Consider the following 266,620-nt stretch of genomic DNA (forward strand, 5'->3'; position numbering starts at 1 on the left):
CACTCGGCTCAGTTTCCCTAAGCTACAGCTCGTTTATTTAAAAGCCTAAAAACAAACTATCTATACAACTTCACAGATACAGACCAATGTAGAAACGGATGCCCTGAGCGATATGGATGTGGAAAAAGCACTTCGGTGCTCCACGATCGACATCCCGCTCTCGGTGGAAGCGGCCATGAGCCACTTGCAAACCACCGAGCTGCAACGAGCCAAAAAGGTATGCAAACTACAGTCCCGCATTGTGCGATTTGGGGACTCAAACCCCAGCAACACAACCTGACTGTAAACGACACCTCCTGAGAACCAGGGCACTCGTATTTATACCACTGTACCCCGTGACCGGCTCCCCCAATCACGGCGCACCCGGTGTTAACCTATGACCCCGGAAGCCCCCACAGATCTGGGAATCTTACATATTTGTGTGGTGCTTCAGTGTAAACCAAAAACCACAACGAGGTAATGAAAAGAAAATCAATTTAGCACATGTATTAGTCATATTGGTAGTTTTATTTGTTTTCGTCTTATGATTATTATAAATAGCTCTCCAGTTTTCAAAACGCCAATGCGTTAGATTTGTCATATAAAAAAATGTGTGTGTGTGTTGCTTATGTACCTATGATAAACGTGTTCAAGCTGGGTGGTGGCGCAAGTCTATGCCTAAAGGGAAGTTTAGTAAGCAACATAAAACATATATTGAAACGAATGAAGGAAAACAGGGAAACACACAAACCTATTGCTAATTCAGCAAGTACAGTAACTGTTATCAAGTTTCTTAGAAGGACTTGAGAGTAGGAAATTGTATGATATCAGCCAATGTTTTGGAGCAATAGGCCTAGTTACTGTACTGTAGGGCATACCATAATTGTCTAAATTTGGATAAGCAGTCAATTCAGCAGTATTAATCTGTTGTTAATTGAAGCTGCCTGTAATAAAACTGCACGAATGCCAGCCCCCGCTGTAAACGTATGAGTGGCAAGCACCACACGCCTGCAGATACCTCTGGATATTAAACGGTATGATTTTTTTTTTTTTTACAATTTATGTATTTAATTACTATAATAGCATTGTGTGCTTAATTGAGTCTGAAACACCCTGCACCTTAATTGAGTGTGAAAATGTTTGCACTATCTTGGTTCAATATTTTACTTACAATATTGTACTTAATCACTTAAGTTATTTTTCATTGCAAACCTTCCCCACTTGGGATTTTAATATAGATCACTTTTTTTTTAAGTTAAAAAGTATATCTATACAGTGCCACACACTTCTCTCCTCTGCAGGACGTGAGTGAGAGTCTTTGTGCCATCCTGAGGAACGTCAACCTGGCGCTGCACCATATGCAGCTGGGCTTGGACGTGGAGATGCCCGACTCCGGCGGAGGGGACATGATGCGTGCCCAGCAGCTGCATAACATTGACATCTTCCTGCAGTCCAGCTACAGCAAGGAGTCCGACCTCAGTCACATCCTGAATTGGCTGAGCGAGGCCGGTAAGTACCACCCACACATACCCAACAGGACAGAGCCCAGGACAGAACAACATTTTGGAATCAGAATCCTTAGTTTGCAAAGTCTTTGGTGGTAGTCACCACTGCTGGATTCTCCTTCCCATGTCTTTTGATTTTTTCAGTTGGTTCGATCTCCTTTACTCATTGTGCCAGCTCGTGTTCATGTCCCCTTTGTAGCAAACGCAGCGATGTGGTGTATGTAGCACTGCTGCTCGTTTTGTTTGCATATTGTCTGTATATGTTTCCTGCTTATGTAACCCAGTTGAATGAATGAATGAATGAATGGATTTATTTGACAAAACCACAATAAAACCTGTATATCCTCAAAGACAAAATTATATTGTTTGTGTAAATAAAAATGTTTAAAAGGATTAAAACACAATAGTCAAATTTCCATTGTGGTTCTCAAGAAAGCAGCTAACAGAGAAAACATCACATATGGCATGCTAAACTATTCCCATACAGTGTATTACAGCATAAAAATCATCACACAGAAAAATGTATACATCAGCATTATCCCACAGGACTCCCAACCACAAATTGGGGTTTCCCAACCACAGAGTCAAAGAGGCAATTTAAAAAAAACAGCAACACATAATCAACCACCTTTACACCCAAACCTTTTTCACTTATGCTTGCTCTCTTAGCCACCTTCTTACACATCTTTTAAAGTGTTGTTCTGTTGAAATCATTTTGATTTCTTTAGGTAATCTATTCCAGTCTGCAGCACCAATGTTTTGAAAAGTATTTTGCCCTACCATACTTCTAAACCATGTGTTTGTTACTAGGTTTGCCAAACTACCCCTCATATTATGGTCATGTATATCTTGTATACAATTAAAATACTCAAAAAAGTAGACTGGACCTAAATTATACATTATTTTAAAAACAATGATAAGATTTAATAGGGAGAGCTGTTGCTCATTCATCTGATTAAAATGGTTATTGTCCTGGGATGAACCTTCAATATGATTCTAACCAATTTATTTTGAGATGTTTGTAATTGTAGTTGGTAAACATTTCATAAGTTTAACAACTTTAGAGACCCCCGCCCCCCCACCTGTTTTGCTTGTGCATTTCAGTATCGCAAATCTGAGGCCCATTTGCCACAGACATTCAATTTCTTCACCAGGTTAAATGTATTCCCATTTTTATCCCACTAAATGCACATCACATTTCATTTGAGGTGCTACAGCATTTACATTTATTGTCCAGATGCAAATGCCACTGCTTCGTACAGATTTGACAACATTAGGAGTAAGGGTCTGGTGAATTTACTGTGTACAGAGGACAGAATGCTTTGATTGTGTGTTGAGGCATGCCTTTTGGTCTCAGGTCAGGACCTTCAGGAGGTGGAGGAGGACGAGGACTTTAAAGAAGTAGCCAAGATCACGATTGAGTGGGTGAAGGAGATGGAGGACAATGTCAATAGGTCCTTCGACTCCTCTCAGCAGTGTATCCACAAGCTGCAACGGATCTGCACACTGCTACACACTTACTACCTGGAAACTAAGAGAAAGAAGAAGCAACCAGCAGGTGAGTAAGCTATGTGAGCCTACCAGAAGCTATGGGATGATATGCCTTATATTACTCACAACACCCTGAGACAGACATTTTGTTATATGTTGGCAAATGAGGCATCTCACACCTCTGTAGTGAGTCTGTCAGCCTATAATCAACTAAATCATTCACCAACTGCGTCAAAACACGTTTTCAAATGTTATATAACTTATAGGCTACTGTCACTTAACTCAACCACTTTTCCTAAATTGCAACCACACCAATCAATTGAAGCGCGCTTTCATTCTGCCGAAAATGAATGGTTCCCATGGGGATTAAATAATTCTTAAAAAGGGCAGTAATATAACTTCTGTGATATAGAAGTGTTTAGGATATAAGAGGTTTGGTGTCCAACTAACCACAATCCTGTGCAAAATATGATGAAAGACTGCTTCGAAAGGTAGCACCACAAGACTTGGTGTTTGAAATATAATGTCTAGGTCTGTCGCACAGCCCTAGTTTGAGCCCTTCTATTTTGCATCCTTGTTAGCTAACCACAAAAAAATGCATAATGTTTATATAGGGTGTTGTCCGTATCTACAAAAACAAATGCTTGTCTTTGCAGAGGTCCATAAGGATGGTGTCTGGCGGTGGTGGCGGGAGGGAAAAGCGAACAACAAAATGCTGAAGAAGATCCAGGAGCTGCAGCCGCCCAGTGAGGAGCAATTGCGGCAGGACCCCAACCTCAACATCAAAGTGGCGACAGAGCTGTGCTTCATGCTCTCAGACATTGCCACGTTCTTGGCCTGCAACAAGGCCCTGAGCCTGGGATTCATCTTCATACAGAATGGTATTCAGAACCTCAACAGGGCCTTCCAGGAGCGCACCAAGGAGTGCCTGGAGCTCAAAGCCAAGCTGGAGGCCAGACAGTCCATCACCTTGAAGAAGCGTAATCAGGACATTCTGAATGTTGAGGCGGAGGATCTGAGGAAGAAGAACAGCGAGCTTCAAATTCAACTGGCGGACACTAATAAGAAGTACACTGCCCTGCTGGTGGAGATGGAGAGGCTGCAGCAGGTTCGCCACGTGGTGACCAAATTTACCCCATCGGTTCCCTCCTTGAAGGAGATCCCAGTGATCGCTGTGGAGAAGGAGGAGGCCCAGAAGAAAGAGATGCCTGTGGAGGCCGTAGGCATTCACACACAGCTGGAACCGGAGGAGGAACAGGAAGCGATCAGAAATGAGAGAGTTGCCACCCTGGAGGAGGAGTCGCCCTCTACTGAAGATGAAGGGAGCACCTTTGCCTGTGAGGTGCTTCCCACAAAGGTGGTGGGCTCTTGGGAGGGCAGCCCTCAGAACCCTGGTGACTTCCTGGAGGAGAGCAGCAAGATGTTTAATGCCCAGGAGAGGTCCATTGAGGAGTGCTCAGGCAAGATGAGGTCTCTTGCCAGCCTGGACGACAGGAAAACACCCACAATGTACCTGCACCACGTGGACAACCAGCGGGAGATGCACCAGCAAATGGGGCCCCAGCCCAAAAAGCCAGAAGCAGCAGTGGAGGTAATTCCCCGTGAGGTGCTTCCAATAAAGGCAGAGGGCTCTTGGGAGGGCAGCCCTCAGAACCCTGGGAACTTCCTCGAGGACAGCAGCAAGATGTTTCATGCCAAGGAGAGGTCCACTGAGGAGTGCTCAGGCATGATGAGGTCTCTTGCCGGCCTGGACGGCAGGAAAACACCCAAAACGGACCTGCGCCACATGGACAGCCGGCGGGAGATGCACCAGCAAATGGGGCCCCAGCCCAAAAAGCCAGAGGCAGTGGTAGAGGTGGCCAGGGTTCCAGTTGAGAAGCACAAGCCTGAAGAACTAAGAAGCACCACAGTATTGGAGCGGAAAGAATACAACCCTGTGGGATGTACTCGCAAGGAAGCTCCACTCCCCAAGAGGAAGGTCCAGGGTCCAAGGGGGGGGGGGTGCCTGATAGAGGATGTCACGCACTACGAGGTGGAGATGTGCAAGGAGGCTGAGACTCTCCTGAAGACCGAGATGGCTGGTGTGACCTACATAATCGATGTGGAATCTCAGCAGATTAATCACAGGCTCCTGCAGCAGGCATTGTTCAGAGGAGATATCTCCCAACAGCTGTACGATTTGGTCAACAGACTGATCACCCAGACTCTGAGCACCGACGAACTAAGGCTGGCCTGCCTCTTAAGAAAATACATCAGTTACTGTTGTTTAATGCAAAGCCGGTAGGTCCCCTGATTCACTCTTGCTTACTTTTTGCTTACTTTCTTCCTTTCTCTATTTTTTTTTCTCTCTTTCCATCTGTCTTTCTTTTATTCTCTCTTTGACTACATCGCACAATACCACACAAACCCCCCAAAAAATCAGTGGCCAGCTTAACATATGTGCTTGTCTGTCTTTTTTGTGTGTGTGTGTATGGTTCGCATGTGTTAAGCGGCCTTCTAAATTCCTAATTCACAGTTGCCTGGGGGTGCAGCAGAATGCTTATGACTAGTTCGTCAATGTGCTGAATTAGCAGACATGAGTGACTTGAAAGAATGCAGAGCTAAAATGGGAAAATCACAGTGGCTTTTAGTCTGCATTGTATTGAACAGCAAATTTAGTGTTTTGGGGGGTTGTTTCCTTAACACAGGCACATCAGCTGTTCTGTGCAATTCCAGTAATGAAGTGACATGGCAAGAGGCTGCCCCATTTAGAGTTCATACCTTTTCATTTTGTTTCTACCCCCTCCCTGCTTTAAAGGCGTAACCTATTGGCCAAGTTAGATTCAGCCAGGGACATCCATGACGGGAAGTTGGAGAGAGACCTGTACTCCTACCTGAAGAAGCTGGAGGTCTACCATCATGCAGTTATGCAGCGTTGGGAGACCAAACAAGCTGCCGTGAAAGAGATGCTGAGAACCTGCTTCGCCAAGATGCTGTACCTGTTCAGCCAGGTGAGGGGAGAAAAGGTCAACCTGACGGGCTCTATTGTTCCTTCCCACTTTGTCGGTTTTGTTCCAAGCTGGATGTATCCTATTTGGATCCCTTTCCCATAGGTTTTTTGATGTTTCCCCATCAGTCATAGTTTTTTATGTCAAGAGATGTATTTGTTTGACTTCGTCTTTTGTTTCTAGATAAAGAAGGACGCCAATCTGAACTTGGTCAGCCCATACCCCAGCAAAAAGGCCCAACGGGTTCATCCAGAGCACATCCTATTCCATCCGGGGCCCAGGAAGCTGGTGGTGACCCCCAGCTCCATGAGACCATCTGGCTTGACCCAGCCCCCGTCTCGTCCCCGTTATCAGCCTCACCTGGGCCTCCTAGGGCCCGTTGTTGGAACCAGGTATGTCAGTCTCCATGAACTCATTGTTAGTCGGGGCTTCAACCCAGCTGGACACCCCCCCTGTCTCCATATCATACGCTGGAAAATGATTTGACATTGAGTTAAGAAATACAACACAACGCCTCTAACCTATTTCGTACATTTGAAACTCATTAGTACAGTCCGGCAGTCAGAATGCAATATGTGGAGTGGTAGGGGGTGTGGGGGATGGGTCATATGGGATACAGTGCTTGCAGAAGTGGCAAGCCAGTCCAATCAGCAATAGGTCTGTGTCAGGTGTAGGATCAAACATTGGATGAAACGGAAAATTCACCTGATTGTAAACTGGATCACAAAAGGATTATTCTTTGTTTTGTTTGGTTATAAATTAGTTATGGAGGGGATGGATCAGTTCATCTCACTCTGAACTCAAGAATCTGGAGATCAGTTAGTGAGGTCACACAGAACTCGTTCTGGGCTGTGACGTTCTTAATGCCCAAAGCAATCGAGTTTCCTGGCCCCTGCAAGCTTATTGTACATGAGCCTTAGCAAATAGCTGGAGCTGTCCGAGTGGAGTGGTCACGGGTTTCCTGTCCAGCAGGAAGCCGCGGCTGGGGGGTGAGCTGACAGCCTTGTGGACCTGCGATGTCACAGTGAAGAGTGAGGCCTTGGCGCCAAAGAATCCGTTGTCTACGGCGCTGACCCCCCCCTGCATCCCCCGCCTACTGGAGCTGGACATCTCACAGGGCGGTAATATAGCGCAGCGGTTGCTGATGGCAGGTAAGCCTTCCCTGCCGTGGTCCACAACGCAGCAGTGGAAATGATGTGTCCCCTGAGTCTGTTTGTTATTTTATGGCCACACCTATTGGTGCTCCACAGATATAGCAACATCTGATTGGATGTTTCCCTTTGCATAAGCCCCGGTCACATTTTCTAAGAGTATAAAGTGAAGTTGAGGTTATGAAAAGCAGAAATCAGGCAGAGAGGGAACGTCACCCCAAGTCTCTTCAGCTTTTATTTGGCAGAATTAAAGCAGGTACAAATCTAGTCTCTCTTTTCCACCAAAGGTTTGATGGAGGCTTCGTGAGGTCCTGGGCAGAGGGGACCCTATAGCCCTGACCTAGAAGCACCATGGATCAAAACACCGCCATCTTGGCAAGTAATTCCGCAATGTGGCCCCAATCAAAGCTCGGTTTAGGGGCTCCTCTATCTCTACCTTTTTGTCAATATGTCTAAGATGTTCGCTCATTGTGGCATCAAACTGTGCCAACACCTATCTGTCCAAGAAAGTTGCCATTATGGGGCTTTAAAAGTTTTGGTAAATTATTATTATTATTATTTTTGTCATTTAGCTGACGCTCTTATCCAGGGTGACATTTGTACCCATTTATACAGCTGGGCATTGTACTGGAGCAATCTAAGTGAAGTACCTTGCTCAAGGGTACAACAGCACTGCCCCACCCGGGATTAGTATATAGTGTGTCACAGTATATAGTGTATCTCAGTATATAATGTGTCACAGTATATAGTGTGTGTCAGTATACACCGATCAGCCATAACATTATAACTGACAGGTGAAGTGAATAACACTGATAACCTCGTTATCATGGCACCTGTCAGTGGGTGGGATATATTAGGCAGCAAGTGAACATTTTGTCCTCAAAGTTGATGTGTTAGAAGCAGGAAAAATTGGCAAGTGTAAGGATCTGAGCGACTTTGACAAGGGCCAAATTGTGATGGCTTGAAGACTGGGTCAGAGCATCTCCAAAACTGGTAGGGTGTTCCCAGTCTGCAGTGGTCAGTACTTATCAAAAGTGGTCCAAGGAAGGAAAAGCTGTGAACCGGCGACAGGGTCATGGGCAGCCAAGGCTCATTGATACACGTGGGGAGCGAAGACTGGCCCGCGTGGTCCGATCCAACAGACGAGCTACTGTAGCTCAAATTGCTGAAAAAGTTAATGCTGGTTCTGATAGAAAGTTGTCAGAACACACAGTGCATCGCAGTTTGTTGCATATGGGGCTGCGTAGACGCAGACCAGTCAGGGTGCCCATGCTGACCCCTGTCCACTGCCGAAAGCGCCTACAATGGGCACGTGAGCATCAGAACTGGACCACGGAGCAATGAAAGAAGGTGGCCTGGTCTGATGAATCATGAGTTCAAGGTATTGACTTGGCCTCCAAATTCCCCAGATCTCAATCCAATCGAGCATCTGTGGAATGTGCTGGAAAAAAAAAGTCCGATCCATGGAGGTCCCACCTCACAACTTACAGGGCTTAAAGGATCTGCTGCTGCTAACGTCTTGGTGCCAGATACCACAGCACACCTTCAGAGGTCTAGTGGAATCCATGCCTTGACGGGTCGCGGCTGTTTAGCGGATAAAGGGGGACCTGCACGATATTAGGCAGGTGGTCATCTTGTTATGGCTGATCGGTGTATATTGTCATAGTATATAGTGTGTGTCTCAGTATATAGTGTGTGCATCTCTCTATATAGTGTATCTCAGTATACAGTGTGTCACAGTATATAGTATGTCTCAGTAGTGTGTCATAGTATATAGTGTGTCGCAGTATATAGTGTCCGTCTTTGTATGTAGTATTTGTCTCAATATATAGGGTGCGTCTTTGTATAGTGTGTGTTTCTCAGTATATAGTGTGTGTCTCAGTATATAGTGTATGTATCTCAGTATATAGTGCATCTCAGTATATAGTGTATATGTGTCTCAGTATGTAGAATGTAGTGTATGTCAGTATATAGTGTGTGTCTCAGAATATAGTGTGTGTATCTCTTTTTCCCCTCAATGAAGTTTATTTAAAATTTAGAATAAGCATCACAGGCACAGCAGACACCTCTCGCGGGCATGACTTTGTATACCACTGGTATATAGTGTATCTCAGTGTATAGTGTGTGTGTGTGTCAGTATAGAGTGTGTCTCAGTATATAGTTTATCTCATTATATAGTGTGTGTCTCTCAGTATACACCGCTCAAAAAAATTAAGGCAACACTTAAATCACACATTGGATCTCGATGAACGAAATATCCTAAAGATCAAAATTTACTGTACATTGTGTAATTCGTTGAGAACAAAATTACGTAACAACGGTCAATGGAAACCAAAATCACCAACCGAAACTCACACTGAAAATCAAAGTAGACAATTGAAATCACAGGCTGTTCCAACTTGCGTGAATTTCATCACGGCATCTAATAATGTGACTCAGTAGTGTGTATGGCCCCCACGTGCCTGTATGCACTCCCGACAACGTCTGGGCATGCTCCTGATGAGACGGTGGATGGTGTCCTGGGGGATCCCCTCCCAGACCTGGATCAGGGCATCAGTGAGCTCCTGGACAGTCTGTGACGCTACTTGGCGGAGTCAGATGCACCGACACATAACATCCCAAAGGTTCCCAATTGGATTCAGGTCTGGGGAACGTGAGGGCCAGTCAATGGCAACAATGCCTTCGTCATCCAGGAACTGCCTACACACTCTGGCCACATGAGGCCGGGCATTGTCCTGCACCAGGAGGAACCCAGGGCCCACTGCATCAGCTTAAGGTCTGACGATGGGTCTGAGGATTTCATCCCGGTACCTAACAGCAGTCAGGGTACAGTTGGCTATCACGTGGAGGTCTGTGTGACCCTCTAAGGATATGTCTCCCCAGACCATCACTGACCCACCACCAAACCGGTCATGCTGAATGATGTTGCAGGCAGCATAACCTTCACCACGGCGTCTCCAGACTTTCACGTCTGTCACATGTGGTCAGTGGGAACCTGAAGAGATCGGGGCGCCAATGGCAGACCTGCCAATTCTGGTGTTCTCTGGCGAATGCCAATCATGCTGCTTGGTGCTGGGCTGTGAACACAGGTCCCACTAGAGGACGTCGGGCTCCCATGCCACCCTCATGGAGTCTGTTTCTGACAGTTTGGTCAGAAACATGCACACCAGTAGAATGCTGGAGGTCATTTTGTAGGGCTCTGGCAGTGCTCCTCCTGTTCCTCCTCGCACAAAGGAGCAGATACCGGTCCTGCTGCTGGGTTGATGCCCTTCTACGGCCCTGTCCAACTCTCCTCGTGTAATGGTCTGTCTCTTAGTATCTCCTCCATGCTCTTGAGACAGTACTGGGAGACACAGCAAACATTCTTGTGACGGCATGTATGGATGTGCCATCCAGGAGGAGCTGAACTACCTGTGCAACCTGTATGGGCTGCAGGTACCGCCTTATGCTACCAGTAGTGACAAGGACACTAGCAATACACAAAACTAGAGAAGAATCAGTCAGGATGGATAAGGAGAGAGCAATTGTCTGTGGCCACCACCTGCAAAACCATTCCCTTTTTGGGGGTTGTCTTGCTGTTGCCTATACAGTTGTCACTTTACTTTGCACCATGTGCAACATGTGCACTGGAGTGGCAACAGCAAGACAAACCCCAAAAAAGGCCACAGACAATTGCTCTCACTTTATCCTTCCTGACTGATTCTTCTCTAGTTTTGTGTTTTGCTAGTTTCCTTGTCACTACTGGTAGCATGAGGCGGTACCTGCAGCCCATTCAGGTTGCACAGGTAGTCCAGCATCTCCAGGATGGCACATCCATACGTGCCGTCGCAAGGTTTGCTGTGTCTCCCAGTACTGTCTCAAGAGCAGGGAGGAGATACCAAGAGACGGGCCGTTACACAAGGAGAGCTGGACAGGGCCGTAGAAGGGCATCAACCCAGCAGCAGGACCGGTATCTGCTCCTTTGTGCGAGGAGGAACAGGAGGAGCACTGCCAGAGCCCTACAAAATGACCTCCAGCATTCTACTGGTGTGCATGTTTCTGACCAAACTGTCAGAAACAGACTCCATGAGGCTGGCATGAGGGCCCGACGTCCTCTAGTGGGACCTGTGCTCACAGCCCAGCACCCTGCAGCTCGATTGGCATTCGCCAGAGAACACCAGAATTGTCAGGTCTGCCATTGGCGCCCCGATCTCTTCACAGATGAGAGCAGGTTCCCACTGACTACATGTGACAGACGTGAAAGAGTCTGGAGACGCCGTGGTGAAGGTTATGCTGCCTGCAACATCATCCAGCATGACCGGTTTGGCGGTGGGTCAGCGATGGTCTGGGGAGACATATCCTTAGAGGGTCACACAGACCTCCACGTGATAGCCAACGGTACCCTGACTGCTGTTAGGTACCGGGATGAAATCCTCAGACCCATCGTCAGACCTTAAGCTGATGCAGTGGGCCCTGGGTTCCTCCTGGTGCAGGACAATGCCCGGCCTCATGTGGCCAGAGTGTGTAGGCAGTTCCTGGATGACGAAGGCATTGATGCCATTGACTGGCCCTCACGTTACCCAGACCTGAATCCAATTGAGAACCTTTGGGACGTTATGTATCGGTGCATCCGACTCCGCCAAGTAGCGCCACAGACTGTCCAGGAGCTCACTGATGCCCTGATCCAGGTCTGGGAGGGGATCCCCCAGGACACCAGACGTTGTCGGGAGTGCATACAGGCAAGTGGGGGCCATACACGCTACCGAGTCACATTATGAGTTGTCGTGATGAAATTCACGCAAGTTGGAACAGCCTGTGATTTCAATTGTTTACTTTGATTTTCGGTGTGAGTTTGAATCCAGCCCTCAATCGGTTGGTGATTTTGGTTTCCATTGACTGTTGTTGTGTCATTTTGTTCTCAACGAATTACACAATGTACAGTAATATTTTGATCTTTAAGATATTTCATTCATCGAGATCCAATGTGTGATTTAAGTGTTCCCTTAATTCTTTTGAGCGGTGTAACTAACTTCATTGAGGGGAAAAAGTGATACACACACTATATTCTGAGACACACACTATATACTGACATAGACTACATACTGAGACACATACACACTATATACTGAGATACATACACTATATACTGAGACAGTATAGTATGTCTCAGTAGTGTCACAGTATATAGTGTGTGTATCTACATATAGTGTATCTCAATATTGTGTGTGCGTCTCAGTATATAGTGTGTGCGTCTATTTATGTAGTGTATCTCAGTATATAACGAGTCTCAGTATATAGTGTGTGTATCTCAATGTATTGTATCTGTCTCAGTGTATAGTGTGCCTCAGTATATAGTGTCACAGTATATAGTGTCTATCTTTGTATATAGTATGTGTCTCAATATATAGTGTGTGCATCTCTGTATATAGTGTATTTTAGTATATAGTGTGTATGTATGTCAGTACATAGTGTGTCTCAGTATATAGTCTATATATATAGTGTATTGGATCTCATTTTCCCATCAATGAAGTTAGTTTATTTAAAATTTAGAATAAACATCGCGGGCACAGCAGACACCTCTCGTGGGCACGACTTTGCGTACCGTATAGTGTATCTCATTATATAGTGTGTGTATCTCAATATATAGTGTGTGTGTCTCAGTATATAGTGTGTGTCTCAGTATATAGTATGTCTGTCTCAGTATATAGTGTGTGTCTCAGTATATAGTATGTCTGTCTCAGTATATAGTGTGTCACAGTATATAGTGTGTGTATCTCAGTATATAATATATCTCAGTATATAGTGTGTGCTTCTCAATACAGTGTGTGCGTCTCAATGTAGTGTGTGTCTCAGTATATAGTGTATCTCGGTATATTGTCACAGTATATAGTGTGTATGTCTCAGTATATAGTGTGTGTGCCTCAGTATATAGTGTCACAGTATTTAGTGTATCTCAGTATATAGTATGCGCATCTCAGCATACAGTGTGCACATCTCAGTATATAGTGTGTGTATTAGAGGTCGACTGATTTATCGGCAGAAATGAATGCCGATAAATGTCTAACAGTTTTATAGTATTATAAATAGCTACTTAGCACTTATATCCCTGAAAACCTGCATGCGCGCCTGCGGACATTTCAGAGCTTTCAGACAGCAAAATTTCCCCAGTGGATTATTTTTTTTACCGATGAAATAATGTGTTTCGGAGGGGATTATACCATTTATTTCATCGGGAAGTGCAATAAATATTATTCATTTCCTGTAAGTAGTTTAGTAGTGACGAATAACAATTGCTGCGTTTAAAAATATATTTTTTTAAGTTATTGTACATGCAAAGCATTGGGCATTTAAATCAGGGCATTACATTTTTTTACATTTGATCTTATTTGCACAAGTCTTTAATTTGTAGATTCATATTTCTGTTTATGAACCTGTTCGTTTATATTATTTATTTTGAATCGTATTTATTTGTGTAAAACAAGTGAGTGCATTACAAACATTAATCATTTTTGTACATGGTGATGCCCTTATATGATTCCAGAATGTTCTAATGTTTCCTTGCTAATCCACTTGTAAAATAACAGTAGCCCCCTTTATTACTTGCAAATGCAACACGAAAATCTATAAATAAAATGTAATACAATGTGTGGTGCAGTCACGTTAATTTAATGTTCACATCTACATGTGTTTTTTTGAGAAATAAGAAAGGAGTTGTACTAAACAAATCTATAAATGGAAAGCGTGACATACTGTCTTGTCTCCAGCACCGCATCTGCTATTACTGAACCTGTTTGACAGTGAGGGTCACCAGGCAGCTCTGCCCCCAGGCGCACAGCTGACCACACCTATGTGAGCCTCTCAGCGCCTGCAGCTTTATTTACATATCTACACATTCTACAGCTAGCAGTAATATCTGAAAATAAATAATGTGTCCATAGTTTGTTATTACTGGAATTTCATTGTTTGTAGTTTATTTGCATTAATGATCTCAAAACGATTGCTGTAATGCTGTAATTTTATCAAAAACTTTCCAATAAATTCATTCTTCATAACTCCAGAATTTGAATTGATCTATTTTAACTGTTGCAATTTTACATTGAGTGCTATATCTGAGCGACTTTGGCAAGGGCCAAATTGTGATGGCTAGAAGACTGGGTCAGAGCATCTCCAAAACTGCAGCTCTTGTGGGGTGTTCCCGGTCTGCAGTGGTCAGTACCTATCAAAAGTGGTCCAAGGAAGGAAAAGCTGTGAACCGGCGACAGGGTCATGGGCGGCCAAGACTCATTGATGTACGTGGGGAGCGAAGGCTGGCCCGTGTGGTCCGATCCAACAGACGAACTACTGTAGCTCAAATTGCTGAAAAAGTTAATGCTGGTTCTGATAGAAAGGTGTCAGAACTCACAGTGCATCGCAGTTTGTTGCGTATGGGGCTGCGTAGCCGCAGACCAGTCAGGGTGCCCATGCTGACCCCTGTCCACTGCCGAAAGCGCCTACAATGGGCACGTGAGCATCAGAACTGGACCACGGAGCAATGGAAGATGGTGGCCTGGTCTGATGAATCACGAGTTCAAGGGGTTGACTTGGCCTCCAAATTCCCCAGATCTCAATCCAATCGAGCATTTGTGGGATGTGTTGGACAAACAAGTCCAATCCATGGAGGCCCCACCTCACAGCTTACAGGACTTAAAGGATCTGTTGCTAACGTCTTGGTGCCAGATACCACAGCACACCTTTAGGTTAGGGCTGTTTTGGCGGCAAAAGGGGGACCTACACAATATTAGGCAGGTGGTCATAATGTTATGGCTGATCTGTGTATAGTGTTGTAGAGTAAGGTACACTTATAAATTTCAATTAAGGAAGTGAATTTATAGTATCACCTTATCACGAATCCTGGAATCTTGTAGAACTCAATTTCTGTAATAATTGGACACAGACACCAATTCCAAAGATATAAATTGTCAAATTTATTCAAAAACAAAGACTAAATGTAGCACTACACTAATTATACAAAAGGGAAAAACTAATTAAAATTCAACTCTAGATCAACAAATCAAAGACAAATCACTTCCGTGACCAAATCAAAGACCATGGGATCGCATATGATAACACTACAATGCCGGTTAGTAAGACGAAGGTGAGTCTCTCATTAGTATTGTTAGTCAGACATTAAATAACTACGCAGGTTAGTATTTATGTCAGGTAACTTCTCGTTATATATATATCAGTCTCATTTACGTTTAGGTGCCGAGAAAGATCCTATCTATCGCCCTATAGGCGGGGCCACCAATAATCTAATGTCTATTAACGTGTGTCAATTTCAGACTAAACAGTTAAACAGGAATGAGAAGATATTTCTTGGCGTTGACAGATTTTATTTCTAAAATTATCAACAAAACAGTTTAATGCAACACACATTTATATTTAAGAAAACTAAATGATATTACACATTCTAGAGTTATGAATCACAGATTAACATTTCTAATTGATTTCTCAAATGTCATGAATCACAAACTCCAAACTGTTAAACTTATCTGAACTTCGGGTTCCACCGTAGTTACTTGAAGACAAAGTCTTTGAGGAAAGCAGGGCCCTGTTTGTTCCAAGGTCAAGTTTCTTAAGACTCAAATAGCTATTTAAATGACTGACACTTTCGTATTCAGTCGACTTAGTCAATTGTCCAGCTGTGAAACTCCACTGATCAGGTGGGCACAGGCGGGCATGCACAGTCTGTAAAGTTCTTTATTTAATAAAGTCCTTTAAAAGAATTCTTCGTACGGCTCAATCTCTTTCTCTCAGTTTAACTCTTCTGTTGCCGGCAAAGACTTAGTTGGTTTCTGGTTCTGGTTCTGGCAACAGAGCTACAGGTTGAGCTGTGGCAGCGAGTTTCTGGTTCAGGTGAGAGAGAGAGAGAGAGAGAGAGAGAGAGAGCGTGCGCTGTTCTTTATACGCCTGTCAGATCAATAGGTGATTGGTTCTTGAGTTTGTGAGATTGGATTTCGGTTTCAGCCCCCAGTGTCCTATTGGAGGGGGGCTTGATTTATGACTGATGTCAATCCATGCCATCTTTTGGAAATGCCGGTTGGCCCGGGTTCGTAGCTCTGTGTCTGGATTTCGTCTCTCGTCCATTTCAAAGAGCTTTTATTACCTACAGGCCCCCTTCCCCAGACATTTCATAGCAGGATTCCAAACTATTTGGCCTATTCTCGGTGCCATCCTCCCAGGCTGTCACTTTTGATGTAAACCAGTTCCCAGCTGATGAGTTAAGGAAATCTGATAACTTTGGGGGGGGAGCTTTAGATCAGTGCTTCAGCTCAGAGCTAAAATGCTCTTATCAAAATAACCCATCATAACGCTACAGTGTGTGTGTGTCTATCTCAGTATATAGTGTGGGTGTGTGTCTCAGTGTATAGTGTTTCACAGTATATAGTGTGTGTCTCTCAGTATATAGTGTCACAATATATAGTTCCCGTCTTTGTATATAGTATGTGTGTCTCAGTATATAGTGTCGCAATATATGGTGTGTGTGTCTGTCACAGTATATAGTGTATCTCTGTATGTATTGCGTCAGTATATAGTGTGCGTGTCTTTGTATATAGTATGTCTCTCAATATATAGTGTGTGTTTTTCAGTATATAGTGTGTCACAGTATATAGTGCATCTCAGTGTATAGTATGTGTCACAGTGTATAGTGTCCGTCTTTGTACATAGTATGTGTCTCAATATATAGTGTGTGCATCTCTGTATATAGTGTATTTTAGTATATAGTGTGTCATAATATATAGTGTGTATGTATCTCAGTATCTAGTGTATGTCAGTATATATTGCGTCACAGTATATGGTGTGTGCGTCTTTGTATATAGTATGTGTGTCTCAATATGTAGTGTGTGCATCTCTGTATATAGTGTGTGTGTCTCAGTATATATTGTATCTCAGTATATAGTGTATTAAATATATATATATAGTGTGTGTGTCTCTGTATATAGTGTGTACCATGGGGTGAATTATGTCCCTCACGGTGCCTCATAGCATAGTCATAGTCATAGTCATAACCAGTGAGAGGCCCCCACCAGAGGGAAGACCACAGCCAGTAGCACTGTTTAAGAACTTTCTGATATCCTTGCGGCTGTAACAATTATATTGCCTGGAGGGGAGACAACCATTAAGCTGTGGACCCCCAGAGATTTGTTTTCTCCTATAACAATTTGCCATCCATAGCAATTTTAGTTTGTCTCTCTTCTGTGCCTAATGGTTTGTTTTATGTTGGTTTCCTTTATTTTAGTTTATTGAAATTGTTAAAGGTTTATTTATTTGTTTTATTTATTTATTTTGTTGTAGTACATTTAACACTCTGTAACGCACTTTGTTGCTACCCTGCAAAGAGCGCTATTCAACAAAGTACATTATTGAATGATTGATTACCTGAATCTACTTCACTGGTTTGGCCACACTCTTGGCATTTTCTGTTTCTCTGGCACCACCCCCTTTGCTTTTCGTAGCCTCGACCTTTCCATCTCTGATCATAAGGCTGTCCTCTTTAACCTAACCTTGTCTCTGTCTCCCTCTTCAGCTAATTGCTAAATTACTTACAGGAATATAAGAAACATCCACCCTGCTGTCTTTATGGATGTGCTTACTTCCAAACTCACTTCCCAATCGGCATCTGCCTCTATCGAGCTACTAGTTGTTTCTTTGAGCGTCTCGCTAAATGAACTGGCCTATTGGTTCATGCCCTAGCATACAAGGAACATGTCTCACTATACCATTCAGCTCTGATTCCATCACAAAATACCTATTATGCGGACTTAATTACTCACAGCCAAGGAAAGCCAGATCTCTATTCTCTACGATCAACCAGCTCTTACATCCTTGTGAATCTTTTCCACTTACTCCATTTCCCACACTGTGTAATGTTTTCCTCACTTTCTTTCAATATAAAATGTATCTTATTTATGTTTAGATCAGCCAGACTCCTCCCACATCCACTGTCTCTGTTCATCCTCCCCTTTGCTTTGCTCCTCTTGTTTTTTACTCATTCTCCCCTGTTGATGATAACTCTGTTACCGAGCTTGAATCCAGAGCCACAACTTGCCTGCATGATCCCATGCCTACCTCCCTCACAGTGAAATGCCCTCCTGTTCTATCCCTTCTTCTCGTTCAAATGATTAATACCTCACTACTTTCTGGTTCTGTCCCTACCAGTCTAAAATTCCACTGATATGCAGTTGACACCCAGATCTACCTTCACACCAAACCTCACCACTCTCTGCCTCAGTCTGCTGTGGTCACTTGCCTTCATGATATAACTCATGGATGGCCTCCAACTACCTATGGTTAAACAGTGGCTGAAGCCATTCTGATCAGCACCCCATCCGCCCTGAAGAAAGCTCAGAACCAATTTCTGCTGGTACCTGGATTCATTGAGTCACTTTCAACTGAAGTCAGGAACCTTGGTGTGATATTTGACTCCACACTCTCATTTGATTCTCATGACCGTCATACTGCCAAAACTGCTTTCTTCCACCTCAAAAATATTTCCAGACTCTGTGCTTTGCTAACAAATTATGCTGCCAAAACTCTCATCCGTGCATTTGTCTCCTCCAGGTTGGATTACTGTAATGCTCTACTTCTCGGTGTCTCTGCTCAAATACTTAACAAACTTTAGCCTGTGCAGAACTCCGCAGCACATATCCTCACCGGATCCAGACCCTGCACTGTCAAAAGTAATTTCTTAAAACAAGATTTTTTTTTCTTCTGTGAAGAAAAAAATTCTTCCCTGAAGATCCATGGGCCAAGAATTTTTTTCTTGGTTAATTCTTCTTGGCTCAAGAAATGTATTTTCATCCGATGATTATGTCAGTTCCTTTCAGAATTTACTTGCAACAAGAAATTATTTCTTGTGTGCAGAAATTATTCCAATGAAACGAGTAACCGGATTTCTTGAAACAACATTAGAAAATGTACAAACTGTACACACTCTTTTTCAAGCCAGTTGGAGCAAATGTTCCTGCAGTAATGAGATCTGGCAGAATCTGAAGAGCCTTGCTTGTCTTCTCTAGAGCAAAGAACAAACCTGTTACTCCAGCACTAATACTAAGTAATTTTAAATAAGTGGCATGCATAACACTGTGTAACAAATTATTATTTTAAACATAATTCAAATACACAATTTGTACATACAATTAGTTAACTCACAACAACAATAAAACAATACTATATACAAAATACTTTAAATACCTAAATTAATAGGTTAATGATATCTGTGTTATCTAATTATCTGTTATTGTTTTCTGTTTTCAAAAGCTGAAATATTTACTGCAATAAACTAGCTCTTATTGTTTATTGTACTGCTGTTACTGTATGATAATTATTGAAATGTATATGTTTAGTTGAATCTGTAAGTCACCCTTGGTAAGGTCATCTGCTATGAAAAAACAAAAAAATAATAATAATAATAACAACAATAATAATAATAATAAATGAATAATATCACCTGGTACTGAAGGTACTGTTTTATGGCTTTATTTAAGGTTAAGTTAGATTTTACTTGCTGTAAGAAATGACTGCTGTAATAAAATTCAGTTCCTTACACCAAGAAAACAAAGATATTTTAACTTGTGAGCTGGTCGAAATATATATGTGTTTCTTGTTACAAGAAAATTCTTCTTCTGGTAAGAATCTCAATAAATCACTTTTGGTAGTGTGGGAACATATTACCCCTACCTTGAAACAGCTTCACTGGTTCCCAGTCAAATTCACAAATTTAGTCCTTAACACCTGGATGATAAGACATACAATACATTCCATAATCTTTGCATAAGTGATAGTGTTTGTGTTAGTATCAGTATGGGTTTAAGACAGCAGGTCCACTTGGTCGACACCAGTAAAATAGATGCATTAATCCAATATTACTGGCCACATTGTTACGCTGGGGTTGAGAGATGTGCTATAATCAAAGTGGTGATCATATTGTATTCAGACAATAGTATTGTGTAGGAAAGTAATGCCAATAAATCAGATTTCCATCGATTGTTTAAACAGCTAGTGGACACTGGGATACCTCACAATATTGCCGTCACAAAGAGTGTCTGAAGGGTAGCTGGCCATAATGGGAAAGTCTATGGAGCCTAGCTGAACCCTCCATACTAGATTATTCAGAACGAATACAAAGGCGGTATGGGGAATGAAGAACCCAGTCTGGATGCATAGATGGTAAATGTATTTATTTAACATGACAGGCCTGGAAGGGGCCCGACATGGAAGCACTCTACCTCAGCAGGGACTTATTGAACAGCAGAAGTGGATAGCCTTTTATACAATGCATGACATGTTGGTCTGTGGGAAGGGGCACAGACAGGTTTCCCAAAGTGTTGTCTTGAGATCAGGTTTCTGAATGTTTGTGGTGGTCTTCCTGAGCAGTGGGGGTCATCATGGAAGCAGGTGTTTTCCTGTTGTGGCATACAAACTGCCCAATCTCATATTTCTTTAACAATTCACAATGAGGTAATCAATCACTATAATGTAGCATCTTCAGCCTTGAGAGAATAAAAGGAAACCCCAAACCAACTGGTATCTGTGGGCTATTGATCTGTTTGGGTATTCCTCTTATCATAATGAACAGAAGTCAAAGTGGAGAGGAGAATGTCCAGAGCATATCCTCTGGACAACTGTCTGTTGCTAGCTTGACAAATCTACTTTGCTCAGTCTGCATATTATTATTATTTCTAATATAAAACATAATACAGTTTATATAAAATATTAATAACGGCTCTACAGGGAAGATCACACTTTGCTCCCAATCCTTTAATGTATTTCTGCACAGTTTCCACTCCTATCAACTCCAAGAAGTAAATAGCAGTGAATAAAATACTAAATCTAAAATATTTTATTAGAAAATTACAACAACAACAACAACAACAACAAAGGAAAATTGAAGAATGAAACTTTTGGCTGTCTGGTTTCACTGAGCTGTGTTAAAGGCTGGTTTTTGGTCTTGGGATCCCTCTTCCTAATTTCCTGTGAAGCTTTCCCATGGCTAGTGCTGCTGAGGATCTTGGGAAACATGGGTAATGGCTGACTCCAGTAGTTGCCTTCTTCCAAATCTCTTGATCCAGTCCACAAGGTGGCTTTAGCTAAACCTGCATGCGACATGACCAGGATCTTGGAGTGACCAGCTCCCAGAAGCTCCCCTACAGCAGGAACAGGAAGTATACTAATTAATGACAGACTTTTGCAGCCAACATGCTGCAATACCAGGCACTGGAATCCCCCCCAACGGTTTTGTGAGCTGAGCAAATTTATGTGAAGATGAAGAAGTCATTGAGACCTCGGTGGGGACAAGAACCTGGAGGACAGTGTCCCCACCCCCTCCGAGGACCAGGACTGAAAAGCAGTGCTGTAGCTTATAAGACTGTGTGTGACTGTAGCCCCCAGGCTTGTAACAGACACTGAGCCCAACAAGGGGGCCTCTGTTGGGCCCAGCTGTGTGTGGCAGTGAGAGAGAGCGAGAGAGAGAGAGAGGCACCATTAGAATGCTGAGTGAGAAGTACATGTGCGTTTACACATCCACATTTCAGCACCCCATTGCCGGAGAGCACCAGACAGCGCCCTCTGCTGGATACCACATGAAGCTCTGCACTGTAGGCTCTCCTCTCCAACTGCCCTCTTCCTCCCCTTCACTTAACAGATATGTCTTAGACTATTCTGGCTTCTCCTGAATCTCCTTGGGCTGTATTATTTGTGAGCAGCTCTCTGTGTTATCAGTCCTTGGTTGCTATGGGACTTCTGCATAACAGTAACAGTAATGTTTTATCACTCTGCATGTCCTCCCAGGGTTCTTCTCTGTACTTATTTTCAGCTGCAAATAGCGTGTGTTTTTTCGTGGGGAGGGAACTTTTAAATCTACACTGGCAATTCTCATTGCTTCTCAGCATCTGTAGTACTGTCCTTCCTGATTAAAATTGGATGGCTGGACACTGTGTTTGTGGCCATTCCTTCGACGCTGATGAGATGGGAATTTGAACAGCTGCTGGATGTGTTTTCAGGTATTAGTTGCCTTTAATCAAAGGAAAAGGATATCTCGTTTTAACTAAAATAATAATCATCACTGGCTCACATCATTGCTAGCTACTGTTAGGACAAAACAATAGCTGAACCGCACTCTGTCAATACCTTCTAACCCAGTGAACAGAATTAGATCGTAGTTGAGTGCAGCACAATATTGTAAACTATAGTAGAGATGTTTTAGCCCTGACCTCACAGTGCTTGTGTCACTGTAATGTTGGGATACCCTGCAGTGTGTGTCTGTGTGGAGGCGATAGTGTCTGATAGTGGCACGTACCTCTTTGCGTGGGCAGTGTATCTGGGCATACCACTCCTGGCAGTACAGGCACACCTGGATTCCCTGTCCAATAAACAGGCACGTCCACATGATGATGTTCCAGATGGGGTTCTTCCTCTTGTCATTCAGTATGAAATTGAAGAGCACTGGGAAACAACAAAACAAAACACAGGTGATACAACCCAGTCTGTTGGCAAGGGAGATGGTATGCTTCCTGCATACAGAAGCAGAACTCAGATGTTGGTTAACGGTGGAAATCAATTTAACACCCTGCTCTGCAGCACACTGGAGGATAGAAAAAGGATTAGAAACAGAAAAAAAAATCTGGGTAAGATAGAAAATACATACAGTATAAGAGCTAGACCACATTAAAACTTGAACCTACCCACGCATCGCAAAGTACAAATCTGTGCCTATCATGGTTTATCTATAGTTATAGGCCTCTTTCTACTATTTATGAAATAAAAATGCAATAGGGTGCAACTTGGTCAGTTGCGATTCACTGTGTGGGTCAAAGTTTTGAGGTGGGCCTGGTTCACTTTCCAGACATCAGTGCCCAAGCCCAGATGGTTCATTCAAAGGCAGGTGTTGGCTTGGTTCGACACACACATGCCGGAGGAATCAGTGCTAGAGGTCCAGCCTAGTGACGGACACCTGAAGGGAAGACTCTCACCCCCGATGACGGCGAAGAGGCAGAACATGACAGGGTAGAAGAAGCCGAAGCACAGCGTGAAGACGTACTCGTGGACCACCGCTGAGATGATGAAGACGGACAGCGTGGCGGCTGTGCGGAATTTCCTGCCGGAGAGCTGCGATTGAAGGAGGGTGTCAGAGGTCAGGGTGCACAGCAGCTTTGTCTGGGACATTGCATAGGCCCATGTCTGGAATATCAGTCCTTAACCAGCCCAATTTGGTTACTGCACATGCATTTGGTTTAATCTTTTACATTTTTTCTTGAGATTATTCCATGCGTTGTATTATTTGTCAATATATAGAATGCAGGCATTTAGTTTCTTAACGTTACTGTGCAACGTTTTGACAACATTCCCCCGGAAATTTACAAATCTTTGTTGCCGCAAGGTGAACTGGTTATGTGGAGGAGATGCACAGCACAACTGCTTGATAACAGAGGCACCAAACTTACCCAGAGGAAGTCTCGGTAGGTGTAATAGTACAGCCAGTCGTGGACGACCACATTCCAGGTCCTGTAGTAGTTGGCAAAGGAAGTGGAGTTCCACCAGTCCTGAGGAATGGCAATGAAAAGCAGCAACACGAGGGGTTTAACTCTGAGAGTTCAGAATTCAGGGCACCAGTGAATGCAGGTCAGATACTGGTGGGGAGGGTCCCTCAATATTTCGTCACAGTAGTGGTACTGGAGTGCTCTCTAGTTGGCGGGGGGGGGGGGGATTAGAAGTGTGTGTTGATCAATTGGTGTTAATTCTTGTAAGCATTTAGTATTTAGCCTGAACACCATAGTGGGTCCTGTCCGATTAGAAACTGCTGAGGGACTGGGTCTGGTGCATACTTGGAGTGGGAGAAGTGGCTCTCAACCTTGGGGGACAATTCTGAGGGTCTCAAGGGAACATCCCCAGACAGTAGGGAGATAAATCAGTCAAACAAGAAGGATACCTCTATGGACAGATTCAAACAAGTGGTGGTCCCCTTAAACCCCACCCACCCTCTCTCCCTCTCGAAAACAGACCTGCAGGGCACAGAATTTTGGGACGCCTCACCCTCCAGGGCTGTGGAGCCCCCACTAACCTTATAGAACATCCTGTCGGCGAACCTCAGCATCTCCGCAAAGGCATTAAGCCAACAGTGCAGGAAGGCGAAGAAGGTCAGCAGCAGGATGAAGGTCCCTGTGGAGCAAAGGGGCATTTTTCACCAGGTCCTCTCCCACACCCAACACCCCGGCCACCAGTGCACTGATTCGCCCCTTCAGCTGTCATTCATTGCAATTGGAGTGGAAGCCCAGAAGCCACAGCCAAACATTCAGCTCCTGGCCTCTATTCATGGGATTTCACATGTACTTGGCAGAGGGTTCAACCCCTGGGGTGTGGGGGATGCATGCCATCAGAGAACTTCCACAGCCTGCCATTGCTTTTATATTTTAAATAGTCAATGAGGTTTAATTAGGGGATGTCCTGCAATTAATTGATTGCATCTGAAGGCACAGTGAGTAATTAACCTCTTCTGTGCGGCATTAGGAAAATAAAAAATAAGGGATGTTTTCGGACTACATAGGTCCATCTTTCCTAGTCACCTACAATGACACATGCAGTTTGCCTCTCTGGCTAACAGGGGCCACTGCGACACTTGCAGTATAATGAAGGCCTGGAGGTTCCTGTACCTGGCAGAGTGGCGTGGAATAGGGAGAGGACCAATGTTCTGGTGCTGAAGGGCTGATGGCTCATTGTGGTGAAGACTGGGATGCATAAACGCACCAGGATAAAGTACCCATAAAACAGACAGCCGAGGATCTGGACAGGGACACAGAAAGAGAGAGAGATAGGGAGAGAAAGATACAGTGAAAGCTTCATAACTGAGCAACTGAAGTGCCTTGCTTTGATCATTGATGGAGAGTGTGATTTGTTTCTACAAAAAACTGATGTAACAAAGTGGCAAACTCCAAAAGACTGCAAGGCACAAGGAAGCTAAGCACATTTTGGTTGAGCCGAAGGGGAAAAAAGCTTCAGGATTCCACGTAGAGGGCGGTTGGCAGTACTGTGAAATCCAATAGATTTTTTTTTTTTTTGCCTTCTTTGGCAGTGGTGAGTGTATTGTTCTAAAACTGCCATTAGAGGGCATACATTGATAAAAAATAATTGAAGGAAGCATGCACTGATGATTTTGGTCCCTGATTTATTCCCAGTGCTGAATAATGGATGACACGGTTGAATGTAATTGGCACAGTGATAAAACGTCATACTCTGAATTACTTTTTTCTTTGCACCTGCCACTTGAAGTAGCTTAGTAAGAGTGTCTTGATCTTTGTAAAATGTGCACCTATTTATTTGCTGCATGATTGACAAAATAATTGCTAAAATAGTCTCACCTGTGCGAAGTTGACAGCTACGTAGTTCCATCTAATGTATGCATTCCTGCCAAGGTACGAAACATTTTAATTGGTTATATAGATATATACATGTTTTTTGGGAGAGCCAGTGCACAGTGACTTTTTAGTGTCTTTGCATATTTGTATATTCCTCTTCATCTGGTCTAGAGAGCTTCATATCCTTTGGAGCATTGCATCAGAATCTGGGCTTGCCATCTAAAAATTATCTGCACACTGCTTTATTGATCATAAAGCATTAAAGATAAGATTTCACTCCTAACTCTTCACTCTTTTTTCTTTTGCATTTCATTTTCATCTCTTATGGCTGTTAAAACAGAATTTTTTACATGTTGATTACATTCATGGAAAATTCATGCATGCATTATGTAAAAGAATCACATGTGCTGTATCAGCGTTTCATGGGATTCAGGACATATCTCATGGGTACAATACAAAAGAGAGCATTTTTTGAATACCAGAAGTGGCTGACTTATTACAATCTGCCGGCAGTGTTAAGAATGGCTAATCTTTCATCTTCTCAGTCCACACTCTGAAAAACAAACATTATTTTTCTCATATTATAGATTACAATGAGTTGACTAGTTCCCTGTATGTTTTAACTAATGGTTGAGTGCTGAGCCTTAGTACTCTCTTACCTGGGGTAGGCCTCTCTGTAGATCAGCGTTGGACAGAACAGGAAGTACAGATAATTGGAAAACTGGGGTAATTTGACCATTTCTCCTGCAGAAAAGTCAACACAGGATGGTGTGAGGAAAAACCAAGAAGTAAACAGAAGTATTTGTATTGTAAGAAATTCTATGAATATGACTCCCTTTGGTCTGTGAGGAGAATTGTCACCTGTTATCTTAAGAGCAAGGAGGTCTGGTGAGATATTTAGGTCTGGAGTAAAAGTCATTTGAAAAGAAAAAATCCCCATAGATAGCCCCATAGATAGCCCCATAGATATCTAGACGAGTTCATGGTGATTGGTGGAACCCAGAGATCGGGTGCTAAAACTACATAGTATACGTGTATAAAGATGTGGATATTGGAACAGTAATTTGAGTGTGTCTGTGGAGAGCTCCCAGCACATGTGGCTAAACTCTGAGCTGACCGTTAAGCAGAGAATTTACTCTTTCAACTGAGGCCAGAGACTGGTTTGCAAACAAGATGTGTGTGTGTCAATGTATGTGTCCGTTTGCTTTATGTTTAAACGCGTTATATGAAGGGATCTCTTCCAGAGATCTATGGAGAACATGCTTGCAAGTATTATATATTGATTTTGTGTTGTCAATTAATTGGATAATTGTATTCTTTAGCTGGTTTCTTTCCAGAAGATAAACAACACAACAGCATGAAAATACTGATTCAGCTCCAGCAATTGGGGAGTTCAACATACAGTGTAGGTATGTCTGTTAGGGTAGCTGGTTATTTGTTCTGACAGGGGGTGTTATCTGCCCACTAGATAACATCAGCGCTGTTCATTCCAGTGACTGAGCCAATCAATGTAAAAACAGTTGGACTTCGGGCTCAGATTGGGTTAGAATAGATCCGACTTAATGATCTTGATGTGACCGGTGTCCGGATAATTTGCTGCCAGTCAGTTCCTGTACACCGCTTAAAGATCACAATCAATTTAAAAACATATCTGCCTTTTTTTAAGCTTTGAGGTGGTTTCTGTGTAAAAGGGCTTCAGAGATCTATTTTGTATTGTTTCTGCGTAAACTTTCCATAACAGTATGTGTCTCACCCGGCTTCGGCTTGGCTCTCATGATTTCTGGCATGTTCTCCCGCAGGAAGGAGTAGCTTTTCATCAGGAATCGTATCTAAATGTGGAAAAATTTGAATTTGGGTCAGGAATGCATTCATTTTCCAGGGATGGATGTCCACAATCTGATTCCCATGCAGCCTTGTTTTCCCTTCAGAGCTTTTCAAAGAGTGAAAAATGTGCATTAAAATGTGATTCCAGTCCTTACAATGGAGTCTGAGTCCCGCCTCAACCCTCTTCCCTGCCCTTTGGATCTTTCTTCCAGGCAATCTCATATCTCAGAAGTGTTGTTGCCCTTATCTCGATGCTGGATACAACTTTACCCCTGAAATCTATGGGCCCAGAGAGACAGCAGCCTGGTCAGTCTTAGAGTAAAGCAATATCCCACACCAGACCAGCAATTTCAAGCTCTTATCCATGGCGAGGTGCTGGAGGCAGACTTTGGAAAGCACTGTGAGATAATGGTGCTAGATTACATTACTGTCAAGATCAAGGCTGGTGGGGTTGGTGGCCGACGCCTTCATGGTTTTCATTTGCGACATAACATTTTTGCCGCTTTGCTTCTTGGTACAGTGGCCCTGGCTGCACTTTCCCCACCTTAGTGTTGTGCTGATTGGTCTGTCCGATCAGAAGGGGTTCTGGATGTGCAATTCTACAGGCTTGGACAGGCCTTTTTAAATCGTTAAATGACCCACTGAAGACGCCAGGGGGAACCTGACTCTTACCACTTGAGATGATGCATTCTTCAAGGAAATGGAACCCAGAGTTAGGTTGCAAAGACAATAAAGACAGTCCTGGAAACCGATCGCATCTGGATCATCAGGGCTCTACAGTGCGAGCGTTTTACTTGCATTTGCAAGTAAAAATAATGTGAAATACAATTTGGGCTCACAGTGCGAATACAATATTTGATCTCTATAAGAAAATACTACATTGACATGAATATGATAATGATATTTTACACTAATCGTTATTACAGTAGCAAATGTGGGAAATGTAGTTCGGTTGTGGATTGTCACAATTAACTGAAAAGGCAACAAAAACTGCAACAACTTAGCGGTAATGTCGATTATTAAAATCTTAAAATGTAATTAATCGTCGATTAGTTTGGTCTACCTGGGGCACAGTACTGAAAAAATCCTTGAAAGATGGCGGAGGCAGCAGCTACACCCGTGGAAAGTATAGGAGCACTTTACATTGAATTTACACTGAAGACAATTTGCTGCAACATTTGCAAAGCTGACCTCACATGGCGTGTGCATGACAAAGACGTAGAGCACTAGAGAGAGGCGCACTGTAGCCGCGATGGCAGGATGAAGACACTCGGCTGGTGCAGGCCGCTGCCTCTGGATCAGAAAAGTTGTCTGTCAAGGACGGCACATTGGATACATTTAAACCGCACAAAGTATTCGTTACTTGAACTCGTGTGTGTCTCGCAAGTTACACCAGTTTCTTTACCTCCTCAACTACATTATTATTATACATTTTATTTAGAACGCACTCTTATTATACCCTTGCGCTACACTCAAGCAACAGTCAAGACACACAGTACACAGATGCAATACAGCAGTACAGTACAGACAGACACAACAAAATAAGCAAGAAAACAAGCAGGTAGGTTAGCCAATGAAGGAGAGCAACAGTAAAAAGTCTGAAAAGATTTTTAAAACTTGTAACTAACAGAGATCCTTAAAAACTTTTTCCCAAAAAGTGATTGACATCTCTTTAAATGTGTAGTGCACGCCTCAGAGCCTCTGGATGTGCATTGCACAGCCGTGGCGCATTATACTATATGATCAAACTAGTGCCATACACATTGAATTTAAAATATAAATATATATCAAACGAAAAAACAAATGGAAAATGTTTGCGTTTCATTTGAGTTAGCAACGGCGCTTCTGTGTGCATGTATTTACTCAGGGACGTACAGAGGGTGGGGGCACAATGCTCCTAAGGAAAAAAGTAAGCGGAGAGCCCTGATGATCGAACTTCTCCCACGGGCGCACTTCACCAACCTGTTCCAGGATGACGATGAATCTGGATGCTGGGGGCAGCCCGTAGTGCAGGACGACGTAGATGGGGTACACACCCAGGACGCAGCTCTGACATACTGTCATCAGGAGCCCCATGCAGCCCGTCAGGACCCGCGGGAAGCTGGCGGAGTGGTAGCGCGCTCCCCACAGGCACAGTGCCTTGTAGGGCATGGCCAGGGTGTAAATGAACATGAGCAGCCAGGCGAACACGACCACGGAGAATTTCCCGAAAGCGAAGACGAGCAAGTCGAACTCCAGCACAAGCCTGAGAGGAGAGGATGAGCACACTGAGGGCTTCAAACCAACAGTCATCTAAACAGAATTGTTTTTTTGGCAACATCGCAATCAAGTGAACACAGAGCCACATAACGTGGTGGGAACACTCTGGATTAAGTTGTCAAAGAAGTGGAATGAACATTGTGGGTAAACCTGGGCCTTGCAACATACCTGCCTTGGTCTACGAAGTCCACGGCCACGGTACTGATGATGAACACACACAGCACGGCCACGAACATGTGGTAGATGGTCCTGATATGGTCGATTTCAAACAGCTCGCTGCAGAAGACACAGAACACCTGGCTTAGGACACCCATCCCAGGAACCCACAGTTGACAGGGGTGTGAGAACAGTACTGCTATCACTCAGATTGGGCCTGTAGCTAGGCTTGTCTCAGCTGGCCATGGACACTTTTTGAGGATGTTCTGCACCACTTTTCCCAGAGCCTGGCCATCTCCCTAAACTCGCACTTACTCCAGCAGAGACCGTCTCTCCACGTACACCTTCCCATCTTCCAGCCTTTGCGTCCTGAAACAAAACAAACAAATCAGCAGACGTCAAGGGTCAGAGGTGCCTTCAAGCTATTACACCTGTGCATCCATACATAACAATAATTGGTAACATAGGTTGCGCTTACAGTATAGAGTATACTTTACCTGGGTGCTGTTTCCAGCCCGTCTGTGCCTGGCTTCTTGCGCTGGGAGTACGACTGAATGGACTCACTGATAGCTTTGTCGAGAATGTCACTGAGCTGGCCTTGAATCTGCTCCAACAGCTCTGCCTTGACATGCTGGGGGGATATATTTTTTCAGATGTTACATTTTGCAATAGGTAGCAAAGGGGGTGGGGAGGACAATGGACGTCCATGGGTGGATGAAGGTCTTGTGGCCCATCCTGGGAAGTGGCCGTGAGACGCACTGTTCTCGTCTTTTAAAAGCCCTGTTTGAAATCTACACGTCCTATTCAATGTGACTGCAGAGATTAAACCTTCTGCATTCAGGTTTTAACCCTGGCTGCTACCACTGAGGCCTGGAAAGCCCAGCCAGATGTGAGACAGGACTACATCACTAATGGGACTGTTTAAATGCAGCAGAAGCGTAGCATAGTTTCAGATCCTTACCTCCATGTGTCTCTTCCACTGGATCAGCCCACCGGCCTCACCCCCATATCCCTCCTCCTGCCCTGAACACACAAGAACAGCAAGAGCTCCTGTCACAGCTGTTAGGAAGTGGCATATCATCAGTGAGATTCGTCGGACTATAATATAATTGTGCATCCAGACATAGCATAGACTGATGGCTCTGTTTGTGTCTGCAAGCTTTGTTTTTGTTTTTTTGGCCATGCTTCTTAAAATTGTCTACCATCCAGTTATCTCTCTTATTTTATCTTTCTTAAATTGTGTTTATCAGTATAACTCAGATTCTTTTGATATCTTTCCCAATCAGCAGGGTGTGCATTCCTGCCTTCTAGCGCTGACATTTCTTACACTGCTGGATTTCAGCTCTCTCCCTCTGCCCTTGACGTAGAGAATAGTGTTGATGGTGATGTCATGGTGCTGCATTCTGCCGGCTGTCATTCCAGTCATGAGAGGTATACAGTGTAACAATAGATTGTGAGATTTCACCTTCCCACTCTAAGGCCTGGTTTACACTGCACTACTGATCTTGATAACCGTACTTCAATGCAATCTAATAAAGTCCATCTCAAAGCACCCACATAGAAGATTGATTATATGTTTATTCATATATATGTATACGTATAAATGTGTGTGTGTGTATGTGTGTTCAACTAAATAGAAATATTTGATGGTGACAGGGAATTTAACGCCACAAGACGGGGTTCCAGGGGAATGTGGTGGGCCCACTTACTGTTTTCCGGAGGGCCCTGTTTTGCAGGCTTGGAGTTCCTTTGTCGCAGGCTGTTGGCAGCGAGTGGTTCTGCCATGGCATCTCTGAGACCAGGCGTCGCACGGAGGGGTGGGGTGTGGAGGGTAAGAGCCCTGTGTGTGGGAGGCATGACCGTGTAACTGTCTCACCTTTCACCATGTCCCTCTCTGTCAGCTCACTCAACATGATGTGACATGAACATTGGTAACACGCTGGGGTAGTGCAGTGTTCAGCTCTGGCCCAGGGTTTTTGTTCTAGGCTTAGAGAGCAATGCCTGCTCTCTGTCTGTCTGTCTCCCATTGATCATATATGCATAGATAGATATAGACAGATAGGTTCATAAATATATATATATATATATGTGTGTGTTTATCATATAGTATTATTTAGATTGACTATAAACATAAATGTTATCAAAACTTGGCATGATTTATAAGTTAAAAATGTTCTATGTACTGACTCCTTTGTTTCCTTTGAAAACCACACAGTCCCTACAATATGTGCATTTATTTAGGGATCAGAGTGTTGCGAGTGCCTTGGTTTTAACCAAGTGCTTTGTTTACTAGCACTGCTGTGTTTACTCCCCCTGCCGCCGAAGCTGCCAATCAGAGTAGACTGCATAACGTCACCCCACCTCAGGGGCCCTCCCTCTGGACTGTGATTGGCTGGGAGGGGGATAGTGACACGGACTGCTGGGTGAATGGATAATTCAGCAGTTTGCTTTTCAGTCTGGCAACAGGCAGAGGGTTTCAAACCTCCTCTGGTTTTAGTATTTTTTGTTTTGTTTGGCTACTACACTTGTCCTCAGATGAAATGGACACACTGACGCAACATCAATTGGTGGCAAACAAGACAAACAAAATGACCATTTTACAGCTGTACATCAGTTTCATGTCTGTAATTTACAATCATCCTGAAACTCTGATGATTTATTGGACGATTTATCTGTTTAATACATAAAATAGTTTGACTACTAATTGAAATAGTTTTTTGTCTCCTACAATAGTGTGAAACATCTTTTCATTTGTACTGAACTGTGGATACTGATAGAGTAGCTACCTAATTTTTTTGCAAGGACAGTGACTTGTTTAACAGTTTATCTGAATAGTGACCTTCAACAAAATTCATTAATATTAATTGAAAGCGAAAGTCAAGCTCAGGCACAGGAAAAGGAAAAAAGCGGTTTGTGAGTGAATTCTGACTAATTAACTTCTCAGTGGCTGAAAGGAAAACTAATTTAATTGCATTTGAGAATCTCAATAATAACTGACACCAAGGCCAAGTCATCCAGTATCGAACTGCTACGAGGAAACATAGCATCTGTTATAGAAGTACGAGAAGAGAGGAGACCACGGCACTTTATAAGTGCTCTATGATGAAAGATAATTCAGAGATGGGTTTTTAATGGGCCTCATATAAGAGGAACAGCCCTCAATTCTGTGTCACTGGCCCAACTATACCTTCTCCTCTCGACCAGGGATTGGCCAGTTTTAAAACCAACATGAAACAACGCTCTACTTACGATCCAGCAGCAGCGTCCCAGATATCAGCTGGTGTATATTTTGTTGGTTTTCTTTGTTTGCTTGTTTGCTTTTCGAGGCACACTGGCTGAACAAGGCTTCTCAGATGTGGATAATTCGGAAACAGACATGAACTGTGTAAACCTGGGAAGACAAGTCGGGACTGCGCTCTGTACTGTGTCCTCCCCACTCCTCTGATCTTTGCTCTGCTTGGCCTTTTGCTCAGTCATGCCTTTGCAACAGATATGGGGGCTGTTATCATTCTGTGTCACGGTGTTGTACAAGGAGGGCTCTTCACTGAATCCTCTTTCTTAACCCGATCCTGAAGTCCACGTGTCATTTCCTCTTCGATGCCAATCCTTTCTAATGATACTATCACATATTGCACATTAAATATATGCCTTTCTGACTTATGCTACAGACTATTACACAGTGAAATTATGCTTTCACTGCTTCTTCCTGTAGTGCAAAACAGGTTTTCCCTTTTTTATGAAAGTAACCTTAGAAGCTTTTAGCTCTAAGAAAGAGGTATGGGTTTTATTTGACTTGGGGGCTGCATTCACAAAGTGCTTAACACAAGTTTGCCATTTCCTGTAATATTTCTGACTTGAATAAAGACTCAATTAAACTGTAAAATGACTGAAAATGACTCATTCCTGCACAGCCTCTTGACATTAGCCAAATGAGCCATAAATTATGTATGTTAAACATCCTTCTGCTTTTATTTCACCATTAAACAGTGTCTATTGTGATTTGGCAGTGACCCCTTTATTAATACAACCCTTAGTCACGGTTTGTGAAAATTGACTTTTTAGATTTAGGGGAAAGATGGGTAACTCCTCCCACATCATGACGATGTAAAATTGATGCACATCTACCTGCGCATCTACAGCTTGTCCAGTGTGAAGCAAAACTTTGTACAGTGCCTGATGTTTTTTGGATCTGATGATAGGGACAGTATTTATCAATATTAGGCTTACCTCCTGTCAGTTTGGCAGAAGATCAGTATGAATGTAGATGGCGATCAGCCATGGAAAAACATCTCGCACCCTTCCCAAGTGACATCACAGACTTATAGATATTGGCAGGACAAACAAGAAAAACAGATGTAGTAAAGACTGTGTGTGTTTAAGAGTCGCACACCTGTCACAGATATAGGTAATGTCAAGTGCCGTGTGCTAAACAAGAGCAATTACTTTTGTGTGATTTGTGGAAATCATTTATCTTGGCCATAGACGAATATTGAATTCTGGGTGTTTCTGCAAAAAAACGCTTACATGGGGCGGAAGTTGTGCAAATAACAGTAGCATTTATTAAGATTAGATGTACTAAAGCTGGCAGTCTAAGCAACACTTACAATTGTGTCAATTAAATAACTTTGTAAACCATGTTTTAAACTGTCGCCATCAGCAATCCTTTCAAAGGAAATATGTAACCTTATCAAGATCAACAGAGCATATCAGGAACAGGTATGGTCTTGGCAGCCACAGAGTTATTGAGGTACTGGAGTGTTGAAATAATAACCTGGAGTCTGCCAACCAGAGAAGCAATGCTATCCCTGCAGTGGTGAAACTTATCCACTCTTTCTTGCCTCCGGGTCTTTTCAGGGGACGGTGGCAGCATTTGCTGTCATCTCCCAGTCTGCATTCTACTGTGCATTACCAGTTGTGCTTAATGCTTTTTTGAGGAGAATGCATATATTGTCTTCCCTAAAAGCATGCTTGAGCTTTTAAAATTCTTTCAGATTCAGATCTGACTGTACACATGTGCCTTGAAAACAAAATTTATTCAGAGCATATTTATCTGAATAGAAAACACACCCATCCTGTGAAAGTCTGGGTGATTTGCGATTCAAATGTAATCATCACAAATAAAGTAGCAATGTATCCCAGGTCAGTCCACGACTACTTTGTTCTTAAGAACAGTCAAATATTAAACCCTCTGAAAGAAATATGGAAATGGCTAGATATTAGATTAGGTAAGGATATCTGCTTTCAATAGTTACCCAATGTGTGAGTAATGGGACTGAGTGATCGAACACTGATATTCAGAACAGCTCAACACAAGAATACCTTGGTGCCACCCCATCTGCACTAATTGCTTAAGATTTCACACATCTGTTCCATGTCATTCAGAGTTTAATGAATCATGCCTCGTGTAGCACGATCAGTATCACTATTCCTTTTTTTATCTCCTTTTTCTCTTTAATTAATCCAGTCATTCATTATGCAGTACTTTTATTCATTGCTTATGTAACTGTGTCTCAAACGGCATATTGTGAATAATGTGTCCAAGACATTGGCAAAATTGAAACACATATTAGTGGGTTTGTGGATACACATTGTTTGGAATACATTGCCGGGCACTTAAATTTGATTATCCAGATGGATTTGCAGAGAAACCTATTTCTTGTCTTTGTTTCGCAATTCTGGAAGGGGATTGAGATCCTAGGAGGCAGTTTATATTAATCATTAATGCGCTGATGGTCACGCAGTAAAAGGATGAGTGGGCCTCTGCTTTTTTCAATTTTCAAAGCTGGTTTTAATCTTTCCACAAAAAGATGTATGGCAAAAAAAAGCTTATGCACATAATTTGCAGTGGGTTGCAGCGACAAGCTTTAGAATCTGAAACCAACGATCGCTTTCTTCGTTTTGCAATCTCTTAGATATGTAGATTGCTTGAATAACTTCTGGGCTCTGTCAACTGTTTTTGTGGCGTTTCACTCCAGCTGTGCAAGAATCCTTGGCATTGAACGAAGCCTGCCAGTAATCCCAGATTATAGGAGTGTGTACATTTGTTTTGTCATTAATTGACCTTTGTCTACCCAAACGTTATTCATTGACAGGACTCATTTAATCACTTCACATTAAACTCATTAAGTGATATGCTAATACTTTTCTTGGGAGTGGCTGTGGGATCTCTAGGGACTTGACTTTCTGCTCAGCTGTCTTCCCCTTCAAGCCTAACGTTTAGGTACTTCCATGCTTATTTTGACCTGTGACCTCCAGTACATTTTTAAGAAATCAAATCCTGCACGTCTAACGCATACTCAGTGCATCAGTGCTGACCTGTTGCCACTACGTCAGCTGCCTGAGATATCTGTGCAAACTTCGAAAGTGGACCTGCAAAACTTAGACTGAATTTGTGTTTGGTCGGTTTTGTGTTGGTCACATAAAATTAGGCTATGTGAAATTATTAGCTGGAATTAAAGTGGACGTTCCCAGCTTTTACAGCAAAGAACTCACTTAAACTTGCATTTTAAAGCTTTTGAATCTTTAACTTACATAAAGACAACACTGCCAATTTACCATTTATCTTTGGGTCAGTAAAATGATCTCACAATACCAACAGTAAAAAAACATTTTTACATCATGTCACCATGTTTTACAACATTGTGTCTCAAATTGGCTATATGTAAACATGAGTTATCGTCATAAAAATAACATTAATTCAACATCTAACATATAATTTTTAACCCATTAAATCATAATGACAACACTGCTTACTAATTTCTGTTCTTAACTTATAATTGATCTTTTGATCAGAACAGCCTATCACAAGTTATTAAAAAAAAAAACGGCAATCATTTGTGTTAAACTGCTCATATTACAATCTAAAATGCGTTAAAAAGTGTTTATAAATAAATGCAGCAGATAGAAAATACCTTATGCATTACGCAAATGGCTGATCTAATATTTCAGATACTCATTTTATGGAACACCTGCAGCCATTGAGTTTTGGAGTATCTTTGAGTATCTTAGCTGGGGGGGTGGTGCGTGCATGTTACATGTTATGCTTTTGTATGCATGTGTAGACACGTGTGTGTCTGTGAGTCAAATAAAACAAAAAGCCCACACGCCATGTACATAGGTTATCTTTATTGAAAGTGTTTCTTCTTTTTTTTGTGTGTGTTTGTCTGTTTGTTAGCAGTTACAGAGCATGTTGATCGCATGCACCAATTATTTTGACACGCTTTGGAAAAATAAACCAAAAAACAACAACCACAAAAACAAGTGATATTTGAAAGTCATCCACCAGCACTTGCTCTTCAGTAAGCCAATATGTCTGCAGTCATTTTGTGTTTGTTTTTGCTGCTTTGTGATGTTGTTGGTTATTTTTAGTTATTTATTTTTTGCTCAGAGTATAAAGTACATACACATAACTTGGAAATCTTAAAATCTGCCACAAATTAGACAACAGACATCATTGGACAAAAAAACAATGTTGACGTGTTGCTTCTGACTCCACCCCCTGCCCCTTCTTGCTGCCCCAAGCCCTGCCCACACCCATCCAAATTAAAGTGCAAAAGCAAGTGTAAACAGTGCCCTGCCATCGCCCTTGACCACAGTCCCTGTCTTTTGCCTGTGATTGGGTTAAAGAGGAGTAGAAATCCAGCTGGATGGAAGAAAGAGATGGGGGTGGCAGAGTTGGTGGTGATGGACTCCCTCCTCCCACACTGTTACTGGCCGAGAGGAGAAGCTGAATATAAATACGATTGGGCATGAAGGAGGAGAGGGAGGAGCTATTTCAGTCTGTCCCAGTAAAGCTGACCATATGATAAATGTCACAGAACTGCTAAGCAGTGAGGGCGACATGCTCTTATACTAACTGACATCTGATTACTGGGTTAGAAACCGCTGCGGGGCAAAATGGAGTGGCTATCATTTTTGTCAGCAAAGAGCCAGTGTGTATCAATGTGCACATATAAAGATTGAAAAGATTGAACCTAAAAAGTATTCTTCCTCCACAGAAGCTACTGGTTTGCCCTGGTATACTATGTCAATAATTGTTCAGATCACTAATCTCACATGGCCCCCTCTTTGCCTATCCCCTGTATCTGTTCATAGAGGAGGGTGCAAGAGGGAGATATCTGTGTTTAAGCTTTCAAAGCAGTGCAGCACTATTGGGGGGTGTCACTCAATCAACCAAACAGGATCCTTTATTACATTAAGCTGAGGATTTAGGGGGTTTTGCCACTCCTCTGATGAAAAAGCTGGTGAAACAACATTGAGTGAGAGCACCCCACACAACAGGAAATCCTTCCATTAACGGTTAGGATTTTTGAAAGGGTTTTTCCACTGTGCGTCCTCCACGCAGCTTATCCTTGTTATATCAACCTTCAGAATAAAATTGGTTTTGTTTTTCCTCCCTCTCTCTCTCTCCATCCTTCTCTGCAGCCTTTAAATAATTTAATTGCTTTCAAAAGGCTCAAAGCATGTATTGGTGTGTCGATTTTCAGAATAGATTTCAAACATCTCCTGGATTATGTTAAAACGTTGGGGCACAGGGGTAGAGTGTTCCACAGTTAAAGAGCTGGGTGTTATTATTGCAGTGGTTCAGGGGTGACGCTCTTGAATTTCAGCCGCTGTTGACTAGATACAGGGCTAACACACGCCCGGACTGTCTACAAGGAGAGGGACAAAGAAGAGCTGCACACACAAGCCCCTTTTACCAACAGACTGCTTGGTCTGCTGCGAGGAGGGCTTGGTGTTTGGTGGCAAGAAACCAGAGAGAGCAGAGCAAAGCTGTTTTGGGACACAAGCGCTCTCAGGATGCTCTTTGCCTGGCCTGCTAAGCAACCGCGCGCTCTGACTGGCTGATCAGAGGGGTAGCGGTTCAGGTCTATGGCAAACTGGGCACTTTGAGAAAGAGTGTGACCATGCTGTCTTCAGATGAGAGAGTGAGAGAGAGATGGGCAAAAGCTGGACCGGTTCCTGGTTGACGTTGGCGTCCAAGATTAGAATAGTTTCCTTCATAACAAGTAAGTTTCTTCAATTCCCTGCATTTTAAACTGGATGCCTGTATTTAGTGGCCCCCTTTGTGACGTTGAAATGGACACCTAAAAACAGTGCTGAGGGCATGCTTCCTCACCTGTGCACATTGACACTTGTCACTCAACAGACCCCATCTCCTCCGTCTGTCCCATCACCCTCCAAGCATTTTAAGGGGCCCCATCTCGTTAAAAGTTGAATTTTGTGGCCTATTTTTTCTTTTTTGTTTGGAAATGGGCAGAAACTGAACCCGCAACTGAATCAAATCCGTAAAAAAAAATAACACTAAAACAATTTTGCATATCAGATAAAACCCATTCCCCAGACAGTACATTCAATGGTATATACATACAGTAAACTACCCACAGGTTATACAGAACCAAATGAAAAACAGTGTGGTGTGCATAAAAAAATCCAGTTTGCTACACAGGTATTGTTCTTGTTTGATGCGTTTCCATTGTACAGTAGTTTTAGACTCAGGAGAGAGACAGCGTCCAGGGTGTGGTCTGTCCCCCTCGTCAGTGATACATCGTTGTTAAAGGGGACTCGACTGACTGGACATGGATCACACACGGACAAACGAAGCATAGTACAGCAACAGCGATAGGAAATGTACAACCGAAGAAGAAGTATATTACAGTGCAAAGTAGTGTCTATCTATGCATCTATGTATCTATCTATATATATATAAATATATGTATAAAAGCATGTTAGCCTCCTTGTTTCTGCTGAACTCATTCTACTAACACAATCTGCTGCAATACAGGCTGTCGTTTTGAGACGCTCGGGAAATGTGCTCCATACGTTGCTCCTTTACTAAGTAACCCCTGACAACACCATAATGGAATTGCAGTGTCGCTAAACCTCGTTAGAAGCGGCATCAGCTGTCTGATAATGGGGTCTGAAAATACTTAATAGAGCCGGTCGGGAAATCCAGTTTCGCGGCACAGGGTTAAAATGTTAGCTTTGTTGCGATTCCAGATACGATCTCTATTATAAGACCTCATGGAAAGGATGCAAATCGTCCACTCCACCTGTCGCTCATGTGGGTGCTAGTAACTTAAGGGAAACACTGGGCAGTTTGCAAATGGCATCCTTTTTGGATTATTCCCAGCTCTGCACCAGAGTCCAGGATGTATGTGGTGCATTTTAAAGCACTTACAACCTCACGTGTTTTGTCAGACATTAATTTGAGCTACATGGCACACTTTACTTCCCCCTGGAATGTGTTCGTAAGGTGTGAAGAGCTCAGCGTGAGTTCTGCACACAGCAGTGTGAAAGAGATAATTGATGGGCAATTTAAGGCTGTTTCAGATGTAGGAGCTGCCTAGATTGGTCAGAATTCGCAGGGACTGTCGTATTCAGGTCAATGGATATTTGTGTTATCGACAATGTTGCAGGAGCCCTGGGCAGAATTTGTACTGATGTCAAGTGGAGTCAGGTGCACTGAAATACTTTCTGAAGTCATTTGAGGGGATTTGTCTTGATCCAAGCTAATTCCGCATTTCTCTTTCTGTCATTCTTTCTGTCTATCTGTCTGACTTTCCTTCTTTCCTTCTGTCTGTCTTTTCTTTCTTTGTCTGTCTTTCTCTTTTTCTTTTCTTTTCCAATTTGTGATGCCATCCCATCTTGACCCATGGTCCCCCAATCTAAAGTGGTGAGATCAGTAGTGAATTCGTAATAAACAGACCAAAGAAGTAATTAAGGTTGTGAACGAAAGACCCTTTACAGCAGAACAGACTAGGAGGGCAGTGTGGCGCTGAGCCCTAAACTACACTGCAAACAACCGGACGCACCACACACGCCTATTAGTCAAGACACAGCTTTGGATTCTATCGCAAATAGCAAGTGAGGACACGCTTGTGAAGTTGCTTGTATTTCCCCCCCTTCTCATTTTGGGGGCTACTTTGATGCTGGCCACATAGAGATGCTTGAAATGCACAGTGACACTGCACAAGACACAACACCTAAAGGAAACCAAGAGACAGACAGGCAAACAAACCAAAACCGGGTGTGCGTGTACAGCGATACCAGTGCTGGAGCAATGACCTCATCACTGTGAGGGCGCTTGAGTCTACTAACAGCGGTGAGGAGGTGAGATTCATTGAGCAGCAACGCCATTCCCTCCCGGCTGAACTCACCTCCTCTCATAGCTGTCTCATACCAGGAACTGCTAATGATAATGCTTTATCAGATCTTAAAAGTTATAAAAACTTCTAATGATATAGGTTATTCAAGGGAAGTATATATATATATATAGAGAGAGAGAGAGAAAGAGAAAGAGAGGTGTATATAGCTTTGTGATTGTTATGTATAAACTATAATTGATTAAGGCTTAGTTTAAAGTCTATAAGGGGTAAATACTTAATCTCTGGTAGGGAGGAGTTGCCAGTCAGGTTGTGCACCAGAACAAAGCAACATCTGGGCCATTTGTGGCATCTGAACATATGGACAGGCTCAGACTGCACATCTGGAGCAGAGGACAAGGGTGTGGGAACTGGGGCTGTGTTCACAGGGACGAAAAAGGGGAGGTAATTATTGCAAGGAAGCCATATAAATCATCAGGATCCATTTGTAGACCTCTATAAAGGGATACATTGCAACCGTATAATTACAAATCTTTCATTTGTTTTTGCAGAGCATTAAAATCCACTCCCAAACCCACAACTAGGTGATGTTCTAGAATACAGCCCCTAGTCCCCTCCATCCCCCCCCAACTTTCCCCCCACATTGTCTGCAGGCCGGGAATCTAGAACGTCCACAACAGCTTGAGGTGAGTGGAGAGAGGCGTGTGTTCTAGAATCCCAGCAGGCCGAGCATTTGTCAGCCTACCGCCCTTCGTGTCTCGGACTGACAGTAACACCCCTCTGGTGGCTGAACACGGACATAGCGTGCTTGCTTCCTTGCTCCGCCCCCTTCCAACACCACCCCCTACAGAGCTCAGTATTCACATACAGAGACAGCAGAGACTGGTGGCAGAGGGGGGTGTGCGGGGCTTGCGGGGGGGTGGGTTAGCGCACAGTATACAGTGGGTACGACAAATACAGAGGCAACGGCAAGTGCCTGGCACAGCCTATATACAGCACGGGACATCTAGGGAGACCGGGGGGGGGGGGGCGGGGTTAGCTGGCAAAGAGACGCGCTATCTAAGTAACAGACAGGAGAGGAGGAGGAAGAGAGAAGGGGACAGTGAGATTACAGTGGCGCAGATCAGAGGAAGCTGATTTGCAGCATGCTGATTGGAGGAGGCTTCAAGAAGATCCCTTCATCTGGGAGAGGGAGAGGGGGAATAGTGTTAGTCAGACAGAGAGGTAGAGAGCTGCATCCCCCAGATCTAGAATGCATCTGGGCATCTAACCTAACCATGTCTGCTTCCTGTTCTTGGTGTCAGGGCTAATTTATCTTCAATTAGCAGGTCATAGTACAGACTCACCTCTACAGACATTAAGTATGTTTGTGTGTTTGACATAGGCATCTTACGTCTGTTGCTTGGCTAGGGAGAACATAGCTTGTGGTGAAAACACAAGTGGCCAGACAGGAATGAGAGGCAAGACTGTCTGAATGTTTTTTGTCTGATCATAGTAGTTTGTGTGTGTGTGTCAGCAGCTCACTCACCCTGCACAGAGGGATTAGCTGGCGGCGGTCTCCTGCTGGATGACGTACAGTTTGGAGGGGTCCTCTGCCTCGCTGCCGCAGTGCACATCACTTCTAAAGACAGGACGGACACCCTGAGGCAGAAGTCCCCACCAGAAGACACCGCCTACACTTATACAAAGCCTGACCGCACAGACAGGGTCCCAGAACTGATGAGAACCATTTTTTACCAGCAATTTGGATCTGATGCATCATACAAGCCCCCCTAATATAAAACTTGACATATACCTTAATTATGCCCCGGTTCAGCCATATATAGGCATTCCTAATGAGTTGTCAGGCAGAAAGTGAACTTCCACTCATCACAGGACAGACATGTGGGCTCTGTTATCTTTCTCTCCTGTCTGGTCTGCACAAAAGTTCTTGAGATTGTCTCTTGGACCTCCTCTGTGCAGCTGCTTGAAATAACTCCTATTTTTGACTCTTCAGACCAGATATCACATTGCTAGATCTAGAATGGATAGAATGAACAACCAAATTCTGCCATTCACCTTGGGTCTGCATGTAATTTTTCATGTGGTGATAGCATAATATTTAGGAACAAGTGCCCTGCACACTTGTATATATACACATAGTTTGCGGTGTGTCAGCACCTGTAACTCTGTATTTAAGGGATCATGAAATTGTTCTGGCATGTCTGCCAAGCCAAATATGCTGTCAGCACAGCACCGAATAACTTGAAAACCCCAGTCTGTGTAAACGTGTGTCAGTTTGAGACGTATCAATCCCCTTAGCTGAAAATCCAGGCAGTTCAGAACAAACACACACGCAGCGCGCACACACACAGCAGCAACCAGCACAGCACACACATCCTGACTCTCTCGGGTCCTTACCTGTTGTCATTGATGTCTGTAGCATTGCCTGCAGGAAGGAGAGGGGAGAAAGAGTTCAGTTGGATGATACTGGAGAGAGGGAGAATGTAAAGAAGCTGCAGGGGACATGGCAATATTGTGACACAATAACAGAATAGGTGAACTCTTGTTAATCGGGTCCAACTGAATTAGTACTGAAGCCTACTAATGCTGTGTTAGTCCAGTGGTTTTCAAACCGGCAAAGCAGGTTTTTTTGGTCAAACTGAGGTCTTAATTGTTTAATTGAATCCTTAATTGACCTAACAAAGCAATATATAATTCAATTAAGTAATTAAGACCTAGGTTGGAACAAAAACCAGCAGGGCAGGGAGTACTCCAGGACCGATTTGAAAACTCCTGTATCAGACTGTACTTTAAAGACAGCAGCGGACTACCAGAGCACTGAAGCCATTGCAATTAAAAACCTGTCTGCTATCTTCTGCTCAGAGTTATCAAATTTGGGTATATTGTAGTGATAGAGAGGGAAAGCATTTTAATTTCACCACTAGACCAATTTGTATCAACTTCCTTAGCATTTATATTAGCCTCTAAACTGTCTACCTAGACCTCTGCTCTCTGCTCACCATTGTCCACATTCAGCTTGTAGGAGTCCAGGGATTCGGAGGTGCCCTTGGTGACCCCTGTTGTCAATCTGTCAGGGAGAGAATAGCTGTCATCACCAATCAGGAGACTCGCAGTGCCTTATTCTTCATAATGATAAGAGTGATACTTAATACTGCAAGATCTCTACACTCTAGTGACCAGGCTAGCTCAGTTACAGTGACATTTGGGAGATGGTGATACGTACATCGTGGACTGGGGAGCATTGGGGGCTGTGGGGGGGCAGGTTGGGTTAGCGCCGCTCTGGAACAGGGCATTACTGAAGGTCACGCCCTCTCCGGAGCGCACGAACATGGGGTTGGTGGGAGAGCAGGCTGGGTAGTGGCCGGGCCGGATGGGCTTGGCTGAGGAGAGAGAGAACACAAAGGAGAGATTAATAAATACATCAGGGATAAGTGTCTGTGCGGTGGCGTGTGTGAGCATGTGCATTTTGGCTCATTACCGATCTGTGCGGTGTGTGGCCTCCTCAGAGGATTCTTGGATCGCATGACGTCCTTGATGCGTTCCACTTCCTGCTGGTAGCGCCGTCGGTCCTTCATGGCTCCCTCTTTGGCCTCCTTCAGTGCGCCCTCCAGGGCCTTAACTCTCTCAGCTGTAGTCCGAAGACGTTTCTCCAGTTTAGGAAGCTCACAACGCAGATCTGCATTGTCGCGTACCAGCTGGGGAAAGCAGGAGTGGAAGGAAGTGTTATTTAAAGTCACAGTTTTCATCACAGGAGACCTCGGTTGACCGACTGGTCTTCTGTAGCTTTTCGGACTAAGCCCTCTGCTCAGTTTTGGGCTCCCTCCCTGCTTTGTCGCAGCTTTGTCGCCCTCAGTGTGAGAATCTGTAGGAAGCCTTGTCTTGATCTCAGTTGCTAGCAAACCAAACTTGCAGTCAGTGTGATTTATATCCCTGTGTACCTGCCTTTCTCGTCAGGGCTGATTTAATTTTCTGCCTCATCTGCATTATCTTGTTCTTGATTTAATTTGGTATAATCTTGGCAAATATTTTCCATTTCTACACTTCTGTGTTTACATTCCAAAACCCCTTTGTACAGAGTTCCTTAACTTCCTTAACTTAGTGTTTAAATGTACTGATGACTGGGTTGTGCTTTCTATACCTCTGGCAACTTTTTTGACTGTTCTTTCACTGGTCACTGTTGTAACAGGCCACATTGTAGAGAGGTCTGAGGTGGCTTTCAGGATGAAAAAGCACTTGGTACATAATATGGGCATGGATTGACAGGTTGATTGAAACTAACATGTTTTTCTGTGCTGTCTAACATTCTATGACCTTGTAACTACAAGTATTTCTCAATTTGAATTCTTCACTTCACATTTTTGTGTTGCTATGTACCTGCAGTTATATATATATTTACTATTTGTTTATGCACATTCCTTGTGCTGTTCATAATATTATGTTACTGTTACTGCCTACACTTCTACAGTGGGGGTAAGGGAGATGCAGAGGATCAGCACTTTAACACTTACGAAAAAAAACAGATCAGAATTGCTGACAATTTGGAGAAAAGCATTTGATTACATAAATGAATCAATGAAAAACTCAACAAAAATATGAATAAATAAATAATCCCTCCCATGCATAAAAATGGTTCCCCCAACAGACAACTGCTCTGCCTTGTAGCCGAGATCCCGAATTCAGCCCCCGGAAAATGAACCCTCCTCCTCTCTCTCACTCTGCTGGTGCATCGCAAATGATTCAGCCCAGAGCCAATACTGATATCCAGAACCATGCCCAGAGCTCTGCCAGAAGAGTGCCAGACAGGTGCCCGGGCAGTGCCAAGCATGAACTGCAAGGTAGACACAGTGGTGAATTAACGCTATGTGGGCCTGGTTCCCCACCCCTCTGCCCCTCCTGCTCTCTCTTGGTGCCAACTTGAAAAAGGAAAAGGTGAAGCAAGCCAGACCAGTGCCAGAAAAATGCCACGGGAGTGCAAGAACAGTTCTGCCACATTGAAATTACTGTTCCGTATTCCTCAATCATTTGTTTGTAGTTATTGATGTACTTTGATTTTATTAAAAACTGTTGAGTTGACAGACTTAAGAGAAAATGATTAATTTCAGTCCAGTTTTTTTTCCTCAATAATGTTTTTCTTTTTTTTTTTTTTTTTAACTAAGCCTATTTATTATGTAGCCAACGATTTTCCAAAATATCTCATCAGTAAAAACCCGTTCCAAAAAAGGCATGTAGATGGTTCAGTTTGGCAGCAAATCCACCATCCAGATTTTTTTTTTGAAATGACATAGTACACTAGTTACAATGTAGCAGGAAAGTGTGAAAGCAGAGGGAGGGGCTGTACCTTGCTGTAGCACTCCATGACCTGAGGAGGCGCTCTCCAACAACATCATCATCAACAACAACAACGACAACAGTGACAAGAACAGCCAGACACACGGACAGCACAGGGACACAGGCGAGAAGGAAAACAGGGTGAGAGAGAGAGAAGGAGAGAGAGAAGAGAGAGGGAGGGCAGGTTCCCCTTCAGGGTCTGTCCTCTGTCTCTGGACTCTAGTCGTGATTTATTTTGCCCCCCTGTCTTTGGATTTTCCTCTCACTTTGTTGCGTTTTTTCTCCCCCAAAGACCAAGTTCAGTGTTTTGATTGGCGATATTATTGCATAGCTTAGTGTCTTTTTCACAGTAGGGGCCAGAGATGCTGACATTTGGTGTTTTTATCAGGCTTCCTGTAATAGTGGAAACGACTGTGTTTTCAAAAAGACAAAACTGCGCCCAGACCCCTATTCCCTCATTTGCATATGGACAAGGACATCCTTCCAATGGAACCCCATTTAATGCTGTATCCTTTATGCCCTATTTACAGAACCCTGCTGGTGCACAGAGCTTTAGGAGGTTCTGTATCTGAATCAAAGGAGACTTTGAGTGCCACAAGTTGGAAGAGGGATAAAATAGTGAGGAGGTGTGGGGGAGAGAGAGCAGAAAGACATTGTGGCTAGGAAGGAGGGAGGCAGGGTGAAAGACAGGATGCATGCTGGGAAATTGGGATTAGGATCAACAGCTGTTTGGAGAAGAAAGGGTGACATAGCAAAATCCCTCTTGCTATGTCACCCAGGCCATGGACTTTCCAAAGCATATGCAACACAGAGGAGAGACAAGCACAATCAGCATTCAGCCAAGGAAGCAATGTCATTCTGTTCTGGTCCAGCTCTGCTTCACGTCAGTGCGTCCTGCCACAGCGGCGTATACAGTTGGGGGCTTAGTGTGCAGAGGAAGCAGGGTAGCTGTGTAGTCGGCCAGAGCTAAAGCTGTGTTTGCATCTGCTCCAGATTCATAGGGGGAGTTCTCAGTATGTCATGTTGATGTTTGTGTGTGTGTTTGTGCGCACAGTCTTGAGCTCTCCCAGGGCAGTGTGGAGGTGTTAGAGGTTAAGAGAAGGTTCTTTAACTATCCCCAAAACTGGCAAATGTGTTGATCTACAGGAGATCCAGTCCTGACGTGGACTGGAAATCCCTTTGCAACAAAGCTGGCCTGGTTTGCAGAAACCTGCCACATCCTGCCCCATCCCTCTCCTAAACCTGAGTGACATCTGAGCACCTGACAATAGATTGCTAACCAAGGCCATAATTTCAGGTCACTCTGATGCATCTCACCTGCCCCCAGTCCACAGCTACACTCACTATAATAAGCAAAGTCAGCAATCCAAAGTGAGAGGGAGCACCTTATCTGTAGGTCGGGCAGATTGTATCGCTCAGGTTTACCAGAGAGCTTTGCAGTACAGGTCAGGTCCTCTCGTGTGTTTGTTTGCTTGCCGTGCCATATGGAGTAATACAGGCCAAGGGCTTTTTCTTTCATGTTTTTAATTGAAACATTACCTGTTGGTATTGTGTGCTTCCTGTAGATCAAACTAATTGGGATTAAAAAGGTCTTTAAAAACAGGAATAGACCTCTATATATTAAAAGATGTTAAAATAAATGAGCATTTACTTCAGCTTTAACCATTCTGTTCATCATAGTGTCATCCAGAGACAGATAGAGGTATTTTCTGTACAGACATAATATATTTCCCTTATGTAGAATTAGACTGTCCAGTGTACAGGAGTACAACATAAAATACACCATATATATGTCTTGGGTTTAGGCCTACAAGGAATCCTACTAATACATTATGTTCTATACATATGATTATCCTTGTGTATCAATGGAAAATTGAATTAAATACCTATTTTATCAGCATCGCTGTAGATCTACTACTGTCAATGTTTTTGTTGGTTCTTGCTGTCCTTAATTATCAGTGCATGAAGCAGACTATCCAGATCTGTGTCAGTGGTTTTTTTTTTGTTTTTTTTTTCCCCAGTGTTGTAGCCCAGGTAATCAGTATCAGTCCCTGTGCCAAAGCCCCACGGTCAATCAGTGTGCTGGCAGGCAGCCTGTGGTATTTGCAGCTAAGCGGCAGTATGGCGCAGCCAGGGGAAGCCACTTACTGTGAAACTGTACAAGCTATACATCTGCAGGGGGTCAGGGAGGCCAGCCTAGAGCACCCACAGCACACCACACCACGGACAAACAGAGAAGAGACACAGCTCAGACCGACACGAACTCGGCCATGACAACTGGAGGGTGGCTTGGCACCTTCAGTCACGGTATATATTTTATTTTTAACATTCATTCATTCTGTCTTTTCACCTGTTTGCAGCCTGATTTTTTTCAATTTTTCTATCAAGTGATCTCAATCAATTTATTCAGATGGTCTTTCACAAGCTTGTGCTGTCCTGGGCTCCTGTTCCAGTGCAGGCTCATGAACACGTCAGTAATGCACTAGCCTAGATATGGACAACCCTGGCTCTGCCCTTCCTTTCCATTCCATGCTATCCCAATGCAATTCTCCACTCTTTACCAGCCTTGATCACTGATTGTCCCAACAAGGACCCTTTTCGGAGTAGGGTACATTAACTATTTAAAGTACTCTCATCGGCGCCGTAGCGGCAGCTTTTGCTCACCTGTTTGTGAACTTTTGTAAGCTGCTCCAGGTTGTTTTCAAGAAAGGAAATCTTCTGTTTCTGAGTTGTGCACCCCCCACTATCATCAGGCTCCATCTCTGAACTCTGCAGATCAGACACACACACACACACACACAAAGAGAGATGGATGCATCAGTACAGCAGTGCCCATAATCCACCGCTCAAGGGCTGTTTTTTTGGTTCCATACTGAGTATTTAATCACTGTAACCATTGCTGATTTAAATGGTCACCGTTGCTGCTTATCCTAGGCTACAACTTAAAGAGTGTGACACAATGCTGGACCAGGCGAGAGGCTGCTGCCCTGCCTGGTACTACATCTCCCAAAGATGGATCATGCAGAGGAAGCAATGACATGCTGGACTTCCCCCTCCTGGAGCCGGACAATCAAGGGCGTCCTGCAGGTCAGGTGCTTTCCCAGCACTGTGCCACAAGAGGTGTATAAAACCTACTGGATCAGGTCCCTCAAAAGCAGATTTCAAGCACCTCAGCAATAGAAAATATCCTATTCTGGGTCCTCCCTGTCTCTCCCTGGCCTATATCTGACCTTCAGCTTCCAATTGAAAATGCTACAATGTGCTGAATCTGCCATGCCCATCACATCCCTCTCTCTCAACTTGTATCCCCCCCTCTCTCTGGCTCCCACGCCCAGCCCCTCATCCTCTCTCCCTGTCCCCCTTTCAGTCTGGGAGTCTAGCTTGTGAGGCCTGCTTACTTTCTTGACTCGAGTTGTGAGGTCTTGAACAAAAAGCTTCCGCAAGTTGTGAAGGGTCTGGAGTTCCCGGGCCTGGGGAATGAAGACGAAGGAGAGGAATGTCACAGAGTTTAGTGGAAATCACTGAAGAACCATCACAACCAGCAAAGCCTGGACCAAATGAGCTCATCGACAAAGCACTTACGACGGTCTCCTCCAGCCCTTTAAGATCCTGCTTGGACTGCTCGTGGCGCTCATGGAGAAATCTGCACAGAGACAGCGGGAGGGAAAGGACAGCCTTCATTAACGTGTACTTGGGCGGAGTCATGGTGGTCCTGCACTGGATTGCAGGAGAGCTTACTATTGTATGTGTGCTGAGTGACAAGCCGACAAGCATGTTCAGTTATAGTACAATGGTAGGCTGTGTTCAGTGTCAGTGCAGTGGTGTATATTCACTTGCCGTCCATTCATCCAGTGTCTCCGATGAGTGTTCGGTGATACAGTGCGCTCAGTGAATATCAAGCTGTAAAGTGTGCTCAGTGAAAATCATGCTATACAGTGTGTTCAGTGACGGGGCAGCGATAAATTGTGTTTGGTGATATGGTGAGTTCGTTAGCAACGTATTGATCAAACCAACTCAGTAGCAGGGCAGTAGCACAGTGCAACCAGTGATACTACATTGATTCAGTGTGTTCAGTTGCAGTGGTGCAGTGTTTGCAGTGATGGTGCAGTGTGTGCAGTCCTGGGTTCTGTGCAGCGACAGACAGACTCACGTCAGCTCCTCCAGCTGCAGGCTCTTGTCGTGCTCCTGGCTCTTCAGCTTCTCAAACTCAGAGCGCAGCTGATCCAGCTCGAGCTGCAGCTTCTGATTACGACTGAGGGGTGCAGAGAGAGAGAGAGAGAGAGAGAGAGAAAGAGTGAGTGAGTGTGAGAGAGATTCAGGTGCCCAGACAAAGGATAATCAGGGAAGAAGGTGAAGGAGCATGTGCAAGAGAAAGAATTGGATAAGACTGATTATGAGAAACAGAGGGATAAAGACTTAATTTTTTTCAGTTGAGCCAGTTAGGGAGGCAGACGCAGGGAGTGTGAGAAACAGGAGCAGAGAGATGGAGGGGGAATCGGGAGAGATGGGAGAAGTCATGAGAGAATACAGAAATGTGCGTGAGGAGGACAGGATGGAGAGAGACCAGAGGAGGGGGCTGCTTGGTTTGTGTGAGTGGGGGGTGATGAGTGGGCGGTACTGACTCCGTGAGATCGTCGATGACCTTCTGCTTCTCGTTGATCTCGTCCCGGAGCCGGCCGAGCTGCTTGTGGTGGGTCTCGCGGTGCGTCTCCATCTGCAGCTCCAGAGCACTCTGACAGAGAGAAGGAGAGAGAGAGGGAGTGGGATAGGGAGAGGGAGAGGGATAGGTGGAAGGGGGATACAAGACATAGAGGTTTAGAGAAGGAGAGCAAAGGGAGATGGTGGGAGAGAGGAGTGAAAGGTGGAGGTAATAGATGTAGAGGGCAGATGGAGTGAGGAGAGGAAAGAGGGACGTAGTGTGGGGAAAAAAGACAGAGAGGAAGGTACAGTGAGGGAAAAAAGTATTTGATCCCCTGCTGATTTTGTACGTTTGCCCACTGACAAAGAAATGATCAGTCTATAATTTTAATGGTAGGTGTATTTTAACAGTGAGAGACAGAATAACAACAAAAAAATCCAGAAAAACGCATTTCAAAAAAGTTATAAATTGATTTGCATGTTAATGAGGGAAATAAGTATTTGATCCCCTATCAATCAGCAAGATTTCTGGCTCCCAGGTGTCTTTTATACAGGTAACGTGCTGAGATTAGGAGCTCTCTCTTAAAGGGACTGCTCCTAATCTCAGCTCGTTACCTGTATAAAAGACACCTGTCCACAGAAGCAATCAGTCAATCAGATTCCAAACTCTCCACAATGGCCAAGACCAAAGAGCTGTCCAAGGATGTCAGGGACAAGATTGTAGACCTACACAAGGCTGGAATGGGCTACAAGACCATCGCCAAGCAGCTTGGTGAGAAGGTGACAACAGTTGGTGCGATTATTCGCAAATGGAAGAAACACAAAATAACTGTCAGTCTCCCTCGGTCTGGGGCTCCATGAAAGATCTCACCTCTTGGAGTTTCAATGATCATGAGAACGGTGAGGAATCAGCCCAGAACTACACAGGAGGATCTTGTTAATGATCTCAAGGCAGTTGGGACCATAATCACCAAGAAAACAATTGGTAACACACTACGCCGTGAAGGACTGAAATCCTGCAGCGCCTGCAAGGTCCCCCTGCTCAAGAAAGCACATGTACAGGCCCGTCTGAAGTTTGCCAATGAACATCTGAATGATTCAGAGGAGAACTGGGTGAAAGTGTTGTGGTCAGATGAGACCAAAATCGAGCTCTTTGGCATCAACTCAACTCGCCGTGTTTGGAGGAGGAGGAATGACCCCAAGAACACCATCCCCACCGTCAAACATGGAGGTGGAAACATTATGCTTTGGGGGTGTTTTTCTGCTAAGGGGACAGGACAACTGCACCGCATCAAAGGGACGATGGACGGGGTCATGTACCGTCAAATCTTGGGTGAGAACCTCCTTCCCTCAGCCAGGGCATTGAAAATGGGTCGTGGATGGGTATTCCAGCATGACAATGACCCAAAACACACAGCCAAGGCAACAAAGGAGTGGCTCAAGAAGAAGCACATTAAGGTCCTGGAGTGGCCTAGCCAGTCTCCAGACCTTAATCCCATATAAAATCTGTGGAGGGAGCTGAAGGTTCGAGTTGCCAAACGTCAGCCTCGAAACCTTAATGACTTGGAGAGGATCTGCAAAGAGGAGTGGGACAAAATCCCTCCTGAGATGTGTGCAAACCTGGTGGCCAACTGCAAGAAACGTCTGACCTCTGTGATTGCCAACAAGGGTATTGCCACCAAGTAGTAAGTCGAAGGGGTCAAATACTTATTTCCCTCATTAACATGCAAATCAATTTATAACTTTTTTGAAATGCGTTTTTTCTGGATTTGTTTGTTGTTATTCTGTCTCTCACTGTTAAAATACACCTACCATTAAAATTATAGACTGATCATTTCTTTGTCAGTGGGCAAACGTACAAAATCAGCAGGGGATCAAATACTTTTTTCCCTCACTGTATTAGCATTTCTGATAAAAGTTACTCCTGTGTTTCTCCATCCATTTTCCCTCCAAGTACCTCTGTACTTTTGAAAGATGTCCCCTTGGTCCCGCATTTTTATTTTATATCATATAGCCCCATCCTGAATAATAGTACCTCGTTATCTAAAGTGATCCCACCCCTCCCTGCTCCTTCACAACAAAAGATGACCCTGTCTGACATCCACCCATGGCTAATAACCACCCTGTATCCCTGTGCATAATGGTGGTTACCTTGACATCATCAGACTCCTCGATGTCCTTTTGGTTCTCCTTCCTAGTCACATCTTGTACGGTCTCTGAAATACAGACAGACATGGCAGTTAAGACTCAAATTTCCAATCATGGCTGGGGATCAATACAATGACAATCACCCATGGGACTGACTGGTACTTATTAGGTCATTTATGCTACTATGATAAATAGTAAGAAGAATCAGACTGATAATTACCCTTCCACTGGCAGTAAGTTACTTTGCATCTACAGCAGACAAGAGCTGGGAGCTCTTTGTACAGATACTGACTGTAACTCTGCGTGTTTGTGTGGGTGTCCGTACGAGTGTAGTTACCCTGGGCCTGCAGTCTGGCCAGCTCCTCGCTCAGGGAGTCGTAGGAATCCTCCAGCTGCCTCTTCTTCAGCTCCACATTTTGCATGTACTCGGTCAGGGAGCGTATCTTCGCCTCGTGCTGGAAACACAACACGCAACATATGAGATAGCAAAGGTAGAGAGAGAGATAGCTGAGAGACAGCACCGGCACAGGATATGGCCACTGCTGAGGCACAGATGAACACGCACACGGACACACCTGCGAGATGAGCAGCTGACAGGAGGACAATTCGCGGCCGGTCTCCTCCATCTTGCGGTGGCACTCCAGCTGCAGGTTCTCCAGCTGCCGGCAGCGCTTCACCATGGACTTCACCTCCGACTTAATCTTGCTGATGTACAGCCGGGCCACCGTGAACTCCTCCTCAATCGCCCCGCTTATCTCTATCGGCTGGACAGGAAGAGGGGGACAGGTGAGAGTGGACAGGTCAGAAATTACTGGGAGAGGAAACTCTTAATAACTGATGGATCAGACTGGAGCTGGATCAGTGATTATCGGGGTGTCCATTGAGTCCAGGTGTCCTTGGGTCAGCATGTACTGTAAGTGAGTCAGAATGTCCCTTGGTTATGTGTGGGAATGAACGATATTATGTAGCATTGCTTAACAGAGTTTATTATGAATGCAGGAAATTTACGATTACTATGGACATGTGTCTTTTTGGCAGGTTTCCCCACACCAGTAAGCATGTGAGAGGGTCAGGTTTGTGAGGGGTCAGGATGAGTGTGGTTTAGGGTGTGTATTGACGGAGGCTGTGAGCGATTGAGTCAGGCTGTCAGTTGCCTGCGAGTGGGTTGGTGGCTCACCAGCTTGATCTCCCCGTTGCCGACGATGGCGCTGAACTCACTGAGGTCCCTCATCAGGCCGTTCAGCACCTCGGCAATGCGCTTCCTCTGGTGGCTGCTCATCTCCTGCATCCGGCTCAGCTCCGCCTCCAGAGCAATGAGGTGAGCCTGGGTGAGAGAGAGAGAGATGAGTGAAGGAGGGGTAGAGAGACAGTTAGGGAAAGAGGTCATGAAAGAGGTTTAGGTCAGTAGACAGAAATTATTTTGAGAAGTAGGGGACTACTGTGCTGTTAGACATATCCGTTTGGCAGTGTTTGTTTTCCCCAGCTACTTGTTGGCGCAAGAGGGTTTGTGTAGACATTTTTTATCAAATTTTAACAGGAGGTCAAAGAAACGAGACCAGGATGGAGAACGTGGGCATCTCACCATCTTCTGAGCCAGCTCCTCAGCGAGCAGTTTGTTCTGCAGGCTCTTGTCCTCCACCTCCTGGCTCTTCTGGTCATAGTTGACAGCCAGCTCCTCCAGCGCCTGCAGCACCTCCTTCACCTCGGCCTTGGCACAGTCACTCTCGGTCTGCAGGCGGCCCAGCTCCGTCTGCACCTTCTCACTGTCCCCGCGTGTGGAGGCCAGCAGCTGTCAGGGCACAAGCGCAAAGACACTCAGAGACAGAGGGAGAGGGAGAAGAGGGGATAGGGCTGGGGATGAAAGAGACAGACACTGGGAGGGACAGAGAGAGAGAGAGAAGGGGAAGGGGGCTGGAAGAGAAGGACTAAGACTGAGGGAGGGAGAAAGATTGGGATAGAGGGAGGGCCTGGGACTGAGATGGAGAGAGAGACAGACTGAAAGCATGAAAGAGATGCTGGGAGACAGAAAGAGAGAGATTGATAATGAGAGAGAGACTGAGAAGGAGTGAGAGACAGAGGGAGAGAAAGGACAGACTGGGATGGGATAGGCAAAGAGGGTAGCAGACAAACAGATGGTCAGTTGCCTTTACCTCATCCTGGTCCAGCATCTGCTCCTTTAGCTTCTCCACCAGCTGACTCTGCTGGTTAATCTCATCATCCTAGCAGAGAGACACAGGATGCACGACTTTACACAATTTTGCACATACCGTCACCCTTGCACACACACTGTCACAGGTAATCACAAACTGGGACTGTAACCATTCTGCACCCACGTTTGAACTGTGGCACATGCCCTGGGGGCTTACTTAGACCGCAGTGTGTATTTTCTCAGTCCATTTCTTGACTTTTCTTTTTTTAATAACCATATTTGAACAGCACCTGAGGAGAAATCTCACCTCTCGCTGTTGATTGATTTTACACCAGTGTGGCTGTGTGCGGTGAATGCTTATGATTACCAGCTTAACAGCAGAAACAACACACACCATGTCTGATTTTATAGCTTAATCACAGAAGAAATTTCAGGTTTTAAAGTATAATCTTCAGTTGTTATTGATCCGACACCCACACACACGCGAAATCAAATGAAACGCCACAAAGTGGAAGATTTCTTTAATAGCCACACAGAATGGTGGCGGCAGTCCTTTAAAATTTTTTCCATCAATCTACTCTTGTTCGTGAAACACAGTGATTATGTGTTGATCCAGCAATTTATTTATTTATTTATTTCTTTTCACCCTGGAGCAAAAAGATTAGAAAGTGGTCCAGGGAAGGTGTTGCCATGGCAGGCGTTGTCTTGGTTACCTTGTCGTCGAGCTGCTTGTACAGCTTGCGGATCTCCTCCTCGTACTTGTGGCGCTCCTCCTCGGAGATGCGCACCACGATGGAGGAGGTGCTGTTGTCCACCGGGGTCTCGTCGCTGGTCTCCAGCTTCACCCCGCCGTTACTCAGCTGCTCTGTCTCTGGGACATTCTCTCCTGCCCCCCACCAGGAATAAAATAGCAATGGAACAGGAAAACCTTGTGAGTCCAGCATCTCCACATATACACACACACACATAAAAACAAGTTAAATGTCAAGTTGCTATAACTATGTTTACCTTGGTTATTTTATTCATGAATTATTGTTATATTTGTGCAAACAAAGCCAGGTGCGTGTACAAAGTTACCATAAATGCTGTGAGTCCAGTGATTGGCGCTGTGCTGTAGTGTTTGACTGATGTATGCAGTGACTGTAGATGTGCAGATGGATCTTTGTGGACACTGATTTCACAGGCAGTGTATGTTATTATTATTGGTTTTACCATAGTTTTACAGTGGTTTCTTATCAAAATGCCTTCTCTTTGCTTTACCACCATACATTGACATTTCATAATAAATGTTCCTAAGACATGTTCACTGTGGTAGCCCATGGTTTATACATGGCAGACTGTAGTGAAGGCAAATTAAAACGTTAGGGAACCAACATAAAACTACAGTACAACCATAGTAAATCCCAAGTGCATAAATCCTATGATAAATTGACTTGCATGAGGTTTTGTCTGGCGCATCTGGGCATTGCCTCCTCTCACCGTTGCGCCAGCGATTGAGTTCAGCCTCCAGCTTCTGGATGGTCTCCCTCATGGTCTTGTTCTTCTCCTTCTCCTTCTCGTACTTCTTCTTCCACTGCTCGGCTGTCAGCTCCAGGTTGACGGAGGCGGTGTTCCTAATGGTCTTAGCCCTGGAGGAAAGGAGGGAGTGAAAGAGAGAGACTCAGAGGGAGAAAGCACTCTCCAAGAGGACTGTCTTCGAGAAAGCAAGGCAAGGGCTGAGGAATGCTGGGTCTGGTCAGGAATGGATCGGAGGATCTAAGGGGGGTGCCAGGCATGCTGCAGTTGTCTCACAGACAGACACAAAGAAGTATGCATATATATAACTAAGAAAACTTAAAGGCCCCCAAGGAACTGAGGTAGCAGCTGAAGACAAGCAAGCCGTACACGAGTAACCGAATCATTAAGTAAGGGTTACCTTTGACCAAACATCAGGGTGGATTTGGTCTCGGCTTCATTGTAGCTGGAGGGGGAGCAGCAGATGAACATGGTGGTGCGGCAGTTTCCCCCCAGGGAGTCCTGCAGGATACGGGTCATCTTGCTGTCTCGGTACGGCACGTGGGTTTTCTGCCAGAGGTGAGGAAAAAGCACATGAGAGACCAGCCAGTGCAGCCCACTGACCCAGCTCAACGTACCACTGGCTCAAGGCAGCCTAAGCACTTCATTTGTTTTGTGTGAGTCACCCACTTCAGAGCCTGTGATAACCCCCTAGTAAGCATGACACATTCACTGCTCAGAAGATGTACAAAGATAATGATTCAGCTGACGGTTTATTGCCCCCAGTGGGGACAGCAACCAATGAACTCCAGGAACAGGGATGTCACACACAACTGTGACAGAAATTCCTGGGCAGGTGTTGTTGTCAGGGTCTAGGTAAGTGGACCTATTAATGGCACACCTACTTCACTGGGGACACACAGCATACTGGTGACTTATATTGGGAAGACTGGTTGAGTTGGACTCACCGTTCCTTCGGCCAGGGCAGAGATGACATTTCCCAGAGCGGACAGGGACTTGTTGATGTTCTTGGCCTCGTCCAGGACAGCTCCTTCGGCTCCAGTCTTGCTGACCTGTGGGTGGAGAGAGGGGTCACTCCGTAGCCAAAGCTGAGAGACTCAAGACCATGTTTAAGAGGTACTGGGGTAATGGTTAAAGAGATACTTCTTGACACACAAGGTTGTGGGTGCTATAGAAATATACTGATTGACTGTGAGCATTCAAGAAGGGCTCTCGATGGGCTGCTTGCACTACTATAACCCCTTACAAACAGATAAGCAAAAAGAGTCTAGCTCATCGATTTTTGTATATTCTTGTACCTTCTCACTCCCAGCAAGATCCACTAGGTACAGCTTCCCACTCAGCTTCTGCTCCGTCTCAATGTGCTCCTGCTTGATATTGATCAGGAATATGCTGTGACTACGAGAGCTGTGCTCATTCATATCTGCAGAGGACCAGCAAAGAGATAAACAGCATTAATTTCCTCATGAGCAAACACAAGCATTTAGAAATTGCTCAGCAAGTTAAGTTGCCAATCTGCACTTGGATTCAAAGAGAAGGAAGAACTCACTGGTGACAGCAACGTGGCGATTGGCTTTCCCCTCATCAATCACATCCATCACCTCCTCAGGGCTGGATACAAAGCGCTCAGTGCAGCCCTGAGCACAAATAGAGACAGAAAGGAGAGAGAGAATGAAGTCCCAATATTGTCCTCAGAGACTAGACCAGGTTATTCAAGATGATGTGGTGGCTTACCTTAACATAGGGAACCCTGTTCTTATCCTCATGGACAGCCAGGTTGGTCTTGGTCACTTTGACAGAAAGAGCAAGGGAACACGAGAAATTGAGATTGATTGGTAGGCTTCAAAAGAGGCTATTCAATGCCTGGAGGACTTGGGTAGTGATTGGTAGCCATCTGATACAATAATTGGTATAAAACTCATGCTCTAGGGCCCCAATAATGGAGCATGCTTTTAGTTTCACTAATACCTAATCACCATTGTCATCTATAAATCCTGTTAATCTCTTATAGCTCATCACCTTTATTAAAATATTGTCTGATTGTACAATGCTGTTAAAACATGTTTGGGACTGTGAGTATTAGTCATTAACTGCCAACACTCACTCTCTCTTTCTGTCCTGTCTGCTGTCCTGAATTTGCTATCTACTTAATTTCCTGGAATACCCCCTAGTCCTGGCCACTGGGACGGGCCCTAAAGCATTTTTTTTGGAGCTGGGACAGGGAGCTGCCTTTAGCAGTGTGCTCTTGGCACTTTGTGGTCATCAATCCATTCTCTCTGTAGGTATGCCTTTTGTCTTTTTTTACTTTATCGTTTGTGAGATTTGTGAAAGTTTTAAAATTGCCAAAAAGGCCAATATCTTCTTATAAAGACCCATTCCTGTACTTGGCAGGTTGGCACCAGGACTTACCATCCAGAAGGTCCCGGATTTTATCCATGTAGATCTCGAAGTAGGAGACCTGAAATTGGAGAAGGAGAGAGACACAGGGTCAGGCCTGAACAGTAGGGAGGAGCATAGCCTTACACCGATTAGCATGTCAACCGACCTTGATATGGAACTCCAGGTTCTCATCCATGGAGAAGATGTGGTTGAAGATGTCCTCAGCAATCCGGGGGATGATGCCCATTTGGTGCCTATCGTGCAGCTTGCCCTGGGGCACAAGAGAGGAACATGGCATGGGTGCCAACACTGCCAAACATGGGTAGGCATTATAGCCATGGCTTTTCTGTAAAAACTGTAGCACCTCCTGGTGACAAGTTGTTCTCTTTCACCCCTGGAAACACCTCCTTGCTGCTTTTTATTATTTGGCTGAGAAGTAACCTGTCATTGGATTAATAGTGTTTGAATACAGATCTGATGATGTTTTAACAGCAGGAGAGACCTGATCTTACCTCCATAGTGTGGGTCTTTCCAGAGGAGGTCTGTCCATAGGCAAAGATGGTGCCATTGTATCCACCCAGCACATCTGCCGAGAGAGAACAACAAATGATCCCTCTACTGTCTTCTTTCACACCTGTACTTGCCTCCTTTTTCTTTACTCCTCTCCCCTTCTCTTCCCATGTGTCAATCTCTCTCCATCTCTACCCTTGATTCTTCCATATCTTGCCACCTTCCCTACCTCTATCTCTACCTCCATCTGCTTCTTCTCCCATCCCCTGTGCCCCGTCAAATTCTCCAACCCTCACCATGTCACCAAGACCCGACTCTGTTTTGTATCCTTCATATACTCTCTATCTCCTCCCTCTCCCATCCTTGGGGCTGCATTAATATGGTAGAATAGGTGAGTGGCATCTGGAAAGGGAAAGGACAGACCAAAAACATGGAAACGTACCACAGATTGGCCTTCATTTGATTATTTATTTATTTGTTTGTTTATTTATTTATTTATTTATTTATTTATTTATTATTTCTTGGCAGACGCCCTTATCCAGGGCGACAATTAATTTGCCTGGTGACTTGACACATTTCCCAGACAAAAAATGTTATGAAACTCGAACACAGACAGTGGGACATGAAACGGTTAAATTAAAATGCTGAACCACAGCCAGTCTCCTCTGTCTCAAGAGCACACATCACAGTACCCATGTGGGAGTTTCTGTGCAGCATGCTACTCCACTAGTTTAATCTCTAAGAGGCAACTGAGACACATAATGGGGAAAAGAGGGCAGCAGAAATTACTTTTTTTGAGAATGAATGCATCTGTTGAGATAAGAAGAGCACAGTTAATTAAGGAACACCACAGTCTCTGCCTGTGACAGGTTAGAGAGCCTCGGCAGAAACATCACCCTCCCTCTTCTCCCCTCCATCCCTCTCTCCCTCTAGGTTTCTCTGAGCCCGTCTCAAAACCCAGACTCAATTAACTTCCCCATCCTTGCCGCACCCGCCCCACCCCCATCTCTGAATCCAGCCATAGAAAAGGTCAGGTTTGTGAGACAGACACATGCTTTCCATCTACAGCCCTGCTGACTGCCTGCCCTGCTGCCTCTCTCTCTCTAAATTATTCTCTTCCATTTGAAAATGAGATCCATCGCACACCATTCTGAAATGATGGCGACTGCAGGAAGCAGAAACAGACAAAAGAATGGTTAGACGGAAATCAATTTGTTGCCTTTTTGAAATTATTTTGCTTTAGTTCACCAAAGCTGATTACCTATTTTAACATATTAGAAATATTCATATACCTCCAGCTTCCTGCCTTTGTCAGACTGCATTTCGGGATTGATCTCTGAGGGTAACCCTCCAGAGAAGATTGGTATTGCTATGTTGATTGATGTTTTCCTGAGGGACAGGCCTTGGTTCTGGTAGGCATTCATTTTATGGCCCTCACGCCTGCCCAGCACAAAGACTCACTCACCTTTCACGATCTGCTTGGCACAAGTGTTGTAGACCTGCTCCTGGGTGGTGTTGGTGGGGAACACACGGTCAAATGCGTAAGGCTTCCCCTACAAAGGAGAAAGAAAGAGGAAGACGGTGATGCAGATTACAGGGTTTCTAGCCTTAATACAGAGATCAAATCCATAGAGCTTCCCTGTATATGAGATTAGAGGGGATTGAAGTGCATGGGGCTGTTAACAGAAAAGAGCGATGGAGACAAAACATTCTCCTCTGTGAGAGCCAGGAAGGGAGGGAGGCAGACGCTGCTCTTGTTCCACAGGGACATGAAAAAAGAAACAGATCTCCCTGTCCCCATCTGTCTCCAGCACTGCGAGTCTCACACCTCAGCCAAGGCGAATGCGCCAAACCACCCTAGGCTGACAAGAGCAGGAGACGGACATAAAAATTGACAGGGAACTCACGGGCCGAGGATGCGGTTTATGCAGCGAGCAGAGAGAGTGGGAGAAGGAGGGTTTTTCTCCCCTCCCCCTGAGCGCTTTTCAGGAGAAGGATGGGAGTGAAAATCCCAGGGAGACTAGGAAAAATTGATTAGATGGAGTGCAGGAAGGTTGTGTGTTGGGGGGGTCATTCCCGTGATGTACTTTGCTGTACTTATGTTGTAGGCTATATCATAACACCATCCAGTTCTAGGCTTCACTCTCCATAATTTTTCCAGGGTTCACCGTGGATAAATGTCTGCAGGTGAAAGGCAGGGCTGTATAAAAGTCTGTGCATGTTATTTAGCAGCAAGTTAGGAGTAGAATAATGGTGAATAATTATTCTGTGAGCCACACAGTGATCAGGTCTGTAGTAAGAGAGCGCAACAAAGCTATGAATTTGATTCTAACTGGAAACGTACCCTCCATTTTGAATCAGATTGATTTACAGGAGGAACAATTCTGTGGGTCATATACGTGAATTTTTATCATGTGTATAGAAATGGAAGGAATGCCGTTCCGATGGCATCAGGCTTCCCGTGGCACAGCGCAGCGGGACCGGATGCACTAACATCAGCCTATTTCGAAGAGAAGCCCATAACTAGGAGAAAGTCATGCAAGCACTGTCATTGTAACCAAGGCCAGAGCCATTTTGCCAGTGTGATGTGATTTTATACAGACGTGTTCAAATTTGTTGGTACCCCTCCTCAAAAAACGAAGAATGCACAATTTCCTCTGAAATAACTTGAAACTGACAAAAGTAATTGGCATCCACCATTGTTTATTCCATATTTAATAGAAATCAGACTTTGCATTTGATTTTGTTTTTCAACACATTGTAAATAAAACAAATGAAAATGGCATGGACAAAAATGATGGGACCCTCCACCTAATATTTTGTTGCACAACCTTTAGAGGCAATCACTGCAATCAGATGTTTTCTGTAGCTCTCAATGAGACTTCTGCCTGTTAACAGGTAGTTTGGCCCACTCTTCCTGAGCAAACTGCTCCAGCTGTCTCAGGTTTGATGGGTGCCTTCTCCAGACTGCAAGTTTCAGCTCTTTCCATAGATGTTCGAAAGGATTCAGATCAGGACTCATAGAAGGCCACTTCAGAACAGTCCAATGTTTTGTTCTTATCTATTCTTGGGTGCTTTTAGCTGTGTGTTTTGGGTCATTATCCTGTTGGAAGACTGTTCTGACATTGGGCAGTACATTTTGCTCCAGAATGCCTTGACAGTCTTGAGATTTCATTGTGCCCTGCAAAGATTGAAGGCACCATGTGCCAGGCGCAGCAAAGCAGCCCCAAAACATAACCGAGCCTCCTTCATGTTTCACTGTAGGGATGGTGTTCTTTTCTTTGAAAGCTTCATTATTTCATCTGTGAAAATAGAGCTGATGTGACTTGCCAAAAAGCTCCAGTTTTGACTCATCTGTCCAAAGGACATTCTTCCAGAAGGATTGCTGCTTGTCAATATGCATTTTAGCAAATCCAGTCTGGCTTTTTTATGTTTTTCTTTCAAAAGTGGAGTCCTCCTGGGTCTTCTTCCATGGAGGCCACTTTCACTCAAAAAGCGACGGATGGTGCGATCAGGAACTGACGTACCTTCACCTTCGAGTTCAGCTTGTATCTCTTTGGCAGTTATCCTTAGTTCTTTTTAGGGATGCACCGATACCACTTTTTTCAGACTGAGTACAAGTACGAGTACTTACATTTGGGTACTTGCCGATACCCAGTACTTAATAAGGCAGTATTTTTCCCATAAATATGACAATTACCATCAAAGTGCAATGCATTTGAAGAAAGTTTGTATTTGTCAGATGCACTCTTGTTGATACAAACTAAAATATAAATAATATCTTAGTATTAAATAAAATTTATAACATGAGGCTATTTCTGACATCCAAAAATGAACATAAAACTTTCTGTGTAAACAAACACAGCCTCCACACTGGCACTGTCTCCACATTTCAACTAAATGTCTAAATAGCAGTACTACACTACAAAGCCTACTGTAACAGAACGACTGAAATAGTCATCATACATTAGTGCGTCTCTAAGGACTGGGCCTTTTTTGGAAAGGTGAGACGCGGGTTCTTTTGATGAATATAATCATCTCAGTATGATCCGCTGTGAGCTTACATATGAACCAGCATGAATACATAATGTGCAGAACACCAGGTAAATATTTGTAGTCTGTGGTCACTCAATTAAAGGTTTTTTGTTGTTGTACATGCTGCATTTATTTTTACTTCTTAGTGAATGTTATTTTATAACTATTTATTATTAAATAATAATAATAATAATAATAATAATAATAATAATAATAATTAGTCGAGAGAGAGATGGGGAGGAGGTGGTGTTTAAAATAGGGCTATAGGACAATTATTGGCGTTATATTTTACAACATAAAACCGTTTATACATATTTTATTAAATCGAACTATTAAATACATGTTTTACTTTATACTTTATACAACGTGAAGTGCTGTGAAATGGATCCACCTGTCTATTACAGCTGCGTACATCAATGCAGAAAAGGGCTGTGTGTTCATTAGCAGCCTGGCAGTGTCTTTACTGCGTGTGCCCGGGCAGCTGGCTGAAGCGACGGGCTCCTCAGTCCTGTATCGATGCTGAAGACACAGCAGTCTAATCACTACACCAGCAAGACTGTCTGTCCTGCACCGACACACATCTGTCCCATCAGAGGACAGGCAGACGAGCTACATCACCTGCGATTCTTCAATTTATCAAAATGTGCGCATAAAGGCTACATAGACAAGAACAAAATAAATAACTTTTAGCAACAAACTGTGTAATCTGGTGTATAAATCGGTATGCACATATTTTAGCAGACTTGTGCAATATAACCACAATATAAACTTAAATAACCAGTTATAAAAATAGCATAAAACGAAAGCGCTTTGAAATGGCTCCGTCTTACAGCTGCGTATCAACTCAGAAACCGCGCTTTTCAAATCTACAGTGACTACACTAATACAAAAGTTATCACCATGATCAAACAGCTGACTGATCAATGCATTGATCCAGAGACCTGGGTTTGCAACGAGATCCTTTAGACATTAAGGAATATTCCTAAATCAAACAGACCGTGTGTAATTTGTAACTGAATATGCATATTGCTGATGCACAGTATCGGCCCGATACCCGATACTGATATCGGTAGCGGTGCATCCTTAATTCTTTTTCTTCCATTCGCACTATCCTTCTGTTCAATCTGGGGTCGATTTTCCTCTTGCAGCCGCCCAGGCAGGTTGGCTACGGTTCCATGGACCTTGAACTTCTTAATATTTGCAACTGTTGTCACAGGAACATCAAGCTGCTTGGAGATGGTCTTGCAGCCTTTACCTTTACCATGCTTGTCTATTATTTTCTTTCTGATCTCCTCAGACAACTCACTCACTCACTCACTCACTCACTCACTCACTCACTCACTCACTCACTCACTCACTCACTCACTCTCACTCTCACTCTCACTCTCACTCTCACTCTCTTTTTTGCTTTCTCTGGTCCATGTTCAGTGTGGGGCACAATGACTACTTTCCTCCATTTAAATAGGCTGAATGACTGATTACACAATTGGAGACATGTGTGATACTAATTAAATAAACTACTTAGTTTGGAATATAACTATAATCCAATTATATATTATCTTTTCTAAGGGGTACCAACAAATGTGTCCAGGCCATTTTAGAATATCTTTGTAGAATCTCTTTTCACAGCCTCTTTGCTTTATTCTATGACATACCAAAGGCATGCAAGTATACATGATGCAATAGCTATTAATTTAATCACTTTTCAGGAGGAATTAAGCATTATTTCAATGAGCTGTAAGGGTACCAACAAATTTGAGCATGTCTGTATTGTGTCGGTCTGTAGCATCTTGTCAATTTAGACTGTCAAGCTGCCTACTGTTCATACAGGGCAGTGGTTATTTGTATTGTGTTGTCATATCAGTCTGTTCTGTTCTGTGCTTCTTTCTATAATTGGGCTTGTTTGCCCTGTCTCTAAATGAAGGTCATCTCACTACCTCAGATGAAAGTACCTATTGTATCCCTGACAGGACAACTATCACGATTTGTTTATTATAAACAATGTTTTATATCCCTGGAAACTAAAGGCGCTGGGATTTTAAATCATAACCAGATTGTTAAGATCTGGCATTGCTGTGAGGAGATATTGACTGTGCAAAGTAGGGAGAAAATGTAATAATGCTCGAACCCAGTCAATTTTGGGTCAATATTAAATAAATGATCATAATTCCTTCAGTGTTTATAAAATGTTCACCCCGTTTGTCATAAAAGTTGTATTTTGACTAGTACTTTAAGGGAAACTTAAAAATCCCCCAAATTTCATAATTAATCATTCAAAAGAACCAGATAATGACAAAGACTACAGGCTACAAGAGCACAGGATTTGTCTAGAATGACAACAGTACAGTTTAATGAGTGTGTTGGTGTCTGTGTGAGAGAGAGATGAGAGGTTGTGCACAGTGTGGAAATGCAGGTGTGTCCATTAGAGAGAGGACTCTGTCAATCAGGGAGAACGAGAGAGATGCGGGGAGTGTAATGGGCTCTCTGCTGCAGCTGTAATTCAATCTCGTTTCTGAGTGGAGATCGTGGCTGAGACTGCAGCACAATAACCCCCTTCCTCCTGTATGAAAACAGTATGGTACACTGTAATACTCATGTAATGGGTGGAGGTATATACCCCTCACCACCCTGTCACTTCCTCATCTACCTTTACTCTTTCATCTCTAACCTCCCTCTGTGGCCCCATCATGTCTGCTCTTTGTTGTTTTTCAAGGCAATGGATTCTCTCTGATCTTCTCTGTCTGACAGTCAGTCTTGTCTGCAGTGATGAAGGTCTTATGAAAAAGGACCAGTCCCCGCCCCTCAGCCCCCTGTCCACCGTTCCAGGGCCTAATTTTGATGAGCTGGGATTTGATGGATAAATCCAGTTAGTGACAGAAGAACCCAGATAGCATGAGTGCAAATTGCCAATTGCAGGTTCACTGATTAGTTTCCATGTTTCAAAATGTTCTCAGATCATTAATTTCTGCACAATACCGGGACACAAGAACTGCAACTTGAAGCAAAAGCCAAATATCCATAAATAAACAAATAAATTGTCCATTTCCATATTTCTACATATACTATACATAAAAAAAGAATCCTGCCCCTCTGCATGTCACAAAACCCTTTATTTTTCCGGTACAGATGTGGCGTGTATACAGATGTTTCAGGGCTGACCCAGCTGTGCAGAAGACCTACACTCACCTAAAGGATTATTAGGAACACCTGTTCAATTTCTCATTAATGCAATTATCTAACCAACCAATCACATGGCAGTTGCTTCAATGCATTTAGGGGTGTGGTCCTGGTCAAGACAATCTCCTGAACTCCAAACTGAATGTCTGAATGGGAAAGAAAGGTGATTAAAGCAATTTTGAGCGTGGCATGGTTGTTGGTGCCAGACGGGCCGGTCTGAGTATTTCACAATCTGCTCAGTTACTGGGATTTTCACGCACAACCATTTCTAGGGTTTACAAAGAATGGTGTGAAAAGGGAAAAACATCCAGTATGCGGCAGTCCTGTGGGCGAAAATGCCTTGTTGATGCTAGAGGTCAGAGGAGAATGGGCCGACTGATTCAAGCTGATAGAAGAGCAACTTTGACTGAAATAACCACTCGTTACAACCGAGGTATGCAGCAAAGCATTTGTGAAGCCACAACACGTACAACCTTGAGGCGGATGGGCTACAACAGCAGAAGACCCCACCGGGTACCACTCATCTCCACTACAAATAGGAAAAAGAGGCTACAATTTGCACAAGCTCACCAAAATTGGACAGTTGAAGACTGGAAAAATGTTGCCTGGTCTGATGAGTCTCGATTTCTGTTGAGACATTCAGATGGTAGAGTCAGAATTTGGCGTAAACAGAATGAGAACATGGATCCATCATGCCTCGTTACCACTGTGCAGGCTGCTGGTGGTGGTGTAATGGTGTGGGGGATGTTTTCTTGGCACACTTTAGGCCACTTAGTGCCAATTGGGCATCGTTTAAATGCCACGGCCTACCTCAGCATTGTTTCTGACCATGTCCATCCCTTTATGACCACCATGTACCCCTCCTCTGATGGCTACTTCCAGCAGGTTAATGCACCATGTCACAAAGGTCGAATCATTTCAAATTGGTTTCTTGAACATGACAATGAGTTCACTGTACTAAACTGGCCCCCACAGTCACCAGATCTCAACCCAATAGAGCATCTTTGGGATGTGGTGGAACGGGATCTTCGTGCCCTGGATGTGCATCCCACAAATCTCCATCAACTGCAAGATGCTATCCTATCAATATGGGCCAACATTTCTAAAGAATGCTTTCAGCACCTTGTTGAATCAATGCCACTTAGAATTAAGGCAGTTCTGAAGGCGAAAGGGGGTCAAACACAGTATTAGTATGGTGTTCCTAATAATCCTTTAGGTGAGTGTATGTTGCTGTTAGTTTAGATGGATCGCAAATCATACAGAATGGCACGTGGAGCCGAATGCTAAGCAACGCAACGCAAGGCCTCGCCAGCCGTATTGTGAGATCTGGGAGAGAGGAGGTGGGGTGGGGACAGCTGCAGCGAGTGGAGCAGAGAGGCCGGTTATGGAGGAACATGGGTAAAGAGGAGGCTCTACTTTTCCCTGCAGGAAACACTCAGGCTGAGCACAAATTGTCACACGCTCACTCACTCAATTTCACTCACATATTCTGTAACGGGAGGAGGAAAAATACGACTGTAATGTAGCATGTACACAATGTTAGGCATTAATGCTTAAATATCTGTGTAAGCATATGCAGAGCTCCTTAAAGAAATTGAATTATTTGTATTAATATAGTAAACGTGTCCAATACAGAATTTGATTTTCCTGACTGCTCACCCAGTTGCATTCGAACACTGCTTCAGTGCAGTCAGGACCAAGGGGGTATTGCTTTTCTTATTCCAGATTAGGATTAACATTTTTATTAGTAAAATCAATCCTTGATTTTTTTTCTTTTCCCAGTACATATTGGTTGGTTGATACATGCTGTGTCAGGGTGCTGGCAGCCGATTGTGCAGACTGTAGCATCAGACACCATTTAACCAAATAGCCTCAGCAAAAAAGCCTGCCAAGAAATCTGACTGGATTCACGAAAAATAATAATACAGGAAGATGACCCGGCAGCGAAAAAGTTGTCCACGTGGCCAAGTTGGCTCATTTCCACAAGGTAAATAAGCCACAACGAGATGGTTCACAGCTAAAAGGTAAAACTTCATCTCGCGAGGCGCATTCGCTCAACACACCAGCCCTCGCATGGACTGCAAATGTGTCATCAGCCGACGGTAATTAATGCACTTTGCATTAAAGCAAAACCCCTCTCTTCTCTGCAGAGGTGGGCCAGTAAGAGGAGCTCGGTGAGGTCTGTAATGGCTCTTCCCACTCATGCATTGCGAGATCTAGCTTGGGCGCATTCAGAAATTCAGAGTCTATTTTAAGTAGCACATATGGAATCGTCCTTACAAGCTGGCTAAAAATACCTTTACTGTCCCTCTTGCTGTTTTTTCCTACTTCTTTTCTTTATTTTTTCTTTTAAGCATCTGCCCAACCACCACCCTTCTGTGATGCAAAAAATGAGGATTAGAGATTATAGTCATTCTCCTGCCCACTTCCAGATTCCCATGAATTACAGAGCACTCCCGCATAGAGCCGGGAGCGGTAGCACGTTTTTGCCTCACGGCAGGGTTTACGCGGTGAACGGCGGTAATCCACAAGCAATGCACAGCTTAGGAAAGAGATAACTGTTATTACAAATTTGACACAGGTATTTGAGGGGCAAGGAAAACTGTTGTGGAAATAGGGCCAGCCGTGGACATTCTGCCACTCTAGGCAAGAAAAATAAATACCCCCCTCCCGATGGGTGCTGACTGGGTTTTGTCCACGGTTCCAACTGGGGAGGGTGGGTGGGAGGTGCTGGCCGTGTTTCTTTAAAGCTAGAGAGGAGTGGGTGCTGACGGTGTCTCTTCTCGCTACCAGGGGGGGCTGACGGTGTTCTTAAAAAAAATTAAAAAATAATATTCACTCATTTGAGCACCCCTATGGATGGATGGCGCCCCTACCAATTACCTATTCCACCTATGCCACGGGCCGGCCCTGTGTGGAAAGCTACGCTGTGTTTGGGTAAACTGAAACTGACAGCCTTCTTGTGAACGCTGTAACGAGTTGTGATGTGTGTCAGTCGCTTTTGTAAAAGTGTGTAGATCAGTGGACTAATGACTCAGGCCTCCCTCCATCCCTCTTGATTGCATTGTCATGTATTGTTTAATATTGTTTACCTGGGGACATTTTTTCCAGAGTGAGAAGTGGGGTTCTGGTGAATAACAGAGGCTTCAGCCTACTCCCCATGTCTGCTGTTGAAGTAACGTGCCTGCAGGTGTCATCTCAGTGACACCCTGACAAGTTGTTTTAAATGCCTAATTCTTCTGGGCTGCTGCATCTGTTAGTTAGATGTCTGCTCCCATGGAGCTGCGGTTCTGTGCTGCGCTGCTTCCCCTAGGCTGCTGTCAGTCTGATGCTGCAGGCTGCCTGTCAATCTCAGTGCCAACAAAGGGTCTTCAGGTGCTGAGGACTCTGGGCAATGTAGTTGCTTATGAGCCATGTCTTGGGGTGTTTCTTTCACAGCTGTGGCATCATTCAGCCCAATAAGACACTGTAGACTAAAATGTTAGAAACATTTCCAGGCTTTTTTGAGTTGCGGTCTAGACGCCAAATAGGAAACACAGGATGATCAAAAGCAGAAGGAAGGTATAATTCTGTCTGTTCAAAATGGCTTGGTCTGCATGTTCCTTATATGGAGTTGTTCTTGCCACTCTGTATATAAATGCCTGTCAAACGATGGTCTACTTTCAGAGTTAGGAAGGCATGCTAGAGGGCTGCCTGCTAATTCTTGACTCTAGGCTCTGAAAGATAAATACTTCTCCAACTCTTCAACACAAATTGCACACAAAAGCCCTGTATAATGACTTGATTTAGTTTTATTCTTTCAACACATTGTATTGTTTTCTTTCTACATATTCTTTCTTGCTGTGGATCTTGCAGTGAGAAAGAGAGACAAGTGACAGGACTGTGCCTGTGTCCACTTCAAAAAGGGCAGTGACCTTCACTGTTTTTTTGGTTTTGTGCACCATTCCGGCCAGTGGATCCACCAGTTTCACGTACAGTCCAGCTGTATTTGTTCCCTCCTCCTCCTCCCCTGTGTGATATTCAGCACAAGCAGCAGGGCTTAGCTTTTGCAGGGAGGACTAATAAAGCTCTCACTCAAAAAAAATGTCTCACAGGAGTTCAGCATGAGACAGCAAGTCTCTGTTAGACTACAAGCCGAGGGAACCAGGTCTAAGTTAGAAGCCGTTCAAGCCCAGCACCGCACACACACAAATGTGCCCCTTCCCTCGTCGATTCCTGTTCATGCAAGATGTAGCCCAGACTGGAACCAGTGAGGCCTGGGTCTGTGGGGCCGAACGTTGTGTTTTCATCTGATGGTTCGTGACTATGGGATAGGTTACGCATAGGCTGGTCCAGGTGTAGTAGGCATGGTTACTAATTGGAACGTGCCATTGGAGTGCCAGCTGCCTAATTGGGTCCCTCAGCGTCTGTTTGTGAAGCTCTCCCCACTGCCGCTAATTAACTTGAATGCATAGCAACCCCCTTAGCAACCGCCTCTCTTAAGCCAGTGGGATGAAACGGGCAAGGCTCCCATCTAGTTCTAGTTTCAGCCACTTCTGCTGCAGTGCAATTCAGGGCTACATGTACTGAAAACGGAAACTATTCCCCTGCTCCTTAATCTAATAACACAGTCAATCACCAAGCAGTATCAACTCTGGAAATTGGCAGTGACCTCAGCCTAACCCTAGTAATGCGTGGGAGAAAATTGACTAATCAGTTTCCTACACGGGGAAGGAGGAGGGAGCTGATCGGTTTGTGTTTATAGCTTGGCAATGTTATTCTTCCTTCCATCACAGTCTTAACTGGTGTAACAATGTGGTAAACAGCAGTTGCCTATCAAATTCTTGTACTCACTTTCCTTGGTGTGCCACGTGCTTCACATGTAGGCCTCTACCTTAAAAAACTAAAACATGCCTCCCAGATGAAACTTAGCCCCTATATGATCCGCCTTCACATCGCTGAAGTCTGTCTGTATCTCCACTAGAGTTACTGATCCTCACACAGTAATGGGTTGGAGAGGCAGCTCTCTTTTTGTGTGACAGTATGTAAGTACATACCATTGCATCCTTCATCCTTCACCTTCATCAGCCCATCACTGACCCTCAGTGTAACTAGCCCTGTCCCACTCACAGTGCAGTCTAGTAGCACCAGTCATTAGTAGAGAGGAGGGAGACCACTCTTGGATGTGGCTTAATTAAGTTCATCTTGGTGTTGTTTAAACCATTAACACACATAAAAGAGAGCCCCAATTAGCCCCAACAAGGCTGAATAATGAGTGCTTTAGTATAATGAGTTTAATAAATCCCTCCTTCCCTGAAGTTACAGACCTAGACTCCGCTCTGATGATCGATTCTGTCTGGCCACGGACAGGTTCCCAACTAGCATTCATTTTGCTCAGTCCCAATTTTTATAGTCACTTATTTTTTCCCTTTGTGAAATCTTAATCCTCATAGCTCCAGGACCTTGAAGGATGTTCGTGTGGGTATTATACTTTTTTTCTTCTGGTTGTTTCAGGGACATCCCCTCTCGCTTACTCTTCACTGAGACATTCAAATCCAGTACAGCTATACTCAGTTTCTTCATACATTCAATATGACAGACTCAGTGTTTCAATTTGCTCAAGAGCTGGGCTAAGAATCTTTCAAGTATTTGACAGACTATGCGGTTTTAAACTCAATTCTTGGAGGCCCATCCTCACATTGTGTGCCTCCAAATGTACAATCAGGTCCTAATTCCTTCCCCCCATTGGAAAGCTTTCTGAGTTGAAGACAGCACCTATGTTCTCAACACTGTACTCTACAGATCTGATGTTGAAGAGTTTGAAATGGAAGACGAGGAGAAGTCTTGTTTGTTTCAAGGCTGTGCAATAGTGGATTGAGGCCGGGAATGAGCTGTGAAGGGTGTGCATCAGCTGTGTACACTTGTCTTGGCAGAGTGTTTGAATCTGTGGCTAAGCTTGGTGTGAAGTACGTGCGTTATCCTTCTCTGAAACCATTTAAGGCAGTTTGCATGCTGAGATAGGCTTCATTTTGTAGTCCCAACAAGGCAAAGCTTTTGCTATGTCAAACTGGAAACCAGGAAGTCATCACATACCAGACACATTCAGTTCTGCTTTAGTGCCACACCCATACATTCAGCGTCCACATGGGCAGCAGTTAGGACTGGTCTGGAGGTTCGAGAGTATTACCTTCCTAACAGTCTGTCGTGCAGTAGGTCAAAACCAGTCGGAAGTGAGCAGTAGTTAATTTGCTTACACAATAAGAAACACAAGCTGATTGCTCCCCGAGTGCTCCCATTGGGATCCCATACTGTATATGTATGAGAGTTGGTAAAGTATATCTCACAAGTAAATTGATTATATTTATTAAGCTCATCTGTGGCACGGCCTCAATCGAGATACGAATCCTCCACTAGTCCTCTGTACAACATGCCTGGCAATGTCAGCACAGGCCTTAGACACAGTCTGATGGGCCGGTAATTATATGCCACATCAAAGACAATACTAGGTTGTTGACATACAAAACATCCTTTTGAACTCCGGGAAAACGAGGATATGATAATCAGGTCCATAAAAATGCAAGATCGTCTTCTATGCCCATCGCTATTCATTAGCTTTCCAATAATAAAATTAGAAATAAAAAAATAATAAGATTCAAGGGGAATAAGAGGATGTTGCACATAAAATCCATGGCAATGACTTTTCCAACTGCAAGAGCCATTCAAAGTGTTGTTGTTTTTTTATTTATTCAGAAGTCCCAGACTCTCTGTCTGTGATTTGTTCTTCAGCCATTACTCAGATGCTCCCTCATTATCACCCAATAGGGGTCACTTTCACCTGGCCTTCCTCCCCAATCCCAGCATGCACAGGTTCTGGGCATGCCTGGTGTGGACAAAATTATTTTGACATTATATTTCAATGAAAATCCAAGCTCTTTGTTCCTCCAGAGGAGACTGTCCGCAGTAGGAGTGATGCTGTAGATTTTCAACCAGACTGCTCAAGCGGGGAATATTTGTAAGCATCACACATCTTGCATTCTTGAAAACAAATTGCAACTGCTTCGGCAGCTGTCGCAATCTCTAAGAGTGTGTTGCACGCTCTGCAGATCTTCTGAAGGACGATGTTAACTATTTCAGCACTGTGTCCTTGCTTGCTTGATCTCTATGGCTGTCTGACTGTCTGTTTGCTGTAAACAACAAATTTAACATCATTCAAGCCCACCCCACCCCACACCTGAGGGCGAGATAACCAGCACCAGCCTTTATGACAATCAAATATAATTGATTGTCATAAATTATAATTATATCACAGAGAAAACTGATTAAGGAGCCAACCTGCCCTTACGGAATATGGGAAATAAATTCTGATGCGTCGTGTCTGAAATGTTGAAGGAATAAATTAAGTACTTCAAAAGGATAAGAACATGCAGACGGACACAAACACACACACGGACACACATACCAATAACAAGTTATGTACTTCAGATGATGATTGCTGACAGCCCCTCACATCATACAAATCCCTACCGCATTCTCTTGAAAGGATTACCTTATCACTATGTCCAGGCTGCCCAATTAAATATGCCACACGTCTGCCAGTCTAGGAACACACTCATTAATAGACACCCAGTAATTGTGGACCAGTACTGTCTTGTAAGGTAGTGTGTCTCAGCCCTAGTTCTGAGGGCAACACTGTTTGGTTCTGACCGAGCTCTCCAGTTCAAAAATTGGGATTCTTAATTGAACTCATAATTGGCTTAATTTGACTGCGTAGCTGACAAGGCCTTGTGTCATTTTATATTGACCTTGAAATTTCCAACTGTTTAAAATTATTAAAATGCACTGATTATGCAAATTATGAGGTCATTAATGGTTTGATTCAGTTAACAGTTTAATTAAGTCTTTGGCAGCATGGGTTTGATCAGTACGACAGTGGAGCCCTCAGGACCAGGGGTTGAGAAGCCCTGCTATGTAAGGAGCCACCAAGCCCCTGACTGGGGAACTGAGTTCTGTAAACTGAGAAACAGAGAGCGCATTGTGATGCGGCATAAGGCCGGACCTGATTTCCAAAGACGCGCTGTGATCGCCCTGTGTTGGCGGGCCGGCGCTGGATGGATGCTTGTGAGCTAACAGCTGTATTGAGAGACCAGCGCCAAGGGAAGCATATCCTCATTCACTGCCAGAGACAGAAGAGAGGCTCTGACACGCTTGTCTGAGATCATCAAGCAGTGCTGTGCTTCCCTTTCCCCCGACGCTTTTTTTTTTAATCGTAACACTTATAAATATGACAGTATATCTTGGTTTTAAGTTTTTAGACTAGTCTGTGGAATGTACTTAGGTTATGGTTAGGGTTTAATTCGAGATACAAGTGAAGGTAGGAGGAAAAAACTGCTTTTGATTGATACGGAGTCATGGCTGACAGAGCTTCACGACCTTCGGTTAAATGGTGGTTTTTCTTACTGTGGAGAGGGAATTGAGCTGTTGTTCCCTTCTGGGTGATGGTGTTTGTCCGTTTCTGCTTAATCATGTCCGACATTGCTTGGCTGCTGCACTGTCTGTCTACAAGTCACAAGGGAATCACACTGACTAAACACAGCATTGTCTCGCTAGCTTGCTCTCTCTCTGGTTCCTACCGAGCGCCTGCTAAATTATTCAAGAGGAAATGAAAGGCTTTCAGTTGTTTTTTTTTTGCTTTTTTTATATTTGCTTTTTTTCTTTGAGGGTTTTTAGGTGATCTACAATTATGGTCCCTGGTGTAATTCAATGATTCCCACACACAACGAAGTCCCGAAGAATAAGGTAGTCAGAAAGATTCTCTGCTCTCCTTGGCTGCAGGAGACTAAACATCTTAATGCCTTGACAACAAGGATTTCTATAAAACCACGCGGTAGAATAGGTGATTTGATGCACTGTCGGTTTCAGGTCTCCAATCAAACATACAAAATAGGTAATTTTTTTTAATTGCGGTGTTCTCTTTTTAAAAAATTTGGCCTCAACTTTAAATCAGTGCAAATGGATCTTGAATAGTAAGAAAATCTCCCAGTCCTTTGGGACTCAATCGCCTATTGTGTGACTTCCGTTGATTCCTTTTCCAGGCGATTGGGCTGTAATCAAAGCAGTAAATGTGTGATAATCAAGATTAATCAGGCTATTGGGTACATCCACCTGGGATGCAAAATAGTTTATTATCAATCTTTAAATCAATCTTTAAATTGCCAGTGTTACAGACTGATATACACAGCACACCCTGTAAAATACTGATGGACACAGTCAAACTGGATCCTTATTCACACATGAGTAACTCAAAATTCTGTGATCCTTCCCTGACACACACATCTCTCTCTCCATCTCTTGCTGTCTCTCTATCTCTTTATTCTGTTTGACTGAGCCACACTGCGGCCCATATTTTCTAAAGCGGGAATGTACCAGTGTTGGAGATTCTTTTATTTACCAATTGTAAGGTTAATACAAAACAGCCATTATGAGCAGTGGTGTCGGGAACGCGGCACTTAACGCAAATGAATCAAGGCTGCAAAACTGCCCGGCAAGGTGACAAAGGCAAGGACACAAAGCCAAACAACCATCAAAATCATCAGCAGGTTAGGAGCCCGCCATACTCAGCCACACACACACACACACATAAGAGCTGTGTGCCGCTCACAGTGGATTGCACAGAGACTCTCTTTGCGGTTCTATTTTAACACATATGATTGGCTCTAGGGCATCAATGCAGGGCCTGTGACATCACAAGCCTACCGAGAGGGGGCTCCAGATTTAATTGATCGTTATAGGACATTATTAGATAACGGGATACAAAGGGTATCTATACAATTTGCAATCAATCCTCTATAGACCTTGACTGGTCCAGTGCAGCAGTAGGACTTTGGTTAGGAGGCACACTGTCATGCAGGCACCCACCCCCAATGTTATTCCCCCGACTGCCTGCAATCCATTCTGCTGCAGAACAGGAGAGCAGGCCCGTGTGTCAGGCAGCAGGACTGATGGGCTCTCAGCACAGCAGGCAGAGGTGGGGATCCATTACTCGGGACACGGACGAGAGGTAGTCAATCATTCCCTGCCGCTATATTAGATGAGAACAGTGAGGAGTGGGTCGGCGCTGAGTGCTAATCCTGTTCTTTCAGCTTCCAAAACAGACGCCGTGAGGAGCCGGTCCCTAGTGGCACCACAGTACTATGATGGCATACCGCATGATGCGTCAGGCACACATGCAGTGCATTCTGGGAGGCCTTTTTTCAGATTCCAGCTCTGGCCCTCGATTAGAGACTCCAAAGCAGGTTAACTCTTCCCCTATTCCACCCCAGAGCTGATTGCGCGTTGAACGGCCACACTTTGGTCCTTTCCCTAGGGGTGTTACACATCTTGTGGGCCCAATTCACAAAGGTTTCCAGACGCGCTTCGAATGAACACCTGTTTTTGCTAACGAGGGAGGAAAAAACGCAAACAAAGCACAGGGATGCAGACTAAATCTTTACAGTGCGCTTATCCTGGAGTTCTATCGATATCTCAGTGTTTATTCCTTGTAATTTTGTACCACTGGATGTTTTTAATCTTTTAAAAAATTAACTTCATGTGAAAGGAAGATTTTGTGACTACGGGCCTTGGTATTTCCCAGTACAGTGATACAGTGACATTGATTCAGCAGCTCAACACGACACGCGTTTGTAATTTACGATTCGCAGACAGGTCAGTAAATATTAACATTAAAGACTGATGCCGACTATACCAAAATGCTGCTGCACTCAAAAGTACAACAACACTCATCTAGGCTGAAGTGGGGCCTACCACCTTTTACCAACATTATGAACAGCTATTTGTGTGATACTGGTCTAATGTCTCAGTATCTTTGGCAATATAGTCTAGCTATGCTTTGAATTTGTTTTTTAAGGACTATAGTTTGTGTTGGAGAAGTCCGATAAATTATTTTGTTATTTATTTAGTAAATGTGTCTGTTGTTTGATTATTTATTGTTGTTTTTTATTGTATTTCCTTCTGTATACTCACTGGCTTGATCTCATATTATTCAAAGTCCAGACCCTGCTTGTGATTTTGTTTTTGCTTTCATTTTCTGGTCAGAATCTCTGCCTTTTTAAGCAAAATGTACTTGAGCAAGCAGAAAAATGGGGAACTAAAAGCTTCTGTGTATTGTCTGTATGCAAAGCATTCTCCCCTGAGGAACAAAGTAATAAGGCATATGCTATTGATCTCTCCTCTCGTACTCTACCCCCCTCTCTCTACCTTTCCCTCATCTCCATTTCTGTTTCCCGTTCTCTCTCTCTTACGTCACCATCCATTCCTCCCCTCATGTCTCTAAACTAATTTGTACAGGAATCTAGTTACACACACACACAACACTATCATATGTCCATTACATCTGGACATTAATTCCAGAATGGACATATTTGTGATTACTGTATGTATGTATATATTTATGTATTTATTTGTGTGTGTATGTATGTATTTATGTATGTATTTTCATTTTAAATATAATTTGGCATATTCTGTTACACTGCAGTCTACTGTAGGTTGTGTGTCTGCCTGGTTCTGTGTGTGTGTGATGGTCCTTCTGTGTGAGCCAGTAGAATGGACTCATATTGACGTCTGATATTTGAACAGCAGGTGGCTTGCAAACTCAAAGAGTGCTCAATTCTCAGTCTTCTGACTTATTGATTGAAGTTTAAGGCAGCCCAGGTAGGTAAGAATCACAAAACTTTGACATTGACCGATTAGAGTCTGAGATTAATTTGTAGCCTGCCTTGTCCAATCAGGCCCCAACTGTCAGAATAGCAACAGAGAGAGAGACAGGTAGAGAGAGAAGGGGCGAGAGGAGAGGAGAGAGATCCTGAAAACACTTTGATCTTCCTCTGTCATCTTATATGACAGCCCTGCCCGGAACTGCATTGTGTTTCAAATAATTCCCTGAATTAACCTTTAAGAAAATGAATTTACTGTTGTGTTGGATGGGGGGAGGGAGACAACAACAACAACAACAACATAATGCCATTTAGTTCCATAATTAAGCCTTAAAACTAATTGGAAAACACTGGAGGCTGGTGATGCACAAGTCTATTAATTTTATTTATTTATTTTTGTATGTATTTATTTATTAATGTATGTATTTATTTATTTGCAATCTCTTAATTCTACAGATGAAATTTTGATCTGTGCTTGGGTTGTCAGGCTCTGCCTTTCTTTAAAATTCAAAGCAGTACCTGCAGTTTTTCAACATAGACCTCCATTCCTTCCTGTACTCTAAATATAATGAGTTGCACACGAAAAATAAACAGCTACCTAAATCCTTACTGTCAGAGTCCGTTATCATTCACAGCTCATATTGTGTGCATAAAGTGTGTCTGGTAGCTGGTTGTGGTGAGGTGTACCGGGCAGTCTGCGATAACCATTGAAGAAGATTAATTTTTAAAGCAAATGGTCAGGACAAAATGACAATGGAGGCTGTGCTCAGAGGTTAACCTTGAAAGGACAGGCAAGGGCTGCTTTCAAGGTCGTTGTTGTTTTGGTGTTCAGAGCCCAGTGTCTTTCGCGTCCTTTATCGTGCTAAGCTGTGACTATGACCGGGATGTTAATATAGAGTGTTAAACACACTCGCACACCTGTACTTACACCTACACACTTACACACACACACTGAGGCACACATTAAAACATGCAGAGACACTTCACACACACACACACACACACACAAAACACAGAGGCACACAACCAAGTAGGCCTGCATGTGTGAACCCCCCCCCCCCCCCCAAAAGAACCAGACACCTTTGTACACATGACTGCAGCAACATGCACTCACACACGTACAAAGGCACCTGTTGCTGGGACATGTGATCTGCCTGTTGTCCATGCGTGTGTGTGTGTGTGTGTTTGTGAGTGTGTGTCCAGATCTCCACCAACACCCATACACCTGTCTGTCATTCTTGCCTTCCATTCCTTGATAGATTTTTCTGGGCTTTTTTTTTCCTGTTCAATTCCATTCCAATCAATGTAGCCACCCCCTGACCAATTACAGATTTAAGCAGGAATGGCTCCTAGAGGCAATAATGAACTCAGTGCACAGTACGCTACAGTGCATCACAGAGCTGCACGGTGAGAGAGATAGGCCTTCAATCCCCTCCTCCCTTAGCTGCCCTGCTTTTAAACTGGCTTTGACCTTCAGGCAGCAGACTGACTGTGCACAATGGGGGAATATAGCATTGAGCAACAGAGGCCAAGAACTGACAGACAGGTTCTCCAAGTGAAAGGTGGATTTATGTGGAAAGAGTGTGAAACATTATAAGCGAGAGACTATTTTTGGCGATTTATACCTAAGGTTATATTTTGCTTTTGATATACACTCTTTTTTATGTCTGTGTTTATTAGTTTATCTGTGTGTTGGCACATATTTGGAGTGCATGCAGTTTCTTAATTAAAATGTGAATGAGTCATAATGATATCAGGTTGTTTTTTCCGCTTCGTGCTATAGCCTTTTGGCTTTTGAAGCACGGTCAAAAGAAGGAAAAAGCGATTATATTTTGAGAGATGGGGTTTGCCATGTTCTTCAGCTTCACCTGCACTGACAAGCTGACACAACTTTCATGGCTTGACCGGGCCCTCGATTACAGTCCACCCTGCCCATGCCTCTCTGGCTTGAGGGTTAGCCAGAGAGCACTGTGGTCCTGGACAGTTGCACTGGAGCAGCAGAGTACCAGTGACAAACCTTTCCACTTCCCTTCAACTGAGGAATGCTAGAAAGACAACAACAAACTCTTAATATTATCTGGAGCAGTGGGGTGGGCTGGCTGATTCATACAGTCCGATTACTCTGTCACGTTAAGAGTGCAACAGCAAACCTAATCTACACTGCCAGCAGTTACAGCAGCCCCTCAGTCTAATCTTGTCAGATCCCCCAAAGCTCAGAAGGTGGAAATCAAGTTCCTGCAGTGTGAGGGTGTACCAGTAGGGGGCACTCGTCTTTTTGTACCATACATTCCCCACCCACAGTCCCAGTATGGCCAGAGAGGGAGGGGACTCTTACGTTCTAGCAAGTACCATCAGTAACCAAGATCTGGTCCAGACTGTGACCCATAAACATCCTACAGAACTTAAGAAAAGCCTGTGCAAAACCAACTAACAGGTTACATAATCAGAGTCTACCTAAAGATTATCATAACCTAATCTCAGTGTGGGTGTTCCAGGCTTCCATACAGGTTAAATAAATTAATGCATGCTTCATTCATGCTCACATGCTCAACCTCATAGCACCAAGTGAGAGTGACATAGGGGCCACCACTGGTTCGGGATACAATAGGGCAAGCTTGACAGTTGGCCCAAAATGAGCTCCTGATAATTCGCCTTGTGGTTTCTAGAGAGTGGGATGTGGTGGGATGTGATTACTGGCGGTGGTGACGGACACTTAAAAGTGAACAAAGGCAGCAGGGGCCTGTAGTGATTACTGGGGGATGTGAGGGAAGAAATTCAATACATGTGTTCACCTGGGGAGAGAGGACCACTATCTCAACTGGCCCAGACTGATTTTAATTTGGAACAGTAATTTTTTAATATTTGTTTAACCTGATTGCATGATTGGAATGACATGGCAGCTAATCCACAGTAAGCATAAATCACCCCTTTTAGTAAACCAAAGGAGAATGATGCAGCAATGATTTTGTAACCAGCCTCATTGTGTTAAAAAGCCAACAAAGCCCAGTAACCACCATCGTTGGCCCAAAAGTGGCTGGTTATGATGATTAAACTGTGCTCAGGGTACCCACAACTCCTGTGTCCAGGACCACGATCAACAAATGCCCAGACTCCCCAGTATCTGCTGTATGTCTAACGGTCTGCCGCCCACACACAGCACATAGATTGATCTGTCAGTTGGGTCTCCTGGTCTAGTGAGGGCTGGGATCTTTGGAGTGACACCTCTGTTGCCTCACTCCTTCCATATTTCCCATAATCCCTGGGATTGACAGGGATGGACTGGTTTGCTGGGATTATTTTAGGGATGCCCTGCGATGGATTGAAACCTCGCAAAGGAGTAAATCTCTTCCGTTCCCATAGGAATCCCCATGCTGTGGAATTTTGGATCACCAGGACTAATCCACTACACCATTGTGGAGAGGGGCTTAATATATAATATATGAGGGTGGCACTGTATGCTGTTCCTTTTATATGACCAAAATACAGAGTTTGTAAATGGTACGTATACTCTACATTAAGAATGTGGATGGCACTTCCACACGTATTCCTCCTCCACCTGACAAAAGCCTGAGGATGGGCCTAAAACCTATACACACATTGTACTGTTTCTGTCATCCCAGTAATTTTAGTCAGGTTGTGTTTATATATATGGCCTATATATCTGTGTGCAATGCTCCTTTAATTGTGCCTCATGTTTCTGTGCTCACTCAGTGTTACAGCAGGGAGCCCAACTTAATGTTTATGCAGCACATTTCTGTCTTCGCTGAAGGTCCCTGGGAGAATCACGATAAAAGCTCAGTCTAGCCTGCAATTATATTCTGAGTTTTAGTAGTTGGCTCTGGGGTGAGACCTAGCAGCAGCCACTCTGCACCAGGATATTAAGCATTAGGCCAGGAGTGGTCTATCCTGGTCCTGGAGGTCCACAGTGCCTTCTGGTTTTTGTTTAATCCAAATCGTTTACTGCTTAATTGAGCCCACTCTTGGGACTGGACTGGCCTCCCCTGCATTATGCAGTAGCTAGATCTTAGGCACACAATCCACACACACCATACACCACACACCTACACACACAAACCACACACCTACAGCACACCCTGTATCCCAGATGGCACACTATCAAGGCCGATGCAGAATTCCACACTGCAGCCCAGCTCAGCATTTGCACTGTAAAGTTTTCTGTGCTTGTGGCTTGAACATATTTAATCCCAGGTTATCGTATTTATCATTCTTGCGTTGTGATTTTCAGAACGAGAGTGGCAGTGTTTTTATAAATTGACGGGGTTTGTAAATTTAACCATCATGACCTTTCGCCCTCATACATAACAACCACAGTAGCCAGGCATGATGCATACTGCTGACCACCTTTATGCAAGTTAACCCTGATAAATCTACTGTCAGGGTTGTGCACTTGTCACATGGTTTTGTTGTGGTTGTGACAGTGGATTCAACATGCTGTCACTTTGATTTACTACACTGGAATCATGGGAATTCCATGATACACCATGTTAATTAGTTCTAAGGCATCTTTACAATGGTACACCATGGTTTATTCATAGTAAAGCACAGAGAAGGTGACGTAAAACCGTAAAACTAGGGCAAAACAATCCTAAAAGTGCAAATACCCAATTGTAAATATAGAGTGGTAAAATTGCAGAAGGTCTGAGCAAAAACATTATTCATATTAAAGTCTATATGATGTATAACCTTACTCTACAGCCTTATAATGGGAGCATGTATAATATATGTATAATATTTCTTGGAGGATTAATCAGCAGTAGAGCAGGCCCAGCTTTTAATAATGGTGTATTCGATTTTATGACATGTGGGAAGAGAGTGGGGGAGCAATAACAGGGCACCCTTATAAGGATCAGTTGGACAGTCCTGCAAATCCTTCAAAAAATAAAATGGCGTGGGATGCAATAATCACACAGACCCGCATCCATATGGGTGGATGGGTATGACAGATACACGTCACTTCAGATTGCAGGGAAAGGAAAAATTATAAAATGCACATCAAAATGACATCATTATACAATCTTGTGGTCATAAATTTCCCTACAGTAAAGCTACAGATTTCACCACAGCTTTTCCGCACTTATTCTAGGCTTTAAGATTCTGTGTCGTTCTTCTCTGGACTTTTTTCTGTTGTTGTACAATTGGTATACTACAGTACTCTTGTATAAACTCAAATTCCCACTGTATGCAATTATTTAGGGTTGTCATTCCTATTAGATCATCCAGAAGAAATGGTCAATGCACGCCCATTTTCTGGCAACAGGGAGCTGCAAATTCTGTCCTCAGCTGTACACTAAATGCAAAGATCCACAGGGCTGGTAGCAAGGGTATTGATAGTTCCTGAAACAGACTATTTTAGTACACACACGGCCTCCTGTGCCAGCTTTAAAGCACATCAATCAGATCTCCAATCTCCATCATTAGGGAAAAAGCAATTACCTCCTGACTCTTTAGGCTGTTTATGGGGCCCCTGGCTAGCGAGGCCCCTCACCTTTCTCTCTGCTGCACTGCCATCAGGATCTCGCAGGACACGACAATAGCCTCAGCTTTCATTCGACAGAGACACGCCGGCCGAGTGAGCAATTGAATCAGTGAAGGTTACCTTACTGCATTCAGCCTGGGGACAGCAGGAGTCATTAATTACTGCCTGCCAGTGTTTCTCCCTTTCCCTCTCTCTCTCTCTCTCTTTCTTCCTCCCCCCTCCCCCCGTCTGTGTTCCAGTCCGACTGCAAATGTGCACAACTCAGCTCAGCTTCAAATCCAGGCACTGTTGTTTTGTAGTTGATCAGAGCCGTGTCTCTGGCGCTGGGAGCCATAGGGATTCAACAGAATGGGTACTGTTTTTGGAAGGGGGGGCAGGGAGAGTGTGTGTTGAGTGCGGTGTGTTGTGTGATCAGCGTTGTGTGTTGGCAGGTTTGTCTGTGCGCATCTAAAGGTGTGTCTGACAGAGTGAGCGAGTGCCCATGTGTGGCCTCAGGTATTAGCTTGTTTGTGTTGCTTGGAGCCCTCTCATCTATGGTGATTGGGTCCCAGGGGTAGAGGGCTGGGTGAGGAAAGGGGGATGGGGTTGACGTGAGCGAGGATCGGTGGGGGTTTAGTTTTCCTGAATGAGGCGTTTCACAGTGCAGAGTGACAACAGAGCCTGGGCCCCGTGGGACTGCCTGACAATGCTAGCTCCAACCGATCCTACAGATACTGAGCCACCTGGCCACTTACAGTTTTTGCACAAAGACCTTGAGATTTTAGTACCTCCATCTCAAGGGCACCCCAGTGTGACATGGCCTCTATATTAGAGCACTTTAACTCCCTGGAGATAAAATCTTTCATTATTACACTAATTATTCCAAACTATGACAAGGAGGTTGCCCAATAAAAATGAGTGGCCCCACATTCTCGCTCTCTCAAATTCAAATTCAAAACAAGCTTTATTGTCATGAGATGTTTACACACAAGTATTGCCAAAGCAATTGGGTACATTGAAATGAAATACAATAACGTTAAAAAGCTTTACAGATATAAAATATTGGGTTATTTACATTTTACATATAATTTACATGATTCTCCCACCTGCTTTGCCTCCCTCCCTCCTTCTCTCCCCACTCTCCACTCCCCTACTTCCCTCTCTCTCTCCCTCTCTACATGTATTCCCAAACAAATGAGCTCAATAACATTAATGACCTATTGGAAAAGGAATATAGCTTCATGACTCACAGCTATGATCTCAGCACAGACCGTCATTAGACCCATATTACCGGCACTGACCCATGCTGCTGTCCGGCAGTGCCCTTACTTTTCTGTGTTGCCACACAGAGCATCCACAGAGCTCCGAGCCCTGCAGACACAGCTCAGCAGATCACCCCGGAAGACGAAAAACCATTCGTCACAGTTGTCTAACTCAGTCCCAGCAGGCAACCCACCACTGCCATGGATAGCCCAGGTCTGCTTTGCTCATCCATCTGGGCCTATTTTTAAAATCGGCTTCCCCCCACTCAACCAGTGTGCTGCTGTGGCTTCTGGCATTTTGGGTTAGGATTGGGTTTTCAGTAGGGCGGGTGAAGTTAGTGATGGGGCTAGAGTTAAGGTTGGTGTTGGGCTGGGCTTCACATAACATTAGGTCACATGACGAATTTTAAAAAATGGGCCACCAGCTAAATGCTAAATGACCCGTGCCTTCACTATTAAATTATTTGTATGTTTGTTTATTTATGTATTTATTTATTCTTGCAGTATATATCCATGGCTCAGAACATCAGCTCTATAACACATTGTATGAGCATCCCCTAACACCTCCCCCCCCCCAACTAAACAGGAAGAGAGAGTTTTCCAGGCCTGAGGACTGGTTGCAGTCTAGGCACAGTGCCATCTGGTTCAGAGCTGGGCAGTTTTAGAGCACTATCTCCGCTATCCCCGGCCTGTGTACAGACTGCAGAGGAGAGGAGAATAGTCTGTCACAAGACTGCATGGGCACTCTTATCAATGTCTTTACAGTAAAGCAGGAGAGACAGGGAGGGATAAAAAGGGATGAAGACAGAAATAAGACAAGTGAAAAAGTAAACAGAAAGGATAACTGATTTGGATTGATTTCTTTCTAAAGCGATGGGTGTGTTTCTTTCCCTGTGAAGACGCTGTGATGTTGACCTGGCGCTGGCTCAGCATCACTTCCTGTCTTTCTGCCATCACAATGCTACACCAAGCTGGTGTCTGACAATGCTGGCAGTCTGGCCCAATGCTGTAAACAGCCTTTCACTGGTCTAAGCTGCCAGTTACCAAGAGACAATCAGGGGAAGATCAGATCACTCAGGTGGAGCCAATATCTAAATAAGTAGGGACTGTTCAAACCATGGACAGAATAATAATTTACTGAGACTATGTGCCCACAAATATCCATACAACAGCTTGGATATTTCCCGGCCCCGTTTTTAATTTTCCAAAATCAGATTAAAATAAAAAGGGTTGAATTGCAACTTTCATGGACCTTGGTCTCTGCACTGTTAGAACAAATGGTTCAGTATAGATTCTAACCCCAGGTATAGATTTGGAGCCATTAAGTAGCACTGGATGGATTTCTAAGACTCCCCTTGATGAAGGCTTTTGTTTTGCTATTTTCAATAGAAGCTACAAAATACATCAATACCGCAATGCATAAACAACAACTGATGAAGTAAAATTATTGTCAAAGACCCTTCGTTGTTAAATTAAATGAAATAAATTGAAACCGTCCAATGTGAAATGAACTATGTCCATGGTCAAACTCTATTAGCCACCGTTAATTGCAGTTGTGTTGGAAAATCAGTGTTTTTATAGTTTATATGAACACATTGAGGCAAATCGAAAGGCGCAATCCTACTGTAGGCAGTTTGTTGCAGATGGAGAATGGGTCTGTTTAATTGCCTGAAAGGAAGACAATCTATTAAAAAACATGAGAATAAATTATCAAATTAAACCTGTTAAACCTTGTGGCTGCAGCACACCGGTTAATGCCCAGCAGACTAGTAACTGTGATGCTAAGGAGGCTACAGGGCTCCACGCAGCAAACTTGTCATCAAATATTCCGCACGCTAATGCCCCCTGTGCCCGGCGTCTGAACACCTGACCGTGAGCTGGTAGGCACAGAGATTGGGAGATGGGTGCAATGCAAACCAATAGTGCCATTTCATTTCATATTAGAAAACAACCTTATTATGTACAGGTTACATACATGTCTCCACTCTCTATAGAGATTAACTCCATTATTATTATTATTATTATTGTTGTTGTTGTTGTTGTTGTTGTTGTTATTGTTATGGTGGTTGTTGTTATTGATGTTGTAGTAGCAAGAGATCCCGAGGAGGGTGCGTTTAACTTTCATTAGCTTCAGTGATCAAGATAACTAAGCTGAATAAGATGCACCGAATATGAAAGCTTAGATCTGAACAGATGCGTAGGTGTACATATACTATAGGCTAATAATCCCTCCCAAAATGCAACCAGCTCGTTGGTTAATTCTTCTTTCTCCGTGCTACAGTGGAAATGATTCAGTTATGATTAACTCGCCTGTGAAAACAGCACCCCGGAGGAAATAGAAGTATGATAAAGCGCTCTCATCATTGGCGCTTATGATGCCAGGGACCCAGCCCGCTCCTGTGCAACTGCTCTGATACAGATCAGGGTGCGGACTGTCAGTTCCGACCTGACCATCCCATCATTCCCTTCCAGTGGAATGGCAATCGATTGAGCAGCCAAGCAAGAAGTCAAAGACACACACACACACACACACACTCAACAAACATCCCATATGGGGTCCCGAAAAATCGCACTCTATAGGTTTCGCTGATGCATTTAAAAAAGGGGAAACGGCAGCGGTGTGTTAGAATCCACAGACAGCACCGCAATGGAACGCAGATCTGTTCGGAAAATGATCTCATTTAAGAAAACAATAACATGTGAACAGTTTGAACACATTTTTGAACGCACTGATATACATACATATACATTTATAATCATTACAGTGAAAGCTTTGCCAAAGACAGCCTCGGTGCACAATAATTACATTTTTGCCCCGGCCCCATTTTTAACTACATAGGATTTGAAAAATGTCATGCATTTATTTATTTATTTTTATAACAAGCGAAAGGCCAAACCGGCAAGTGCAAAACGACAGACACGGGACCATCCCCGGCTGCGTCATTTCAGGAAAAGAAAAGCAATAACGGCAAAAGCACAGTAGAGTAAAGCGCACCTACCCCAATGACAACCGTGTCATCCCCCTGGAATTTGGGGATGAATTTATCTCCTCGAACAACCTCGGATTGATTCAAAGGGCGAAAGCGACACAGCACTTTGATGTTACATTCTGCAGATGCATCAGCCATTGTCGGGAATTCGGATGCGCTGTTTAAATACTGTAGATTTTTCTAAAATGATCTATTTTCTTTAAGCTACAGAGACAAAGACCCTGTCCGGTGAGGTGACTTCCCTTCCAACCTATAATAAACGGATATAAACGAGAGAATAAGAAAAAAATAAGCTGTTTATTGCATTGTTCATACTATAGTACTGTATCTGCTGTATTCGCCGTAGTGGATTGCACTACAGCGATTTAAAAAAAAAAACGGGATGATGTATCGTTAAGCCTTGCAAAAAATGTTAAAACATAACAAAGTTTAGTAGCCTATAATCCCTGGCTAAATCGAAATACAAATCGGACAGATTCTGGTAGGTTTTGCTTGAAAATCTCGTTGTGCAGAAGGGCTTCGACGGAGCAGGATAGCGCTACAGTCCCAACCGAGAACATCAGCAAAGCACTACGGCAGGACCCGCTGCAGCTGTGGCTGCTCGCCGGGCTTTATCAGGCGCGGGGCGTGGCCTGGCGCTGCCACACTGTTCGCGCAGATCTGCAGAATCCCTCCGATCCCATTGGTGGAGCAGCGCAGGCCCGCGCAGTACTGCGGACCGCTGCTCTTTTAAAGGGCCACCGACCGAGCGCTCTCGCATCAGCACCACGGCGCGCTGAGAGGCCGGCGCCAGCAGGGGGCGCTCTGCTCAGCTGTTTACAGGCCACTGAGATTTGGGGGAAGAAAACGTGTTGGTTTTGGTTTTATTTGTTTTTGTTGTTTTTTTAGTTTTTGGTTTGTTTGTTTGAAAATGTCCGATTTTCATTTCTTAATGTGCACGTTCTAATTTGTAGGGAATACCATTCATATCGTACCATGTCATCACGTACTGTCTCCTGTATCATCTTTCTTTAAATCCTTAATCATGTAATGTAACACAGTTCTAAGCAAGTGTAATGGGAGATGTCTATAGAGGAGATTTGCATTAAAATACTCAGTTGTTCCAGGCGCATAGCTAGTAATTGTTGATCTGTATTAGCATATCTGAACACCGTGTGTGGCTCTCTATCGGCGCACTGTGTTCTGGCTGCAGTGGTGCATGCTCAGGCCTGTGCCAAGTGTCTCTGCTCCTCTCCCTTCCTCAGTTGAACTTATTAGCTGTATCTGCATACCTGCGAAAATGCAACGATCCGATACCACTGCCACCTTTACAATCCCCAATCTTTCCCACAAATATTCGAGAGATGCATTTGCCTTTAATCCAGCACCTTTTCCTACCTCCCCCTCAAAAAACAAAAAATAAACATAAAGTGGTGACTGAGCGCTTTTTGCTCCCGGAATTGGACACAGGATGGTATCGATTTGAGTTGGAGCGGATGAAGAGACGGGGAGAAGGAAGGAGGTCGGAAGAGGGGCCACGGAGGGATGTAGGCCTATGTTTCACAGTATAGTTTTTGTTCAGCATGGATGAGATCATTTGCATTTGGCCTGTGTGTCATTTTGCAGCTCACGTATGTGCCTGTGTTGTCCTTCCTGACCGCTGCTGCCGAGGACTCTGGCATGCTGCCCGACTATTCCAGCAAAAGTATCAATCAATCAAAAGCTTTTACAAGGACCCCAAGAGTTTAATGAAAGGGGGATCAAACAAGAGGTTGCATGCTGTGTTGCTTTTTAGCGTTAATGTGCCTGCCTTCAATATGTATTTGGTATTTGTAATGGGTTGATTAAAGTCCCAACATCAGCGCAAGGAAAATAGGAAATGCACTTAGTTTAATTCGAATAGAGCTCTCGCCTGACATCATTGTAATATATGGTGCCAGGTTAGTTTTTGGTTTGTTTCTCATGTCCTTATTGTATGCATTAGATAATAGAGACGTTTAATTCTATGTGTGGTTGTAAAACATGAAACACCCCAGAAGCGGCTCTGCGTTTTGCATCCCGAGCAAAATATAGCTGTTTGTAGCTGGAGGATTGGAGAGGCTTGGTCTCAAGGAAATGAAAGGTCTTTAGTAATCTCCCGGAGATTAACAGGTATTATTATTTTTTTCCTCCAAAACACGAGAGCGGCACAAGACAGCTGGGTGATGCATGATGACATAACAGAGACTGAGAAGGCATATGGATAAGAGCCTTAAAATGCAGAAAAGAAGACATGCGGTTCATCGTGCATTTCCAGTGCCTTGTTTACAGAGACGTGTTTGACTGGAATACCTAAGCAATCTTTGCAACTATGAATCAGCAAATATGAAGTTAACAAATAAAGACCAAGAGGCTTAGACTGTAACCTCCATTGAATCACTAACTGGATTTTTTTTTTATTGCATTGTATTACATTGTAAGAAAACATGAAGACATTGCTCAATGTGTCAGATATTGATACATAAATGAATACCCTCCAAATATCATTAACATTAAAAACAAAAACATGAACCAACATTAAGATATAGATATAACGTGTAGCCTAGAAGTAAACGTGCGTTTTAATAAACAACGACATTCTATTATTATTATTATTATTATTAGATTCATGTTTTCAATAAACACGACTACAGATGTCATAAATACAACTCCAATTCCCACGATCCTTTGCAGCTGCGCATTACCTCATCCAAACAAATCTCACTCTCGCTCGACGCGACGGAAGTTCACGCGAGATCGCCGGCTTCTCGCCCTTTGGCAAGCGCAGGGACTGTCAAATCCGGGCAATAATTGAAATCTAATCGTGACTAAACGACAATATTTTTAGGTAACACACCTCAGACCCGATATTTATTGATTGATTTTGCACAGAAACAGCGGATCAGAGGCCACGGCAAACCTCTTCCCATCCTCGCTTCCTGAGAGCTGCAGCTTCAACAACAATGGCGGATCCCAAGTATGCCAATTTGCCAGGCATTGTAAGTACCACCGATCTACATCCTTCTTCTTTAATGCAGCCATATGTTATTTTACTAAATGCAAATCCATGCTTAGATACAAAGCTACAAAGCCAATGTGCCTCGTCACATGCCTTAGGGCCAGGTTGCATATCCCATGAAACCGCACCCCGATCTTAGGGACTTCAAGGGGCAGATGCACGGTGACAATAACACAGCATCACTCAGTTCATGTGGAGCGCTAGGGCCGGCCTCTACAGTCACTGTTATATACGTGTCTTGTCCGTTGTAGCTTATGATCTTGTGCACAAATGTCTGTCGCTGTATAATCACTTTCATTTTGCCAAGTTAGTGAGTTTGCGAGCCGGATACTAGGACTGGATTGGATCAAACCGAAACAGTAGCCTAAATACTTCCGCACCTCCAGTTAGTGAGATATATACTGTGTTTATCTCCGTGTGCAACCTGCCCGTTGGTGTATCCTAATGTCAGGTTGACCTTTAACATTTTGCGATGGTGACGTGGGTGCAATATTTGTATCCCTTTAGTCACTCTTGTGATTGAGGCGGATTTACCGGGGCGTTGGCTGTCCTACTTTATTACCAATATTAACGCAGCTTTAAAAGACAGTACTTGTATGCAAATATAAATCGAGAGATCTTACACGCTCATTTAAGCACACCTACACACGGGTTAAAATGCTGGTCAGATGATGTTGAGTACATTGCTGTCATGTATTGTGTGTGTATATGCATACGTATCGAAGTGTAATTTAGGAATGTATGTATTAGGTAATAATATGATCAGGGTAACATAAATTATAACTCATTGTTCAATATATGTGGCCCCACTAGAAAGCAAAAAGTGATCTCTTGCAAACATACATAGTTTAGATTTTCTTGTACTTTATTATTTTTGCAACTGACATTTAAATCAAGTAACTGTCGGTTGTTGTTTTTCTGCCCCAGGGCATCCTTTACATAACGGATCCAGTTATTGGTCTAACTAGTCAGGAAGTGTGTGATCTTTATGTATCAACTTGACGGGTCTGCAGCAGCAGGGCTGGAGACCACTGGTCCACACCCTGCAGCCTGAACACAGTGTCTTTTAAACGGTTCTTCTCTAATATGGATTGCAGTTATTGTTTGGGTGGATTTCCAGTGACCATTTGTTGAGCTGTTTATTTTAGTTTGCTTTTTACGGTGTTTTTAGGCCTCCAATGAGCCTGATGTGTACGAGACCAGCGACCTCCCGGAAGATGACCAGGCTCAGTTTGAGTCGGTGAGTCTGAGACCGTCTGGCTGAATCAATGCTGCCCACTATCCGCCTGCAGGTCAGCTCTGGTCAGGGGCTGCTGGAGGCACCATAACACTCTTCACCTCAGAGCCTGGCAGCCTGGGCACTTTCCTGTCCATTTCCATTCTCCTGAAGTGTATATGGTCTCCTGCAGCAGGGTCCAAGTCACTATGGGTCACCTCAGATAATGCAGTCCTGGTTCAGACTGAAGACCTGCAACACAATGGAAGTGCCCAGGTTGTCTGTTCCTTGCTATGCAGATCTTGTTACCTTTAAACATTTGATGTCTGAGAATGTCCTTTTAAGCCATTAGAATGAATATGGACCTCCCCCCCTCCAAAAACACACACAGACATACACACACACAGTTTATGTGCATATTAAGAAGGGGAGGGATGTGGGACATAAAATAGAAAATAGTTTTTCCATTCATCGCATGCATTGGTCATTTCCTCAGTATTGCTACTGTTCCACTTTGTGTTGCCATATTGAACAGTGGTAGTGTTGATTCATTGTGTTCATATATTACAGAACTGGAGCTTATAAGTGTATCTATATCAATGATGTACTATGCAGCGTTACAAACAGTAATTGTAACGGATCACCTTGGCTTTCTGAAGAGAACCACTTTCTCTGTAGACATGTGTCCTATCATAAGCCCATCTTAATAAACCAAAAAACTGCATCAAAGACTGGGCAAAGTTATAGAAGCTGACCTTCCTGACTGTATTATATATTTGTGATTGAAGCTGATATTTAACCTGGCATATGCCACCTTGGGATTGTTTTGGAGATCTTGATTTTATATAGTTTGTGGTATATAGGGCTGGGGTCAAAATATAGACACCACTTGCCCTTGACCTTCGCTGGTCAGAATCCAGTAGCAGAGGCAGCAAGGAGGAGGGTTGGGGGTCAAGGGTGAACATTGAGCAACTTGCAGATACAATACAGATTTTATTCAGGTTAATTCTGCCTTTCAGTTTTGACATTGTAGATCAACCAGTCAGTCCTCAAACACAGAGGGGCTCTGGCTTTGTCTGTCAGCTGCATATGATCTGAGCAGTGGTTCTCAAGCCGGCTGCTGGGGACTCGCTGACCTGCTGGAATTTGTCCCAATTATGCCTCCAACTACTTAATTGAAAACATAATTTGCCATAATTTTTTGTATTGTAAACAACTGGAGGTTACAAGTTAAATATAAAATAACACTTTCATTTTCCCCAATGTTCTGTAAGATACACACACACACACACACACACACACACACACACACACACACACACACACACACACACACACACACATATATAAGTCATTCAGCAAGATTTTTTAGTTCAATGAAGGTTTACACTGAGTTATTGAGAGCTTGTTTTGGGACCAAAAACAGCAGGACTGGGTGTACTTCAAGGGCCAGTCTTGAGAACCGCAGTGCACCTCAGACCCTGGGGGAGGCTGTTTCAAGACCTGAGACAGATGCAGAGCAGGATTCTTTTTCAATGTTTGTGTTAACATTAGAAGATGATTTTCTTGGACCCCTGTTTAGATCAAATCATTTTAAATTCCTCTCTTCCATTATATGGAAGAATGGCATACCATACCGTACCATTAATTTAATCCACTTTTTTTTGTTTCCTTCACCCCTCACTTTTTATCTTTTGCACATCCATTTTTCATTGTCCATGTATTGGAATGCCATTCAGGGAAGCGTGTTTAGTGTCGCGTATATGTCACCGACGTGTGATCAGAGGGTAAATGCAGTTAGACTTTCAAGAGATTGGGAAACTATGGCCCTACATACAGGGATCTGGTACCATTTCCCCCTGATCCCCCCAGCCCTAGCATGATCCTGGTATGTACAGTGTATGTATGTTTTGTTGTCTGATGCACACTAAATCTAATAGTGTTTTCCCCCCCTCCCCCTATGCTTTCCCCCCCTCTTGTTTTTGGCTCCCGTCCTGGGACGTTAGTTTGTGCAAGTAAGACCCTTTCAACTGCTTTAATACTGCATGCTGGGTTGTAATCAGTTTTTTTCAGATTTTATATATTCATTTTTTTTCTTTTGCATGCCGTGATGTCAGTATGTGATCCTCAGAATTGAATTTAGTGTTACTGATTGATTTTTGTTACTATTCTTATTTTAGATTTGATAAAATATTTTTGAGTGTTTTGAAGAAGCAGTGTTTGTCTCACCTTTCTATTATCCATCAGTTTTCCTTTGTGCTTTATAATCTGTTTAATAATTTTTCATCATCTCCTTTGCAAATGGGTCCAAGAATAGTCTTTTTTTTTTTTTTTTCCTTTTCCTCTTCATTTTATTTTTCTTGCTTTTTCTTTTCTTCCTCTCATCCCAGCCTCCTTGACTATTGTAGATGCCAATCCTTCTGCGGAATCATCTTTCGAGTTCTGATTCTGGGGTGGTGGATCATTTCTGTTTTGTCTTGTGCCCGTTATGTAGGACCCAGAATGTAGAAAAAGCGGCAGGTGAATCCAGTCTAAATCAGGGATAGTCTAAATCAGGGTGGGGGGGTTGTAGACCTTTGCCTTGCAAGGTAGAAGTTGGCAACCCCTTGTCTAGGGCAGGGATGGGCACCTTCAGTCATTGAGGTCCGGATTCCTGCAGCTTCTCAATGTACCTTTCTATCGGCAACAGGCTGAAAGTGACAGATGATTTGACGAGGAGATCAATTAACTAATTCATGTCTCAGGTGGAACAAATATCAGAGGACACTGTGGCCTCCAAGGACTGGATGAGTGGGTAGTAAGATGATGCCCATGTAAGTCAGTTGGGGGGGAGGCTACAGCTGTATTAAATGGAGGTTGTGTCAGTTAGGGGTCTCCAGCTCCTTGATTTTTGTGTTTTCAAAAGTGTCATATCTGTACCTCTCTGGGCTATTAACCTGCACTGCTCCAAGCTTCTCTTCTTTTAAATACTCACTGTATGCAAGGGATGAGCTGCTCCGGGTCCTTGTGGGCTGCGGGATTGATAGGTGTCCTCCCACCTGCCAGTGCTGGAGACCCAGCACAAGGAAACCCATTGTCTCAGTTGCTGAAAGCCTCTAGGTAACCCTCCGGACTGGAGGTTACAGGTTCAGATCCAGGCTGTGCCACACGCCCATGGTGTTTGGGCTGGGTGGAGAGTTGGGTCTTGGTGTCTGTGGCTTACTAGATTGGGCGTCTTGAAAGGGGGATCACACGTTGACCATTCTGATTCGTTTTTTGTTTGTTGTTTTTTATTTTTTTGTTTATTAAACAATGGCAATCTGAGAATAGCACATTAGCCAAACAAAAGAACAAGAGGTCCTTGCAGCCCCAGTAGGGGACCCCAGGGCCACCCACTCTTATTAGGGACTAACCACCCGGTTAGAGCAATGCATAATGGGTATGTTTTGAGAACAAAGCTGGAGGTCGCACACTAACATCATTCCCGGATTGGAAAGGCGAGCCAGTCTGAACTTTTAATCATGCTCATTTCTCCTCCCAATGCCCCGACCAGTCAGACATAACAGCAGGAAAGAAAAATGTGTGTGTGTGTTTTGATGCTGAGGGGCAGTTTAAAACCACGCAGAGTGCCTGGGGAGCTTCAGATGAGACAAGCTGGGGACCATTTTCTCTGCGCACTGGCTGCCAGGCTGGTTTTGAGCACTGCATGTGACAATAACCACATGTTAATGTCTTTCTCTCTCTCTCTCTCTCTCCTGCCTCACTCGCTCTCTTTCTTTTAACTTTCTTTGGAAACACAAAGGAGCTGGTAAGAGTCTGCCTGCCTTTCGCCCCTGCTAGTGCCTGCCTGTCTGTCTGCCTGTGCCCATCAGTGTGCCTTGATGTGATTTGAAACCCCCTGTCTTTTCCAATGCTCACATTCTTACCCCCAAGACCTGCTGTCTACCAGCTCTGTACAACCTTCATATATTACTCTGTTCCTTTATGCCCCACTAGAGTAGACTCGGGAAACGTTATCTCAATGGGAAATAGTGATTGGTCACATGGTTTGGGTAGCCATAACCACATTTTCTTAAAAAAAAAAAAAAAAAAAAAATTATAAAATGAAAGGATAAGCATTAGTCTATTTCCCTACATTGCAGTACTTATTACCTTTTAGTGCTATCCTATCATTGTGAGCAATCCACTGGAAAAGGCAAGGGTCTTTCTCTCTCTTTCTTTCTCTCTCTCTCTCTCTCTGCTCAGATCACTTAAAGACAAATGCTTTACTGTTGCCCAATGAGTCTAATCACGCACTAATCCTAATGGCCTCCTGCAGCACTGTCTGCCATTGTCTCGTTTCTGCACATACTGTAGTGACCCTCACTGTGGTCTGTGCCCATCCTAGACAATAGCCTTCATCCTGTTAGAGAGCAGCAGCAGCGGCTGCAGGAGTGGAGGGAGATCAGGGGCTTTGGCCATTTCAGGGAGGTGCCTGTGAGGTTTCGTTTTCATTTGGCACATCCTGGGAGTTTTTAAACACAGACGTCCACTGGGGTTGCTTTCAAGATGTCTGCTGGCATAAGGCAGTGCTGTCTGTGTGAAGCTACTGGAGAAGCCCTGACTAAACTACAGTATGCTATAGTACACTACAGTACACTACACTATAGTATAGTACAGCGTCCATCATCTCAAGCTTCAGAGCCTTTGCAGACATCTTGAAAGTGTTTGTGTTTGGAAAAAGTGCCCTCAGGATGTGTGGGATGAAATTCCAGGCTAGTGGCTCCAACTGTGACCTCCAACCCTGTGCTTTCCACAGCCAGGCTAACTGACCGCTTCACACACCATGATACGGCCTATTAACGCTGTTAGAGTTAGTCTGGAAGTATTGTAGGAGTGCTACAAGGCCTTCAAAAAGGGACAAGGCAATGCGGAGCCTGCTGTGATGACTTGGCCGTTTAAAAGTGGTCCTATGAGCCACAACAAAAGCAGTGGTCTTTGGTTGGGGGGTTGCTTGTGTATTAAGCTCAGAAATGTTTCCATCTCCTTGTTATAGACAGACCTTGAGGGCATCTGCTGTGAGACATCAGGAGCAGTTGTATTGGTGTGAGATGATGGGTTGGGTGTGGTTACTATACTGGCAGTAATAGGCTATTGCATTCTGCAGGCCCCTCCCCCTTCCACCCTCTCCTTGTGATTGCTGGCTATTATTGGTTTGCGGGTGTCATGTGCGGAGTGTAAATGGACAGCCTGGTGTGTGACATTTTCAGTGCACTGTACAAGGCCCCAATCTATCAGAAACTGCCTACCGCACAGTCCAGGAGGAACACTGTACCTGAATCTCTGCCCACATCTGTCCCCTAACGCCTGGGTGCAGCAAGAAAGAGGTCCCTATGTTGTTGTTGTTGTTTTTTTATATATAATTATCCAATCTTTATGCACAATCTTGATGATTATGAACAATCACAACTGATCAAGCATGCTCCTACTGCCCCCTTGTCCAGCTGATTGCCTCTGATAATCCAGATGTTGCAGATGTTCCATCATAGGGCCAGCCTCACACAGAGGAGAGAGTATGAGAGAGTGAGTGAGAGCCTGGATTCAGAGTTTGAAAGTGTGGTTGTGCATATTCATCCATGTGTCTGTTTGCCTACTGGTGATTGTGCATGCATGTGACATGTCTGTCTGTCCGTCTTTGAGTGAGTGTGTATACGGGCATGTCATACAACTGTATTAATCAATTTGGTGTCTGGTCTAAGTTGATGGAACATCTAGTTCTAAGATTACGGATCTTCCAATTGCCCTGCAGTGGCAGAGTAATGGTCTACTGGGCCCGAGAGGGTGGCCGTAGACAACTTCAGGATTACCCAGGGTGCAACTGGCTCATATCTGCATTCAGTGAATGTAGACTAGAGCCACTGCAGTCAGGGTGGTCTGGGTATGCTGGCAGTGCCAGGCGCGTCACGGTATTGAGCCTGTGTGTGTGTGGGCGGCTGTGTTTCAGGAGGAGCTGTGCAGTGACAGCGTGGAGAGGATCGTGGTGAACCCCAATGCAGCCTACGACAAATTCAAAGACAAGAGAGTCAGCACCAAGGGCCTGGGTGAGTACCTCCCCCACCTGCCAAGAAGATCCCATACATGCTCTATTTATTGCCGGTGACTGGGTGTCAGCCGCAGCATGGGGACCTGAAGAGGGAGGCCGACTTTCAAATAGATTGCTTTTAAACCCAATCTGCCTCTATAGCTCTACAACTAAGGCCCTTGAGTTAAGATCAGGAGAGTCCCACATCTCAATGAACTATCCAGTGCATCCCAGGTTATTTCATTACAGCAGATATATAGTTACAGTGCATAGCAAAGGTATTCAGACCTTTCTTATGGTGACCCATAAGACCCATCATGACTTATTTATATATATTTATATGTATATTTTTCTCAGACATCTTTGACCAAACCTGCTGGGTAACCCAGCTTCTCATCTCCTTACCTGTTAATTTATTTTGTTTTCCCTCTCCCTCCTCCTCCAGATTTCTCGGATCGCATCAGTAAGACCAGGCGGATCGGCTACGAGTCCGGGGAGTATGAGATAGTGAGTACCGTGTTAATACCTAAGTTGTGGCCTTATCTTAGTCCTGTGTGATTCCAGATGATGTAAACTAGGGAGAGGGTGTGTTTTTGTCACTTTGTCCAGCAGGAAGTTTGGCTGTGTCCAAAACCGCATACTACATACTACGCACTAAAGTTACATCGAAGTATGGACTGCAGAATTATGTACTTTAAGCTTGTAGATTAACAGAACGTGCTAATCAAATCGCACCATGTTGAACTTTCCCTTCAAGGTTTAATAACGACTTCCTGTAAACGAAAGACATTTAAAAATGTTGATGACTATATATTTACACTCGTATAAATCATTCTTAACATAGTCTTAACATGTTTGCTACTTACAATTGAAAACGGAGTTGTCCGCCAATTTCTCAGACATGAAATGACCACATCAAGCCCGCCCCTTTTTAAAACTGGCCTTATGGGATTGAAAAGTGTCCAGTGCTCCCTTACTTCATTTTCAAAAAGGAAAGCAGTATCCATCCGGGTACTTTTCACATACTATTATATTCAAAGTGTGTATTTGGATGTAGTACTAATGGTGGCATACTGTTTTTACATACTATTTAGTATGCTAGCATTTGGTTTTGGATGCAGCCTTTGTGTTGTAGGGTCTGTGACTGTGCAGAGCTCTGTCTGACTGTCACTGTCCAGTGTGTGTGTTTGTTGTTGCCCTTGCCTGACTGTGCAACTTGTGTTTCAGCTGGCAGAGGGCTGTGGTGTGAAGGAGACCCCCCAGCAGAAATACCAACGGCTGGTGAATGAGATCCAGGAACTGACGGAAGAGGTGGACCAGATAAAGGTGAGAGAGAGAAAGATGGGAGCACAGCCTGTTTTTTTTTTTTTTTTTTTAATGTTTTATTAGACAGAAATGACATGCCCTCTGGCGTGTGTGCGACACATTGCAAACATAGCAGTGCTGCTGTCACACAAGAACAAAAATTAAAACAAATGTACAATACAGTTTGTTCCACTCATTTTCATACCACCTGTGTAAGGCTGCCGTGTGAATGAGTCATAAATGCCATTAATAGTGTGGGATGATTGAGCAGTCCAGTCGCTTTCACAAGACACACACACACGAGCAAATTGCACATTTCACATAGGCACGCCTGAATTAACAAATCAATATAAGCACACGCTTTATACATGATGCACTGACCGCAGCCTCTCCCTTCTTCATTACCACGCAGTGCAGCTGGAGTGTGGAGGGTTTTTCAAGCTCTCTCCTCCTGAGAACAAAAAATATAATATATAAATACAAATCTCCTGACAGTGTTTAATAAAGGTCACTGGCCCAGCTTGGCTTTCCTGGAACCTGCAGGGCTCAGCATAGCCAGGCACTTCAGAGACACTAAATATATACCCTGAGCAGAATACAAAGCAAGGACGGGCTGCACAGTGCTGGAATTGACAAGCAGTTAAGACAGCAAACCTGTCCTATAGATCGGCCTGTTCCTCTTCATTACGTTCCGTTTGATTGACTGTAAGATGGCAAAGGCTGGGCTGTAGAGGCGGGGGGATACGGTTTCTTTCTGTTGTTGGTTAGATTGTTATATTTATTTATTTTTTCAAGGGCTTCCATCTAAAGCAGAGGCGGCTCACAGAGAGAGAGAGTGTAGAGATCAATTGAAGCTCAATTTCAAGTGTAATTGCTGCGAGTGATAGGGAACAGGGGTTGTTTCAGTGTAGTATCCATCCTCTGTGGAGCCCGAGTCTGTCGTTTCATATCAACCGCAATTCGTCTGTGCTGGACTGTTCTGTTTGTGCTCTGACGCACTTGCCCTCTTTCTCCCATTTTTTTTTTGGTATCCTCTCCCCCTCTTGCCTCACTCTCCTTTTCCCTCCCCCTCCTCCTCCTCCCACCTCTCTCCTTCCTCCACCCACCTCTCTCCTTCCTCCACCCACACCTCCTTGCCTCTCCTTCTCTTTAATCTCTCTACTCTTACATATCCTCTCTCTCTCTCCTCTCCAGACCAGCACTAAGGAGTCCAGCAGTGAGGAGCGGTTGACCCCGGCCGCCCTGGCGCAGCAGGCCGCTAAGCTGAAGCAGCAGCTGGTGGCATCTCACCTGGAGAGCATGCTGGGACCCCATGCCCACATCGCCCTCACCGACCCTGACGGAGCACTGGCACAGTGAGTAGAGAGGGAGGGCGGAGTAGCGGGAGGGATGTTGGTGGAGGTGGGGAGACTGGGGGCAGATGTTGGGGCAAAGGGGTGGGGATAGAGAAAATAGAGGAGGGAGGGAATGAATGGGGGAAGATGTGGGAGGGGACAGGGAAGGGGGATGAGGGAGAGGGAGGGAGAAGTGATAAATGGCTGATGGATGCTGGAAAGTGATGGAGACGGACAGGGAGCAACAGGGCTGCACTAATCTGTGTGTCTGTTTGTTTGTCTGTCCGTCCATCTGCCTTTCCATGTGCCCTCCCCTCTCCCCCTTGCAGGCGGCTGCTGACCCAGCTGGAGGTGGTGCGGGGCCGGGGGGCCGGGGGGCGGTCGGCGGAGGTGGGGAAGGCGGGGGTGAAGGGGCCGGACGGGGTGGTGGTGTATGAGCTGCACAGCCGCCCAGAGCAGGACCACTTCACAGAGGCTGCCAAGGTGAGGGGGGTTATGGGTATGGATTTATCTGCAATCTGATGGTCTTTTTAGCCATCCCTCTAGTGGTGCAGGGCTTTGTTCCACCCAGTGTGTGACTCATCTACGCATGTAAAACGCACCTTAAATTACCTAAAATTACGTATTGTGCACCAGCAATTTACTGAAAGCTATTTAAGAAAGAATGTATGTTTTTAAGCAGTAGACTCTTACTTTTTTGGAGACTGCACTAGTGTCTGAAGTCTCTCTCTCTCTCTCTATGTAGATTTCGGAGCTGGAGAAGCGCCTAGCAGAGCTGGAGACGGCAATGGGCTCTGGTGGCCCCGAGAGACAGGTAGGGTTAGATCAATACGGCTGCTTTCCCTCTTGCTGATGCTCCCCCTCATTGGCGGTGCCTGTGCTGAGCCTGTCGCTGTTGTTTTGCAGAGTCCCCTGACCACAGGAGTGCAGGGAAGCAGTCTGGTGGTGAGTGTGCTTTGTCTTTTGTCTCTAACACTTTTTATTTAAATAATAGCTATCAGTTGCGTCAATTTGACCCATTGGTCACTCAATCTCTCCTTTGACTCCCTCTTTGGCAACTCTCCTTCTCCTTGCTCCACCTTCTTGTCTCCATCCTCCCCCACCCCCTTTCCTCCTGCCCTCTTCTTGCCCTCCCTCTCTCCAGGACACTATCGAGCTCCTGCAGGCCCGTGTCAGCGCTCTGGACTCAGCCACACTGGACCAGGTGGAGGCGAGACTGCAGGTAGGAGTGTGTGTGTGTGTGTGTGTGTGAGGGGACCTTAATGCTGGCCTCCATACAAGAGTCATTGGTTCAAGCCCTTGATGATGACACTGTTCCCGTATCATTGAGCCAGGGTGCACCAGTGTATTTGTTTTACTCCATTGCTTAAGTCACCATAGCTATATCAATGGGACACAGCTATTGGCCCATGTCTGACTGACACTGCCCCCTCTAGGTGGAGCCTGGTACTGTCTTTCCTAGAAAACCAGTATAAGATCCCACTCTTGAGAGAAGATCCAATCTGATTACAGGACAAAGTCTTAAGGATAGATTATATTTTGGACAGTCAAAAGAGAGAGTAGTTGAATTCTGGGAGATAAATTAAAAAAAGGAAAAACCTTTGTCTAAGTTAAATATAAAATAAGCTATCCATGTGACATGATCCTAAGGGTTGTGACATTTGAAATCGCCCAGTACTGCTAACACCCCCCAACACTCTCACATGGTATCACTAGCACCCCCTCCCCGTAGAATGCTTTAGAATTCAAGAGTAAATAAATTTGTAATGAGTAGCTATTTTTGCGAGTAACTGTTAAATCACTTATTTTACTGCAATGATTTGTAGAGAGTTCATCTCAGAATATGATTGTTTGTATTGCCTGTCAGGCTCGACGTTGTTTATATTTCCAAAACTTAAACACAAAAAACTTGGGTCGGGGAAAATGAAGCATTTCCTCAATTTGAGTCTTCTATGAATAAAGATGTATATTGTAATATTTATGTTCCTGTGTTTTTATATGCTTGACTGTCACTTAATGGTGGAACCTCTTCCCCCCCCCGTCTTATAGAGCGTCCTTGGTAAAATGAACGAGATCGCCAAGCACAAGTCTGCGATTGAGGATGCAGAGACGCAAAACAAGGTGTGTAGCGACTGGAGTTTTTATATATACACTCACCTAAAGGATTATTAGGAACACCTGTTCAATTTCTCATTAATGCAATTATCTAACCAACCAATCACATGGCAGTTGCTTCAATGCATTTAGGGGTGTGGTCCTGGTCAAGACAATCTCCTGAACTCAAAACTGAATGTCTGAATGGGAAAGAAAGGTGATTTAAGCAATTTTGAGCGTGGCATGGTTGTTGGTGCCAGACGGGCCGGTCTGAGTATTTCACAATCTGCTCAGTTACTGGGATTTTCACGCACAACCATTTCTAGGGTTTACAAAGAATGGTGTGAAAAGGGAAAAACATCCAGTATGCGGCAGTCCTGTGGGCGAAAATGCCTTGTTGATGCTAGATGTCAGAGGAGAATGGGCCGACTGATTCAAGCTGATAGAAGAGCAACTTTGACTGAAATAAGCACTCGTTACAACCGAGGTATGCAGCAAAGCATTTGTGAAGCCACAACACGTACAACCTTGAGGCGGATGGGCTACAACAGCAGAAGACCCCACCGGGTACCACTCATCTCCACTACAAATAGGAAAAAGAGGCTACAATTTGCACAAGCTCACCAAAATTGGACAGTTGAAGACTGGAAAAATGTTGCCTGGTCTGATGAGTCTCGATTTCTGTTGAGACATTCAGATGGTAGAGTCAGAATTTGGCGTAAACAGAATGAGAACATGGATCCATCATGCCTTGTTACCACTGTGCAGGCTGGTGGTGGTGGTGTAATGGTGTGGGGGATGTTTTCTTGGCACACTTTAGGCCCCTTAGTGCCAATTGGGCAACGTTTAAATGCCACGGCCTACCTGAGCATTGTTTCTGACCATGTCCATCCCTTTATGACCACCATGTACCCATCCTCTGATGGCTACTTCCAGCAGGATAATGCACCATGTCACAAAGGTCGAATCATTTCAAATTGGTTTCTTGAACATGACAATGAGTTCACTGTACTAAACTGGCCCCCACAGTCACCAGATCTCAACCCAATAGAGCATCTTTGGGATGTGGTGGAACGGGAGCTTCGTGCCCTGGATGTGCATCCCACAAATCTCCATCAACTGCAAGATGCTATCCTATCAATATGGGCCAACATTTCTAAAGATTGTTGAATCAATGCCACGTAGAATTAAGGCAGTTCTGAAGGCGAAAGGGGGTCAAACACAGTATTAGTATGGTGTTCCTAATAATCCTTTAGGTGAGTGTGTATGTATATATATATATATACACTCACCTAAAGGATTATTAGGAACACCTGTTCAATTTCTCATTAATGCAATTATCTAACCAACCAATCACATGGCAGTTGCTTCAATGCATTTAGGGGTGTGGTCCTGGTCAAGACAATCTCCTGAACTCCAAACTGAATGTCTGAATGGGAAAGAAAGGTGATTTAAGCAATTTTGAGCGTGGCATGGTTGTTGGTGCCAGACGGGCCGGTCTGAGTATTTCACAATCTGCTCAGTTACTGGGATTTTCACGCACAACCATTTCTAGGGTTTACAAAGAATGGTGTGAAAAGGGAAAAACATCCAGTATGCGGCTGTCCTGAGGGCGAAAATGCCTTGTTGATGCTAGAGGTCAGAGGAGAATGGGCCGACTGATTCAAGCTGATAGAAGAGCAACTTTGACTGAAATAAGCACTCGTTACAACCGAGGTATGCAGCAAAGCATTTGTGAAGCCACAACACGTACAACCTTGAGGCGGATGGGCTACAACAGCAGAAGACCCCACCGGGTACCACTCATCTCCACTACAAATAGGAAAAAGAGGCTACAATTTGCACAAGCTCAACAAAATTGGACAGTTGAAGACTGGAAAATTGTTGCCTGGTCTGATGAGTCTCGATTTCTGTTGAGACATTCAGATGGTAGAGTCAGAATTTGGCGTAAACAGAATGAGAACATGGATCCATCATGCCTTGTTACCACTGTGCAGGCTGGTGGTGGTGGTGTAATGGTGTGGGGGATGTTTTCTTGGCACACTTTAGGCCCCTTAGTGCCAATTGGGCATCGTTTAAATGCCACGGCCTACCTGAGCATTGTTTCTGACCATGTCCATCCCTTTATGACCACCATGTACCCATCCTCTGATGGCTACTTCCAGCAGGATAATGCACCATGTCACAAAGGTTGAATCATTTCAAATTGGTTTCTTGAACATGACAATGAGTTCACTGTACTTTACTGGCCCCCACAGTCACCAGATCTCAACCCAATAGAGCATCTTTGGGATGTGGTGGAACGGGAGCTTCGTGCCCTGGATGTGCATCCCACAAATCTCCATCAACTGCAAGATGCTATCCTATCAATATGGGCAAAACATTTCTAAAGAATGCTTTCAGCACCTTGTTGAATCAATGCCACGTAGAATTAAGGCAGTTCTGAAGGCGAAAGGGGGTCAAACACAGTATTAGTATGGTGTTCCTAATAATCCTTTAGGTGAGTGTATATATATACCAAATGAATGTATAATGTTTCTTTCTTTCTGTTTACTACAAAGTTCTTATGTAACGTCAAAATGCAGGTTTTTCGTTGTCATTTTTATTTGCACAGTGTCAGGGCTGTGCGATAAGATCTGTGCAGCTTTGCAACAAATTGAATTTTTATACAGCGGAGCAACATTTCTGACCGCTCTGATTAATCTTGGGAGAGGGAGGGAGGGAGATGAAGTGGTAGTGAGAGAAGCAGAGAATGAGAGCAGCAGACAATGGAGAGGAGGATGTGGTGGGAAAGTAAATGTGAGGAAGGGTGGGAGAATGAGAGAAAGTGAAGGAGGGTGGGGATGATTCATAGAAGACCACGTTCAAATCTGTGCTTGGGGCATCTGCCTACCTGATATCAAACCCCCCACCCCCAAAAAATTCCACAGCAGTAACATAAATCAAGATGCTAAATTCTCAACCCTTTAAACTGGGTCGATACTGGGTGATACTGCCTCTGCCCTGTGTCCCCCCACCCTTGTTGTGTGGAATTACACGTGTGAGCCTGCTGCCCCCCCTTCCCCCCGTGTGTCTTCCCCAGCTGGAGTTTTTTTGTTGACATTCCCCGCTATGACAGGTGTCTCAACCTCAAGCTGTGGCCTAGAAGTGATTTTTATTTTTTTGTATACACCGATCAGCCATAACATTATGACCACCTGCCTAATATTGTGTAGGTTCCCCTTTTGCTGCCAAAACAGCCCTGACCCGTCGAGGCATGGACTCCACTAGACCTAGGTGTGCTGTGGTATCTGGCACCAAGACGTTAGCAGCAGCAGATCCTTTAAGCCCTGTAAGTTGTGAGGTGGGGCCTCCATGGATTGGACTTTTTTGGCCAGCACATCTCACAGATGCTCGATTGGATTGAGATCTGGGGAATTTGGAGGCCAAGTCAACACCTTGAACTCGTGATTCATCAGACCAGTCCACCTTCTTCCATTGCTCCGTGGTCCAGTTCTGATGCTCACGTGCCCATTGTAGGCACTTTCGGCAGTGGACAGGGGTCAGCATGGGCACCCTGACTGGTCTGCAGCTACGCAGCCCCATACGCAACAAACTCCGATGCACTGTGTGTTCTGACACCTTTCTATCAGAACCAACATTCACTTTTTCAGCAATTTAAGCTACAGTAGCTCGTCTGTTGGATCGGACCACACGGGCCAGCCTTCGCTCCCCACGTGCATCAATGAGTCTTGGCCGCCCATGACCCTGTCGCCGGTTCACCGCTTTTCCTTCCTTGGACCACTTTTGATAGGTACTGACCACTTCAGACCGGGAACACCCCACAAGAGCTGCAGTTTTGGAGATGCTCTGACCCAGTCGTCTAGCCATCACAATTTGGCCCTTGCCAAAGTCGCTCAGATCCTTAAGCTTGCCCATTTTTCCTGCTTCTAACACATCAACTTTGAGGACAAAATGTTCACTTGCTGCCTAATATATCCCACCCACTGACAGGTGCCATGATAACGAGATTATCAGTGTTATTCACTTCCCCTGTCAGTGGTCATAATGTTATGGCTGATCGGTGTATATGCTGTTTACCCACACTGCAGCACAGAGCTCGCCATAGAGAGACATTCAGTTAAATTTGCCTTGCCTCCCTTGACAACCCGTTTCATTTCGGATATGTCTTTTTGCCAGGTTAAATGACTCTGTTGTTTAGGGCTGTGACCCCATATATTGAGATTGAGATTGAAAGGTTTGTTCTTGTCACTTTCTGTCGTTCTGAAACTGATTGCTGTGTGTGTGTGTCTGCATGTGCTGCAGGTGTCCAAGCTGTACGACGTCATCCAGAAGTGGGACTCCATGGCCACCTCTCTCCCCCAGGTCGTGCAGAGGCTCATAGCAGTGAGGGAGCTGCACGAACAAGGTACGCCATCCCTTTCTGACCCCCCCACAGTGTATAGCCTAGGCCCAACCTTGTTTGTACTGACTGTAGAAGCTCCTGTCTCTCTGTACTGGTGGAATCGGAGTAAGGGATGATTACATTTCAGATACTGTTTCTAACCATCTTTCTGGGGCCAGAGAGAATATTGATCTGCATTTTATTTTCCATTACAGTCTGTTCTCCAGCTCTCTACCCCCACCCCCCCATAATTCCTCATTCCTCCAACTCTACCCCGCTCTCTGTTTCTATTGATTTCTGTAGAGCACAAAGTATACCACACATTTTTAACACGGACTGGTGAACTACAGTTATTCTCTCATTGGCTTATATATTGGATAACCCCTCCAAGACCAGCCTAGCGAGTATAAACATGGAATGTGGGAGACGGGCTCGTAGCTAATGGCCGTCCCTTCTCTCCCCTCCAGCCATGCAGTTCGGTCAGCTGCTCACCCACCTGGACACCACCCAGCAGATGATCAATAACTCTTTGAAGGACAACACCACCCTGCTCTCTCAGGTACAGCTCTCTCCCTCTTTATGCGCTACGTGCCAGGAGGCCTGCCAAATGCACCGCTAAATCTTAACATATCACCGAGGGGTTGGTGGCTTTGGGGTTTGGATAGTTAATGGATTTAAATTAACTAAGGAGATTCTCTTTGGGGTACAAGGATGATCTGTTTCTGGGGCTCCTAAGTGGCGTATTATTTAAAAGCTGGAGTGCAGGATGCAGCCCACAGCCTGGATCCAGAGCTGGTCCTTAGTCCCCTTGGCTCTTACCAAGAGAGGCTTTGTGATTAGCCAGTGTCCCTGGTACAGGTACAGCTGGGAAATCCTCAGTTCTGCACTCAACAGCTCCTCCCTGTGGTTCATGAGGAGGAAAAAATGATCGGGAGTGTCTGTTTATTTTGTAGAGTAATTTCTGGCCACATAAATGTAGCAAAGGAAAAACATGCACAACTTGAAGTGGGTCCTACTGCTACACGTGTCTGTCTGTTTCCCTGTTAGTGGCTTTGTAACGGTCTCTCTCCCTCTGTCTCAGGTGCAGCAAACTATGAAGGAGAACTTGGCAGCTGTGGAAGAGAACTTTGCCAGTCTGGATACCAGGATGAAGAAACTCTCCAAATAAAAAGGGGGAAGGAGAGAGAGGGGGGTATATAGGGGTCCTCTCATGTTCTGCCATTTTCGCATTTTAATCTAAATGAGACCAAATACAACTATCCCCCCCTTAAGGGTCTGCAGTTCTGGGACCTGACATAATTGTGCTTGAAGATATTTATTACAGAGCGAAACCGCATCTTATACACTAAATCCTGTTCTGGGAAAGGAAGAACACAGCAAGTCAGCCAGGATGTGCTTATTGAATCTGCCGTGGAGTCTCCCGGTCTTAAGAGGAGCTCTACTGCAGTGCGGTTTCCTGGCTGCTTGTAAACACTGGGCTCTGGGTTAGTTTCTGTGGATCTCTGAACGTGGGCATGACAACAATGTTTCTTTCACCTGTGTTTTAATTGCCGTCTCTCAGTCGGATACTGCAGGTGTCAGTGTACCAAAGGACATGCAGTTCGGAGATATTTTTTTATTTAAATTGCAAAAATAAATTATAATCTTGAAACCCCTTAGTAATTAATTGGCTGGAAGACTATAACTAAAACACAATTGTTGACTGATTTAATTACGCTCAACAGATTTTTCTTTTTTTTCTTTTTATAGGCTTCCCAACCCATCTCCTTAGCTCTGGTATTAAACCAAGCACTCAAATAAAAATAAGAGGAAAAACACCTTATTTGGCACAACAGGGCACCTGTGCATGGAGTTCTTGCATTCTTGCCAGGAAATCAAGCTTGTAAATATGCCTGCGTACCTTAAACCTATTTTATGAGGTTCAGCTGAGTGTATCTGTTGTTATTATTCTGGTTATTATGACTAATTTTGAGACTGAGTGTGACAGCCTAGTATAGTAACTGGGTACTGCAGCACCTGCACTGTACTGTACTATTTTGGACTGTACATTCCTGTACTGTACAATGTCAGAATAAAATAATAAAAACGTGCATTACTGAACAGAACTACTTTTCCTTTAGTTGTTTCAATAATTTGTAATGAAAAAAACTGAAGGTCAATAAAAAGCCAACCAAACGTAATTTTAGTAAATAACAATGGTAGGCACATTTCTCTCTTAAAAAAATAAAAATGATCATAACCCCCAGTTCCCTGAAAAAGAAAGACAGCCATTACCTAATGGAAAGAGCCTTCTGACCTGCCAATCATTGAAAGCATGTACCAAAGCTGCCCAATAGGGGCCCTGCTGGCAGGAGGAAGACCCGCCCCCAGCATTTGAGGAAAGTCTCCTCCTGACTGCAGCTCCCTGCCATTTCTTCATCCTGAAGAGTAATGGCTGTCTTTCTTTTTCAGGGAACCGGGGTTATGATAACCTGTTGTTCCCTTTCAAATTGAAAGGGAAGAATATACCAAAGCTGTCACGAGTCCTGACACCTGATTTAAGCCCCAATCCCATCATGGCAAGCATAGCAGAGCCTCACGACACCTGAGGGCAAGCAGTTTGAAGTACCTGGGTGCCCAAGTTTGGGCACAGCCGGTCCGCCACGTTGAGGCGGTAGAACCTTGTGAAGGTCTGTTGACTGGACCTGGTCGCAGCATTACACAGATCTTCACGTATGGCATCGTGAAAGAGAGTCCACCACGTGGCTTGTCCCCTTGTTGAGGGCACTGAGATGTGTTCAGACATGGAAATGTTCGCAGTCTCATAGGTGAGCCAGATCGTATCCGCGACCCAGTGCCCCAGTTGCTGTTTTGAAACCGCCGTCCCTCTGGTGGTGGAACTGTAGCAGACAAACAGCTGGTGGGATTTGCGGCTGTGCGCAGTCCTCCGCATATAGCACCTCAAAGCCTGGACAGGGCAGAGTGTGTGTAGTCTGCAGTCCTCATCCAATGTATGTGGAGGGGGATGGAAAGACTCCAGGACAATTCGTTGATTTATGTAAAACACCGACACGACCTTGGCAAGGAAGGCCAGGTTCGTCCTGAGAGTGACTCTGTCATTGCTTCCTGAGAAGATCAGACAGGCTTTATTCACACACAAGGCGTGAATTTCACTAATTCTCCTTGCCGACGTTATCGCTACAAGGAAGGCTACCTTGAGCAAGAGGAAGCTGTGCTCCATTGTGGAGCCTCTTCCAGATCTGCTCCACCACCTAAGGATTCAGTCTCCCCTCTGAGCTGTCTGCACCTCCACTGGAGAGAATGTCCGCCGCTGTATTAGACACGCCCGGCAGATGTATTGCCCGTATGGAGCAGAGATTGTGTTGCGCCCACAGGAGAAGTCTGGCCAGGTAGGCAAGCATTTTCAGAGTCCAGCCTCATTCCCAAGAAGCCCACCGTCTGTGCAGGTTCAAAGGAGCTTTTCTCTATGTGAACTGCAAGACCCAGTGCAGTCACGGGACGTATGACCTCTGCTGTATGTTCCTCCACCCGAAGCCTGGAGTCTACCAGCCAGTCATCCAGGTAGTTCAGGATCCTTATCCCCTTTGTCCTGAGGGGGGCCAAGGCTGCATCCATGCACTTGGAGAATGTGCGGGGAGGCAGAGAAAGGCTAAACAGCGACAAAATGAAATCATTCGCCTGGCCCTGGAAGGTGAAGAGCAGGTATTTCTTGTGTGCTGGGAGGATGGGGACGTGGGAGTAGCTGTCCCAGAGGTCTATCGACATGAACCAGTTGCCTGTCTGGACAGACTGGAGAATACGCTGCACAGTCAACATGCAGAAGGGTCTTTACTTCGGAAACATGTTGAGGCCCCTCAGATCGAGAATGGACCTGAAACCTCCACCCTTCTTTGGCATCAGGAAGTACCGTGTAGAAGCCTGCTCGAGAGTTTGTCAGCCACTAGTGGTATCGTTCGTTTCTCCCACATCACATCGGGACATCCGACAGCAGTACTCCTCTTGGGTGGGGGCCAGTGTTGAATTTGAGGGCGTATCCATGGGTCATCGTCGTTTGCACCCAGGAGTCCTGGGTGCAGGCTTGCCATTGGTCGAGTCCGGTTGGGCTGTTGGGAGTCTCCCTTGCCCTTAGGCTTCCAGCCAGAGAGCCTATTCTTTCCCCTCGCTTGCGGCTGGCTTCTGCAGTGCTGCTCAGGCTGCTGGCCACTGGTCTGTTGTGGCCTTGGTTGAGGCTTCCCCTGCCTCGGCCACGGCCTGTTGGGTTGTTAGAAGCCCCACCGTTCAATGGAGAAGTCCGCCGTCTTACCAAACGTCGGACCTGGGGAGATGTCTGTCCTCCTTGATGCTCCCTTCTCACTGTCTTGGAGTTTAGCCTGCCTGCCCCAGATGGCGTCTAGCTGCTACAATGGCTGCGAGGGACCTCCCCATGGCCTTCGCCTCCTCATGTAGCAAGTCCGCCATGTAAGCGTATCAGTATGGCCCATGCATTGTTGGCCCGGAACCGCTTAAGTCTCTATGGATTATGCTTTCTTCGGCATAGCGTCCATGGTCCTGCATTGCTTGTTAGGGCAAAGTGGATCTTTGCCTAACAGCACATTTACCTGCACCAGTCTGGACACCTTGTCCCCTATCGGTGGGAAAGATACAAGTCCTTTCTGTTCTGCCCTCGCCGTTGTGTACATGGCATTCATCTGCCTAGAAGTCGCAGGAGCAGATGCTGGCCGGCTCCAAGTGGATTGTACAATATCCACGTTATCGTCAAGGAGGAGAAGGGTCTCCGCAGGTTTAGTGGGCTTCTCCTTCACTAACCGATTGTTCTCTTCCTGGGGGCACCACGGGATATCCATCCAACTCCATGCTCAGGCCTGGAAAGTGCTCAGACAACGAATTCACCGCTCCCGGTGAAAGATGGAGGATCCAAAATATCCGAGCCATTGCCACACTTCTTCTGGTGCTGGCGGTGGTGGTGGTGGTAGCTGAGGGGGGCATCTTCTTCTGGTGGAAGCCATGGCCACAAGGTGTTTAGCATATGCTGCTGGGAGGCCAGCTTATGCTTAATTCCCCGAACTCGCGGAGCAGATTGAACTCGCGGTTGCAATTCCTTCCGCTTCCTGTCTCCTGCGGTGTGGAGGAGTCCATGGAGTGCAGCGTCTGGACGATTTAGAGCGGAATCTTTTTGCTCTCGGGGGGCCTCCATCTGGGGGAGCGTGCTCTCTTGTAAAACTTGCAAACCTCCCCTTTAATTTCAAGGGCTAAATGTTCTGCCCCCACTCTCGTTCGCTACGGTTAGGCCTATGCAACATTTCAGTGGGCAATGTACCTATGAGTAAAGTGGGTTAATCTGTTCAAATAAATTCAAGTCTAATTCGTCACTATTGTCTCCTGAAACGCCTGTGCTTCGGTCTTTGTAACGCGTGGCAAATCACAGCAATCCTCATTTCAGTTCATTGTCCATCAATTTCATGTACATGCAAGTTTCACGAGACAACCAAAAGGGGACACGAGAATCATTTTTTTGTAAACATTTTTTAATTTGTTAAATTAAAAAAGTCAACTCCCATATAAAAAGCTACAGTTCACAATTTTAAAGTATCTTCTTTACAAAAAAAAAATAAAACAAATGTAAATATTAAAAGAGGGGAAGGGTAAAATATTTTACATTTTTAAAAATTGACAAAATCGTGGTGTTCTAAAAGTGTACAAAACACAAAAACAAAACAAAAAGGAAAAAAAAAAAAAGCTAAAACTGTACATATATACAAAATCCAATAGTAAAAATTGCATAATCTGCTTTATTATTATCATTATTATTATTATTTAAATACAGTAACCGTTGCCTGTTTTTGCGTGTCGTTGTCAGTCAGTTGTCCTGGGCAGGGTAGACTAGCTGGCAGGTAATCAGGATCAAGATCAGCACTATTCTACGTGTCCTTCCTACACAAAGTCTATTGAGAAACACAACTAAATTCCAAAATGCACTCTGGCATGCCACGAGAAACAGCGCTGGAAGGGCCTACACCTTCCAGCACAATTAAGACTTGGTTCAGTTTTCATCACACCACCTAATAAACAAAGAGCTCAAGTACAAGTTTCTGAAATCTTCATGATGCTATTCTTATTTTTTATTTTTTTTATAAAAACATGTTTTTTTTCTTCCTCCTATTCCCACGCCAGACAAATCCAGCTCTCTAGCTGACAGTGACCAGATCCACCTTATCTGTATACGCCACAGAGGCAGTGTGGGTCTGAACTTCGCTAGAAACACACAACTGTTTCTTGATATTTGTTTGCGATTTCCCACCCAACTCTTCTGCCATTTTTCTGGTTATGGGAAGCCCCCCTCTCCTTCATTCCCTAATCCCCCGTTCTTTCAGGAATTGCCAGATGTCTACAGCCGCACTCTCACCCCCAGGCTATCATAGAACATGACTTTCCTGGCGGTTTGGAAGCAGTTACTTGAATTCAGTTTTCACCCTGGTCTTCTCTACCTGGTTAATGGTTTCAGTTAATTAAGGCCTTAAAATCCATGTTGTATATTTTTGCTTACTACTGGTCGTAAGAAAAAAAAAGGAAAAGGTCAATTCACTGCATCCGGGTTGAGACAAGAGAGGAACTAATGAGTTGCACAGGGAGAGAGGTGAGGGTGCCCAGCATAGGAAGCGCATAGGGCCAACAAGTGGGGCTGCTAAGGAGAGAGCAGGCGGCTCCCATTGCAGGGAGGCCTCAAATCCAAAACAAAAACAGCATTTCAAATAAACCCTCACACCTCACAGCACAATGATGTCACCGTTCACCTGCAGCAGACTGGATGACGACACATGAGGTGCTGAAGGGTGGTGGCAGAGGGGCCAGGGGAGTGAGAGACGGGCAGCAGCAGGAGAAACCTGAGGAATTATGGGCAAGGCCTGCACAGTGTGTCTGTCCGTGGCTTAGCTGCAGGGCCCGTGCTGACCAGAAGGGCCCTCTGGAGACAGTGCCAGGCCTGGGGAACGAACTCACTTCAGGCAGTCTTTTCTTCAGCCCAGCAGGCGCTATCTGAGCACTCTCCTCCTCTTGTTCTTCACTGACCTCTCCAGCTTCTGATGGGCCACCTGGAATGAGATTGAACAGCCTTAATCTTTGCAATGTACAGAATATTACATCAGAGCACAGAGTACACGACACTTCTTCTTCTCCAGTCACCATCTGTAAAAGTATCACATGCAAATGTTATCAGTTCACCCCAATTTAATCCCAAAAAGCAAATGTCTACATCTAAAAATGGCCTCAAATACTGTTCTACAATAAAAGTCTGTCAGGGCCAGTCCAAATCTGACGAAGAAACCAAGAAGGATCGCTCAGATCAATATTCTGAGGTGCCTTCCCCCCCCCACCCCCCGTCAAGCCGAACTTGTGTGTGGTGGTTTGCCGAGGAGGTCGCACTCACCGCTGTCCTGTGGTCTGCCATGCTCACAGTGTCCGTCTCTCTCAGGTCGCCGGGCAGCTTCTGCAGCCTGGCCATTAGATAAGAGAAAACAAACATTTAAACATTAAAAATAAGAGTTTAAATGTGTATCACTTTAGGCCCCTGCCCTCCTGTCCTAATGCCTTCAAAGGTTCGGAATACATAACGAAAGTCTGAAGCGTCGTTGGTGCTAATTTGCATAATCTATCGATGCAGTTTTAAAGAAGTTCTTGAACAGTAATCATGTTTTTATTTATTTCTACAAGCACACGGTTTATGTACAGGTACAGATTTTACTTGCATGAAACATGTTAAACGCCAGTAAAAGCACTTACTCATAATAAACTTTTTGCGCGGTGACGAATGCATGTTAAGTTTAATTTGTATTTTATTCAATACAGAAAAAGTGTTGGAAATAGCAAAACGGTATAAAACCCTTCAAGAATATACCCCGGTGTTCAGTAACATAAAAAAAGACACTCAAATATCTAAAGACACTGGAACACAGAAACCTTAACATGTGGGTTACCTATAATAAAAATACTCCCTTCTACAGCTCAGAGTTTGAACATAAGAAAGTTTACAAACGAGAGGAGGCCATTTGACTCATTGTGCTCGTTTGTGATCCAAGGATCCTATCCAGTCTATTTTTAAATGTTCCCAAATTTTCAGCTTCAACCACATCGCTGGGGAGTTTGTTCCAGATTGTGACGCTTCTCTGTGTAAAGAAGTGTCTTCTGTTTTCTGTCTTGAATGCCTTGAAGCCCAATTTTCAATTGTGTCCCCGGGTGTGTGTGTCCCTGCTGATCTGGAAAAGCTCCTCTGGTTTGATGTGGTCGATGCCTTTCATGATTGTGAAGACTTGAATCAAGTCCCCACGTAGTCTCCTCTGTTCCAGGGTGAAAAGGTTCAGGTCCTCAGTCTCTCAGTAGGACATTCCCTTCAGACCTGGAATAAGTCTGGTTGCTCTCCTCTGAACTGCCTCTAGAGCAGCGATATCTTTCTTGAAGTGTGGAGCCCAGAACTGTCCACAGTATCCAGATGAGCTCTAACTAGTGCATTGTACAGTCTGAACATCACTGCCCTTGTTTTAAATTCTACACATTTCACAATATACCCTAACATTGTGTTTGTCTTTTTTTTTTTTATTGCTTCCCCACATTGTTTGGATGGAGAAAGTGAGGAGTCCACATAGACTCCTAGGTCTTTCTCATGCGTTACTTCATCTAGTTCTATTCCTCCCATAGTGTCATTATAGTGGACATTTTTGTTACCTGCATGTAATACCTTGCACTTGTCCACATTGAATTTCATCTGCCAGGTGTCGGCCCACAGGTGAATATTGAAGTCCCTTGGAATAACCTGTGCTGCCGAGATTGTATGTTTCCTGTACATCAACCAGTTCATAATCCATCTACTTACATTACCCTGAATGCCTACAAGCTTCCAATTTGAGGATCAGTCTTTGGTGTGGAACCTTATCAAAAGCTTTTTGGAAATCTAAGTATATCATATCATATGCTTTCACGTGATCTACAGCTGCAGTTGCATGTTCAAAAAACTCCAATAAATTAGTAAGACCTGCCTCGTGTAAACCCGTTTGTGTCAATATTACATATTTTGCAGTATATTATTATTTTTATTATTATTATTATTATTAATAATAATAGGGCTGTCTCCGAAGGTTCGAATGTTCGTTCGGCTTCCAGACCTTGTCATGTGACAATCACACAGATTGTCAATTTCTATCAACAAGAAAACAACAGTGTTTGAATACTGTAGGCTGCCACCTCAACAGATAAAGGGTTAATGGGGTTAATGCGGTGCGGTGGGAGAGTCGTAGGCAGAGGGATAAAAGGTGAAGGGGGCGAAGAACGAGATTTGTTGTTGCCCCCGCAATGAGGAGTTGGGTTTACTGCTTGCACGCGTTACAATACTGAACCACACTTATACCCCACTATCTAAATTAAAACTTTTGATTTGTATGATGCCCATAACTTAAATAAAATTTGATGTAAAAGTTTGAAACCATAATAACTGTCGTGGCAGCAGGCATTGGACCAGATTACATTTAAACAATGGATTTTGAAAATATACAATTATCACTGATTAAAAAAAAAAAATGTTTCTTTTGAAAGAGCACTATTCTGCCAGCATGCCTGTGGCACCACTGCGTTATTCTGCTTTATTGTTTCTTTATCCGCGGTCTTTATAGCAAAAAATATAATTGCAATATAATGGAAGTGTAAAACAAAATAGGTGTTTTGACAAAGTTTTGCTGTTTAATGCACAGAAGACCCCCCAAAAGCTTAATGTAAATGCAACTGAAAATATCACGGAGGAAAAGCATTTTCCGGGATCATTTAACCAACGTAAATTAAATTATGCGTTATTTAATAGGTTTAATGGGTCAATTGCATAGAACTGAAAGCAGCGGACTGGAGATGATCCCATATTTAGTACGCAGCTCCATACTAACTCTGGGAGTTGGTTGCAATTGAACCATTAATAATTATAATAATAATAATCATAATAATAACAACAACAAGGGAGTCGCTAGACCCTATTTAGGGGGGCTTCAGTCCCCCTGTATTTTCTCTCAGCCCCCCTAAAAAAATACAACAAAGGAATCCAAGAATGACACAAAATCTTGGACATAGTTTCAAAGCCCCCCTAAAACTTGAAGTCTAGAAATGCCCCTGATTAATAATAATAATATTCGGTATAATAAATTGTATTTAATGTTGACACAAACTCTGAACTGTAGAAGGGAGTCTTTTTATTATAGTTCACTCAAATGTTAAGGTACTGTTCCAGTGTCTTTAGTATTAAACATTAAAAAATACACTGAACACCGGGATATCCATCAAGGGTTTTACACCGATTCGCTATTTCCGACACTTTCTCCTTATTGAATAAAATACAAATTAAAGATAACAAATACGTCACCGTGCATACAGTTTATTATGATTAAGTTGCTTTTACTTGAAGGTTAACATGTTTCATGCAAGTAAAATCAATATAAACCGTGTGCTTGCAAAAAATAACAACATGATTACTATTTGACATAAAACACCCCCTTGTAGCATAACATAAGCTATTTGGTTAAATGGATTACCTGTCAATATATAGTATTTTCATTCAAGTCTATACACTAGTAGGTAATGTGACATCATCGATAAAATATGCAAATTAGCAGCAACGAAGCTTCAAAGGTAAAAATGTACACTTCAGGACAGCCCTAATTATTAATAATAAGAATGGGTCAATTGCAACAAACTTGCAAAGTTAGTATGAAGCTGCACGATCATCTCCATCACCAAACGCTGCTTTCAGTTCTATTCAATTGACCAATAAAGCCTAATAAATAATGCATAATAAATTAAGTTGGTTAAATGATCCTGGTGATTGCCTGTTCCTCCGTGATATACCAATTTTCAGTTGCACAGCTTACATTGAGCTTTTTCAGGGTTTTCTGTGCATTTACACATAGGTCTATAAATATGTGTACAGTGACACAATTGTCACATTTTGGCTCTGTACACCACCATAATGGATCAGAAAGGAAACAATGAAGATGTGCTTTAAGTGTAGACTTTCATCTTTAATTTTAGGGTAGTTACATCCAAACTGGGTGAACAGTGTAGGAATTACACCCTGTTTTATGTGTGGTCTCCCCAATTTTAGCGGCTCAAAAGTAATTGGCCAACTGGCTGCTCAGCTGTCTCAGCGGTTGCATGGCCAGGTGTGTTATTCCCTCATTAGTTCAATTACAGGTAAGCAGGTCTAGATTTGATTTCAAGTGTGGCATTTGCATTTGGAATCTGTTGCTGTTAACCCTCAATATGAAATCCAAAGAGCTGCCACTGCCATCATTAGGCTGAGAAATCAAACCAAACCAAATCAGAGAGATATTTGATTTAGCCACACCTAATGTTTTTGCTATTTGGTACATTCTTAAAAAGAAAGAACGCACTGTTGTGCTCAGGAACACCAAAAGGCCCGGAAGACCACGGAAAACAACTGTGGTGGATGACAGAAGAATTCTTTCCCTGGTAGGGCTGAACGATTAATCGAAATCAAATCGCAATCGCAATTTGAAATGTTGGGATTAGCTAATCGCAAAAGGCTGCGATGTGGATACCATATGAAAAATATGCAGGGAGTCTGTCCCAGAGCAAAAGCATGACTGCCCTCTTTGTGTGGCTGTCTTACTACCCAATTGAGTGAGTGCACCTCCGTTCTGCCCAATCAGCGCTGCCCAGCCAACTGCGTACACGCCCCCATTAAAAACACACAGGAAAGCACATTGCAGTGGGATTATTGCGTCTGCAGAGTCGGAGCGAATTAATACCAAAGAAAAACAGCACTTTGGTAATGTGGGATTATTTCGGCTTCGAAGTGACAGACACCGAAAAAAAAAGGTCATTTGCAAGAGCTGTCTGGAATTGTTGCCACAACGTGGGAATACAGCACACCTCCACCAGCACTGGAAAAAGCACCGCAGGTGGCTATTTGAGGAGTGCGTTATTCAAAAGTCGACTGAAAGTCCTGCCAGTGACACTCAGTCTAGTAGCAAGCAACAGCAAAGTACAATTTCAGAGTTGTTTGCGGCTGTTACACCATATGAAAAGACCTCACGAAGGCACCAGGAGAAAATGAACGCCATAACCCACTATCTCCTAAAGACATCGTGCCTTTAATGCAGTAACCAAAGAGGGGTTTAAAAACCTCATCCGAGCGCTGGACAGGAGATGTACAATCCCTCTCGCACATACTTTAGCCGAGTTGCAATCCCACAGCTTCACATTGAATGTAGGAATAAAGTTGAGACGGCACTGACTAGGGCTGGGCGATATGCCAAAATACAATATCGTGGTATTTTCCACATTTTTGACGGTATGACGGAATTTTTTAATGGCCATTTTATACTGTTCATAAAACAAAAATAATATGACACAACTGACATTGAAATACATTTCCTGTTCTGTGTCAGTTGTCTTGAACCAAAATCATATCCACACTATCGACGCACCTTTATTCAGTGAAGTTTCAGCCACACTGCTCTCCTCCATGTCGTCTTCATTCATTGTGCATTGATCACGTTTGTTTATGACAACACGCAATACACATGGAATTTATTTTCAGTATCTGGCTGAGGCGCATTCATTCCAGAACAAGGGTGGCGTTCGAGATGCGCAGATCTGCGCAGAGACTCACAGATGCGCGTTACTGCAGTGTTTCTGCGTGACGCCACTAACGCCCAGACACAGAAATCTGCGCAGAATCGCGCAGCGCAGCGCAGCTCTGACAAGCTGCTGCGGAAGGTGAGCTGTGGCTGCGAGACAAAAGATTATGCAGAAATCAAGAGGGACGTGTTCAGCTGAATGAAAACTACTGCTGCCCCCTTGTTAGGGGAAGCGAATGTCAACTTTCATCACACAATGAAGCACTGTCAAATCCATAGATCTAGAATTCTAGATCGACACTTGTCAATGCTTTATTAAATAATTACATCAATTTTAAAAAATTGAATGTAAATCTATGATGCACAATAATTAAGTTGTTACTTAAATGATTTGCAATTCTATTTTTTAAAATAACTAAAATATAAGAATAAATCATCCAATTACATCGATTTCTGCAGGGTTTGTGAAGAAAGGTGGTCGCGTTCTTGTAGTGCAGATTTGCGCAGTTCAGATCTGCAGGATGCAACCGATCCCATTGGTGGAGATGTGCAGATCTGCGCAGATATGTGGAAATTTGCGTTACACGAACACTATCGGCGTTTTTGATCAGATGCGTCTCAAGCAGCCGCGCAGCAAGTTGTGCGATACGCGAACACGATCCAGTTTATTGGTAGCTGAATGCTATGACTCAATGACACAGTAAATAGTACATTATTCAAAACTTTAAAAAACAGATGAAGGTATAGTAAAAGTCCAAACCGGTATATCGTTTTTTACGGTCGTTTTTTTACGATCGTCGGAGCCGCTACGATTGTATTAAACGTTAATATTTATGACTCGATCGGCGCCGATCATGGAGAGTGACGTGATCAGCAGCCAATGAGAGCCGAGCTGACTGAAGAAGAGAGAAGAAACAGAAGAATAAACATGACAGGAGAATACGATTTCCATACGTATAGTAAAATACTTCAAATATCAATGGTTGTTTCGGCGCAGGTTATTTAAAAATACTCTAATACAGGAAAAATAATATTTTCAAATACCAATTAGTATCTGTAATTGACCAGGTCTGTGCTAAATATTGACCCTACAATGCGATGATCATCCTGTGGGATGGATATAGACGGTGACTGGTGCTCAGCTGCAGCTCTCACCATGTCTTCACACTCATCCTCTTTTCTCTGTGTGTGTTTGTCCGACACACGACCACGGACAGCAACAGCAGTTCATGGTCGTGTTCTTGTTGCGCAGATTTCTGCAGTTTTGCTCAGATCTGCAGAAATCCACTGATCCCATTGGTGGAGCAGCGCAGATCTGCACTTCACGAACGTGACCTGTACACATCCACGTCCGTGTTTGTTGACCTTTTCTCTGTGCAGATCACGCGTGATTCTGCGAGATGTGGGAGTGTGGAGGCTGGGACTCACATCCACGACAAGGATGTCAGATCAGTCGTGCAGTGTGTGTCCCTGTACTTAGCGATCGTGTAGTGTGCTCTCCTTCACGACGCAAAAGACACAAATTCGGTGCAAAATAGTCGTTAAGTGTCAGCTGCCCACCGTTCACAAATCGGGTCGGATTGTAGAAATCGTGTAGTGTGACCCCGGCATTAGTCTCACTGCACTTTATCAGTGATGACTTCGAGCTGAAGACCCGCTGTCTGGGGGGTTTCAGCAAGTGATTGAAAGACTTCGGTTGGAGTCAAGATTTGTTCTGCACTTTATTTTGTAATGCCACTTACTGGCAGCCTTTACTGTGTGAAGAAAATGTTAACAAGTTCAAAGTATTTGTACTTGAATGTGTTTTGTGCAATATTTTAAATGCTGGTTATCAGTCCTGACAGTTTTAGTAGATTGTGAATATATTGTGTAGCATTTGTGATCATTATTTTGTGTTTTGTCAATATAAGCTAGACCTACCTGGAAATTGTTTGCACTAGAGAAAAGTGAGTGTTTAATTACTGGATATTTAAAAAGAAAGGATAATAAATGTTGTAATCAGTTAATATCTTCAGTTTTTTTTTCTTGAATTAGAATGCATTCTATAGGCAGAACTGACTGCATTTTAGCAGCAAGAAGCTAACCATCTATTGGATAGAAAGGCACACTGCATGTGTGCTGCACACTATTGAGAATACTGAGCTGAAGCTTGACTTCACAAAATTAAAATCGCAAATCAAATCGTAATTCGCAATATCTGTCAGAAAAATCGCAATTAGATATTTCCCCCAAATCGCACAGCCCTATTCCCTGGTGAAGAAAAACCATTCACAACAGTTGGCCAGATCAAGAACACCCTCTAAGAGGTAGGCGTATCTGTGTCAAAGTCAACAAGCAAGAGAAGACTTCACCAGAGTAAATACAGAGGGTTTACCACAAGATGGAAACAGGAAACAGGAAGACCAGATTAGAGTTTGCCAAAAATCATCTAAAGAACCCTGTACAGTTCTGGAACAGCATCCTATGGACAGATGAGACAAAGATTAACTTGTACCGTAATGATAGGAAGAGAAGAGTATGGAGAAGGGAAGGAGCTGCTCATGATCCGAAGCATACCACCTCATCTGTGAAGCATGTCATGGCATGGGCATGTATGGCTGCCAAGGGAACTGGTTCCCTTGTATGTATTGATGACGTGACTGCTGACAAAAGCAGCAGGATGAATTCTGAAGTGTTTAGGGCGATATTATCTGCTCAGATTCAGCCAAATGCTTCAAAACTCATTGGACGGCACTTCACAGTACAGATTGACAATGACCTTAAGCATTACTGCGAAAGCAACCCAATACTTTTTTGTAAGGTGAAAAAGTGGAATGTTCTGCAATGGCCAATTAAGCATGCATTTCACTTGCTGAAGGCAAAACGCCCCAAGAACAAGCAGGAACTAAAGACAGCTGCAGTGCAGGCCTGGCAGAGCATCACCAGGGAAGAAACCCAGCATCTGGTGATGTCTATGGGTTCCAGACTTACAACCAAGTATTGAAACTCACAATTTAATTCACGATTATGTTAGTTTGTCCAATTACTTTTGAGCCCCTAAAATTTAGGGGACCACATAAAAATGGGTGATTCCTATACTGACCACCCAATTTGGATGCTACTACCCTCAAATTAAAGATGAAAGTCTACACTTAAAGCACATCTTGATTGTTTCCTTTTAAATCCATTGTGGTGGCGTACAGAGCCAAAAAAAAAAAAAAAAAAATCTGGTCCAATGCCTGCTAATACGAGGGGCTTTTTATGATGTTTTTGAACTTGAACAAATCCAACAACTTTTATTTGGGTAATGGGCAGTATGAAAATCAAATGTTTGAATTTAGATAGGCTATTTGGGACATCCAAAGTGTGGTTTAGTATTGTAACGCTTGTTTTTTTTTTTAACCTACGCTCCTTCCCACTGTACCGCCTTTACCCCATTAACACTACAGTATTCAAACATCGTCAATTTATATTAACAAGAGAAACAAAATCTGTGATTGTCACGTGGCGAACCTTTAAAGGTTTGTAAAAACCTCCGAGGATCTGGAGACCGAACCAACCTTCGAAGACAGCCCTAAAGCTTCTTGCATCCAGTATCCTAGGCAATTGAAATTGATCACAATGGATATGCACACAATCTCAACAACCAGATAATGTTTTCAGCCTGAGTTTTGCCATATGTACTACCAGCATATGCTTGCATAATTCTGTCTAAGACCCAGATTGTGCTAGATCCTGCCCTAGTCATAGAAACAGACACTGTAGGCAAATAATGCATCAGTTTCCTTTGATTCAGCATCGTTCCTGCTCCCAAAGTCGACATGGCAAATCATGAATAAAACCATCCAGGATTTAGGGGATTGAATATTCATGTAACGGAGAATGCCACCCTCTCATACCATAATAGTATTAGCATTTTTTTTTAATATATATATATATATATATATATATATATATATATATATATATATATATATATTAAATCGACATCTGATACAAATCTCACAAGAAATGGTGTAAAAGAAACGAAGCAACAACAAAAATCTATAATCATGTCCAAAAACCAGCAAACATCCTTTGAATCCATCAGTCTCTACAGTTATTTGACAAGTTTATCAATTTGTAAACGTTTAAACTGTAAACTATTAACATTGTGAGTTAGAACTGGTTAATAAATCAAGAGTGTGAGGAGGAGAGAGTAGGTGTGAACTGAAAACTGCACATCTTGCTTTCACTCACGTTTGCTTCCTCTTTCGACCTCTCCTAGCACCGCCCGTCCGCACAGCCTGCCCCTGAGAAAGAGAGGAGGAGGGAATATATCAGTCACAACAGGCCTCGGACCACACAATCTCACAATGCATGTGATGACCTTATTCCATAGATTCGGCAGCTTAAGGCCTGACTATAATTTGCATTTTTATATCCTTTTCCCTCGATAACTGCATGTAACGTGCGGTGTAAATCAAGACGGATAATGAATAAAAGGAAAACCTACACATTTTAACTAGAAACAGATTAACGAATGGAGATACAAGTTCCAAATGGGGGAAAAACAGTCAGAAATGGATGATAAAGGGACAGCTAAAAGCTCCACAGTTCACCACACCAACTCAAAACAGTCGTGGGAGCATCATAATAAGACAGACCCAGGGGAAACTTACCTTGACTTCCTGTATGCTCGGCGCTCCCAAGCCGTCCTCATGCTGGGCACTGGGGGACACAGCCACCCCGTTCACAGCCTCCCTGGGCCCAGCATACGGAACCTGGGCCTGCACACGCTCAGACTCCTCCTCCGAGGCACCTCCCAGCCCCCCAGCGCAGGCTGCAGGAACACCGTTGCTGTACTGGCAGGCTGAGGAGTCCGTCTTCGCCTCCTCTAGGGTGGCAGGGAAGGTGGGGGCCACGGGGGGGTCACAATGGCCTCTCCCATTCCCAGGCTTGTGCACAGCCCCGGGGGGAGGTGGTGTGGAGCCATCCTCACTAAGTTTGGGGGTGCCCCTAGCCGGGGACTGGGCCGCCTCCATGCCTAAACGGGAGAGGTCCTGATGGCGTAGGGTGCAAGCACGCCGCGGGCTGAGGGAGGGAGGTCCATTGTTCTGGGGCAGAAGGGAAGTCCCATCCCCATGTTGCTGGGGGTAGGGAGGGGGGGAGGGTAAGGCACTGAGAGCCCCCGACTGGCCCCCACAGGTCCCCCCCTCGGCCTTCCTCCCAGTGACCTGTAGGAAGGAGGTGTAAATGGTGTCCATGAAGGAGCTGTAGGGGTCCAGCTGGCCTGAGCGCTGCTGGGGCCCTGGGCCATGGCCTGGGTTGGGCACAGGCTCTGGGGCCAGCTGATTGGTGGGAACGTCCTCTGGAGCGGTGTTCTCCGACAGCTGGGTAGAGGCGTGGATTGGCTTGTCACCACTCATCTGAAGGCCAGGACCCATGTTCAGCTTCAGTGAGAAAGATAGATGGTTTCAATCATATTACATATATAACTAAATATAGAACACATTCTGCAGATTGTTAGTATTGAAAAGCAGACAAAATGTGCCCTAGATGTTCATAGTTCGACATAAGGGCCTGACGCAGGTTCCAGGTTCTGTCATGCAGGCTTCTGTGTAATATTACATCCCCCCCCAACACCAGGTCGACAATCCATCATCACCCCGCCCCCCATTGGGACCACTTTGGTACCTTTTTTCCTACCACACCACAACAACTATGTCTTCACACAAAATTTTTAGGCACCTGCCCTGTTAGGCAACCAGAATTAAAAAACTATGCCCCAGAGATGACACTGTATGCTACTAATTAACACAATGACAAATTTACCTGCAGATTGTTGATCAGGCAAGCCATGGGGTTGAGGCCTGCAGCCTGACCCTGGATTAACGGCATGCTAAGGGGCGATGCCTGCATGGGGGGCAGCAGCAGAGGCCCAGCCCCCAGCATGGTGTGCAGGTTACTGAGAGCCAGACCACTCGAACCCAGAGCTGACAAGTCACCTGCCAAAATCAAGACCATAAGTGAGTTATGCCATCTCAAATTATCCCAAGGAAAAGTAAACAACTAACCCCAAGGATAAATTGTCAAAGAAAACAATCCAAGATTTTAGCTCTCCTGTGCCAACTAATCATATTGCCAAAACTGGATCTGTGTGGAGTGGGGCACTTACCTAACACCCCAGTGCCCAGCAGGGGTGCGAGGAGATGAGGGGGCAGGGGGCTGGTCTTGCCAGGGCCACCAAGGGGCAGGAGGGCGTCTGCTCCCTCCCCGGCAGTGCTGGGTGCCATCGTGGTGCAGGTACTTGCCACAGAGGTAGAGCTCAGAGACGAGCTGGAAATAGTCACCTGCACATGAGGGAGAATAAATCAATGGTAAAGCTAGATCGCAAGTAAAATACTGTTTTATTGGTGTAAGTATTTTACATTTCAATAATAAAAACAAATCAATATAAATTTTAATACTTGTGATTAAAAAATTTTTAAAAATCAATTCGTAAAATCACTTAAAATTTTTAAAATCTTAGTGATTAACGTAAACAAAATACTGAACTTCAAATAAACAAGTGCACAAAACAATAAAACAAACTAGTCATTAAAGCAAAAACTGCAAACCAACAAAAAAGGTCAAATACATTGAAAATAACTGAAAATGCACCGGACAAATAAAAAAACAATTAAAATGATAAAAATAAAAAACAAACCAAAACGGTCCGATGCATTTAAAATTAAATCCAAACCTAGATCTAGATCGCAAGTAAGAAAACACATTCCTGAGGGATATCAAATGAGGCAGTGCGCTATACCTGAGTGTGCTGTTGGGGTGCAGGGGTCTCAGCCGAGCCTAAAGCTGCAGCCAGCAGGGCCGGGCTGAGGGAGAGGAAGGCAGAGGGAGGCAGGGGGGGTGCTGGGAGCAGTAGGGATTGCAGGGCCTGGAGGGCACCGTCCACAGGAGACAGGCCCTGCAGTGCCTCCAGGGCCCCGGGGCCAGACAGGAGGGTGTCTAGGGCTGAGGGTTTCTCCAGGGCCTGGGACATGGCGGCACCATCCTGCAGTGGGGGGAACTGCTGCTGCTGCTGGAGGAGCAGCTCCAGGTTGAGATTCCCCAGCCCAGCCAGGGGCAGCATGGCGGCTTGGTGCTGGCCAAGCAGCAAGGAGGCGGTGAGAAGAGCCTGCAGCCCCTGCTTGTCTGCCTGGTCGCTGAGAGGCGGAGGGTTCAGGAGGCCAAGTAAATTGACTGGCATGTCCCCCTGTGGTCCCAGCATGGAAGGCAGCAGGTTCATCTGGGAACTCTGGTTCAGCAAGCCTTGCTGTTGTTGCTGCTGCTGTGTCTGCTGCCCACCCATCCACAAGTTCAGGGGCAGGGACCCTAGGAATGGGGGGCTCAGCAGTGAGGGCAGCCCTGAGTTGGCTGACAGCAGCTGGAGGAGCTGCTCCTGGCTCATGAAGGGGAAAGACTCTGCCAGGTGCAGTGGGCTAGGGAGCCCCCCCTGGTTCGAGGCGGGGCCTGGACCTGGGCTGGTGGCTGGAGGGGGCTTGGTGGTGGGGGAGCCTTGAGTTGCCAGTGCAATAGGTATCCCTGGAATGACAAAAGAAGGGATTTAGAGACCACCTTGAAGATTTATGTAATGCAGATTGTTGCTCTTGTTTTTCAACTGAGCTGAAAAACTGAGGGTCAGGCACAAACCGACTTTTTTAGCTCAAATAGGATTATGCAAAAATCACAAATGTTAACCAATAGTGTTGAGTAATTAAAATATTTGTTCCTGCAAACCCAAGGTAAAGAACAGTACAATCTGCTCACCTGCAGTGTCATTGCTGTGCTGGCTGTGGCTACTGTTGCTGCTGGCTCCTGTTGACATGGAATCGCTGGTCCCGCTCCTGGGGGTTGGAGACACTGACGTCACAACGGCAGTCCCTGAGCTCGACCCACCAGACGACACCGCACAGGAGGAAGAGGACGAGGACGAGGACGAAGACAGTTGTCCCAGAAGCCCCAGCAGGTGACTGTTGAAATCTTGAATGCCAGTGTTGGGGTTTGGGTTGAGGTTGTGGCCGGGGTTACTTTGTGGACCCAGAGTGGCATCAGGAGTGGTGCCTTGGCACAACCCTGTGTCACCATTCATACTGACACTGATGAGAGGGAATGCTTGTGGAGACGGGGCTGGGGAGGAGCCCTCAAAACCAGGCACAAAGGTTTGTGGCTGTGACAGTGAAGGTTGCTGGTTGTGGGGGCCAGAAAGGGACTGCGAGGCATGGGGGTGGGACTGGTAAGCAGTTTGGGAGTGAGCCAGGGATTGACCTTGCGAGTGATACTGAGGATGGCTCTGGGAAACAACAGGTGACAGACACACGGATTGACCTTGGGAATGGGTTTGCCCCGGCCCGGGATGGACAGCCGAGGAAGAGAGGTGGGACAGAGAGGGAGCACCCGGGACCGTGCTGGCAGGAACCTGCGCTGAACTCTGGACACTAAGCAGATGGAGAAGAGCAGAGAGTGGCTGGGTGGTGCCAGGGGTGCTGGTCCTCCTGTGGGGGTCCTGAGGCTCCCTGGGCCCTTGGAAACCAGGACTTGGGGTGTGGGTGGGAGTCTGAGTGGCAGGTGCCAGAGACTGATGGGGAAGGTGGTTCTCCAGAGCTGGGGAGGCTGGTGGGAGGAGATGGGGTGGAGGATTAGTAAGGGGAAGGCTAGCAGTGGAAGAGGACAGAGAGAGTATAGCCTTCTCGGTGGAGGCAGAAGGCATGTCTGCCCCAGCTGTTCGCAGGCTGATCATCTGGGACTCCTTGAGCATGCTAAGGACCGTGGGTGACCGCCGCTGCCTCTTGCGCCTGGAAGACTTGTCCTGAGACACAAGGGGGGTCCTTGGGGAAACGGGGCAGGCGGCAGGGGCCAAAGGGGAGTGTGGGAGGAGCAAAGCGCTGGGAGACCTGTTGTTGGAGAGGTTGCTCTGTAAAGTGCTGATCAGTACCTTGGACTGGACGTCTTTACTGGCACAGTTATTGGTATTGCTGCTGCCGCCGCCGCTGTGGTTCTGGCTCGGACTCGGGCTCTTCTGGCTGGCTAGCTGGGCCTTGGCAGCGGCAGAGAGCAGGCTGCTGGCCGGGAAGGAGGCTGCGTGGTGCTGGTGCTGGTGTTGGTTGAGCAGCTGGCCCAGAGGCAGACCCAGGAAGCCGGGGCTGCCAGAACCAGAGATGCAGACTGTGCTGCCTGTGGCTGGTGGCCCGTTCTTCCTCTCAGAGGTGGGTGAAGGAGAGTGAGGAGGGAAGGGAGGGAGAGGGGGCATCTGGAAATTGCTTTGGTTGCTTTGGTGGTAGGGATGGTGGCTGGCGTTGCTGCTGCTGCTGCTACTGTTTGTGCCGCTAGTGCTGTTGATGCTGGTGCTGCAGTTGCTCCCAGAGTCCTTGTACTGCTGCAGCATGCCTTCCAGTCGGCTCTTGGGGCTTGCCGGCAGCCCAGGGAACTTGGGGGAACCTCCAGGCATTGGGGAGCGGGAGGACAGGGGCTTGGCAGTGGGCTGGGGGGTGCCCTGATAAGCCACGCTGTGCTCAGAGGAGGCAGAAGAATGGCGGGACCTCTGCGGGGAGGGGGCATCCAGACTGCCAGCTGGGGACAAAGAGTTGGAGAAAGGAGAGGGGGACCCGCTGCTGAGAGGGTGGGGAGCTCGGGCTGGGGGGAAGGAGGCAGAGAGGGAGAGGGAAGGCAGGTGCGGTGGGAGTGCACTGCCACTGTAATGGACCTCCTGCTGCACAGGCCGCACCCCTAGACTGTTTGCCAGAGAAGCCAAGGCAGAGGAGACATGGTTATCCAGACCATGGGGGGCCAGGCGTGGGGAGCTGGGCGGCTCAGGTGTCCGGTTCTGCGGGGTCTGGGGCCGGGAGTACCTCTGGGTCTGGGCTGGGCCACTGAAGCAGGAAAAGGGAGAGCGGGCCGGAGAAGGTATGCGGCCCTTCTTGCCCAGCTCGGGAGACAGCCGGGAGTTAGTCCGGGGCAAGGACCCATTGGAAGGGAAGAGAAGTGAGGGGTGCCCCGGGGGGTTCCCGCCCCCAGGTGTGGCCAGGCTGGGACTGGCAGGGGGAGTGGGCAGGCTGGACAGTCTCTGGCGAGTATAAGTGCAGTGGCCCCCATCCTCCCGGACACTTGGCAAGGGCCCCCCCCCATGCCCACTACCGGCTCTCTCAGCCGCCCGCAGGCTGGGGAAGATGTCTGTCCGGGGCTCTACCTTACTCTGGCTCCCCTGGGGGGGCCTGCACTGCAGCTGCACAGGCGGCTCCAGGTGATTGTAGGCGCCACCTGTTGAACCGAGAGAGGAGAACTCTAGAACTTAAATGTTACAATGAAGAGATTACACACAACTGGGGGATTCCCCACTTAGCAGTCAGTCATCTAACACCAGCGTTTGAGTGTACATACAACAGACTGGTTGCCGATCTTACCAGGGGTATGCGTGGGCAGAGAGAGCTGGGATACCTCCATACTGCGGCACAGCGCCGCCATCGCCACCACTTTCCGCCGGTGGTTGCAGAGTTTGGTCATGTCCTCCTCTGCCTTCACTTCCTGTGAGCTTCGTGGCCGAACTGCTGCCCCTGGGTCAAAATTGAACACCTGAGGGAGGGCAGGAAAGGAGATGGCGGTTAGGACTCGCAACAGGAGGTGAACTGGCTCACAATGAGGGCTGTCTGGTGAAGTGGAGCTGCAGTGTGCACCGACAGTTCTTACCTTGTGTACGACCAGCGGACACTCCAGACCACACTTACAAGTGCCGTCAGTCAGGAGGTATGTCCTCACCTCTTCCCCCGAGGACAGGACTGTCCCGCTGGGGCTAACAGGGAGAGAAAACAGACAGAAAAAAAGATAGTATTTAGTATTCTTCACTAAAAAATAAGAATTAAGAACCTGGAAACAGCTACGGATGAATAAATAAACCAACTGTCAGACAAAATGAAGTGAGGGAAGCAGGACTCAATCACACACTGGCCCTCACTCACCTGATATAGGCAACGGCCCCACCATCCACTGTCCTCTGCCAGCCAATAGGAACATGTGCTGTCGGTGTGCCGCCATCTTTGTCTCCCCTGCCACTCTCACTGCCTCCCGTCATTTTCTAGCCTCGGCTTTCCAGAACCTTCCACCGCAGAGAGAGAGAGGGAGAAATCGGCATAGACAAGGGAACAAGGGAGAGCAAGAGGAATTTGGACAGAGGGGGGAAGAGAGAGAGGAATATTGAGCACGGAGCAGAAGAGTGGAATGAAAAAAAAAAAAAAAATCGTGGCAGTTCTGTGCATTCAATCTTGCAGCTAAAATGCGGTTTTACCTTTCCATCTTTATAAACTGCTCGGCTCTGGCCTCCATAGAATCAGCCCTTCAAAGCACATGGTTCAGAACAGCAGGAACCAGAGGAACCCAGAGCCAGACTGTGGCTCCTACTCTCTCTCTTCTTCTTCTTCTTCTTCTTCTTCTTCTTCTTCTTCTTTTCTAGGCTGTCAACTGTATTCCTTGTTCTCAGGGGGAACCAGTGCAAATATCTTAGAAGATCAGACCCTGGGGGGAAATAATTAACATAAAAGAAATTTTAAAAAACCTATATACACTATAACCTAGCGCTCCTCTGTGTACTGGCCTGCTGAGTGCCATGGGAAAAATCTCACGCTGTGTGGTGCAAGAGATAGATAAGTTTGGTGCATTTTTAATCCTCCCCCCACTGCTCTCCACTCCTCCTATTGATCCACTAATACCTTAACATAACTTAACATTTGAGTTCATTAAAAGCATGGTCTACAGGCTGTAAAATGTAGGTGCCCTCTGATTGCCTGCAGGCTTGCCTTTAAGACATGAAATTACATCTGTAGCAAGACACACAGGAAAAAGGAAAAAGGCCACAGGAAAAGGCCAATCTAACTGTGAGTGGACAATCCTGAAATACAAGGTAGAGGTGGAACTAGAGAAATAATACTGAAAGAATTAAGTGGCCAGTCTTACTCAACCCCACCCTACTCCAAACAGGCAGTCTGACAGGCAGAGTTGCCTCTCTCCCACCCTAGAGTAAACACCGCAGGGATACAGGGATAGAGGAGGATGAGCAGGGGAGGGAGGGGCAAAATGAGAGGTGTGAAATCTATCACCAGTCTTTGGAGTGTCTGCTCTTGCCATGTGGGACCGTTTGAAGTCTGATGAAGTCTGGCTCAGATCGGGAGTGTGACTTCAAATACCAACAGAAGGATGCAGGGGGGGGGGGAAGTAAAACAGAAAAAAAAACAAGGCAAATCAAAACAAGATCCAAAAAAAGAAGTGACAGTGACAGTGACAGAAGGAAAATGAGAGAGGAAATGAAGGAGACTAGATCAAAGAGGTGGTGTCGGGCGGGCGGGTGGGAAGGAAAGCGATAAAGTGAGTGTCAACCACAGATGAGGAACCATGTGGAAATCTGTAAACTGGGACAGTTGGCCCAAATCTGCATTCTTGGAATTTCAGACTGAGGAATGCTGGTTTTGCACTAGTGCCTGGGCTGCCAACCTGAGCCAGTAGGCAGACCGGCAATAGAGCTCAGCTTCATGGTGAATGGCTTGCTGACTTTGAGACTCAGTCACCCACGTAGAAGAGCCAACCCTGGTATTGAGCATGATATAACAACCACAAGTTTGTTTCAGGACCGCTCCTGTATCTAACCCCACAGCGATTAATAAATTAATTAATAAATTAATAATTAATAAAAATACAATTCGCATCATACTATTGGTTTACACCAGAATTTAGGGGTTAGGTTTAGGTTTCGTTATAACTATGTAAGGTTTAAAAGGGAGCTTCAATGCACACTAGTAATATCCATCTGCTCATCCATAATGCTGCACACTTCAACCAGTCGGAACCTCGCAGAGTGAGAAAGGCTTTGTGCGTAGATGCCCTGAAAAAGCACATACAACCAAATGCTTTGCACAGGTAGCAGACCAGGGGCAGAAACAGGCAGAAGAACACCTGCGATCACCTCACATGACTGCTCTGCGGCACCAAAAGCTGCCTGCCATAAAAACTGTATCTTCTTGTTCCTCTTCCGTTTCATTACCAATCTCTCACAGAGGAGGTGACTCCTGCAAATACAGCCCTGTGAATAACTCCAGCATTCACGGGTAGCAAGTTTCACACAGATTTCACGCAAAGGGAATGCTCCGTCCCTCCTGTGCCGATAAAGCCACCTCAGGTTTGGTAACCGTTGCTTCCTGCTGGCGTCTACACAAGCCTGTTTAAATGACGGGCTGTATTTAGAGGTCCGAAGCCTTGCCCGAGTGAGCGAGCCTCTAGTTAGCAGCTGATTCACTGCAGTCCCTAAAGAAGCAGCCTGACACAGCTTCCAGATCAATATGCTACCAGCAGTCAGACGAGCATGACAGGCTGGCGGCCCGCTCATCTGTAACCTTTCCCTCTTCATACACAGAATTCATTAGCTGATCCTGAGTATCAAGTTTACTCTGCAGCTGGGATATCAAGTCCTGTGTTTTGTGTGTGTGTGTGTGTGTGTGTGTGTGTGTGTGTGTGTGGTTTGTGTTGATAACCAGAAAGCACAGCAAGATACAACTGAATTTAAACTGTTTAGGAAAACGGTACAGAGTGCAGAGACAGCTTATCAAGTTTTCACTGTAAATACAATAAGCAGCAAAAGAGGGGAAATTCAACTATTTAATGATTTGTACTGTGTTGGTTTACCGTACAGCTTAATGCACTAATCGTTATTTCTACATGTTATGTCTAATCACTCTACACTATGTAGCTCATGTATTTTTGAATTGCCTGTAGCTCATGCACTGTTGCATTTTTTGCAGTTCCCTTTTAAGACTCAATGCAACCTTGTTATTGCATGCAAGTTGACCTCGATCAAAAGTTTAGCCAAATAGTTAATTTAAATCAATAATAATAATAATTGTAGTTAGTGGCTAAATTTATTAAGACCGGAGACTGAAAGTAATAAGATCAATCAACCAGTGGCAATTAAAGCAAATAAATCTTTAAAAATATCACCCCCTGAGCAGAAAACTACAGAGGATGGAAAAAAAAAAAACAATAAACAGGACTTTTAAAAACTTTTTATGCTACAGTACAAAATTCAATCCACTTTTTCAACTTCCCAACTAAACTCCAGCTTATTTTTGGAAAACACTTCAAGGTAAATCAACTACATTCATGCACAACACTTAATATACAAGGCTGCTGTCCCTTGGCTACCTAAAAGCAATAGGAATCAGAGTTAAGGTTTCATATCCCTACCAACACTCCACCATCTGCAGAAACCAGCAGGTGAACTTGCCCCTTGGCTTGTCGGAGGAGAACCGCTTTGCAGCCTTTCCCCAAAGCCTGAACTGATGCATGGGGACTCTCACCCCTGCTAACACAGACCAAGGCATTCTCAGTTCTATTTTGAGCAATGGTACAATGTGCACCCGCCAGGCACAGCAGTGTCTAATAAGGATAGCCTTCCTCAGGACACCAGGCTGGGTCCTCTCACACATCCACAGTGGTGTTGGGAATCGGAGATATTCTATGGGATAGTCTCTGCTGGAATATTGTTTATTTAATTTTTATCCCATGGCCATCCCTGGATCAACCTGTTCCAGTACAGGCCCCATAGAACATGTATAGATCACTCTTAAAACAAGTGTAAACAGTATAGTTTGGTTGTCCAAAATAAGGGCAAGGGCTAGATTGTGTGTGCAACACAGAACCAAATTCAAATAGTATATCACCGTTCAATTCGTCTGAAAACGAATCTGTCTAATTATTTCCCAAGTCCCAAGTTTGTTAATTAATGACAGACACCAAACAGATGTAGTTTAAACCATAATATTAAAACCAATATGAATAATGTATTTTATGCGCACAAACTATACTGTTATGCATACAAACATATATATATATATATATATATATATATATTCAACCTATCTTAATACAATTTTTCATTTCAGGTGAACATTTACCGAAAAGGGGACGATTTCATACACACAAAAAGAAAAAATAACTTCTTACCCACATAAAACATTCTAGCAAGTCCAAAGAATAAGACACTTAGCCAGAACCGCAGCATTGTCACTTCTATCAAAGACACTGGCTTCCCAGTCAATAGCTTGATAATAACCACAAGAACAGTAATTATTATTATTATGCAATACCTTTCCTATTCTACAGAAGAGCAAGCGCGGTGGATTACACGCTAAACTCGGGCTGTTTGCGTGGGATCATCCTCCGAGATGTCGGGTTCGGCCAATGCAATGTAAACAAACCAAGCGTCTAGTTTTAGGGCTCCCGTCTACATTAACATACAGTACCGAGCTGGCGCGATTAATAAAACCGCACAAAACAGACACATTGCAAATCTAGCCCGGCTGCGGCACTCAGAAATAGCCGCACTGGTGTTGTAATCCGGCAAACAGCAGCAAGTGCACCAAAAAGATGTCATTTATTCCAGCTGTAAACAAATCCTCCATTGCTTGGCGTCTACTCGGTCGCAGCGCACACAGCACGGCAGGAGCTGAAGTCCACAAGCTGCAGTTGCCGTCCGAAATTTCACACGCACTTCGGGCATCGTGGTGCAACGTACCTCTTTCTGCGAAGTTTTCCCCTGTTCCTCCCGACGGAGAGGAGTTGACAGACTTTCTTTTTGTTGTTGTTGTGGAGGCTTGCTGTCTTCTCTCCCCCCGTCTCCCGTCCTGTTAAAAACAAAGAGCAATAAAGCTCGTTTTATTGCGCCCGCTTTATTGTTGCAAATGACTTTACATTCGGGAAGGTCCGAAGCGACTCCGGGAGAGGCGATCCCTCCGTGCGGCTCCCCCGCTCTCGGCCCGGGCTGATTACGGCCACGCAGCGTCTGTTCTGTTTTGATTTGGACTCTCCGGTGCAGCTTTAATTCCTGCTTCCCAGTTGCTATTTTTCCCTTGGATTCCGTGCCAAAAAAAAAATCATGGAGTTTCCTTGGGAGCATGCGCAGTTCGCTAGGGACAGCCCTGGGAATTCCTTACCCACAATGCAAAGGGGCAAGGGGATGTTTGAAAAAAAAAAAATCGTAACAGGGGCTGTGTGGATTGAAGTCGCGGTAGTTTGGTGTAAATTGACTGCATTTCCATTAGATTATTGTTTAGGATCATTCTGAATATTCCCGAGGTAGTGCAGATCTTTAAAGGAAGGAACGAAACTGTGACAGACATAAAACGTTTGCTTCAAACAAAATATAAAGGATATCCTTATATACAGTGGCTGTGGGAAGTTTTCACCTTTTGATGTGTTACAACCTTAAATTATTAATTGAAATGGGATTTTATTCCTACTCAACAATTTGAAGAGGCAAGTTCGTTTTTATTATTAAACAACAGTTCATGTAAAATAAAATAAAATAAAAAACTGAGATGTCTTGGTTAGAGAAGTATTTACCTCCTGGAGCCAATACTTGGTAGAACCACCTGGCAGCAGTTACAGCTGTGAGTCTTTGGGGGTAAGTGTCTACCAGGTTTGCACATCTGGATTGTGCAACATTCGCCCGCTCTTCTTGGCTAAATTGTTCAAGCTCTGTCACGTTGGATGGGGATCGGTGGTGGACAGCATTTTACAAGTCTTGTCACGCATTCTCAATCAGATTCAAGTCAGGGCTTTGACTGGGCCACTCTAGGACATTCACTTTCTTGTTTTTAAGCTACTCCGGTGTCAATTTGGCTGTGTGCTTGAGGTCATTGTCCTACTGAAAGGTGAATCTGTACCAGTCTAAGGTCTTTTGCAGACTGAAGCAGGTTTTCTGAAGGATTTGCCTGTATTTACCTCCACTAATTTTGCCCTATACCCTGACAAGCTTCCAAATCCCTGCTGCTGCAAAGCATCCCCATTACATGATGCTGTCACCGCCATGCTTCACCGTAGAGATGATGTTACCTGGGTGATGTGATGTGTTTGCAGAAGACATAGGCTATTAATGGTTTGAATTTAGGGCAGAAAGTTCATTTTTTATTTAATTGGACCACAGAGTCTTTTGCCACATCTTTTTGCAAATTCCAAGCAGGATTTTACATATTCAGAAATGATTTCCTTCTTCCCTCTCTTCCATACAGGCGGGCTAAGAGGAGTACCTGAGTTATTGTTGCCAGTTTCTCCCATCTCAGCCTTGGAATGCTGTAGGTCTTTCAGAGAGGTCATTGGTCTCATGGCTGGTTCTCTGACCAATGCACTTCTTACCTGGCTTAGTTCATTAGGACGGCTTGCTCTAAGTAGATTCTGGGTGGTGCCATACACTTTCCACTTCTTAATGATCGACTTGACTGTACTCCAAGGGACTTTTCATATCCCACCTCTGATCTGTGCCTTCCCACATAGTTATCCTGGTTTTGTTTTAAAAGCTTTGAATGCTCTACATAACCGTGGGCCCTTTCAGACACAGGTGTATTTAAGCTGAAATCATGTGAAACACTTTTGCACACAGATGGACTCCATTCAACTTATCGTGTGAATTCTGAAGGCAGTTGGTTGCACCTGAGCTTATTTAGGAGTATCATAGCATAGGGGGTGAATGCTTCTTTGTTGAACATTTTTCAGGTTTTTATTTTTAATTGATTTTGGTTTTTCTCCCCCCCCCCCCATTTTTCCCATATTGAAAGTGTAGAGTAGGCTGTGTAATTCAAAGGGACAGAAATCCCATTTAAATGTATCACAATTTCAGGTTATAACACAAATAAATACGACAAAGTCAAAGGGGGGTGAATTCTCTCTATAGCCGCCGTATATATATTTATATAGGCATGCCTCATATGGGACAGTACAAATGACTTGCCATTTTGCATATGCAACACATACATATCATGAATCAAGAAAATTAAAAACTGTAAGCAAAGGTTTGATGCATTTTAACTCATAGGGGTGACATGAAGAGGAACAGCAATGACCAGATATTAATTAAATATTATATTGATGATGAGACGAAAGGAAAGCACAACAAAACAGAGAACAGGCTGCCATCCTCATGAGAGACTAGGCATATGTTTTGCTGTGAATGTAGCCCAGACCAGGGAGAAAGATGGAGATCCAGTGACATTTGGCATATAAAAAAAAACATACCCATGAGCCACTGGGACATGTTTGATTTATTTTTAAATAAACAAACATTAAAGAAACAACCACCCCACCCCAACAGCAATATCATTTAGGGTTTCACACTAAAGAATCTTTAGTAAAGATATAAGTGTCAGAAAATGCTGGCCCTGTGATGTGAGGTACAAAACTTAAATAACAGAAAGAGAGATTGATATACCATTAAATGAATCCCTGGAAATAAATAAAGATGATGGCAGGAATGTTTTCTTTCTGAGCCGGGTGGTGAAGGATGCAAGTTGAACATGTGGGTGTTCTTGGGCTGCTCACCAGTACCAATTGTGTTGCACTCTGTTATCTGTTATCTTGCTTCCTTCCTTTTTCGTGTGGTAGCTTTCTTCCCCTCGTGCAAGGTACACAGCGACAGTGTCGGTGAAACCTGTTTTCATGGGATTCCAAAATGCATTTGCACATCTGGCTTTTATATTGAACCTGATGTCTCCAATGCATTCAAATTATTAATAACCTCTGATTAGGTCAATGATTATATTATGTTAATATGACTTCATTAGTCTTTGGATCTATTTCCACTGTGTGATCAGTTATATTATTATTATTATTATTATTATTATTATTATTATTATTATTAAATAAAACAAAACATGTTCCCTTGGATAAGGTTTTGCTATAATAATAGGTCAGGAGAGTGGGGTTTTTGTTCCTGTAATAATAATAATGTTAAATATATCAAGTGTATATATGGGGCTTTAGGACCATTTAATATATATATATATATATAATTGTTATTATTACATGAAATAAATTAAGTGTATATAGGCATTTAGGACTGTGATGGGAAATCACTGTACAGGAGTGAGTGTGGGTGTTACTTATAGGGAATGCCAAAGGTACTATATGTCCAAGCAGACTAATTATATTGCAGAGGAACAGCAGAAAAACTTAATGTAGCCTAATTTTATGTGAGAAAAACACTTACGTGGGAAAATCAGCATCGTTGCCACTGGCGAATATGTGAGTGCTGCGCTATACCTCTGTATCCGCACAGTGAGCTCCTGACACAACACGGGGCTGCAGAGGGACTTTGATATGCATTATCTGCTATTCGCTTGCTGGCTGTTGCTAGGGCCCTATGGTGACGACTCTGTGGTCTCTGATCATGTAGCTCTCCGCAGTGCTAAATGCACAGTAGGGCTGTTAGCAGGATACACAGCCCACGTCTTAATCGAAGCGCTGCAGCAACACACACTTTGGCGCTTATGTGATTTATTGATTTTAATCAGTTTTAATTAAATGTGTGCATCGGTTAACGATGTCTTAGGTTCCAATACAAAATATGGCATTGCTAATTAACAGCCAGCTTGTACCATCTTTCAAATTCCTTTAAAAAGAACATAACACAATAAACAAAACGTGATTTGTGATTTTTCTGTAACCTGTAAGTCGCCATGGATAGGGGGGTCTGCCAATAAACAAATACATGACTAAATTAATGAATAATGCATGTATGTATTGGAAAGTCCATAGCTGTGAAGCTGTTGGAATGGTATTATCAACCTCTGAACCTGGTAGGTTATACAATGCAATTATATAACGAGCGATATCAAGCATTTCGGTTACACGACGCAAAAGCGCAATGGAGCAACGCCCTCCAATGCGCCGAATCCGACCTTGGACTGCTTTCTTTGGGGAGGGAGGGGCCACAGTAGCCCAGAGGAGGGAGGGGGCGCAAGCAAGACAGTGCAGATGTGTGGCAACATCTGTCGAGGCCCGCAGATGGGGGCGACGCGGTCATTTGGTATTTGGGAGGTTCTCAATACCCCTACGGGAACCCTCCAATAGAAACCGCACAACTTAATTCGCGAAACTCTCCAGATCCTTATCGTCAGGCAGTCTCCATAAATAGAAACACACAAGTCTAGTTGTACACGAAACATACACACGTTTCTAATTTTCCACACAGTTCCTAATGAACGTGTATGTGATCACTACATTATAGTAAATATCACATAAAATGCATAAATCCTGATATATCTGTACGATAAATGACAAAAGGCTCTCCTCTAGATCCGAGTTTTCACCTCCTTTTCTATTAGAAAAAATATAAAGTTAATGGTCAACCAGTATTTAGCTTAAGCATTCCTGACTAATAGGAACCAGGATTGTAACATCCAGACCATCTAAAAGAGGCCGCCGATACGGAATGCACGGAAATGACATTGCAAATATAGGGCACGGAAAGTCATCGAGTTCTCGGTAACACTAGAATTAATGGGCACCGATTCTTAATTAATTAATTGATACATCCCACAGGAATAACGCGCGAAAGCCTCAGGCACTTCCACTGCCGATTTGCGATGTTGATCACATGTATAAACCGTATTCACCCTCACCCTGTTATACACACGAACGGCAGAATTCAGATGACCTTCATAAGGTATGCATGTGTTATCCCTGCGATATTCATACATCAATTCATTAAAGATCGGTGACCATTATTGTAACATTTGACCCCAGTTCTCAAAGGTAAAGGTCGAAAACGCACAGAAGGGGAAAAAAATGATCAATGTATAACTTTAAACCTAACTAACCAATACATTGTAACAATATCATGAATGTTATTTAACTAGTTACAGTAGCTAAATATGTATAAAAACATAAGAGCAGACGCCCCTTTCCAGGACCACTTACAGGTTACATATACAAAATAAAACGAGGACAAGGACATAACAAGACTCTAATGATAATAGACTAATTAACGCTGTGCGTCAGGTACTTGTGATATTTATAGGTATTTCTTCAAGAATTAACTGGTTACCATGGCTGCAGATACGATCTAAAATTATACATAGTCAGGTGCCTAGTCCCGTTCACCCAATTATAATCTTCCCCCACCACAAACTACACCACCGATTCTTAACAGCGTGTAAACTGCAGCCATCGCCTAACTAGCTAAGACATGATGATTAGCAAGACGAGAAGAAAACGTACAACGACAAAAAAAAAGTCATATTCTCGGTAAGGTCAAATGGATCTAAGAATCCACGCAACACAGGCACTCAACTTTAAAACAACGTTCACAGTTTCGTGTTTAATAATGCATCAGCCCCGCTTCATGTTGGAAACCGGTTGCCAACGGTTGCATCATTTCACATGACTCCCACACGCCCCACATTCGTCCTGGCTGTCTTATGACTGCATCACAACTTCCCCGACACACAAACTATGCAGTCTGGGCCTGCAAGCAGGGGCCGCTGGTCCCGCCTCCGCGCCTACGTCACAGTGGAGCGAGCGGCGCACTCTCGCTCGCTCATTGGATATCACTAAGCAAAAGACCCTGCGCCTGCGCTGCCGAGTGGCCAATGCGGCCGTCAGTCAAGCTGTCTATTCCGGCGTTTGCGCTTGGTTGCCCCCCTCCCCTTTTCTCTTGTGGTTAGGTTGCTCCGGCTATATATAAGGATCGCCGGGAGTTTCCGAAATTCGCATTCAGTGACATTACTGAACAATGGTTAACATGAGCTATCACCAATCCACTCCAGAAAATCAAAATACTGCGAACCCCAGACAGTCGAGAAAGCGAAATAATAAAAGAAAAAGGGTAAGTTGTTTGTTTTTTCCGGCTTGCGTTATTTGTAGCACTGTAACTGTAGCGATTTCCTCTCTGCTTTCTTGAGATTGTGTGAGAAGTGTAACTTCTTCCCTGGCGGGTATTTGCTGGTGGAAAAACGAGCGCAGGCATGTTTTGGCAGAGCTCCCATGCCTGTTTTGGGAATACGGTTCCGCTCTTCTTATTTTAGACCATTGTGAGCTTCTTTCTAATTGGGGAGGGTTTTTATATTATTTTTCGTCGTCTTGTTTTGGATCTAGTTTCTAGTTTGTGTCTAACGACTTCTTTTCTGGGTCCAAGAAAACGATGTAGCTAAATTTTATATTGAACGCGTAATAAGTGTTCCTGTTTTATGAATATGAAAATGCCTCACGTTTTAAGATGTTGTTTTGTATAATTTCTTAATGTAAGGTGAATTTTAGTATTTAAAGCGTGATGTATCAATGTTTCAAATTGCCTTTGTTTTTGTATTGTTGGTAGTTTGATTCCATTACGTAATCCAACCACTTCGACATGATTGGCTTAATGAAGAATCTAAACATTTCAGGGACGTCCTACTACTGTTTATTGGACCGATTTCATTCAACCACCCGTCCTTATTATTCGTACCAATATATTTTGTACGGACATTACTTGCGAATAAACCAAAAACCTTATTCATTGTGCTGGTTTGCTACAGGTTACTTACACGCACAGCTATTACAAAAAAACAAACACAAACAAACACGACGTAATTTGTAACTATGTATTGTTTACTGGCAGGAATGCGTTATTGATGTTTCATTGTCCCAAAATCGCTTACGCCAGTATGAGGAAGTGTGTTCAGTGTATGATGAACAGATGAACAGAATGATGTTTCGCTAAGGACGCTATTTCAACCGGGGGAAAAAAAAGAATTTAGTCGAAGTGACTTGATTGATTGATTTAGTCGGGCAGTGATTGACGGGTACCGCGCCGCGGTGATTGACAGCTCTGGCCGGGGTTGTGCGAGGGCTCGCGCGGTCTCCCAGACGACCACAGGGGGCAGGCGCGAGCTGCGTCTTGTTGACATGGAAACCAGTGACCTAATTTCACAGCCCGACGCCAGATAAACGAGCTGCGATCGCACCTGGTTTATATCCGTGCTGCACTGCGCTACGATCCACAGTGATAATGACCGTAGCCGTATTACTGCCATTTTAATTCTTTAATGACAGTTGCGAATGGCTGGCAGCATTAGGCACATCTTACAAGTTAATCAATGAAAATTCTCTGACTGACAGTCTTTCATTCATGAAGTGTGAACTGTTTTCCTCCCGTTAGCAGGCAGTGCCAGTCCGGTCTGCGCTGCTCTAGTCGCTGGTTGTGTGCGTGTGTGCGCCTGTGTGTGTGCGCCTGTGTGTGTGTGCCTGTGTGTGTGCCTGTGTGTGTGCCTGTGTGTGTGCCTGTGCGTGTGCCTGTGCGTGTGCCTGTGCGTGTGCCTGTGCGTGTGTGCCTGTGCGTGTGTGCCTGTGCGTGTGCGCCTGTGTGTGTGCCTGTTGCTGCCGGGAGACTTTGTGTCGGGTCCTCAGTGAGGGAATGTACCGCAGGGGAGCGGCGTGGCTCAGGGCAGCCTGCCTGTGGATTATTAATGAAGTTTCTTCTTTGTCTCTAGATTTGTTGGGGCACACCGTCTCCGCCGACACATCGCCAGACTTGATTAAAAGGTGATCGAATATTTCCAGAACCTGTAAAGTGTATTACTAGTTAATTAGACTGGTTTCTAGGGTTCTGATAAATGTCATGTTTCTTTACTGTAATTTATGAAGAATACAAATAATATAATTAATTCCTGTATTGGGCAGACTGCAATGGCAAGTAGATTAATATTTTGATATAGTATAATGACTGCAGTGCACCAGTGAGGCCACTCAGTGGCACTGTGGCTCTGTGCACCTGATGGCAAAGCTCTTTTTATTTTTATTTAATTCGGATGTAACCACTTCCTCCTTCACTGTTTTGAAAATCGAATTGCACGGAAGTTGATAACATCACAAAGCCGGCAAAAGGTTTGAGCTTTAGAGCCTGCAGAATGAAGGCCAGTAAGTTAAATGAGTGGCTGAACATAAAAATGTCTGTATCTGGTTAATAATTTATTGAAAATGTCTAACCCTGACCGTGTGTGTGTTGTGCAGGTGCAGGGCAGTCAGATGACCGCAGAGTCGATGGCGTTCTCTCCATACCCTCCCGGCGTGGGGCCGCTGTGCGGGGCGGAGCTGGAGGCGTGGTACGAGGACCTGCAGGACATCCTGTGCTCGGATGCGGGTGGCCTGAAAAGTGTCCGGCCAGCCCAATGCCCTGAGGTCAGTTGGTGGGAGTGGACATCGGTGCAGTTGTTGTGGGATCCTTTTTAGACCCCTTTAGACCCCTGCATGGAAAAACTTCCCCACATGTGAGTGTGTGAGTGCAGGTAGTGTTATTGTGTTGCTGGCTCAGCTGTAGCGATGCGAGGAGTGACGCTGTTCTTGTCTCCTGCGTGAAGAAGGAGCCGGAGTTCCTGGACGTGCTGGAGACCTGCTCCTTCGCCTGGCTGACGGACGGACAGCTGTGGGCCGAGGGGGAGCCGCTGCGCGCTGAGCCCCCACAGACTGCCAGCGCTGGGGGGGACCTGCTGCCTCCAGAGTTCTTCGAGCTGCTGAGCGAGGGAGCCGGGCTGGGAGGGGAAGGAGGAGGAGAGGGAGCCAGGGTGATCGAGATCGTAGGCTGTCTCCAGGAGCTGCCTGAAGAGGAGGAGGAGGAGGAGGAGGAGGGCGAGGGGGAAGGGGAAGGGGAAGGGGAGAGGAACGGGCTCGACCCCTCACTGCTGTCCAGTGAAGAGGAGCTGCCCTCGGCCCCTGAGTCGCCCCCGTCCAGCGTGGGCTCCCAGGGCAGGGTGGCTCACAAGCGCAAGAGAAGCACACCCTCTTCCTCCTCCTCTTTCTCTCCCTCCTCCTCCTCCTCCTCTCCATCTGGAGCAGGGGCACCCAAGAAGAGCAGGAAGGAACGCGAGCTGGAGAACGAGAGGCGGGTGGTGGAGCTGACGGAGCAGAATGAGCGCCTGAAGGCTGAGATCGAGCGGCTGAGTGAGGAGGTCCAGCACACCAGGAGGGCGCTCATCGAGAAGCTGGTCAATACCAAGAAGTCCTAGAGCACAGCATTCCCATAGCGGCCGTCTCCATCACGAGGCTGGAGACCATGAAATAAATGCAAAAAGTGTCACGAAAAGAGGGTCCGAGTGAGAGCGGTAGCAGCAGTGGCAACAGCAGGGTCAGGGGGCAGCAGGGAAGGGGCGGGGAGCGGATGGGCGATACACAACTGCCCAGTGAGAAATGAGTCCTTGACCAGGCTTATTAGGGAGTCCAAATGTTCACACTTTCATATCGGAGGTAAAAGGTACGGAATGTGGCAGTGCAAGAGAGTTGGGCAACAGTTGTATGAGAGGGTCCCTGTGGTGCAGGAGGCAGAGGAGTTGGCATGAGGGAGCACAGGAAGGAAAGTAACCAGACAGGCTGTCAAGATAGAACGTCAAGGGGAATGTCCGAAGGGACGGGGGCAAAGAAAAACCCTAGGTTCCGGTCTTTGGGATGTAAATGTGTAGAGGGTCTTTAAAAAGATCCCGCTCTTCAGTTCCTTGTGTTAACAGGAAAAGGAAGGAAATGTCTAAACAAGATGGAAGTGGGTGAGCTGCACTATTTTGAATGTTGAAGTGAGGTGATGTATAAAATATATATCGCAAATGAGATTGGGGCACTATTAAAATCAATCAAATAATATTCATGGGAATGAGACTCCACCTCATGTAGTTTGAGTCATTCAGGATCTTAGTGTGAGCTTAAGTAGACACTCGCTAGACCACCAGCAGTGAAGTTAAGCTCACAGGAAGTGCCTAGATCTGTGGAAATAAAAGTCAATGCAAAGAAGCTCAAAGAAACACTCATTAAATGGGCAACACGAGCTGGGTTTACCTGCATGTTGGTGGTATATGAGACCACTGAGTCCAAGGCTTATGAGGGTCTCTGAATCCACTGATGAATACAGACCGCGATTGTTTTATCAAGAGGTCAGGAGACATGTTTTCCACTGTGAGCAAACTGCCCATATAATTAATTGACTATGCAGTAGGTAGTTTGCCCATAGTAGGGGGAAAAAAGGTTCTGAGTGTTTGAAGTACATGGGTTAAAATGCCAACAAATAAAATCTCTTGAGTGGCGCAAACTGCAGCTGGAGTCTCGCGTCTCTGTTTTCCCCAGGATGTGTCCGGCTTGGCTCACCTTTGAGTATCTGCAGATGGAAACCAGGTTAACATGCATTGTCAGATTGTGGATTGGCTGGCACCCTTTTTACCCAGCGAGGGGCTGCTAATCTGCCAATAATCTACAATCTGACAATGCCCCATAGCAGGCTGCTACTAACAGTTATTTGTATTCTTACTCTAAAATGTACCATCATCAGTTATAACCATACTGTAGATCTGAGCTCTTGAAATATGTGTTGTCAACATACCCAAAACTTAATTCTATGTCTTCATTATTCATTTAATTTATTTCTTTAAATGCATGCTGCATGAGTAGTACTGAAACATGTAAACAGGAATGTTATACTCTTAGGTTATGTTGTCTGCTATATCTGACCAAAACATTAAAGATGTATTGTAATCTCTGTAACATTTTGGTTTTTGAAATTAAAGTCACCAATCATTATACTGTTGAGATGTAATTCTTTATTTCAAGGATGAAATATACTTAATTTAATAACCTTTAAGACTACTCCCACTACTTGTGTTAAAATGGACATTTAAATATGAAGGCCAGAATATTAGAAGCTTTTTGTTTTGAAATCTGTGACCCGATTGTAAACTGAGAATTATCACTGGTCTAATTTTTAAGGCTTGTGAACATGGATTCATAAATACTGGTGCAGTGGCTGTCTAAAAAATGATCACTAAATTAAGTGAATAAAGACTGAGACCACTGAGCAAGAGGAACTGAATATTTTGCTTTCTTTTGTTCTAGTTCTTACTTGCTTAACAACTTGTGAGCCCTCATCGACAGCGTAAAGTGAGTAAAGCCAGTGTATTATCCCTTAAAACCAGAAAGTAAAAAATAAAACCATACTTTTTATTTTCTTTTTATTGTAAAAGTGGAAGTGGTCCTGAGGCCAAACACCTGTTAAACATAACACCATGAAATCCAGAAACTTTCGTTCTCCGTTTTCAGTTGCCAAAGGTTTGTGTTCCTGTATGAAACAGACTCCTGTTTGTTCCCAACGAGGAAAAAAAAAAAAAAGTCAGATTTGTGCAGCGAGAATGTGACTGTAGACTGGCTCAGAGAACCAGTTTTAGACTGAGTTAAAATGCTTAGAAATGTATCAGGCAACTGAGACTGGTTTTAAGGCGTCCCAACCCTTCCTTTCCAAAGAGCCCTCAACAAAGAAAAGTCAAACATTGTGGCAAATAGAAAAATGTATAAATAGTGCTTTGGATCAAATCTTATTGAGCTGATGCCAATCGCACATTGCATATTGCTTAACATGGCACACAGTGTTCTAATATAGCAACTTGTCTAGTCAGTTTTGCGAATACGGTGAAATTGCTGTTCTTCAATCTCTGGGGTCTGGAATTAACAGTCAATAGGTTCAAATAGGATCAAAAGCCGGCAGGGGAATGGAGTGAATCCACCATGGCTGCCTCCCCTCCTTCCGTTCTTCAGCTCATTTCTTCTTTCCTTTCGTCACGGGGGGCTCGGGGTTCTTACCCTCGGCCAGGACCAGCTGCTTCTTCAGGTCCAGCAGCTTGGCCACCTCCGCTCCAATCACGGACTTCTCCGCTTTCTGGGCTTTGAGAGTGCGCACGCGCTCCCCCTGCAAAACACACAGGCACACAAAGGCACAAAGGTGTTTAAAACCCTGTGCAGAGCTTCCTTGACAACCAATCGCATTCAAACTCAAAAACGGCCAAGAAACCTAAGCTGCTGAGGTCAGAGCGCAGGTGGTATTAATTGAATTACACTCCGTATTCGTAAAATGAGGTGGTACAATCTCTGTCACCGTCTCACAGGGTGTCACACAGAGTGAGGAACCAAACCTCCTTGTGCCCCTTCCTTTCTACCACATGTAAAGACGACGTCCTGCTGGAATCGGACTGCTGTGTTATGCCGGCTCCTTTAGCCTCGGTTAGTTGCTAAAGCTCAAATTATCCAAATGATGTGTGCTGATGGAGGTGTCTCACTGGCTGGCTGGCTTCAAACTCCCTGCCTCACCTGTTGTGCCACCTCCTCTGTGAGCTGCTTGGCTCTCTGGGGGTCAGCTTTCCCAGCAGTCTCAGGGATAAGACCAGGGGCAAGTGCAGGGGCTGCAGGTTTAGCCTCATCAGCTGGTTTCACGTTGGTCGCTTTCTGCAGAGGAGAATGGGAAAAAAGAAAAGTCAGGGCTTCTGTGATCAACAGCAACAACTAACCACAACAGGGACAACACAGCAGGAACACGACAGGGTTGGAATTAGTTTTCTTAGTGCTCTTGTTGATGATGTCCCCGGGACCATTTGTCATACACCGTTAGTCAAAAAAAAGGCCTCAAACACACATGCAGTTAGAGGACCAGCTTAGACTACGGCAGTCCAACTGAATTCTGGGAATGGGCCCGAGACTCTGCTGGCTCAGCTCACTTCATGTGGTCTTATTACTTTAATCAACAACTGGACAATTGTGGCCATGATCTCTGGGCCTCTTTAATGAAAGGTGTTAATCTCAGGGACAAAACCAAGGTTGGCTTTTTGGTCGTAGGGGATGGGTGAATTCTACATGCATAATTTTATGAAGGACGGAGAAAAAGCAGGTTATAGTTATTATTTTTATTATAATTTTGCAAAAAGGAGGGAGGAATCTTGCATGTCATTAAAAAGCTTTGGAAGATGCCCTAACAGAACAACATCACAGGGTTTAAAGTCCCCACACACAACAGCCAGAGAGAAGAGAGCACACAACATGCACACCAGATACCTGCTGGACATCCAGGCCTTCCTCAGGCTGGAGACAGAGGATTAATGTGTTGGAAAGCAAGGTGAAATGTGGTGCGTTTTCATTTACATCCCATTTCAAAGGCTCTCTTTTAGAAGAAAGTAACATGCAAACTTGGAAAGACAATTTTTTCAATAACTTCTAGTATTATACCTGTGATATAAGTCTCCTTCACCCACCCCAGCTTACCTGCTGACCCCCAAATCTGTTCCTCAGAGCCTCAATCTGATCTGCTTCCAATTTCTGGAACAATGGACTGATCTGTGCGGGGAGAGAGGGAGAGAGAGTTAACTCTTTCAGTCTTATACTCAATTCTCGATAACTTTTGATATTGGTTATAAATGGAGACAAAGTGAAAATGTGTGTCTGAGAGGTTCTATAAACTGTGTGTGTGTGTCTGCAACTGTCTCTATACAGTGTGTGTGTGTGAGAGCAGCACATGTCTCTGTCCGTGTGCATCTGTGCCGGGCTGGCCCTGCCCTCACCGTGCCGATCCTGTGCCCTGCGGGCAGCATGCAGACGAACTTCCCGCTCAGGGTGTTGCAGTGGGGGGGCGCGTGCAGCTGCTCCTGGATGGTGGCGCTGACTGTGGGCATGTAGGGCTGCAGCATCACTGACAGCAGACAGGCCAGGTTCACTGCCACCCCCGTCACTGTGCCTGTCCGCTGCCTGCGGGGGCGAGAGAGCACGAGAGAGAATCAGAGAGTAGAAGATATGGGAGGGGGAGAATGAGAGGGATAGGGGAAATGAGAGGTAAATAGAGGGGCAGAGTGAAGGAGATGTGGAGACAAAGACAGGAAGAAAGGGAGGCTCTGACAGAGGGCAGGAGGCTGGTAGAATAGAACAGACAGAGAGGGAGTGTGCCATCGGTCTTGCCTGTCTCTCTCGCCTCCTTTTATCTTCTTCCAGGGTTCATTGACTTGGATGTACTGGTTGCCATGGCGAGAGATGTTCAGGATGCATTTCAGAGCATCACGGATCCTTAAAGGGCACACACACACGCACAGAGACAACAGACACACAGACAGACAACAGACACATAGAGCAGCTTTAGTAAACTTATGACTAAACATACATATACTATACAGTAATACAGTGCGTGTACAGTCTTCAGTGTGTGTGCAGCAGTACCTGACTTTCTCCATCAGCTGAGTGTACTGCCGCAGCTCCCAGGCAGTCAGAGCCAGAAGTCTCCTGTCCTCCTCCTCCAGGACCATGGCAGGGACTTGGCCCTCAAAGAACTTACACACAAACATCCCTGACCTGGGAGAGAGAGAGAGAGAGACACACACACACACACACACACACACACAGAAAGAGAGAGAGAAATAATTAATTCCATCTGTTTCACTGCATCGCTCAGCCAGTCAGTCTGTACATCAGCCACTAAGTGTGTTGGTCATATAAATTTGTTAGGAGTTGGTATGCCAGTCACTGAGCCAGTGAGATTGTGACTGGGAATCATCCTGTTAGCGCCCATGTTTCGGGGGGTCGGGGCGCAGGCACACCTGTTGATGAAGTTGCCCAGGTTGTTGAGCAGTTCGGAGTTGTTCTTCAGCGCCATGTCGGCCCAGGAGAAGGTGCTGTCCTGGCCCTCGGGACGCACGAACAGCAGGTAGAAGCGCCAGATGTCGGTGGGGATCCCCGTGTCCATCGCCATGTCCCCGAACACACCCACGCCCCGGCTCTTCGAGAACTTGGTGTCCTCGTAGTTCAGGTACTCTGCGGGGGAGACAGTGAGAGAGAGAGAGAGTTTGAGAGAGAGAGTGAGAAAGTGTGTGAGAGAGAGTGACAGTTTGAGAGAGACTAGGAGAGTGTGTGAGAGAGTGAGAGTGAGAGAGAGACAGCATGACAGAAACACTGACAGTGCAGCAGCAGCCTGGCTCTAACCTGTTGCAATGAGGTGGCTGACCAGGGTGTAGTTGTCCTCGGCCCCCAGCAGGGAGCAGGGGAACACCACGCTGTGGAAGGGCACGTTGTCTTTGGCCATGAAGTTATACAGCTGCACCTGGGGGAGAGATGCACACTGTCAGGGTATACAGGGCATACAGACACGCACACAAACGCACACTGTTAGAGTAAAAAAGGTTTACAGATACAGATACACACACTGTCAGATGAGTAACAGGGTATATAGATATAGATACACCGGAATGCATCGTTACCTGCTCTGGATTCTTCCACCATTTCTCCCATTGGTCGGTGTAATTGGCGGTGATGGACAGGTAGCCAATGGGAGCGTCGAACCACACATAGAACACCTAGAGGGAGGTTAACAACAGGGTTACCAGGTCAGATACATACACTTGTAGATGATCCAGTAAAGCTTGATGGATTTAAATAGGCTATTGAGGGGGTCTTTGTGTTTTTAAAGGGTTGTGCGCGAGGGTGGCGGCCATGGGGGTGGGGGGAGTTCTCTTGCCTTGTCCGAGAAGTCAGGGTGGGGTACGGGGGTGCCCCACTTGAGGTCGCGGGTGATGCAGCGTGGCTTCAGCCCGTCGCGGATCCAGGTGCGAGTGATGAAGCGCGCGTTGGGCGTCCAGTCGCCCGTGCCGACCGACTTCTCCAGCCACGTCTCCAGACGGGACTCCAGCTGCGGATGATGGAGAGACGTGGATGGGAAGAGGGTTACCACAAAGGAGGAGAAAGAAGTGGGTGAGGGACGAGGGGAAAGGAGGGAGAATCAAGGGACATGCAAAAAACACACAGTCTAGGTCCGAGATCAGGGATTTCCTCTGACACACCTGCACTTGTCATTTATCGTTTTTAATGCTCGCTCTACCTTGGGCAGGTCTAGGAACAGGTGTTTGGACGACTTCACCACGGGGGTCTGCTTGCACATCTTACACTGGGGATTCTGGGAAAGACAGAAAACACACGCAAGCGACATAGGTTACATACAGAGGCTTGGATAAAATTGGGCTAATGCATTTTTTTGGTCAAGCTTCTTATACATAGATTGCTTTTTAAAGGGAAAGCATTTTTTTGTTTTTGTCCCTTGGTTCTCTGGTCGCTGACCTTGAGCTCCACGGCATTGATGAGTTTGCCACACTTGTCACACTGGTCCCCCCGCGCCTCCTCGTAGCAGCAGAAGGGACAGACGCCCTCCACGAAGCGGTCAGCCAGGAAGCGGTCACAGTGCTCGCACCGCAGCTGCTCCACCGTGTCGGGCAGCAGGAAGTCCCGCTCCAGCAGCCGCCCGAAGATGTCCTGGGCAATCCTGGGACAGAGAGAGCGAGCAAGCAAGAGACAGAATGAAAAGAAAGGGAGACCGTGAGTGCCAAGGCTGTCTGCTCCTCCTTCAATTTTATTTATTCGCTGATTGCCTCACCCGCAGGTCTCCCCCTCACTCGATCGTTCCTATTCACCCCAACTTCTCCTACCCCCCGACTTGTCCCACTAGCTTATCTCAAACCACCCCCAGCCCATCACAGTCTTCCCATCCTGTCCCGCCTCTCCCTCACTCAGTCTGCCGGGGCGTGGTGGTCCTGCCGAAGTAGTCAAAGCTGATGTTGAACCAGCGGTAGATGTTGGCGTGCACAGTGTGGTACTTGTCGCAGATCTCCCGCGGTGACACCCCCTCCTCCGCCGCCTTGTTCTCCGTGGCCGTCCCGTACTCGTCCGTCCCGCACACGAACAGCGTGGTCAAGCCCCGCAGACGGCAGAACCTGCCGAGAGAGGGAGAGGGAGAGAATGCAAGTTAGAGAAGCAACATCTTGCCAGGCATTTATACTATTTTATTGGTGTAAGTATTTTACATTACAATAACAAAAACAAATCAAAACAAATTTTAATACTTATGATTAATTTTTTTTTAAATCAATTCTTAAAATCACTTAAAAAAAATTTAATCTTAGTGATTAACAAAACATATGAACTCAAATAAAACTCAAGTGCATAAAACAATAAAACAAACTTGTGATAAAGCAAAACTGCAAACCAACAAAAGAGTCAAATACATTGAAAATAACTGAAAATGCACCGGACAAATAAAAAAACAAATAAAATGATAAAAATAAAAAACAAACCAAAACAGTCCGATGCATTTAAAATCAAAATCCTAACGGCCAATGTATTTGACAAAAGAAAAAAAACAGAACAAAACTTACCAAAAAACCCAAACTAGTGCTTTAAACACAACTAAATCTTTAAAAGCAGTTAAAATTCATTTTTTAAAAGTCTTTTTTTTTTTTAAAACCTATCTTTCATAAAGTAGTTAAAAGATCTTGGACTCGGGCCAGGCATTTAGTTTGGAAAACCTGCAAGGGCAGACGAGGAGAGACGGATGAAAGAGGGATTAGGGAAAGGGGAGAGAGGGAAAGGAGAGAGTTGCGGGCAGCATATGGAGGAAGGTGAGGACACATAGGCAGAGAGTGACCCACCTGGCAAACACATCCGCACTCAGCACGCAACCGATGATGTTCCCCAGGTGAGGTACGTTGTTGACGTAGGGCAGGGCACTGGTGATCAGCACGTTTCTTTCCCCCTCCCGAGGCAGGCTGGGAAACGAGACAAGACCACACCATCACAACCATGACACCAATGGAAAAAAAAAAAAAAAAAAGACACAAATGGAAGGAAAAGAAATCACATTTGACAATTCATTACATTTCCCAGGCTGGTTCTCACAGGGAAATCGCAACACCCTTTTCTTGACTACCTCTGCCTGGGCCACAAAATCTGTCAAGTGTGGCTTTAACTGCTGGGAGTCTCAACCTTTCTGATTTTGTAACGTCAGGAGATTATAGTTCCTTTTTTCATGGAGATGCAGTAATTTAGGGTAGTGGAAAAAGACGCAACAGGATGTGAGGTGTAAAAAACATAGAATAATAGAATGGGAAACACAAGTGTTAGTGTGTGTTGTGTGTATGAAGTGAATATGGAGTAGCTGGACAGGTGGACAGAATGACAGCCGGATTTTCCGAATCCAGCACTGTTTTTTTCATGTTGTTTAGGACAGATGGACACTCACATGGGGTGCTGGATCTCCTTGGGCTTGGGACAAGCGGACAGGCCCTTACTCCAGATCTCCACGTCCGCCTGGATCTCCTTCTCCGTCATTGTGTGCTCCGCGTTCTCCCCCTATGGGACGACACACAGGGCTGAGCCAACCAGCCACTCCCCGGCTCGGGGGTGAGGACCACCATATCTCCACAACCACAGGGGGGACTTTAAACTGGAGAAAGGTCCTGAAAATTTGAACTCAAGCTTTGGTGGGGGAAGGGAGAAAAAGTCAAGACTCTCTCACTCGGCTTCACTGGCTTTTGTGAAGGATTGTGGTTTCGGTTGGAGGTAAAAATCTTGCAGCACAGTGTGAATTGATGACCCAGGACCCCAAACGAACGAGGAAGCCGAGACGTAAGTTCAGTGATTGACGGTCAGCCACTCTAGCCCCAGTCTCCACCTATCTGCTCCACCTACCTCTGGCTCGTTGCTGGCAGGTCTCTCACTACGCTGCCGGGGGGGCGGCTGTCTCTGTAGATAGGGTTTCAGGGTCGAGAGTCCCCCTCCCTTCAGGATGGACTGGGCTGCAGCCTTACAAGCTGCATGCCCCCCGACTCGCTCAAACCAGCCTGTCACTGCCTGCAGCCCCCCTGAAACAGAGACAGACACAAGAGGCTGAGTTATGAGGATGGGATGGAAAGCCAGTAGAATCAGTATGAAATCACGTGACATCTAATCTGTCTTACCAGGAAGTAGAGTGGCATCAGAGAGGAATGGGTACAGAGCCCCCCATAGGACGACATCAGCTACTGTCATCACTTCCTATATTTATGTATACGAGAGAAAATAAAATTACAAAAAATGCACATTGTTGGTTCTTCCCTTATAAACTGTAGCGCAGGCTGGGGGTCAGAAACGTACCGAAGTGACGTAGGGGGCTCCTCTCTTGGCCAGTCTCTGGTCCAGGTAGCTCAGGTGTTTCTGAAGGGACCGTGCTGCTTCAGCCCTCTTCCCCTGCAGCGCTGCTAAATGGAGTGCCAAGGTCACGGCGGGCTGGAGGAACACACAGCACAAGACAAGCAGTTACTATTGACATACACGGGCACAGGGTAAAATCACCCCACCTGCACAGGATGACATAGGTGCACTCGGCACCATAGAAGTTTGATTTCCAAGACTGACATGTTCCACACATAATAAACACACCCACAAGCTGCTCAATGGCAGAGTGGGCACATCGCAAGTTCCGCCTCCTCCACCGTTATCATGGAAATGGTGAGTAGCGAATCACACTGCCCTCACCTGGAGTTCTGTTCCCTCCCACTCCAGCCACTGATTGGTCGCATCGCTGGGCTCCAGTCCGCCGAGTGTGAACAGGTACCTGCAGAGAGCCCGAGACGGAATAAGAAGCCAGAAACACACAAAGCCATGGAGGACTGCAACTACCCTCCCCTGTGCTGAGCTGTGTATCATTCAGTGATGGCATGCTGGATGATGGACTGATGCCGTACGCTATAGGCAGACACCAACACCAACAGGATGGTCACTCCGTACTCACTGGCAGATGGCGTTGGCGGAGAACAGGTAGTTTCCAGAGCTGAGCCGCAGGGCTGGCACTGTGGGGCGGCTCAGGAAGGGCACCACTCTCTCTGCACAGACACAAGCACACTGTTCAATCTCTTGACACTACACGGACAACTGCTGCTAACATATACAGACAGGGAAAAATACTACCAGCTTGGTTCCTGTTTCAGTTTGCATGGCATACTTTGGTTCCGTTTTTTTTTTTTTGTTAACAACTGGGTGTCTGTAGATGTGGAGTGTGGGGTGGGGGGGGCTGTGGACTCTCAACTGGCTCATATTAATTACCATACCCATCAGAGCTAAGGGACTGGCACCCATGACCTTCTTAAAACCTCTTAGCTCCAGCTTTGGCACATAAAGAGGTCTTCATCTCTTAAGGTTTATTTGTTTCAGTTATTTATTTGAGTTCATGGCATCTTCCTCCACTAAATTTCTTGCGATTGACTGCTTGCCCAATCTACATAAGTAATCTGAGATGAGGCGGATCAGAGGGGGCTGTAATCCAGAGGGGGGCTGACCGGTCCCTTCTGGACAGTAGCCAGATGGTGCGGCCTGATCCTCCCCGGGATGTCGTAAGGAATCTCTCTTCAGGAACAGGGTGCGCTCTGGCCACTGAATGACTGAGTGGACCGGCCGCCCAATTACTCCACTATAGAAATTCGCAGTCTCTAAAAATCATGACATTGTTACCAACACTGTATTCTATACAAATCTAGAGAGAGGATATTCTCACTCAATACCTTAATGATTATTATTATTTTTTAGGAGCATAAGGTGCTTTTGGACAAGTAGGTAAGATTTTTAAATAGTATTTAATGGGATGTGTGACTATGAATCATATTTTACACACCACACAAATGCAGTTACATAAAAATATATTATTAATAATAATTAGTAGAACATGAGTGACTGGAGTTATACTATTATATGTAAAACACGTGTTCTGTAATCTGCTACTAAATTATAGTTTTGCCGGATTAACGTGGGGTGGTTAGGGGATTAATTAATTTAGACCAGGGACTCCCAAACGGGTCCTGGACTACCCCCTGACCAACTGAGCTCTTAATTGCTTAATTGAATCCTTAAATTTACCTAACAATTCAATATAAGTAATTAAGAGTTGGAACACAAACCAGCAGGGCAGGGAGTTCTCCAGGACCGTTTTGGGAATACCTAGTAGTAGTAGTAGTAGTAGTAGTAGTAGTTGCAGCCCAGTTTCCCCAGTATGGTCAGTTGTCCATGTAGACTGGTGGGCATTTATACACCACAGGGTCTAAATACTTCCCAAACAAACTGTACCTGCAAATAGGTGCCCTTTGCAGACATGAATCACTGTCCCAATACAAACAAGGACTGTACAATCGGAGAAGGCATGTTTAATAGTAATAATGCACAGCAAATATATATAATGAGAGGTCTATACATGTCCAACCTATCATGACACCTATTTTATTCTTCAGAGCAATGAACGCGATCCAAACGCTTCTTTTAATATCAGATTTCCATGTCTTTCATCTGGGAACTAAACTGTAGCTAAACATGACCCTGTGCATTATTAGTAAGCGTCATTTCCCTGTCCGAGGCAGCTCAGTGCATAATTCGGAAAGGAAGGATCGGTCTTAACCCAAACATTCAGATCTCTATGCACATATCTGTATGCTCCTGGCAGGACAGATTCATAAAAACATAATTACAGTACCATAGCAAGAGTCTTACCGTCGTGATTGACATACTTTATGTCACATTTCACCCCTGTCATTTCATTCGCCGCCAGTACTTTCAGACTGTGCGGATTACCCTCGCTGACGTACAGTGTCATCTTTACGTTCATTTCTTTCACGGTCTTCTGTTTTTTAAGAAAACGACATTAATCAATAAAAGCTACAGCTCCAAACTCATGCACCAGAACCTTATCGAAACAACACGCGACAAACCGGCTACTTAACCCGTACGCTGATGCAATGAAAGCTCAATCGCCTCTATGATTGTGGAAGGTGTAGTTTTTAACGCTGAGACACGCTATTGCAGTGAGCCGTGAGAGCTGTGAGAACGGACTCCAATTCCCACAATCCAACGCGATGTCGCTGTCACTGAGGCGGAACATAATCGTACCCCTGTCACGTTACACGGGAGAAATCCCGCTGGCAGCGCAACAGTGTTCCCATGTCACGTGGTTCTAGAGAGTGACGTAATTCGTCTGCTTGTAACCTATATTGTCAGCGGTGGCCAAAGACATCTGCTGTAGTGCTCGTTGGCGGAGATAAGAGGCTGCCTGATTGCAGTGTCACCAGGAGAAATTAATTATAATTGCAATCCTCTCACACAATAAGCAAATTGGGGTAAGTGACACATTCTTCCAGAATTACTGCTCATTGATCTGTTTTATCAGTTGGTCTGTGTTGCAGGAGTTTTAAGTTGCGGAGTTTTTCAGTGAAAGTTGCGATTTTCCTGTTTTACTGTTACCAGTGTCAACTTTCCCCATGCGTCCGTATTTTTCGTTTCTTATCCTTGAGTATATACATTGCAAATTAATAATGCATTCAGTATTCTCTTTGAACTGTTGGCGCAATTAAATGTGCATGAAAAAGACGAAAGAAAGAACATGATGCGCTGTAATAGTTATTTCCTCTGTTGAAAAGAAAAAAAAAGACATTGATTCATATTCCGTATTCATATTATGCATATGACTTTGGGGTTTCTGATGATACAGTAGTATTTTGGGGTCCCCTTCCTCGAAAAGAATGTGCATTTTATTATTTAAACAGCACAACGTTTTTAAGTTACAACCCCATGTATGCATGATTGTGTGAATTCTTGTGTAGTGCGTGATTATGTGGCTGCGTGCTAAATCCTGGCGGTTGTTGCACTTCATCCGTGCATAACCTGTACTCTGACCGTAGGAGTGGAAATCATTTTTTATTGCATTGATTTAATTCAAGTTATTCCTGCTTCAGCAAAACCGCTGCAGGGGGCTTGGCTGTATACGGCCCATTTTCTGAGTGCACGTTATTATTATTATTATTGTGATTATTATACGAATTCTACTCTTCATCTTGCGTAAACCACAATTTGGTGCTATAGTGGTACTGAAGGTGTTTTGTTGTATTTTTGCAATTTTGAGTTTCTTGTTTTTATACTTATTTATTTGACTGGCGACAGCAACCCGTTTACAGTGTTGTTTTAGGCTCATTTGATGGTTTGCAACATGTGGCTTCAGGGGAGGGAGGTAGACGAGCCGGCTCCATGCATACGAGCAGACGCTGAGACGTGAGCTGTCTGTTCAATGTGGAAACGGAGGGAAATGTCTGCGCAGCGTGTGCAGCCCTCAGCACCACAGTGGCAGAGCTGCTGCCGTATTTAAAACGGCTGCTTTTCACCTCTGATGCCTTTCACCAGGAGGTTTTAACATTATTAACGCGTCGACACACTTTTTGACGTATAACGTAACGGCGTTTTTCCAGCGCTTGACTCGAACCGGAGACTCAGGTGCGGGTCGCTTGCTGCAACCGAGGGGTCGTGTCAATCACATCCATATCGACCAATGACAGGCAGACTTGGGGGTCCGGAGGCGGGTTTAAATCGGCACTTGTTGAGAAGCGCTAAATCCGAAAACTCAGTCTTGTCCAACTATGGGCTGTTGGGCATTGTATGTTTCGTAAACCAATGGATTTAAATGAAAAATACTGTATTTATGACTGTTCATTGAGTGGTATTACTATTGCTGTTTGGAAGCATTGGAAATAATGAATTTCAAGTTATTTTGGGTTTAGTCAATTAATTAGACTATGCTTTGTTTTGAGGATGCATGCCCATTTTGGAAAAAAAAAAACTTTCAGTCTGCGGGATTTTATTTTCTCTGATGGGATTATTCCAGATTATTTACATCAATCCCGCAGAGGAATGCCGAATTGATTTAGGGTACCTTGGTTCGAATGATTATTGAATTTAAATGATACGACGGAGTGCAACCTAATTATGCAACAAAAGAGAAGAGGTTGTGGTTTCCATTATGTTTACAGAGTTTTACAGTTTGGCATTGCAGGCATTATTAATCAATGCATCAAAACATAATAATAACAAAAGCACATGTTCAGTGTGTATATAAAAGTAAAACAATAACAACGAGGTTAATTATTAACAATGACATGAACGTTATAACGTATACATTAATTGTATATGTGTCTGGTACCATTAACTGTTGAGATGCAATGTAATAACGGGTAGGTTTACAGTTTATAACACTAATTTTCATTTTTTGATTCAGTCCATATTGCATATATGAGATTTTTCCTTTAATGCACGTCTCTAAATAACACTGAAAACGATACAGTGGATATAGGTTCAAATCTTCTGCAAATGTGCATGTAGTGAAGAAACTCAGCATGGAAGAAAGTGTGAATCTAATCACAGGCCATGCAGCTCATCCATACTGCAAATAATGAAATCTCTGGTTCTTGTCCCAGAGCCCTTTGTCTGCAAAACAAGCAGCTCCGTAGTGCCCCCCATAGGAGGAGGGAGACTAGTGCCCAATCCTATCACACCGTGTTTACAAGGTAGATGCGCCCCAGTGGATGAGAGCAGTGAGATCTGTATTGTATTAATAATTCAGACAAAGATCATGTAAAAAGACGCAATTAAATGAGATTTAAATGAAGCCCCTGCTCTGTTCCAGTGAGCTGGCAGAAATCGCTCTGGGGGACGGCTGCTTCTTCCGCTCTCTTATTCCAGACAGCAGGCGCCGCAGAGGAACAGGAGAAGAAAAAAGACACAATAAGGAAGAAAGGAAAAGGTTGCGCAGCATTAGAACAGTGATCTGTACATACTGTGAGGAGAACAGAAGGGTGAAGCCCTTTGGGCAGGCACTGCTCAGGGTAGGGTTATTGATTCAAGCTCTTTTCCTGGGCCTCGTCTCAGAAGAACCCAGTGAATCTGCAAGTCAAACGCTCATTTGTTATACGCATCGTTCACCCCCCCCCCCCCCCCCTCTCTCTCTCTCTGTGAATCGGCACTCCCGCTGCATTTTGTTTTCCATACTGAATCTACTTCCCTTATATTTGTGGACATGACCCCTCACGTGTGAGTTGCCCCCACTGAGTGTTGGGGTGCTGGTGCAGCTGGGCTTCGGGAGATTTTTATCAATACATTTTTTGTCAAAAAAGCAAGTGGAAATGACTTGGGGAGGTCTTCATCCAGGAGTGGATCGATGCTGCTGCTGATATATACGTATTGATAGACTTGATTTACTTTCTTGGTGAGCTCTGACAAACGCACAAATTAGATTGACAGTCTGCCCGAGTGGCTGGTCCAGGGGTGCTCAGACTGTGCCCTGGGTCAAGGCTCAATAGTAGCAGTCACATTAACTGTAGTCTATAAAACATGCATCTGAAAAGTGCAAATGTATCATTCTGAAGTTAACACACAACTCCTTGTGTGTGACGTCCACAGCTCTAACAAGTTGCTATAGCTGGCCGTGGGGGAATTACAGGCCGTGACTCGGAGACTTTGCCGTGCCTTTTGAAGAGGAGATGGCGGCTGAAGCAGGTGGCTGGTGGTTTTACTGGCCAGGGCAGGCGAGTCAGATCTAGAACATGCTGATCAAAAACAAAATCTGTTTAAATGGATTGATGAGAGATGAACTCGAAACTTTTGCTTACGCGTTCTGTTCCACATCCTCTGTGGAGAGTCATTGTCATCTCGCTGCCCTTCTTTCGGTCTCTCTCTCTTTCTTTTTTCTTTTAAGTTTCATTTCGTGTATTCCTCCAATCGGTGTGAACTGAACTGAACTGATACACCAGCAGCCAAGTCCTCCCAAGTCCCCTGCCCTGATGGAGCCACTTCTCGCTGGGATAGGTCCCTCGAAAAACAACGATGGCTAATACGCTTCTGTAACCCTCTTTCTACCCTGTTCGGTATCTGGACCAGCTCTGGTCTTCGCCTGTACCAAGCGCTGTGTTAGTGGGGCACAGAGGGTGCCAGGTGCAGTTACAGTGACAGATCGATCATACACTCATTCCCAATTAAAAGTCTAGGTCACAGTGCCGGTTCTGGGACCCTGGGAAAAAAGACTCAGCACAGCTTTTTTGCAAGTTTGTGTGTAAAACCGTGTTTCACTGTGAGGTGTCCCATAGCCAGCTGTGACTGATGGGTTGAAGTGTGCAGGAGCAGCAGTAGCCAGCCCTGGGATTTGGATTCTACTCCATCCATTCTTGATCATCCCATCCAGCCAGAGCTTTTGTCTCCTCTATTGTTTGTAAATGCCAATCATAGCTTACATAGCCATGGAACTGGAGTTGGAACACAGACCTGAATTGGAATGCTTGGAATAGAATGGAAGATTAAATTACACACACAAAGGCAAACACAGACACACACACACCCTCAGATCCAAGCCTAGGCCCTGTGTGAGTTCTCTGCACCCTCTCTTTAACCTTGGCCGGGGCCAGGCTCCCGCTCCTCCCTCCTGCTCTGCACAGATGTGAGACGCGCAGTAAACAGGTCAGAGCAAGGTGGGGGAGCCGGGGGTGGGGATGGTAAGACAGGCTCTGCTCTGCAGCTTGATTGGCCAGTCACTGTTGCCATGTCCTCATTCCAGGCAACACTGAGGATCCTCTTGCACTTGTTTTCTTCAACTTGCCCCCACAAGCCATAGAAAAGTTGCCCATGCTAAGGTAAGGGTGCAGTTTTTCCCCCCTGTGCTTCAACAATGCGCCGGGGGAAAACGGCGAGATGGCTTTGCCTGGGCCTGTGTGGGTTGGTATCAATCTGTAAGGTTGATTTTCAGTTTTTTCTTCTATTTCAGATGTATGAATACCCTATTTTATTTTTATTTATTTATTTATTTACACTCTGTAATGTGGCGACAGATTGGGTTGACATTACCACAGAAAAACCACCCTCTACACTGTCAGTTTATAACGGCACGTTCTCTTCAGACTTTTACATTGGCTCCAGAAATAAACGGACTGCATATTACAGTACGGCCTTATGGGTTCCTCCCTCAAACCACCGCCAATGTTTGATTTTCATTTTACAAAGTGTTAATCCCTGACACCCACTTGGTAGGCCTGTGTGTTTTGAGAAAACAGTCAAAGGACACACCCACATGTACCCACTTCCCAGTCTGTCAGCAGCATGAAAAAATCCCTCTGACTCGGACAGCCTGTTCGATTACGGAGACACGTGATGTTTGTACACAAATACACAACCTGCTGGGACCGTGATACTCGGCCCTCGGTGACTCAGGAAGCAAACTAGCCATCTGCGTTCCCCAAAGCAGCCACAGTCGTGTAAAATGCATGGTTCCACATACTGGAGTGCTATACATGTGTGTTTAAACAGTCTGCTAGGAAATATTTGTGCTGTCAGCAGCGTGGTGGCGGTTGGCTGATCGACTAGAAAGAAAGAGGAAGAAAGGAAGAAAGCTTATTTTATAGCAGAACTGATTGTATTACCAGTGACTTGCAATTGCCAGGTGGGTTTAACTTTCGGTTTAATTCAGGTCAGGATTCCTCACTGCTGTGCTGAGCGTCTCCTTCTGTTCTCCTCCTTCAGGGACACTTAACCTTGTTGGGCAGCGGCCTGTGGCCCCCTTTCGCTCCGTTGTTCTGCGGTGCGTGTCGTGTCAGGGGATGTCGGTTTAATGTGATGTGAGAGCGTTGTCTCGCTCCGTTGGTATCAATGTCAACCTTTGTTGGCATAACAGACACAGCCAGAATCTCACGGCAACTTCTGTTTAGCTTTTTAACAGTGTAATTGGCATATAAATGCAGAGATTGATATTTTTCCGCTTGTAATGTGCACTGAAATACAGAACGGTTCCACTTTTTCAAATGATTTTCTGCAGTGGCTGGTGATTTTTTTTTTTTTTTTTCCTCAATGCACTCACTTCATAATTGTGTGAAGCTCGAATTTTGTATCTGCTTCAATAATGGCCCTGACTCACAGTTTGGGGAAAAATGCCCACATATTTTCCATCTCTCTGTTGTCAACCATCTTGAGGGATTTCAGATTATTGCATATCCCAGACTCTTCTCTGTAACGGCAGACTGAAAGACAAAAAAGACAGAGAAAGAGTGGAAGAATGAATTTAATATTGCATCTCTTCCCCACCCCCAGCAGGCTCTTGTGTGTCTGCAGATGCCAATCTCCTCAGTCGTTGTCAGTTTGTGGTCGTGAGGCAGTTCAGGGCTGTGACACGAAAAAATAAAATAAAATGAATGATTTGGGTTTCCTCAGTGCTGGGGGTGTGCAGCAGCAGCAGTTTTTCACAGTATGCACAGCACAGAGCCGTGCCGAGCATGCACAGGGGCTGTGTCTTCTTTGCAGGATGCTAACCGTCTCTCTCTCCATCCCTCACTGTGTCTCTCCTCCCTCTCTCTCACTGTTCTTCATTCTGGGTTTCTCTCTCTCTCTAGTCTCGGTCAGAAATGGGGCAGAGGACTTCTTAGAAACATGTAGGGCTTCCGACTACAAACCTGCAGGGTGCATCAGTGCAGTGTGGTTTCTATAGACCAGCATTGTCATGGGCTGTGTGAAACCTGAAGCACTTCCTTGTCACGCTTTTTTAAGTTTTGGTATCAGACTCTGGTTCTACATTGCTTTTCTGTGAGCGTTCAAGCTGCACATTGTCTTACCACCTTTTGGCAGCTCCTTGAGACCGTTAACACACTGAGACCATTTGCTCCTCTATACTTCTTATACACGGTTGTTTGTCTAGATGTTTTTTTCACTGTGGTATTGTTACCTTCATAATATTGACACTCAAAAAAAGTGTCTGCTAAACCAAGCCGCCGTGCATAAAAGCGACTGGGAGAATAATTGTTCCATAAAAAAACGAAATTAAACTGATGCAAGAAGTCGGGTCTTCTCAAACCATTTCATTGCAGTTTTTTTTCTTTCATTTAGCGCCACGGTAGCTTATTTAGTGTGTGTGTGGACAGGTTTTTCCTGTTCAGCTGTCACTCTTGTTTTACATCCTTTCTGCTCCACTTTGTTATGTGGCTGCGCACTGTGTATTGCGCTCTGGATGAAAGATAGTTGAATTGGAGGTGAGATGAAAGGGGGTGAATATCAATGTGGAGGTGCTTCTTAAAGGGTCCCCTCCGAGAACAGCACAGGTGGGTGGAAGTGCTCGATGTTGGGTAGCTCTCACTGGATGGTTGAGATGTGGTCAAATTGCTGCTGGTCTTTGGTTTTCCATTCCATACATCCATTACTTGGTCGAAACTCACATAGTTAACTTTTGAGGCTTCTCACGATTCCTTGGGTCATATATGCGTTGTGTAAACCCTCCCATCTCATTTACTTAGTTCTCTGTAAGCTCCCAAATATGATGCTGTAAAGACTGTCTGTAAAGAGAGCAGAGGGACTCGCTGTACACTGTCAGCTCTTATTACCTGGACGTTTGTGTGTGGTTTCTCTGTCTTCACCTCTTTCCCCAGAAAACCTAGCTTGATACACGCCTCCCCCCTTCCCCAACACATACACACACACAACAGACACGCACACGCTCGCCCGCATCCCTGCATGTGGTTTTTCTTTTGATATTCAATATCCTGTCAGGTATTCTGTTCTTCTTTTTCTTTTTTTCTTTTTTGGTCTGTGCATCCTGTTTACAAAATCGTACAGCCTCCATGCTGCTCCCCGGGCAAAAAGTGGGCAGGGTGTTTGATCAGCTCACCCCCACAAGCTCTGGACATCCGTGCCGAAGCCCACTGTCCGTATTAACAGATCTGACATCGGGGGTGGGGGGGGGATAAATAGCTTAATCCCCTGCCTCATCTGTGACCCACTCAATCCTCCCCACCCCTCCCCTCCTCCCCCTTTCTGCACAATGTCCTACTTCATCACATCACAAACCCGCTCAGCCACGGCACGCTCTCTGTCTCTGTCTCCCTCTCTCTGTCTCTGTTCTCTTTTTCTCCCTCTGTCTTCATATCCCTGTTTCTCTCCATCCCCAGTCTCCCTCTCTTTTCATGGCTCTGTCTTCCTGTCCCCATCTCCATCAGCCCCTCACTCTCTGTCTCCCTCTCCTTTTCTCTTTTTCTGTCTTCATATCCCTGTTTCTCCCCGTTCCCAATCTCTCACTGTCTCTCTCTCTCTTCCTGTCCCCATCTCCATCTCTGCCCCTCACTCACTGTCTCTCCATCTCCGTCTCTTGATCTTTTTCTCGCTTCCTCTTTTTTTTTTTTTCTGTCTCTCTCTCTCCCTGTCCCCATCGCCACGCCTCTGTGTCTTACTCATGTTTTGTGCAAGTGATACATGATTATGTTTTGGTATGTTTAGTGACTCGTATGAACTGTGTACAGAGCCGTGTCAGAACTGTAGGGTTAAAAAGTGTGCCTGTTTTTCTGTTTTGTTCTTGGAGGTTTTGCTCTGTCTAGGATAGGCTGGCGCTTTGGAAAGTGAGTTCCTCTGTGTGTGTGTGTGTGAGGGCTGTCTGGCTGTGTCTCTGTGGCTCTCATACTGTGCTCAGCATGTGTCTGCTGTGTGTCCCACGGAGATGTCAGCGTACAGCACAGCGGGGCGGCTTTGCGGTCTCCACTGGCCTTGCTGTTCTCTGCAAAACAGCCTCCAGTCATGGAGCAGCATGCGCAGGAGACACAACAAAATTGCTCTCCTTTGCTCTTGTCCTCTTCTGTTATTCTAGTTGTATTATTTATTTTTTATTTTATTTTGCTTTTTAATACCGCTATGTCTTTAGCCCTTAGGAATCCAGCTTGACATTTGTTTCACATACAGAGGTCTGACAAGTTAGGATAATATGTTTTTGTAAATCTTGCTGAATATCTGGGATATACAGACTGGTGACAAATTAAAGGAAAAACCAACATAAGGTGTTGGGCCACAACGAGCCGCCAGAACAGCTTCAATGCTCTTGGCACAGATTCTAGAGTCTCTGGACTCTACTGGAGGGATGAACACCATTCTTCCAAAAGACATTCCCTCATTTGGTGTTTTGATGATGGTGGTGGAGTGCGCTGTCTAACATGTCGGCCCAAAATCTCCCATAGGAGTTAAATTGTGTTGAGATCTGGTAACTGCGAAGGCTGTAGCATATAATTCACATCATTTTCATACTCATCAAACCATCCAGTGCCCCTCGTGCCCTGTGGATGGGGGCATTGTCATCCTGGAAGAGACCACTCCCATCAGGATAGAAATGTTTCACCATAGGATAAAGGTGTAATGATTTGCAGTGACCCTTCCCTCTAAGGGGACAAGTGGTCCCAAACCATGCCAGGAAGATGCCCCCCACAGCATAACAGAGCCTCCGGACCCCCTCACTGTAGGGGTCAAGCACTTAGGCCTGTCCCATTCTCCTGGTGTCGCCACACATGCACTTACCCACTTGTTGAGAAAACTAGCCAGTTGAGCAGTCTTTGTGACTGAAGCTCCTGCAATTTGTGCTCCAAAAATGACCCCTCTTTCAAAGTCTCTTGGATCCTTTCCTCTTGCCATCTTGATCCAAAATTGAGGCCAGCTGGCCCTGCTCAGCATTTTTATACATGCCACAGAGCATGATAGGAAGTTAATTGTATCATGCAGTACACCTCTTTGGAGGCATCTGCATTTGTTATGATCCTCCACTCATTTATTCAGGTTTTTCCTTTAATTTGTCAACCGTCTGTATATGGATATCATACTGGGTTCTTAAGGTTTTTTTATTATTATTATTCCTCTATTTTCTGTTACCGTTTATTTTCATGTTTTATATTTTATATATATTTTTAGATTCTCTTCATCTTTGTCTTTCTTTCTCTTTAATACCAACCCCACATGTCTGCTATCCTCGGTCCCTCACCGTGCCGGGCTGCTCTGACCTTTCCATGCCCTTCTCTGGTCGTGGCCCCGCTGTGGCTGTGCCAGGGCAGTGCCGGTGTCCTCCATGCACAACACTGCCGCCATTCCTCCTCTCTCTCCCTCCAGGCATCCCCCAGCCCCTCATAATTGCTCACTGCAGGGACCCGACTCGCTCTAGACTTTTATGAGGCCAGAAAATGTGAATCAGATACTTAAAGCAGCTCAGATCACCGCCAGCCCCCTCTCTCACAGCGGTGGTGGTTGTCTGTTTGTTTTTTGTTTACTCAAGTCTTTGGGTTTATGACTGACCTGAGGGATGGATGCTGTGGTTGACATTTAACAAATTGACCCCCCCACCCTATTATTAAATCCATGCTGTTGTTATTTGTCTACTCCAAGTATTGTAAGCTGTGTTGACTCCTTGTCCTCACTTGTACCCAGTGTGATATTTATGAAGGATCTTGGCCCAGCTGTAGACTCACGCAGCTTGTGTAAACTATAAACTAGCCACGGCACTGCAACGAATGAGTGTTCAATAAGCTAAAAAGAGGCATCACTGACAGATGGGAGGAATTCAACGGCCAGTATTGATTCCTCTTAATAAATTAGCGAACAACCTCTCTCTCAATGACACGCAACTGTTCCTGATATTTGCCACTTTTGTGTGAATGAAATACAGCCATTCCTGGATGATTACTACAATGAATCATCTAACCCTGAGGCTGCAAAATAGTATTGTTATTGTCAAAATGTAATAATTGGTGAAAAAAAAAATGTTTTCCCATTTGGCTACATGAGAGTTGTTCTCAATTGCTGCTAAGGTTGCCAAAGCTAGCTCAGTGTGTCTGGCAGTCAATCGAAATTGTCGGTTTGGAGGTAAGGAGCGGGGCGCAGGATCGAGGTTCTGGCTGTTTTCCGCTTCATGGATTTGGGCAGTCAATATCCGCCCGTCCCACCGATCGAAGGCCTGTGCACTTCATTCCTGGGAAACGTCGATACTCTGCACTACAGTTAATAGGATGCTGGAGCACCAAAAAAAAAAAAAAACACAACTATAATTGCTTGCGTCTCCGTGACTGACAGGGCAACCATTTTCACTCACTGGTCAGCTGGGGGCTAGGGAGTATGTTACTGCACGGACACAAAAGCCCAGATGAACAAACAGCCCGATCCTGTAGGGGTTCACACTTTCACAGATGCACAAACACTGAAAGATTGACTTCGGACTGAACTGTATTCTTAAGACGTGTGTAAAAAAAAAAAAGTACAGTGTAATAGTTCATAAGGAATAACCTCTTTGTTTGGTAATGATTTAGCGTGCCGGACAAGAGGGAGAGATAGACCATAAGGCTTCCTTTTTGGCCTCAGGGTATTTACAGGGCAGCAGTTAACACCAGGGGCCATGATACTGAAATGTGTTCAACTGAAGGATTTCGGCTGCGTAATCTGTGTTCCAGTCTCCCTCTCCCATCAATAGCTACAGTGTCTGACATTAATCCAGCCATGACTTAGAGGTATAATAAGCCTAACTGCTGAAATCCCCCTAACAAACAAGAAGGGCCCATAAATCATTAGGCAGCCTTATCATTTTTGCCAAAGATTTGATATCCCGGGCCGGAGAGAGCTGCAGTTTTGTTCCCCCTTCAGATCCTGAGAAATCCAATACAGCGTTGCAAGGGCTGACAGGGACTACCATCTCAGACGGGGGGGTTTCTATGAGTAGCTGCAGCTTGTGTCTTTGGGAGCAGAGCTGGTGTTGGGGTGGGGAGCCCCAGGACAGTGTCCAGTTGACCCTGTTTTCCTCAGCCCGGGGAATTGTGGAAAAGTCACAGATGAAAATATCATATTTTTATACTGTGTACTGAAAACATATAGGGCTGCTTTTGTGGACCCAAATTATGTTATTTTAGGTAGAGTAGTCTTAGACTAGGTATGTGAAACCAGCCAAAACAATTCCAAGCAGAGTCTAATTACAGAACAACTAAACTTAAATAGTACTACAACATAAGAACATAAGAAAGTTTACAAATGAGAGGACCCATCGTGCTCGTTTGGTGTCCATTAATAACTAAGTGATCCAAGGATCCTATACAGTCTATTTTTGAGTTTTCAGCTTCAACCACATTGCTGGGGAGTTTGTTCCAGATTGTAACAACTCTCTGTGTGAAAAATAATTAATATTAATAACTAATAAAAAATGACAACGATCTGAAACTGTCGTCCCTATTTAAAGAGAAGCTGTTTCTTCTCTGTCGGACCATCTGGGCACGTGCAGGTCTGCTCTCTCTCTCCTTAGAAACGTTTTATCACCTGGGGCTCTGGTCCCCTTTCTGTGGATTACCAGTTCAGAGGGTTAGAGGACCTTGATAAGAGGTTGTGGAGGGAACGGTCCTGTTCATGTGCGGGGAGGGAGGCTGTGGAGGGAACAGCTCCCCAACACTGTTTTGCGTGTACACACTCAGATCAGCAGTAAGTAATTTGACAGTAGATTACCACAATGGAGAGAGCAAAAGAATGCTGTTAGTGCCAACCCACGCTCCCCACCCGCCTCTGCCCACCTCCCCTGTCTGCCCCCTTGTCCTCCCTGGTCCCCTGCCTGTCCCTGAGTAACAGCGGCTGAGATTTTCAGTGAGGACAGGATTAGTGCTGTACTCAGCATGATTGTCAAGAGGGCGAAAAATAAGAAGTTGCTTGCGGCGTGATTCTTTTACAGCCTTGGTGATGTAACCTAAGCACTTTTGTGCTTCATACAGGTTCAGAAAGTGGATATGAGATGCACCCACAGACCAGAAATTGTCCCTTGATTTATCACCTATATCACCTTGACCGTGCATTGCTTGTTTTGGTTGTGGTTGGCACTCTCTCTCTCTCTCTCCCCCCCTTTGTCTCTCTCAGCTATCTCATCACTTCTTCTCCTGTCCCCCCCTTCCTGCTTCCCTGTTTCTCTCCTTCTCTTCATCCCTCTCACTTCTTTGCTCCGCCTCTCCATCCCTCCTTCTTTCCTGGGTTCCCTCCCCCTCTCCCCTTCTCCCTCTTCCCCTCTCTCTCCTCCTTTTTCACCCTCCCTGCCTCGGCCTGACTTTTTACAGTACAGTACCTTTACAGCATCCCAGTGTCGGCTCCTTTCACTTACAGTCCTGTTGCTAAGGCGATGTCTGTCAGGGGCCACCAATGGCTTTCACCGGCTGTTGCTTGTGCTTATTTCTAATTGGCTGCAGGCCACTCGGCGAGCTTCCCACAGTTAATGGGTGATTGAGGGGGAGGGGGCTGTTCTGTTCTCGGCAGGAAATAGTAACCCCCCTACCACCCCCTAACACAGAGACCCCATGTAGAGTCTGAGTGTCTTCTAGTGTTTTTTTTTTCCTTTCTTTCTCACCATTAATATTTAATTAAACTTAAAAATACATGAAAATACAGACCCAAAGCAGCCTGTCACATCTGCCAATTCCCCAGCCATCCAGAGAAATAAGACTTTTGTCACGACACAAAAAATTAAGGGCTCTATCTATTTTCCCGGGGAAAAGAGGGAAAACATAAAGGGTAGCACAGACAGAATAGGGGTTAGGTCATAAAGAGAGTAGTGCTTGTGATAGGAGGGTCTCTTCTCTCTTATTGCAGTCTCCTTATTTATTTGCAGATTGTTTTTTTTTTGATAGCTTGGAATAATAAAAAGGTAGTATAGTATGGTAAGTGTGCTTTTACAGTTTTTCTGTGTGACTGTCTTCTCATTTCTGATGCAGTTACTCTTCAGTTCAGAACAAACTAATGACAAAAAAAAAAAAAGATTGTGAAAAGGGCGATTGGAAGGAAGTTTGTGGGGGAAGTGTTTCAGTGTCACACAGGGATCTGAATCCCACTAGGGAAGTACTAAAGAAGAGAGCCTTCAACAGTGGTCCTGGAGATATGCACGGTCTAAATACCTCACAGTTATTTACCTGACTTAATTATTGTCGTAGTCAAGATTACCGTGTACTGGCCACTAGCTGTTAGTGGGCTCTGCGGGACCTAGAGTGCACCACTGAAATGGTTCCCATCGCCACTTCCTCCTTTCTCAATTCGTGACCAACTCCTGAAAGGGTTAATCAGGATTAAGAATAACCTCCCAAACCTAAGCACCTAAGCCTAAAACCTAAGAATTGCACTCTGCAGATGTTCTGGCGAAAACAGAAACGGTAAACAAATGCCACAACAGGAAGAAAGAGCAACATTTTCATTAGAAACCCATACCACCCGACAAACCACAGGTTATGGAAAGAGCAGCCTTCTGTCTAAAGCAGAACTGGAAACCCAATCTGGGTTTGCCTTGAAATGGCAATGACTTGTGCCTGGTTGTTAGGATGATTTCTCATCTGTACAGCTACCAGTCTCCTCTGGCCTCCTGAGGGTGCGCCTGCGCCGGGCCCCTGCTCCGCGCTGCAGCGATTGCTGTGCTAAAGCTCTCCCAGATGTGCAGGCGTGGCAGTCCAGGTGTTTTGATGTCATTTTCAAGGATTTTTATTTTTTGTGCTCCTTTGAACATCTGGCTTCAGCCTTCCCAGCCCCAGGAGCTGTAACAAACTACTACCCTGTGAAGGATATATTAATGTATTTACTGCTGTTGTAAAAGCTTTACAGAATGGCACTCTCTTTCATCTAGCTGTGAATTGTGGTCTTTCAACAGCAGGACAAATTGCCAGTTCACTCTTTCCAGGTTTGCGTGGGCTGTGGTCTGAACCGTGCAGTGTTGTTCAGTGAATCTATCACACTCGCCTGCACTGCGGATGAAATTAATACTATTGATTTTTTTTCCTAGTTTTTTGTCGAAAATATGGCCTTGATGCTGGCCTTCTATTGTTTGTCACGTCGATCTGTTTGTGTGCTTAATGGCGCGGATAGTTCTCATCAGCAACGCACTCTGAAAAGGCTTCAATCTTCACCAGGCTGAAAATCGGGAGGCGGCGGGACGGCGAATACCACCGTTTTTGTCTCAAAGGACAAAACGTGGTGCTCAGTTTTTGCCTTTGAAATGCAAGTAGATCTCCGCTACACCTGCAGGCTTCAAAGCGGTACTTTATCTTCTCCGCATTTCCTGTTATTTATTTTTTGCTTTATTTCGTAACTAACCCTGCGGGTTTAGCATATCTTTCATTCTCTCTCTCTCCTCTTTTCTCTCTTGCTTCCTCCTTTTGTTTTTTTGCACCCTACTGAGCAACTTACTCCGGAAAGAGGCGCATTGTGAAAAAACGCTTTTGATTGCGAGAGGGGTAACCAAATTAATGGTGCACCCAGCTTTGGAAAATCTAAATTACTGTGGAGAGAGCTTAACCGGTCCAGTTAAACCAATTCACAATTCAATGAACCAGTTGGAATGAAAAACAGAATACACTATGACCCTCCTGGACCAGGATATGGCCTCTGTCTCAGTAGGAACTCATGCCAAGGGTTTGACATATACCGGACTTCCCAGTCCACTTCAATGCAGGGCCCCAGTGCAGCTCTTTAATGGTATGCAGGCTCAGATAGTTTCCTTCCCCTGCTGCTAGTGACACATGTGGGCCGTGTCCAAATGAGCAATTTTTCCTGGCAAATTGGTGCCATCTGCCAGGGCATGGTGCATCCTGGATCCTCTGTCTGGGCACCCAGCAAAGCCCCCCCACCCCTATGGTGGTGGGCGTGGCTCCCCAGGCATCACATTACGCCCACACTGCAATCTCTCCACAGAGCAGCAGCTGCACGACACGGGCCCGATAGAGAGAGCGAGAGAGAGAGAGAGATAAAGCCCAGAGGTTTAATTCCTCCAACTGCCCTGCCTGTTATCTGGGTCTTCTGGCCGTTCGAGGGAGAGTGATGGGATTTTTAACGGATTAGAAAATGCTGTAGAAGGAGCTGTGATAAGAGTGCCAGCAAGATGCACATTTTTCCCTTTTGTGGGGAGAGATATGATTGATTAATTTTACTCTTAACATATTTTATACAGTATATGTATATTTATTTTAATGTAGTCAAATATGTCTAACTTCTGGGTCTTGTTTGCACTTAAAGGATACAGAACAGCTCTTTAATGTATGTGAAAGTTAGTTAATGACACAAGCATTTAATAATTGATGTCTAAATAATAGACTATTCACTATTCACTTTGATGCTAAGTGAGTATCATTCTATCCCGGAGCCTTTTTCATTGATGTCATATTTCTCAGGTGTTGATGTTTCTGTGGGCACCAGTCTTTGGACCTGATGTGTTTGTCTGTGGTAGTGGTCACTGACCACCTGCACTCTGCCTAGTAGTATTACAGAGGGTAGCTTTTTCCCTGAGTGTTTTCAGCCGTGGTATGGTTAGTGGCATGGTTGCACGAATTAATGAAAGAATGAAATGAAATTAACAAAACAAAACGATGAGTTCATTTTGAGTGAGCTACTCATTCTAGATTCCCCTGGATGGAGGAGCTGACGGCGGTATTTTGAAGTCCCTGCACTGCGGTGCTGGCTTGCGTATCGTGCCTTGTTCGGGGAGGTTATCTGTTGTTGCGTCTGCTCAGATTTATTTCCCACGCTTGCCAGGACCAACCCGGTCAGCAAAAAGCAATGCTTGTGGAAGGACGCCTCGTGCCTGCGTGTGAGGAGTCTGCCACAGGGAAGTAGAACAGAGACGCGCTGTGTGGTGAGGCCCAGCCAGTGCAACACCATCATATCCCCACCACCTCCGCCTCAGTGGGGTCTTTGCGGAAACCTCTTTAGCCGAACGCAGAGCATAAACAAGGAGCAAAGCAATCTTGCGTTGGTAGTGTGAGTGTATTCTTAGGCCCCAACCCTGTTGCTTTTCTTCCCATATAGGACGAAGACTTGTTCAAACCCTCCCTTGTAGCTGCAGGAGCACGTGAAGCCAGTAACGCGAAAAAGAATTGAAGAGTAGTTTTTATCCTCTTCCTGTCATGGGAAATGTAATCTAAATACTCATTCTAAGCCAGAGGGGGCGGAGGGTACTGGACTCCGTTCGATGTGGGGCTGATCAATGAGACCGTCTGATTTAGTGGCTGCGGTGCTGGGAGACGAATGGGTGTGAAGTAAATGGGAATAAAGCGCAGAGCTATTCTTTTGGTTTGGGGGGGCTTACAGAGTTTATCCCAGATCAGACGCCAAACGCCAAGACTCAGCGCTTTCACACATCAGGATCTATCTCGGTGTAAATAGCTTTAGCCAGGCGGGTACATTCTGGACTCTGGACTCTATTCAGAACAATCTTCCGATCCTTCGCAGTGTGAAAGAAAAGAAAATTACAAGCAAACTAAACGGAAAAGTAAGCTGCACTGACGCCGCTTCACAGACAATCACGATCCACCCTTCTGTATTGTAATTAAACACCATAGGCCGTATTAATAAAACATTAACCTGACAGCGTTTTTTCCTGAAATGTAAATTGAATGCTTCGTCTTTGCCTTGAGGCGCATTGGGTGTGTGACGATCATTTTTTATGAGGTGGTGAATTGGACAGGACGTTCAAGTTGTAAAGATATATAGGTCAGTGTGTGGTTTGGGACGCAGTACTTATATTGAAAAATGTACAAGGTATGTGTGTGTGCTTGTAAAATTCTCAGACACACTGCATGGGTTGTGTGCATGTGTGTATGTATTTCTGTGGGTATGTGTGTTTATGCATGTGTGATTGTGTGTGTTGAGGAATGTCTCAAGTGTGCTCTGCCTGCCTGTGCCGTCCCCGCGGCCGGGCTGTGCGTCCGCCTCCAACGCGCTCACCGGGCCGCGCTGCCATCTCTCTCTCCGTCTCTGTGTCTCTGGGCGCTATGCAGACAGACGTGCCCAGTGAATATTTCATGCTCTGTTTCAGGACACCACTGAGGAGCAGACCCGGCCGTGGCAGATGGCTCAGTAGTAAACACCCCCCAACACCCTCCCAGAAAGAGCAACAGGGAAGGTGAGGCCAGTGAGACCCTCGGGAGAGCATGACTGCAGTGAATTTATCTTTTACTTTCAGATCCGCTTTGCACCGTGCTCAGAGTGTCCAGCTCGGCACAATAGCACATGTAGCGTGTAACTTGTGTGCAGTTAAGTAATGGTGCTGTGAACTCACTCTGCCAGCTCTCCCAAGTCATTTGACTCTCCCTCTACTTTCTCTGTCCGTTACTTCACCAGACAGGGGCTGATTCAATGCTGTACCAGGATTATAAAACAGGTTTGTGGATGTAGTGTAAACACCAGAGGCAAATGAAATGTAAATGTGTACAGTTACCATGTAGGGAGTTTTAAAATGGAGTGAGCAGTGGTTTTAAAGGACATTATTTCTGCTTTGGTTTTGAAAATCAAAACGCGCTTTCCACGGCTTCAATAACAGCTTCTTTATCAAGCTCGACCTGTTTGAATGGTTTCTTTCGTTCAGCTAAAACATTTTTGACACAATATTAAGCAATTTCCTAAGTTGAAGTGTGACTTCAGTTTGGCTGACCTACTTTTTTTAAAGTTTGGTTATCATTGGAACATCTTAGTAGTAGTTTTTATTATTAAAATGTCTTCCCACGTTGCCATTTTTTGACAGGGCCAAGTGCATATTTTTCAATCACTGTGGTAAAAAATACTCCTTCTCTCAATATATGAATATGACAGGTTTTTACTTTCTTAGAATAAGCACTTTCACTGTGCTTATTATTAAAATAATGACGTAACAAATTAGGACATGAATGTTGGTATGGATTGAAAATAATAATTCTCCCCCTAAATAAAGTCTTAAAGCAAAAATATACCAGAGAGAATGTTAGTTTTAAATACTTTCAACCTCAAGGCAGCAGCTGTGCCTCCTTCACAGTGAGAAAGGTGACGCAATTTATTTATTTATTATATATTTATTTTTCCTGTATGTGGTCAGGAATCTGAAGATCTTTACTGCCTGCAGACCGGGCTGTCCGAGTTAAGGGATTTGGCGGGGGGACAGTACCCACTGGCACGCTGTTGATTCAGGCAGGTTCCCAGACCCCTTTGCGAGATCAGCTGTCTGCCATCCAGTGATATTCTCTCGGCATTCCAGAGGACCCATTCCGTTGGCAGTGGATGGATGCCAGTTTCTCGGGGGGTGCGGGGTTTTGCTGTCTTGCCTCTTCTCCCAGTGCCAGGCTGTGCCCCACCGTTATTGGCATCTCTCGCTTGCCCTGGCGCATTCCCTGCCAGGTTACATCATCGCATCCCCCCTCCTCCCATTGCTCGGTGATTGGAGCAGGCTGGCGTGCGTGTCTGTGCTGGGTTAACAATGTGCCCAGCAGCTCCCTGACCCCGCCGTGCTCACACTGGCTCTCTGTTACCGGTTCTCGCCACAGACTGGACTCCCGGACCCTGTTCCTCCAGCAATAATGTCACTGCAACACTGCGTTCATTCAGGCTCTCTTCCTTCTGTGTTTCTCTTCTTTGTGTCTCCTGCTCCCTCCCTCCCTCTCTCTGTATCTCTCTTTTTAATCTCTCTCTCTCATTCTCTGTCTTTCCATCTCCCACTTTCTCTTGCGGCCCCTTTGCATTAGGAGAGCAAACTTTTGTTGTTGCATAAAGAGGTGGATTGAGTTTACTTTTCTTTTTCTTTCCACCAGCACGCTTATTTTATTTACATACATTTCAAAAGCCAATGCAGCCAATCAGCACCTATAATTAAGCTGCCAGTCGGACTGTGCTTGTGTTAGCATGATGCTCTTGGATATTCTGTTTCGTAGCATTCAGCTCGTGTCCTGACCTTGGCGGGGCGGGTGGGAAAACAACTGGTGATTAAAAGACCCCTGTTTGGCCTTTCGCTGCGTCCAACTACCCTGGCCAATGCCCCATATATACCTTCCCATAAAACCTGCATGGATTGTATTGTTTTTGGAAATGAATGGCAAACTGCGCTGGGGTTTTAACACTAAAGAATATTGCCAACCAGTGTGGGATATATAAGCAAATTGCACGCAGTCCGTCGGTGAGAAGGAGGCTGACGGTTAATGCAGATCTGTGGTTTGATACAGTGTGATAGGTTCCTTCCTGTTTGTGCCATTGTTCTTCAGTTACTTCTGTAGTATGTATTTGTTTCCATTCAGCTGCTCTTTCTAAGTGCTGACCTGAAGGCGGGGGTCATGTACTTGAGCGCTTCAGATGTAGTTTTTCTATTTTTCCATTTCGTTGTCTACTTTTCTGCGCTGCACCGGGGGCCTGTCTTGTTATCACAACAAGCGCACCTCAAAAGGAGTCGTCCAGTTTTCGGGCGAGACCCTGTCTTTTGCCTGTGTTCGCAAAACTCTTGACACTTTGCTGTGCCATGGTTGCTCAATGTTTTGCAATTTTCTGCCTAGTCTCAACAATTCGTTTACTGTGATTTCACTATTTTAGTACGGACTAAGATGATGTTGCTTTTCATCACAGCAAGATATGTTAATTGCTGAGCTCAGCTACTCCATCTGGGTTTCCAAACCGGTAAAAACCAACAGAACAACACAGCCACCCGGTACAAAGTGTGGCATTCTGACGGCTATGTGCCGAGGTGACGGTTGCAGTAATCTTGCAGGACACTGGAAAAAAAACGAACGTTCCCTGCCAGTTCCCCACACCGGATTAGCGCTCCCGTCCCAGAGCAGCATTCTAGAAAGCGGCTGGTCGATATGCATAACAAAAGCAGCGTGATGGCACCCTTGGTTAATTACAATGTGAGAAGAGCAATTTGTTCTTTCTCAAACTGTTACATAAGGATGCACAGAAAGTTCACAGTGGGAGCTGAGCAAGGGAGGGGCGAGGGGGTTAGTCAAGTGACTGGTACAGAACCAGGGCTTTATTATCCTTTCGCCACCCCCCCACGTGGAAATTATTAATTAGTGTACCAGCACTGTGCTGGACAGTTCTCTCTCTCTCTCATACTCTTACACAGACACGCACTGCATTGTGATTGTAACCTCCTGGCTCCTATCTATAACTTATGTAGCGGTGTTATAAAACATTTAAAACAAACATACAGATGTTTTGTGACTTGATTTGGGACTTTTCCATTAGAATAAAATGCACATTGCGATTCAAATAATATTATTATTATTATTATTATTATTATTATTATTATTATTATTATTTTTTTTTTTTTTTTTAATTCAAGTTAATTTAACTATAGAGATAAACCTATCATAGTCTGTCATCTTGCATTTTTGTCATGTGTTGAAAGAAAACGGGAATACTGTCTCCCAGGATACTGAAGGGCCATTGGCTGTGTTTTGTTTCAGAGCATGGCCCTGATTGGCTGGCGGATCCAGATGTGCCAGAGAAGTAGCAGCAGCAGCAGCAGCAGCCGTGTAGGCGGAGTCCAGTTGTGAGATGCTGTCAGGCAGCTGGCGCAAGAATGCAGCACCCTCGCCGGCCAAGGGGGGCAGCGTTGTGCTGGAGGCGCAGTATGACTACTCGTACCGGGGGGCGGACGGGCGACAGGTGTCGATGTGCGAGGGCGAGCGCTTCGTTCTCTTGCGCAAAGCCAATGCCGACTGGTGGCAGGTGCGCCGCCTGAGCGCCCCCCCCAAGGCCAAGCCCATCTACGTGCCGGCCACCTACGTCACCGAAGTAAAGCCCAGCATTCGTCTGGTCCCCCGCACCTCCCTCACACCCTGCACACAGACGCAGTGTACAGGTGAGACACAGCCAGCGCAAGGCACCCATCCACTGAGCTGATAGAGTCGATTTCAGATCAGGAAAAACAAACTCCTAATTAAGCCTGTTTTGGGGGATTTGTAACCTTTCCTCACAGGGATCATCTTGAAATATCTTGAAATATCCAGTTGGTTTATATACAGGACTCTTGGAAATGGACTCGAATAGACCACACCAAACCTGTCGTTCTGTCATACAGCTCTTTGTTCTGTTTCTCTCCCTTTGCAGTGAGCTCCAAAGTCTTCTGCCGCTCCATGGAAGACCTGAACTCCAACAGTTCCTTTCGAGGAGGGGTCGGGTCTGGGGCCCGCTTCCCCACACTGCCCCTCGCCGGACCCCCTTCCTCTGGACATTTCCTGGCTCCCCCCGGCCCCTCAGCTGCCGTACCCATGGCCCGAAGCAAGAGCTCCAGCATGCTGCCCCAGAACCCCTACCAGGAGTCGGGCGAGGAGGACGGGGGCAGCCCAGCCAGACACCCCCAAATCAAGTCTTACAGCCAGGGGGACATCGTGGAGGCCCCTCGCAGACACAGCCACATGCAGGTACAGTATGTTTGGCCCAGCAGTTGATTTTTACACCAGTTCCTCTCATTTGGCACCCACTGCCATTTTAATGTGAGCAGGATTTAAATTGCATTAAAAACATATACATACCCTAATATTACAAAAAAAAAATGTAAATCAAGGTGGGCTGTTTAAAATTACACCTCTCCCCTGATGTAACTCTCACCATGTTAAAGGTGAAACCGCGTTATATCAAACTTGTGTTGGACTTGAGCATTTCCTCTATTGATAGTCAGAAAATAATTTAGAACAGGTGTATACAGTAAACAAATCTGTTCTACAGTGCTTAAATTGTATCTCCTTTCTATAATTACAACAATTATTTTATAAGCTTACTTAAAAATGTATTAACAACACTGGTACAAAACACTGCTAAATGCAACCATATGAGTTTGGTTTAATCAACTGTTTGCTTAGCATGTAATGCAGAAGAAAATGCAAAATTCACATACAATATCAGAAAATGCTGTTAATTACACATCCTTACAAATTGTTAGCAATTATCAGCCAACTATGTTATATGTAGATTAAGTAATATGAACTGTTAACTATTAAATAGTTTGAAAACATTTTGCAGATCTGAGTTTTTACTTATAGAAAAGGTAAACTAATCAACGGATTTAAACTGTCAACATCATAACTTTTATTAAGACTTTGCAGACAAGACTGTTTTATGCAATGGAGATCGGAGTGAAATTAAAAAAAAATTGTAAATGCAGTCAGCTTTGTGTTTCGACTTTGGAAACCATTCTTGCTTTACCGCGATATATCCGAGTTTGCATTATATCATATTGCGTTATACCGAGGTAGAGGTGTATAATGTAAATCATCACACAGCGGAAAGGGAATGTTTTGGTATTCCTGTCAGGACTGGAGTTGATCAATACGGTGGCAAAGAGCCCGAATACAAACCCGTAAAAAAAACATTGATGTTGATGCTTTTCTTAAAAAATCTAATCTTAAAGTTGAAGGGTTAAGCCCTCTTTGTCACCCCCCTGGCCTTGTGTGCTGTCTGGCTGCAGTGTGCGATGCCATGTGAGAGTGGGGGCCAGTCTTTTTTCTCCCTGATTACATCTCTTTTTTTTGTCAACGTCACACTGTGGATAGAGGTGGCAGGCGGCTTTTTTTTTTCCTGTGAGGGAATCTGGCAGGGAGTTTTTTAATTTTATTTTGGCTGGAGTGAACTGGAATGAGCGGGGGGGGTGGATTTTGTGCGGAACGTGGCTGGGTGGGAAGTTGTGTGGGGACTTGTAGGCCACGCTGTCTCCCCCCTGCCCCGATGCTGCGCCGCGGCCCCTCTCCTGCTCCCCGCAGCCCACTAAGCTTTAAAGCGGGGATTAGGATTGCATTCAGGTCACAAGCTCCTGTTTGCACAAACCTGCAACAATGTGTGCTGCGTTCCCAGTGCCGGGGCTGGGCGCGAGGGGGCTACTCTATCCCTTTTGCTCTCTCTCTCTCTCTCTCTCTCTCTCTCTCTTGCTCTTTCTCTCCAGACCTGCCTGCTTGCCTGCCTCACAGGACCAGTGGATTATCCAAAGTGACAGCACATTTTCTCTCTCTCTCTCTCTCTCTCTATTTTTATGCCATTAATGCCTTTGAAACAGGTGAGATTGGGCCCAGCCCTGGTATTTTCAAACTAAGGATGTGTTGCTCTTATCTGCTCAAAGGAAATAGTGAAATAACTGTAGGAGTCCTGCCATTGGACCCAAACCTCAAAAAGAGCACTCAGAGAGGGGAAAAAATCCCCAGAAATCCCCAGACAAGCATCTAGGAGGAAGAGGCCGAATGATTAAACATTAAAAATAAAGAATGCTAACGCAGTGAAAGGGATGCAGTGTCCCCGGCCTTTCAGTTAGGAGATGGTAGCGGTTTCTGAAAAGAGCCGAGTGCAGAGTTTATTATCATCAAACCCACAGAGCTTCCTCTCTCGACACAGGCGTGTCAGCCCTGCGCCCGGCTCGCCCGCACCAGGGAGCACTCCGCACACCTTCTGCTCCCTCGGCACGGGGCACACACCGGTCCAGGATTGGTGGACACCAGATTCCCAAATCGGCGTGACCCCAGATCCTTTTTTTTTTTATTTTAAACTTAAAAAAAAAAAAAAAGTGACCCAGCGCATGACTGTTACAAAATGTACAGCGGTTTAACCCAAAATATAGGCCACGACATGATGCAATCAGCCATCCCAGGAAGACATGACACAGTACGGGAACCCCCGCACTCACAAGCATGATCTAGGATTATTTCTACCTGCAGGTTTCTAATGATTTTCAAATGTGAAACAGCTGTGGCTTTCAGGATACCTATAAAACCATGGATGACTTTAAAACTCCAGCTGTTTTAAAAGCTGGCGACAATTAAATGCAGGTATAATTAAACAGATTAGTGGTGCCTTCAGAGGCTTAATTAAGCAATCAAGAGCTAGTGTGTGCAGGAGCCTGGCATGAAGGAAACATCCGCTTTATATTGGGGATGATTTGTCTCTTGAAAAATAACAATAGACCCATTTTGTTCCCCTTCAATTATATTATTTTTAGTCATTAAATCACACGAGGTGTTAACATGCAGAAGACCCTGGGGTATCGCAGTAGGAATGTGGGAGAGCTGTTTTTAATCTTGGGCTCACAATCCCGTAATATTTTAATGAGCCTCTGGTTTTATCAGTCTGTGCTCCATGTAAATAAGATCCAGATGTAGTTAAGCAAGGCTATGGTTTAACTAGAGTGTCTCTCTGTGCCTGTCTTTGTGATATCACAGCCAGGGGTGGCCAGTAGGATCAGGGTGGCTTAGCTGTGCTCTTCTGGCCGGCTCTGTTGGTTTGGGAGGCTGGGTTGTGCTGCCCTCCCGTGGCCGCTGCCAGAAGTGGGTGCCTGCTGTCCAGTGTGCTGGGGCAGAAGCAACAACCGGGTCACTCGCTCTCATTAGCGAAATGACTGTGTTATGTAAAGCAGATAAGGGTTGCATTAACCTCCACATTCGTAGCAAAACAAACAGACAAACACAAAAAGCTTTCTGTCTCTAAGCCAGCAGCTTGACTCCCGGCCTGCTATTGGTAAACAAAGAGGATTTTTCAGTTTTGTATTTTTTCATCTATATATTTTTGTTATTTCGCCAGGACATCCTGCTTCCTCTCACAGACTTGTTATCAATTGTATGTTTGTCGTTAGTCACTTTTTCTACCAACTCAACTCTCAACTCCTTGGCTAGAGTTGCACCTCACAGATTTATTGGATCATGTTTTCGATAGGCTGTACTATTCACTGCCTGCACTTTACTTGTAATATTGTTCTGCCCATTTTTGTGTTACATTAAATTATTTGTCATTTAGCACACACTTACATTTATACAGCTGGGCATTTTTACTGGAGCTCAAGGGTACAACCACCCAGGATTTGAACCTACAACCTTCCAGTTATGAGTCTAGAGCCCTAACCTGCACTCCACAGTGTTGATTTGTGTTGTTCATTGAGAATAAGAGTAAGCAGTTTAATGTCTGTGTGTGTGTGTGTGTTTGTGTGTGTGTGTGCGTTCACATTTGAATGTGTGGGTTTGTCTGTGAGGTAATGGAATTCTGTACAGGCGATTAATTCTGGCCACTCTGGGAAAATAACACCATTATAATCTCATAAAGCTCATAACTCCCACTGAGAAAGCATGTAAATCATCTTTTGTGTTTAATAGTGTGTCTGTGTTTGTGTTCCTGCGTGTGTGTGCTTTGTGTGTGTGTGTATGTGTGTCTTGTATGTAATCCTCTGTCACTCTGTTTCCCAGATGGTGGCGCAGTCCTACATCCCCCGCCAGTCTCTGCTGGAGTCTCCACTCTACAGCAACCTGGAGGAGGTGAAGCGGCGCCAGGCGGAGCCTCCCAGCCCAACCCAGCGGCCCCTGCAGCTGCTGGACCTGTGGGAGCAGCACCTAGACCCCACCTCGGGCCGCTGCTTCTACGTCAACAGCGTGACACGGGAGCGCTCCTGGAAACCCCCCCGTCGCGCCCGGGAGCGCACGCCCAGCCGGGTGAGGCCTGCCGCCACACACACACACACACACACAACACCACCGCCACACATCTTCATCCTAGGCTACACACTACTTCCCAAGAGGAAACCTGGAGAGGTTTGTGGTGTGCAAATTGTGGGCCCTGTGTGAGGCCTGGGCAGACTGAGGGAGCGGACAGGCCTGTGCTGTGAAGCGCTTGGGTCAGATCTGGTAGAAGGTGTTGTGTTATGAGTTCTGCAGCATTATGGGACTATGGACCCTGAGCATCAAAGCAGAAGGAATTCATAGCGGGTTGTTATTGTTATTATTATTATTATTATTATGATTATTATTAATTAATTGAGGCACACTTCAATCTCCAAGTACACAAGTTCCTCTTTTCCATCTGGTAATCCCCCCATAGTCTTTTATATACATATATGTACATTAAAAACAAAAAGTGTTGCTTTTACCCAACTCTCACTTCTGCCTCTCCTCCACCACCCTCCCCCCCCCCCAACACCGAGCAATGCACTGGCATGGAGAGACCCTGTTGCGATTAGGGAAGCACATGTGGACAGTCCTTCAATAGCAAACCCTCCCCCAAACACGTTTTCTGTCTTCGCTTTCCAGAACAGTCAGCACCCTTTGTCTAAAGCGTTATGGACCCCCTCCACCCCGTGTCCTCCCCTGGCAGAACATGTCTTCCACAGCCTCGTTCAGAGGGGTTTCATTTGCGCCGCTGAGATTAACCTCTTGGGGAAACGGCCCCAGAAGAATCACACGCGGGATTACCCTAAAGACGGGATAATCAGCTAATAGGATATAAAATAATGAGAATATTGGTATTTTTCAAGCTGGGAGACTGTAAAACTGGCGAGGGGCAGCTTTCAACACATGAGCAAGTTTCTCAATCACTGCCCTCTGTGCCACCTTCCCTGAACTGTTTTTCTCTCTCACCATCAACATCAACAGCCTTCTCCCTCTCTCCCTCCCTCTGTCAATGGGGCTTTACAAGTCATCCAGAGTTAAGTCTCACCACTTTATATAGTCCTGTTTCACTGTCTATTAACTTCCTGTCATCACAGTCAGAGCTGCTGTCGCCCTTTACTCTCTCTAGCACTCGCTGCCACTTCCTCAATCTGGCGTTTATAGTTTCACCTTTTTCGTTTATGTGTCTCCGAATGAGGAAGTGAACGATGCCCTTTCCAACACTCCAGCAGGGAAATAGAACATATAAATATATTTTATATAATATATATGTGTGTATTTGTAATGAATTAAAGTCAGTCGAAACATCTTATAAAGGGGAGATTTGTGAATGTTTATTTTTTTCTCAGGAAATCTAAAAATCTCAGAGGGTTGCATCGATCAGTCTGGACCTCTGTGAGAGAGTGGACTTGTGGTATTATCAATTGATCATATTGTACCTCGTAGTAGCATCGTAATAATAGGATGGTAATCTGCAAGTTGTTTAAGTGCAGGTCCTCAGCACTGGCACTGGATTGTGGCTCTGATTGCAGAAAACAAGAGAGTACTAATCAACACCACGAGGTCGTTGACCGATTAGAGCAGTGGTCATGGAAGATAATCAGTACCCATCATGCCCTGGGGTGACGATTGGTATGCTAAACATTTCCCAGCCTGCCGTGCAGTCAAATCTGGATAGGAAGTTATTAATTTGATACTGTTCACCTGCAGGTACCTTCCACAGACACACAGATGGAAACATCCACAGATTCCTATATTTCTGATTGTCTCCTTGTCTTCTGCCCTCTCTCCCTCTCTCTCTCTCTCCTTCCCTCTCTCTCATTGCAGGCTAGTCCACTTCAAGGAGGAACATTCCCACGAGACTCAAACCACCTTTCGCCTCCAAATCAGGATTCTGGCAATGGCAGCATTTATAAGGTGTGTGTGTGTTTGTGTGTGCTTTTTTATTATTATTGCAGACGTCATCTTGCACAGTGAATTTGAAACCTATACAAAATATTAAAAAATGGTATATAACCATCACCATCAGACTGTATTACACTGCTGGATGAAGGCCTCCCCAAGATGTTTCCACCTTTTACGTGGTCATCTTCTTGGTCTTTTTTTATCTCTTGGGACCCATTCAATAGCTTCCTTCATCCATCTTTGAGTTGTTCTTGCAATGTGTCTTGCCATCTTAACATTTTCACTCTTTCAATATTGTCACATATTTTGTTTTGTTCTCGGATCCATTTGTTTCTTGTTCTTTCTCTCGTTATTCCAAGCCTACGTCTTTTCATTACTGCTTTGCATCATCCGCAGTTTCTGTAACATGTTTGCATTAAATGACCAAGTTACAAAGCCATGAGTGAGCACTGGTAGTATGCATCGATCAAATACTTTCCTCTTCAGACAAGTGGGTAGATTTTCTATCAGTCTAACTAACATCATACAATCCTTTCTCATTTGATGGCAAAGATTTTGTGCGAAAGCTAAACGTTTTTTATGCAAAATGAGGGGACTAACTGTGTCTTTATCTGTCTGTCTGTCTATGACTTCACTGCATAAACCGTTCAAGGTTAAATTTGGCCCAGGTTTTCAGGAAGTGAGTGAACTGCCAATGCTACAAAATTAGCATGAGATTAGCATTACGCCGTGGAGTTTACAGATAACAAATACATTAAAAAAGGTGTTTTTTCTTTTTCCATTTCCTTTTTTTTTGCGGTTGTCACAAATGCACCCTGAGTAGCTACCATTTTCATATATGAACATGCAAACACCAAGAGAGAGATAGTCTTCTGGTGTATGGAACGATTGCAGTTATTGCTCAGTTATTGTCTTTTATTGTTTCGCTCGTGCAGCTGTGGTTAAGAACAGCCACGGCTCTGGGCGCAGGTTCTGGTCCTGGTTTGACTGGGTCGTGGCCAGATTCCAGGGACAGGGAATTACTGGACAATTGTGGATCTGTGAGAGCTCTGTGTGTGTGTGTGTGTGTGTGTGTGTGTGTGTGTGTGTGTGTGTGTGTGTGTGTGTGTGTGTGTGTGTGTGTGTGTGTGTGTGTGTGTGTGTGTGTTCAGTGCGTCAGCGTGTGCGTCGGTACATGTGTGACCTACCCATCGGGTTCAAAACACACCTGGTCAGACTGTACCTGTAATACAGTGGCTGCTCAACTCCCTCACTCTTATGCGCTTTCTTATTAAAATATGCTCCCTCATGCTTCTGTTTATTTATGTATTTTTAGCACTTTTATTATTTACTGTAGCTCCTGTTCCTATGCCCCCCCCACCACCCATTAGCACACACCAGGGACTGGATGCTATTGTTTGCACTTGTTAGCACTTGTTATATGATGTGTGCTTATTTTATTTTGCACTGCTTGTATTTACTGGACTTTGTCATGCTTTGAAAACATTACCCTGAATTCTGCTAATGAATAAATAAATAAATAAATAAAATATCGGGCAAATATAGGAAATGAAATGACTGGACAAAGCAGAGTATATAAACTAATCTTTAAAAAACAAAAGAGAAGGTGGCAGACCGGTTGTGTGGCTCTTGTTTATTGAGCCCCCTTTGCTCACATCAGGGTGATTTCCGGTGCCGGCACTGTGTCAGAGTTCAGAAGGCTGCAGACCGCATGTTCCAGCTTAGAAAAGAAGCAGGGCTGAAATTAAAAAGGAGATTACCTTATTTTCTTAGTTTTTTTTACTGTAAGCCTGTTTCTGTTAATCTAATCCTAATGCTGTAAACGGGCGACTCCTGCTGATCCGACACAATAGCGTATTGTGTAGATGCTTTTGCTTGGTGGGAGTTTAGGAAAGCAACAATTCTCTCCCTGTCTCTCTCACACACACACACACACACACACACACACACACACACATACTTGTTTCTCGGATTTATCGCCTTTACTTCTTTGTATATCTTATACTGACAGTTGTGAGCACAACCCTCCCAAGTCTGAGGGGAAGAAAATATATATACAGCTCTGGAAAAAATGTGGAGACCACTGCAAAATCATCAGTTTCTCTGGTTTTACTACTTATAGGTATGTGTTTGGGTAAAATGAACATTTGTTTTATTCTATAAACTACTGACAACATTTCTCCCAAATTCCAAATAAAAATATGAATGGAATGGAATGGCTGCCATACATGTAGAGATGCTGATTTAATAAAAAATTGCAGTGGTCTCTTAATTTTTTCCAGAGCTGTATATAAATGGGAAACGGTGGTTAAATGTTTGTCCCTTGCTTAAGAACCAGGCACTGTGTCTTGTCCGTCATTCTCTCTTGACAACAAAACACTTTCTAATAGGTGTGGTCAGTCGGGCCTACTACACAGGTAACCATAGAGACACACGGTTCTATACTGGGGCTACTACATAGGTAACCATAGAGATACACTGTTCCATGCTAGGGCAACTACATAGGTAACCATAAAGAAACACTGTAGCGTACTGCGGCTGCTACAGTCAGTGCTCTTTAAACAGTCCCCCTCTCACTTATTTGAAGAATTTATGGTTCAAAAGCAAAGACCTGAACTTTGTACCGCGACCGAAAATGAAATTGCAGGCTTTTATTGCTGTTGCTCATAGCATACGCAAGGGAATGAGATTGCTTCACATTCGGACCCGCTGCGGCAACTCTTGGCCTGTGGGGCAAAGCTGTGGTTGATACCAGAGAGCTAGTCCTTAGTGTTGCAACGGCTGCTTCTCCTCTGATACACGTCCAGTGCCCCTGCAGAGAGTGTCATCAGCTCTTCAGTGCAGAGCGTCTTTTTTTTATTTCATTCTCTACCTGAGAAAAGCCCCCTCTCTCACAGCGGTGGATTCCTCTGCTGTTTTCAGGCGCTATCTGAGCAGGAAGAGAATGATCAGCTCTGCACCAGCGGGCCACTTCCTTATTCTTGAAGCCACAGACTATAACACCAAGATTATCTTCCTTGTTTGAATGAAGACAGCTCTTAAGCACAGCGTGTACGGTGTGTGTGTGCATACATGAGTGAGTGCGTGTGTGTGTCTTGACACGAGGAGCGTACAGAAGGTGGATTAATTCTGCCCCCATCGCCGCTTGCTGCATGGAGCAGATGAGCCAGCTTGTCGTAAGTTGATTGTGTTTCTGTGTCGGTGTGTGTGTGCGTGTGTGCTGTCTCAGTTCAATGCCTCACTGTGAGTCACAAAAAAAAGTGTTTTAGCTAGAAATATTGCATATCTCCTGTCGTTCATTTGCCGTAGAGAAGATAAACAGCTACTGCACAGGCACAGATTTCAGAGATCCCTGTTTCTGAAGGGCGAAGGGTTATCACTTGTTCTTGTCTCAGGTTTAACCTAGACTGATCAGGGCTTAACCGGATTGGGTCTGAGGTCAGGCATAAATTTACTGAATTTGAGGAGCTCCATTTTCTACTAGCGGATAACTGGCACCTCGTTTTTGTGGTTTAAAAAAAAATCTGCATCTCCCTTATGTGTGGTTCCTGTTGCAATTGTTCTCAAGTCTCACTGCGCTCCGCTTTCTGCGTTCTCTGTGTGGCGCAGGTCGGTTCTGTGGCGCAGTGTGGGCCCCCTCCGTTCATTTCCCTGGGACTGGTGCTGATTCGGAAGTGGCTTACAGAGCAGGGCTGGGTGATCCCATGCTGGAGTGTGGTCTGAAAAGGAATTGAGTGGTTTAGGAGACACTTTCGTTGGTTACTCGGTGGTTAAGAGAATACTAGCCCAACAGTGAGTCCCACAGAGATGCAGAGGGATGGCCTCTTATTGTCAGCAAGGGGGACACACTTGTTTCACATGTCCTTTTACGGCCTTAAAATAATTATATGTAATCTTCAAACACATGCAATATTAGGTTTCTCATCTGAAACGGAAAAGAAGAACAGGAACGTGAAAATCGACACCGGAGGAAAAGGCGTATTAGATTTAGCAGCCCAGTTATGCAAGTCTGTGTGCATTTGTTTTTTTAGTTTTTGTTTTTTTTATCCTACAAAGGGTTTGCGAAATGTTTTGTGTAGTTAGTGCAGGGAACGGCTCATGCTATCAGAATCTGATGTCCCATATTAAAAATGCGGGTATGATTTTGCAGAAGCAAGACAAAGGACCTTTCAGCTTCCCCTCACGTGGCCCGATACTCCCTCGGGTCACCTATGATGGTGATCTCCCATATGTCCTGTGGAGACAATACCTTGACTGTGATGTTGAGATCGGGAAGCTCTCTTTTGTCACTTCGCCAAAAATAAAATAAAAACAACAAAAAACTGCCTAAGCGCGTCGGCACACTTCGGACCAGGTCACAGGAGGGAGTCGCTGACATGCTGTTACTGTGTTGCCCTGTGCTCTCTGACTGTGTGCTGTTGTGTCATTGCAGCACTCCCCGGATGCCAGCCCAGTCACTTTCATCTACAATGTGCAGGACGGGGACGGCGGCTGGGAGCTGCGACAGGTACGCTGACCCGCAGCCCCCCAAGGAGCACATCTGGCCACCGCGGTCATGCTTTACATACAGCGCACTCAAAATCTACACGCAATTCACATGCAATACATGCACAGTCTACATGCAATGCACACAAACTGAACATAATCCACACACAATCCAGATGAAATGCATGCAGGCAATCCACACACGCAAGCCACATGCAATTCACACACAACCCACTCACAACACACACAATCCGGACCCAATCACACATTTCACATGCAGCGCACATACAATCCACACACAATGCACACAGTTTCGACACCGCGCAGCTTTCTCATGCTGTGACATACAACATCATTTCTTTGAGAGGACTCTGATCTGAACTCCACTCTATGTTGTACTTGGGGGGGATTCCTGTGTCAGATGGTCTAAAGTGTATGATGTCTCTGTGCCCACCCCCACAGTAATCAATTAAGAGCTTCACGGACCATTATCAGGAAGTAATGATTTATGAAAGAATCTTGCAGTATGAATAACAAACAACATTGAATTAGGCATGAGTCATGAAGAGTTTAAATATGGCCCCCAACAATCGGGGCTTTCCACATGACTATTAAAAAACAGGACTTGGAAGTCAACCGGATGGCTCAAATAAAATAAAAATAACATGCACACATGTGAATGTCGCTATTCCATCCGGGTTGCAGTGACAGCAGTATGTTTTCCCCCCCGCAGAACATCCAGAGGGCCGCTTCCTCCGACGCCCTGAACAGCGCTCCCTTCAGTCCCAGCGAGGCGCAGCTGCGCAACAGTAGTGTCCTGCTCAAGAGCGAGAGGCACAACCAGGCTCGCTCCATGATCTTCCCTGAGCTCAGCGACTCCAAGGTAGGCCCCTCACTGCACTGCCCCCCACTGGGCACAATGAGGAACAACACTAGAAGAAACAAACCCCCAGTCTGCTCAGAGCACTGGGAAGTTAATACATACAAATCATTTACACGGTCTTTCTTCACTCTGGACCATTTTCTGTGCCCCTTGACTGGGTCTGGGTCTTATTGGCCTTATTTACCCAGCAAACAAATTGTGTTTCTGCCAGTGTGTGCATAGTTGTATGGTTGTGATAAGTGTGACGTGAGAGAGCTTTTTCAGAAACATGTAATCCTGATCACACTGTGTTGTCGATATCTGTCCCTGACCGTGCTAATGCAACGTTCTCAGATGGTCTCTCGGTGGCGTTGTCCTTGCGTCTCTGAGACGCATTTGAAGACACATCAATCCTGTTATTTTTCATGGGTATACAGGATTCCATTTTGTTATGTTGTGCATCTTCAGCAGTTTTATAAATGTACTGTTATAGTGTTATTTGAATGTGTTTTGACACTGTCCTCTGTAGTGCACAGATGTGTGTTTACCACGACATCACAGCTCTCTGTTCACTTTATTGCAGCGTTGTCGCAATGTAGTTTGGTTCGCTGGGTATTAACTTTAGCTTACTTTGCTTTACACTATCCCTGCAATTTGTTTCTCATTATATTTTTTTAAAGCCAACTTTAAAACAGGTCCCAAAAGATTTAAAGTTTGCTGAGATTTCTTTGTGTTTTTTTACAAGCGCCTTGAAACATTTTCTCGTATTTTTTAGCCAAAGTCTTTATGTTCTTCATTGAAGTTTCAGGGGAAGTTAAAGAAACAAAAAAGCAATACATGTCATTCCAAAAGCAAAACAATATGTCGTGTCAGGTATTGTAATTGTTGGAAACGTGACAGGCAGGGATACAGATATATAAGAAGGAGTAGATAAATCAAATCATGAATATTTTACAAACTGATGTAATACAGATTCTTTGTATCGAAGTCATGAACACAAGAGGATAGATTTGCCTTTGGACACAGACTGATTCTTTCAGCCCCCCGTCTCTGCAGTTGCTGCGCTTGAAATCGGTCGATTGAACAGGATATGTAGAAGAGGGCTGTGGTCGGGACTGTGACAGAGGAAGAGTAATGACCACACGCAGCGCAGTTCCTCATTCGCTTTTGACACAACAGCTCTCCACAGCTTGTTCTGCACGGCCTCAGGCTGTTCTCCCTTCATGTTGTTTATATCTATATATATTTTCTCCCTCTGTGATTTTAATCACTCGCGACTCTGCCTTGTAATCCTGTAACCTCACACAGGGCAGGAATGGCAGCGTGGAGAGAGAAAAACCCTTCAAACAGCACAGACACTGAGCAGAGCACACTTCACATCCTAACTCTCATTCTACAGCTGTTACAGGGCGGACTTTCTTATATTCGGCGAGCTGAATTTGTCCTCACAGAGTGCGGGGGAGGTTGTGGCTTGGGGGGCAGGGGGCGGCATGGCCAGGCTTCAGCGAGTGTGGAAGAGCAGATGTCAAACACATTTTACTCTTTTTCTGTTTTGTTTTCTAATCCGGAAAATGATTAATGCGCATTGTGAGTGACCGCCAGCAGGATGTGGGGGCTGATGCGCTGCGGTCTTTCGCAATCCCAGTGGTGAGATGGATTGGTTTGGTGTGCAGGGGCATGGCAGAGTCTGGTGGAGTGCCCTGGCTGGTTCTGACCTCAGCACCGAAAAATGAGTGTCTCTTATTCCTTTGGTAATGTGTGCTGCAGATCAACTCTCTCTCTCTGTCTCTCCTGTCTCTTCTCCCACAGGTTGTCCAGCACCGGAGGAATCTGTCTCACCACATCCTGGGTGGGGGTGTGGAGCCCCCTTCCCCTGTTAGCTCCCCAGACAGCTCTGACAGCACCACACCGGTTAGTGCGCACACACCCCCTTTCGTTTATATCTGTATGTGACAGGGACATTGAGTAAACTGAACCGAAATTAATATGCTGTAACATACGCTGTAACCAAACTCATTTACAACGACCAGTCCCCGGGCATAGATTTTAACAAGGAAATTAACACGAAATGCCCCAACAATGCAGCATTGATAAAAGATTGTTTTCATCTTATTACAGGAATTGGAAAAGGCCGGGTTGCTCAATAAAACTAAGATTGCCGAAGGGGGCAGAAAGCTAAGGTGAGCCGAGGTTGCATCCCGCATCATCTGTCTGTCCATTACGAGAGTGACACGGGATTGATTCTTGAGTCCTGTCTCACCCAAAATATCCTCATCCCATCCTGTCCCGTCAGAATTTTTCCCATCCCGTCCCATAGATATATATTTTTCTCATTCCTGTGACATCATGTCCCATCCTGTACCATTACTGTTCTAAAACAAAAAACAAACAAAGCTTTTGTAATGTATCTTTTGCTGCCTCCACCATGCTTTTCTATAGTACTACACACCTAGCCGTCACTGTGACAGTTCTAAATAATGTGGTGCAGTCGAAAATGCAAGTCTGTATTTCATTAGTTAAGTAAATTGGTCAAGATCTGATGTTGATTGGCTGGAAGGAAAACAGTGTTCATATGTATGTGGTGTGGAATTACTTTTATGAGTCAAAAAACAAATTACACTTCCTGTCTGCTGGGAACTGTCCTTTTTCTGCCCATTACCGGTAGCTTAAATCCTGTTGTTGCCCGTCCCAAGAGTTTTCCCAATCCCGCCCTGGTCTCTTGAGCTCCCATCTTCATGTCAATCTCCACTGTCCATTTATGGTATGAGTATTGTGAACCGGCATCGGTATCGTAAAACTCCTGGCCTTTGTGTATTTTGTAATGTGGCGTGGCATTATGCACTGCAGTGTGTCAAACTTGCAAGTTTTCTGCATCTGTGCCGATCATGTGACACTATGTAGTGCTGTGTGCAGTGCCGACCAGTTTCCAGTTTCTTGCTTGGTGTGTTGCAGGAAGAACTGGAATCCCTCGTGGGTGGTGCTGGTGGGGAACAGCCTGGTCTTCTTCAAGGACCCCAAAGCACAGACACCCTCCAGCTGGGTAAGCAAGCCCCTGTTACAGTGTCGGCCCCACGCTGTCTCCTGTGGCCCTGGACAGCTTAGCAATCTTCAATCACTCTCAACCTGTGCTACAGTACACTGTATATACTGGTTATATCTGAGCGGCTTTAGGATTTCACACCTGATTGTATAAATGTGTTGTGTATTGTGTGTGTGTGTGTGTGTTTAGCAAGTATTTGTGTCATTGTGTGTATGTGTGTGTGTGTTATTGAGTGGGTGCTGTTGCATATTTAATATGCGTGTGTTTCTTGGTTGTTGAGTTTGTGGTAGAGTGCTTTGCTGTTTTTTGTGCGTGGTTTGTTATCTCGTGTGTGTGTGTTGCGTATTCAAAAGTGTATTAATGTGTGTGTGTGTGTGTGTGTTTTTGAGTAGAAGCCGGGGAACAGTAAGCCAGAGAGCAGCGTGGACCTGCGGGGCGCTCAGCTGCACTGGGCCAATGAGCTATCCAGCAAAAAGAACGTCTTCCGGGTAAGAGAGAGAGAGTGTTTTATTGTTTTTTATAATTTGTATAATGCTTTGGCAATAGCTATTATCCTGCCAATAAAGCAAATTGCATTTAATTGAATTTTAATTGAATTGAGAGAGAGGGAGGAGGATGGGGGTATATCAAGGGAGAGGGAGTATAAGGTGCAGAGCACGCATAGACATACACAACTAAACAAGTCGGTTACTAGCTACCACCACTTTTACTTCGTCTAAGCCTTAGTGTGAGTGATTGTAGTTGTAGGTCATTTTTGTCACCTGGGTGAGGGGGGGTACAGCGGCAGACACGGTGTTGCTTTACTCTGCACCCCTCCAGCTCCGCACGGTCACCGGGAATGAGTTCCTGCTGCAGTCCGACACAGACTCTGTGATCAGAGAGTGGTACAGCACCATCCAGAGTGTCATCGACCGCCTGGTGAGAACACTACATTGTGTGTGTGTGTGTGTGTGTAGTGTGTTACAGTGCAGTGTGTGTGTGTATAGTGTGTCACAGTGCAGTGTGTGTGTACAGTGCAGTGTGTGTGTACAGTGTGTCACAGTGCAGTGTGTGTGTGTGTGTGTGTATACAGTGTGTTACAGTGCAGTGTGTGTGTGTACAGTGTGTCACAGTGCAGTGTGTGTGTGTACAGTGCAGTGTGTGTATACAGTGTGTCACAGTGCAGTATGTGTGTATGTGTGTGTATGTGTACAGTGTGTTACAGTGCAGTGTGTGTGTGTGTACAGTGCAGTGTGTGTGTACAGTGTGTCACAGTGCAGTGTGTGTGTGTACAGTGCAGTGTGTGTATACAGTGTGTCACAGTGCAGTATGTGTGTGTGTATACAGTGTGTTACAGTGCAGTGTGTGTGTGTATAGTGTGTCACAGTGCAGTGTGTGTGTGTACAGTGCAGTGTGTGTGTACAGTGTGTCACAGTGCAGTGTGTGTGTGTACAGTGCAGTGTGTGTATACAGTGTGTCACAGTGCAGTATGTGTGTATGTGTGTATGTGTACAGTGTGTTACAGTGCAGTGTGTGTGTGTGTGTTGTAGGACAGAGAGAACCCCCTGGACAATGTGCTGCTTTACTCGCTGCGTCGCGCCGGCAGTGTCGAGATGCTGGACCACAGCGGAGACGAGGACGAGTCCCGATCTGGACGCAAATCCTCCTGTGAGACTCCCGTCCAAAGCCCCGCCCTTCCCAGCCCTCTCTTCCTCCCATCACAGCCCTCTCTCTGGTCTCTCTCTCTACCACTCTACCTCTATCTCTCTCTGGTCTCTCTAATTTCACTTCAGTTCAATTCAAATAAGCTCTATTTCCATGACATCCTGCTCTTACAATACAAGAATGATCAATATGATAATACATTCAAATAAATAACAGCAATTCTAATGACCCAGCCTCTGTCGCTCTTTAGTACCCCGCTCCACTTCCAACCTGGAGAACTCGGAGAAGAAGCGCGTGAAGAGCCGCCTCAAGAAGCTGATCCTGAAGAGACCCCCGCTGCAGGCCCTGCAGGAGAAGGGGCTGATCAAGGGTACGGCACACGACACTGGCTGGCTGGCTGACTGACACACACTTACACACACGCACTGACTGATACACACAGTCTCTCGTGCCCTGATCGTCTGCGCCTCTCGCCCCCACAGACCAGGTGTTCGGGTGTCGACTGGATGCGCTGTGCGAGCGAGAGAAGAACACGGTGCCCAAGTTTGTGCGGATGTGTACCGAGGCCGTGGAGAAGAGAGGTACCCATACTGCTGCTACTAATAATAATATGCTATACAGTAGATGTTTTATAAAATATACAATCATAACAGTGACCAGTGTGCTGAATGGCTCTAACTGTGTGTGTGTGTGTGTGTGTGTGTGTGTGTGTGTCCAAAGGGCTGGAGGCGGATGGGATATACAGGGTGAGCGGCAACCTGGCGGTCATCCAGAAACTGCGCTTCATCGTGGACCACGGTGAGTGAGACTGTCTCCATGGATACAGAGTTCAGGGGTCGTGTTTATGGTCGCTGCGTATAGGGGCTGTTACCACAGGCAACAATGCGATGACATAACAGTTAGTTTTTTACTTTCGCATCGTGCAAGTTCCTCTGCACCATTGACCGAAACAACATCATTAATTATTTTTTATTTTTTAATTAGGTTACTTTTGATCAGCTCTGATTATGATTAAAACCCTTCCCCCTGGACTTTGGCTGTAGCTAATTAACAGCCATTGTTTTTCACTGGAGCTTTTATAATCATCTATAAATTGACATGGGAGGCTGTACAGTACTATACAGTGTCTGTTGCTACAGATATTGTATAGGGGCTGTGACCATGGTTACTATACAGGTGCTATTTCCATGGATACTATACAGTGGCTGTTTCCATGGATACTGTATAGGTGCTGCTGCCATGGATACTGTATGGATGAGTGTCATTTCCATGCATACTGTATAAGTGCTCTTCCCCTGGAGGCTGTGCAGGCATGCCATTTCGTGTCATATATCGTGTTAGCTCGGACCCAGCAGTCCCGAGGAGCGGCCACGCCGGCGCATTAAACCAGTGTTGCCTTTTGCAGAGCGAGCTGTGACCACAGATGGCCGGTATTTGTTCCCTGAGGAGCGGGTACAAGGTAGAGAGACAGCCAGAGCCACAGTCCCCGTGCTTCGGCCCTTGGTGTGAAAAGAAAGAGCTTTGCGGCGCCCCCTGCTGGCCAGGCTTGCCAGTGCGCTTTTGTGTGCGCCGTTTAAACCCACCTGCTTGTGTTGTTTTCAGGGCATGAGGTGTCATTGAACTCACCAGCAACATTATTCCTTATGTCAAGGAGTTCAGCTTTCTTTAGACCCCAAACTACTAACTGGTCACATCCACATCTAGTGGGTAGTTTACTGTAGTATTATACTGTAGCTACACATAGAGGTAAACAACATTGCCTGCTCTCTGCCTATACTCTGCTGCCATCAGTGTGCTTTGTGCTTCATTCAGAGGCATTTTTCTCCTGTGCAGAATGCTTTGGAATATTATCAGTATTCCTGTCGGTCAGCTTTTCTTCACAGCTTCAAAGCAGCAGCCTTGATATCACAGGTTTTCCTACTTCTAAATCATCAGGAACTAGACGTGTCTTCAGGCACCAAGTGGGCCTATGGAGCTGTCTGGTGGAGACATCTACTGGTTGCTTTGGGGTACAGCAGCAGCTCTGTATATAAGCTGTACAGTGGTACATGGAAGCCACCTTCTTCTTTGAGCCCCACTGTACCGCCTGTCGCCTCTGTACTGACCCGATCAGTTCACTTCCCAGCACCCGCCTCTCTCTAACAGCTTCCCAGCGCGTCGTTGTCTTTAAGCCAGGCCTGTTTTGTCAGACTGCTTCCAGTGTGAGGTGTGACTGACTGGGCTCTAACACTGTCATCTCCCTCTCCTTCTCTCCCTCTGCCTGTTGTTGTTGCCCTTTCATTCTTTCTCCTGCCCCTCTCTTCTGATCTTTCCTTCTTCCACACCCATTTTTCACTCTCTCTCTGTCCCTCTCTCTCTCTCTCACTCTCATGCTCTCTCTCTGTCTCACTCCTCCCCTCCCTCAGAGGAGAAGCTGAACCTGGATGACAGTCAGTGGGAGGACATCCACGTTATCACCGGAGCACTCAAGATGTTCTTCCGGGAGCTTCCGGAGCCGCTTGTCCCCTATGGGTTCTTTAACGACTTTGTGGAGACCGTCAGTGAGTGCATCCCAGCCACCGTACACCCCCAACCACTCCCCCACTGGGTTCTGTATTCCTCCGGGGAGGGATGGGACTGGGTTTCTGAGACTGAGAGGACAGGTGGAAAGTGGGATGCTGGGATAATTTAACAATTTAACAGTCCTGGGAAATAACAATAGTAATAGTCCATACTAACGATAGCCACTCAGTTAAAACCATTGCATCTTTCCTTAGACTGGTCTTAGTTAGTTAGTCTTAGTTAATGCGTTCTGGGAATTTTAATATACTCAAAACATGGCGGACACTATGCTAGTTTTTGAAATATAATGCAGAAAAATATATAATTTGAGGGAAATGTTCTGAAACTTGCACTCAAGGCGTGGGATAAAAAAACAAAAAAGTTAACAACACTAACTGAAACGATGGAAGAGTGTGCTGAAACAAATATTTCAGAGGAAACAAAATGTAAATGGAGCACATGATTGGGCATTGACTGTTTGGGAAGTAATGTCGATGTTTGGGAGATCTGAGTGGGTGTCAGCCAATGGGAGGCTCCACCTGTCAGCATCAGTGACAGTGTCGCCTTAGCAACTGTGTCTCAGGCAAGCAGTTTCAGTGGAAAGATAGAGGAACACATTTTAAGTAAGCCTGGGGGTGAGGAGGCTAAGTCAAAGTCTTCATTTTAATGCAACTGACTGGCTTGCGTTAGACTAGTCTTAACTGTCGTCCTCACCTGTCCCACAGAAATCCCCGATTACCTGGACAGGCTGACCCGGATGAAGTGGCTGGTGCAGAAGCTGCCGCCCCCCAACCACGACACCATGAGGTTCATCTTCACACACCTGAAGAGGTAAAGAGTGAGTCTGGGAAGCCTTTTCACTGTTCTAGCCTGCAGTGTCTGATGCCTTCCAGAAGGTGGGGGTGTTTCATCATCCAAGCAGGCGCTGGTGGTCTTTGGATGAGATCTGAGAGGTTTAAAAGAAACTAACCAAAAAAAAAAACTGCTCATACAGACACACCTGGCAGGGCAGATGGGTCACTTCTTCAACTGGGGCTTCTGTAGCTATTTTACCTAGTCCTGCCTCCCTCTCCATTCAATACCTCAAATTCCCCCTTTTCCCCCTCTTGCTGCACCCCCAAACCGCCTCCTCCGCTATCCTCACGCCTGTAATTTACAGCGAGTGAATCATGTAACCCTAGTGCAGAAACCTCAGGGCTTACCCCTTTCCCCTTGACTGCAGGGGCCCGGGCTGCAGCCCACAGCCGCCCCCGTATTAAAGCAAGCACGCTCTCTGCTGTGCCAGCCAGCGCTGGGATTTGCCGAGGTCTAGCTGGCTACAGACATCCAATTACTGGAAGAGAGCGCCGAAGATACGTTTTGCTCTGATTTATGGAGTGACTTTAGGAGGTCTTGGTTGATACCCGGGCCAGCTCCGGATAGTCAGCCGCGCAGCCAGCCAGCAGGGCAGGGGGCCCTGGCAGCGTGTCAGGGATCGTCACACAGTCAGACAGGGAGGTTGGCAGGCAGTACGGTGACACAGGGAGAGGGGCAGCGTCTCCGTGCCCAGCAGCGCGGCCCTCTCTCTGGGGAGTTGCGGTGGGTCTGTTAGAGGAGAAGGAAGCGCCGCTGGAACCACGCGCTGTTTTTTTTTCTCTTCTTTTTCCCCTCACGGCCTTTTTCTTCTGTTTTTTTTTTTTTTTTTATGTGGAAGTTTTGAGCAATTACTGTCGGTCTCTGTGGCTTGGTGGGAATGTCATTTTTAGAAAAATGCATCACTCACCCTGGCCTCAGTCCTTAACTCCTTCCTCCCCCTCCTGCCTCCGGACTCCGGGACTGGTGCAAACCGGCACAGGAAGTGACTGCCGTCCGGGGCGTCCCGGGCAGGGCTGACCGTGGCTTTGGGAACACGTGCCTGTCCACTGCTCCGTGCGTCCAATGTTTTAAAAAAAAAGAAAGAACAAAGAGAATAAAGAAAGAGGGAGAGAAGGACAGAGAGAATGCATTCAATTAAAAGGGATTAGAATAATTGCTACCATGGCCACTTAGTTTGACTCCAAATTGAAAGCACTATTTCTATCGTGTTCACGCTGTGCTGTCCCATGTTGGCCTTATTCTACAGTCTCACTTTCCCTTATACAACCCAGGGAAAACAAGAGCTGATTGCCCTGTAAAATCTCCTGGTATTAGGGCAGGTCCTCTCTCACCTCCCTGTTGGTCATCGATTTATCTTTTGAGCCGCATCTCTGAGCTTTTATACAAAATGGTGCGTCTCTGTGAGTGCGCCTGTCTCTGTGTGTGTACGTGTGTATCTGTGTGTGTGTGTGTGTGTGTCTCTGAGAGTCTGTGTGTATGTGTGAGTGTCTCTCTGTGTGTCTGTCACAGACTGCAGTCTCCCCGGGCTGTTTGCTGCCCTGCTCTCTCCTGCCAGGCCTGTGGTTGTCCACCGCACAGCTTGTATTTATAGCCCCGCTCTGGCTGGTGAACTGGTGCCGCTGTTTCTCTCTGGGTTTCTTAATTATTTTTTTCCGCTTTCTTCTCTCTCGGTTTCATGTATTTGCCTTTTCTTTTACGTTCCTCTCCCTCTTGCTTTTGCTTGCTTTTATGATCTTCTTGTTCTGCTCATTGCTGTTTCTCCCTCAGGCATACTTTCTTCATCGTTCTTGATATCTAGCTTTGGTTTTCCAGGTATTTTGATCTTCTGTTTCTGTTTCTTTTGTCCTCTTTTGTTGGCTTTTTCTTGTCTCTTCTTTCTCTGCTCCAATTATCACAACTCTGTACCGTCGCGGCCTCAACCGCAAACATCATTAATAGAGGCTGGAAAAAAAGGGGGAATATTTGGGGTTTTAGATGTCAAAAACAAACCCCATTCCTCTGACAAATTATTATTATTATTATTATTAAGAGAAGAGAGGTTATAGCGCGATTTGATTTTCCCGCTTGTTTTTTGGATCCCTCATATTATTGAGGAATCGCACTGAATTGAGATTTGGTTTTCACCGGACGTGCCGTAAGCGCGAGACCAAGTGAGACCATTAAGCAGTTTGCCGGCGTTGTGCTGTGACCTGCTTCTCTGGAAATGACCTTTAACCCTTGACCTCTGTGTGTGTGTGTGTGTGTGTGTGTGTGTGTTTGCAGGGTGAACGAGCACTCGGACACCAACCGCATGACCACCCAGAACATCGGCATCGTGTTCGGACCCACGCTGATGCGGCCGGAGAGAGACTTCACCAACATGGCTGTCAACATGGTCTACCAGAACCAGGCCGTGGAGCTCATTCTTAGCGAGTACGAGCACATCTTTGGCCCAGAGAGAGACTTTCTCTGACCCCTCTCTGACCTGCCTCTGAAACCACACACAATCTTTCTCTCTTGCTTCCTGTCTTCTGCCAGTATGGTGGTAAGGCGTGGTGGTGGAAGTGTGTGGAAGGGAGCGGTCTACGCTGTCAGTTGGTTAAGAGGTCACTCAGGACCGTGAGACTCCATCAATTCATCTCTCAAATTCGTGATCTGGCTCTTTCAACATTTACAGTTTTGCTCCTTCATCTGACGCCCCTAGCCTTGATTGCCAGTGACTGACTAAGTCTCGAAACAACAGACATACAGAAACTTAAAACAAAAAACAGTTTTTTTTTTTATCAGATAATATTTTTCAAGTTTCAGTGCCAGTGATTTTGCTCTCACACAGAGGGCTGCCCTGGGAGGTGGGACCGATTGGCTCAGCCTTAGGGCCTTGAGACTCGCTGAGATGTTCAGTTTGTGTGTGTCGGTCTTGCCATGTTGGAAAGAGGTTCTAAGTAGACAATCCAGAGCTGTGAAACATACTCCGCTAGCCCCTCTGAGCCCCTCTCCCCCTCCCCAAGTCCCACAAGCCCTGGTGGGAATCGGCAGAGAAGTAAAAACATCTGACGCCAACAAACTCAACGGCTTCACGAACAGTCTTGACTTGTGGAAAGCTGTGGAAAGTCCTCTTTTCCAGCAGGAGCGAAAAGAACATGATGCATCCTCATGGCGCGAATGGACAGCTGTTATAGCATGTTATTGTGATGATGTCGTTTGGTTTTTGTTTTATCTTTATTCTATTGTATGTTATTTTTCAAAAGGAAGGGGTTTTCCTTGTCTTAAGCAATAGAATAAGCACTGTTATTTAACTGTGAGACACATATGTGTGTGTGTGTGTGTGTGCGGGGAGGGGGGTGCTTGCGTAAGGGGACACTGTGTGTCCTGAGCCAAATGTAACTTTCTGGTCCCTGGGTCAGAGGAGAACGTTACACTGGTCCCCAGTCTTCACCTAGTGATGGACAGGGAGGTCTGTGCCTGGACTGAACATGTGTTCTTGGTCTGGGCACCAGATTATGAAGGATGGGAGATACAGATATTTCCTTTGGCTGTGTTCCACCACTCTCTCTCCAGCCCACGCCCCATAAAGCCAGGCAGTGCTGCTGCCCTCTGTGCACATGCAGACTAGTCTACTTAGCCCATTCACTTTGTGATGTGTCTTCGCAATTAAAACAGGGCCACAGCAATGAGTGAAAGACCTCAGGTAGTATTTTTGTCTGTCTGTCTGTTTTGTCTACTTATATTTCCCTGTCCCTCGAGGTCCCTAAAACAAACAAAGAAAAAAAAAAGATTACGACAGTATATGTTTTTTTTGTGTGTAAAGATCTTAGTGCAATTTTGTAGTATTTGTAATCCATTCCTTCTCACACAGTAGCAAAGCATGTGAAATGTGTATTGAATGATTCAGACACTGGGCGGATCAGTATTACCTGGCATTTCAAGCACTGCTCTTGGGGGTTGGACAGTTTAAAAAAAAGGCAATGCACTGTTACAAATGTATCCTCAGGAGGTAGCCTTCCTTACTAATAAATGCCGATTGCTCTCCACTGTTGTAAATAGAGATTCTTTGCAATTATGGTGTACAGTGTATTTAACATGCAGCGTTGTCCGCTTTTTAGAGTGTTCACTATATATGGGCACTAGGTAAATTAAAAAATACAACTTCTTATTGTAAAAAATAATTGGTTATCTTTTTTTTTTTTTTTACATTTATTTGTAATTATGTCTCGGATGTTCGGATGAATTTAGATTAATTTGTTGTTTTTCTCTGTCTGTATGGTTATGTAAAATCTCCAAGATCAAAGCTGTTTATAACTAACACTCCTTGGGGGAACAGATGACTGTTGCTTTAGCAGATGCTCTCTCGACTGTAGGTGAGATGAATTTTAAACGCGTGGGCAGTTGGTTTAATTCTGTTCCAGTCCGGGGCTACAGGCAGTCCTCCATTCACAGCATTTTGATTTAAGGTGATTCACACTCGTGGTGCTCCGTCATTTCCGACCATGTTACTAGTTACGGCGCTGGATCCTCACACTCGCAGTGTGGTGGCAACTCAGGTGATTTTGGTTTTCAACATAATATTATAAATAATAAAACAAATGAAAATGGCATGGACAAAAATGATGGGACCCTCAACCTAATATTTTGTTGCACAACCTTTAGAGGCAATCATTGCAATCAGATGTTTTCTGTAGCTCTCAATGAGACTTCTGCCTGTTAACAGGTAGTTTGGCCCACTCTTCCTGAGCAAACTGCTCCAGCTGTCTCAGGTTTGATGGGTGCTTCTCCAGACTGTGAGTTTCAGCTCTTTCCATAGATGTTCAGTAGGATTCAGATCAGGACTCATAGAAGGCCACTTCAGAACAGTCCTATGTTTTGTTCTTATCCATTCTTGGGTGCTTTTAGCTGTGTGTTTTGGGTCATTATCCTGTTGGAGGACCCATGACCTGCGACTGAGACAGAGCTTTCTGACACTTAGCAGTACGTTTAGCTCCAAAATGCTTTGATAGTCTTGAGATTTCATTGTGCCCTGCACAGATTCAAGGCACCATGTGCCAGGCACAGCAAAGCAACCCCAAAACATAACCGAGCCTCCTCCATGTTTCACTGTAGGTATGGTGTTTTCTTTGAAAGCTTCCTTTTTTTGTCTGCGAACATAGAGCTGATGTGACTCCAGGCTCCAAGCCTGATCTTAAGCCCAGCTGTGGTGTAATAAATGGATCAGTGCTCAACTCAGCAATCCCTGATCCGGATCAGGACTCGACCCTGAGGAATCCATGAACCTAAGAAAAAAATAATTTCTTCAGTTTGTTGAAATTGATGGATTTTTCACACAGCAGTTTTTAGAAGTTGTGTCTGACATTATTGACGGTGATCATTCTACTGCCAGTCGTAATTTATACAGTGTCTTCGGTAATTAAGCATTTAATCTGTTTTCTGCTGGCAACCACTTAGAGGAAGATTTCTATAAAACCAACAAAAAAGATATGAAGAAACAACATGTATTAAATACTGCCAAGAAATGTTCAGGCCCCTGTAATGAATACCAGGCAGCCATAAGGAGCTTTCCGCTGCGAGGACAGACTGACAGACATACTTTGTGAAAGTTATGTATGCATTTACATACATATGCTCTACCTATATTCATTGTTGCTGTATCATATAAGAAGGTACCTATATGTATCTTATTAAATATGGTGTTGGTCATCTCTATGAAAGTTGGTCATCAGGCCCTTGGGCAGGAGCGTAACACCTCTTCACAACATTGTTTCTATGGGAACATCAGATTGGACCGACGCCTTTTTTCCCTCACCTGCTGTGAGTGGTGGACTGCCTATAGTGTGTTTTCGTCATGTAGTTTGAAAGCCTCAGTAAGGAACTTTCCTTCCTTATTTATTTGTGAAGTAAACAAGCAACTCCAAGGGTCTTACAAGAGCACGGTACTGGACCACTTGAAACTCTGGGAGGAGATCGGGAGGAACTCTGGTCCTGTTCTGTGGGAGTGGGGACAGGTTGACATTGTATGTTGGCTTTCAAAAGAGCTGTGATTCTGATGGGAGCCCGAGGGCTTTAATCCACTGAGTGATAAATCTATTATACTTTAACAACTTTAAAAACTGTCTCGATTGTTTGTGGGGACTATTTACTTCAAAACCAATGCTGAGAAAACTGGGATCAATCATGGTTCTTTCATGTTCCTGTAAGTGATTCAAGTGAGAAGGAACAGACTACCTTCTTGAAGCTGGTTAATAATAATAATAATAATAATAATAATAATAATAATAATAATAATACATTTTATTTGGGGAATGCCTTTCTAGACACTCATGGACATCTTACACAAAAAAATGACCTATATAATCTCAATTAATACAATAATTAAATTAAATAATTAATTAATTAATAATTAAAATGGAGAAATACATAGGGACTGACAGTTACAAAGGAAACATCAGCTAAAATGTAGGCATAGGGCTATAGAAGGTAGGCTTTCTTAAAGAGAGATGTTTTTAAAAGGTTTTTGTTTTATGTGTGAGGGGAGTGCGTTCCAGAGCCTGGGTGCTGAGCATGGTGGGGAGACGGGATGGGGGGGTGACAAGGTGACAAGGAGACCAGCAGAAGAGGAACGGAGGGAGCGGGACCGACAGGTAGGTAAGTGCCAGGTTATGGAGGGCTTTGTAAGTAAGGAGGAGCGACAATACGATAAGACAATATGGTAGTGCACAGGGAGCCAGTGTAAATGGATAAGGACTGGTTGTGATATGTTCAGATCTAGTGCAGCTGAGTATTCTGGCAGCATAGTTCTGGGCCAATTGTAGTCTATTGGTTAGTTTAATAGGGATACCAGTAAGGAGAGAATTGCAGTAGTCCAATCGGGAAGTGACCAAGGCATGGATAAGGGTTTCAGGGCTGGAGTGTGACAATGAAGGACGAAGCCTGGAGATGTTGCGGAGGTGGAAAATTATGTCCAGGTGATGGCTTTTATGTGGGTTTCAAAAGAGAGCATACTGTCCAAGATGTACCAAGGCTTTTGACTTAAAAAACATCTATGTTCATACTAAGGTTGTGCTGTTTAGAAAGAATAGATTTAGTGCTGATAAGCATGACCTCCATCTTATTGCTGTTAAGTTTGAGGAGGTTATTGCTCATCCAGCTCCTAATGTCATGGAGACAGTTAATGAGGAGAGTGGTGGGTTTGGATTGAGATGTAAAGCTGCGTATCATCAGCATAGCAATGAAAATTGACTTTATGATGACTCATAATCTTGTCCAGCGGTAGGAGGTAGATTATGAAAAGAGGTGGTCCCAACACTGACCCCTGGGGGACACCCTGTGAAACAGCTGCACACCCTGATCTGTGTTTTTTAATTTGCACAAATAGTTGACAAATAAGAAGAAAACCAAGACCGCTATGACACCAACACCAGCCAAACGTTCTATGAGGAGTGGGTGGGAGATGGTATCAAAGGCTGCACTCAAGTCAAGAAGGATGGGAATGGATAGTACGCCTGAGTCAGCTGCACAGAGAAGGTCATTGGTGATTTTTATTAGGGCTGTTTCAGTGTTGTGGTTAGAGCGAAAACTAGCCTGGAATGGTTCATGAAGGTTTTTGTAGTGGAGATGGAATTGAGGCTGAGTTGCCACAAACCACTCAAGTGTTTTGGAAAGGAAGGAAAGGTTTGAGATGGGACGGAAGTAGTTCGGGTCATCGGGGTAAGCATTACATTTTTTAAGGATGGGAGTAACAGCAGCAACCTTAAGTGTGGAGGGTACAATGCCAGTAGTGAGGGAGAAATTAATTATGCCAGTAAGCAGAGGAACAATTGCAGGCAGACAGGTTTTAACAAGGCTTGTGGGTATGGGGTCAAGTAGGCAAGTAGATGATTTGGATCTACAGATAAGTTCAGTGATGGAACGCTCAGTAACTAGAGAGGAATCAGAGAGACAGGTAGTGTAGGCTAAGCTTAGTGGTGTATTCATCCAAGACAGTTACCCTTTTACCACTGTGTCCTTGCATAGCCTCTTCTCTCTCCAAATTTGCACCAATAACCTTTGGCTTCACGTTGAGTGGGATAGACTGCGGAACACGTCTTGAATCCCTGAGTCAAATTAATTAATTCACTTTCTGATCTCCCTCTCGGCCCTTCATGAGGTCCTCTGGAAAGCGTCTCCTGTCTTGCGACCCCGAAAGAGTGTGCCTACAGGGATCTCTTGAACGGCTGCCCGCACAGTGTTAGAAATCTGAGCTGTCACACTGAGACCCAGCATTGAGATCTGTAAGGTCGGCCACCATTATCTTGTCTAGCTAATCTCTCACATGCCGAGATTGTGTAGCGATACATGCTTGCCTCCAAATGTTGCCACGTTTCAGAGCATTTGGTGCGAGATGTGAGAGTAGGTGCTGTGATAGGGCAGGAAAAAACTAAAGCTGACACTGATCGTAAGTGAAGTTATCAACACGCAGGGGACACACAGGAGTCTGCTTGGTCAGTATATGCCATCCCACATTATATGAGCAGAATAAAGGCCGCTGGGTGTCCAGTTTGCGATTGACTGACGTGCAATGGCAGTACATGGAAACCTCGTTTTAAGCAATTCAGAGGTCAGAGGCCCAGCATGACAACAAATAGGGGGTGAGTTTGAAATTGAGTCAGTGTGTGGTATTAAAGTCAACTGGAACACAAATGTAACTGCTGGTTGTTTAAAGAGTTTTCTTGTAAAAATAAGAAAGAAAAATAAAAAAGTGGTTTATTTTTAGACACAACAGGGTCTTCTCACTCACACTGGATGGAAAGTAAACAGACAAGTTCCTGTTTGGCTCAGATTGAGATTTTATCTCAAGCGCTGGATCCCAGAGAGAGAAAACAAGATGTGAGAATTGTAAATGAAGTGCTCGACTTTTGTACCTGGTTGGCATTACAGAAGAGATGTTTTTATGTGTTTCGGCTGGCTCTGTCATGGACGTGCACATTGGGAGGAATGCGTGTTGCTGAGAGGCCTGTAATTGAAGTGATTTCTGCTTTTCATAATAGTTAAAAAAAAAAAAGGAGGAAAAAGAAATGCATGTAAAAAAAATGATGTTTTTTTCTTTTCTTTTTTTTTTTTCCCCCTCTTGTGGCTTGGTAATTTTATATTGACTCTGTGGGTTTGGCGTCAGAAAAAAAAGAAAGTGTATAAGGAATTTTTCATTTTATATATATATATATATATATATATATATATTTTCTCTCCCTCTCCCTCTCTCTCTCTCTCAAAGTCTCCGGGGGTGTTCTGTTTGTGTCGCCAAGGCCCTGTTGGCTAGAATCACCAGGTCAGCTTAAAAAAACATTGCAGGGCTTCTCAAATTCCTCTTGGCTTCCGGGACATTTGTTTCTGTTTTAGAATTGCAGTGTCCAGTGCTCTCCTTCCGTGCTCTCGTGTCCCGCAGACTGGGATGTTCACTTCAGACTTCACCTCAACCCTTCGTGCCACAATTGGGCCCAGCTGTGCCTGATCTTATCCTCACCCGGCAGATCTCGGCAGGATATAATTTGAGCTGCCAGTTTTCAGCATTTTATTTCTCCTCTCTCGACCTTCTAAAAATCATATTCAGCATCTGTGTCTTAATGAGTTCACAGTTATCCATCGATTTGAACAAGAACCGTGACTTCACTTGCATTGTAAAAAGGATGTAGTAGTCATTAGAGGCTGCCGTTCAGAGACGTCATCGTTTTATCACTGTACAGATCTTTGTTTCTCCTAGTCAGTTTTATTTGATGAAACGAGTGGAGGGAAGTTCTTGAGGTATCAATACAAGTTTGGGCAATGGCATTTATTTTGAATACAGTTTTTTGGGAAGAAAGCAAAAATATTGAGTCTGAATGTTCCGAGGTATCTGTAACTTGAATTGATTTTAAAATGTGAGGTGAAAAAAAAACACGAGCGTAAAAATACCTGTCTGAGCTCATCAAACAACTGGATAAGCGGATTGGTTTGAAGGCTTACATTTGAAGGAAGAGCCAGAACGCACTTCTTGTGGCCATCAAGAACCACAGCTTCATTTTGATAGACTTGATGCCCCCCGATGGCATCTGTGCCTGGTCTGAAAGGCACGGCACAGGTGCACATTAGACTCAACTGTATTTGTGGGTGGGATAGTTAAATGTAAACCCAAGGTCTCCAGCCCTGACCCAGGAGAGCCGTTCTCATCTGAACGGAGTGAATGTGTTGGTCTCGTACTTTCAAGGGTAACCACCAATAGGCACTGGCCTGAACCACACTTAAAGACTGAAGAATATGTTTTCCATGATGAGATTGGGAGATCTGTGTTTTTAAAGGACACTGATGAGAAACATACAAAACATGTTTTACTATGGAAATGATCAGAAGTCCTCAAAAGCCCTGCTGGAATTAAACCCAGTAGGCACCACGGCTGTCCGGGACCAGGGCTGCACATTCATGCTGGTTTGTTTAACCACTGACTCCACTCCTGACAGGCCTGTACTGTTGACTGAATTGTCAATATCGCTCCTCTCTCTGGAACCACACGACATGTATAACAATGAAGAAGGCAGATGATCTGTTTCTTTATTCCTGTACTTTTTTAATCCTTCTTGTTTTGTTGTTGTTTATTTTTAGTCTCGGGGAGAGGAGGAAATGCAAACCGATTTCATACTGTATTTAAAAACAAAATGTTTTTTGGATTAACTACAGATATTTTAAAAAGAGAGAGAGAGAGACAATCCTTTTAAAATGTGGTGGTCTGCCAGTTTTGTGTCGTCTTTTTTTCCCTCACTCTCAATCGGTGCCAAGTACATTTTTGTTTTTTCTCAACAGATTTTAAAATATGTCTGTAACCAATATGATTTCATTTAATGTGCTGGGATCAGTGGAATGGGGCATCAACAAAAAAATAAAAAAATAAAATAAAAAATAAACATTCTCTCTTTCAAGTTCTTTATTACAGACAATTTTATACATATACAATTTCTCTCCAGTTTTGCTCTATCCATCGGAAATAATGACAGTAGAGGGGGTTCCATCTATTATTTTGTCCCATCTATAATCATGAAGCTATCCATTATAAGCAGTAACTTACAGTATTTTGTGTTGGTTTGTTTTTATTATTCATCATTTGCCTTTAATCCCTCTGTGTCACAGTCATTTTCCAAACTCTTTGTATTTTATTGTATTTGTATCCTTATCAAGGGTAGATGTTAGTTCACAGACAACCAAACAACCTCAGAAAAGGCATTATTTTGTCAATCAGCTTGTGAATTATATCTCATTCATGTGATTTTGTTGTTTTAATCTGTACCAGAGGATATTGAAACCTACCTGTCAATTAATACAAGGCAGTGAAACGTGTGCTGGTTTTAAAGCAACCAAGCAGGCGATCACACGAAGCAGGAACACATTTCAAAGACGCGAGGTTTAAAATTAAAATTGCACGGCACTGGGCATGCGCGGGGGCTCAGTGATTCAATCCAGGTGAGAGAGGCCATACCTTGGGCGTCAGAGCCAGACAGTAGAGCCTGTAGCTGTGGGAGAAAAGTTGCCATTATTAATTTATTTACAAGTTTCGACGTTACATTTTAGTTCCTTCACAAATTGGCAAGCAGCGCAAAACAATTAAAGCAACAATGCTGCTGAACATCAAAGAAAGGACGGGGATATCGTGTGTGATATTACTTGTGAGTATTATTGTACAAACCTAAAGCAGGGGATTTTTGGGTCACTATAGTATTTTCCACCAGATACCACTGTATGTATGAAACGCTGTTATTTCAAACGAGTCAAAGAATAATGACCGGCATGCATTCCACTGTTCCCGATATAAATTAATTGTGATGTATTTATTTATCGCGATAATGTTTGAATGTGTGTAAACCGCTGCTGTATATGAAGGTTACATTGTAGTTAACGGGCTTTGCTGTTCAGAGATTCATCTTCACACTCGTGCTCGTTGCGCAGATTTCCGCAGTTCTGCACAGATTTGCACTTTTCTTGTAATATCATTGGTTCAAAGGCGCAGCACTGCGGAAATCGGCTCTAGAACGACGTGACTTTTCGTTTTCAGTCAATTTGCGCAATTGCTTAATGTAAAGTGTGCAGTTATGTCGTAATCTGTATAAACGCATGTTCTTATTACTGTAAGCCTGTGCACATTGCTAGTTTTTAAGCGTTTTTAAGCATGACAGATCAATGGGGGTTTTACCCGCTACCCTGCCTTTATGTATTACTAATCTAATAATATATTATTAACACTTAAAGTTGTCTTTTTCTTCTTCACAGAATAGAGTAGCATCACAGCCGACGGGCCATCTCTAGATTGTTACCCTTCATTATATCCAGGTTAGTACTTTAGAAAAGCTTTATTTTCCTTTTTCTGGGTAGAAAAATGGAAATTCTTCTTCAGCTGCAGTGGCTTACAACACAACACACATCACATCACACAAAATACAACCATTCTTTAACAATAAGTTAAAAAAAAAAAATCTCTGCAAGAGTACAGAACTGTTGCCCAGTTGTGTAACGCGGACATAAAAATAGACCTGAACAAAAGGACCCCTCAGAAAAGGAAAACAACAAAACAAACAATTAAAAGATGAACAAGAACACTGGGCCCTTGGTTGGGTCTGTGCACAGATTGCAGACTAAAGCGTGTGGCCATGAGCTGTCACTTTCGGGTGCTGACTGCAGAGTGGAGGGTGAATCACTATGCAAATGCCGGCCGGAGATGATGGAGAATCGAACCAGAGGGGAAATTGGCGGAAGTAAGAAATGGGCATTTGGGGGGGTCATTTATGGTAACAGGAAAATGATGCCATTGATTATAACAAGGTTACATTCTAACAACTGAAACAGTAACTCCCCCCCCCATTAAACAATCTAAACCAAAAACTCTCTCTCTCTCGTATATATGTATTTTTTTTCCTGTAATGAGAATTACATTTGTGTGACTAACTCATGAGTGACCGATTTGTATTATGCATCATGACTTATCTGTACAAATGTAATCGACTAAGGTGTAAGTTACTAGAAAACACTTTTCAGCATTAGTGTTCAGGAATTTCCACAACCTCGTGCAGGGGAGAGAGAGGACTACTGTAAATGTGTTGTTGACATTTATCTTGTCCTGATCCATAAACGTGTTTTTCTAATGGGACTTTTTATTGAATACTTCCTCCCCATTTTTGTCTTTAGCAAAATTCCTTTGCAAACCTAGAATTACAAAACTGTGACATTTTGGTGTTGGCCTGGCAGGCTGTTGTTACGGCCTACATCGAAGTAGGTAACCTACTGTATATTGTCTTTTTATAGTGCACTACAGTGCCAAATGAATATATGGAAATAACACATTAATTAAATGTAACGACTGTACCAATTAAGTTTTCTATGATTAAGATCGGTGGATAACCTACATACTACAATAGGGCACACCCTGCATAAATATTTAAATAATCTGTGACATAGCAGTCTTATTTTTTTTTATTGATTGGTCAATTATTTGATCTTTCTCATGGGACTTCTCCCGAATTCCATGGCCCATCTCTTCACGCTTAAATGCACACCAATGTGCCATGGCACCCCATGATGTTAGGAAACATCATAAAGCACATCAAAATAATCTCGGAGTGTATTTGAAGCAGATCTTGTCGAGCACTTTGAAATGAGGAAAAATAAAGTATGCATTTTCTCTTTTTCTTTTTCCAAAAGACACTGTACCTTGGCACTGCTCAAGCTACTGTCCATGTGTGCTTTCTTGTACTTTCTTCTATAGATCTCACACACAATTACTTTGGGTATACATGTGTGGGAGAGAGATGTGGTTGAGAGGCATGAAACATACTGGATGTATTAATGAAAATAAATAAACCAGAAATGGTAACTCTGGAGACTGGCATAGCACTGCTTTGGAACTGTCCACCAGCAAAAAACGTTCCCACGGCCACGTTGGTGTAAATGAGGTCCTCACATGTATATTTTAACAACTTCAACAACAGATTCGCCCTTTCAGCTCAGTCGTGAGGCAGAATAAATACAGTTCGCCATTTTGATGTTGTTTTTCTCCATGTACCACAAACCAAAAATATTTTAAAATATTTTATTTCAGGCACTGTAAAGTGTACTTGAATATGTGTACACACGGACGTGTGCATGTTCTTCATCATATAAACCAGGAGGCAGGCATTTAATACCGGCCTGCTTTCACTGTAGGTACTCGCAAAGTGCTTTTATTTAATTTCAGCTCTGCGAGACTAAGGTGAGTGTGCATAGACAGAAATACATCCTCCAGCTCATTTTGTGTTTGAGGTATGAGATGACACTGCTAATCTTAGCATTTTGACTTTGGGGGCTGTGAGGTGGTAAAGGTTTTGGAGTGAGTATTGACATTAGAAATTTTAAAAAAAGTGATGTAATTTTTATGTTGTGGTGACTACACTTTTTTTTTTTTTTGTGTCTGTGCTGTTGATAGTTATTGATACGTCCTGTGGCCCGGTGCATGAATTTAATTGAGCTAATTTCCCCCTTCTCTTTCCTTGAATTTGAAGGTGTGAAAAACACCTTTTAATCGATATAAGTATAGAAAAAAGTATATTTTTTACATGTGTGCTAGAGCATCCTTTCAGTTTAGTTCTGTGTAACCTTTCAGCATTCACTCATGAATAAAACAAGCTAATAACACATGAAGAAACAGCATCTTGATCTGGTAATGTCTAACACTGAATACACACAGCATGAGCTGCACAGCACAAATTGGATGTATGAATCTTTTATTAAGAAGTTATTTACAGTCAAATGTAGAAAAACAATATATAAGTGAACACAAAAGGGTAACTATTGCGTGATATGGAACCATTTAAGTGTTAATAAAATACATTTGTTAAAACCATAATAAAAATATTCGAATAAAATATTACCAAAAAAGGTAGAAAAAACAGAAGGTATAAAGCAACAGCAAATGTATAGCACCTGGTTATTCCGAGTGGCAGCTATAGTGTGCTTTGAACCCACGTGGTAAACAAGACACAGAGAAAGGCACATGCAATGCACAGTGCAGGTCCTTATCAATATCAATAGCTTTCATGAGCAGAACTCAAACATGCACCGACATACCAGTGGTGTACCCCCTTCAGCACTGCCTGCCCACCCCCCACATGCAAGTATAATGATCATGGACCGACAAGCACTGGCATAAATACTACGGAATATGTCTGATACTTTGTCGGGGCACCTTAAGTCCAACACACGCTGGTGCTGTCATGACGGCACCACAGCAGCATGTGTTGCACTTCAGACAGCTGCGTCCGTGACTGCAATTAAATTGCTTTCTCCAAGAGCCCCCCATAATCCCCATAAACTAGATCTTCATTCCACGTAGACCAGGAAGGCCTTCCAGACCGATTGCTTGCTGAGGTCAGTGTACCTGATGACATGCATACACACACTCATCAATGCTGCAGGTGCCCCTCTGTAAACCTACACACAGCTTAATCTGCATAGATCAAAGTAAGGGAGCTGATTCTGTAATTCAACAGCTAGGGCTGATAAGATTCCTATCAGCGAGCTGTTTGCCTGCATCCGATTAAAGGCACGCTAGAACAGTGATGCTCTGAAACTAGTCTGTCTCGGCACCTGAGAACCTGGGCAGAGCTCAAACACTTTGCACCCTTCTGCCCGCAACACAGGTTTTACAAGACGCGAGGTGGTCTGTGTGGAAAGTCCATATCTGCAGAAACCTCCAGCATAGTTTGTTAAATAATAAGCAGAAGCAATTGCACTTGAATATTCAATACAAAATAATTATCATAAAATCCCCAAGTTAGACAGTGCAAAAATATCAAATGTTTCTTTACTTCTCCACAGATTAACCATATCTGTTCTGAAATACTCATTTCATGCTGAATCAAGGCCATAGTGGGAAGTAAAATAGCAGACGGTGTGTAACTTCCAGATGGGGGGATTAGTAAGGTTCTGTTAAGGTTTAATAAAGAAAAGGATTTTTTTTTTTTTTTTTTTTAAGGGAAAAGCTGAGGGTTTCAGAGCCCTTTTTCCACACACAAAATAACAGTGCATTGAAGGCCAGGCTTGTGCAGTAGCCTAGCCATTGCTCAAAAGAAGTTGCCTAACCTCCTCCTGCAGTTTGCTCCATGGCAGATGTTTACGTAACTGATACATCTGCCTTCAAATTGCTTTCATCTTAATTACTCACACGATTGCTTTGGTAACACTAAGGTAACACTGGATTCACAGAAGGTGATCAACAAGAGTCTGACACTGCTTAACCTAAGTCAGATCTTTGAAACCACTGGAAAGTGTCATGAAATTAAAGACTACTAAGTCCTTCGGATGGAGGTAGGAAATACTTGGCTCGCTTTTTGTTATAAAGTTTGTGCTCCATTATTTCCAGATAGAAAGGCTATTTTGGAATGGAAAATAATTAAAATAAAAAAGATTGAAATCCCTCCTTCTCAGGTCTGCATATTCTTAAAAAAACACAGAACAATTCTATTCAATTAACAATTCTAAATTAAGTAAAAAAAAAAAAAAAAAAGTTCCTATTCTTGCATCACAGTCATTTATATGTATATAGTGGTGTTTTTTTGTTTTATTTTGTTTTTTCAACAATTGATTGAGGAGTTTGTGTTTTATTATAATAGAGATGCCACAATTTTCAATTAAGCAATATATCTACAGGTTTTAGCACCAGGAATGTGTTTAAAGGAAACACTTATAAAGCAATACTCATGAATAAATTATAGCCAATCTCCTATCCTGCAATGGATATGTGTTATACTCCAAGGAGCCACTCCAGTAGTGTTCTCACACTGATCACATCTCCATTTTCTCTCTCAATTCATTGCAATAGAGGAAACCGCTCACATGGATTAAATGGGGAAAATAGATCGACCTTTTACCCTGAGCTGCAAGCAGAGGCTATCTGGCACATCTACAAACCAGATTTATAGCTTGCCTGACTGATATGGTTTCTCCAACACTGACTCTGAGTGATTATTCGTAATCCCTTGCAGTGTCTGCATGCAGTGCACATACGCACTCTGCTGCCTTTTCACTTGCGTTGTAGATTTGGTACTCTTTCGATTCGACACAACCGTGGCTGTTATCACTGGCAGGCACTAAATGGATTTCTCATGCCACTGTGTATGAAATGGTCCCACAAGATAGGTGAACAAGGTGTAAAGCCCTGTGTTCGATGCCTTCATTGTTCCATAAGCGCTCTTGGAATGAACCGTCAGCTGCTCTGATCGTCCAGCCTAGACCTTATGCTCTTCCTTTGTCTCGGGCGTCTCTTGCCCCAGTTCCTCTGTGACGGCGGCATCCGGGCAGCTGATATTCTCCGGCACACCGCTGTCACTGCCCTCTTCGTCAGTCCCCTTCTCTTCATGCTCTGCCCGGTGCCCGCCATCGCCCGGAGCCTGCTGCCCGTCGCTGTCCTCGCTGGCCTGCTCCCCGTCCTCGGTCAAAGACGACTCGTCCGTCGGTGTCAACCGCTGTGGGAAGCCGACTCTGTGGGAGGCGGATGAAAGCGCCACTCTCTGTCCAGCTAAATAGGAAGGCGTGCTCTCTGGGCCCGGTTCTTCCCCTTGGGAGCTAGGACCCAAGTCAAAGTCGGTACCTGAGAAGTATGATGGCGCGGCCTGTAGGCTCAGCTCCGCCCTCCTGGGGACTGGGCCCAAATCCAGGCTGTCCTCAGGATAGGTGGAAGCTTCACGGAGGGGCGTGGTCTCAGGCTGTAGCTCCTCCCCTGCGGCATCGGGGTCCAGGTCCCTGCGACAGTAGGCATAGCGGTGGTTCATGTGCTGCGAGTAGGAGCCCGAGTGGGAGAAACGCTTGCCACACTTGTCGCACTGGTAGGGCTTCTCTCCAGAGTGCAGGCGGGAGTGCTCGATCAGGTGGTGCTTGTGCTTGAACGCCTTCTTGCAGATCTTGCACTGGTGCGGCCGCTTGCCTGCAGCAGGGAACACAAGGTCACACGTCAAACATAATAATGATTGTTTGGCATAATCTATCTCATCTGAGTCCCTGTCTGTCTCTTTATGTGTAATGCAATGATTCAGCAAGGCTCAGTTTGGAGTGGCACAGCTTAGGTCACAGAGGCATTGGATATCCGATATCTATAAGCTGGGGAATCCCTAACTGCTTTTGTGGCTGGGAAAATAAGAAAACATCCAAGAATAACTTGTGCGTCTTGGACTCCTTCAGCACAGAGATGCATTACTTTTTTTTTCTTTTCTACTTTCCAGGCCACATCAGATTAACTTTGGCATTACAAACTGTACCTGTAAACGTACACTGTAATGTTCTTTTCACTGCTATGGGTTGAGCATGTTATTCGCCTTTGAGGGTGTCATCCGGGTCGTGGTTCTTTACCTGTGTGCTCGTACTTGTGCCGAAGCAGTGAGCTGCTCTTCTGAAACGTTTTATCACAGATATCGCAGGCGTAGAGCCCCTCTTCCGTCTTCTTCAGGCGCTTTCTACCCGGACCGCAGTCCCCCTCGAGTCCGTCGTCCATCAAAGACAAGTAGTCCAGACAGCCCTGGTTACCAGTCTCCCCCTGAGCATAACAGCAAGAAAGGGTTAATGTGGCGAGAAGCGGGGTCTCTTCGGTGGGTGTTGGGTGTGTATGATCTGAGTAATCAACATGCAACCTTGAGATTTCTGTTGGCAATCCCAAATAGAATTGAGATTCTCTGGAAACCATGTGGTGACTCATATACACAGATTCTGTTAAAAATAATAATTCAAGTTGTAAGTACCCCTGTGAAAATGGAAATGCTCAACAGAGGCTTCCTGGAAAAGCTGGGGAGTTGAGAGACTCTCCGTACTTTCTATAGAAAGTACAAGAGAACATCGATATAATTTAAAACATTGACAAAACATTCAATGATCAACCCCTGATTTCAGGGGACCTGTCTGTTTCTTTTATGACCAGTATAGTAAAAGTTGTTGATATTTAACAGGAGAAATGTATATGTTATTAATATACTTAAGAGAACGAAGACTCTGTTGGTTGTGAATGGAGAAGACATAATCTATATAGTAACAGGAAACTGCTACACATTTCATGGAAATGGGTGGTGGGGGGGGGATTAGCTGCCAGTATTTCAAATTCTGAACTAACATATTGGGTTGGTTGTAATATATATATATGCACACTGTCAAAGCATTCCACAATTAAAGGGCAGTTAGCCAGTCGGATCTTTATATTAACCATCAAGAATGCGAGTTGTGTTTGTTTAGCCTTGGGGACTGCTAAAGCACCATTGAAAATATGCTTGTGAATAAATTATATATATATTTCATGAATGTGCTCCCTTTCCTACTACCACTATGTGAAAATATATGTATTTCACTCTGACTGAGTTTTTTTTTGCTTTTTTTTTTTCCACGTTTTTGGTTTCATTCAAATAAACTGTTTTTCTTTGAAGTTAGAAAGTGACAGTACAGTTCGAGCTTGAATCATGTTTCCTCTGGGACTTGTCAGAAAGCAGGTTTTTCTCAGTCTTACAGGTCTGGAATTTCCCTGCTGAAGAATTTCAGTAAGCACAGTAAATAAACACCGGTCGGCCCTAGTGGAGGTATCTCAGCCAATCAGGGGAAGCCCACAAGGATGAATAATGCAAGTGACAATACTGCTACGTCCGGTTATGTAGATTTTTAAATGTGCTGTCATGCAACCAAACGATCTGGTGATTCATCGTAATTCTATGTGCTGGGTGGGCTTCCCGGCTAAGTTACCATTTCTTAAATGTGATTTTAAAGTCAGGGCCTTTGTTATGGGGGTGGCCCCGGGGGGGAGTCATGCTGCTGATTAACTGGGGTGTGTTTAATAGTTTCCACACTGCGTGACAATACCGAACTCTCGTCAATCACAAATAATATGCTGGAAAGTAGAAATTGTAGTAACAGGTGGATTGTTGAAATAAGAAACTCTAGAAAAAGATTGGTGCTTGAAATTTCTAATACAAATCGAATGACCATCTACCAAAGGTCTGAGCGAATCTGATGTTTAAATTAGTGAAAAACAGTTTCCATTTCAGTGACACAAAGTAGACCATCGTACTTTGCACTATACAGCTTTTTTAATGAATACCTCACACTTGACCGACTGTTTCCCTTCTAAGAATACTGTGATTCTTATACACGATATTGAAATTGTTCAGCTCTATAAACTGAATGATTTGAATTATCTAAATTGTTGTGGAGGTGTAGCAGGACCTGAAGTGCCTAATTACCATAATGACTTGTCTCTGCTGCTGGATTCTCTTCAGGACAGACTCAGGGTCAGGCTCAAACATGTAGGCCATTGGTGTAAGGAAAGGGTTTTCTGCCGCCGCTGTGTTCAGTGGGATTCCCGGGAGGTTGTCGTGCCCTGGATTCCCCAGGCCGGCGGGCAGGATGGTGTTGAACAAGGGGAAGGCACTATAAACCGAGCGGCCAAATATAGAGGCCCTGCTGTAGGCTGGCTCACGCTGCAGGGGGGGCGTTCCCCTGACTGGGCTTACTCTCTCTCTCTTCTCTACCAGTGGAGATCTTCCGTTCCTGCTCCTCTCCTCACTGGGCTCAGTCCTTTGCTCCTCCTTGGGCTTGGGCAGGGATAAGTCCAAGGGTTCGGACTGGGAGCCACTGGTGAGAGGGGTTCTGCAGGAGAAACCTGCCTTGTTAGTAGGAGAGGAGTTTGTAGACAGATCGAGACACAGAGCAGATGCAAACCCTGAAGGCAAACGTCTTCTGTCCAGGTAGGGTGGAGATGTAACCTCCAGTGTGGCAGGGCTGCCAGGGGGCACAGGGCTGCCCCCGTCTTTGAGAGGCTGTGGCCAGAATGTGCGAGAGGTGAGGGTTGGTGACAGCATGGCGACTGAGAGCTGGTGATGGATAGCCCTTGGTCTTGGCAGTGCTGTCCTGTCTTCAGAATAGCCATTGGGGACAGGGAGAGCAGATGTGGTGGGACCTGACGCCAAGGCTGACTTCTGGCCGTCATGTCGCAGAGAGTGCCTGGAGAAGTTCAGAGGGGAGTCCTCTTTGCCCCTAGGACCTTCTGGGACCTCCATGGCCTCCCTGTTCATCTTGCACAGGTACTTCTCATGCTGCAGCAGGACAGCTGCACTGGGGAACAGCTGAGTGCACCACCTGCAGGTCACCCCACTCAGAACGGGCTCCTCTATCTCCGAGGACTGGTGCGACACCCTGCCTCTTTCTATATGGGGCTTGTGCCGGTTTGGCAAGTCTTTCCCATCGAGGGACAGGTCTCTACTGGACCTTACTCCTCTGTCTCCTCCCCCTGTAGGAACACTTTCCCCTGATTCTGCATAGGTGCCCCTGCGGAGCATCTCCTGCAGCATGTGCTCGAATTTACTGCTAGGGTGCAAGTATGGCAGCAGCGTCGCACCTTTAAAAATTGAGTGCTGCGGGAATTCGGCCATGTCCAGACTCAGGTCCCTGTTCCTAAGGAAAGCCAAGTTCTCCGGTGAAATCAAGTCCTCCACGTGCTGCTTATCCAGGTACCTCTCTTGAGTCCGGAAGGGGTATGGTGAGCCCAAGCCCTTCACGGTGTCTTTTGGCCCCACTAGAGGAGGGCTGTGAAGGGTGGACGATGTCGGAGAAGAGTTGATGCTGCCCCCGCTCAGGCACTTCTTGCTGCTGAGATGCGAGCTGTAGGACCCAGAGTGTGAGAATCGTTTCTTGCAGTTGGCACACTCGTATGGTTTCTCACCTGAAGGAGAATAAGAAATATTTGACATCACCGGGACTTTCTTAGATCACAGTCTTATTTAATGCACCCAGATAACCACTTGGTTTTATTAGGGTGCTGTGTTTGCATTTAGACTGGAAGGATATGAAATCCTTAATTTGGCTGCTTCTCCACACTTATGGCTTGCATGCATGAATATATATATTTTTTTGGGGCCAAGCTTCCCTGCTCAATCACTAGTGTATAAATGACCTGAGCTTACCACTGTGAATGCGAACATGCTCTTTCAGGTGGTGTTTGTATTTGAATGCCTTTCCACATTGCTGACATTTAAACTTCCTGTTCTCTGCTTGATCAAACGTTGAATTCTGAAACAAACGGACAACAACACCGAAAACATGAAGTATTTACAAATCACTGGAATGCATTCAAACTCAAAGATAAAAGGAAATCCAGTTATTCAGTGGAAGTTCCCCTACCTTGCTTTGGGCCTGGTTGTGCATGGCCATGTGCCTCTCCATCTGGGCTCTGTAGGTGGTGTTGTAGCCACACAGTGGGCACACCAGTCTGCTGCCGTCTCTCTCGTGGCAGAACTTGATGTGCTCGCGGAGGGAGGCGTCTCGGCGGTACGTGCGCTGGCAGAATGGGCACACCAGGAGCATCCTGGTACCGTCGGGACTCCCAGGGGTGGTTTCTGAAGCCAAAGGGATGACAGGAAAGACTAACACCTGCGTCTGTTCCTCATTGATGCTTTAGCTTTAAAGTCGTTATATTTGTCTAGGGCAGGAGTAGTTTCTATATTGTCTATAACACATACTTTTTCTTTTTACCAAATTTCCTTGAAAACTAATTTCTTATCTTATAATTTTTTTGTTGTTGTTATTCTACTATACTTGTATGATCTCCTTGCCTACAACAATGGTTGAGATGACTCATTTTTTTAACCAGACTAGAGAAACTCATAGATCTGAAATATTTAATTATTTCTAACTTATTTGAAAGCTGTCTGAATAACTCAATTGACATGAGATAAATAGGAGTGAAATTACTAAAAAGATACGATATTGTAAAGAATGGGTTGAATGTTTTTTTACTTAGGTTGACCTTATTTGCATGGTTGGTTTAAAAATTGGTTGGTTTAAAAAAAGTGCATCAAATACAAAATTTCAGCTGAAGCAAAGAAGCGTGAGATTTCCCACATCAGTTACTCTCGATACTGTATGGTGTGACAGAAGTATGTGGGGGTGGGGGACAAATATTAAAAACTGACAAGCCTCTTTACCAGAAATAATTTTATGAAGCAATGATCTGTTAAATTCAGTGGTAAAAGTTTCATAATGTATTTCACATGAAATGGTCTCTGATATTGCTACCTAAGTGCTGTACTAATTTAGTTTTACTGTAGATCTGAAGTTACTAATAAGCCTTAAAGCAACAGCTACAGAAATGACAGTAGGCAGGACTGTTGCACAATGCGATAATGTTATGCGCTTGTTCTGCTCACCAGCGGGTGGGGTTCATTGATAATCTAAATTTAGACTTGAGAAAGTGAAGCGAACACGTTTGCGCATTGCAGGGGATTTGGATTTCAGTTGGTGCGATGGTGGCAATGTGTGCTGGTTCAATGCCTTCGCTTTCGGTGCTTTCTTTCTTTCTGTTCAAATTTGGAAGGTGGTGTTGAAATGTGGAAGTCCACTGCAGTAATCCATTAAAAGATCAGTGTGTCATCGAAAGGGAAATTAAAAATAAAATGCATACACAAATTCTCTTGGAAATTATTGGCTTTCATGTTCACCCGTTCCCTGCCAAGCTGGGTCAGACAGAATGGGATGACTTAGGAACGGTTAAGGTCAAAGCCGTTTATACCCATGTGTTCTAGTTAGTGTCCAGCCCCTGTTCCTTACCATGACCCTCTGGTGATCCGTGTTCCCCAGGAGACCAGCAGTGAGGGGGCAGGTCCTCCTCAGGGGCTGCTGGGTAAATCACCGCTGTGCCGTTCTGTGTCAGATGCTCTGGAGGGCTGGATGGGTGGGATGTCTCCCTCAGTCTCTTCAGGAAGTCATATCGCTCCATCGCGTCCTCTGCAATTGGCAGCTCACTCCGACCTGAGCGACGGAGTACAAAGAGGTTAATTTCTGGTGGACCTGTAATGGGTCCTGGGCAACCTCAAACACTTGGTCACATCATCTGAGGAGAGTTTTATTGGTTACAATCATTTTTGTCTTCCCCCCAAATTTTCTTATTTTTTCTTCTTATTTTAAACTTCTTTTAAAATATATGTCCCAGCAACCCCTTACCTAACTGCAATGTTATAAATGGCAGTTCTGTTCCTGCAAACCTGTTTCATACCCTAGAAATACTTTCGAGCCTGGCTGATGATGTGCGTTTCCGGTTTTGGGATGACTAGTGGAGTCTGCATCATACGCTGTTGGAAAAACGTAAGTGTGGGGTTTTAGGAGCTGTCTCGCATAAAAAACTAAAAAAGATTTTAAATGCAGGGGGTTGGGAGTCACCTGTAATATGTATTCTAATGGTAGAAATGTAAACACTTGGTTCATGTTAGTTTCTGTTGGTTTTCAATCCGTGTCTGAGGTGGAGCCTTTCTTTTGGTGGCAATCTCTCCCTGAAGGCCTTGCACATCTCTCCTCTCTTCCAGGTTTTCTGATCTTGGTTTGAGCAGATGGTGGAGTTCAATCCAGCCTGGTGGCTGTAGGAAAGACTGAACTTTAATTCACGTCTTCCCCATACAAAGCACATCTCAAGCCTTCCACCAAAGCTTCAAATTAGCCAAAAGCCGGAAATTTTAGTGATTTATTCTTTCACCAATCAGACCTGCCTGGGATGAGTTGCCAGTGCAGCATGTCCAGGTCAAAGTTGAAAGGGGGGGAGAAACCTGAAAAGGCAAGATGGTGGTGATCGGAGAAATGCCCCGTGCACATCAGTGCATTGAAACGGCTGGAGATTGTCTGCAGTATCCATGTGACTTTCATTTAGAAAGGAAAGTTAACAGTAGAGATTTAATAATTTAAAAATATCATTATTAAATCTTATTGTAAATTTAAAATAAAAGAGAATAAAGTAATCCAAGTAGCAAGTGGGTGATAAGAAGGGGATTTCTGAGACCGCCCACTGGTGTGTTTGTGGGGGCGAAAGATGACAACAGTCCTCCCGAGCTCACATTTGCAGTGCATCACCCTGGAACATGTCTTGTGAAAGGCTTTAACACTTTCACCTCCTCCATATCTCTCTGTTTACCTCCCTCCATCTCCTGCATAACTGTCGTTGCACCTTAGGCCTTAGATGGGGAAACTGCTCGGCTGCCTTAGTTAGTTTCCACCTCTTTATCTTTAAACCAATGCAGTGGTGATTAGGTGTAAAGTTATTAAAACGTGATGGTTTAAACTTGATCAGACATAAGAAATATCACTTGATTTTGTTTTAATGGGACCTAAAAATGTTCTTGGTGGTGGTATTGTAAAGGTCAATATTATGTTATGTGTGGAGGTTACGTGGAGGTTCGTAGTTTAACACACATGAAGTTGAGCTGTATACCTGATGAGAGTCTGGAAGTTGTTCTGTATCTGCAGTCTGAAAACACGTAGGAGACGTGAGAATGGGAAGTGGTCAGATCGGTCTGGCCGCGAAGGTGTGGCAATGGAATGGAGGACACTTCCTCATCCACAAAGCTTGGCATTCATGACCTGCTAAATAAGGACTATATCTGGAATAGGTCTTTCAATGCCAGCTCTACCCTGAAGGAAAGAGTGAGGCACACATGACTGAAAGCATTTCGGTTGTTCGTAGGCGACCCACAATAACCTTTGATCTAGAAATAAACGTACTAAGGAGTCAGTTTTGATTTCAGTATTGTAGTTTCTGCAATACAAAAAAACGATACTTAAAGATACTTAAGCCAGTGTTTTAAGTCGGATGGAAAATATGTATACATATACAGTCATGGCACTACATAGAAAGTGCAGATCTTTCATTCAGTTTTTAAACATTGATGGAGGTAAGACTAACATCTCGACTCTTTTATTATAAATCTACTCCAGCTGTATTAAGATCTCCATTCGCTTATCAACATTTTTAAAAGTGTCTCCGTGAAGGCCGGCCTATACTCCGTTGTAGGACCATCGTTGAAGGGGAAAACAACTGGCGAGCACCGTTTTTGCATTGCTGTGCTGTTTATTGCTCCAAACTATTGTTGCTCTGCTGGAGAGTGATTGTCGCTGAGAGCTGAAATCAGGTGAACTTTGACCTGATCAGTGACCACAGTACAGGGGTTACTGGAACACTACAATGGGCGACAGACTATTGTGAATCTTCTCCGTTTAATAACCTTTTATCCCTGTGATTATATAGTTGTCAGAACAAATTACAAAGCCCAAATAAAAAAATATAAAAACACATGGGTTCAGTTGCTGAGCAAATGCAATCAGCCTCTTTCCACTTCTGAGCAGAGATTCAATTGCAGGAAAACACATTCTGTTCAATTGATAAGGTAGCCTAATTGGTGGATTTGTTATTATTAGAAAATACTAAATTTAATTTTGTTAGTAATAATCAGTTATCCTATAACTTTTATTTTGAATATAAAATAAATACACTTTTAATATAAAGTACAATTCCATCTTTATTAATTAATGTTATGTAGAGCCTTTGTGTTTATAACTAAGTTAAAAACAAATAGAAGTTAAGTTAAAATGGTGTAGGAGTGTAAACACCGAAAAAATACAATGTAAAACAAAACAAAAAAGAAATCAAGAACAACAAAATGTTTGACAGTACATATAATTAACTAATTAAGAACTAGATTATGTGCTCCTTCCCTTTTCCATTTCTGTTCACACCCGTTTCTGATCAAGCCGATCTGCACTGTCGCTTTGGGTGTGTATAGTTTAGCGCCCCGCACCTGCAGCTGGGAAATGACCGGGCCATAATAGAACACCGTGTTGTTGCTGGATGTGTGTTAGACCAACGGTCAAGCGACGGGGTAAAAAACGGCATTGAACCTGACTCATACATTCATAAATCATAAGGAAAAAATCAGTCTGATAACTGCAGCTGCTTTTATTTATTTATATTTCAGTGTATATTGATTATTAGCTCTTACTGTATCTTATCTTCACTAAGTGTTTGAAATCTCATCTGTGATTGGAATGCATCCGGTTGATTACAGACAGATGTAGCAACAACGTGAGAGGTCTGCTCATGTTGAGGTAACAGGGAGTATTAGGACGGCCATTACCGTAAATGAAGTGCGGGGTGGTGCCCGCCTCCCCCGAGGCTCCCCCCACCCAGGGCTCGGGGCTCAAGCTACGGCCTCGCGCACAGCGAGTGGGGCTGGCGGTCTCTGTGCCGTCGCTGGCCGTGATGCTGTTCTTCTCGTGACTGTCCTGGCCCTCCATGCTGGAGTGGAATTCCTCATCTTCCCCCTCGGATCCCAGGGCTGTCAGCTTCTCGAAGTCGACTGCAGGGCAGAACAGAAGTAGAAGTTAAATTCGAGGCCTCTGAGGCAACCAACCGGACTGCATGTTTAAGTTGTTTCATTATTATCATCTCATCATCATCATGGAAATTATCTTTATACTATAATCAGCTCCCCCACCTTTTTGTTTTTGTTTTTGTTTTGTGTGTTCTCTGCATGTTTTCAGAGCGTGAAACAGTACATAAATAACAAAAAGCCTAAAACACAATCTTTCTTCTCAGCCCAATAGGAAGCCCGCAAGTTGCGTTGAGGTGACATTCTTTACGTTTCTAAAAGTTATTTTAAGACCTCCCGATTGTAAAATATCTACCTTTGTTCTTTTTTTTGTTTTGTTTATTTGTTTTTTAAATCTTCATGCTGAGATCTAGTACAAAGGTTCCTGACCTTTTTGGAGAGAAACAGAAATCTTAAACATTATACTTTGCTTGACTATAAGCAGATATTTTCTGATGCAATGTAGTTGGGGGAGAGCCAACCAAATTTTACTTCTGTTTTTATTTATTTATTTTTTTGAAAAGTTACATATTCTAAACTCCTGCTGGCTAGATAACCATATTGGGTTGGCAGAAGTTTTACACTTTCCATTGGCTGAACCAGCTGCTCCACTCTTCTACTTCAGAGAGGAAACATTTTTTTTTCTTGTTCTAATTTTAAAGCTGAGAGAACTTTCTTTTAATGTTTTTAAAACACGGAGAACAAAAAAAAAAAAAAAGATAGGCACATAATTTGAACATTGGAAATGGTCTGTAAATTTCCCCATGAGTATAATACAGACTAAAAGGGAAAAAAGTCACAAAATAGTGTCCATTGGTATTGAAAACAATCACTTTTTGTCACAGTTGTCACAATCACAGTTGTCAGGGAACTAGGACCCTGTCACATTCTAGAAGTGTGGTTCTTAAGAAATTATAAAAAATCTTCCAAGAAATTATAAAGATTTATGAAATTGTAGGATTGGTTTGTGTGTAGGGTCCAAGCAAGGTGGCCCTAAAGGTTCTTCTCATTTGCAACTTTCTTAAATCCTTATAGAATCAGAAGGAAATTTGTAGTTTTTGTTTGTTTGTTTATTTGTTCATCCAAACATGTGCAATGGGATTAAGTTGACAGGTGATGGAGTGACAGGGGTTTGGGGCCATAACTTTATGCGTCTACATGCAGAGGATCTGGTCTGACCCAAATACTGTACTGTGGGGGAGCAAAGAGCCAGCTGAATAACCACTTCATTGCTGAAATGTTGCATGTTCACTTGCATGCAGTTTCACTATGAATGCTCTTCTAAATGCATGCCTGTCTGAATATGTTGATATCCCAACAAATACCAGCACAGCCATCTCCACTCCCTCCATGATATATATGATCTTTAGAAGAAGACAACTGGACTCCAGGGAATGCAGGGAATATTGTCCTCTTTGAAATGTCTATCAAGGCTATAATAATAAAGAGAACTTAGTTTCTCTTATGCAGTACAGTGCTTGTTACAGACTTGTGCAAACACACTCTTAATCCACAGCTGTTAATGATTGAGTTATTCGGTTATTTGAGTTTCATTTCTAATGTTTGTATTTGCCCACAGAAGATCTTAAGTGAGTTATATACCAGGGTTATGTGTAAACTAAGTATTCAGATGAATCTGAGAACGAAGGGGTAGACCGGCCTTGAGCATGACGCCTCCAGAATCAGCCATGATCTTTTTGCCTCGGAGAGAAACTCAGAAAAGTGACATTTCTCTCCTTTCTGACGAGCGTTGCGAGGAAAATCTCCCCATGGAAAAAATAACCCTCGAAATGCAATCATAAACACGTGTGAGGGAATAACATTAGCGCCTCTCACTCATCAAATTCTGCGTTCTGCCTCGGCTTTGTTTACTGGGAATGGGCTTGAACTCCCAGGCTCAGTTCAGTGGTGTCTATTGGCATGCGTTACTGTGTTGTTAATTATGAGTCTTTCTGAAATTGTGAATACAGCAATATGAAATTTTGACTAATTAGTTTTAAGGTTCAGCTGTGATATTAGCAAAGTGAAACTCAATTTCACTAACTTTGAAAGGGCAATCTGTGTTGCAAATGGTTTTGCAGGGCTTTGATGAAGATTAAATTTACAGCTGCAGTTTTTATTTATTATGAAATAGCGCATATACCTGTTTGTGGGATGTAGAACATTGCAATAAAACTGTATATTTAAAAGTGATTATTAACAGTAAATTATGTTTTTAATCATATGCTTGTAGCAACTTTATTTTTTATTTTTTATAATGTTCATAATTGAGAAAATAACACATTTTAGATTTTATTATATATATGAGAGAGAGATAGATTCCTAAACACAGTGTATGTAGTTCTGTTAGTGAGATTTATATTTCATTATATTCTAGATTTGAATTTGAATCACAGTATTTTTTTTTCTGTGTAGTTTGTTTAATTTTTGCTATTGTTTTTCACCTGGAGTGTTTAGCCTCAGTTAAGTGTCTGCTACTGTTCCTTTATGAAACTAGACTGACATTGTGACTTCCAATGTGACTGTCTTTGCCACCCAAAAACAATCAACCAGTCTGCCACTTTTGTGTTTACAAGAAGTACACAATGCACCAACTCCCAACACACACATGGCCCCACTGTGAAGTTATCCATTTATTTTTCCTTATTTTTCCAAAATAACGAAGTATAACTATGAAACTCCAATTGTAGGTGCCAGTGCTGTAAAACAAAAAGGGATTTCTTGCTGGCCGAAATGTAAATATTTTTTTAAATAGGGACTATGTAGAATGGAGATGTTAATTACAAGTCTTCAATTTATTCTTTTAATCTTGGGCAAAGAGACCAGAGTGTTCGGAGTGTGTGAGCTGTAATATAAATAAAACTGATCCCTTAGAAGTTTATTTACATCTGTGTAATTAAGTATAATTAATGGAAAAGTCTTTGGAATGAATTAGCATTATTATAAAATTTGTGGGGGAAAATACCAAGATGGAAGGCATCGGTTTATAATTTTTTTACATTCACGCTTAGTTTATTGGTAAAAATCACATACGTAGACAGAAATTAAAACAATTTGTTTAAAAAAAAATCTTCCCTAGAACATACAGTATTGTCAGATAAGGACAAAAATCTGTGTGTTAAAAAAAGCAAAAACATTTTTATCTTTTCGTTTTCTGAGTTTAGATATCTCTTGTTTTTATAAAATATCAGTGAAATTGTAAACCTACATTGGCAGAGTTTTGTTAGTAACTGTTTCAAAAGTTAGAACTTCATCCAGGTATTAATAACGTATTAGCCTTTTCTAAGAAAATGCCACCATGATTGAGTTATTGCAAAGATCATTTAGATTTTGTATTGAGATGGATAATCCATCACCATCTGTAAAGAAGTCTGCAGTATTAATAGCACTGCAGAAGATAGCCGTTTAAACATGTTAAGTATTTTATTTACTTGTGGTTAATTAATATAAAATGATAGTGCCATCGTGAACTAAACAGTTGCAAAATGTGCTCAGTTTACTTGGATATAAAGGACTGAACTAACATGCTACAGCCACCGTTTCCATGCAGACAGCAGGAAGGACTACTTGTGATTTAGACTTTCAGTTGTAAAATTGCTAAGCATATGCTTTTATCAATTGTAAATCTATATCTTATTCCATAATCAAGTGGAAAAGGAACAGTGCTAGCATTAAAAATACATGTTTTATACAAATGCAAATAGCCTTTCACAGCAGTTTCAGTTTAACTGTACACCTCCACTTAGGTTGAACTGGAGTAAAAAAAAATCTAAACAAAAACACAAAATCAATTTGATCTTTATGGTTTATCTGAAATGATTGATGACTATTCAGAATGAGCAAGCAACACTTACATTGAAAGAACAGTGTGCCATTTAAAATTAGTAATCAACACCACAGCACACCTACAAGTTAGTGAGTTGGTCTGAAAAAAACAAAAGCAACAAAAAAACTACTTAATGCAAAACAAATGTCTGACCTTTCAATTCTGACTGTACAGTGGTGAGCAGTGATCGTTTAGGCTCTGAAAATGTGATATAATGGACAGGTAGTGAGAGAGAAAAGACACCTTGAAGTGTAACTCAGCAATTATCTAAATTTGATGGCTTCTGTATTCTGTACATCATCATAACATTGAAGGCATTTTGTCTTTCTTTTTTTTGTGTCACTGTTTCATTTTAGGTGTCCGATTTTGTAACGACAATAACAGACTTCATATTCTCACTTGCTGGTGCAATTAGTTGTTTTTATTATTATATAGATTTGTAACTTATATATAATGCTGAGAGAATTTATTATTTTCAAATAAGTTAAAACAAGAAATGCTTATAAATTTCAAAGTAGACTTAACGTGTATTTTGCTTATTTTCACTAAATTGAGTTTTGACATTAAATCTTTGATTCCCTGTGACAGGATCCCTCTCATGTCCTCTTGCATATTTGCTGCAAGCTTTAAAATGCATAGTACATGCGGTGTGGTTTTAAAGTAGCTAATTGAAATATTAATGTAACAATTGCGTTATTGTAAAGCATTTGATCCCTGTGTATATTTCTGCTGATGCTGAGTACATTATGGTCAGTTCTGCTTCAGATTTCAGATTTGCAGCATATGTGCAGAGTGTTTCTGAACCCCCCACCCCCCCCAAAACAGAAAGTGCTCAAGAAGTTAATTATGTATTATGAACAATGCATTGTATATATTTGTATTAATCTCTCTCTCTCTCTCTCATTATTATTAATATTAATTATTATTATGTCTTACATTAAAATAATGGCTGACCTGGTGCAAACACTAGTAGAAAATCCTGCCCAAATGTTAGTGGTTATATACATTTTACATTATCACAGCTGTGCACTCTTAGAGCTAATGTGTTAAATTGATCACACTCTTGTGTTTGTTCAAGGACAACACAACTTTATCTTGAAAAGTACCATATTACAACCCACATAATGTTTTGTTTTTTTGTTTTTTTAACACAATAATGTGTATATTTAACATAATGTGCTTTTCCCACAAAAAACTTTTCTTAGAGAGACACATTGTGTTGTGCTTTGGTGGAGTTTAACCCAAAATTGTGTTATCCTTGAACAAACAGAATGTGTAAAATTTAACACATTAGTTGTAAGAGTTTGGTGTGCTCCTTAGAACTCTTTTTGATTGTAGCTTAAGCAATTGTTTGACTTATAGATAAACCAAGATTGCATGAAGTGAAAGATTCACAATCAAGAAAATAATAAAGGTTGCCCATCTATATTTATGTTGATCCAAGAAACCATTTAGCTAATTCATCATACAGTATTTTTTAATCTGTTAATTAAGTTTTGAAGTTCTGTTTCACATCAGGCCCAGATTAAACACAAATGCTGTTTCAGTAAAGTCACAGCATAAAAATAGGCACCCAATATATTTATGACACAATTAAAATATATTGCAGTCTCAGATTTAATATCAGCCTCTGTAATGTACATGCACAATTTTAAATATTAACAAATATTTATTCTTTACAAAACCATGATCGCAGTTCCGATCATGCCCTTCATAATTAATAATAATACAACTGTTGTATAAAACTGATTTATCCGGTGTGCATGCAAAACTTCAGCTGAGAACTCCTAATACATGCATTTGTTAAATGCAAGAATATCTGAATTATGTGTTTCATACGCTTTCACGGATAACTGCCCAGACAGAGGTGACAAAATTCAGATGCCAACTTCCCCAACAGAAGAAACTGAGTTTATGCATTGGTAACCTCAATTTGTCATACCTTCCAGAACTCATAGTATGCTATTGCTAAGCATAGCTCATTAGCAAAAGGAAATCTTTAACTTCAGCACATCACAGCATAAACTAAGTATTCTGTGCCTGCAATAACCTTTAATTGAAATAATTAATTCAGTGATTGAGTGTAAATGTGCAAATTTTGCACTATGTATGGTTTTTCATGTTGAAACCTTTTGAAGATTTTCCCCGAAAACAAAATTCCCCCATTCATTACAAATCGGGTTAGTTCATAAGATGATATAAATAAGCTTATGCTGATTGTGGGCAAAGTTATTTATTTTTGTTATTTTAAGCTATTTTCCTATATAATTTGAATGTTCACAAATCACCTTTTTATAGAGCTTTAGTACAGTACTGTTGTTTAAACCTTGAAAGATCAATCCATTGTTTGATTACTGAGCAACAATTTACAAAATACAATGTATTGAAGGTATTAAAAATGAAAGTGTTTGGGTTGGAACCAGCACGCTGTGCTTGACTTAGCCCTAATTAGAGACCAGCACAGTCAGTTATTTGTAATTGCATATTTACTCCATAATAAAGTTTAAATTTGCCTTGGATATACAATCCATAATTTGATGTTCACAATAAACAGCCTTATTTTTTGTGTATTCAAGATGAATTGCACAGAAACCCTGACTGACAGAGATTCTCATTCTCAGTCACTGCTGCACACGAGCTCTGAAGTCCTGACACAGCCCGATTTCTAAAAACAAACACAGAAAAAAGAGCAGGAAAGAATTTGGTTATTACCTTTTATGGATGTACAAAGAGAATAACAAATCTTAATATTTTGTGTGCCTGGTGGTGTCTGCTTCCAGTCTTGGTGTAGCAATGGTGAATGTTTAACATTAAAAGAGAAAAAAACAAAAAAACGAGCTGTATTATTTGAAGCCGCTGTTTGACATTCTAGCTATGACTCAAAGCCACCACATCTGAAAAAACACCTCCCACTCGATCTGAAATGCTTGAAGGCCCAGAAGCCCTCCCTGTCCCATCATACGCGAGGTGCGTGGTGGGGTGACAGAGAACGCACCAAGGAAAGCCCCAGCTACCCCAGGAGGGCTGGGGCAAGAGAGGCTGAAGGAAGACTGTATATTCTGGACCTTCTCAAGGGCCACAGAATGTGTCCACACGTAGTTTTCATGGGTGTTTGGTATCACTGGGGGACTGTCTGGATAATCAAATTAAGTTAGAAAACATTTATATGTATGTGCATATATATATATATATATATAATATGTGTGTGTATATGTACATATATAGATCATAGGTGTACGTTTAGGGGGGCTTCATCAGTTTGTGAATTTGTGTCTCCCAACTTTATTAAAGATGTGATTATTTATAGAGGTTATTTACGAGGTGTACCAGTGAAATCACCCCCTCAGCTTGGCAGCACCCACCCCCCTCCACTCAACAACTCGCAATCAGACTCACAATTAATGTCCCCCCACTTCAGAAATGAAAGTTACACCACTAATATAGATATTGGCATGAAGCTTTTGTTTGACCAGTAGTTTGAAGGTGTATCACACTTTTTCTTAAAAATTTCGATGACGATGCCAGAAAGTAGTAAGAAACTTGCACTCGGCTCCTGCTACCACTGCAGAGCAACTGTGGGAGATGATGTAGCTACATTCGCTCCAAATTGCAAATGGTGAGGAATAATTGCAACGTGATTTCTCTCCTCAGCCCGTGGGATCACAGACACTGAGACTTTGGCCAATGGTGCTGATCAGCTTCAGGTGAGAGACTAATCACTTTCATTTAAAATAATAATAATAAAAAAATATATATATACACATATATATATATATATATATATATATATATATATATATATATATATATATATATATATACACACAGGAACTATTGTGTCTAAAACCCTAAATTAATAGATTACCTAATTCCAGTAATATAGAGAGAGATTGCAAATGTTTAGTTCTATGAAATCCAAGTTTCCTGTTTTGTACTGGAGTTGTCCAGAGTGGGTCTGTTACCTCTGCCTTGGGAGAGGTCTCATTCCACATTCATTCCTAATGTCGTTGTTTTTTTGTTCGTTTTTTAATATATTAAAGGCATGTCCACAATATTACACTGAACAGCTGATTGAGTTTGAAGGCCTGTTAAAGCCGATTGTGAGAGACTGGGACAGGATTGACCACTTCCAATGGAATTAGTTGTCATGTCAAAGCAAGGAGAGTATTTTCTGGCTTTTATACTGTCAAATATATTTTCATACCCCCTGAGGATCCTTCACTCAAGATGTTCTGTCATGTGATTAGGTTGTGTATTAGTCCGTTAATACTTTTCACTGCTATTAGCTAATTAAGTAATTTATTTATTATGAAAGGGACCGTAATTAGTTGTGAATATTGAATGTACCATATGTGACAATGAACGGTGTCTAAGGTGTCCCAGGGTTGAAGTCAGATGTGATCTACCAGCTCAATTCAGGGTACAGTCATAGAATATAAGGGTCTTATTGACATACAGTTATTCATATTCAACTCTTAATCAGCATATCCAGCTATATAATAATACCGATCATATAAAAGTGTTTTGAACATACATTAATTTCACAGTTGTGGTCCGACTATAACGGAACTGAAAATTAAAAATCCTACTGAACTACTAATTATGACAGTTACCACATAAGATGTATTTATTCATTCAGATGTTTTCATTTTAACCTAGCCTGTATCTGAACAGACGTCAATCAATAAGGAAACCAAATGTTACAAGACCATATACACAACTAAATTTGTCTTTAAATTCTCATACTCTTGTTTTCATCTGATGCTGTGTTCTGGGTGGTTTTGTGAGAATGAGAAGGTTTGCAACAACTTTAGAAAAAAAGCTGCCCAGATTCTGATTCTATGTAAATGTACATAAACTGGTATTTGTCTTAGGATGGCAGAGCTTGTAGACTTTATTTTTTGCTTAATCAGAATGATGCAAATGATAAATGATAAGATTATAAGATAAACTTAAATGTTTCAGATGTCTTCAACAGAGAAATTTTGTTGTTCTTGTTCTTTAAAGTTTTTTTTTCTTTTTTTATTAGATGGAAACTCATTATGCCACTCAAATCCCAAGAAGCTGTACAATAAAATCACACCCAAGAGAAAGTGGTTAGGGAAAGAAAATAAACAATCTCAGTGCAAGACTTGAAAAAGCACCAGAGAGTTTGCAGAGAAGTGCAGAACAGCTGACGGAGCGATTAATAAAAAAAAAACAGACTCCACGTACAGCTCGTGGTTTGTGCAGATTGCGTAGGATTTATACCAAAATGCATATAGGATGAATAGATACATGGACTCTTCTGCAATTTTGCAGGATCAATGTAATAAAATTAAGAAGAAATGTATTTTAAATATGTACATTTGTGCTTGCATAGGATGCGTTGAAGCAAAGTCCAAGAACCTGTGCCTTTGTAATGTTTTGAATTAGTCTGTCATTCCTCCTGGGCTCCCGTTGCATTCTGAAAAGGATCCAGTTCACTGCAGTGGGGATCTTTTTTACCCTGGTCTTTTGGGTCTGTGTCTGTGTTTTGCCGCCTTGTTGTTCATACGCTTGGGCATTGATCTAATATCTCAGAACATTAGTTTAATTTAATTGTGTGTAGTGGGCTTTACTGTACTGCCATAGGCTGTGTGGTCCTGCAAATATTAGCGCAGAACTCAGCCCTTCTAGCTGGCAGCTTAAACAGAAGATGGTAAAGTGTCTGAATGTGAGGAAATAAGATGGAGACTCATGTCCGTCTTCCTTTATTGTCATCACCCCGTTTACCATGGTCAGATTTTCTGTTCATAAACCCTAGTCCTCACAGAGATGTCCCTGCAATTATGAGGAATGTTTTTTGTAATAAGAATACAAATACGCTAAATAATATTATTATTTTGTGTGTATATATATATACAGCTCTGGAAAAAATGGAGACCTGTATACATTTTTCTTAAATCAGAATCTCTACATGTATGGCAGCCATTCCATTCCATTCATATTTTTATTAGGAATTTGGGAAAAATGTTGTCAGTATATTATAGAATAAAACTAAAATACCTATAAATAGTAAAACCAGAGAAACTGACAATTTTGCAGTGGTCTCTTAATTTTTTCCAGAACTGTATATATGTAAGGGTATATCAGGGTTCCACTAGTGGGACCATCTAACATTTTCAGTTGATGGCACCAGCACATGATTTGGTTACACCACATTTCTTCACAACTGTACGATGATAATGAACTGAACCGACTGTGTCCTGTTATGTACCTGCATTCCATAAAGAGTAGCCATCTTTTATACATGGATTCAGATAGATATACTGAGACTGTTAAAATACAGTGTAAAATGTCTGTCATGTGTTACTTTCTGAGATGGGCTGACATGTCTGTTCTCCTGAACTCGTAAAATAAAATACATTTAATCCATAAATAATATGAAACAATAGATTGTCAGTATCAATAGGATGAGGTAGTAAACTAAAATGCTTTCCAAAAACAACCAAATAAACCATATAACTTAAAAATTAAAGTAAAATTAAATGTAAGTGTACATTTATTTGTTTATATATATATGTGTTTCAAACGTGAGCTTTCAGTTATGTTGTGTGTGGAGGTTCCTGCCAAAAATACCAACATATTAACGATCGAAGTAGCAATGTTTCGCTATTCATTTAAGAAACAGCTCTTATATGGCAGCCTAATATTTAATCACATTATCAAAGTGTTGGACTGGAGACAAAAATGCATTCCATCTTATCACAATACTAAAACAAAACTAAAATAGCCTACAATGATAAAAAAATAAGGTTGACTATGAGGAGTCACACTTAGAATGGCACTTTATTGTAGCACTTGCTCAGTGCACAACCATAATTACACATCTCAGTTAGTTTAACAGAAAAGGTCTTATCCATATACGTAATATGTTTTTAATATGTTGAATAAAAAGCCCCATACAGTATTTTAACTGTCCGCAACTCGACATTTTAGAAAATGGCAAGAGAATCATGGGATAATGTATTAGACTATTAGAAGAAGAAAAATGCAAATTGACACAGTATTTAACCATATTGAAAGTGTCACCTCGTGAGGTGGTATACCGTTTACTGGCACAGCCCTTGTCAATTGTATCCCATCGTAAGCAAAGTATCATCCAAAAACCAGTGACCAGTACCATTTTTTCACTGGCACCCTTGCGACCAATACAAGAATTGATGTCACACTGCCAGAATAAAGGATTGCAAATTCAAGTGTTTTAGTCGCAGTTTAAAACCCTGCATATAGTTTAAAATAGTAAAAGTATGTGTTCTATATAATAAAAACATAAAGAAACAAAGCACTAACGCATTGGCCAACAAGGATGCTGTGTATTTGACCTGCGCTCCTGCAGTTATATGCATACAGCAGATATTAACACCAAGGCACCTGGCCTCCAGCCCAGACTGAGATGCATGCATCTGCATTTGCATCCAGCTCCTGCTGACTGTTACCCTAAATGTCAGTACTACACAGTGCCATAACGTGAGCGCCAAAAACAAGAAAGCCCACTTTGGTTTCTTAAGATAGAGCTTAGTCAATGTGGTTAGCAGAACAGCGTCTTTGAGCTCCAGCCCCCTGTGTGTGCCTTCTGTGTCGGGTGGGTTTTCATATTGTTTTTCCCTGGTTCTGGTGATGACTTGCAGAAGACAATTGCACAACGATGATTGCATCTGACTCATCCTCCATACATCCCGTGGCTGTGTTCACTGTGAAGTGCTCTCTTAAGATGACCCACGCCTCACTCCAGGATTACTGAGCTGTATCAGAAACTGCCCCCACCTCATCCCCCTGTGCCCTTTTCCTCCAGGCCACTGTCTTGGATCTGATTACAGTAAAACTCCAGCCCGCCTGCCCCTCACCAGTTCCAAACCCCTTGCTTACAGGCAGTTTTCCCCTAAGATGCCTCTCTGAAAGTGACGTTTCTCTGCAGTCACATGTCTGGGACTTGCTGCTAGTGGGTGAACAGAAACTTTGATTTATCAGGTGAGGGGGGGTACTCTTTCTATATATTCTGCCTGGTTCCCCATTGTGGTTACTGGGTAGACAATTCCCTGGAGCCACAATCTCCTTCCAGCAAAAGTAGCTACCAAACATGGTGTTGGCGAAAGAAATAAGAGCAGCGCGGGTCCCTGGAATGGTGGGTCAGTGCCAGTTTTATTAACTTATACCATCCAAAAAGCTTTTTACGTCAAGATTTTTGTTATTGTAAAAGATGACAATAGTATGACATTTATTTAATGATTATTACTGTAATGGTTGTATTTTGTTTTTCAATGTAGAAAACACACTTCAATTTAAGAGGCTTTATGAATTTCTATCCCCTTTGATTGTAATTCAGGTATGTTGCTCGGTTTCATATTGATTTAACAGAAACAACTGTCCTATCCTTGGTAATTCAAAACTGCAGCATGATTGAATAGCGTCACCCCGTTATCTCAAACTACACCCATGTCTTAGTCATGGAACTATGCTTTGAACTGTGTTTGTGCATTTCATTATTTTAAACATTGCATTAATCATTGACCAGTTTTAATCAATAACAGCCTGATTTCATAAATCCCAATTAACCAAGCATGTAATGCCCACATGCGTTGTTCAGATGTGTAAGTATTGTGAAGTATAAAAGCTAATACTTAATTCTAATAATAACAATATTAGATATATAGATCTGCTGTTTCAAACTGTAAATCTGTTCAGAATCCTCTCTGTTTGCCAGTGTCAGCTGACGTTCTCCTGTTTCACACTGTGTCTGTGTGTGAGATTCTCTCTGCTGGTCTGGCTGCCTGTGTACCTGTCAACATGATTTGTTTGCTTGCTTTCCTGTGTGGGTACGAGCTTGTGGCTGTGTGGCAGGGCTGCTGTCGGTCTGTGAGCATGTCCATCTGTCTGTCTGTCTCTCTGTCTCAGTGCCTTGTGTGTAGGAGAGCTGCTACCTCCACATTTCTGTCCTTTAGCCTAAGGGACAACATGTGTTGGGCCGTGTGCACACATCTGTTCCCGTGTCTCATGTCAGCGCTGCCCTGCTTGTTTGTCTTTTTGTTTGTGCCTGTCATGGTACCTGTGAGTATGTGTGTGTGCGCGCGTTTGCTTGCTGGTGACTGCCCTCGAACTGATCCTCCCACAGATACAAAAATGACACAGCAGAGGAAAAAACACCTCGGGGGAAGTCCCACTGTGGAAACGAGAGCAAGCTGCTTCTAGCAAAACTCCACCGAGCTGTGAGACCACTTAACGGAAAAGAAACAAAAAACAAAACTGTAAATCTACACTTTTTTTGTCCCCCCCCATTACCCCCCTCCCCTTTATTTTTTCTTGTTACTCTCAAACATACAGGACACCACCCTGTCTAGGAATTTTACTGTACACTACTTCACTACAACGGGCTGCGGCTCCACATCTGCTCTTAAAAACGAGAAGGGCCCTTTGCAGGGTTTATTGTGGTAAACTGTTATTCACATCTTTGAACCCCCCCCCCCCCCCCACCACCACCACTCTCTCTAAAAAACACACGCACTGCCCTGCTCTTCCCAAGGGCACGGCCGCTCCTCCTCTATGCTATTCCACGCTCTCGTAATATGAGGCGTCATTGCTTTATCAGCACGTAAATGGTTTCCAAATTCCTTGCCGTGTCATCTGTTATTTCAAACAGTCGGCCGTGGTTTCCTTTCACCATTATATACTGTTTTTGGTTGGTGGGCGGGGGGAGATCTACCTTGACGTATCTTTGCCAAGCGTAACCTTGTCTGTCAGTGCCTTACCTTGGTGTATATTACTGGGCACCCTCTGTTCATTCCAGCTTTATGTTGGTGCAGAGTACATAGGAAGACTAGGCTACACTTCAATACACTGAATTGATTTATGTAATGTTAACTTGTGCAGTGGATATGTTGCTGGTATATTTTGTTTACTGGCAAAGGATCTCATAATTTATCCTGATAACTGGTTCAACGATGTTAACGAGTTCTGTAGTCATGGAATTGGACTCCTATCAGTTCTGTTGTATTAGTAGTGGTACCTATATGGGCCATACAACAGGGGGACAATTAAAGGCCTTCTTTGTTTTTTCATCTAAATATATGTGTAGTACGTAACTGGAAAGTGAAGGCTGCTGGGAAGTACATATCCATTAAAAAAAAAAAAAGCCTCTTGCAGAGACAACTTGCAGTGCTAACAACACTAGAATCAAGAAACATGAGCTATTTTAGTTTTTAATAAGGAAATGTCAAGAGAAGAAACATGTATCACAGAGCGCAAACAGAGATGACTTTAAAGCCACAATTGACAACAAAGTATGCTTCACTTCCTGCTGGCTTGTGTTGGCGATTGGACCAGTCTTGAAGCATGCATATGGAGGTGGCGCTGTGACTGTGTTATCTAATTAATTTCATTAATCATAGTTGAATCTAATTAACCCCTTTCTTTCCACTGCGTCATTTCTCAGACTCTATGGTTAGCTTTGATGAACTTTCATGATACTGAAAAGGTTATATATATATAAAAAAAAAAAACTTCTATAAGTGACTAGAAGACTTGTGCATTTTACAAACTCCTTACTTAAATGCCGCCTCTGTTCTCTCGCAGATAAACAGACCGATCGCATGTGTCATCTTTTTATTACAACAAAGAAAATGAGAATGCTATTGCAAACGACTTCAAAGTCGGTAATTATTTCACAGTGACTAAAGTCCTAATCGGATCAATGACACAGGCGTGGAGCCCGAGCACTGAAAAGACACTCAAATAAACCCTTTTCTGTGTTGTGCTCCCGGACAGCGGAGCTCATCCAAAAGCAGTTTCAAATGCCTGCAACGAATTAAGCGCAGAATTGATGGCTTTGTTGCTCTAGTTTTTCACATTGTTTTGTTTCAATTTGAAGCTGCCAGCTGGTGATCCAGGGCTTGGTGGAGCTGATGTTCTGGGGCCAGATTGCAACAGTGTTCTCGGAGGAACACGTGCTGCTGCCCTCCATGTTGTTTTGCATGTCCAAAGGGTTTCGTAAGCTGTTAGGTAACTCAGTTTGTTTCGTTATGGGCTGATCTCACCATGTGTTCAAAACCTGTGTTTACCGAGACCCTGTAGTTTAGAGTAGTTCAGTAGTAGTAGAGTTCAATGGTTTCACCATCCATAACTTTTTTTTATTTATCCCCCCCCACCCCTAATGCTTCCTCACCTCATCTACTGACAGCAAAATGGGCAGCTGGTGGTCTTCGTATGAAAATTCACTTCTGCAGCTCGGGCTGTACTGTATGACTGTCTGCAGCAGAAAGTACTTGGTTGAAAAGGCCAAAACTACCACAGCTGCATCTGTTTGTGTGTGCTCTATTTTGTGCTTTGTATTCTGTCATATCTGCTTTATTGCAATATGAAAGCAGTTTGTTTTATGGCAGCAGGTTGAAAGAACTTCCGTTCACATTTCTTTTATAGTTTTATTTCAGGTCACAGAGAACATGTGCAAAATTATTATTTTACTAATTATTACTTTTTTTTGCATGCATGAAGAAATTATTTAAACAAATTCTGACTGATCTGCATTTTGATATCATGGATAAGCAAAATCTGTGTGCTTTGTCCTTTTATTATATTTCATAAGAAGATTTTGGAAAAGATAGCAGCCTTAAAAAAAACAAAAAAAAAACGACAGATATCCCAAAAAACACCTCTACATTAGCCCGATGCCAGAAACCATGACAGGAAGAATGAATGAAATAAAGAAAAAATCATCTGTTTGTTTTTCCACCATGTCTCAGTTCTACTCCTACAGATTGCTGTGTCAGAAGTGATGAAGCACAATGTGAGCGAGAGTGAACGACAGATTGGACTGCACAGAGCTGAGCAGGATAAACCTCAGTCAGCCACCCACTCTCCTTCTCTGACTCTGCCTCTCCTCTCTCTCTCTCTCTCTGCCACCTCCCCTCCCTGTCTCTCTTTATTTTTCCCTTTCTCTCTTTTTCTTTCTCTGCCTCTCTCTCTCTCTCTCTCTCTCTCTCTCACTCTTCCTCTTTCGTAGCACACAGCACAACCTTCCTGCCCGCAGTGGCTGTCTTTCCTTCCTTTAAGCCCCAGTCAATGGCTGCCTGCAGACTCTGTGTTGCACGTGTCTGGCACTGTGTATTTGCGGCCTTACTACAGCGTCTCTGTGCTTGCCGTACACATGGCAGGGCACCCAGCTGGGCTGGTTCTCTGGTTGGCCAGTTCCACTGCAGTATTTGGTTTCCTTTTTTTCTCCGCTTTGCTGACAATTGAAATGTAAGAGTCGGAAGAAGCAAAAAACAAAACAAAAAAATTAAAACTTTAATTTGCCTTTCTGTAAACACATACTGTTTAGTTGTTTAACTCTCTATGGCTGCAATATTTGCAAGAGTTTATGAAAGTAATCCTGATACATTTAGAACACGGTGCTGCTTGAATTCAGTACAGTAGTCTTTTAGGGTTTTAATGCTTGAGGTCTCTACTATGAGCCTTCAAATTACACAGGTTTGCCATTTCCACCCAGTTTTGCAAAGTTGTCCAGTTCTGCATGTCTGTGAGTCGGCGGTCCGCACAAAGTGGTCTGACCCGTCAAAGTGGTCTGACCATCAAAGTGGTGTGAAAACCCACAGTTTGTGTGGTGTGACGATGCAGCAACAGGTTATTAACAGAAATAAATTGCCAGTAGTCAGATGTACCACCATATATCTCTCTGTTAGGTTGTGTCAGATATGGAAGTCTGTGGTATGTTAACCCCCTGAAGACATGGCCATATTAGTAGAAGACAAGTTTTTGTATGAAGCAGGGTAGAGAAGGGAGCCACACAGCCATCCTGTGCACTGATGGTGTTCGAGATTAGTGCGTCAGTGTTGCTACCACAACCTGATCATTGCACCTCGGGAAGGAACAATAACGACCTACAAATCCTCCGAGAGGAAAATACATCTTTGATATCAATGTGGAACTAGACTTTTGACGTGTCTACGATGCCCAAACACACATTCATAAGCATAATGTATTTGCAACCGGTGCTTGTTATGTTTTAATATACTAACTTTTATTTAAATTATAATAATTAAAAAACAAACTTTCCTGGAGACCCCCACCCTCCCAAGACAGGAACTATGGTGATAATGTACGTTAAAATTGCCAGGCACTGTACAAATTATGAATAAATAATCAGGCAAAACGCATAGATTGAAGGGGGGTGCAGCAGAGGTTTGGGAAACTTTCTGGAACCAGAAATAAAAGGGTTAAAAAACAAAAACATGGCGAGTGAGCTCACCCCCCCCCCCAATAAGGAAAAGCAATGTGGTGGAGGCAGAGAGAGCAGTGAGCAGGGTGCTGGCTCAGTGCTGCTTCTTTCAAGTGGTTTCCCTGCATTGTTCTGTCATAAAGGTTTACCATCATCATCTTGAGCTTAAGTGACAGACTTCCTGACGTCAGACTTCTTTTACTGTTTCTCCCACTTCAACTCTATAAACAGTTTGATATATATATATATATATATATATATATATATATATATATATATATATATAATTTTTTTAACAAGAGGAAGGGTGGGACTTGAAGGACATGAAGAAAAAAAAACGGGGGAGGTTCGTATTTGAAACATTTTGAAACATTTATATGCGATCTGAAAAGCCATGATTACAGAGTGCAGACGAGACGGGCTCTCCGGCCAGAGAGTGCACATTTTCTCCGGTTGTTTCTGGCGAGCTCGAGGTTTCCGTGTTGTGAAAACATGGCTTTCAGCACGGGGTGAAACAGCCTGCCATGTCTGCCGACACATTTGTAAAAAGCCACCGACTCGTTAAAGCACAGAAATGGAGGCCCACGCAGTTGCCACACGGTTCAAGAAAAAATAATAAAAATCATTCGTTCCTGGCGATTCCAAACTCTCCCAGCACTGTCTATAAATACTTGTGCAGATTATTTGTTTTTACCCTCGAAATGTTGCTTGTTCTCCCAGCTCTTATGTGGGTTTTTAATTTGTCTCAACCTCAGTTTGTGCTCCGAAATATTAAAACACAGTCAAGGGGGAGGAAAAAAAAGACCTTTGAAGAAGTTTAATAGGAAGTGTGTCATAAAAAAACCTTGCATATGAGCTTATGATCGTCGTGCTTTCTGATAGTTGTGTTTTCTGTTGTGCGTGCATCGGGCCGGGGCTTGAACAATAAACAAGACTTTCAGAATGTGTGTAAATAAGTATTGTGCCACATAGAGTAAATTCGTCATTTTGGAAAGGCTGTCAGCTAACAGACAGTAAAGACTGACTGTCCTAGTTTCAGCCATCAAGTGGTGTGACTGACCAACTTTATCTTGATGAAGGAAAGCCAGGCCTATTTAAAAAGCTTATTTTAAGCGACATGCTGGTCTAATAAGAGGTGTCAGAGTTGCCTTATTCATACGTCTTCTCTTCAGCTCCAAATCCATATGGCAGGCTGACAGTTTTTCTTTTTCATACCCCCTATCACAGTTCTGCTTGAATTTAACAGCTCCCAATGATTAGCAGTTTCAAAGTAGTGATGGAAATGTAACCCCCTACCCACAAGCCGTCCCTGCAAACTCTTTGAGCTTTGGCTCCGGCGGTCACCCCCCCTTCTTTATAATGGTAATGTTTTGGCATTTCATCTCTAATATGTATAATCCTGAGAGCTGCACAATCTCCGACACATGCTTCCCCACAGGGTTATTAAAAAAGTAGTCATGGTCTGTTTTTCATATCGGATTTGGTCTGTGTTTTCATTAATACACCTGGAATGGACTTTTAGAAGCAGGCACAGCTTGAATATTTGTCACTTGATTTTAGTTTTGGTCTTCTCCTCACGGCCAAAGCTCTGATACGTCAAGCAATGCTCTGATCTAATGGTGTCACAGTATAACTGTCACTCAATCAAAATTATGGACCTTTCGAATGGTTTTATATGGATGTATGCTAGCTGCTAAAGTATGGACATCTCATATTAAAATGATCGCCTCCAATTAAACTTACATTGACACATTTGCAAATGAGAATTAATTAACAAACCTTACTCACATTTTCTCTGACCTGCAACATGTTGTATAAACCATACATGATAAGTGTGCCTTCTTGTTAAGTATGATTAACAGCAAGGGACAGGTATCTCTCCACACTCTTTCAATACCCTGTTGTCCGACATTAATCATAGCCTCAAGTGGTACCGGCCATTGAGGAAAGTGAGCTGGTTTCAGTGTTCCACGGTACCATTGGCTGCCAATCATTTGAGTGTTTTACACTGACAGTTATCGCTGTTTTGTTCCTTGATGGTTTTTCTTTACCGTGTTGCTCAATCCTGTGATTTGTAAGCTTGCCTCAGCCTTCCTCGTCAGTTGGGATTTGTAAATCACATCATCCACGGCAAGAACAACAAAAGGCAAGTGCTCTTTTGATGAGAAGCACCCCTCTCTGAAGTACACAAGAGCTTCAAGTGGGAGTAACTTATCTGACCCGTCACTTGGATTTTAGTGCCAAATCCTTGAATGGACAACACACCTCGGCCCTGCTGACCTTCGCTGTCACCCCCCCCCCCACCCCATAACGAGCAGCTTTATTGATTAGGGCTGAGCTGAAACATGACAGTCAGGGCTGCTGACTGTCTCATCCAGTAAGAGCCCTCGTTTGACACACCAGGAGGAATTGTAGTCTTACAGTGTGGCAGTTCAGGCCTTGGCTGTGAGACTCTCTGTCTCTGCCCCAGCAGTCAACAGTAGCGGGACCAAATTGGCTGGGCATTTGTAGCGCTTGACGGTTCTAATTGTGTCTAGGCCTGATATCCAGCTGAGCGGCTCCAGTCTGCTGGGTCAGATCATGGAGATGGAGTGCTTTTTAGAGGTTCCATTGATGGTGCTTACAATTCTTTATATATGCAGACTCAGTGTTCGCAGATTCAGTATTTTGCTTTTTTTATTGGATTTTAAAATAATATACAATCCGATGATAAAAAAAATAAGTAAAACATCATCCTGAAAGGAAATTGCTAATTCTCACAGGAACTTTGTCTTGTCCGCCCTCCGTTTTTGACAACAGGCAAGATGAGCGAAGAAACTGGCAGGATGAATCCTTCCCCACAACAGCATCTGTTTTGGGGCTTCTTAACGCTAATTTGTTCTAGGCAAGAAAACCAACGTCTTGTGTGGTGTGTGACAAAGCCCATAATAGGCAATAATATATCTCTCTGCTTTATGGTTTTGGAACTGACAGCCAGCAGACTGGTTTATTATCTGTGCTGTAATTTCTAAAGGTTGTGTTCTTGGTTTAAGCACAAAGAGAGAATGGAGTTGCCTTTAATTGCACCTGAGTTGCCCATCCCGATTAGTCCGGCCCAGTTTCAGGTCATTTACAGACAAAATATAGTGCACAATTTCCAGGACTGTGAGCACACCCCATGTATACTCAGAAGGAAAAATGCAACAATGACAGTTTAACAATGAAACTGAAACCCGAATTCAAATTAAAATGGCTAATATACAGAACAAGAAATAAAACAACACGTACGGGCATGTGATTTTTCTTCCCGGGACTTGGCTGGCCTCAGTTAACACCCACTCTGGTTCTGACAAAGTGAAAACATCAGTATGAGGACTGGAGTCCTGGTGCTTCCCCCGAGGTGAATGACTGAACATGAATGTGGAAGGATCTGAGTGTGTAGTGTATCTCCCTCATTCAAAGGCCCAGCGCTCCTTCCCCTGTGCTGCGACATGCATGTCTGTGAGGGGGAATCTCGTCGTCTCTTTCACGTCTGCCTCTTCTTTCAAAAGTCTTTGTCGTTGATCTTATCGAGCTGTTTGCAGTTTGCTCAGCCTCTAACTGTCTACAGATAAAGTAGTGGCTCAGTGAACAGAACTTCAATTGTATTTATATATTATCATCTTTTTTTCTCTCCCACTTTTTCCATTCCGTGGGAACATACAGGTCATGTGATGCTCCCTGTGGGTCTCTGTGCCAAGCCTGGAATTGCTGCTCTTTTAAACTAAACACAGTATTTTTAGTTTGGGGTAGAGGAGTGATCTGTGAGGCCTTTTGGGGGAAGTTTAAAATAATAAGTCGCCTATGTATAGTCAATTACACTTAAAATCCTTTATGATTATTAAGATTGTAATTTAGTGTTGAATTCAGACTTTTTAGCTTTTGAAAATATTTATAATAATAATAATAATAATAATAATAATTGTTTTTGTTGTTGTTGTTATTGAGTGAAAAAGTCAAGAAATGAAGCCATCTCTTTCTTCTGCTTTTACTGATTGCCCAAACTCTGCCACCAATTACAACAAACTGTCCCGAGTCTGCAGCCGCCCGCCTCACTGGGACGACTCGCTCGCTTTATGGACTGTGTGGATGCCCAGACTGTTGTCTTTCAAGGTCCCCTCCACTGTGGGCACGGCAGGGTGGTTACTGCTAGTTTGTTGGGGTTTTACTTTTTCTTTTATTCCTGATTTCAGTAAAATAGGCGCCACCTTCTGGCGTTCTACAGATCTGCACAGATAAATCAGGATGCCATGAGTGAGGCAGGCTACATGCATTGCGACACAAAAACCTCTTCTGAAAGGGCACATTCCTCATCCCCATTGGATTTGAACTAATTCTTTACTTAATCAGTAGGACCTGCTTCTCCCTGGATCGCTGTTTGGACCCTAAACACACCAACTTATTGCACTGGGAACTTTAAAAAGTAACACTCCACCGATTTATTAAACGTTGATCAATTTGAGTCACAGTTTATAATGGTCTCGCTCTATAAAGAGTTAGCCCTTCAAAATACAGGACAGAGTTCCCTACTGGGCTAGGTATCCGTTATCTCCTTGTGGCAAAAATGAGCTAAACAACAATTTGCCAATCATCAAAGGGCTCTTTTTACATCAGAGGATAGTAGTTTCATACCAGTGTGTATTTTGTTAAAATAACACCAAGATCTCCATTAAATATACAGATGTATGTATACATTTGTGAGCTCCTAAATTTGAAGTGGTTTGAGTGGTTTTTTGTGCAGTCTCTTAGGAGCAGAATAACAGTACACCATGCCCCAAGTTGGCCTCTTAGCATTTACTAATACCTAGTGACAAAATTCACTTACACAACAGCTCTGTAACTGGGTGGATACGTTTTGTAGCTCGGCTTGTGCATTCGATATTCATGAGTCAACAAAATGCTTTGACATTTGAACGTCTAAATCCTCGGGGGTTGTTAGAAAAACAAACTATGCAAATAAATATAAATAAGCATGAAATGGATTTTTTTTTTTTAAGAATACAAGTGAATCACAGTTAAAGCATCGTATCAAAGCAAAATGACAAAAAAGTCTCACGAGGTTGGCCTAATTAATTACACCGAAAAACAAAACAAACCTTTAAAAAAAGAAACGTAACGAAAAGAAAAAAGAGGAATCTAAATTTAAGAGCGTCTTTGATGTATATCACAAAAGGAAACGCAGCCTTGTGACTGGGATTAGAAGAAAATTAAGTTGAACCAGAAGGCTGGGTTGGTGATGGGACTTTGATGAGATCTTTGAAGTGGTTTTGAGGATTGGAACAATGTGTGCCGTCAGCGGTGACACCAAATCAGTTCCAACCGTGAGACACGGCAGTGGCGGCGAGAGGCTGAGGACGCCCGTGCCAGCGCTCGTCATCAGAGCAAGAGAGGCGGCAGTGAGTTTGCACCAGCCGCCAGGCACGGCCGCCCAGCCTTGCCGCCACGCAGCCCAGCTGCCCGTCCCGGCGCAGTGTGGAGCGGCGCGCAGCTTCCAAACACCTTCTTGGGGCGACTGTCGAAGCTAATAACCACCAAGGACCCTTTCCAAGTGAACAGCGTCCAGGTTTTACATCGATTTGTACACCTGTTTGTTATTAGCATGAAACGTAATGTTTCTATTATAACATCAGCGTTTTTTAACTGGATATTTCTTTCGTTTCGGATTAGTCGTTTTACAATACATTTTCCCTGTGCAAAGCCTTTTGAGAAAATTGGGCCCTTTTCTTCTAGAGCAGAGAAGCTTTCCGTCGTGAAGGCACATGAAAACAGTTAGTTTACTATCTGCCGCTTGTTTTTCTTTGATTATTTTTCCACTTCTCGTCAACCCTTTCCCCTTTGTCTGTCTTTCTTTCATTTTTGTCCCCCTTTTTTTTTCCTCAGCAGTTTACTCTGTTTTCCTGCTAGGTATGTATCTCGCTCTTACCCTCCCCTGCAGCGCTGCCACCTCACCCTTGTGCTCAGTAAACTAGATGCACGCGTGCAGTAATCGGCACAAGATTCCATTGATAACCCATATTTGCTACTGAGCCTCCGAGATAAAGAGGAGTTTCAAACTTTATAAGAATTACTTTAAAGAAGAAAAAGCCCACAAACTCCCACCTGACCAGAGCAGATGAGTGCTTCTTACATAAAATATTACATATTGAAAGGTCAGCAATTCCGTTGTTTCTTGAAAATGCCATGACGGCAGCTACAGTTTGGCTATGCACTTTCAAAGGTGATGGTAGAGGAGTGGCGGGGATTCCCCCTCCTCAGCTTTGTAACCCTGGTTGACACCCCCAAGGAAAGAGAGAGTGGTGTTCTCTCAAAGAGTTTCACCACAAGAGTAGCCTGTGGCTGAGAATCACTATTTATACTGTACTTTAATTTATTTCCCATTATTGACAGCATCTTACTCCTCCAGAAGACACTGAAGAAAAGAACAGACTGCATGTTTGCCTTCAGAGGCATCTTTCCTGTCCTCTGCAAGTGTTTTCATTGTATTTCATTTTTTCCCCCTTCCTACTATCTGGTTACTGTGCAAAGCTTTTAACCCACACTTCTGGTAAGAGTTACTGCTGACTCTAGGTGTCCCAGTGTATAAATTGCACCACAATGGCATCACTGTAGATTGCAAGTAAGGCCAACCTTTTACCTGTTCTAAATCAATTGAAGATAATTTCCTCCCCCAAATCATTTACTTTAGTGCCTGAAAAAAAAGGTCAGACTTCTAATAAGCTGAGCCAACCCAAAGACCAGAGAAACACTATTACTTTTAATCCCAGCCTGCGAAAATAATTGATGACCTAACTGCTTTACACAACCTCTCGTCTTAAAATGTTATTACTCTTTCTTGACCGGAGAAAAAACGTTTTTAATACCATTCGTCATCACGAGAGAAGTGTCTGAACAGTTTTCCAGAGAGATGTCATATCTTAGCACTGTTGAAAGCCTGAATGATTGAGTGTATTCATACTCGATAATCATGCACCACAGCTCGTAAGTCTTTTTATTTTATTTTATTATAAAATGCCTCTCATTCTATCGATGTGTGAAGAGCGTTTTATTTTCAAGTTGTAGATGTAAACGAATCCTCTTGATTAGATATATGCATGACCTAGTTTACGCTGCGCTACAAATTATTTGCTGCTGTTATTTCGTTTTACCTTTATTTGTTGCTACGTGGCACTTCTAAAAATCAGTTTCTAATAAGGTGCCAGTCTCATGAGCACAACCTGTCTGAGGTTCTTAATGATGTCTGAGAAGTACTTGGGCTAAGTGGTTAGAACCCCTAGTTTCCTCTCTAGTTTACCTACTGATGTCTTGTGGGATAAGATTCAGCAGAAGAGTAAAAACGTATCGCTGCAGACCTCAAGAATTCTGTGGGTTGTGATACCTGTATCTGCTTGCTAAAATGCCACTTTCATTATAAGTTTCCTTTGCAAAAATCACTTTTTTTCTATGCTGCTTTATAGACCAAAAGTGAAACACTGTTCTTACCGCAAGAAACCAAACCTGCAGTAAAATGACACACAGCTATTATATACAACTGGACCTGTAAAAGATGTCTGCAGTCCACAGGGACCCGGACCCGGACTGACGCTACGTTCTGCGAAGTTCAGTGGCTTCGGTCTTTCTCCCTTGTCCTTTTCCTAAAAAAAAAAATCTGTTTCTTCTCTAGACCCTAATTCTGAAAGTCTTAAGATTTTAACAGAGACCTGGCAAACTTCTGAAGTGTTTGCCAGTAAAGATGATAATGTGTCCCTTTGAGTCAGTCAGAATGTGTTGGAACGAAAGCCAGAAGATACTGTGACTCTTTCCATGACCAACATTGCCTGCCCTTGCCCTGGAGTGTATTTTCTCATTGTAAACGGTTCTCCTCAACAGCTAAAGCAGCACACATGGACCCCCAGCAAAGAGGTTCTGGTTTTCCGTGTGGGACTCTGTTTGTTTTATGGAGAGCGGGCTCGCTCAAAGTCTTCTCGATATTTCACTGCTTTTTGGCGATTCACCGTTAAAGTGTAGTGAGGACAATGTAGAAATGCTGCATCGTTCTGTGCTGAATGTCTCTAAAGATGTGGGTCCCTCTGCTGTTTTGGGCTCTGCAATTCTTGCTCGCAACACTTTCTGCAGTCAACGGAGCTGAGACCTACAATTACAGTTTCCCAAAGTGCATGAAGAGTTAAGTCAAACATTTCATTTTCTCTTGCCGGAGAAATATGTTTTTTTTTATATTTTGGTTGATGGTTTGTTAGTGGGTTGTATTTTTTGTGGACACAGCAGAAATGTCTGATAGCTGATCATGTGTTGTCTTACTGTTGTGCAGAAGTGAAAGGATTAACTGGAGGTGCTAGGTTTCTACCAGTAGCACCTTTTCATGCGTTTATTTTGAGTCTGTGTTAAAAAATGGTGTTGCTAGTGTTTTTTAGCACCTAGGCTGAAGCTGGTGATCACAGCGGTCAGCGCTCAGCAGGCGGGAAGGCCAGGCTCACCGGCCCTTTGAGGAACCAAAACCCCTGTGGAAATAAATGGTTATAACACGTTCACAAAGAGAATTATGTTGATGTATTTCTGTATGTGTATGTGTGCTTATATATAGAGATCGATATACACACACATACACATGCAAAATAAAGATTCTTGTTTTCATATTTTCAAACTATCTGCTTTTTAAAACACTTTTCCCCCTCCATACAGAAAGCTGCAATTTACTGATTTTAATGCACAGAATAATAAATGCATCCAATTTGTGTCATTCAATTAAAGTGTTAGCAGCCCTGCCATTTTATAATCTTTTTATTTATGAGCTACATACACTATTGATGGATTTCAAAACCGTTCTTAAATAAAAGGGACTTGAAACTGAATTCCTTGGGGACAAAAAAACTAACAACAGAGAATGTTTGCGTGTTTTGTACCGTGGTAACTTCCACCATCTTATTTCTCGCTTATTCCTCATACTTGATGATGAGGGAGAAACGCTGATGTTTTTGGTTTGTTTCTCTGCTCAGGTAACTTGCCACGCTGTCTTGATATTCCAGTAACAAAAGCTTGCATCTGCACAGTCTTCTCAAACTGAGAAGACATAACATGGGGAAGTGTGTGAGCGGCGCACCTGTCTGAGCCAGTAAAGCTTTGCTAAAAGGCTCTCTGTGATGTTTGTGTACTTTCCCCTGACCTCCCCGAAAGCATGTCAAAAGTATTTTGTCCCCCCTTGTATTTTGAAGTTTGAGCAACATACTAAACTACAGAAGAGTAACCAGTCAAATCACAGTCACAAGGGAATCTTCATGATCATGTAGATGTTATTAACCCTTTTTGAGGCGGATGTGGAACTGGCATCTTAGGTCATCACAGATGGGATACATCGAAGCAGTTTACAGCGATGCAAGTACTAAACGATGTTTCGTTGCTCGGTTTTGCATCCTCAAGTCCCCTGTTTCACATCCCCCATGATTCGATAATAGTACTGCGATCAAACAGCACAGTACGAGACAATAAAATTGAAACAGACTGAAGCACCTGAATAAATTCACCTAATTAACTTTTTTGTTCCCCCTAGATCTATCGTTCCATTAAAAAAAAATAAGAGCCCAGCCTCCCACAGCTTCTCCAAATCAAAGGCTACTCTACATAAAATTTGAAGCTTTCGCTTGTGTGTTGGAATGCAATCTCGCTCTCTCCCCCTCCCCCACACCTCCTCAGGTAAGACGGACTGAAGGTTGAGTGGAAGGCTGTTCCAGGTGGTACCTGTCAGGTGCAGGTACTGCTCCAGGGAGGAGAGGCTTGCCGTCCTTGTGCCCGCCCCTCCCCCACAATGTTGTGCCCCTTCTGTGAACTCCCTCCACCCGCCTCTCACCAAAACACACACCTGGACTGGGAGAGACACGCAGATCTTCACAAGCATGCACGCACGCCTGGTAAACGGGCACCATACTAGTGTTGTCACCAGAGCAACTGCCACGTTGTCGTTAATTGGATGAAACCATATACAGCACGCACACAGAGGGTGACTCTGTGAAGCCTTTCATTGCATTCAGGGTTTAAAAATTAGATACTTTTCTACTGTCTCTTTCCTTGCACTATTTTAACAACCTATTTATCCCCAAACCACAATCGATAACTTCTCAGTCTATACAAATTGATAAAACAACTGCTTGCCTCTATTTATTAATAGCTTAATTACCAGGAGGCTGCTCTAACAGACCATAGTCATATATGTAATTAATTGAACACAAAATTAATCTTGGAAATATATTATTTGCCAGTGCCCATATTTTCAGTGTGTTGTAGCTTCTGTTATCAACAGTCTGCCCAGGCACTCCCCAGTACACTAAGCAATACTGATGGTCTGCTGTTCACACTTTGAGGAAATCCTCACAGCTTGTGTTGTCAAGGAAAGGAAAACAAATATATGGTCTGCATCCTTTACGAGCATCTTTCATGGATCTGAAGGTTTTCATGGCCTCTCAGTCTCGGGTACAGGTTTACAAACCTAATTTCAGAGTTCTAGAATTGCAGAGCATGTTAATTACTCTGATTATATTGCATTGTTCTGCTGCCAGGTAGTAATTAAACAATAGCGTAAATTTAAGCAAAGATATGAATGCACAATTTACACATGCATCTGAGTTTAAAGGCACACATTAAAATGTCTGCGATTGTCTACTTATCACGCAGCCAGTTGGCAACACCAGGCATCGCGCATGCCAGTGTGTAATTACTACTGATGCAAGTGATACAAGAATTGACATTTTCTTTCTCCTACTTAAGCAAACGTATCATATTAAAATAGAGAGAGAGAGAGAGAGAGAGAGAGAGGAAAAAAAGTAAAACAAGTAATTTTATTTTGCAAACCAGCAAAGATACCACATGAAGGACATCTCACTTGGACCACCTATCTAACCTCAGGAAGGTGTCATATATGACTCTCATACATGGTATATATGCGTAGTCTATTTAAGGCAGGGATGACTACTGTAAGGTGTCACTCAGAGTCTTGTCAAACTGTAACCCTTTCAGGGCGGGAGTCCTGCGAGTCCCTCGAAAGCCTACTTTTGGTGCGAAAACGCACATTACTGTAACAATATGTGATGGATCCAGCTGTTTTTGTCTTGCGTTATAGGTGGAAATGCACATCTGCACGTAGCTTTTATAGAACGTTTAGAACAAGTAATGTAAAGCACCGCTTTTCTTAATTAAAGGTGTCCAGATCCCAGAAAGTAGCAGTTTTACTTGCATGACATCTTGGAGCTTGAAAGTGTCGAGGAACTGAAAGCAATTCAAATGAGCATGTCAGAAGGGGGACAGAGCACAGCCAGTGTCTGTGAATGGACCAGACAGCACTGATCAAAAAAGGTTTCCTCTGATGGAGCACACCATTCCATGTTCCAGGAGTATCTGCTAGTGTGCGTCGTATTGACTAGCAGTGGTCCACTGTTTAAAGGGGACAAACACCTGGGAGAGATCAAATAGAATCATTACAGAGGCTAGCCGCGGTGTCTTAGTTGAGACCTTGAGTGTGAAATAGCTCTTGCTCCTGAAGAGACAACAACAGTTGTGTACGGTGTGGAGGTGGTGTGTTCTCTTGCTTGTGTATCAATTCCCTCCCCTCTCAGCTCCCGGTCACATCCTCTCATCACCTGGGTGACCCTCCGTGGCAGATGTTCAGGAGTTGTTGAGCCTTTTTGCCTGGGCTCTCTGGGGCCTAATAATTGATCCTCCCCCTTGGTGGGTGTTGCCTATATATCTGTGTCAAGTCGCAGTCCATCCACCGTGGTCTGTAACATATATATATTGTGTAGCTCAAGCGAAAGTCATCAGCACACAACTTGGAGCAGCAAGCAGATTGGCTGTGTGAATCGTGCCAGGGAAAAATATAAACAATTAATTGGAGCCTCTGTACTGCTGGGAACCACAGATAACATAGACGTAAACACTAGACAGACTGAACAATAAACACTGCTCCACACTTTGAGTCCCTGCGGTCCCTGGAAGCACAGTGCCCAGAGTTCAGAGGAGCTCGGGACTGCATTGCATGGCCGTGGACAAGGCCGACCAGCCACGACTCACTGCCCCAACTCCCACCCCAGTAAAGGAACCGCCCCTCCTTACCAATGTGTTTGCAGTCACCATTATTTTTGTACTTTTTTCAATGCACCGCTGCATCCAAGTTTTAAATTTGTTTGTTCTCCTGGAACTGAAAATATCAGCTGACATGCTTAGCTTATTTACAGTATTTAATGTCAAGACTTTCTATAGAGTGAAGTTCACATGAAGACTCAGTGACCAGCAGTGGTTAAAGGTTACCCCTGATGCTCCTTAGAGAAGTAGGATTGCTTACCAGCAGCAGGGACCAGTCGGGAATCCTAGCCTAGCTCACTGGGAGACCACTATGTCTCACTTTCCCTGGGTAAGGTATCCAAGCCACCGAAACTGATTTTCCCTAACTGACGCACAACCGTGTGTCTCGGAAAGGCTAGGAATATGTTGCTGGTGTAAAGTGTCATTTCTGAAGGCTCTGAAAGTCAGCAGCTTTCTTTGATACCACACAGAGAAGACAGGAGAACACTTTATAAAATCACAGGATTACAGTGCTGACATTCCCACGTGACAGTGCAGGAATAATTAAATAAATAAATGATTTCAAGGATCCAGTTCAGTTTCTCTCTGTGAAGTGAAGAGAGAAAACCCCCCTGCAGGGCCTGTTACGGGCTGCTGTCATCAGCACTGCCACCAACCGCCCCCCGACATACCCCCCCGCCCCCCCTGCTGAGTTCGACGCCTGGGCTTCAAATGAACAGAGAGATTGTCGTAAAACAGGGTGCCACAGTTACACTGCCCTGCGACAAACAGTGCCAGACCCTGCCAGACATCTGCTCACCAGCTGCCGGCAGAGACTGGGGTTTGGAAATCAATGAAGAAAAAAAAAAGAGAGATGAAATAAGCGCTTAAAAGAAGAAATACAATTTTTAAAAAGAAAAACGGCTGGGGTTTCAAATAAGGAAATACTTTTTTTTTTAAGAGAAAATTGCTATTTATCAGTTTCATGTTACAGTTGAATTTGAAAATATATTTGTGTGCATCTCACTCTCGTGGTTAAAAATAGTTTGACTATTTATTTATTTTTTTATTTTCTTGAGATTTTGAGATTTTGTATTTTGGAATTGCTCATAACTTCCTGTTATTGCCTTTTTAATGAACCCGTATTAGTACCCAGTGGGTTTCATTCTTCTTTTGGCATTTGACTTCCCTTCTACTTGTTCTGTTCTGTGACTGAATCACCCCATCTACTGAGCTGAAGGTTATGCTCTTCAAAGGCCAACCAGGAAAAAAATGTATTATTATACCTCCAACTTTCACCCCCCTTCAGGTTTGCAGCTTTTGTTGGCAGAGTGGAAAAGATGAAGACAACACACTTTGCAGCTTCAAAATCTGCGCTACTCTCAGCCTACTTTTGATGCCACTGTCCTACCAGGGAAAGATGGTACAAGATTGATGTGGCTCCTTCCAGGAATTACTGGGGCTCCACTGGCACCCCGGGCACTCAGAGAAGCTGCTGTCCCGTGGCAAGCTGAGGAAAACATGGCAAGGTTTGAGCCCTTTTTCTTTCATCTGTTTGTAGAGTTCTCGCCATCTCCCCCCCACCTCTGGACTATAGGGCACACTGCACTCTGAGAACAGGCTGCATGAACCAATTACTGCTTCAGAGCAGGTCTAAGCCAGGTGGAGGTATGCATTACAGTGACACATGCAAATGGCCCATTTGTCTCCTCAGATTCTGAGGTGCCCCCCCATGCATCTGTGAATCTCATGCTGGCACCTATATTCTAGCCTGATATGCCAAGTAATTAATTTACACTTCAGGTCGAGGGCTTTCACTCTGTTTTTCTGCTGTGCATTTGTTCTCAAATTTGTATTTTTATCTTGTGTTTTGTTTCTGTCAGTGCGTGCCAAGTTCATTTTTATTTTATCTCCTCCGGCGTTCCCACGTGTTATGTTGTCCTTAATCCAAACACATTCCCAACTATGCTCTGTAATCTGCTCAAGGAGTTTTTCAGAGAAGAAAAAGAAATAAGAACGAAAAATCTGTACAAATTGTCTAATTAAAGTTGCTCCCATATGACTAATAGATTTTTTAAATGCCTTTCACATAATTTCCCAGATGCTTCAATCAATCTGTTTATTAAGTGCAGGAAAATATGTTGTACACACTTCTTTAAAAAGCTTGTGTTGGAATGTTGAAATTTCCAACCAAACGGTTCTGAACTTTCAGTGGAGTTTAAAGCTACATCCATCTGCACCGCATGTGCCTGAGCAAGCAAGACAATAAACTGTGTGCGTACATTTCATAAAACTTTTTGCGATCATCTGCATCTATAGTCTTGGAAAAGATAGATAATTGCCCTCGTGCTTTGTAACTCCTTCGAGCACCGGATACATGTCGGTGACTTCTCTATTCCCCCTTGACAACATGGTGTCCATGTCACTCACTCACTCTCCTGACCGCCAAACACATTTTCAAAGGTGAGTCAGCCAACGAGTTCTGAAGAAAACCATCTCATGTCCAGCTGAGGATGCCAGTCAGACTGATGAGACTGGTACAGAGAGAAGGGCCATGGAGGTGCAGTAGAGAGATGGTTCATCTAAGCTCTGAATGCAGGAAGGATTATTTCAGTGCCATGCAGACTTGTAGGTCATGGCAACGTGCAAGAGAAATTCCTCTGCAGAAGGCTGGCACACTCTAATGCCACTACTTTTGTGAATAGAGGTACTTCAATTCCTCCTGGTGAACCTAAGCAAGTTTATTTTTGAGTGCAACCTGGGCTGAAAAGTAGTATGAAAAACAAGAAGCAAGGAGGTAACAGTGCATGAAAATAACTGCTGCTTTTTATTTGTGCTTTTAACCCACTTGTCAGTTTTTCATGACGATCTTGTGGTTCCCTACTTTGCTTACCCTTCCCTTTATAAAAAAGATAAATGAATAAAGAACCCTCAGTAGAACATACATGAGGTTCAGATGCATGAGAAAGTAAAAAGCGTGGGCTTGTGCTGCCCATTCTGCACACAGGAAAGAAAACTATTTGTTAATATGTAAAAAATCTGCTCCAGCTACAGGAGCAGATGAGAATTAGCTTCATGACAAAACCAAGAAACATGCAAATGAAAATCCAAGCTTTACAGTCCAATGTGAAGCAAAACGTCCTAAGTGTGTTGCAGTTAAGAACTGCCTGGTTTAATTTGTTTGGTGATAAGTATTCAGCTATATTTTCTTTCTTGTCATCCAATGATTATTGGTTGCACACTGCAGTGGGAGTGTGTGGACATGCTTATACTACAGACAGTAATTTCTTTAAAATAAAACTGTATTCATCTACCCAAATAATCAATTAGGATGCAGTTTAATAATGTAATTTCTGCTCTCAAATGAAAGATAATATAATACGCACACACACACACATATATATACTTTTAATTTTAAACGTAGTAATTTTAACATTATATTCAATTCAATTCAAATTCATAGGCATTTTCATTCCTATTTTATTTCTACAAATAATGTGTTGTGTGCTCCCAGTTTAGTAATGCATAAGAGAATGACATTAAAATATAAAACAGGCCTGCTTAAAAAGCACTTGCTTACTATTTCAGACATTTAATAAAACTGAATTGCACTGTTGCAATTTTGTAGAGTAAATTACACAGAATTCAAAGTTAGTTACTTAGTTAGAATCTACTTAATAAATACGCATTTTATGAGTCTAGTCCAATTAAATTGTGTACTGATACAGATGTTTTAGCTTGGTACTTTGGAGAACAAATTGTAATCATTTGAAAACTTGAATAAGGTTGATACTTCAGATGTGTGATCTACCATTTTGGTGTTCTATAGATGATTTGTAAACCGTAGCAGTCATTAAATATATGTATTTAGTTTTTTCTGACACTGACGTTTAGCCTGCAGTGGAAAGTTATAAAACACACACCGTACTCCTTATATGGGTTACATATTCGGCCTCAAACTAGACTAGTGTTGTGAACAACTTTGTTTTTGATAGATGGATTGAATTTTGCTGTAGCGCACTAAAAAGCAATAAAGCAAATCCCATTTTCAAACAGTCGCATACAAACTTTTAAATTATTTAATTATGTTGAAACGCGGACCGATTTGTTTGGAGGACCTGTCGTAAGGAATGTTTATTTTTATTATTTTGAATTTGATTATATACTTATATGTATAACCTTTAACCTTTCCATTTAAACGTTCATTTAAATTCTGTAGCATATTAACATATTTCTGTCCCCCAAACATAGCTATGTAGAAATGTAAAAACGAAAAATGGACTCATTATACATATATAAGAATACATGCGCTATAAACCACTGACAGCATAGACTCTGTTTATGGATATATTTTGTGACACAAAGCGTGGGGACGACAAAAGAGATGTGTTTTTTTTTAATGAGTGATCAGATATCCTTTTAGTACTACTGAAATGAGGATATATATATAAAAAAGGGATACATGCAAGAAAATGTCAGTGCAGTTATTTCGGGAATGTCGATTTAGTACAGTCTGTTAACTGCTATGCATTCATTTTCGTTTCGTTTTTCGTGTGTGTGTGTGTTGGTATACAGCTGTGTGTGTGTGTGTGTGTGTGTGTGTGTGTGTGTGTGTTGGTATACAGCTGTGTGTGTGTGTGTGTGTGTTGGTATACAGCTGTGTGTGTGTGTGTATGTGTTGGTATACAGCTCTGTGTGTGTGTGTGTGTGTTGGTATACAGCTGTGTGTGTGTGTGTGTGTGTGTTGGTATACAGCTGTGTGTGTGTGTGTGTGTGTGTGTTGGTATACAGCTGTGTGTGTGTGTGTGTGTTGGTATACAGCTGTGTGTGTGTGTGTGTGTGTGTGTGTGTGTTGGTATACAGCTGTGTGTGTGTGTGTGTGTTTGTGTGTTGGTATACAGCTGTGTGTGTGTGTGTGTGTTGGTATACAGCTGTGTGTGTGTGTGTGTGTGTGTGTGTGTGTGTTGGTATACAGCTGTGTGTGTGTGTGTGTGTGTGTTGGTATACAGCTGTGTGTGTGTGTGTGTGTGTGTGTGTGTTGGTATACAGCTGTGTGTGTGTGTGTGTGTGTTGGTATACAGCTGTGTGTGTGTGTGTGTGTGTGTGTGTGTGTGTGTTGGTATACAGCTGTGTGTGTGTGTGTGTGTGTTGGTATACAGCTGTGTGTGTGTGTGTGTGTGTGTGTGTGGGTATGTGTGTGTGTGTGTTGGTATACAGCTGTACAGAAACCACTGCGCCAGACTGACACTCTCGCTTGTGCTCGCAGGACGCTGACTGTGCGGACTTTCCACGCAACTGTGATCTCTGCCCGACACATCCCTCAGCCCGGCGGGGTCTGGGGTCGCCGATCACCCGCACACTCATTCATCCCCGACGTCCTATTGCCCTTGACTGAGACTGCGCCGCGTTTAAGCGACAGTCGGCAAAGCTCGTAGTTTATTCCGACATGAACGCATCTAGCCTTCTCGCCCCGCATTTTGACAGTGGTGCCTAAATCGGGGCTTTAAAAGCAAAGCATGCCCTGGCATTGGCTCGTTTAACACAATACGCAATCATCTCAGTATAGAAAAAGTGGCTTCCTCGTTTTAACCGATACATACTTATTTGTTTATGTATATATACATATTTAATTTACAGTGTACGGTAATTTAGGAGATGTATAGTCCAACATAGTTCCCTTTGTATAGGCACATGGAAAAGTGCTTCACAGCGCTCTTATAACCCAGTCGGCAACAAGTGGCCTGGACAAGATGTGTCGCGTAAAAATAAGTAAGCAAACCAAGAGAAGAGAAAAGAGGGGGGTGTTACGGGATTATGATAATCCATAACCACCGATACCAACTTGAAAGAAAAGGATGAGAAATGTAATGAAGCCCATCTCGGAAATGCCCTTCCTATATCATAACCCGTTATCCGTATAGACTGCTATAACCTATATAAAGTTACAGAACAGCGCCCTACCTTGGTTTCTCTTGGGGTTCGGCTGCTTTCTGCGTTTGCCCCTGCTTTCCTCTGCCATCCTGTTGGTTAGCTCAGACGGTGGAGTCGGTGAGGGAGCTGGAAAGTTGTAGTTGTCCACATTGCCGTCTTTCACAGATGTCTCCGGGCCATGCCGCGACCCCACATCACCACTGAGCGCTCACGGTGGGTGATGTCATGGCAGGGGCTGGTCTTGTCCGTAAACTCGCAGGATAACAGTGTGAGTGATGCTCAGTGTTTCGTATGTGTGTGTGTGTGTGTGAGTGCGTATGTCTGTGTGTACGCGGTTGACAGCTCAGAGATCAAACTCATTTTAATAGAAGAAGAAGAAAAAACATGATCGGGTACTCTTTCTCTCTCTCTCTCTCTCTCTCTCTCTCTCTTCCTCTTCCCCTTTCTCTGCACTGCTAGCGCTAATACAGGCTTTCACACCTAGGTAGGCTAAAAAAAAGGTAAGTGCGAAAAAGTGACAAAAGTCGGGTTCTTTTGTCACTGACGCAGCTGCATCTGCCACTGCGATCAAGAAAGGGGTTAGGTTTTGAATTTACCGAAAAGGAGATAGCTTGAAACCCCTAACCTATTTGAGTAGGTGTTGGTGGTTTATTTATACTAGTACGCAATTTCATTTTTTTTTTTTTTTTTTGGTCAGGGCTATAGCATCTGTCTATCTCCTTTCTTATCTATCGATGTGTCTAACTGGGTGTCTGTCTCTGTCTGTATCTGGCTATCAGTCTTTGCTGGTATGCACCCGTAGAGGTGTCAGTAAGGAGTCCTGACCCATTGGCACCTCCGGCCCTGGCTGACCGGGCATTGCGGGAGATCAGTCCGGTGTCCTAGCTATGGGAGCCCCTCCGGCCGTCACTATCAGCGTGCCCACAGATGCTTAGACCTCATGTACCCACTTACCCATTACATTTGCAAATCAGATTTGCATTAGTCAGACCCTCAAATGTATCAGTTTGTTTCTTTGTATTTCTTTCTTTAATTTCCAGTGTCTGCCCCTCTCTCTAGTTTGCTAGTGGTCTGCGTGGAATAAATCCATAAAATAAGTCGCATTAGTGGCCGTCCTTTGTGGGTCATAATGGGTTTTGCAAACCAAAAACATCCACACAAACGACCCCCTTTCCATTGACTCGTTTTCCAAAGTTACTGTCCCGCCAGCGTTAGTACCAGCACACGGGAGTTGGCGATTCATTTTTGTTTGTTTGTTCTGTCTTGGACAATTTGCACATTAAATAAAAGAATTGAACGCGAATGACCCGACAACACTTGAATAATAATACTACATGTAATGAAAGCATGACATCGAGGAATATATATTACAATGAATTAATTCTGAGAAACAACGAATTAAATAGTGTTAAAGGAGGGAAAGTCACAAGAATGACGAGGAAAGAAAATAAAAGTGTCACACGAAACAGAAGACGCGCTGCTGGGACTCTGTCGGGACCCAGTCGCGAACTGCTGGCGTGCATCCGCAAATTAATTAATTGATTTTGTGCAATGTAACGTTGTCGTTTAAGTTGGGTCGTAAAAACCATGCGCATTTTCAGTTATCTCTTGTTTGATTTTACTTAGGGCAGGTTTATACAATGTAACAAAACTATAAAGAAAAGCATTAGAGAGGAACATTCTTCTAACTTGAATAAGTAAGAAATGTTTACCATGTATCCATTTTTTGTTTCTAAATCGTCGTGTGTTTCTGTGTTGTATGATTGAAATATATATATATATATATATATATATATATATATATATATATATATATATATATATATATATGTATGTTTGTTTATATATAAAAAGTGCATTCGGCTGGCGCTGCAGCAGTTTGCTTAATAACATTTGTGCTGTGAGGTCACTGTAGGCTAGGCTGGAAGACAGGATTCCTCCATTTCACTTTTCAAGAACAAGGGTAGGGTTACTCATTGTTTTAGGAAAAATCTAGTAATGCGCCGCTGTCTCTTTGTTATTCTATACGGTGCTAATTGATACCATAAACACATGAGCTACAATAGAGAAGCTGCCTTTTTATGAGCTGCAGAAGTCATCTTGTATTTGCCTACCTAAGAGTGACTGACTCCTTTTTTTTAAACAGCATAAATATATAAGAATGTCTCTCTCTTATGTATATGCGTTTGTCTGTGTTGCACACCAATTTTTACTGTCACAAAACACGGCATTTGAGGAGAACAACGTTTTTATGTGTAAATGCGATATTATAATAGGTTTTATCCAAATATGTACAACCTTTTAGTCCACTGACCACCTTGATTGCCAGGTTCAAAATAGCATTCCTGTGGTGTTGTGCGGTTTAGGCTACTCTTGATATGTGGAGAAATAGGTCGGTAAACGTCCATTTTTTTTTATTTTTTTTTTAATGTTGATGATAGTATAATAATAGTAATATAACCCCCAAACACCCCCCCACCCCGCCAAAAAAAATAAAAAATTAAAACAACGACCAAAAAAAATTTTTTAAGCAAGGGATGAGTTTAGAAAATGAAAAATGAAAAAATGAAAATAATATTAGCCTAATAACAATATACATGCAGAATACCTCTGTATGCTATCTCAAATGACAATAATCAAGATATAAATAATATAGGAATGGAAGAAATAAACAAACTTTTTATCTTTTTTTTCTTTCTCTTTTTTCCTCTCTCAAGTTTTCACCCAAGACCTAATATCAGCATGCGGACTGGCTGTTCCTTTTATTTTAACACTTTCAGTTCACATCACTGGAGGTGTTAATCAGGCAGTTGTGGTGGTTGCTACAAAAAAAAAACTTACATTAATGTCTCTAGGAAAAGCTGAAATGAATACTTCTTTCAGCTTATATTTTCTTCTTAACAGACGAGCTGCAAAACCAAAACTGGTGCTTTTCAGTTAATTTAACTATTGGTAATTACTTAGTGCTTGATTAGTTTGGGAACATTAACTGAAAAAAGGGGTACTGTTAAAAAAGTGGGGTGAATCCCCTTCCCCACTCACACACACATGCACACCCTCCCTCTCGCTGCGAATGGAGCTCAGACTGCTCTCCTCCTCTGGCCGCGTTTGTGTTGAGCAGAGTGACTTCAAATGCACAAGTTTATGAGCAGAGTGCAAGCCGGCTATACTTGGGTCACACCCCCAATCCCCACCCCCACCCCGCTTCAGCCCCCTTCAGCATCAACTGGCGGTCAGGCTTTTTCTTCTGGCCCAGTGAAAAGACCCCCAGGTGCCAGGGGGAGAGAGGGGTCACTGTGCTTTTGTCCGGGGCAATAAAATGCACCCCAGCTGGCCAGTTCTGCAGAGGTGCCTATTGAGTCGGGCTGCAGGAATCCCCATGCTGTCAATGGCCTGCGGAGCTGTGCACTGAGTCAGGGGACAGGGGTCCTTCCACGGCCGGCACTGGACATAAAGAGACGATTCTGCATCTCAACACAGATTGGAGGGGAATGTCATTTCCTACTGAGCTATTGTGCATTATCTGGCAGAAGGTTCAAAGCTGAGAGCTCGGGTTAGGCAGGAGAGGGCTGAGGGGGGAGGGGGGTCCTTAATAGCATATTAAGCAGAGTTAATTATATGCTAACCTGCAACAAAAGGGGAAGCTTTCGCTCAATGGCATTCTGTTTCTCTCGCATTTGAAAACCTCTTAAAAGACAACAACAATAATAAAAGAAATGCATTTGTAATTCACCACCAAGCCTTAAATAATATTGTAAAAAGGTAAGGAAGATTAAACATGCATGTGTCATTCCCGTGTGAGGCAAGCTTTTTATATTTTCTTGTATCTCTCTATCTGTAATCGCCCTAGTGGGTGGGTCACGGTTGGAAAGGGGGGACTTTCGGAGGAAGTTACACATCAGGAGGCTAGGTGTCACTGTCAGTTATTTCATCAGAGCGCCTTCCTTAACCCCTTCAAGTGCAAATAGTGGGCCTGTAATATAGATATATAGCACCATGCATTGCTGTGACTGCTTATATAACAGTCTGAAGATGTCTGCTTGCATGTGTGCAGAGGAGGAGGAGGTGGGATGGAGGTTCCTCGAGGATGCTATCTGATGCATCCCTCTTGCACTCTGCTAAATGACAATGCTTAAACTGTCAGGAACGGAGCATACCTGGAGTTGGCAATTGTCCTGCAGCTGCTCAGTGTCCACGGTGACTTCCCATAGCCGCCTCCCGCACAGACTGAAACTGACAGTGTGAGGGCACTTCCCTGTGACTGTGCATTTTATACGTGTAGAACACACCAGGAATGTAAACAATGAAAAAGTCACTGCCACGTTCCTTACAGAACCAGGGCAGCACATGGGTATGTGCAACGCTGTGTCATTTCCCATCTATTCAGTTTCACCATCGAGACTTGCTCATGGACGGGGGAGAGTCGCAGTGCGTGTATGCAGAGTGGGGAGGGGCCTTGTGACAGCTTCCAGACCTGTTCTATTTATAACTTACCCAGGGAACTTCAGTTTTCAGATCAGGTTGAGCTTTTCAGTAGCAGAAAATAATCACACATTATTATTGTTGTAAAATGGTGTAATGGGTCCCAAACTGGCTCATTGCGGCCACTCTGCCAACACAAAATGCCCCTATCTCCATTAAATGGGTTGCCACAATGCCTGGCTTTGAATGAATTAAGCTCAGGGTGCCAGGAAATAAGCGATTAGGTCTTCGGTGGGGCTGTGTGCTCAGGGAGAGGATGTTGCCACACTCCCGGCATCATTTGTGAAATTAATTGGATGGTAGTTTTTAAAACACAGGGACATTTTTCTTCCATGTTAGTTTATTAATTCCAACAGTGAAGGTCCTGATACTGGTAAATGCTTATCACCATTTGTCTGCTGGAGAGAGAACGTCTGGAAGAGTGATTGTGGTCACTTACTTCAGGGTGTGAATTCCATGTAGCTGATAATACTCCAAATGTATCACTCATGTCTTGGTCTTAGTGATGTTGTGATCTCGATATATGTACTACTTTTAACTTATTTCTCTAGCTAAAGAGGAACTTCAAAATTAAAAAAAACCAAACAGTCTTACTAATAGTGTAGGAGGTCTGAATTATTGCCAGCGTAAAATTAAATAACCTGCAAAGGAGGTGAGGGTGTATGACAGGCTGGTGTGATTTTTACAAAAAAAATCTCTGTGGGATCAGTTTGAACCATAGTGGAGATGATTACACCTCTTTGGACGCCAGCGAATCTCAACAGTAATACAACAGATGCTGGGAAGTTTCTGAATTCCCAAACAAGGTCAGCCAGGTCCTGTCACTGGTGAGTTAGTGATGCAGGAAGAGGCGGTGGGGTTGGGGGGGAGAGGTCTGTGGTCAGTGAATCAGCTCTTGACCGTCTTCGTTCCACCCACTGTGCAACAATAACCGTGTTTCCATCGCTCACGCAGACATGCTTTGCTCTGCGCAGGGTTGGCTCTCTGCTGTTTATGAAAATAGAGAAAATAGAGGAAAATAGGGGCTGCAGAGACGCTGACTATAATCTTCCCATCAGACTGTGATGTATCCTAGCAGCAGGAGTATTGGTCAGGGCTTTGGACTCCTGAGTGGAGGGTTGTGGGTTCAATCCCAAGTGGGGGACACTGCTGTTGTACCCTTGACCAAGGTACTGTACCTACACTACCCAGCTGTGTAAATGGGTAATTGTCGGTACAAAGAATGTGATATATGTAACAATTGTAAGTCACCCTGGCCTGATAAGAAATATAATGTCACTTCACACGTCAATCTGCAGGAGTGAAAGTCGAAGCAGACATCCTAAGGTTCTTCGACCACAG

General features: G+C 44.0%; 9 protein-coding genes and 1 long non-coding RNA gene across 18 annotated transcripts in view; 5 read left to right on the forward strand and 5 right to left on the reverse strand.

The window, feature by feature from the left end:
* Positions 1–9,312, forward strand: part of LOC136752782 (protein FAM186B) — a 9,318-nt gene extending 6 nt beyond the window's left edge. Inside the window, exons 1-8 of one of the 2 annotated variants that reach the window (XM_066708391.1) lie at positions 1–217; positions 1,281–1,488; positions 2,842–3,042; positions 3,632–5,255; positions 5,773–5,965; positions 6,146–6,354; positions 6,932–7,113; positions 7,401–9,312. The exon at positions 1–217 is cut by the window's left edge and continues 6 nt beyond it. In XM_066708391.1, coding sequence (XP_066564488.1) covers positions 113–217; positions 1,281–1,488; positions 2,842–3,042; positions 3,632–5,255; positions 5,773–5,965; positions 6,146–6,354; positions 6,932–7,113; positions 7,401–7,420 — 2,742 coding nt within the window. In that variant the 5' untranslated portion in view covers positions 1–112 and the 3' untranslated portion in view covers positions 7,421–9,312. The remainder of the gene's footprint in view (positions 218–1,280; positions 1,489–2,841; positions 3,043–3,631; positions 5,256–5,772; positions 5,966–6,145; positions 6,355–6,931; positions 7,114–7,400) is intronic. The other variant, XM_066708393.1, reaches the window with a different exon arrangement.
* Positions 9,313–20,291: 10,979 nt separating this feature from the next.
* Positions 20,292–33,167, reverse strand: soat2 (sterol O-acyltransferase 2). 2 transcript variants are annotated; one of them, XM_066708396.1, is made up of 16 exons: positions 32,970–33,167; positions 31,430–31,560; positions 30,682–30,743; positions 30,218–30,351; positions 30,036–30,089; positions 29,733–29,840; positions 29,268–29,550; positions 27,235–27,310; positions 26,141–26,225; positions 25,485–25,530; positions 24,780–24,909; positions 24,191–24,288; positions 23,574–23,672; positions 23,103–23,238; positions 22,430–22,575; positions 20,292–21,278 (listed from the first exon to the last, which is right to left on the reverse strand). In XM_066708396.1, exons 2-16 carry the CDS (start codon positions 31,503–31,505, stop codon positions 21,222–21,224), a joined length of 1,590 nt encoding a protein of 529 aa, XP_066564493.1. In that variant the 5' UTR covers positions 31,506–31,560; positions 32,970–33,167; the 3' UTR covers positions 20,292–21,221. The 2 variants fall into 2 exon arrangements, with proteins under 2 accessions (XP_066564493.1, XP_066564492.1); XM_066708395.1 differs by having other exon boundaries at positions 30,682–30,779.
* Positions 33,168–41,468: 8,301 nt separating this feature from the next.
* On the reverse strand, positions 41,469–88,693 carry kif5ab (kinesin family member 5A, b). Of its 3 annotated transcripts, none has more exons than XM_066708399.1 (29): positions 88,132–88,693; positions 60,961–61,048; positions 59,498–59,571; positions 59,152–59,256; positions 59,016–59,064; positions 58,341–58,396; positions 58,156–58,243; positions 57,905–58,029; positions 57,554–57,658; positions 57,007–57,155; positions 56,571–56,719; positions 55,805–55,962; positions 55,093–55,161; positions 54,525–54,731; positions 54,120–54,266; positions 53,518–53,706; positions 53,280–53,397; positions 52,946–53,010; positions 50,779–50,888; positions 50,307–50,408; positions 49,739–49,799; positions 49,555–49,626; positions 48,821–48,925; positions 44,307–44,523; positions 44,052–44,208; positions 43,828–43,895; positions 43,226–43,253; positions 42,354–42,446; positions 41,469–42,007 (listed from the first exon to the last, which is right to left on the reverse strand). In XM_066708399.1, exons 1-28 carry the CDS (start codon positions 88,258–88,260, stop codon positions 42,368–42,370), a joined length of 3,069 nt encoding a protein of 1,022 aa, XP_066564496.1. In that variant the 5' UTR covers positions 88,261–88,693; the 3' UTR covers positions 41,469–42,007; positions 42,354–42,367. The 3 variants fall into 3 exon arrangements, with proteins under 3 accessions (XP_066564496.1, XP_066564495.1, XP_066564494.1); XM_066708398.1 differs by having other exon boundaries at positions 42,354–42,443; positions 55,805–55,977; XM_066708397.1 differs by having other exon boundaries at positions 55,805–55,977.
* A 2,155-nt stretch (positions 88,694–90,848) lies between these two features.
* dctn2 (dynactin 2 (p50)) lies at positions 90,849–109,616 on the forward strand. The gene is made up of 14 exons (XM_066708400.1): positions 90,849–91,118; positions 92,310–92,378; positions 98,317–98,413; positions 98,840–98,901; positions 99,622–99,720; positions 100,894–101,054; positions 101,363–101,516; positions 101,779–101,847; positions 101,940–101,978; positions 102,178–102,255; positions 103,083–103,154; positions 107,433–107,535; positions 107,979–108,070; positions 108,593–109,616. The coding sequence occupies exons 1-14, from the start codon at positions 91,083–91,085 to the stop codon at positions 108,677–108,679; spliced, it is 1,218 nt and encodes a 405-aa protein (XP_066564497.1). The 5' UTR covers positions 90,849–91,082; the 3' UTR covers positions 108,680–109,616.
* Positions 109,617–113,015: 3,399 nt separating this feature from the next.
* mbd6 (methyl-CpG binding domain protein 6) lies at positions 113,016–136,073 on the reverse strand. The gene is made up of 13 exons (XM_066708402.1): positions 135,688–136,073; positions 131,416–131,642; positions 131,090–131,226; positions 130,821–130,923; positions 130,538–130,706; positions 127,908–130,394; positions 126,910–127,682; positions 126,277–126,451; positions 125,934–126,106; positions 124,781–125,551; positions 124,359–124,411; positions 114,935–115,001; positions 113,016–114,599 (listed from the first exon to the last, which is right to left on the reverse strand). The coding sequence occupies exons 3-13, from the start codon at positions 131,200–131,202 to the stop codon at positions 114,540–114,542; spliced, it is 4,944 nt and encodes a 1,647-aa protein (XP_066564499.1). The 5' UTR covers positions 131,203–131,226; positions 131,416–131,642; positions 135,688–136,073; the 3' UTR covers positions 113,016–114,539.
* A 5,528-nt stretch (positions 136,074–141,601) lies between these two features.
* Positions 141,602–146,477, forward strand: ddit3 (DNA-damage-inducible transcript 3). Of its 2 annotated transcripts, none has more exons than XM_066708405.1 (4): positions 141,602–141,771; positions 143,414–143,465; positions 143,934–144,101; positions 144,284–146,477. In XM_066708405.1, exons 3-4 carry the CDS (start codon positions 143,949–143,951, stop codon positions 144,923–144,925), a joined length of 795 nt encoding a protein of 264 aa, XP_066564502.1. In that variant the 5' UTR covers positions 141,602–141,771; positions 143,414–143,465; positions 143,934–143,948; the 3' UTR covers positions 144,926–146,477. The 2 variants fall into 2 exon arrangements, with proteins under 2 accessions (XP_066564502.1, XP_066564501.1); XM_066708404.1 differs by having other exon boundaries at positions 141,605–141,771; positions 144,281–146,477.
* A 411-nt stretch (positions 146,478–146,888) lies between these two features.
* mars1 (methionyl-tRNA synthetase 1) lies at positions 146,889–157,279 on the reverse strand. The gene is made up of 21 exons (XM_066708403.1): positions 157,035–157,279; positions 155,293–155,383; positions 155,037–155,115; positions 154,656–154,787; positions 154,481–154,556; positions 154,212–154,384; positions 153,763–153,872; positions 153,173–153,289; positions 152,255–152,458; positions 151,809–152,010; positions 151,573–151,647; positions 151,213–151,383; positions 150,956–151,051; positions 150,681–150,798; positions 150,299–150,512; positions 149,922–150,053; positions 149,667–149,771; positions 149,276–149,459; positions 148,980–149,051; positions 148,035–148,169; positions 146,889–147,636 (listed from the first exon to the last, which is right to left on the reverse strand). The coding sequence occupies exons 1-21, from the start codon at positions 157,147–157,149 to the stop codon at positions 147,487–147,489; spliced, it is 2,751 nt and encodes a 916-aa protein (XP_066564500.1). The 5' UTR covers positions 157,150–157,279; the 3' UTR covers positions 146,889–147,486.
* Positions 157,280–157,537: 258 nt separating this feature from the next.
* On the forward strand, positions 157,538–202,613 carry arhgap9 (Rho GTPase activating protein 9). 3 transcript variants are annotated; one of them, XM_066708406.1, is made up of 21 exons: positions 157,538–157,657; positions 174,940–175,026; positions 178,325–178,722; positions 178,971–179,284; positions 183,077–183,319; positions 185,099–185,188; positions 189,609–189,683; positions 190,395–190,544; positions 192,333–192,434; positions 192,642–192,703; positions 193,476–193,563; positions 193,956–194,051; positions 194,383–194,481; positions 195,093–195,210; positions 195,458–195,577; positions 195,690–195,788; positions 195,928–196,005; positions 196,613–196,666; positions 197,613–197,747; positions 198,474–198,579; positions 200,866–202,613. In XM_066708406.1, the coding sequence occupies exons 3-21, from the start codon at positions 178,416–178,418 to the stop codon at positions 201,053–201,055; spliced, it is 2,526 nt and encodes an 841-aa protein (XP_066564503.1). In that variant the 5' UTR covers positions 157,538–157,657; positions 174,940–175,026; positions 178,325–178,415; the 3' UTR covers positions 201,056–202,613. The 3 variants fall into 3 exon arrangements, with proteins under 3 accessions (XP_066564503.1, XP_066564505.1, XP_066564504.1); XM_066708408.1 differs by lacking the exon at positions 196,613–196,666; XM_066708407.1 differs by lacking the exon at positions 174,940–175,026 and having other exon boundaries at positions 157,554–157,657.
* Positions 202,614–210,031: 7,418 nt separating this feature from the next.
* Positions 210,032–235,931, forward strand: LOC136752792 (uncharacterized). The gene is made up of 4 exons (XR_010817343.1): positions 210,032–210,239; positions 210,841–210,900; positions 233,227–233,279; positions 233,616–235,931. It is a non-coding gene; the product is annotated as an uncharacterized LOC136752792 (long non-coding RNA).
* On the reverse strand, positions 213,321–261,038 carry LOC136752791 (zinc finger E-box-binding homeobox 2). Of its 2 annotated transcripts, none has more exons than XM_066708410.1 (8): positions 260,828–261,038; positions 225,516–225,737; positions 222,169–222,369; positions 220,744–220,958; positions 220,527–220,632; positions 218,808–220,285; positions 216,943–217,126; positions 213,321–216,520 (listed from the first exon to the last, which is right to left on the reverse strand). In XM_066708410.1, exons 1-8 carry the CDS (start codon positions 260,883–260,885, stop codon positions 215,826–215,828), a joined length of 3,159 nt encoding a protein of 1,052 aa, XP_066564507.1. In that variant the 5' UTR covers positions 260,886–261,038; the 3' UTR covers positions 213,321–215,825. The 2 variants fall into 2 exon arrangements, with proteins under 2 accessions (XP_066564507.1, XP_066564508.1); XM_066708411.1 differs by lacking the exon at positions 260,828–261,038 and adding an exon at positions 232,288–232,407.
* Positions 261,039–266,620: the final 5,582 nt, after the last annotated feature.

The sequence above is a fragment of the Amia ocellicauda genome, chromosome 7 (genome assembly GCF_036373705.1).
Source record: "Amia ocellicauda isolate fAmiCal2 chromosome 7, fAmiCal2.hap1, whole genome shotgun sequence".
NCBI classification, from domain to species: Eukaryota; Metazoa; Chordata; class Actinopteri; order Amiiformes; family Amiidae; genus Amia; species Amia ocellicauda.

What these genes read in the sequence shown, in the direction of transcription:
- soat2 (XM_066708395.1), bottom strand. Translation starts at nt 31,505, where the DNA reads ATGGCAGAACCACTCGCTGCCAACAGCCTGCGACAAAGGAACTCCAAG. An exon ending in AGTGGAAGAGACACATGGAG is followed by an intron (nt 30,352 to 30,681) that starts GTAAGGATCTGA and finishes ATATCCCCCCAG; the next exon opens with CATGTCAAGGCAGAGCTGTT. An exon ending in CCTCTTCGCCGTCATCGGGG is followed by an intron (nt 22,576 to 23,102) that starts GTGAGAGTCTTC and finishes GTTGTTTCCCAG; the next exon opens with TGCTCTTCAATTTCATACTG.
- kif5ab (XM_066708397.1), bottom strand. Translation starts at nt 88,260, where the DNA reads ATGGCTGATGCATCTGCAGAATGTAACATCAAAGTGCTGTGTCGCTTT. An exon ending in AATCCGGGACCTTCTGGATG is followed by an intron (nt 58,397 to 59,015) that starts GTAAGTCCTGGT and finishes TTTCTGTCAAAG; the next exon opens with TGACCAAGACCAACCTGGCT. An exon ending in GTCAGCTGCTCATCTCGCAG is followed by an intron (nt 53,398 to 53,517) that starts GTGTGTCCGTGT and finishes TTGTGTTTCCAG; the next exon opens with CACGAGGCGAAGATACGCTC.
- dctn2 (XM_066708400.1), top strand. Translation starts at nt 91,083, where the DNA reads ATGGCGGATCCCAAGTATGCCAATTTGCCAGGCATT. An exon ending in ACTTCACAGAGGCTGCCAAG is followed by an intron (nt 101,517 to 101,778) that starts GTGAGGGGGGTT and finishes CTCTCTATGTAG; the next exon opens with ATTTCGGAGCTGGAGAAGCG. An exon ending in AGGTGGAGGCGAGACTGCAG is followed by an intron (nt 102,256 to 103,082) that starts GTAGGAGTGTGT and finishes CCCGTCTTATAG; the next exon opens with AGCGTCCTTGGTAAAATGAA.
- mbd6 (XM_066708402.1), bottom strand. Translation starts at nt 131,202, where the DNA reads ATGACGGGAGGCAGTGAGAGTGGCAGGGGAGACAAAGATGGCGGCACA. An exon ending in GCACAGCAATGACACTGCAG is followed by an intron (nt 127,683 to 127,907) that starts GTGAGCAGATTG and finishes TTGTCATTCCAG; the next exon opens with GGATACCTATTGCACTGGCA. An exon ending in CACCCCAACAGCACACTCAG is followed by an intron (nt 126,452 to 126,909) that starts GTATAGCGCACT and finishes CCTCATGTGCAG; the next exon opens with GTGACTATTTCCAGCTCGTC.
- ddit3 (XM_066708404.1), top strand. Translation starts at nt 143,949, where the DNA reads ATGACCGCAGAGTCGATGGCGTTCTCTCCATACCCTCCCGGCGTGGGG. An exon ending in GGCCAGCCCAATGCCCTGAG is followed by an intron (nt 144,102 to 144,280) that starts GTCAGTTGGTGG and finishes TCCTGCGTGAAG; the next exon opens with AAGGAGCCGGAGTTCCTGGA.
- mars1 (XM_066708403.1), bottom strand. Translation starts at nt 157,149, where the DNA reads ATGAACGTAAAGATGACACTGTACGTCAGCGAGGGTAATCCGCACAGT. An exon ending in GGGAGGGAACAGAACTCCAG is followed by an intron (nt 154,788 to 155,036) that starts GTGAGGGCAGTG and finishes GTGTTCCTCCAG; the next exon opens with CCCGCCGTGACCTTGGCACT. An exon ending in CAGCTGATGGAGAAAGTCAG is followed by an intron (nt 149,772 to 149,921) that starts GTACTGCTGCAC and finishes GTGCCCTTTAAG; the next exon opens with GATCCGTGATGCTCTGAAAT.
- arhgap9 (XM_066708406.1), top strand. Translation starts at nt 178,416, where the DNA reads ATGCTGTCAGGCAGCTGGCGCAAGAATGCAGCACCCTCGCCGGCCAAG. An exon ending in GCAGACACAGCCACATGCAG is followed by an intron (nt 179,285 to 183,076) that starts GTACAGTATGTT and finishes TCTGTTTCCCAG; the next exon opens with ATGGTGGCGCAGTCCTACAT. An exon ending in GCAAAAAGAACGTCTTCCGG is followed by an intron (nt 194,052 to 194,382) that starts GTAAGAGAGAGA and finishes GCACCCCTCCAG; the next exon opens with CTCCGCACGGTCACCGGGAA.
- LOC136752791 (XM_066708410.1), bottom strand. Translation starts at nt 260,885, where the DNA reads ATGGCAGAGGAAAGCAGGGGCAAACGCAGAAAGCAGCCGAACCCCAAG. An exon ending in GAACCCCAAGAGAAACCAAG is followed by an intron (nt 225,738 to 260,827) that starts GTAGGGCGCTGT and finishes TCTGCCCTGCAG; the next exon opens with TCGACTTCGAGAAGCTGACA. An exon ending in GCACAAGTACGAGCACACAG is followed by an intron (nt 216,521 to 216,942) that starts GTAAAGAACCAC and finishes TCCCTGCTGCAG; the next exon opens with GCAAGCGGCCGCACCAGTGC.